Genomic DNA, 288358 nt, shown 5'->3' on the forward strand with positions numbered 1-288358 from the left:
AGATTTTCTTTTGTCCCCATACCCTAATGCATTTTCTGAAGTTTTCCATAGATAACTTTAAGAATGTAGGGGTTAAACTCTGCGAGAAACATTAGTATCATAGTTTTGTTTTTCCCTATCTCTATTTTATAGTGAGGGAATGCGAATATGAATGGGTAAGAAGTAATTAAGAGGAGCACACTTTCCTCCATTCAGGAGCTGAAATTGTGAACGCTGGCGGTTGACTATTTAATACTGCCTTTAGTTCCCTTTCTTTCTCCTTGCTCTTACTGCAATCCCTTCCTCAGTAACAGATTTTCCTGCAATAGAAAAAATCGACCTGAGAAAACAGATTAGAAAGAATGAGACAGAAGAGAAGACAGTCAGAAATCATATGCCATTAACTTATAGTTTAGAGATGGTAATGATGCATTTACCTAAAAATAGTCTTATTGGCTGCACAAAGACCTGAAATTTACTTTAAATTAGACCTCTGTAGAGAAATGAGTAACATGAGGATGATCTTCAGACAGAAGAGGAGCTCATAGCTGCTGGATAACCAGATATATAATATCACAAAATGCCTTTCCTGTGCAATTTGTTATGGGTGGATTGTGAGTCTTTTTACTATTTTCCTTCATAGCTGGACTGAAAAAAGCTCACCTAATACTAGCTAGCTGAACATTTTACTCAATCACATTTTGAACTAAAAAGGCAATAAGCCTTTAGTTTAGTTTTAGGAAGATCAAAACTGAACTATGTCAGAAAATATATTTTTTTTCATTCCTAACCCTCAACCCTCCACAAATTGCTCAATAACTTTTTGGTTGATTAAGAGTTTTTGTAAATCCATGGAGGTCTTTCTCCCTAAACAAAGTCATGATTTTGTCTAAGGTCAAAAAATAGTAATCTTTGTAATTTATCCATTGACAACATACTATTTACTATAAATTTGTGTTTTTCTGTACGGGATGTGGTCTGCAGCAGTAAAGGTGGTCTATAAAGTGTTTTGTTGGGTGCTGTAAGGAAACAGCATTCTCTCAAACCACTTGACCTAACAGCAGAACTTTCTTCAAATAGTGAGACCATATCAGAAGATTCTATTGATTGTCTCTAAAGAATCTTCTAAAAATACAATCTCTATTGATTGTATCTAGCTATTTCCTAGTAAATGCCCAAAATGCTTTTAATGTTGTATTTTAGGATTGTGGTTCTATACAATATTTCCTCTTCAGATATTTTATTCATGCTGGTAATGCTAAGCTGATTAGCTGTCACTATAATTCCTTTCTGGATATTATTTCTTTAATTATCATTTTATCTTTCTACAACTTTCAATCATGTTAGGCCATAAACCTGTTATTTTTTACTACACATAGTACTGCTATGACAATGAAGTTGAATGAACTCTGCATAGGCACAAGCCCTTCTTACCATGGCAAACTGCAGAATGAGGACCTTGAGTCATAAACTTATGGAATACATCTCTGCAACTTTTAAGAAAATGGAATTTTGAACCCAGTGGAAGTACATTAAAATAAGAACGTAAGAAATGCGCTCAGAGTCTGAGCAACACTCCACTAAGTCCTAGTTCCAGTAGCAGCAGTAGGACATGCCGTTTCAGGATAGCACACAAGCCTGGCTATCCATTCCCCTTATAAATTCCATTATTCACAGTCATTGAGTTATGGATGTTATAGAGTACATCCCTATCAATCTTTTTTAATATCTGTTTATGGACCTGTTATCTATGAATTTATATTATTCACTTTAGAACCTGCTGATACAGTCTACACCCACAAACTACTGTGGCAGTAAATTCCAGAATTTCACTGCCTAATGTTTTAAGTACCTTTTTTAGTCTGTTTTTCTTGTACAAGTATCAATGAGAGCCCTCTATGTCTTGTACTGTTGAATTTGGCAAATAACAGTTCTTCATTTGTGTTATCCATTGCCTTCCTGTTTTTCTAAATGTTGCTAAAATCCCTCCTTTACTTTCTCATCTTTAATTTAAAGAGTCCCACTGCTTTCAAATTACCCTTAAAAAGCAGGTGTTTGTTCCCTTATTTGTTTTAGTTTCCCTTCTCTGTACGTTCTCCAGCTCCACTATGTCTTTCTCAACGTGCAAGGACAAGAACAGCTCATGGTAAATGTCAATTTAAACACTGTATATGTTGCAAAGTAATTAACTTAAAATTGTGAAATAGTATAAAATATATTGGTCAGAATTCATAGTTTGTTCATTTAATTAATTTAAAGCAATTTGTTGAGATGAGAATGGTCATTTGCAAGCTGAAGGGAGCAAGCACTCTCTATAAATTATGTGTTCAGAGAAAACAAAACAGAAATCCGAAAACATTTGATGGCTCAGATCTGTTAGGCAAATTAGCTAGAAAAGCAGTTTAGTAAGAACACAGGACAGACCGTGCTAGTTAGGCACAGGGCATGGCCAGACAAGTGTGCTGACCTGTTTATGCACAACTTTTTTACCCACTTATCCCTCAATTCTCCCACACTTCCTTCCCAACCCAACTTGATTCCTGTCTTTCTCTCTTTGGTTCTTCCCCCAAATATCACGTAATAAGTCCTGTGCAATCCCCGAACGCTCTTCTCCTGAACCCTATACGAGCCCCGTACCCCCGTGTCAGTGATCCCCCTCAGTCTGCGAGGTGCCGGGGTGAGCGGCTCCCCCTGGCTTGTGGTGCTGGTGCCTCCCAGGCCATGGGGTGATGCTCCCCTGGGACAGTCTGGAGGGATCAGGGCTGGGGCTCAGCTCTCCGAGTGTGTTGATGAGATGCTCTCACCTGCCATTGCCCCTCTGTGCTCCCTCACAGGCTTTCACGGGCTGATGGCTCTCCTGAGAGTAGCCTGGGAACAACCAGGTCAGGGTTCCCCGACCAACCTCTGCACTCTTTTGTGTGCCTGGAAACCAGCTTTTTATCACAGAACCTAACAAGATACTTAAAGGCATTCATGTATCATGGAAATTTAATTTGTTAGGTACTAGAATATCTTTAGAAACCTCCACAGGAGTGATCACTGAGGATCTATAAAGGATTAGAAATTCTGAAGTCTGGCACTGCCAGTAATGTTTCTGAATATCATAAGTAACTGTATTGGCAACCTTTGTGACTGACAGAATAATTATACTTTCTTTCCCCCCCCTCCCCCTTTTTTTAAATAAATATTCTTCGATTAGGATACAATTGGAGTGTGTAAGGCTTCATTATGCACCGAAACATCACAATCTGCTACTGCCAGTCATAATCCAGATATGTTCTTTAAATTAATTTTAAAGCATGTTAGATATTTACTGACAGCCCATAATATTCTATGAAAGTTTACTTGTTCAAGTGCAGAGGAAAAAAAGTCCTATAAATAAAGGTCTGTAGTTGGTGCAAATTTTTTTCTTAATAATATAACATTTCCCTTATTATTGCAGACTTATCAGCATAAAACAAATAGATTAAATGAACTTGAGGTATTAATTTTCCTGTTATTCAAAAGGTTTTGGTAAATATTCTTAGCGTAGTTTATAGAAAGTAGAAAATTTCTTCCTGAGATTTCCAGTAAGTATATTCTGCTAGAACTTGATTATCTAATTCTAAAACAGGAATGTTTGCACAGGAGGAAAAAAATGCTTTGGTAAGTTAGAAATAGGCTAGATTTAGGCATGAGAACCAAACAATGACATTGTACTTCGTATACAGTGTTTGTGATATGCTTTTCCCCCTCATCAATTTGCTCTTTCTCAGATTGAAATAAAGATGAATCTCAATAATTCAGTTCCCTACATAGTTCATCCTATCACGTTCCAAACTTTTACCTTTCTCCATATGTTTTTTTACTGAGCTATTATTTTGCAGAATGTAGTTTGCTGATATTTTTAGAATTTCAGACTTCACAGGTTTCTCCAAGATGGTACTACAATTACAAAACCCATTAGAGAGAGCATAATTGCTGTTAGTGCACAATGTTTGTAATATATATTCGGCATCAGATTACCAAAAGGCATGCATGTTTAATGAACTAACTTTGAATACGAGGTTACTCATGATTAATAGCCTGAAAGGACACACAAAGCAACATGCATTTTCCCCAAGCCATTAGACGCTGACAAGCCGATTTCAGAAATTATGGTAAAGGGAATAATCCTATGGGGTGATGAAAGTCAAAGGAGAGAAACATAGCATTCCATGAAATTGTACATGGAAGAAGACATTCTGTGCAGAACTAGTTCAACGCTAGATTACCCAGAACCTTCTAAGAATGGCAATGTAATACCTTTAGTTAGCCTTATGATAATTGTCTGCATTTTCTTAAGTACATTTCTTTGTAAGTCTGGCTGCAGAGCTGTATTAAGTGTAGCACAGCAAAAACACTGTTAGGGTACTCAGTATGGAGTGTTGCATATGTTGTAGAGTCTGACTTCATCCAATTGTATTTTGAATGAAGAGAGTAAAAATTTATTTTTATACGCTAGCAAAGGATTAGGCTCGACGATTGCTGGTGGAGAGTTAAATCATGTGCGGTGTGTTCCTCTCCTTACAAGAAACTGAACATATTTAAGAATGGCAAGATTCAGATGGAACTGGTAGTAAGCAAACAGTGTTGGTCCCACGTTTGGATCCCTCAGCTGCCAGTGGCTTTTGATTCACTATATCCTCTACTGTCATGATTATGGAAAGAACTATAGAAAACATGCAGTAAACAAGGACTATCTTGAACTAAATTAAACAGCTAGATGGATAGGACATTCAGTCTTGGGAAATACTTAGATACAAAGACACCCGCATTTTGTTTCAGTATGTAAGTCCCTATGCCACTGGACTAGATTATGAATCCTTGAAGGTACCATTTCACTGGCACTTACACACTTATGATATTATTGAACAACATTCAGAATAAAAGCTGTTAAAGTTGAGAGTGACTAGCAAGCCTGTTAAATGTAAAATTCTGAAACATTATTTAAAATAAAATGATCTTGTGTGGTTTTTAAGCATGGGTACTGTTCCTGATTAGCAGCAGCTGTGACAGAAGAAATCTCTTATCTAAATATAGTAGGTTATTTCACAAAAACTTTAAAAACAAGAAAGAAGACATAAAAAAGATCTTGCTAGTTCTGGAAAGTCCATTACCTAAAACTACTCATATAATATGTTTATGAAAAGGCTCACTACAAGCAAGGCACAAAGAGTTGGAGAAAGCTAGTTTCCCATCTATGAAGGAACATGTCTAATGTACTTGATACGGAGCGAATATAAACAAAGTTTAGCCTTCAGTTTTATGTGCTGTAGTGTAACTACAGTGAGATGCAACAAAGATTATAAAGCAATTAATAACTGTGACTTGAGAAAACAGTAACTCAGCCAGGCTGCCAAAGTTATATATTTGTTCTTCACACACAGGAAGAAGTTCCGTCATGTGATCTCTTAATCAAAGTGGCAGGTCCTGCTTCACTTCTTCCCATTGACATTAATGTTGATGCATTTCTATTTTGATATTCCATGTGTTTCTGCATGCCACAGATAAGAGTTTGCCCACAAATGTGGAGCTTTTCTTGCATATCATCTGGGTGATAAGCAGCTAAGTTTTTTACAGAGGGAAAGCTGATTCTTGTTGATAGTATGTAAGATAAATGAGGAGAAAAATAAGCACTAGTGAAGGGTTCTTTGTTTTTAAGCAGACGTTCCATTAACCATTCAGCCAAATATAAATAAATAAATAAAAAGGAAATTCTTTCATTTGCCACGACGTCAATTTTAATGACAGAGGGATATTCAACAATTACCTTTGTGTGCTATGGCCAGCGTTGGATGAATCATTACCTTATTCAAGGCTGCTGTAACATTTCAAAATACAGCAATTATTATTTTCTGAGGCTTTCATATTTTATCTTTCCTCACTTGTAGGTGCTCATGTATAACATATATAAGCAAGTAAGATTTAGAGGTAAGATAAAAGAGAATGAAATGTCAAAAATTGAAGTATTAAGATGATTATGATGTGCGAAACTGCACATAGAATAATTTATGGGGGAACAGAATAGTAGAATACTAAGTATTATAAATTATAGTTTCAAGTACAAACATTGAAACAATGGATGTTTTACTTTTACACAAAACAGCACATACAGAGAGGGAGAGAGAGACAGTAATAGCTTTAGAGCAATTAATACCACACTGAAATAGTTTGACAGCAGTATGTTTGAGTATCAAAGATTCATAGAGGTTGGAGATGGAAAAGACCTGTTAGGTCAAGGAATCAGTTTTTCTATCAAACAAGACCGCTGCCTATTATACATTCTGCAGTATTCTGTCACAATATCCTACTATATCTCTTAGTCTGTGAGTTCCTAGGAAGTAGATTAAATTCTGCAAAATAAATACTTTTCCAATGCATTTGCTTAGACCAGGAGGCTGATTTTCTGCATTGACTTCATGTGTCATAAATGTTTAGAATTATTTATTCCATCAGCAATTCATGAAAAAGGAGAACACATAAAACACAAAAAATTGCATTGCTATTTGAAAGAAGCACATGATACTACGCAAAAATATGTTCAAAAATGTTGCAGAGCAGCTTCTGATAAGAAGAGTTCTATACAGGAAATATGAAAATGCTGGGGTGGGGAGAAAGGAAGAAATTCCAAATGGCAAAGGGTTTTTAATGTAGTGTGGATTATATTTTAATACTACATAAACATCTCATCTCCAGTTCTTGTACAACAGTTCTCTGTGGGAACAGCAAATTTTATACATCGAAAGTATAATTAAGAATTTATTTCATGTATATGTACCTCTCCTTAATTAGAAACAATTTAAAACTACAAAAAGTGGTAACTATAGCCAGCCAGCTCTCCATAAATCATTGGTCAACATTTTGCTGTCTAGAGTAATCCAATGTAGAACTGTTGAAGCAGAATTCATCTACTTACTTATTTAAATAGTTGAAATCTGATTTTGTCTATCTATCTATCTTAATATAGATATTTATTGGTAAAGATAGATGGACAAATAGGTACATAGGCAGGTAGATAGTTAGTTAGTTAGAAGAGTAATATGGACTGGTTGCTCTACATACAGATTATTTACGGACCACAGACCACACTAAAACTTGGCCTGTTCATCATGAGAATGGGATAACGAAGTGTGAGGTATTCCCTTCTCCTCTACTTTGCTGAAATTAAAAATTTGAGTTTAGGGATTCATACATATTGCTACTGTATTATGTTCTAGACCAATTTATGTTGCTAGTGCATGCACTAGTCATTACTACTGTATAGTATAATATATAGTATTATATGGTATAGTATAGTGTATAGTATAATGAATAAATACATATTATTATAAATTACTGGAGCTTTATACAGCTAGAGTGAAGAATGGCTGTCAAGATGAAGCTATGCAAATGCACTGAGGAATGTAAACAGTCCATGTGTAAACCTGACCTGAATGAAAGCACAGAAAGAGGCAGATAGGGTGATTCCAGGATTTATATTCTCCTTCTGACTGCAAAGAAAGAACATGTCATCAAATTATCACTTAGAGGTGGGTAAAATGGTTGAAAAATTCTTCCATCAAGAATATTAATTTTGATTAAAATAATTGTTTAAGATTCATGAAAATGTTAAAATTTTGTCAAACCCCTGTTTTAAAAGGTTATTAGGGAGTTGTTTAAAGTGTATACATAAAAATAAAATTAAAGTTTTGATTTTTCTATTTGTTACACCTATATAGAGCAGTGCAGACAAAGGATTCAATTATTCCAACAAAGCATTCATCCAAGAGGAACATTTTGGATTATTTTATTTTATGAATAAATCAAAATACTGGCCTTTTATCCTGAAGTAGGATGAAAAAAGAATAAATTATAGAAAAATCCATTGTTCTCATTATTTATAAAAAAAATTCTACAATTCTTATTCATATATAGTACATGAAATATTTGCAAAGTACCTCATAAAACAAGCAATTCATTTCTGCTATTTCCGTAATACATATTTTATCATGATATGATCAGTGATACATAGAGTAGCATTCCATAGAAAATAAGACGTTCTTAAAGTGAAAAAGGTAAGCTAAAAAATGGGGTTAAAAAGTCACTTTATCTCAATTTTTTTCCTCCTTTTTTAGAAAATGGCTTGTTCTCTTATCTGATTGATAGCATTTGTCCGTTTGACCCTGGTGGCAAATTATTCCATGTGGTTATTACTGGTTAGTGAAATATTTCTGTTTCTATCCATTGTTTATTTTTCATTTCCTGTTTAGGCTACGTCCCCTCTAGTTTTAACCCCTACCTAATACAAGTGTTTCACCAAGTTACAATCTATCACCCGTATGTAATTAAATACGATCCTCAGTCCAAAGACTGTTTTTTTTCACTGTGGGTATTTTGCATAATATCTTCTCTTGTACATGGGATTTCATGTATTTAGATGCCGCTAAACTCAGCCCTGTGATCTATGATTGTATGACTGAATCAGTGAAACCATTTTGTATAAAGTCTAGCTGAAGCGGTTTCCTTGTAACAAAAGGATTTCCTAATTACGCTCTTAATGACAAAGTAAACTTCATATTAGAGAATGATCATAGCATAGGAGTAGGTTTTATCGTCCCAGAACTAATATAGAACGAATTTGCCTCTTTTTGTGCCAATTTTTGCAAGAACTCTTAAGTATACTTGCATGTAAGTTAGCAACAAAATTCCTCATTGGATCTCTGGTGTAACCCAATTTCCTGCTGTACGCCATATTTATTAGGAGATATTTTAAATTGGAGTTGACCCATATCCTCAATCTTCTAATAATAACTTTTATTTTCAGAGAGAGAAGAGAGATCATTGTTCATGTCTGAGAACCACGTTTAAAATTATAAGAATGCTTTACCTGTCTTTATCAAAACTAATTTAAACAAGAGCTTTTCTGCAAGGTTTTTAAACTTGCAGTCTGCCAGGTAAAATATCTGTCCACTTAAAAAAGAGCTACAGCATGAGTTTTTCAGTAATTTTTTTTTTCTTTCAATGCTCTCCGTTGTTAAATTTGTATTAACTGTTTTTTATCTATCTCATTTTCATACTACCAGCATTCAGTAATTTTTAACATGCACAGGTTGTCGTAAAAATTTCCCTTTCTGAAATTTGCTGCATGTACGATATAAATTCCCACTTTTGTAATGGTCTGATATGGACCATTTAGTTTAGTGCTTAGCACTGCAGTACTGCATATTGACTATAGAGCCAGAAAATATTCAGTATCAGCCAAGTGGTATGCATGAACTGATCCCTGCCTCTGAAGGCACATATATTCATTTGGGATTCAGAACGTTTCTTTTTGGTAAGGTGCCTGAGGATGGAAATAAGGAGGAGGCTTCCTTTTCAGTCATAGCAGAGGCAGTGGCTAGAGCCCAGGAGAGTAGCACCTAGAATCTACAGTGAGACGGAGCAAAACCACCACTCTGCTTTTCAGGAGAGAACCCTTAATTCCAGACTTTGGAATAAACTGATAAAACTGAACTGAAGGAATCATGAACTGAGACAGAGAATGAGTAATTAGACCAAAAAGTATAAGCAGAACCAGGAGCAGCCATATTAGGCATCAGGCTTCAGGCAAAAATATTTTCAGTATTGGTTTGTGTTATTGTTTTCCTGTCTTTGGCATCTCAGATCACTGTCCTTGATCTGTATGTTCATAATTTTAATTTAAATAAACTCTCATTACTAACTTCTTAGTAAGAAATATCTGCAAACCATCTATTTGTTAATAAATTAAGGATATATTATTGACTCTTCAGCTCTGCACACACATTTAATGAAATAATCCATGGCTTTTATACCATGATGATAAATTTCTCTAAGATAAATATTCATCTCCAAATATATATGTTTTATATTCTAGAACATTTTTATTAAACCCGTAATCTTCATTACGACCTTTTCTGACAAATCTTTTTTTGAAATTATTCATATAGGCTAAAACAAACAAAAAAACCAAAAGGCTTTTGTCAGAAAGATACTTTTTATTTACATTTTTTACTTTTTTCATGAAGTGCGAGAGTCAGGTTATTTAAACCTTTGCACAGGTACAGCAAAGGCACTCTCACTAGAAGAATCCCTACTTTGACCTCCCAGCATACTTCAGGCTTGACCTAGAAAGATCACCTCTAGGGGCCAGAGGGCAGCACAGCCTGCTTGCTCATGCAACCCCTTGATCGCTGCTAAGATTGACAACAGCCGTGTCAATTGTGCAGTTGCCTTTTTTGATGTGGGCTAGTATCCAATAAGCACATGAAGGAGACTTTGAGCGTTATTTCACACAGGTCACTAAGCAACAATGAGACAATGATAACTTTTAGTTGCCGTTGACCTAAGCTAAATTTGAAATTGTGACCCAGAGGTGAAAGGGTCCATATCCCATTACCATCACCCAAACCCACTCAGAACTTCGTGACAATAATATCTTTGAAGACATTTTAATTTGTCTTAGCAAGAGTTTCCTCTCTTAAACCTGTGTCGACTGTCTCTAATCAAATTATATTTGTTCATGCTGTTACTTCAATAACAACTTAAAATCCCCTGGAACTGTTTCAAATGTTTTCTATTCCTCTCTTCCTCCCCCAGCAGCCAAAGTGGAAGTGAGTTATATTTGATATTTTTTTTGTGACCCTTTCATTATTTTGATTTCCAATTACTTACTTTTGAGAATCAACCCTATAATCAGAGAATAAGCTAAAACACCAATCAATTTCTAGCTTTTATTTAAATGTAATGTGCCCACTGCCTAGAACTACGTTAAGGAGATTGAATTTAACATTAAAAGAATATAAATACAGCTACAAAATACTCTTTTCAGAGGCTGAGTTGGACAAGCACTGTTTGATTAAATAATCTATAATAATATATTATGAATTAACCATTTCTTACCATAAATCTACTTTCATGATATTGCTTATTTCTTATTCATGGCAGCACATCGATGTCGTTCCTGGTGCCTTAATCATAAATAGAAAGGCCCTGGGTTCCTATGACTTCTAGTTATGCCTATTCTGCTATAGGGATGGTAAAATGAAATATTGATGCTGCATAAAATAATATTTTTCATAAAAATGTGCATACTTTCAACAGAGTCACTTCTAGAATATCAGAGAAACACCAAAACTTATTAATAGCGGAGAGACAGCTTAAGTGGTAAAAGGAAACACAGAGTATAACACAGGGTATAGAGGAGTATACTATTTCCCAAACTCACTCAATGGACTATTGAACATGTAATGACAAAGTTCCCGTTAAAGTCTGATATAGTTTCATGTATGACATAGTGGTAATCTGAAGTTAGATATTAGGGGCATTAAAGAACTGTTCTATTACACAGGCTTACTTAGCAATATTGTAAATTCAATAAGCATAGTGCTGGTACTCATAGGTTGGTAGCTGGTAAATTTTGATAGTCCTTTTTACAGTAAAGTCATTCTGGAGATCCTGAAACACCACTTCACCTCTTAATCACAGTAGGAAACTGAAATTTAAGTCCCACGTCTGAATTGTGCATCCAAACACTTGAACAAGGATCTTCTCATTCACAACAACAGGGTTGTTTGCTCTCCAGCTCTCCCAGCGGTATACCTACATAGAATTTCTAGCTTGATTCTGAGGAAACTTCTGTCTGAAGCTTTCATGAATACTAGATATGCTTCACGTCTCCAAAAACCAATTAATTTCTGTGTTAAAATATTACATTAAACATTTATTTAAATATTTTCTCTAGAAAATATGCTTTTGACCCTTAACTAAAACAAAATCTCTTAGGTATGATTTCATTTTCCAAATGGATCTACAAAACTAACAGGCGGGTATTGATCTGCAACCAAAGCTGTATTCAAGGAGGAAATAGAACCTGCAACTCATCTGGACTACTACTAAGTTTAGTCTATGTGGAGGTTGGAAAAAGTTGAAATATCTTTACATTAAGTTCTCTGCCAATTCTATGAGCACTTGTTTTAACACTATAATTGAAATATTACCAAATAGGGGGAAAATGGTCTTTAAATTGTGTATTAAAAAAATAATTCTAGTGGGTTTCATTTGCTTTTTTTAAGCCATGTGTTAAATTTTCATTCACTGTTATTGCTGAATGGCAAGATAGAAAGGACAAATTACTTTAAGGATGACAGTTACTTAAGTATATTGGATAATCCCTGAGCTATTTTGAAATATCCTTGGATATCCTGGAGTAATTTTGAGGAAGTATTGGTCAGTCCTTCCAGATTTTTAGAAAGTCCAGGAAAAGACCCTACCTAATGAAATTCAAATCATTTCTCTTCCCCTGATTCTGACAAAGTAAACAAAGTTAAGAAAACTACTTTTGTAAGCCTTTTACAAGGATTTGGCATTGAGACTGGCTGAACTTTGCTTTTATCTCTGTTTAATGTAAATGTGATCCACACAGATCAGTTGAGCCACCTGATCACAAAATTAATCTGGTATACTAACCCACCAATCTGAATCTGTCAATATATTAGAAATGCTTTTCAGTAGATAATCCACATTTCTACTTAAACCATGGGCATTCATGAAAATTATTACAATCAAACATTACCATTTATTGATGTATTTCATACTTCACCCTCTTCCTTTAACAGCCATGTAAATGATTTTCATACACTTCTTCCCATTTTGCAGTTTCATGGTTGGGCTTATATATTACTCTACATTCTAAATCTAAGCTGAACCATCTGTTATAAATTAACTGCTAATATGTGGCATTAATTTAAGGAAAGCTCCTCTACTTCATCTCTGTAATTTCATTTACCAGCTTCTTGAAGTCATGATGGAATGACAAATTTTACTTACCTTTTCTTTTTAGCAGTAACAATTTCAATCTCTGTTATAACTTTTTCATCAGCTGGTGAACTCTTAGCTACATTTTTCTTTAACTATTATTCTAGTTTCTGAATGACTAAAATGACATCTTGGATATTTTCAGATTTAGAAAGAGCCATATTTCCTCTCATTGTTATAAGGTAGTAATTATACAAGACTATATGCCCAGCAGAACTGAAGGAGAAAGTAGTGATGGTATCCATTACTTGCTGGTGGGGAGAAAATTTGATAGAGTAGGGGGAGAGGAAAGAATACAGGAAATAGCTTACAGAAATGGTAGGAGATAGGACCACCTCAACTGAGGCTATTTCTTCCATGGGATGGGTTCCTGCAGGGCTTAAAAAGAACTGATATCTCAGTTCTTTCCATAAATTAATGCTTCTGTGCTGAGTAAGTCCTTCAATATCATAAGAGAAAGCTCAGAGAAGTGAAACAGGAACTGTTCAAAACTGCCACAGAAATGTAGCAGAATAATCTCAAAAGGTGAAGTTCATTTGGACAAATCACCTCCTTATCCTTTGGCGTCAGGTAAGAAGAGAAATGTTCCCTGCTCTCTGATCACAGTGAAGTGGATTAACATTAATCCTATTTTATTTATGCAAAGATCTTAAGATAAAAATATAATTCAGTGCAATGTTCAGTTGATTTCCTAACAAAATCAGTATCCTCAGTGGTGATACTGATCTATTCAATCAAGTTTTCCTTGATCATTTGCATATTTTTTTCTACTATAAATAGTTTGAACATCTGCAGCAGTAATTCATAAGCCTCACATTTATATTATTATTTATAGTACTTTTTATAGTTTAGAACTAGTGCTTTAAGGAAGAACTACTGAGATGCACTGAACTTAGAAAGTAAGGAAGTGATACTAAAAGGATAATTGACGAAAAGGAGAGAGCATAAAGTAAGAAAGAAATTATAATAAGCAATGGAGCAGCCATCAGCTCTATAGCAGAAGTATAGCTAAATATTAAATATCTCTTTGTAATAGTGGGAATGCAATTGCATTTTATTATAATACTTAAATTTAGACTCAAGGTTTAATTGTTTCTTGCTATTTTTCCTTGGGGTTTTTTTCCTCGTTTGTTTTTTTCATAAAATTATACAAAATCCCTGCATTAGTGACAGCCATTTTTTGCTCTCATCTTTTGTTAATGTTTCCCTGAAAGACGTTATACCTGAAGCTTTATTGCTTTGAGGAGCTGTCCCGTGGATCAAAGGGACTGTGTAAATATCTCAGATGACAGTGACTTAAATAGTTAAAAAGAGTGAAAACAAAAAAAAGCACAAAAAGGACTCTAGTATATTTTCATCTCACTGCATGAGTTCAAATCAAAAGTAATTTTAACAAAATTACTGGGGTTACTTCCCTGCTCTAAAAAAAATGTGAGAAGAAAATCAGGACTTCTGCACCTTCCTTGTAATTAGTCACACATTGCAGTGTAAAAGTATCTGTGTCTATCCCCAGCTATTTAAACAGAATAAACTTATTCTACTCACCTGATTTGAAAAAGAAATGCTTCCCTGATTTTTTAGATGTTAAAATCTTTCAATTTACTTGTCAATAATGAACAAATCAAGAGATTGGTGAAAACAGTGAATAATAATTTACAGGATAATTTTTAAGGTATACTACTATTCTAATACAGGTGATAAAACTAAATAAGAAGATGAGAGGGTATTATGTTCTCCTCTTAGATGAGTGCAAGCAGTTCAACTTTCTTATATGTTACATAATGAATAAGTAAGATGAGGTAGTATAAACTGGTAAGACAAGTTTTACAGCATGGGTTGTCAAGCTGTTCAGGGTCTGAATTTAATAGTTCTTAATAAGCAACTTCTTCACCTATTCATGTTTGAGTATTAACATTACTGGTCCATTTCTCAATCCACCTCTTCTCTAAATTCCCAAAGAGAAAAGATAGGTTTCTTGTCATGTCTAGAGTTAACAAAACCCATCTCTTAAAGAGCAAATTTTCATTTCTACTCTGTATTATAATCTATTATGTGGCAGATAGAAACAGAATTTACAGAAAAAGACCTTCCTTTCATAATCAGAACAGAATACAAATCCTGTATAGATGTCTGCAAAAGATGAGGAAAAAATATTTTACTGGATAGATTAAAAATTTTATTGATTATGGGAAAAGTTCTTGTCCCAGATGTGCAAGAACTGCATATCTTGGAAAAAGTGGCAGTGTGGTGACAGTATACTGTGGTCTGCTTGTTAATGGGTGGAATGGTCCCTTGATAAACAGGGAAAGCCCAAGAAGCATCCAGCTGCGTTGTGGAAAGTCAAAGGGGGATTAAATAAAAATGTGTTTCAGGTCCTCAGGAAAAAAAAATATATATATTAATTCTCTAATCTACTAGATGGAATGGCTTGGAGGAAAACAAGTAAATTTCATTACTATTTTTCACATTTATGCATATACTTTAAAGAAAATTTTGTTGAAAAAAATCTATTTTGTGAGGGAATGGGAGCAGGAAAGGATGGGAAAAGTAGTTAAAACAAAAAATAAGAACCCAAATGCAATATGTGTTTGTGAAGTGTTTTGGCTTCCAAATAGCATATTCAATCAAAAGCATCTGACAAGCTCCACATTGGAATCTTCTGCTTGTCAGCGACAGTACTGTGAAAAAGAGAACAGTTAATATAATCACTTCCGACTTTCTGAAAGTCCCTCTTGATGTTCAGTTAAGGAAGTCTGGTGCTATTATTTTTCCTTGAGCAAATCCTAGTAAAGTCAGATCACAAACTATGACTAAGTGTAAGCCTAGAAGCACAGACCGAAGAAATGGAGACTTGGAACCCATTCAATACTTTTTTTTTTTTTCCCTGGGTAAGAAAGGAAATATATTTCAAAAGGAAAAAAATGTAATACAACAAAGATTACTATATATACTCGGCTAATATTTTTACTTCCTTGTTTCATAACATAGCATCTGTAGCTGTTCATCACTATATTATAAAATGAATGTATTTAGCAAGTACTGGAATATTTGGAAAGGAAAATATAGGAAAAAAGAAATATATTTGCACATAATATGAAATTTATATGTATGTCAGTCAAGATCAGAGAACAGTTAACAGGACTTTGAGAGAATGGAGACCAAGCCAGTAATTAAAAAAAAAAAAAAAAGAAGAAAAAAAAAAAGAAGAAGAAAGCAACAGAAGACACTTAACATCAACAATGTGAGTCAACCACACACACTGCTAGCCCTTCACTGTGACCCATCTGAGAACTGGAAATGATGAGTATATGTCAAACAAAATTAGTGTGCACAAAGAATGAAATAGAAAATAGTATTGGAAATAGTGTAATTTATTTCTATGAATCTATAACTCAACTGAAATACTGAATTTCATTTAAATGAGCCTAGTTCAAACATCTTAAAACTTAGATTTCTTTCAGACATACTTTTTGAAGAAAAGGGTTAGGATAAGAGAACAATTCACTATGAAAACACTCACTTTATTTACTTAGGAGTGTATTAATAATAAAAAGTCACATAAAGAGGTATATCAACTAAAGGATGGTATAAGTTATAGCTAAGTAGAGCATGACTTCTCACACACTATTTAAGTATAATGTAGAAATATGGAGACGTTAACTGATTCTGAAATGTAGAACAATTAAGCATTCTGCCAAATATTATATCCTTTTAATTAACCTTTATTAAACACTACCACAACTTACTTGAGGCCATGAAATTAAAAAGAGTAAAATTAATATTTATATGTTTAATGAGAACATCTATAGTTACGACAGGCTTATATATTCATATATGTATGCCTTTATGCTTTAGGTGATAAATGAGTACAAAATAAATGAAGTAGAAGAATTTTTCTGTGTGGTGGTTGTATTCACAGCATTCTAGCCAATATCTGGTTCTGGTTCTCCTCACAGTGCAGGCAGAAAACACAGATCTGGAACAATTTTTGTTTTGATTTCATAGGGGTTTTATAACACATTATTGAATATATTTAGGATACCTGTAATGACATGAAAAAAAAAAGTTAGTAATGATTACGAATGGCTGGTAATGGATTGGTAAGATTTTTACCATCTGAGGTGAAGTATTTCTGATCACATTTAGATGTCCACAATGTAGTCAATTGAGTTGATCATTTCAAATTCATTTTATGGAAAGAAATAGATGCTTTAATGCCACTATCTATTTTAAAAGTCTTCCTAAGACTTCCTAAGACTTTTAAAATAGGCATAACAAAGCTGGCCTTGATTCAGGATGCTGTGACCCTTCAGTCCAGGCAAGTAATCAATCCAAAAAAGTAATAGAATGGTACTTAGATTTTTTGATATTACACCATGATAGTTGCAGGTAAGAAAATTTTCAATAAACAAAGACCTAAATACAAAGACTTTAAAATAGAAGTGCTATGTTTAAATCTTCTTTTCCTTACTTGTGTTCTTTCTTGTAAGAGATTTTAACTCATATGATGGGTTATAGGAATTCCTGTTTTTCCTGCTGCCTGATCCCATTCAAAGACAGGGTTTCTACACTGTTTTGGCCAAAATTTGTTCCACTCTATCTGTATCTGTATAAAGCTTAATGTATGCATGAAATGTCATTTGCCTCAGTTATCATGTATAATAATAGATTAAATTATTCTTAGACAGTGTACAAGTCTTCAGGAAAGGTTATTGTTTAGATTTTTATTTTGCAGTTTCATATCCCTGAACTTTCCTCACAAGTTATTTGAAAGTTGATAATATTGAAAATATTAAAAACATATCTTTTTGTTTTATCCTGGAAGAATGTAACATGTTTTCCATCATAATATATCTACTCCCTTTAAATTACGCTTATTCTTATCTCTCCAAAAATGATTTTTTTATCGAAATTCAGCTAATACACTAAGGCATTATATATAATCTAGTACATCCTTTTCCATGTTTATTTTTATCACTATATGTCTTTTCTGTAAGTCTGAGGGCAAAATAATCAGTGTGCATAAAATCAGCCTTCAAAGAGTGTGTGTCTGTATGTATATATATACATACACACACACATATATACATATACACACACATGCACATGTGAATATATATATATAACTTAAATTGTATTTCATCTGTTTTGGTGAATATTCATCTCAGTATTCAATCATACGAAGAAAAATGCTAGAATACACTTTACAGATTCCACTGTATTTTGTTGGAAAAGAAAAATATGTCTAGAAAACTTTTACAATATATATTCCTCATATCTAATCTTTTGGATATATTTTTATAGCAAGTTTTTGTTTAAGACTGGTTGAAGATTCTCAGGCATTGTTTCAGTGTAAGATCTAATCAGTGAGGTATTATAAAAAAGAAACAGAGTTGCTATGCTGTTGAAGAACTGAATCTACATAACCGGTAACATTTCTCTATTCTTTTTTCTCATTAAAATATTTTTTATTTCAAAATAGCTTCTAACATCAAGATACTTTAATACTAACAAATCAAGCCTTACTGAATGATAGAGTAGGAAGGGCATTTGGGCTGATGGAGAAAGCCTTGCAGACACAGCTATCGTTAATAATGATTAAAAATGACAAGAGGAAATATCCTCTTCCACTCAATCTATACTCAGCATGAAAGTCTCCTTTTAATGTAGTCCTGTTGATCTACTTCTTTACCTCCTTTTCCCAGACATTTCTTAAATAGGCATTTATTACAGAAGCACATACATGTATCTTTATCCAGGAGCAGTATTTGTTTATCAATGGAAAGCAGGTGCTCTCTCTTTGCTCATCACCACTTGGATGGCTTTCAACTGATACTGTCTTTAAAAAATGTGAAGACTGCCTGCCAATTTCATATCAGAACTCATATAATTAGTCATATTTTTAGTTTTATTGCCAAGACTATTGCGTTTCTTGAAAGCTTCAATTGGACCCTCCTTCCACTGATTTCAGTCTGTATCAGTCCAGCTGTATAGTCAGCATTTCTTGGCTATACTCTCTGAGAAGCTGGCTATACCCAATCTTTGTCTTTGAAACACTTAAACTATAACTTTTTATTTTTAATCAAAAGAAGATCCGTCATCCTTTTGTGGCTTTCCTGAACGTTAGCATAGGACTGAGGGTAAACTACTTAGTGTAAAATCTCCATATCTTGAGGAAAAAAAAAAAGTTTTTCTGGGATAAGTCACAGTTGATAAACACAGAGTGGCTCTTTAAATGTATTTTTTTGAATGGGAATTAATTATAAATGTAAATGATACTGTAAAATTATATGCATCTGCTATTAACATTGATTAAATTCAAAAGAGGTGAAAAAGTGAGATCAGCTTTCCTTTCCTTCATCTCTATATCAATTAAAATTAGGCAAAGCAGGAGTATATTTCTTTGAAAACTACTTTTTGTTTTTCAAAATTAAAACCAGAACCAGGTTTTTAGACCCTTTGGCATATCAAAAAGTAATTCAAATCATGAATCATATTCCATTATTTGACCTACAAAAAATATGAGAGGATTTTGACAATCGAGTTTAAGCCAGTATGTTACACCCATCTTTTATAATATGCTTTGAATAAATCATATAGGCAAACTGAACAAATGTCATGGTATATTTCTTTGATTGAAATCCTTAAAGCTTAAAGTTGCATGTCTCTGAAACCATACATTATTTTTCATTGAGCAACAGAATTTCCTCCTGAATGCATAAGATTTTCTGAAAGTATTTCAGTATAAAACTTAGCAACATAATGGTATATAAAAGAAATGGCACAGCTTGTTGTTTTTTTTTTTTTTATTTAATTTCATTTTCCAGAAAGCTCAGAAATCCGCATGACACTGCTGAGGAAGAAGTGAAATGGTCTGTGAAGTAAATCTCTTAGAAGGGCTCGGCAAAGTCCATATATAGTGAAATTGATGGGCAAATTAGTGTTAATAGGACTTGGATTGGCCAAAATCCGTCAAGCTTTGCCAAAAAGATTTCTCCAGTTAGAATGCGCTCTTACAATGCAGTTCACCAAGAACTGACTCTTTCCCATGACCCTCTCCCAAATTAGTCTAGTCTGCCTCATACTTGAACTCTTGATTTTTCTCCCAGGTTAAACAGCTTAGTTTAATTTAGCAGGCAGCTGGCCAACATCAATCAGCTGTGCTTCATAGAGCCACCTGCTACTCTACCACACTCTCGCTACTCATCTACTTCCCCTCTCCACCACCCATGACCATGTGGCGCTGAGCTCAAAGTTTATGCTTTAATCTATCCTTCTCTCCACGCTTGACTTTTCACCTAGGATCGTGCAGGAAAAGCAGCCATCAAGGGCAAGATATAGACACCCTTTAGAAATCAAAAGTGGGGAATACAGAAGTGCTGTATTCTTAATATTTTTACGTAGTCTATCTCACAGAATGCAAAACAAAAATGTACAGTCCATGTGAGGAATCTGTGCAGCACAGCTACATAAGATAATCAGTAAAGGATGTTCTCTGTGGTTAACAGAAACTTGCACACAGACATGTTCCAGAGATTATCCTTTGGCTAACCTAAACCAAGCCTGAATAAATCTAGAGTTGTACAGTTATGTTACTATATGCCCCTATTTTTTTTTTTTTCCAGCAGAATCCATGGTGGGTTTAGTATCAGATCTGATAGAAGTAATATATAAAATCTTAGTGGGTTTGCATTGATATGCACAACCCAAACAAGATTTTACAAATAATTGCCTTTCTAGGTTAACCTGAGATTTAAAATAATGTCACTGTGTCACTGCGTTGTGAGTTGAAAATGGCCCCATTAACACATATTACAGCCCTTTACAAGGATTATACAGTCAGTGTGTCTTGAATGAAACTTGTGTGGCTGGCTCAGTTTAACACTTGAAAACCTATAAGTTCTGTAGTAAGGACATAGACAAATAAGACACAGACAAATTAAAAATATCCCATTGACAATTACACAATTAGCAACTGTATTCAAAGATATTTAGAGATGGCCATGGGAAAACATTGCCAATATCTGGAGATTTTGTTAAATAAGCACTAATAGCTACCATTTGAATGCTCTTTCCCAAGTAAAGATTAAATAATAGTGCTGTAGACATGAGATGAGACATGAGACAGTAGATGTAATTGTATGAGATGCTTAAAAACAAGTTATCCTTATACACAGTCATTCTATTTGTTCTTTTTTTTAAAATGTATTAATAATGTATTAAAAATGGCAAAATACTGCTGCAATTTATTTAATGGTGGTTGAACTTTGGAGGAATACCTAATTTATTCCCCTTAAAACATTACTTTTTGTACAATAATTTGAAAAGTTTTGTGATCTTTCAGGATTCCCTAATGCAGAATTAGTAACTTGATATGACAAATATTGATATTTTTCTCATAACAAAAAATAAATAAAGATGTAAAAAAATTCAGAAACAAATGATAGAAACCCAGAACTGAAACTGAGTGTATTTAGAAAAATAAACAAAATACTATTGAAATGGAGGGACACCTGAGGTAAATCAATAATTTTCTTTAAAAAAAAAAAAAAAAGCATCTGATTTGGGAAGCTCATGGCATATTTTTACTTTTACTCTTTCTTTGTAATTTTTCAGTTTCAGTTAACCTAGCAAAGTCAAGGAGTAACAAACTTTTTCAAAATATTTCATTTTTATGTAAAATATCAATTCTATTTTGTTGCATACCATAGATCAAAAATACGTATGGATATATTGCAGCTTTTCCTTCTGAACAATTTACTGGCAATTTCAATCAACATAATTCATCAACTAGTTTCCAAGCGACTGATAAATTTAGAGACTAAACAATTTACACGATACACTTTGGGGAATATTTGGCCAAATTCTTATCTCAAGTATCGTGATGTAAACCTAGATCTAATCCTCTAAATTTAACTAGGATTTAATCCAACTTTACACCAATGTAATTTGGAATAGCATTTGACTTATTGTTTTTCTGAAACAAGTGCTTCCTTTGGGATAGCTTCTCCTTTCCTCATTCTGAAACAAATCAAAGCCAGCAGAGTTGTAACTATGTGTGAGTTTGGAAGGAAAATGCTTAGCTAATGTTATGAGCCCTTAGCCTTAAGCTGCTTTGAGAATCTGAGGTGAATGTAGCCCATATTCTGGCAATGACTAGAGAAAGAAAAATTCCATGGTCACGAGAACAGACTACGACATGAGGCCATATCCTTCTTTTCTTCTCCCCTTTCCTCCTCATATCCCACCTTGAGGACTAATGGTAGACAGCAGAATTGTGGTAGAGAATGAGCTTGCTCATATTACTCAGATATCCCAGGCTTCAGAACTACATGCAGTTGTAGTTTCTCCTATTTATAGTGGAAGTTATTACGGCTACCATACTAATTACCCAGAAACAGAGAATTAGTTCATCCAGGTGATATAGGATAGTCTATCATTCACTACCTCCATGGCAGTTGTATGCCTTCAGTTATAGGATTTCAAGTTATATATACCTCTGTATATATTGATGTAGAAACCATCAGAATAACAGAGCAACAAATGAATATACAGCAAATTCAGTGGGTCACTGTGATGCCAGCTGTATCAATATAAACATCCAAACAACTGTATCTTTAAAACAGTTCGACACAGTTAACAGTCTCTGATTATATAAAAAATAAAATAAATCTTGAATTTGGCACAGAAAATGTTTTGCAAGAGACATGCAAAGCATATTCGGCATGTTGACAAAGTAGGTATAGAAGCTTGAACAATATGTAAGAATTTGTCAGGTAGAAATAGAACTATATGGAAACTAGGTAGTGAAAAAATCTTGCAAAGATTGAAAAGAAAGTTACAGACGACTTACACTGAATGACCAAATTCTATCCTTATTTCCATAAAAAGACCTAAAATGTAAAGGAAAGTAACAAGCTACCATGAAACAAGCATACTTGGTGACCTAGGTAAGTTCTGCCTAGTAGAAAAAAAGCTTGTTGAAAAATGGGAAAATACTCTCTTTGTGTTCATGATTGATTCATTTCATTATATTGTAATAAATCTAAACCTGGAAGCTATTGGTTAGTTCAGGTAATTGTTCTGTAATTTCTAAATTTTATTTTCCTCACTGCTTTCAGCTTGATTTTTAATGTCAATGCTAAACACTTTATGTTTACTTTAAATTGAATCATCAGTATTGCCAATTTTTAAATTTATTTTGGATTTCAAAATACTTGCCATTCTTAAGCTTCAGATTCTGAGTCCTTTGGCTACATGAACATCCCATATATAGAAAAAAAACAAAGAAATAATTATGAAGAAAAGATTAGAAACAGAAGTCATTGAAGCTACCAACAAATAAAAGCAAGCAAGCTAAATATAACCTGATCTCATTGACTTTTTGGAGACAGATTAATCATTTCATTTTTATTTTTGGGAATACTGAAGTGCTTTATAATTTCCCAGATTCATTGTTAAAATAATAGTAGCACTGATTATTGTTGCAGATATGCAAGTATAAGGAGTGTTGAGGATTTTTGTGAATATGTAGGTAAAAGGAGGCAAGAATTAAAAAATAGTTGGAATGCCCAAAAAATTACATATTTTTCCCAGCTTTATGAGATGGTTTAATAAAAGATATCACCTCTCTCTAGAAATTTTGTCGTGTGTAGTACCCTAATGTTATTGGAACAATGACTGAGATTATCGTACAGTGTATCCGAAAGGTATGCAATGTGCCACTTTCTCATTAAAAACAAATTTGAATTTTTTTTTCTTCCCAGTCAAAAGCTAGAAAAACTTTGAAAATATAGTATAGGTAAAGGAAGTTAATAAGGTATCACAAAAAAAAAAAAAAAAAAAAAACACCCTTAACAATTAACCTGACACAAAATAAAGCCTTACCTTTAGACTACTGAAAGTTAATACTGTAGATGAGATTACTGTCTGCAGTTCTAAATACCATGAATGATAATATCACTATGAACAGTGGCTCCCCTCTTTTCACATTGAAAATCTGGCTGTTCAGACAGATGTGGGGAAACAAGCAAAGTAACTAAACAAAAAACATTAAATTTAACCAAGAAAAGCAACACAACAGATTACGTGTCAGAGCAGGGGTGAGGGAGTAGGCTTCTTCTGAGGGTGAATTGATGATGCTTTTGTATGAGCTGTTTCCAGTTGTTTCATTTAATACAATTGCTGCCCATGTTTTAAAGCGAAGATGTTGTAGTTAACAGAATAAAACTCTGTCTGTTAAGTTCCACGTCTACTGTTTTTCTCTGCCTTCATTTGAACCACGTCTGCTGCAGATATACCTTTATTTGCAGTGGTGTTAAAAAGGATTTTTAAAGCTCCGTTCTCTAATGTAGAAGTCTAAATATGAAAGAGAACTAATTAGTATTTTATCTCCCTTCAATAATTTCAGTATTCCTATATGAATCTGTAAAACACAATGCTGTATAAATATTCATAGCTAATACTTAAAGTGTGAATGTGTAGGAGGAGGGCGTACCTGATTTCAGTAATGACAACCTGTCCTATATATGCAAATTGCACTAGAAAGAGTTTAAAACACACATGCATATACTCAACTCTCCCTCTAGCTGAAACACGTCTACAGCAAAGATATCATCTTAGCACATAAAGGAAGCCTGTAGGAAGATTACTATAACAGAAGATTTTATTCAACTTCCATTTCTCAGTTCCTCTTTTCCAAAAAATCCTTTGCTTTTTCTCTTTATATTACGCTAAGTAAGTCTCAGTGTTCTACTTATTTTAGGACTTTTTTTTATTACACTGCTCATGGATGCAGCATCTTCACCTACTATATATAAAGCACCTACTATACTAAAGCAGTTTTTCTAGTATCAGTAGAGCTACTATTCCATCTGGCAAAACATGTACTTGGGCAGACAAGTGTGACATGCCACTAGAGGGGCATCTGGGATTCTTTTGAATTCAAGAGATCATCTTTTATCAGATGTAAGAATTTAGTAGATGTAAGCGGTTCTACACATATGGCAGACACTGGACAACACTAAACAATTAACAGCAGACAATCTACAAGTATAACAAAGCTAAGAAGCATAGTAAAGAATCAAAAATAGAACAGACTACACATATCAGAGCTCTATGGTTAAGCCACGGAAGCACAGTACAATGACTGTTCTCAGATGCACAGTATAATGACCGCTCTCGCCTTTTCCTTGTCCTTATGGGCCACCCCTCCGGTATAGTTTTCCCTGGATTATTCTCACCACATTCGAGCCGCGCCAAGAGGATTCAGGTTCTCCCTGGCAGTTGGTATCAGGGGCGTCCCCGCTGATGGGTGGGTTTTTGGGTCTGCAGGCCAGCTGATGGTGAGTCCCAGCCCACAGAGGTATGTATGTGGCTTGCTTTCTTTTATCCTTCCCGGGCTTAGTTCATTATTCAGACAATCAGTGCCAGAGCATAGTTGGACAATGGAACAAATGGCCTCAGGTGATAACAGTGTGGATGCCAACAGGATGGTCAACAGAGTGCTCAGCAGTACATTCAGCAGTCATCAGTATGCATGTTTAACAGTTGCACGTTTAACAGCTATCAATGCTCACTTTCAGCAGCTATCCATAGCACGTTCAACAGCTGTCAGTACGAAATTCCAAGGTACCTAGATGCTTACAGTGTGAGTCTGCAGTGTCACTTCTCCTTTGCTGACTAGGTTTGCTCTGCACTCATGGGGTCACTGGAGGGCTACGGCAACCCCACAGTGTGATGGCTCTGGCCGTGGTGCACCTGGGGTTCCTCAACTCTTGGGGAGCACGCCAGAGCAAACCCCTCTTCTGCGGGCTGCACCATCCTGAGTCCCACGCTCGCCTGTGTGGCGCCTATCAGCAAGTCTTACAAAATCAGTGGACTAGGCAGATGACCTGGTTTTAGAACTCGTTTTTAGAACTGTTTTTAGGACCATGTTTGTAAAATTAGGATAGCTGACATAACAGTTAGAGACTATTGCATTGCTACGAAAAATCCAATATTGCTTAATCAGACTGCAGCAGATACAGATAAGAAACTGCAATTCAAAAGTCCCAGAAATTTACTCCAAATCACTTAGCTATATTTGGAATTCCTAATAAATGCTATATGTCAAGTTATATTGGAAACTGCCACCATGACAGAATTAGTAGTGATAAGTCTCTTTACCAGTTTATTTCAGTGTTGAGGCTTCCATTCCTTATGACCTGTGCTGATTATAACTCATTGCTCTTTTTAGATCAACTTTTGTCCACTGCAGAGTGATTAAGGCTAGCAAGTATAGTTCAGAAAAACTGGAGATTTGAATAAATGTATTTTCCTAATAGTGTTTGCGTATTTTTGGTGGTAAATCTGTAATGGATAATTAAGTTAGAAGTTAATTGAAAAAAAGGAAGGATGCTGTGAGAATATAATGAAAAATAGCAAGTTTATATCACCGTGTGTAGTTTTTATATGAAGTGGATAGGAAGAAACATCTGAAACATTATCTTTAGGGATATAAATTGCTTAACTTAATTCTTCATTCTGCTCTTCATTTTAAAGCTTCTTTTACAGTAGTTCAGTAGTCCATAACTTGTTTGGAAGGCAGCATGATCCATTGACAAAAAAGATTTTTTTCTGAAAAAAAATTCAATATTATAAACAGAGCTTAATATCAGAAGTATTCACAGAAGGATAGGGTAGGAAATTTTTAAAGCATTTCACATCCTAATGTACCTAAAGAATCTATCTCCATATATTTATTTGTGTATGAAAACTGAATTCAAAAAGAAAAAATATTAAAAAGCAAAGCACTCAAAAGTTTGTAAATTATAAAATTAACTAATGCTGCTGTATAGCCATGGTTCAGTTCATCCTGGATTATAGTATACTCCTTAAATATGTGGTCATGCTGTCTTCTTCATGTCATAACCTTTATTCTGTGCAGAAAGTTGACAATACTTTCTGAATTTATTAGCATATATTTCTTTTAACTCTCGACACTTAAGGTATGAGCCCAAGCATCATTTCTACTCCCCAAATTGTACATCAAGTATGTAACTATGAATTTTTAATTCAGAATTTTCTGTGGTCATATTTGATTTCTATTGTGAAAATCCACAATGATTCTAAATGCGATGGTGGGAAATGTAGTACTTAGATGCCTCTTTTGGAGGGAGAAAGTCAAAAACAAGAATTGTGATCATGAATTCTTCGTGCACTGAAGGCAGGATTCGTAACACCTAATTGGAGCTAGCTAACAGTTTATTGTCCTGTTTCTCTCTATAAATCTTCAAGGATTTATTTCTTCTATCTTAGATACCTATCAGAAGCTGGACTAAATCCCCATATGGTATTTGTCTCTCATTTTCAACTGTAGTGATGCCTATAAATTTGATCCATTGAAGACAGCATCCTAAGCGTAAAGGGCATACCTAATAGCTGACAGGGAAAGTCAAAAAGAAGGGCGTATTTGAAATCTTGCTTCTCCTTTGAATTTACGCACTTGTCTAAGATTGGAATTTATCCTTTATACAAAGATGAGTAGGTCTTTCTCTTCTTTTAAAATGATAGCAGCCCACAATGATTTTGTTTTTCCTCTTCCCTAGCTTTTACAACATCATAAGGGTTACAGGACTTGTCCAAAAATGAAATTTATGTTTGATGGCCTCTTCTGTCTAAACAAATTCATACCCGTGTGCTGAGCTAAAGCCTAGGCTTGTAGCCACCTTTTCTGCAAAAGCTAGGCCACTGTGCAGCTGAAGATTCAAAAGCCATGAGCCCTACAAAAAGTAGTAAGTAGGAAGAAGCATGACCCTTGCATGGTAACAAAGACATTCTCCTGGGTTTTATATTCTAAGTCCAGAATGAAAAATGCTTAAGCATTTCCTTCAGCAAGGACTTGAGCTTAGGATTTCCTTGAATTTCTATTGGGATGGTAGCTTTATTGTTATATTACAAAATCATATTTTTTTATTTACATTCCTGCAGGAAAATATTGAAATACTTTCATATACAGACCTTTAAAAAAGATTTGTGTGTCTGAAAACAGAGCAATAAGGTCATTTTATCATGCCATGGAGGTGCTAAGTTCAAATTTATACTCCTTAGCATGAATAACCTAAATGATTTCAATGATTATGAATATATTACAATTGCTAACTGTACCTAGGCTGCATGTATGTCATTTATGATTCTCTTTGCCTCTTATTTCTATAGAAAACACTGCAAAAAATAATATCATTTTATTTTTATTGCCTTTGCAAAGTGTGTCAGAGAAAAGCCAAAATCTCATGCAATTGTGAAAGTTTAGTTCTCACATAAAACTGGCATTAAAGCCTATTTTATTACTTTTAAACGAATTATGCTGTTTTAAAATCTAAGAGTTCCTCTGATTCTCTGTCTAAGAGCATGATAGTATAAGGTAATGCTACATACCCTAAGACATCACCTACAGGTATACTCTAAGGCCATAATATGAAATATATTATTTACTATTTACTATAAATACATGCATAACAGAAAAGTATCTCACAGTGGTATATTCGTAACTAGTGACAAAATGAGAGGATTCCAGAAAATTTGTACAAATTATAGATCAGATAAGCATTCAGAATTTCTTACATTAATCCAAGATCCATGTTTCCCAGTCCGCAGGAAATCCCACAAGATCACTTCCTCTTCCATATTTTTGACTAACAGCTTGAAGTGGAAAAAAATAAATCAGATCATATTTCAGAACCATGAAGAGTGATATTACAGTGACAATCATCATGCATGAATATAAAATAATATCTATCTCTTATTAGTATTAGCTAAACTAGCTGAAATATCTTTGATGATGGTGGCCGTTATATGTATTTCAGTACTTAGGAAAAGATCAGGATGAAGTTAGAAGCAGTCCACAGATTTATTTTCTGTTTAAAGCACATTACTTAATGTTTCAGCTGAACGAAAAAATAATCACCAAATGAAGGCTTGTGCATAAAAAATATTATTAAACAGTTAAACAAAAAACATAAGGCCATTTTAGAAAAGATATAAAACTTTTAAATAGTCATACTTATTATCATAAATTTTAAACATGTGCAAACTAGGTGAATCAAGTCAAGATACTCAGATACAACGCCTTTATTTCTTTCAGTTAGGAACTGGTAGATTAGTATTGTTAAATTATGTTAAATGCTTCAATGTTATGCTGTGTTATACATAATTTATAACTCTGGTGCCAAAATGCGTCAGTGCAGTTCTCTTGATTAGATATTTTAAGAGCTGAGAAACCTGCAAACTTTCTGGCTGACTCTATTTTATTTAGCAAATCTGCTAATGTAATGTTGTTTTAGCATGTTCACAATGAGTAGATTTTAGAAGAATGATGGATATACCAATAAGCTTTGTCATGAGGAGCGTACATAGATAATCCATGACAGCATTAATTACTCCCATGTATCATGTTAACAAAAATTAAAGTAGGAATAGATTATCATAGATTATTACACCTGATTAAGAAGTCTCATTCTTGTTTCTGCAGAACGTGTAAAATTCTCTCTCTCTGTTCTACACATTGAAAGATAACAGCATAACTCTGTTAAAATTAACAGAATAAAGTGTGAAATGTCTCTTGATTCTGAATTTTAATACTGAAACAGTGCTCATTTTTATTCAGTGAAATCTTTCATAAGCTATTCAAGTACTGATAATTTTTAGGGTTTCTGAATCTCACTCAATAGGTGAAATAACCTATTATAATGCTGCAGAAGCAATTGACAAGATTTAGCAATAAAGGTGACATTAGAAAGCAGTTTTTAAAAGCTAAGATGCTATAAATTTAGATTATTCTCATGACCTGAAGAAAACTCCTGGCTCACTGAATCTAACCTCTGCTCTCATATATAGTTGCACTGTATATTCCTTTTTGTATATGAGTCATGATCCATGTTAAAACAAGATAGCCTTTTTGACTCCATTGCTCCTACTGAAAACCTGTGACAGAACCTCATGATTCCAAGGACTAGAACTCTCCAATGTAAACTGGTTATAACTAGTCCATATCCATTTATTCCTAGGCCACCCATATCCTTTAGTTTAGGTAGCTCTTTTCTCTGCTATTTATTCTCCCAGCTATTCTTTTTCTTAGGATAGCCAAACTGTGCTTTTTTTAATAAACATCAGATAGTACCTAAAGCTTTCTCCAGCTATATGGAACTACCTGAAGGACTGGGAACTGAGGTATCATTTTACTAAATTTTTCACTGACTTTGGCTGTAATGTCTTCCAGAATATGTAAAGATATATGACTTGAAGAACGCAAGGGAGTAATGATGTAAGATTTGGTGAGATTGTGGTTGTGAAAAATGCATAGCTAACGGGAAGCTATATCATTCACAGAAATGTAAAATGTTTTAGGAAACATAAGGACATAACCACCTCACATACATGTTGTCTTCTATGAGCTGTGAGAAACCTTGTATACTTTCAACTGCCAAGAAGAGTAGGAGGTTTTTTTATTCTTCTTAGATTTTATTTTTACTGTGAAAGTCATATTAGATTCACTCTCACAAAAGCGTTCTCCATCATGATTTTCTGACCTCTAATCCATTTAAGTAGAAATTATCCATACGTACAGATATTGAGCCATAGATACTCAAATATTTTTAATTATTTGATTTTTCACTTAAATTCCTATCCAGAAAATCCATGTAAATGATTCCACTAACCTCAGTATAATGACATTATTAAATATATTCAACAACTCAAATAAATTTGTGATCATTGGATTCAGTCTGTTTGGAGGACAGCTTGCAAGTGAAAGAATGCTTTATGTACTTCTTTCTAATCCTTCCTTCAGGAATGAGTATAATATCTGAAACTTCATTAAGGTGATAAGAGTATTTCCAAGCATATGTGAGTGATCTGAACAAGTCAGTTTTAGAGGGCCAGAATAGAATCATCAACTAGAGAAAGAGAAGTAACACATGTGACAATTTGGCATCAAAAGGAAATAAGAGAAATAATTTACCAATTCAGGATGATAATTAAAAGAGAATGATCATGAACTAGAATAAAAAATGTAAAAAGATGAGAGCCTATAATACCTTTCAGGAATCCATAAGGCAAAATGATGAACTTCTGAGCCTCTTGTCCAAAATTCGGGGAATATAATGAGGGGATATAATGTTTCCATGTAAATTATTGAGAAGGATTCATCCTTTCTCAGCTTTCTGTTCAATAAATTCACACCATCTCCAGTGAGGGAGAAGAACTACCACCATCTTTTCAACTAATCATCATGAAAAGCATGAAAAATCTTTCAGTTTGTCTCAGTTACCTTGTCTGCTTCTTCTCCTTTCTCAGAGGAATCTCAGATTCTTCTCGATCTCAGAAAAGGGGCTGATCAAATTGTTGTTCTGTTTTTTCTTGCAATTTGAAATCAACATTACTGAGACGAAGTATGTGTCAAAAAAGCATTTTTTTTTTAAATCTCCCACTTTCATGGAGGAAATTACAATTGTCTTACAGTTGATCTTCAGGAAAAAAGCAAATTAAGAGATAATCTGAATAAGTTATCGTTTCCATTTGAGACAAGGTGAAGGAGCAAGAATTAAGGTCTCTCAAAACCTATTTGCCTCTTGGACTTACAGAATAGGGTGAGATTCCTTCAAGTTAATATTTGAAATAAATGAAATGGAAAAGAGAACACTCGTGTTTTATACCTGTTTATGATTCCATAGTTCCTGTTTTCAAAAGGAAGAAAGCTGAATACTCATTTAAAAAAAATATACAAACAATGTGAAAATATGCATAAGAATACATAGTCCTCATTTCTCTTCAAAGCATCCTGAGTAGTGGAAAAACAAACCAAATTGTATTTTATTGTTTTGCACTTTGTATGTGCCCAATTCTGAGGAGAAGACACACCACAGAATATAGCCCTTCCCCTCTTTATATAGTTAGAATTTTATTTCATTCTGGTATCAAGCATCAGAAGAGAAAAGTTAATGGTAATTTCATTAAAAAAGTAAGTCACCTAATATATTCAAAAGAAAAAAAAAAGCAGACAGCAATAAATGTAGCAAACCTTTACCAGCAACTCCACCTACCAAAATCTTAGCTTCTATTACTATTGCTTCTAACAGTAAGATATATCTGAAGCAGAAAACTTAAAAAAATGACTACAAGACACATGGCTGTCAGATATGAACACAATAAAATCTGTTACTGGCTCAAGAAGAGAATTTGCGTGGGATATTTGTACTTAAATACTTGCCCAGAACCAGCTGCTGACCCCTTCACGATAAGTAAGTAAATAAATAAATAAATGAAACCATTTTTATTTCTTAACATAGGGTCTGGGACTGTCTTGTTGGTCAATAAAAGGAATGAAATATTTTTAAGTACACTACAAAATTAAAAACTGGATTTGGACCACATTTGCCTGGGTTGGTCAATATTTATTCATATAATACATATGTCATGGACATATTAGAGAGTAAGATCCTTCAGGCAAATTATTTCAAGATTTCAAAACTAAAGGAAAAATTGAAAGTGAGAGGGAGTTGTTAGCCATAATGTGGAAAACAAACTTTTCTACTGAACTATTTGCTGTTCTTCTTACTTCTTGTAAATGAATTTGTAAAATAGCCTGTTCTATCTATAACAGATACAGCAGGTCTCTTACCAGGAAGTTCAACAGAGAAGTAATAATACTCTGACTGGATAAAATAAGAAAAATAGTGGTTTAAATCTCATTAGAAATAATGCATGTATTGCGATAATCCTAATCTTTCTCCCCTCACTGACTTTCCCTATTTAATTAAACTCATCTTGGAATATATTTTTCTTTTTACAGAAAAGTAATGACTGTCCAATAGTAAAAGGTTCAAAGTTTCAAGCATATTAGAAATAATTGAATAAATATAGTACAGTTCTATACCATATAAAATACTAATTGATTTCACAGAAAATGGTTATAAATTATCTTTCTGCCACCAGCTCTAAGAGACTAGTTAGAGAGGTGCAAGGTGAACTACTCGTACCGGATAGGTTTATAGTGAAAATTAAGTGATAGGTATACATACGATACTTGAAGGTATTACTTGGAAGAGCTTAATCCTTTCATGAATGCAGAGGTACAGTTTGACAACCTTGAGAGTTTTGAGCAAATTATTGCTTATTATGTTCAAAGTCAGAAAAAACAATGATGACATAAGCAACAGAATGAAGACAACAAAATATCTGTTTTTGATGTGCCATTCCTTTTCCATTCCTTTTTCTAAAGCCTATCTAGTTCTTCCATATCACAAACGAAAATCTCTCCGTATCATATATACATGCACTTCTTACCACATTAGCTAGCTGAACTCTGTTGATGGCCAGAGGAAAAACAGGATGAACTTCTGATTCTAGATAGAGATAAAGGAGAAGTGGAAAAAAAGATGTGAACCTTCTCAAGATGTATTCCCTACTGCACATGCAAGCATTGCCAATCATTCTGGTACACAACAGCATGCTGGCCAAATATGCATCCCAACTCACTTCTTCAGCTTCAACTTTCAAATGAAAGGTTATGCTAAGAAATACAGCTGAAATATAACCGTGCAGCACAGCATGAGATATGTATATATTCTGAATCTGATCTCAAGTTTAAGCTCATTCAAGCTAGCTGGTCATATATGCTGTACTTCCTTTGTTCTTCTGTGCCTTTCCCCAGTTGCATCAGCTCTGTATTTCCACCGGAGTGAACTTAGGTTTCCAAACTAACATCACTTTTGAATCTAATCATAGTTCGTTCTTCTAGCATACTAACTGCATTTGTCTTATCTATTCAGAGCTTACTTAATGATCCTCCAGTGTGCTCTTTAAAGGGCCTATCACCGTCTTTCAACTTCACAGTGAAACTTGTATGCAAACAGACTGCTGAAGCTGTTGTCATTCAGCCAGATCATAATTTTAGCTAGGAGCAGAGGGCTTTCCCCAAACCAACCATGCTATCTTTAAAGGCACTAAATGAACTAAGAAGTGCTGGGCTGAGCACTGCACCCTTCCTTCCTTTATGAAGCATCTGATTTTTGAAATACATCATGCTATACAAACCTGAAGTCATGAGCACTAATTTGGAGGGAAGAATGCACTCAGCACTAGTGGACTACATAATCTTAATAAATAGCAGGTCTGAAACTCCATCAGGGAAGAAAACTCTATGGGAAATATTGTAATTTTGATTTATAGTCAGTAAACTACTAGAAACAGAAAGGAGCTAGCATGGTCCAAAAGTGCCAACAAACCATTTTCATGGCCCCCCTTCTAGCTTCTTAGAGGATTGTCATCATTCACTGTTGTCAATCCACCCTGTGGATAACCAATTCAAAGTGTAAAGATCTTTCTTGAGGTAACTGTAATACAATATTCACTATTTGCTGGGCATCAGCAGACTGTGAAAGGCTTCCATGACGTTACCTGACACGTCTTCCCCAACAATGTGCAGGCTTTTGAGGATATCCATATACCATTCAATTGCAATCCAGCGGGGCCTGTATCTTTGCACGCAGTACGACATACCGCTCATGATTCAAAATTAGGTCAATATACTGGATAGAAATATAGGTTAATATATCTTACTTGTGGGTGATGTGCTTTAAAAATTAAGGCCTCTTCAGCCTGGCTCAGAACAGAATCTTCTACATGCTCTGGAGAGAGGAAATTTGATGACTTTTTCCCTCAGCTGCTCTGAGTCAGGTAGTTCTACTCAATCAACTCGAGCTATACAAGCCTTAAAGTCAGCTCTAGGAGAATAATAGTGAGAGATGCTTCCAGACTCTTAACTGCAGAGTAATGATCCTTTTTGTAATTATCAGCTTTTATGTCTAGGAATATTGTCTTTGTGAAGGTGGCATGGACTCCTTTCAACAGAACAGAGACAAATAGAATAAATGTAGGCCAGACCCTGTTTCTAAGAGGGAGGAGCTATTTGCAAGACTGGTCATATTAGCATCGTTTTAAAGAACATGAATATTTCATACTTCCATATTTTCTTCAAGAATTTTCCTTCTCTCTGACCCCAGATTTCAGCTTTCTTCTTCCACAGTCATTCTCCTCAACTCTTAGTTTGTAGTTTCTTTCGTTGTGGCACCTCCCTTGACTTTCTCCTCCTCTTTCCCATGCAGTCAGGCTGAGCCATCTCATAAGTTTTGCAATGAGATGTCCTACTGGACTATATTCTGGGTCTGTGGCTTCCAGATCTAGGGACTTATCAGTGTAACATATGTGGTCATGAAGCACATAAGACATTAATGAAGCCTAGAGAACAGTCCTTCCATGTAGAAGCCAAGATTCACATAAACTAGATGCTCTAGCATTACACAGCAGCACATTTAATACACCCAGCCTACCACAGAGTAAAATGGATGGGTTAGTAAGAGCATGTTGCAACTGAATGCATCTGTATATATTTACATGTATCAATTAAGGTATTAGAGATTTCTGTGATGCGAATGTTTAGAAGAATGAGACCGGTTATAAACTGTAAAAGGAAACGATACTAAATTCACTCATTAACAACACACTTCATGCTAATGGCCAATTCTTACACAATATTAATCACCACTACATATGGAAAATTGTTAGTGTATAACAATCATATTCTAAATTAGCTGTCAGTATACAACGTCACAGAGCTGATGCCCTATAGTTAGTACTGATGGCTATGGTCCTTAGTGGTCCTTAGCTGCCAGCATCAAGGTGATCAGGATTGAGCGCTTGTTGACGAGAGAAGTCGGATCCAAAGCAGGCTTATCTTCTTTCTTGTTAAATTTTCCTCACTTATGCCACTTTTGCCTCCTTCCCAGAAAGGGATCTCCTCTACTCCTAGTACTACTTTTCTCATTCTCTCTGTCTTGCTAATTATTCTTTTTGGGTATCTGGGAGCATGTCCTATTTGCAGTCTGTTGTGCTTTATCTCGTCCTTTGACTGGCAGCTTTTGCTACTTGGATGCCTCCTACATCCAACTGCACTATATTTATCCTTTTAGGGATGACATTGCTCACATGCTTATGTAAAATTGTATCTGTCTATGCCATCATGATGCTAGAAAATATTTACATACTATTGTTAGTTACACTATTTTAGGTCACCTAGGTTTAAGCTCAAGCTAAGCTAATTTTAATTATATCTTGATCAGTAAGTTAATATGTTGTAGATGGCACAGTCCTCTGCTTCACTTACAAGCTATTAGAAAGCCAATGCCTTCCTGTGTAACAAACTAAGGCCTTGTTAACAAGCACAGTCGGAAAGGGTGCCTGAAGAGGAGAAAAAGCAAGAAAATAGTTGACAGCAAGGATAATGATTGGCTATCACCAACCTGACAGTCTTCTATGATGGAAGGACTGATTGTGTAGATGAGGGGACAGCAGCGGATGTTGTCTACCTTGACTTCAGCAAGGCTTTTCACGCTGTCTCCTGTAACATCCTCATAGGCGGGAAGCGCAGGCTGAATGAATGGACAGTGAGGTGGATTAAGAATAGCTGAGTGGCAGAGCTCAAAGTGTTGTGATCAGTGGCACAGAGTCTAGTTGGAGGCCAGTAACTAGCGTTGTCCCCCAGGGATCAATAATGGGTTCAGCCTTATTCAACTTATTCATCAGTGACCTGCATATTTTGACAGAGTGCACCCTCAGCTGATACCACAAAACTGGGAGTAGTGGCTGGTGCACCAGAGGGCTGCACTGCCACTCAGAGGGACCTGGACAGGCTGGAGAGCTGGGTGGAGAGGAACCTCTGGAAGTTCCACAAAGGCAAGTGCAGGGTCCTGCACCTAGGGAGAAACAACCCTGAGCAGCTGTACAGGTTGGGGGTTGACCTGCTGGAAAGGCAGCTCTGCAGAGAAGGACCTGGGAGTGCTGTGGACAACAAGTTGTGCCTGTGTGGCCAAGAAGGCCAATGGTCTCCTGGGGTGCATTAGGCAGTGTTGGCAGCAGGCTGAGGGAGGTGATCCTGCCCCTCTCCTCAGCCCTGGGGAGGCCTCACCTGGAGTACTGTGTCCACTTCCGGGCTTCCCAGTACAAGAGAGACATGGAGCTCCTGGAGCGAGTCCAGCGAAGGGCTACAGAGATGATTTAGTGACTGGAGCATCTCTCCTGTGAGGAAATGCTGAGGGAGCTGGGCCTGTTCAGCCTGGAGAAGAGGCTGAACAGTCTTGTCTACCAGTGTTCTGTTGCTCTATACCATTTAATAACAGGTGTGTTACACCTCAGAAGTGGTTAAATTTCAGAATTGGATAAAGTGATCATTGGATTGTAATTTGTGACGTGCTCTGAGGTTTTTCTGAAGGAAAGGCAGTACAGAAGTCTAAAATTATTTCAGTTCTTTATTGCCAAGTGTTCTATGAACTTGATGAATGCTACTGGAGTTGTTGTTGGTAAAATAGCTTTCTTATCTGAATTATCATCAGTTCTGCATAACTAGCATTCATGAAACAGAAAAAAAAAAAAAACTTCCTTGAGGATGGTTAATGAAAGAGCTAAGTGAGGAAGATAAATAATGCTGAAGGAATATTTTGTCACAGAGATAGTGTAATAGATGGTAGCTTACATTAGGCTTTTGTTTTGTTTTGTTTTGTTTTTTGTTTAAGTAGCCTTAGGTATGCTTTTATTAGTTTTGGAAGATAGATGTTCAGTTTAGTGGAAAGTATCACTTTTTAATTAAGTTTTAATGTTATATACACAGAATTGTTTTCACATAGGCTTTGCTACCTTGGTACACACAAAACTGAACTGTAATATACTTTGCAATTATTTATGTTGTGTTTTGTTATGTTATGCTATGCTATGTTATGTTATGTTATGTTATATTATATATGTTAGCTGATGAAACCCAATTACCCTATTTCTGGTTTACTGGTACTTTTAAAAAAATCAAAAACCTCTCTGTTTTTCATGCTTTGCTGTTATTTGAGAAAATCTCAATAAACTTTAGAATGTCATATTTTCTGTTGGGATTTCACCCTTTTATAAAGCTCCAGTAGGCAAAAATGAGGGATGTCCTGATGTGTAACTGTGAAACAATAGCACACATAGCAAACTAATGGCATCTTTTCAGAATATCATTTCATTTTATTGAAAAAGAAGATATAAAATGGATGCCAAGTTCAGATCGCAACGTCTATTACATGAAAGAAGAGGATACGTTATTTGAAATCTATATTATCTGGAATTCTCTGCACGTTAACTTTATCATAACATTATCTTATTGAACAATAATTTTCAGGCCCAAGTGCATCAATGATTGTATTCAACATGAAGTATTGGAAACAAGACAGTTAAATGCGATTTTATCTTTTTCTAGGATATGCATGCCTCAATCTCTTTAAGAAGAATTAAAATATTCAAGATGCACATGTGTAAATTTGCCTTATTTTAGTGCTAGCAAAAGTGATTTCACTGAAGGTACTTCTATTAATTCCAGTGGACATACACCTACTTGTAAAGAAGCATTTTTATTATTATTGCTATTTTTACTATGAACCCTAGAACTACATCTGTAGCCAGTAGTAAATCACTGATCACTATGAGTAATACAGTATGCTCTCCAGTAACTGCTTTAAACTCCAGTAATTCACTAATTAAAAATGTTTTCAGTATTGCTGTTTAAAATTCATCCTATTTGCTGTAAGATTGCTTATTATGAACCCAGTCATAACCATTTATATTTTATAAACAAAGCTATGAGAGAAGAACATAATTTATCTGACAGCGAACATTCTGGTGGCAAATTCATCTCCATTTTTACCTAGCTGAAGTACACACACAGGTCAGTAGCCCCAAAAAAGACCTTAGGTTTTTCTTTACCCTCTAAAATATTTTTCCCCGCTCACATCAACATGCTCTGTAACTAAACAGAGAACTAGTTGTATAGGGCTTAAAACAACATCTATCAATGCATGACTTCACATGTTTCTCTTATCCAAAATATGACCGTTCATCTTCATCTAAAAGAGAGTCACCCAGTAATTAACTTTAATGTTACGTAGGGTGAAGTTTATAAACTGCTGGCATCACTGGCAGAAAACCAGATATGTCAAGAGCAAACCCAGTTCACAAGATTTCATTACAACTTCTCAGAGACCGTTTAGACTTCTTTTGTATTTTTATTGAGCTGGACTTTAAATCAATTAACCAAGAAAACATGTATCCTCTGCACGTAATTATGTACTTTAGTATATTATTGGGACATACATAACTATTGACGGCAGATTAACAGAAACTGTGGGAGGGTTACAAGAAGGTTTATGGTGAGGAAAGTTTTTACTTTCTCCTGCTTTTTGGAGTAATCTGCTTCCTTACCTCCAGTAATGCTGCTAATTATAGAGTGGATTGATAAAAATATAATGTAATAAGGCACGCTAAGGAGTATAAACCATTTATCTAGTTAGGGTCTTAAAGCTAGGGTTTCATACTTCACTTATTTAGACTATCATAAGTTGACTCATTGAACACTCAACATGTATGTGAGTGAATATAGTTTATTGCTAATCCTAAATTCACTTATTGCACATGACTAAAAAACCAATATTGACTTCTTTTCAATGTAATTTTTTCCTAGATCATACAAAAATGATTTTATGAAGGAATTTTGTATCCTCATAAGTACTCAGGAACCAGTTCGTTAGTTGATTTTGAGAAGTTCACTCCTTACCAGAGAAGAGCCAGTTTTTCACCTTATCAATTATTAGCCTGTATCCCTAAGAACACTTGTTTCCATAAAGTAATTTCAAGAAATGTGCTTCTGAAGAAACCAAGATAGTTCAAATTCTGTGGTATTATTACCAAAAATGCTGCATTGCAGGTACATTTTAAAAATTATATATTTCTTGTACTGTGCTGAAAGAGAGGAAAAAGAATCAAGACCTTGTAGCACCCTAAACAAGGTGCTTACATTAGGTAACTTGCATAGTATTTCATTTTTTTTTTTCAAGAGGCATAGAATCAAGTCTATAATCAAAATTTTTTGCTCCCATTTTCATAGTCTGAATTATATAGTAAAGCCTAGGACTTAAAAGAAAGCATTTTTATAAGTCGTTACTGTAACTCCAGAGATTTAACAGGGATGCTGAAGATATCATAATGACTTGTGACCTCTCGTCTGATCATAATTTGGGGAATTAAAAAAGGAATACTTGGCATCTGTTTCCACAAGTTTTCATGTTTTGAGAAGCATCATCCATAAGATTGCTGCAGTTTCCTAGTTCTTCTGTATATTTTTAAAACTCTCCTAACCTCACATGCAAGTCAGAATAAGTCATACCTTAATACAGTAAAATTACAGAAAACAACTTCTTGAAGGCCACATGGCTCCAAAACTGGCAAATGTAGTAATAATACCAGCTCATCATGTGGACATTCACAACCCAAAATTAACATCCTTACCACTGATGACATCACTTCCTTCTTACATAAATGTTTTTTAAAAACATTTTGGGTTTCATTTGCCTAACATAGACATTTAGTGCTATTTTAGGTATCTTAGGGTGTGCAGCCTAGACTTCAGCTAGCCACTGTAACACCCTAGAGGATTTGAAATAGCTGTACAGGGTTGATAGGGGATTCTGGACTGGCAGTTGGAGGCTAAACAGGATACATAATAACATATAAATGGCATATAGGTGGCACCAGGCTCTTATTTTTAGGGAAAAAGGACATCGAGTGTAAGATGTTGGCTTAACTGAAGACTAACTAGGATGTTTCAGACGGATTTCACACTGGGAGTCCGAGAGGATGAGAAAATCAGGTATCGAACAATTTTGACATTTGAGCCATAAATTTTAAATATCGTTCAGCTAGTATGTTTTAAGCTGATGGTCTTGACGTTCAAACAGCACTTAGTTCAGCAAGAAGCTGAAATATCAGGACAGTAGGCAACCCTTTAGAATGGAGAATATTTCTTGTTCCACAGAAGGATAGGGTCTCCTAGACACTTTTTGAATGCTGTTTGTACTAGTTCTAGTTAGCAGAATACTCAGATCCAGGATCTATAGCTAATTAAGGCAATACACCACACATACTCTCCTCTCCATGCTCTAACAGGTGAAGAATGATTTTGGACCACATAGAGGAGAGGTGGTTGTATCGCTTGAACAGCTCTGCCACCTCACCTATCAATATTTCAATTGCAGCTGCTTTGTCTGTCTTCTCCCTTGCCTCAGCCATGACGCGCTCATACACGCACACGTATACACTCTAAAATCCATCCCTCTGAAAAGGGTTCCAAAAAAGGCTTATGAACCTCTGCTTTTTCAAATTAAATCTTAAGTATAGTTTAATTTAAAATACTTTGTATACTCCGGGTAAGAAACTGCAATGAAGATAGCTAAGAATAGTTTTAATGGATTAGTGGATGTCATTTATTGTTGTGGATATAGTACCTTAACATACTTACCTTTCTATTACCACTTCCATATTCACGCTTCTATGTTTAAATACAAAGTTGGCTTTGATATTTACCAAGGACAAAGCATTAAATAAAATAGTAAGTAGAACAGGATTATAGTCTCTTTTAAATGAGGAATGCATCTGTGCACATGGGTGCTACACAATGAGTCATAACATAGCTCATTATTGAAATATAATGCATTGCAGCGGAAAAACAAATTTATTTGAAATGATGTCTTTCAGAGAAGCTCTCGCATAAAATTTTCCAGAGAACCGAGTAATGAAGGAGTGGAAAAAGTACTTAGCGAAGTACTCAGCGAAGGCAAAGGAAAAGCCTGATAGACAAATCTCATGAAACATTAGATGGCAGACAGTGAATCCCAGCATGGGCTAGTAATGGATGAAGAGCTGGAAGGTGGTACGAGAGAGAAGAAATTTCTAATTATTTTGTACTTTGCTTTAATTTAAATCAGAGTTTAATTTGTTGTCGCAACAGATTAACAGTGGCTGCACAAACAAATGTAATGAATTCAGGGTGTTTCAAAGCCAAAGGCTAAACCTGGATATATTGTTGGCATATGCTTTATTCAGCTCTCTGGCCTGGGCAGGACTTTTTTCTCTTTCTTTTCCTTTTTTCTTTCTCGGAGAAGTCAGTGATTTAAGGCAAACTAATGAGAAATAAATAAAATGAAGCAAGTCTCAACTTAACTTGAGGATTTGTGTTTGTGTGGGTATTTCAAAGTAATGCCATAAGCAGCTGTACCTTATTCCACTTAATTTATTTTTTTTTTTTTCCTGACTGAGCAAAGAGAAAAACTGTTCTCCACCATAACACTGATTTGGACCTAATCTGGAATAGCCTTTTTATTAATATTGTACTAAACCTCAGGAAATGATGCCATAGGGTACATATTAGTGCCAAAATACATATGAAGTCAGTTGATTCTATTTATTAAGACCATACAAGGTCTTTGACCCCCTTACAGTGCACAAACATTAGGCCAGCTGGCTTACAGGCATTCTTTTATACTAAATCTGCACACTCATATCTGTTAGCGACTTTTCATTTCATCACGGCACAAGGAGTACCAGAACTGTAGCAATGGTTTGTATGATTATATTTAGGCTGCATGTCTGGCCAGCAGAAGTACATACTGTGTCATTTTCAAATGTTCATTAGTGGTGGCTGATAACAACCATACTGCTTCTTTAAGGTAGATAAATCATATTAAACTGAGAACCTGGAAATGATCAGATTAGGGGTTAGCTCTGAACACACATCTCACTTTACAGCAGAAAAATATTTAGTTTGGCAGGAATTTATCACTGGACAATCTCATCTGAGTGCAAAACCATTTAAAAATGCATTTTAGAAAGCTTGAATAGGCACAAATCCTTTTCTATGGTACAAGTATGGGTTTGAGGTGTTACTAATTTCCAAAAAGGTTACCTGAAACAGTAATAGAAAGGTACAAAGTGGCTTTGTTTAGCAGACAGAGCACACATTTTCTGAGCCCATCAGGCTCTCTAAACTGCAAACAGACACAATTTGGTTCTTTTGTGAATGGGCTGGCTGTTCACAACCCCAAGATCTCTACATGGAATGCACCATGTTCCAGTCCTGGGGTTGGTATACGCTCCATTGCTATAGTGATGTACAGTCTTCTTGTACTGGGCACAGATGGCAGCGTTTGGGTACTAGGTGCTGTAGGGGTGACCAGTGTTGGGGGGACACCCATTCACAACCAGATCCAGCCACCTCTGAAACGGATGAAAACAACTCACTGAGCACCAAAACATGGCCAGACAGAGAGCACACAGCACTACGTGTACTTAAGAAGGAATGGCAGTTGCTAAGGGCAGGAGGCAGAAGAGAAAACACATGAGGACAAACATGAAGAAACGCGTGAAGAGAGGTGTTTGGAAAAGTGGAGGAGATATGTGGCTGGGGGCACAGCTGGAGGCACACTCGTGGAAAGAGGTTCCCCATGCCAGAACAGGTACACCTCTGAGGGAACCATGGAGGACCCATTGAGGGCCCATGCTGGAGCAGAGGAAAAGTAAGAAGCACTGCACAATGGAGGAAAAGGACTAAGAAGCAAGGAGGAGCAGAGGAAAGAAAAAAAAAAAAAGGCTCTGACCTCAAGAGTGTAATATATGGTGAAAAGAAGGGAAGTTGAGAGTTGGAAGCGGGGAGGAAAATATGCACCGTTGAGCCTGGGGAAGAGGGAGGAAAAGTGTTTCCCTAAGTATTCATTTAACTGTTCATATTTTTCACATACCTGAAATGGTAGTTAAATGTTTATGCTAATTGACAATAAATTAGATTATGTGAAATTCCCTGAGTCATAACTGTTTTGACCTCAACACTTCTTAGAGTTAATCTTTCTTTACAAGATGTAGGCAGTTCCTTTTTTTAAGCTGTGGTTCATCTTTTTAGTTTTCATTTTCTCAAACACTTCCAGAAGAGAAAATCGTTAAAGCCTTTATAATTCTTTATAGGTTGTGGAGCCCACTTGTATTCCAAAGAAAGTTAAGCTGGTATTCCCCATATTACTATTGTAACATACCTTGAATTAAGAATACATTTGACTGATGAAACTGATAAACTCTGGGTTTACCTCTGAAAAGTGAGCTCTGACTTTCTAGAAAAAAAGCTCTGACCTTTCATGTGTAGATGTTGCCTGCACTGACGAAGTTTATCTTGAGCTGGAAAACATAAAATGTTGATTAAAATAGCAGTGAATAAAGAACATCCATAAATCTTCATTAAGAAATTTTTTGGCACTATATTAGGGAAAATAAATCAATATTTGAAATATTAATATGTGGATATGCTCACATAAGCACTGCCTCATTCTCTTGAGATTGCCTTCCTTTAAATTGTACCCACATGAGAAGTAGCCAAGAACCCCTCTTAATTTTGTTTATACAATTGTGACATTAATAGTTTCTTCTTTCTTCTTTTGGTATATAAATAGCATAGCTTCTATCATTCCCACATACTCCCACATACTAGTACTGTTTTTCATAGTATTATTTTCTTGCCACATTTAGTATCGTTTTTTCAGATATCGAGAAGGAGTTTTTATGGATTATCCAATTCAAAATCATCAGCATTTAACAATCAGTTATATCCTCTAATAATATTTAAAACAACAATAATTTCTGTGAAACGATCCAGAAAGCAACTATAGTTTTGTTTCATCTTGCTTCTCCCAAATTTAATTATTTCCTAACACAGTTGCTGCTGTCCCATGCTTCTTTTCTCTTACAAATGCAACCTCACTTCTTCCATTTTTCTCTTGGCCAGCTTCTTTACTTTTGTTCCCTGACATCTACCTCTAGCCTACTCCTGTCTTTATCTAATCTCATGCCTTAATAGAGGACTATTTTAGTGAGGTAAGTGAATCCACTCAGCCTTTGTGACATTTTATGCATAAAGATTCCCCTGAACTGGAGTGCAAAATTATTCAGAGATGGGCAGTTTGTAGCTCTAATATCAAGTAATCGTAACTATTAGAAGCAAAAAGTGAACTATATCTGTTTTATGGGAGGGAGATTGAACTGTATGTTTAAGAGAGATTCTTTTCGAAATTCCTGTATTGTGAAATCACTTAAATAATTTTAACACTTATAGACACTAATTTTTCTACTATAGGAGTTATTTATTAATAAGCTGAGGTATTAGTGCAAATCTCTAAAAAAAGCCACATGAAAATTTCTTTGAAATATTAGCCTTCCCTTTATAGATTGGAAATAAAAAGATAAGCCACTCGACAAGAATAAGAGTGGATTCATAATAACTAGGTGATATTAAAATGATGAATCTCTGTGCTATGTTAAACAGCTGTTATACAAAGGACTGTGTTCACTAATTCATAGAGAAGGAGATTAGATGATATGTTTTGTTGTTTACATGTTCTAAGATTTGGGAATCCCCAGTAGAATTCACAACCACCATTTAAATCTTTTTTAAATCTTTATCACTGCTGCCTACTTTAATCTTGTCTTGTAAATGCAATGTTAAAACAGGGAACCTCAAGGAGAATTTTCAAATATAGAAAAGTAGGGTACTCAGCAGTTTTCAAACCAGGTCCACTACAGCTCTTGTTCCTAACAAAGCCTATGAGATTAAATTTTAAATATGTGTTCTGAATAACTACTTTACATGACACAGCACAGATTTAGAACATCAAATTTTGCTTTAAGGCTGGCTTATTTCTTAATAACAAAATGGGCCTATACTGCTAGGAAGTTTTATTATTTCACAATTTAGATATTTTTTCCTTAGCCTTATTAATGCTTTTCCACATTGGTAATGAAAAAAAAAAAAAAAAAGCCTTATTTTTATGATGACATTACAGGATTTAAAGTACTCTATTTATGCTAGTGGAGATCCATGAAATTCAATCAAGTAACTTCTGATTTATGGCAGTATAAAAGGAAGGGCATTGAGTCTATGTTTAACATTGTCCTGGCTCTAACCAAGACTTTCTGTTCCTGAGTTACATCTCCAGCAGTTTTCTTAAGGTGGATTATTCGCAATGAAAGTTGATGAGATACCAAAACAAAAAAGCCTAGCTAGTCAAGCACTAGGAATCAGTAAACAGATTCAATACCATCCTGGAAAATCATATTTAAGCTCACGGTGTTTTTACTTTCCATTTTTAAATATCAGAAACTCTACCTAAGTCAGTGAGTCACTGTTTAAATTAAGTTTATCTCAAGGGACTGTGACTTACCCTTTCATTTTAGACTGGCATTTCCCTCCTCAGCCACCTTTCTCCAACAACAGAAGCAAAATAAACCACCTATCAAGAGAGAAAAGACATTTGTAACCTATGGAAAAGCAGTCATGAGAAAACATCCAATTTATTAGCAGCATTGTAAATAAATTTGATACAAAATATATTTTATTATTGTTATAACATAGAATTTTCTGTTGATTCAGAAAATATTTCAATGAATAACAGAAAATGGGTACATTATAAAACTGGGATTTTACTTGAAATTCCAGGTAGTAATTATGTAGTAATAATCAACAACCACTTTTTCTACTGCTAGAAAACTTCCTTAAAGATCTATTTGAACTGGGAGTCAGGGGTTGCAATGTTTTGCATTACCACTATGGACCCTCCTGATTCTAAACTTGATGAAACTCCTGCTTGCCTTGTAGAGATGTAGTCTCCTGCCCTCAAAGTAAACTTTGAATTTTAGTTTGCAAAATACATTTTTTTCACTTACTCTCTCCTCTCTGCTTTTCCCCTCACCCCAAGGAATAGTGATGTAAGATCTAGAACTTGTGCACTTCCCAACTTTCAAGTCTTAGTGTAAGTTCAGCTTCATTCCCACACCATATCTCTGAGCAGTGATATGGTCTCTGCATCTCTTTCCCCTGTAGATATACCCTAGATTTTACAGAAAACAGATGTAAATCTTTGACTTGGATAGCTGGGAGACCAGGAACTCAGGTTGCCCACATGTAGATCACCTTAGATATGTCCTGCATTTTTTAACTTTTAAGTGAATTTCATATTTTTGACAATAAAGGGACCATTTACATTGTTGGACAGCTTTTGGATGACTTAAAACTAATTCAGCATCAGGTGTAGAATTTTCCAGAAAGCTACAAGAAAAATGGCCACTTCACAGCTCATCATCTAGATTTTTCTTGAATTCTTTGCTGCTTCTAAAGAAAATTAAAATATTCTGCTAGTAGCAGAAATGTTCTTCTGTCTTTAATTGTAAATACTAGTAATGAGGAAGTATGTTCTTCATTTTCCCCCTTAATATCATCCCCTTGCCTCCAAACCTAAGGTTCATAAGTCCTTGTAAGAGAAACGAGTAAAAATATACCTCCTAAAAAAAAAAATCCACTTGAAAAATTGCTAGAGAAGAAGTGAGCATATGAACTGCATTTCAGAAACATCAAAAAGCAACACAGGAGGAAAAAGGGAAATCAGGAAGACATTAAAGGTGATTGTTGAGTGAAACAGAGAGCAGCTTTGGCGATCTTGTCTTTCTTACAATTTATAAGAATTATCAACACTGAATGATGTCTTAAGTGTTTTCTTTGCTGGAATTCAAATTACATCTCTCCCATTGCTTGCTCATGGCTGTTACATCTTTTTATGCTAATATGAGGACAGACCTCTTCACGATCTTCCGTTATTTTAAGAGAAAGCAAGATAAATTTATATTTATTTCTGCTCTCTTTTATAAATATTATTTCAGCTTTTCCCTCTATTACATAAATTAATGATCTGATTTGTAGTCCCTGCTTTTATTAAGCTTTTTTTAAAATCTGGCAACTGGTGAAACATTTCTTTCAGTTATTCCCTGCTGCATAAGAATGAAAACTTTAAGAAGGTCTGAATTTGTCATTTGCTTTATTACTTATTTAGTCTGAGTTAGAAATTAGTTAGTTTAGTTGCAGCATCACATTGATGTTAGAATGTTAAAAATCTGAGGAATTTCTTCTATCACTGAACAAGGAATTCATTAAAATAAGAAAAATAGTGCTATCCTTACAAATGTTCTTTGTACATGGAGGTGTTCATGTCACATCCTTTATGAGACCTTTTTTTCAAACACACTTCCTACAAGGGGGTTAAAAAAGCTATAAACAGAATATCATGCAAGGTGCTTACCCTTTAGTAAGATTCACCACATACGTCCAAAAAGCGCGTATGAAATCAGATTTCAGTTGCTCCATTTGTAAAAAGGTCTTTATGGAAATGGGTAATAACATCCATTAACATCTATCGATCAGGTTTTTAATGTGAATGAACAGGTGGAGAATTGGAGTGTGTACAAAGGAAAATGAGGGGAACCTCTTCTGCTGGCTTTACCTGTGAAGACTATGTTGTGAGACCCACCTTAAAATAAACATTTCCTCTATAGTCGATGGGGAGAATCAAATTTCTCCAGAGATTGGGCTCATTCTTTTAAACTAATATTAGGCTCCTAACTTTCAGGGGTTTAAAGTCTAGCTAGAATAACACAAGACCAGGTCAATTAAATTGTTTAGTTTCTTTTATCTTTAATGCAGATCAGCATTTGTGACAGCATTACACAAAAAAACTTCTTTTATGTAAGGACTAACAACCCTTTTCTGATCTTGGGTCTTCATTAAGCTACTAGGCTAAACCAGTTTTTCTTACAAGTGCAGGCAACCTTAGTGAGATCAAAACCCTATTAAAAAAAAAAAAAGTTACATACTGTTATAGCTACTAACAAGGAAATAAGGAGAATAATATTTGTTATCTAGCTTGCTATCCATATTTTCTACCTTGTTATCCATATTTTTAAATAAGTTTATGCTGAGCATTTGTGTTGCCTAGCAATTTTATTAAAACTCTGAATAATGCATGTGTTTGTGTACAGCTTACAAGCTCAGGAGGTTGTATTGCCTTAACAGATGCTTTGCAGATCTTTCCTGTTCAAGAACCATTTGATTATCAGATCACTAGGCTGATAGAATATACAAGTAGTCAGATTGAGTCATAGTCTTCTACATATGCAATAATGATAATATTTCACACTTTGAGAGTAACTACCATCTGTGGACCTCAGACATTTCATATCTATTAATAATTAAAACCTCACACCTTTGATCTTCAAGCAATCTATGTGAATATTTTTCTACCTGTATGTTACAACATGCAAACACACACACACACACACACACACAAAATGTAATACATTAGCAACTTACTTACACTTCTCACAAATAAATCACAGCTGGTCCTTATTATCATAACTTGGATTCCTCAGTGGTTTATCTCATCCACAGATAATCTTGTTACAATGATCTTGTTTACTAAATCATTTCAGTGCAAGACAGTCTCATTGATGACTAATCCTAAGGATTTGTCACCTTAGGTCTAAATATTGCATCTGAGACCTAGTGAAATAGAGCTCATATATTGCTTCCATTATTAGAGCACTAATTGTGACATTCTTTCATAGAGCCAGATATAACAGCTTTGGAGAAAATAAGGTAGCTTGGCCTGACATGGTAGAGGTCTTTTCAAAATAGATCATTGGAAACTGACTTTTTTATCACTGTCATCACAATATAATATTAAAGTGGTAAGAATCTTCAGAGTTAAAGTTGAAAGAAGTTTTTTCGTTAAGTATATTACAAAATAGCATGATTGTGCATTGTTTATTCTGATGAAGTTATTAATTGAACAACTTGTTTGAGCTTATTTTTTGGATCGCTAGGAAAATAAACATTTTTTAAAATGCATATCAAGATCACATCTGTGTAGCATGAAAAAATAATACTTCCTTTAGCTAATCTGAATAGCACACATTTAATGTCTAATATTGCTCAGGCTGATGTAAGTCATTGCACAGCACACAGAGCACAAGGGCCTCAAAAGGATTTGAACTTTATAAGAACTACTTTGCTGACAGAGGCAAGATAAACAAGATTAGGTGTGAAGATGCACAGCTGTATGCAGAGGGAGAGATTTAAATAGATTTCAAACTGATCTCTTAATACATTAAGCAAATCAGGAGTAATTTAGGATGGTGATATAGAAATGGAGTCTTTACAGGCTCATTGTTTGGCAGGAGGAAGGAACATTCAGTGAATTACAGGAAAAAAGGTTTCTCTAATTTGGAGATATCTTAGCTAATTCCCATACGTGGAAAAGTCCATACAAGGGCAATGTTACATTAGTGACCTTGGCAACAAAAGCTGTAAGAAAGTTCCTATAACTACAGGGATGTATGAACAATAGAAAATTGTTAATGTTCTTTCAGATTTAAAAAATATGTACTTTTTTATTCACTGCACTATTTATTATTTATAAATTCAACTTTTCTGGGGAAAAAACAAACATAGAAAACTTTTTTCTATCAAGAAAAAGAAATACTGATAGTTTTGCTGACCATAGCATTAATACACTTTTGAATACTTCTCTTGTTTATATTAATTTATTTTTGGGAAAACTTTCATCTATAAAGGCCAAAAAAACCCCGTTTGGATTAAACATCGTAGGAGATATTCATAGATTAATTAACAATATATATATTAGTTATTTGAAATAAAAGACATGATTAAAACACAATTATTGAAGAAAATAAAACATACTGTTGATGTCATAAAAGTAATGTTTAGTTCCACTGCATTAGTCATACACTGACTGCCATATCTGCCATAGATTGGTGAAAGGAATGGACAGAGGGGAACCTCAGAAAGTTCAACAAAGGCAAGTGCAAGGACCTGCACCTAGGGAGGAATAACCCTGTGCACCTGTACAGGCTGGGGGTTGACCTGCTGGAAAGTAGCTCTGCCGAGAAGGACCTGGGAGTGCTGGTGGACAACAAGTCAAGCATGAGCCAGCAACGTGCCCTTATGGCCAAGAAGACCAATGGTGTCCTGGGGTGCATTAGGCAGAGTGTTGCCAGCAGGTGGAGGGAGGTGATCCTGCCCCTCTCCTCAGCCCTGGGGAGGCCTCACCTGGAGTACTGTGTCCAGTTCTGGGCTCCCCAGGACAAGAGAGACATGGCACTCCTGGAGAGAGTCCAGCGGAGGGCTACAAAGATGATGAGGGGACTGGAGCACCTCTCCTCTGAAGAAAGGCTGCGAGAGCTGGGCCTGTTCAGCCTGGAGAAGACTGAGAGGCAATCTCATCAATGTGTACAAGTAACTGAAGGGAGGTTGTCAAGAGGATGGGGCCAATCTCTTCTCCGTGGTGCCCAGTGACAGGACAAAAGGCAACAGGCAGAAACTGAACCACAGACAGTTCCATCTAAACCTGAGAAAGAACTTCTTTCCTGTGAGGGTGACAGAGCACTGGTACGGGTAGCCCAGAGAGGTAGTGGAGTCTCCTTCGCTGGAGATATCCAAAACCCATCTGGATGTGATCCTGGGCAATATGCTCTAGAGGACCCTGCTTGAGCAGGGAGGTTGGACTAGATGATCTCCAGAGGTCCCTTCCAACCTAAACGATTCTGTGATTCTTTGAATGTTGAGATCTGTGAGTTTGTGGCTATGGATATCTTAAATTCATTAAAATCATCTCATTTCTGTTGTGCAACAGTAGTGGTGATGAAGCTTAGAGAATATGCACCTTATTTCATGAATATCTATCTATGATTGTCTGTTTTTCCCCTCTAGCATGCACTTCTTGACATCAGGTTTGGTTTCTTCATTCCTCTGTCCCCCAGTGCAATAATTCTAGATAAAGTTTCACAGTTATCCCTGCAGTAGAATTCTTAAGTAGCTCCTGAGGAGGCAAGTTTGAAAATGAGACTGAATTTGTACTTATTATGAGATGACAAAGCATTTAATTGAAAACTGAAAGTTCAGCAAATGTATTTTCCAGAGATTTCAGCTGTGCTAAAAAGCTGTCATCCTCTTAACTCTCTAAACTCTACACTATTTGCAAAATTCACTGGGGAGAGCAGTGAAGTTACAACACTAACATACTCTACAAATTCTCTGCTTTTGTTCTGTACCCGTGGCATCACTTGACAGTTATGCACACTTTAGGGGATTTTCAGATGAAATATTTCTGTGTTTGCTAGGTAAGAAAGAGAACTGGAACAATTCTTTGTAGTAAGGAAAAGGGGAGATGAAGAAGAATCATTACCTATCATTAGACTGAATAAATCAAACTCAGTATTTAGATGAGTGAAAATGTCAGGGTTTTTAAGTTGGAAAAGAGAGGACAGATGGAGAATAGTTTTATAGTCCCAACCTTGCTAGTGGCAAGTTTTAAATTATTAATAGTCAGTTCTTTAAATAAAGTCCTCCTTGCACTCATAAGAAGGCTTTTCTTTAAGATTTCTTTGACCAGACACATTTTTCCTTGTCTCTAATAGCTGTCTGTAAAACTCTTTCAACAAATTTGTCCAAGCACTTTGGAGTACTCTAGTGAGTTTTCTGAATGTAGAAAAGATTTCTTTGAAAGTTTTGATGTAATTTGTGAGCTTATAAAGCCAGTATTTCTTGTATCATAATCTTCTTCAAGGCGAAGGGTCATCAGAGTTACTTTGCATGAAGCCATGAGACATTATGGGAGGGAGATAAGAGCATAAGGCAGAAAAATAAATGCAATTGATCAGGAGCATTTTTTAAAACAAAGATGAAGTGAAGGAAAAAAGATTAGAGATGAAATGAATAGATCTAAACAGCTTAAGAAAAATATTAAGTAAAATATTAACAAAAGTAAAATAAAATGTTAACAACATTCATTTAAAAATGTGACTAAAACTATTAGCAATGCAAATTAGATAGATAATACATAATAAAAAGTGCTATTCAGGATACATATTCCACAGTCCTGAGTATGCCCCTATATTAATGAAATTGGGGCCAGCCTGTGTAGACACACATATATCCACATGCACATTGACATACATTAAAGAATGTCTTTCTAAATTTTAAGTTGAAGGGCAAACTGAATCCTTTTTGTTTATTTTTTACAAAAGTTCTTACAGGTGTTTCCTAGCTGCTGTTGTTTAAGGAAATGAATGATATTTAGAGCTGTATTTGTACCCTAATTAAAGCGAAAGAAATTGATGTCTCTCATTAGAAAGCCTGATGTTGCTGAGGGCGGGGGGGAAGACAATTATGAGGGCATTTGGTAAGGTCTAATATGGAGTTGATAACCTTCAGGCAAAGTGCAAGTCAAGAACAATTGTTCCAAGTTGAACTTGTTTTTGCTAATCAGGTAAACATACGAGAAGAACATAGTACCTATGGAGCAGAGTGAAATATTAGCAAAGGGATAGAGGATTAGGTTGTTACCTACTGTAGGATACTTATCTCTTGAAGATGGATCTGGAAGAAAAAAAGAAAGCATTGTGCTTTAAAATCATTATCATTTCTGGGTCCCTAAATTTTTGCATCTAACAGAGCTGTGAACTTTGTTTCCAGGCTCACTTTTTGTAAGCATTTGGTAAGTTTCCTCTTGAGGGTCAACACTGAGAAATCATAGATGAAGCAGCTAAAAGTAGAGTATTTATGCCTTATCAGTTACCTGAGAGAGTTATGTCGATATAGAGTAATATTAAAAGAAAAATTCCAGGTGGGCATTTTATACATCATACATCTAAGAAACTGATTTTATATAAATGAATAAAATCAAATAGAAAATCATTTATTTTGTATTACTTGGAATAAGTATTCAGGGGGAGGGGGGAAGAAAATGGGGAACTTTGATTTTATAAAACATTATTGATTTGATTTGTATCTCTGTCACACAAGCCTAATAGAAAGATCTCAGGACAACCTGTCTTAATTTTTGACAGTCCTTGACCCATAAAAATCATACCAGTGATAAATTTAAATTTTCTATCTAAAATTTTCTAACTATCTTGCAAGTCCTATGATAGACATCACCTAAAAAATAGCTCATTCTGCCTCTATTCTCCCTATCACAAACAAATTTCTGTTCACACCTTGAGATATTCCAAGGGATGATGAATATTTCTTTATTGTCTTTCATATTAGAAAAATATAAAGTGCTTTGGTTTACAATTACAAAAAGGTCATGATACCGCTTGGAAAAAAAAAAAAAAGAAAAAGAAAAAAAAAAGAAATCCTGCAATGCATATAACCTGAGATTAGAAACAGTGTGTTGCAATAATGAGGACAGGTAATACTGTCTCTTTCTACATAACTCCGATTATAGATCCATATCATTGAATAAAGAAAGGGGTAGAACTAATAGACATTACATATTTATCAAGAAAATGAAATTTTGACCAAATATGTTGATATAAATTGATTAATTAAAATTTTTGAAATTTAATGTTCATTATTTCTTCAATAATTTTTTTGGAGGCACTGACTCTTTTTTTCTCTCAATCTCTTGTTTTCCTTGTTCTTTAATCTCTCCTTTTTTCTGCTATTAGTTTTACAAGGAGATGCAGAGAGAAGAAACCAAGACTACAGCTGAGAGTACTTAGAAATACTTAGAGTTATTTCTAGTTTTATTTTTCTGAAATTGTATATTTTAAAAACTATATTTAAGTCATTTAAATTCTTTGAGAGAGGGGGCTGGCTCAGAATGTTTGCCATAAAAAACTAGATTTACAAAGAAGTTTTTTTTTTTTTTAATTATTTCAGTTTTTTGACCAGGTTCCTCTTAGTCACTCTCCCTCAGAAGCTGTGACCCAAAAAGCTGATTGCACCTCATATTTTTTCTTCAAGAACAATTACTGAAGAAGAAATGACAGTGCGTGCATGTATTTATATATGTAAGTTACATTATATATATTTATATACATCTATGCATGTATGAGTATGCACTGATGCATGCATACATCAGTTATACATTAATATCACAGAAATACACAGTAATGTGAGCCCCAGCCAAATTAGAAATTTAAATTTAGAAAGGGCCTTGCGAAACTGTTTGCGTGCCAACTGTCTGATGTACTGAGATATAATTTATTACTTACCTTGATTAACAGGTGTGAAATGCAACAGAAAAGATGTCGTGAATGCCTTTCATCCATTGTGTTTGCTGTCTGCAACTCAAATGTGAATGAAATGATGAATTTTATACAATCTTTTTTTTTTTTTCAATGAAAGTCAGGGGAAATACACACAAGGGAAAATGTTTTATGATATTTCCTTCATATTTTTACATTTCTGCTAAGATATATTGCCTCTCAAAATGTTTAGATGCAGTAGGTTGTATTATTGCCAGGTTGTCCTGTGGCTAGGCAAAAGAAGTGGAGGAAAGATATCAGTGGAAAGATCACTCATTACCTACCTTATATCATATTCACTTTCCCAAAACTTTTGCTAGAGGTTCTTATAAAATGCAGACTACTTGGTTAGATATAAACGTGATAGTTGCTCCAAACCAAACAGATTTCTACCGCCTGTTTGGCATCGCCAGAGTAAGATATTTCATTGCTTAAATGAAAAAGACACTATAACGGTTTTTGTTTTGTTTTGTTTTGCTTTGTTTTGTTTTGTTTTGTTTTTACTATAAAGTAAAGACCAAACTGTAGCTTAGCTAGAAGAACATGAATTTTGGAAAAGGGGATTTTGACTCTGAGTCACAACTGGACTGAATGGTACCAAGCTGTGCAGCATTCCGCATTATCCCATTACCAGAGGATCTCATTCCTTTTGTTTCATCTGCTGAGCCTCATGTATGCAAGGAAGGAGTTAAACTCGAATTCCACCTATTTCTCACTCTCCCACTCCTGATTGTCTCATTCCTTTCTGGCTGGGGAAAATAACAGCTGTGCAAAGCAGTCTGCACCTACCCTTTCTCCTAAGATATTGAGTTCGGGTAAATGGACAGTCGTAGAAGTTTTGCGAGAGGTCGGAGAGATCTTTAAACACCTATATGCTTCCCTGTAGTTGTACAGGTCTGATTGATAGCATTCTAATTTTAAATAAATAGCATTATAATTAGAAATAGATACTTACCAAAATATTTCTATTTTAAGAGTGATCTAAGAATTTGGTGTTGCACTATTTTGCCTTGCATGGCCATAACACTTTTGATTTTTTTTTTTTCCTAAAATGGTCTCACGTAATGTATGTAATGCAATTTTATGTATCTGGTAAATTTATAGTCTAGAAATCCCAATTCTGATGTCTGCATATTGGAATCTCACTTTAAAAAAATGTTTTGTACTGTTGCTTCAAAATATAAACATATATTCCACATTATTATTTTGGTCTATGTGCAGGTGGGAATGTTTGTTTATATATATAAATATAAAACATACACACAACAGATACACCTCTGCATATATACATTGACTTAATACCAGAAAACCAAAGATCATCCTAGGCTAGACATGAAAGACTTGCAGGAGTGATAGACATAAGATTAGAATTCACAAATAAGTTTTCTGTCCACACTGTGTTTTCATGTGAACATAAAAGTTGCATACCCTTTAGCAAATGTCCTTATGCAAATCTAAATTGACATATCATGTACTATGATATAAACAGGGGGAAATAAATATGCAAAACATCAAAATCATTAGTCTACCATTAATTCTGTACTAGCATATAAAATACTTAACTCCTTCAAATAAGACCACCAATATAAAAATTGTAGTTAGAGCATTAGTTTAATAATTTTGTTTTCAACGATGTACCTTGTTAGAGCAGTAAAACACATGGGACATTTTAGGAGAGTTAAGCATACTGGTTTTGGAAAAAAAAGAAAATTTAATTTACTGAGTTATTGATGAATTGCTAAATTCTTAGTATTTGGGAATGTATACCCTTTCACCTTAGTGCGGTCATGTAAATACCAGCTTAGAAATTTCTAACGCTGCAATACTTTTTAACATAGTTGATAATTCATGGCAAAACTTCTGGCATTTACAATGCAATGCATTTGCAGACAGAATGAATTTTGTTCTATTCTTAACTCCAAAAATGCAAACTTCAGAAGATTTAGAAAAGACATGTAGTATAGTAATCTGCTACTGTAGCAGGTGTATACCATTGTAACCATATATCTGCTCTATGTAAGGACTAATTAATTAATTTGCTTGTTTTCTTATTTTCTTTCTTTCTTTCTTTTTCTATGCATACTATGTATAAGTCTTCGAATTCAAACTCATAAAAAACTGTTGATGAGTTTCAGCTTCAGAGGAACAGTTTTTGACTCGTAATATTTCAAAAAACACATTTCTGGAAACTTTGCCATATTAAATCTTATTAATATAGGGGCCTGGCACAATCATTATTGAGTTGTCATCATAGTCTGCAGGATATAAATCTCAAAAAAATGCCTGCAGTATAAAGAGAATTCTTTATTAAAACCACCTTTCTTTAAGACTATATTACCTCAGAATGTGATTTTTGTGTGAGCAGGGCTTCCTTTTATGTCACCATAGCTGGTCAACTGCCTGCTTGTGTTGTATCAGTACTAGAGCTATTAGAGACTGTAGAAAGCTGCCTGACAAGGTGACCTTTTAAAAAAAAGCTTGTCAAACCAGTGATCCTAGGGAGACCTTCATTAAAGTGAATGGAATATCTCTATTTTTTAAAAAACTCAAGAAGTGAAAGCCCTGGAAATATCCTAATATCATTTTCTTTTCTCGTCTTTGATGGCCCATTACATAATTGTCCTATTCTAATTCCACATGCCTCCTAAGCCGATGATGTTGAGAAGCACTAGGGAATTATTGCTTCCAGGACTGGTCATCAACTTAACATTTAAAGTTACTTTGGAAATATTCTCTACAACATTTAAAATGTGCCGCTGCAGGTAACTAAAGGCACTACATTATCACAGAGTCATCAGTTTTATTACAGCATGCTGCTTAGTAGGCATGGGATGCAGAGAATATAGCTATGAATAAATATAGCTATAATTAGACATCAGTGCCAAATACATTATTTCAGATCATATTATGCAAAATGAGAATAATATCAATAGGCTAAAGCAGAGTTAAAAGGACACCCAACATGCATGGGAGGCCACCAGTTACAATGCTTCTGCAGATACATGTCACCAACACATACGTACACTGTTAATAAACCTCTTTATTCAAAGTAGATGCTATCCTATATGTCCAATCACTCTAGGCTGTCAATTCAACACAGCATTCTTACAGTTCCCCTATAAGTATCTTTTCAAGAATTTTCAATGCATTGGCAAATGTGTAAGGAACTTTTTATAATATCTTTTTTTCAAATCAAGGAAGTTGCCATCTGCTTCAGCCATGCAAGAGGAAAGTTCAGCTAACAGCTGCTGACATGTGAATTCCAGAGCTGTAGAGCCAATACGTCTGAAAATACGGATATGTCAGTAATCAGTTAGTTTGAAATAATCATTAGATGGCGTGTTTCTAATTAATAGCAAGTTGTCGGGTGCTATTGTCTTCTGCACTAAACAGCAGAGTATGCCTGAGTTCAACAGGATTAGTGAATATCTTAAACCTGCCAGACTCTTTTGTTCAAGATATTGTTAATATTTTGTGAATGCGGTAGTAAAAAGTTAATAATAACGAAGTTTCCAAAGTGCAAAGTGAACTATTTGCTAGGCATTTCTATACTACCCACTCCCAACATGTTTTCTGCTATTTTTTTGACCAAAGTTAACTTCACTTTGAGCTTTAAAGAGAGAAAATATTGACAAGTAAACAGAAGTGCAACTCAGGAACTTGGCAGCTGTATGAATCCGCTCTAAGTGAGGAAAATTGCTCTATACTATTACTACTACTTCTACCTCTACTCCTACTACTACTTATGATGATACTGATGACAATGGTGATGATGATCATGATAATCCAATACTTGGGAACTACAAAATGCTTCAATGTGAAGACAAGGATACTCCTCTGTTCGAACAGAGAACCAGGATGTCTGTGTTTTAAAATGCTCTTCTGCCACAAACTGCATGGGCAGTGTGGGACAGACTGCATTATCAGAATCCATACTGTGTAAGAGTCATTCCTGTTTCTCCAGTTCCTGCATCCCTGAGCCAACTGGATTCTGTATGGAGCAGTTATGATACGTAATGACAACCTTCTCTTCTTGGTGTTTATACACCGATTACTGGACACCAAATCTTGTTTGACTGTAGGAAAGATGTATGATTAGCTGCAACAGCGGAGCTGATATTTTCCTGTCCATCTGTAGTCAGCTGGGCTCTCCTTTAATAAGTGTGGCCCTTTGGCTATCCATTGACTATTAATGCAATTCAACCTCATTGATGAAGAGCAACAAGAAACAAAAATAGTTTGTTAAGGGGATTGAGTGATATAACTTTGGGAGTTGAATAGGATCCTTTAACGGAGAATAATAATTACCCTAAGACAGCCCCACGACATACACAATCCTAGAATAGGGTGGTGGGAGTTACCTACCTGTTTCTGCCAGTTCCTGTAGTAGCCAAACGGCATAACTTAAACAGCCATTGTTATTTTTAGGGAAAATGAGTCTGGGGATAGGTACACAGATATTTGTATCTTCCAAGTTTTCTATTTTGATCCTCCAGCAATATGACTTAAAAAAAAAAAAGTGAGGAATATTGATATTACACTGTGCTATTTCAACTGCTGCTGCTGCTGCTATTACCACTACTATTACTATTACTACTGTTTTAGCTATTGTTATTATTTTATTATTATTAGTTTTAATCCAATACTTGAGAGGTGCAGGATACTTCAGTATGCAACACAAGGACAGATGATACTATATTTGGATAGAGAAATAGAATATCTTTTTTTTTTTTCCCAAAAAAAACCATTCTCTGCTGCAAATTTCATGGAAAATACAGGACAAACTGGATTGTCGGTCCAGGTGCAAATTTTATGTTCTGCAACACTGATTATCCTAACACAGGAAGCCACCTGGACAGCGAAAGAAAAATATGAAACTTTAAAAATAAGGAAAAATAAGATTTCATTAAAATATCTGGAAGTAGGTATCTGCAGCCACTTTGTTACAAAAAGGTATTAGAATAAAGCTCCATTACATGCACTATTTATGTGTATCATAACCATATGGCCATATCACTTTCCATAATATGACTAAACATGTCCATTAATATGTACTAGAATCTCCTAATAATAGTTAGGAAAATTTTATAACTTTTTTCCATTTTTTTGAAAAGAAACCTCCTCTTTTGAAAAGAAATGGTTCTAAATGCAGTAAAATTTGGTTAATTTTAAAAATAGTATAACATTTCATTGCATATATATATATATATTTTTTTTTTCAATTCAACTACAGATTTACTGAGGTCAGATAAAGCCAAAAACTACTCCATAATACGAAACTTTGTTATAACATTACCACAGCTGCTTAGTTGTGACATCTTTTCACCCTTTCATCAGGGCTGTGTCCTCCTTTTTCAAAATAAAACACATTTTTAACGAAAAAAAAATCTAAATATATCCTCTAGATACATTTTTCCACCTCTGTTAATGAAAGTATAAAATCTGTCATGAGTATACATTGCACATCAACTAATTTTGAACAAAAGTAATTTAACTGTTTAAACACGTTGCTTCTTGAAGAGCCGTTGATTTGCCAAAGCAAGACAAATTTCCTCGAGCTATACCCTGTTCATGACTGTTTATGACTGTTTTGCACTTCTTACTGCAAAAAGCAGAGTGAAGTGATCTCTTCCATTTCTCCATAATACACTTTTCTCTTGGAATAAACAGTGTACCTGTTTTCTTCACTGTATCTATCTGTGATCATTTGTGCTGTGAATAAAAGTGCAGGGAAGGTCTTTCTGCTAAGCTGCCAGAAATCACATCACAGTTAGACAAAAGACTCTGGGAAAGAAAGGACTACTGGTGATAGAAAACCAAACATTTTCACAGGTGACTTGGCTAAAGATTAGTTTAGTAAAGACCTGTTTCCTTTCATAGAAAATGAACAAAACAAAGAAAAGAAACAAAAATTCCTGTTTTTAAATATTTTTAAAATATATTTTTATTTGAAAAAGATCAGAGAGAGTAAATACTTTAGGGTAATTATCTAAACACATATCATAAGGCAAATATGTCAGAAAATACACCCAAATAAATGCAGATAAGATGTAACAATTATAATTTAGGGGCAAAGTGACATATTAAAAATGGAAGAAAGGTCACAATCTAGGCTCTGAGAACTCCAACCTTATATTACCAGAGCAAAATTAATGCACATCTCAATGTGATCTTTGTTTTAAGCTCATTGATATTACACTGCTATCTTTTTAAAGGCTTCTAATAACAGAATCTTGGATTCTTCAGGGAATTATAGTGTTGTTATCATTGGAACTTATAATATAACCTATAGCTTAGGTTAAAACCCTGACTTTATTCTAAAAAAGCTTTTGGAACGTTTATGTCTTTATTACAATTTAATTTGCTAAAATTAATGTTTGGCCAGGTGTGATCTTTGCCTAAACATGGCTTCTAAAGAAATAAATTTTCTGAGATCATGTTATTTAACCTTCTTCCTCTCCTCCTTCTCCAAGCTGAGGAGTGAAATGGCATTGAATTAAATTAATTAATTAATTATTTAAAGAAGATTCTCTAATTTTTTTTTTTTTTCAAGAGGTAAAGAATTAATTTTCCAGTTTAATCCCATAATAATGTATCATACACAAATTACTTTTTTTGTGCATTTTAAAGGGAGAAATACTTCCTTTTTTATTTTTAAACATGAGGAGTTCAGTCTGAAAATATTAAGAATTTGAATATTGAATGTGAATACTGGAATCACAGTAATAAACACTGAACTACTTGTTCTGCTTATGATATTATTTGAGGATAATAAATGAAATTTGACCTCATAAATGCAATAAAGGTGAAGTGACAAAATAAAACTAAGTACTTCGATGTAGGCATATATCAGAACCATCGAATCTTTAGATTTCTTTATATATTAATGGTTAGAAAGAAGAACTTTTCAGTTCTTTTCATCCTAACTTGCAGTTCATTTCATTCTAAAATATGAGTTCTAAAACTGATCAGATGAGTTGTGCATATTGCTCTCCACTTGCTGTAAAGAGTATTAAGGGCTCACTAGTGTACATTCACAGATTTTATTGCAGTAATGAATCCCACAACTACTTCTGCAGCAGAAAACACTAATGACAATTTTGTTATTTCACTTAGAATGCTAGAAATAGGAAGAACAACTTTTAAGTCCATGAAATTCCAGTATATGTAAAACTATGCAGTAATTTCAATATGAAATAGGAACCAGATTCTTCCCCAGTTCTTCTATTTGGTCTCAAAAGCCATCCCACATTCTCAATTTTTCCATCTTTTTTTGTGATGAAGCTAGATTGTATTGATACATCATCTATTTTTCCAGCCTTTCCTCTTCCTTTTAATATGATTAAAACAAAAACTCTTGCAGATATTTGCAAATGATCTACTTCTATTTAATTACATATTATAAGTACAGTAATAATACTGATAATTATGTTAATGAATAATTGTGCCTTTGCATTCTGATACCCATGTTCCATTAGTCCAATTGTAAATGAAACAGACTTCAGAACTACTAAAACCTTCTTGAACAATCCATTACTACCCTAGCTATTTTTTACAAAATTTAAAGTATTAGGAAAAGTGCTATATTTTTACTCACAATAAACAGCATAACATATTGCTAATGAAATACATTTGTTGCGCTCTTGCCTGTTGTCCCATGCTTAAACATAAAGTTCAGATTCTAAACTGACGAAAAGTCACAGTTCTGTCGAAGTTTTCCACATACATTAGCTCTCCAAAAAGTTGTTTTTTGGCTGGTGGTTCGTTTAACAGGCTGAAGTCACAGAATATTAACAAAGGAAAAGCAAATGGTAGATCAACAACAAATAATTGATAATCATAACTTGTAATTCAGATACTGGATAATTTTACTTTTTTCTAAACCAGATTCTGAGGTGAGGCCTCTTGCTTTACTGTGGACTTTACTGATGTTCCCTGGAACATCTGGAGGTGAAAAAAACCAATGATTTCACCTACACATATAAATGTCACATAGTTTTTGAGCTACCTGTCAATTTTCAAGCACAATAAGTCTGGTTTAAGTTTATTACACATTAACCATCTCTCTGCGTGGCAGATGATTTTGAAGTATGTGTACAGTGGCAACCTAAACCAGGACGATCAACCCAGGTGACCATTTTAGCTCTCTCTGCCAAGAATTTTAATGGCTGTTATATTACCATCAGCTTTCCTAACAGTGTCAAGTATTACTTTTCAAAAACCTTTTGATTAAATTTATATAAAGTACCTCTTTGCCTTCTCTTTCTTGCTACTTGGACTAGATTACTTTTGATATCACAGCCTTAAGCCCATGGAAAAGCTGTCATAAGGCATTTCAAGGATGTACTTGGAATGCTGATGAATGCAAGTCTCCTAATTTTTTTGGTCAGTCTTAAGAAATTTTTATGATGGTATAGAAGGAATTAATACTATGTTTCTGTTCACTGTTGTATTTTATGGGCTAGTTAATGTAGCAGATGTTTAAGCCACACATTGTTTTTATTTTTTCAGGTGCACTTCAAACAGATAATTGAGGAAAAAATAATTGTGAATAAGTGTAAAGTTATATATAGGTAAATGAAAAAAAACCCATGAGCTGTTGCTACTTTTCACATCCACACATATCAATGTGGAGTGCATTGCTATAGGGAGTGATTCTGGTGGACAAGAACTCAAGCTCTGGAATAGAAGTTACAGGTCAGTTAAAGACTTTTGTGTATGGATGTAACCATGTGAAGGACATAATCATGTGAAACTATTTTGGAGTCTAATCTGATTGTTATCTCTACGTATATAAAGCTAGCAAAAGCTTAATCATTACTTTGAAACTTTTAAGGTCTTTTAAAATTCAGGCACTGTACATCAGTTTCAATGTAGATTCCTTTTGGGAAAGGCTTCAAAGACCATCCGGTTTTTGGTCTTGATCTTTGTGACAGGTCATCTCAATTAGAGGCAATTTCCTCTATATATGTGTGTATCTATGTATATCTATATGTATGCATGTATGTATGTATGTATGTGTATATGTATATGTAAAGTCCTCTAAAATATTTCAAGCTGCCTTCAGAATGGATGATTTCCACAAATACAAAGATTTTTCTGTAGAGTTTACCATTCTTCCCATCTCCTGTAATTATATCTTATTACATGCCTCAATAACTTTCCTTGTTTTTTTTTAATCACTCCATTTTTCTATGTGAATTTTGAAGTCAAATTCTATACACAATCTTCATTGTCCTTGGCATTTTGTCCTTGGGATTTACCTATAGCTGACATGAAAAACTTTTCTACCCTTTTCCCAATACTCCTTTGGAGAGGCTGGAAATTTTTCCAGAATCCAGTATAAAAGGAAAAGATGATCAGTCTTGCACATTTAGAGACTTTGAAGGTTCTTCAGTGCTTTTTGCCTAGCTACTGGACTCAACCCTTGTCAGCATAGCTTTTATGGAAAACAGGCTAACTCTGGTTGACTCCTCCCTCTTAGCTGTACAGTTGCAGCTGCAGAAAGGAATCTGAAAACTTTACTGGTCTTTGAAGCAATATTCACTTCTGAACAAACATCTGCATTAGTACTTTCAGGGTCAGCCACAGGTGATTATGCTGCGGTAAGCATCATTCCTCAATTCCAATGGCATATCTTCTGCCCACAAACTGTAAGAGCATCCTTAAGCTACTGAGCTCCAAATTAAAGATTGCTGAGTGGTCTCACAGGAAGAAACAGATACTGTGGAACTAGTGCTTTTCCACTTCCCTTTCCATTTGTGCTGATGTGATCTGCCTCAGCAGGTTCTCCAAGAAGTGTCTGGAAGATTTGAACTCAAGAAGACTGCACTGGCTTTAGAACATTGATTAATATGTTGAGCTAGAATATTCCCCTGAAACTAAAGCCTTAGAGATCCGATGACGAAAGGCTACATATCACAAATCACCTCAGTACTGCCTGGTTAGAAAGTATTTGGACTTCCATCAAGCCATTTCTGTTTTTATGGCATTCTGCATTCTGACTTCTAAGTAAAAACAGGATTCTTTCCAATTCTTGGGCATTTTGCCACTACTTTGGGCCATGGGGCCAATAAAATTATTAGCAATACATAAATTTTATCCAGTGGGCTTTCCTGAACATGTGCAAGTGTTCATAAGGTTAGAGAACAGAAATCCGCATGTTGTATCTTACATGCTTGGAATGCACTGAGTTTAACCAGTTTAGAATAAGTTTGTATGAATAAGTTGACATTTTTATCAAATTAGGACATGTATGTGGTTCAAGTACCACAATAACAGTTCTGATTAGATAGACAGACTGCTATTACGTTCCAGAAGATAAAATCAATCATTGTAAAAAGCACCATTGTTTCATCTTTACTGTATTATAAAAACAATAAGTTACAATATCCATGAAATACCCAGATTTTCTTCAATGAAAATTTGTCTTTTTAAAATAGAAAGTTTCCGTCTTTTAACAGAGCTAACATTTCATGTGGGAAAGCAAAACACTTCAGAGATTTTTTTTTTTTAGCTGAAAATCTAGTATTCTATCTAAAGCTTTTTTATGGGAAATTTTGGACCAATTTTAACACAGTTATGAGTAAGATTAACTTACCTGACTTCTTCAGGAAGCTGTAAACACAACTGTCGGATTCTTAAGCTTGAAGCAACTGGAAAAAGGCACTTTGCCTTTGGCTTCTCCTCGCACTATTTTAGATAAGCAAGAGAAATAAGATTTTATTTTGTTTTGGTTTTTAGCTATTTTTCCTATATTAGTTTCAAGTAGGAACATGCATACAAAGCCCAGGAAAAAAACTCTGAAAAATACCTATATCTTGGCAGCAATTCAGCTACCAAGCAAACATATTTGCTCCAATACGAAAGAAAAGCAGATAAAGCATCTGACCCATTTACGTTTCTCTCATCTTAAGTAATCTTAATCTAAATTTTCTAAAATGACCATCAGTGTAAGAACACTATTTTCTTATAAAATATGAAAGGGTTTTTCTTTCGTTCTGTAACACTCTTTGTTCTAGGTAGACTTTCAAAATAATTTGTCTATGTATGATGCAATTTTTTCATTTATTGCCAACATCTTTATTAATGTATTATGTAGTTTTCAGTAGAGTAAGATTTTTTTAATGTTATTTAAAATATATTATTTAGTTTTGCTAACATGTACAGTATGCTAGGCAGTTTTAAAAAATAAGGCAAAGCAAAGCTAAAACAGCTTGAGCATTAACTAAATAATTTTGGAATTACAGCTCTGTTAGCAAATAAGTTTAAATGATTTTTTAATAAAGGGATCTTTTCATATTTTTTCCCAACAATTTCATATTCAAGATATGTAGAAATATTGTCAAGGAATTGTCTAAACATCAGAAGCACAGACTACAGCTATAGACAAAGCTGAGTGATGGTATTCTGGAAAAGCGGTATTATTTGCAGTGGGAAACAAATGAAAATGTAACATATAAATAGATTAATTTTTTTAAGCATTAAAACCACAGTATTTGATTTATTTAATTATTTATCAATTATTTAGCTAAAATAACTATCAACCCCATTGCTCACAAAAACTGTTCAGTACAACTTTTTATTTGATTATTCAGTTTATTCCCATTACTTATTGATAAAATGACAGTAATTCAAGTCTAATTTAAATAAAATGTGATGACATAAGCTTTAATAAAGAATAACAAGGCTTTAAAAGTCAGTGCTCCCTTGTAAAGATTTGTGAGATTTATGAAATGATTTTTTTAAATCAGAAAGAATTTAAAAAGATCTAAAAGGAAAAATGTTTCTCACTATTAGATGCTATGAGAGTTTCCAAAACAAAGTAAACAGATCCCTTTTTAATATATGTTATATTTCTATAGCGTCATTGAGATACTCTATCATTCCTCTAAAGAGGAATAGAGGGAACATTTTAAGAAGACAAATATAACTGAAAGTTAATAATATGTACATATGTATTAAAGTGTATATGCATATATGTATATAGATGTATGTACACACACGCACATATGTATACGTATGCATAACATTTTTTAATTATTTCTCTTTTCTCTTCCATTTTCCTCTCCGCAAAGCAGACATCTGTAATTAAATATACCAGAGCTTCATGCTAACTGATAATGTGTTTGACTAATCATTACTTGGCTTACAGCAACACTTGTTTGCAGTACTACTTGATTTAGTTGTACGGTTACTTATGTAAGTGCTTCCTAATAACGATAGTAATACGTAGTGAGCTAGAAAACACTGGCCAAAAAAAAAACGCAAGCAACCAAGCAAATGGAGTAGAATGAATGCCATGAAGTCTCACTTACCATCATTTACATGCAACTATCCTATATCATGTTAGCACAGAGTGATTTAGTTGTCATGGATGTTGGTACCTGTATTGATGTGAACTGTAAATCAGGATAAACTTCTATGTCAGACTTCTTCTATGCCAGACTTTGAAATGGAGTGGCCAAGGCACAAGCCCATTTTAACAAACTTTCAGTAGGAATGAAACCAACAGCAACTGAGTGTTGCGAACGCTGAGGAGCACTAACCTCTGATGTCACCACAGGCAGCCTGACTGAGGGAAGCTAGCCAGTGCTCTCAATGCCAGGGATCTTCAAGTTTAGCTCTTTTATTAAGAAGTATCCCTCACGGGACTCTCCATTGTGTATCTGCTACATGCATAAATGAAGTAATCTCATTCCACTATGCTGCAATAAGTAAAAAGACAGTCACCAATAACAACTGATCACTCACATTGACTTGCATTTTTTCTCATAATCGGAACAATTCATATCTGTATTTTGCTTTGCATTTTTTTTGTTTTAAACATCTTTTTTTCACTGAATAACACCGTTCTTTCACAAACTAAATATAGCAGGCCTCCATCAGTTTTACTTACCCAAACATCACTGTTTAACAGTTGTTAACTAACTTTCAGCTATTAATATGAAAGTCACATAATAACTAGTGTTGACCTTAAATTTTTCATGGTATATTTTATTCAAAGATAAACATCACATTACTGAAACTATTATTTTTTTACATTTATTTATGTCTTCTTGTTCAATTTAGTTTTAATATTGCTAGATTTGTTTTTTGCTAGATGGGTTTTTTTTTTTCCCAGACATCAACTGGTGCAACTCATTTCAGTGGGCTTCTAACTTTTTATATTTTCAATTTTAGCTCACAAAATGCTTTTGAAGTTTCTTACTTCCTGCAGTTCAGATTAGGAGAAATGTCTTAAAAATCATGGGACAAATTATGATGAATACAATACCTCATCTTGGAAAACTATAATGTGTTATTGCAATTTTTAAGCACTTTACCTCCAGTACCACAGTCACTGGCTGTCGGTTTTCCTATGTATACCTGGCACACGCTACTTCTCAACTTTTTTCACTTTTAAACAAAAACTTTACTAAACTGTAACCTAAACGGCATTATGGATGTTGGATGTTGGTGCTTTCTACACTAAACCGCCCTTTTTGCCAGATTTTACAAATTTTCTGTCAAAAGAGCCCTCAAATAGAAGTGTTTTGTAAAATCTGGAACACCATTCTGACTTCTTCCAAACAAAGAAGAAATAGACCTGGTGCCTGCAAACATCTGTCTTCCAGTATTTTTTTAGTTCCATACAGCATCTTGGAATCGCTGAGACTTTTTTTTTTTTTTTTAATGATTAATACAGCAGTGTATAAGAATAATATCTATGGGATTTACTGTATGGAACATTTATTGTAAAGAGAGCAGTAGACTTGCTACTGTATGAAGGATAGGCTTGTCTTTTGCCTTCCTTTGCTGGTGATAATTTTTTCATAGAGTACTTTTATGAGAATAACTTGCTGACAAAACCATGTTTAAAGTACATATATATATATCTTTTGAATACTTTAGAACACCAAAAAACCCACCTCTATGCCCTTCACTCTTTTTTTTCTTTTTCTTCTGAATACTGAAACATGGAGCTGCAGAATTAATCTGTATAAATAATATAAATTATATAGTCATGCTCTTTGGGAAAATGAAACATTTCTCATCTGCTAAAAAATTACCTTTTTAACTTTCAAGGCTATGTAGAACTACCATATTTTATACATTAGAGAATGTTTATATAAGTATGCTTTAGGAAAAAAAATCTGGATGAACAGATTTTATCAGGTGTCAAAACGCATCTGTTGATAAATGGCTTTGTATGTGTTCTTTGTTAACATTAAATATAAAAGGAAAGTATGGCTCTTTAATCCAACTTTCTAGAACAAGCATGCATTTAAGCAGAATATAAATTAACTAGAATACATTTATAGTGCAGGTATTCTGAGCTTTTATTGCAGGAATAAGTCTGGAATAAGTAGGATTACAACTACAAAAATGACAAATATTTCACTTATTCTTAAAAGAGCCCATATTGTTTAAATTTAAGCTACTTTATTTATTGGATTAATGCTAATTTTAAGTTGTAAATGACATTCTTTCCCTCTGCTAAAGTGAAACAACTGTATAATACATTAAGTACTATTGTTCATAAATAATGTTAATAGCAGGGTTCTGTTCTCTCTTACAGCTATGTGCAGCTCTGCCATGCACCTCTTGAAGTAGTATTTGGTGAAGCAAGAGAAGTGTTATTTGTCATAAAACACTCTTCAGCTTAGAGTAAAGGGAAAAAAATCTAAAGAGTGCAGCATTAGTGACTGAATGATAGATCTGTGTATACTTACGTATTGATTAATTTGTAAATTCATTAAATATACACTTTTGAGATGTATAGAGTCATAGGAAATATGACTGAAAACCCTTCCAAACACTTCAAGAATTCATGTGTTGCATTCTCTGCTGAAGACAGGGTCACTATATCTAAACTGTTCCTGACAGATGTTTATCTAACCTGTTCTTAAAAGCATCTGAAGATAGAGATTCCACATCCTGCCTAAGTGATCAATTCCATTACTTAAATTTCCTCATGGCTGGAATGTTTTTTCCTAATGTCTAACTTAAATCTCCTTCTGCACAATTTAAACTGTCTCTCTTTTCCTCTCCCCTTGGGGAACAGTTTATTTCTTCCTATTTGCAATACTCTTTCATATATTTGAAGGCTGTTATTTTGTCTGATCTCAAACTTCTGTTCTTCGGATTAAAGAAGCTGAACTACTCAGACTTTCCTCACAGGCATTTATTTTCTACAGTTCTGGTCATTTTTGCAACTCTTTTCTAGATTCTGTCAAATTGGTCCAAAACTTTGTTTAAATAAAAGTGAAGTCCAAAACGAAGCAAACTGCTCAGCTGACATCTTGCAAGTCTTCATCCGGCTGAAAGGATTCACTGACATGTCTAAAGTGCTTTGTTATCATTTGTATGGTATGTTCTTTTGAGAATAGCACAGATACAATATGTATACTGGGAATAGCAATTAGTCATCCAGCACCAATGCAGCTAGGAGATGGGCAGTAAGGATCAAATTCATCAGCCTGCCTATAGCTCTTAAAAATAGATGTCTATTTATCAGGATCTACTCTGTAGCCTAACTAGCTAATAGCCGTTTTTAGAGATAGTCACTTAATCTGTAAATTAGGTCATCAAAAGGCCATTCTAGAGGGCTGAATTATATTCCCATTCAAGTCTAAAGAAAAAAACTAACTGCTTTTGATCTGAGAGCTTTATCCTGGCTCATTATAATCCCACTTGACCTTGGTAAATCTCCCTCATTTTCTTTAAACCAGTGGCCTAGCGTGATCAGCATGAGCCTGCTGTGAGGCAAGGAACACTTCCACCTCACCTTTGATCAGCCAGCTGCCAAGGCTCATCTCTGCTTTTTGCTGCTCCAAGCCCCTACGCCCATGGATCCCACATAGTTACTTCACATGCACGCTTAGCAGATATGCCACAGCTTTCAACTCAGCGTGCAGTGTCAAATACATATTAGTGCTGCAACAGTTCAGTCATTCGTCTTCCTGGCCTTTTAAAAAATTAACAGATAGTTACTGTGATTTATACATCCAAAAATGGTTTTCATTCTAAAATACACACCATTTACACTCTCAGATATATATGTGCCGTTTCCCTTACCAAAGTAGTAAAATGTAGTGTGTACTTATAAAACAAGATTAAATCTGTTTTCTGCTTCACGTAGAGACTTTATGGTATAACTCTCTTGACTTAAGCAGAGATTTTTACTTTTGGTCATGAACTGAGATTCTTTCAGATGGCACTGTTTTTATTATATTGTACTCTATGTTTCCGACGCAGAGTCTGAATTATCTGCTTCTTTTCCCTCACAGGACCTCAACTGATCTTCAATCTCCCTAAGATGTAGCTTTTGCTATCTCAAAACAAACAGATCTGACATTTTGCAAATACGTGGTTCTAATCCACTAGTTCCCTAACTAATATCAGTTGTTGAACAGAGTTGATTAGCTGCTCTGCACGAAGCCTGTGCCTGTTTGCAGAGCTGTCGGCTCCTGCCTACACCAATGTATAGCAGGAATGGACTTAAAGCCAACAGCATTGCTACACTGAAGATAGGGAAACATGCCTAGATCAATTTAACTTGCAAACAATTATTTAGAGGATTTTGTAATGTCAAATTCTATTTATTTTCAGTGACAAATTGCAACCAAAAGAAAGAAAAAAAAGTTATAAACTTAGTCCCAACGTAGTGGAACAGAAAAGGAAACCTTAGAACATTTAACAATTCTGACATCCCTGGAAAAACGCTTAAATCTTATATAATGATGTTTTACCAGAGGATGTAATAACGTCAGCTCTGCTTAATAATGTAGCACGAGATCATTATTTAAAGCCTATCAAAACCACTCGTAGGTTCTTCTTCATTAGTTTAAGCTATGGCCTGTATTTGTAGACCAATTTAAATAAAGAATGGTGTATGCTTTCTGATTTACTTCCACCAGTTCAAAACCCCTTTTCATTCAATTCATAAATGATAGCTCACATGTATATACACATATTCACATGCATATATGAGTTTGTGTGTGTGTGTGTACACGCACGCGCATATGTGCATGCCCATGTACACATGCTGGTTTTTGGTTGCGAGATAAATTAAGGCCAGTTATGTGAATTAGGAAAAAAAATATCTGCTTGGGAAGTAGGAAATATCAATGATTTACGGTTGCACCATCACTTTGTGATGTTGCTTCATTTTACAGTAATTTACAGCATTTAATGCTGTACATAAATTTCCTTAAAGTGACGTATTTTTGTAATATATCACAAAATGCAATAAAAATATTAAAATGTAGAAAATAGGCGCTTGATTTGCTACGCAAAAGTTTGGAATACGACATTCACGTAGAAAAGAACGGTAAGCCTCAAAATAGTAATCAGGTTTGGTGAAAAAATATTTTTTAACAGAAATACTATTTTTCACTATCACTGGCTTAGAATAATACAAAACCGCTTAACCCATGCCACAATATACCTTTCCTTTTCTTTAAGGCATTTCATCTTTAAGATACGCAAACTGAATGGAAATAATTATAGCATAATTTAGTAATCTTTGTTTCCATAGTAGTTTCTGAGACGTGACACCTTTCTACTGCTGAACACCTGTTTAGATTTCCTGACATTTTCCAGGAAAACAGCAAACTGCCAGGCCTTTTCAAGTTTGTCTAGAAAAGTTCACTATACCAACTACAGGGCAGAAATAACTGGAGTTACTGAATACATGGTGGACAAACAGGCAATGTGCAGATCTTCATAAGAGACTGTTTCCCCGTCAAAGAGGTCATGTGTACTAGCTGTCTGTGCTATCCTCTAGAGGGTAATAATCATGTAAAACTGGCAGCTGAAAAGTGAACTTAAGTCCTGCAACATCATTTTTACTGCCACTTTAATCTTGTTCTAAAGGAACTTAATTATTGAGCATTACCACAGAATACTTTATAGTATCTTTCTATTACTATTAACATTATTTTATTCTCAACTATTTTTTTTAATATTCATTGATGCCTGTGTTATATTTATATGCATATGTCATATATTTATATTTATCACAAAATCACAGAATCACAGAATGGTTGAGGTTGGAAGGGACCTCTGGAGATCATCTAATCCAACCTCCCTGCTCAAGCAGGGTCCTCTAGAGCACATTGCCCAGGATCACATCCAGACGGGTTTGGAATATCTCCAGCGAAGGAGACCCCACTACCTCTCTGGGCTACCTGTTCCAATGCGCTGTCACCCTCACAGGAAAGAAGTTTTTCCTCAGCTTCAGATGGAACTGCCTGTGGTTCAGTTTCTGCCTGTTGCCTCTTGTCCTGTTGCTGGGCACCACAGAGAAGAGATTGGCCCCATCCTCCTGACACCCCCCCCCCTTCAGATACTTGTACACGTTGATGAGATCACCTCTCAGTCTTCTCTTCTCCAGGCTCAACAGGCCCAGCTCTCGCAGCCTTTCTTCAGAGGAGAGGTACTCCAGTCCCCTAAGCATCTTCGTAGCCCTCCGCTGGACTCTCTCCAGGAGCGCCATGTCTCTCTTGTCCTGGGGAGCCCAGAATTGGACACAGTACTCCAGGTGAGGCCTCCCCAGGGCTGAGGAGAGGGGCAGGATCACCTCCCTCCACCTGCTGGCAACACTCTGCCTAATGCACCCCAGGATCCCATTGGCCTTCTTGGCCACAAGGGCACACTGCTGCCTCATGCTTAACTCGTTGTCCCCCAGGACTCCTGGGGCCTTCTCTGCAGAGCTACTTTCCAGCAGGTCAACCCCCTGGGGGTTGTTCCTCCCTAGGTGCAGGACCCTGCACTTGCCTTTGTTGAACTTGAGGAGGTTCTCCTCTGCCCATCTCTCCAGCCTGTCCAGGTCCCTCGGAATGGCAGCACAGTCTTCTGGGGTGCCAGCCACTCCCCCCAGTTTTGTAGCATCATCAGCAAACCTGTTGAAAGTGCACTCTGTCCCTTCCTCCAGGTCATTGATGAATGAGTTGAACAAGACTGGACCCAGGATTGACCCCTGGGGGACACCACTAGCTACAGGCCTCCAACTGGACTCTGCACCACTGACCACAACCCTCTGAGCTCGGCCATCCAGCCAGTTCTCAATCCACCTCACTGTCCACTCATCCAACCCACACTTCCTGAGTTTACCTACAAGGATGTCGTGGGAGACAGTGTCAAAAGCCTTGCTCAAGTAAAGGGAGACCACATCCACTGCTCTCCCCTCATCTACCCAGCCAGTCATCCCATCACAGAAGGCTATCAGATTGGTCCAGCATGATTTCCCTTTGGGGAATCCGTGCTGACTACTCCTGATCACCTGCTTGTCCTCCACATGCTTAGTGGGGACCTCCAGGAGGAGCTGTTCCATCACCTTTCCAGGGATGGAGGTGAGGCTGACAGGCCTGGAGTTTCCTGGCTCCTCCTTCTTGCCTTTTTGGAAGACTGAAGTGACATTGGCTTTCTTCCAGTCCTCAGGCACCTCTCCTGATCTCCAGGACCTTTCAAAGATGATGGAGAATGGCCTAGGAGTAACATCCGCCAGCTCCCTCAGCACTCGTGGGTGTATCCCGTCGGGGCCCATGGATCTGTGGGTGTCAGGTTTGGACAAAAGATCTCTAACCTGATCCTCCTCAACCAAGGGAGAGTCTTCCTTTCTCCAGCCTTCCTCTCTTGTCTCCAAGGTCTGGAATTCCTCAGGACTGGCCTGAGCAGTGAAGACTGAAACAAAGGCAGCATTCAATAACTTTGCCTTCTCTGTATCTTTCGCCACCAGGGCACCCGCCCCATTCAGCAGCGGGCCCACGTTTTCCCTAGTCTTCCTTTTGCTATTGATGTATTTGAAGAAGCCCTTCTTGTTGTCCTTGACATCCCCTGTCAGATTTAACTCCAGCTGGGCCTTAGCCTTCCTTGTCGCATCCCTGCACACTCTGACAACGTCCCTGTATTCCTCCCAAGTGGCCTGTCCCCTTGTCCACGTTCTGTGTACTTCCTTCTTCTGTTGGAGTTTTGCCAGCAGTTCCTTGCTCATCCATGCAGCTCTCCTGCCCGCTTTGCTCGACTTCTTCCTCAGAGGGATGCACTGATCTTGAGCCTGGAGGAGGTGATGCTTGAATATTAACCAGCTTTCCTGGACCCCTCTTCCTTCTAGGGCCCTGCTCCACGAGATTCCCCTAAGTAGGTCCCTCAAGAGGCCAAAGTTAGCTCCCCTGAAGTCCAGCGTTGCAATCCTACTCATTGCCCTGCTCCCTCCTCGTAGGATCCTGAACTCCACCATCTCATGGTCACTGCAGCCAAGGCTGCCCCCAACCTTCACCTCTCCAGCTAGACCTTCTTTCTTCGTTAGTACAAGGTCTAGCATTGCACCTCTCCTCGTTGGCGTCTCCACCACCTCTGTCAAGAAGTTATAATCAATGCTCTGCAGGAACTGCAGGCATTCATATACCTAAAGATGTGTGTGCATGTGCACATGCACACACACAGATTCATCGCTACTCATTTTTCTGCTGCCTTCTGAATTTAAAAATACTACTACTGATAATACAAAATCTACAGTCCTCATTCTATAGAAGCAATAATTCACTGTCAATGTGCAGCAGGGCATTTCATAAATTTTATCAAAGTGACAGCATCTGGCCCAGCAAAGAAAGGATTTTGTATCTTCTACTGTGCACAGTATCTCACTCTACTCAGTATAAGTAAGTTCAGCACTAGTAAGTAAAAAATAATTACAAATGATACTTACTGCAGCAGTTCTTTGCATACATCATTTTACATATTCAGAATGCAATATTTCTAATCTATTTTTCCCAATCCTCCACCTATTTTCATGTTTTTTCTGCTAGTGGTTTTCTGCCAGAAGTTCTCTGTGCGAGGCCTTTTTTTTTGTGATTTGATAATCACAGTATTAAGTTGTGCATGCTATAGGAATGTCCCAGAACCATGATCCAGATAAGTCTCTAACGAAAACTCCAGACTTTGCTGTCCTTTGCAGTTAATCCTTAGACTATGAAAAATGACTTTTCAGCAAGAAAATACCATATATTTCAGTAGAGAAGAAGTAAATTGTATCAGGGAAAGTTACTTGAACTCCTTATAAACTGAATGGACAATCAAGGATCTCTCTCTAGCATGCTGCACACAGAGCCAGCTCAAGGATTCTCAGCCATGTAACAAATTAATTTTATTAGAATCTGTGCCTGTGCCTGTGCCGAAAGTTTTCGGCAAAATTGGGTAGAAATATAATGGCTTACTTACTCTGTTGTCTTCAGGGAAACGTGAAGGGAAAGAAGTAGCTGGTGGGCAACCGTGGCCCATGTCTATCACCCTCTCTCCTCACTTCTCAACATCAAGGATGAAAAACCTACTGCTCCACTGACTAAAGTGGATGCAGCATTCCACACAGTATGTGTAACCCACTTTATTTTTCCTATCTGTGCTATTTTTATCATCAATACAGAATGCCAGCTTTTTAGTATTTAATTCAGTTACCTAAGTTCATTTGCTTTTTCTGCATGTTGTGGATGTGTCTCAAAATTAAAAGAACTGGGATAATGTGCTTTCATTATTAAATATAATCATAAAACTAAACTCCCTGATGATTCACTTTAGTAATATTATTAGGTCTGTTGGCTACCATAAAATGTGGTAGGAATGAACAAATTCAAATTAATCTCTTACTAATTAGCAGCTTTCTATAAAATCACAGCAAGATGTAAGGTCTTGAATATGGAAAATTGGTTAGGGAAAATACAGATTGTGTTAAAAATGGTAATATTATAGTAGATACTAAAACTAATTATGTTGGGATCTTTCAGGCAGTTTAGTTACCTTTCTATCTATTTATGAAAAGCCATATGACACAAATTACGGTCAATCATTTAAACTATCATTTGAATAATAGGTTATAAAGAAAATTAGCACCTAGAATTAGATGATATAAATACCTCCAATGAAATCGTGACTTAATATAGACATCAAGAGCACAACAAGCCCCTTAAGAAAGGCACCAAAATCCTCTTCTTAATCTAATCCTGCCTAGAAAACAAAATACACTTGGAAGAAATGACTATTAATCTGTTTCTCATTTATGATACATAGGTCTTTCTATTAGCACCTAAAAAACATAAGGATACCAGGTTAGAAGACATCCTGTTATATAGTTTTCTGAATGTCATCTGTCTAATCTGTTCAATTTTGTGTTGTAATAGTAATAGTACCACTGCGGACAAATTGGGTATATTTGATCATCCAGAACTATATATTTTTGCAAAATTTTCTCTCACTAAGAACAAATCAAAAATCACACACAAGTCATCATAACTATAACTTTGCTAGAGTTTAAACAATTTCTTCTTTTAAATATAAACACCATGGTAGGAAATAGGCAAAAAGTTTATTGCATGGATATCTAGAAATACTACATTTTAGCATAAACTTACAATATCTGGAACAGCAGTTTAGCTTTTGGAGCGTGTGTATTTAAAAGGAGAAAATGTATGTACTGTCAAATAACAGAACATATAAACACAAGCTTCCTTTATTAACTGTGGATGGTTGTCCTTTTCCATGTTCTGGTTGGCCATCAGCCCTAGTTTCCCTCATCAGACTCTCCAAAGACAGCTGAGCAATTAGCCTCTGCCTTTTAGGCTAATGACTAGCAAAACCTAGCTGACTGTTTCTTAAAGAACTGTATAATCAGTATTTGGGTACACAAAAGGCAAAGAAAGGAAAAATGGAAAAGTTTGGATAAAACAATCTTCCACCTTTGATGTGTATTGTGTTTACTCATCTAGTCATAGAACATAAAATATTTCATTAGGTACTCATCCAGGTACAGTTATCCTTACTTATCAGGAGTTGTGGTCAAGGCTGTCCTAATAACTCATTTTTGATTCAGTAGCTGAAAAAAATGTTCATGTTGACTGACTTCATTTTTCACTGAAATGAAATTACTCCTACTCCAAACTGCGACATCAGACAGTACTTGAAACTGAAAGTGAAATTTTCATATCAGGCAGTTGCAGTGAAACAAAGGAAAACAAGGACTAGAATGAAATAAAATGGCAGTCATTCTTATTATCTTAAAGCATTTATTGAGTATAACATTTAAAAAGGTTTGAACTTTATATTAATAAACACTAAAACAAAAGCTATTATATCTTGTTGTTGCACTTTGAATAAATAATTAAGTACGCATAATAGAAGGGCCTTGAACAATACAAGATACCACCTCTTAGCCAAGGAAGTAATTTCACGATCACTTAAATCAACACATACATGCAGCTCAGACAAGTTTTCCAATCCAGTTCGTCATGCGGCTAAATGAATCCTTATAAAGAGCGGAGCAGCTGAATGGGGAACCGGCACCTGGGGCTGGAAAAAGGTTCTAGCCACAAGCAGCAACATGAATGACTGTACCATACTAGGAGGTGTTTATAAAGTGGGAGTAGTTGACAAAGACATCTAAAGTGGTCCCTAAGAGTATCTGAGAATCTAGGTGGACATTCAGATGTAGCTTGGGCCTGTATCAGAGTGAGACTTGGGCATTCACTATCTCCCTTACTTTCTGCAGTTGATTATTTGATTTCCCTGAAAAGGAAAATCCAGACGTGCATCTGAATTTCATAAGACAGATGGTATTGCACATTTCTGTCTGATGCTTGAGCTGGACGCTTGGAGGACTGGCATGTAAGGCACACTTAGGAGTATATACTCCTAAGTATAAATGAAGCTGAAGCCTATCACAAAGCATACTGTTTTCTTGCATTAAGGACACTCTGGGAGAGATGTTAAGCTTCAGGACATGGTGTATATAATTCTAATCTGCAAACTCTGCTGTTCATTTACTTTAATCTCTCTGCACTGACAGATAAGATAGTTTACTAATTTGCTCTTCAGTCCTGGTTGCCTGATCATTCACACAGCTTAAGTGTTAGCTACTCCTAGTTTTTTTTTGGAGTCAGCCAGGTATCTCCTACAAAGTAAAACCTACATGTGATTCCCTCAGTCATTCTCATTGAGGAGTTCTTCTGAAATGCCTCATGGAAAAACTGCATGAGATTTGGCTCTTCACTATCCCATGCAATATTCCAAAATCCTGCCAGCAAAACTAAGATCTGCAAATACCCAAAATGATTCCCAAACATGAAATACATATAATCAATTTCATTCAGTAGGAAAGAGCTTCATTATGATGTTGATGTAACCATCCACGCTGCACAAACTTTACATACTGTCCGATACTTTGAACTCAAAAAATCGAAGTGTAGATCTAAATGTAGAGGTCATAAAAACACAACATAGTGGTGAAGAAATCCCAGAGCCAAGTGCTGTCTACTGTAGACAAAGTCAGTCCTCTCTGGAGAAGTGGACTGTTCTGCACCATTTAGCTTCTGTGGCTGACATGTAGCTCTAAAGTGCCAAAGAATAATACTCTCATCATGACTTTATCTCAATTTATCAGGTTTTTTCATCACAATTTTTGTATGTGTTTACGTGTGAGGGGCTTTTTATATGTATTTTTATTGTTTTCTTGTTGTACTTTGGTTCATGTACCTGAGTAGAGATAATTTTTATTTCTTTGATGAAGAGTAATGCAGAGAAACCTTCTTTCTTTTATTTTTGTTTTCTTAGCCAATCATTTCAGGTTCTCATATCCAAGTAGATTAGCAATCTAGTAGTTCTGTCCCACACTTTATAGTCCTGATACGATGGAAAAAAATTCTTTTGATTTCTGTTACTGTTTCTATACTGCTGTTGTTTCTATTCCCATCTCTCTCTTTTTTGTATTTTCCTTTCTACACTTCATTTGCTATAGTTTCTGTACCTTGGTATTGATTTTTGTTTGTACTGAGAATATAAATTTCCTTTCTATTTCTATACTTTGCTATATTAGATTTCATTTTTGTGCTCCTGCTTCTTTTTTATTACCAAATTATTTTTTCCAGACATTTTATTATGGCATATATACTTCATAAAAAGATATGTGAACAGAGACATGTCTGTGATTAAGAATCTTCAAACACCGCTGTCAATGCGGTCAAACCGCTTCAGTTCCAGCTTATTTAAACTAAGGTTTTTTATCCTGAGGAAGAGTAGTACCCTGCTATGTGGTGAGGCTGTGAATAAGTTGCTTCAAGGTATTATCATGGGAAGATATACACTATTATGGTAGAAAAGAGTCTTGTTTCTCATTATTATGCTAGCATATGAACACCTTCTTATTGTGCATTTATGTAAGGTAACTAGCATCCAAAAATATACTGAATAATAAAGAAAAAAATAAAGTTTTATAGGGTTATGTGATATCCCTTCTGCAGTTTAATGTAACTCGGATGTAATTATATGTGATTGTTGAGAAGTTACAATTTGTTTTAAAAGTGGCCTTCAAATAGACATGCAATTAGGTTAATGCAGGTTTTCAGAACTGTCTTATATTTCAGAATCATTTCCTAGCTGATGAAATGACTAATGCATCTACATTTTATTTTTCTCCTTTCTCTTTTGGTTATATACCATTCAGCTTCCCTTCCAAAACTCTGGACTGAATTTATTTTTGGAGGACAAAGTATGGTCTTGTTTACAAAGGCTAATCAGAAGTCGCGTAACAAAGAAGAAATAAAAGTCTGCAGAGGCACACACACACACACACACACACACACTCACAAAAAAACCTTTTTTGTCTTGTTAGTCTATAACACAGTTGGATTTTACACAGCCAGAGGCAGAAACAGATGCGATATTTAAGTAAAGACGAATAGGAGCGCCAAAAAAACATGGTCAAAAGCAAGCAATAGCGGCAGACAGTAGGCGGTATACTGGCTCAGATCTAAACAGTGCTGGCTGAAGCAGGCTGTAGATAATCAACCTGTCCATTTCGCTGACATTTCTGGGAAAGAGGGGGAGGGTTCTCCAGCACTCTTCTTGCAGCAGCACAGATGACAGCTAGAAATAAGCAGCGCTTTCATGGATGAAATATCTGCCAGGCATGCTCATAGACAGGCTCTGCTTGAGGTGGCACGATCCTAAGCAAAAGACTGGGGTAGTAATACAACTTGATAAGAAGTAATCATAGCCCCACTCTCTCCTTATGCATCCAACCCAACTGCTAGAGCACATGGATGACGAGCACTGCTACAAGCAGCACTCAGACGTAACTCAGTCTTAACTTGTGGCTTGTCCCTTTCTAAGAAAACCTTATCTTCCTGTCCATTTGTCAATTATTATAATGTTTATATGAGATCAGTAAAAACTGTGTTTTCAAAAAAACAGAAGTCCTGACCTTACTACAGAACTGAGAATTCAACATTCGGCTGCGGATGATAGCGCCCACTGTGCAGAGCAACTGGCCAGCTGGTGAGAAATTCCGGCTGTCATCGCAGTGCAGGGAGTTAACATATTTATCAGATACTTGAGATGAAAAAGTGGTAGTTCATGGGGACTTTTTTCCCCTAAGCCATCTGGTCCTGAGGTGCCTATTACATCTATTATTGAATCATTAAAGTCAATGAGGTGAATAACACGATTAAACTTGTTTACTTGTCATGTAACAGTCGGTTAACAGTGAAATGTAACTTCTACTTTCTGTTCTACTTGCAATAAAAATACATCTCAGCTCCCCTAAGTGATACCTAAAATTAATGCCAGATAAATATCTTTTAATTTGCAGTCTAATTTTAAAGCATATTAATTCTTTTAACTGTATTCTACATAAGAATATTGTATCACAGTTACTGTGAAGACTGTTCCTTATAATTAAACAATAAAACCTAAATAATTGGTGATAAGTACAGATATGTATACCCATCGTTTCGCTTTACTAATCAAGTGAGTGCACATTTATGAAAACCTTGCACAAAATGTGGTTTGGGAAAGGCAAAAAACTGTAAATCTGATCAATACATTAAAGTCTTATTTGCCTAAAAAGGCTTAGAGTATTTCATTAGATACAGTGTTAAAAGTGTGAATAAGTAGTTATTGTATTGCTATAAATGGATTATACTTCTTTGTATCAAACTGAAATTTAAATAATATGGATTATACTGTTAGAATTAATTATTAAAGTCAAAAAGTCTCACAGTGGAGACAGTGAAATTTAATGTGAAGATTTCCACAGCAATAATTAATGTTATCCTAGAAATTAGGAACTAAAGATGCCCTTTTATATTTATATTAAAATCTCCATTTGAGATCCGCAAATTTTAAAAACTGTAAAAATTCTTACACTTAATGCAACACATCTGAAGTCAAGAGAATCATGTCCATAGAATTCAGTAGACTTTAGATCAGAGAATTAGAAAATAACATTATAATGTGGATAGCAATGTGAATAATTATTTAGACCAAGAAAAATAAGATGAAATTTAGAATTAGAAAAACATCAGAAAATATATTTATAGACCTTGAATTTGCTTCAGTTATGTCTACATAGTTAAATCAATGTAGTCTGCCCCCATCCACGTATCCAAATATTATACTTTCTAGTACGTTGTAAGACCAAAACGTAGCTTAACATATTGTAGTGAAGGGAACAGATCTTTTCCTGAGACTAACAAGCACTCAGTTAATATCTCCCAGCTAAGGAAGCATTACTTGGAGAAACTGTAGCCCATTTCCAAAAAAGTGAAAAAAAAACCAAATTATATTAACATGGCTAACTGATCAGTACATTAAAAACTGATTTGTTTGACTTTACCTAGAAGTAGATTGGGAATGTTCACAAGGCTGATGGCATTTTAAGGGGATGTCCCACATAGTCTCTCAATAGGTGGTTACTTCTTAGATAAAATAAAATTCTCGTTTCTTTTAAGGAAGTTTAAGCCTATGTTTACATGATTCAAAGGAATATTTTCAGCTGTTTAAGTGTTCTGCTGAATGAAAATATTGTAAATCATGATCTTGAAGTCGCACATCAACAATATCAGTATCGTTACCTCCAGGTTTTATTTCCTAGATTGGCGTGTTCCAGTGCTAGTCTTTTCACACACATTCTTCATCAGGATGTTTATGTTTGAGTCTTTCTACCTAATCAGGATTTGCTTTTAATAATAGTGCTCTTGTTATTTCATCATTTCAGAGTTTTTTCCTGCTGAGCTATTTGTGTGTGTGTTTTTTATTGTTGTTGTTGTTTTATTTTGTTTTATCTTTTTTCAGGAGGTCTTCTTTGAGTATGATGTTAAGAAGGATTATGGATGAGAGGATGTATAGCAAGTTTTAATAAAGAGGCCATTGGCCTAGGCTCAAAGGAAAATATGCCTTATAGATATTCATGAATATATTTATGATACTGAATTGATTATAATCTCAGATGTTCTTCTTTCTACTGTTTGTTATGGGGTCTCCATCTGGGGACCAGAGAATGGATTTTATTTTATCACATTGTATTGGTTAATCTTGCTTTATTTTGTATTTTACTTATTTCCTTGTTATTATATTGAACAAATGCTTTTTTTTTTCCTTGTGTAATACCACTATGAGATATTGTATTAAGAGTAGAAATATCGTACTATGTTACCACTTAGCAGTCTGCTATTGCACTTCTATTTTGCTAACTATTCAGAAAAAATTACATAGCAGTTATTTTTTTTTAATGAATATGAAACTATAAAATTATTAGAATCAATCTGGAAATCTATAGCTGTGAGTAAGTGATCCAGGGAGTTAAATGAAATTACAAAGGGACTGATAATTTTTATGCATATCACCTTGAAAAATTTGCCCAGAATTTTGAATGACTGCAATGTTGCACAAATAAAGTGATCACAGAAGTACCATCACTACCATCTTTCCAGTTATTCATATTGAAGACCAGATAGAAAAGTAATACATGAGAAACTAATATAGATGAACTCAAACTGATATATTTGTGATGACTGAGAACCAGAGGGTGGCAGGAGAGGCACCAGGAATTGGGCACTCATCATTTTAAAACATGAAAGAAGGGAAAGAAAAAAGAAAAAAAAAGAATTTAAGCATCAGGAACCGTTATATCTGGTCCTCATTCACTGATGGTCAAAGTTCAGGTAGGTTTGAATTTTGCACAAACACTTACAGAGAGGAAAAAGGTGTTCAGCATCTATTTATTTATTTTTAAAGCAAGAAAGTTCCATTTAAATTTTGCAATTCCCCCAGTTAAAAAGATACAGTAAGAAACAGTTGAAACGATTTGGCTTATAGTCTTCCAACACCCACATTTCTCCATCTCTTCCACCTGGCAGATTGGGAAAGCTGCCCAGGTTATACCAGAATGCTTTGGAACAAAACCAGTCCTTTAGCGTATGAGGTGTTGACAGGCCAACCTGGTTAACACATGGTTCTGCCAGGAAAAAAAAAATGCTGCTCTCTGGATAAGCTGAATCATATTAGCTTTGAATGTGTCAGATGATCATTTGAAGAGTTTAGTTACATTTAACATGATCCTAACTGTAGCGTGGACGGAATCTGGCTGACTGAAAAAAAATTAAGATAGTTATCACTTTGTCTTCAGGTCCTTATGGCTTTTGAGGGAAGGAGTGCGGAAGCCAAATGACAGAAGTAAATATTTTTATGTAGTATCCGTATATGCCTTTATCTCTGCGTTTATTCTAGTAGGGAAATGCATCATACCCTGGATCTGCTAATTTATTTTTATTTATTATAAAGAAAACCTAGAATGGCTGCCTTTTGGGTAGCAGTCTGCATTGCTGATGTCTACAAGCTTTGTCCTTGCAGACTCATACTCGTGACAAATTATCAAATAGCATTTTACTCTATCTAGTTAGCATCCAAACTGGACTAAGTGATTTCCAATTACAAAGGAAAATATAATGCCATAATATTGGTCTAGTGCCTGTGTAAATAATTCTATGAGCAATAGAAATGATTCAGCCTGGGTATTCTGAGGGTTTTTTTTGTTTATTTGTTTTGTTTTGTTTTGTTTCATGAATTACTATCTTGGCATTGGCTTCTGAGGTGTCTGAAAAGATTGAGACTGTGTAATTCTCCGTCACACTGGTTTTAAAGGTTGAGTAAGTCTTTCAGTTTTTCAGTAAGAAAATTTATCTTATTAATGAGAATAATAAGGTGCATCTCCCTTATTCATCTATCTATCTTGACTGACTTTTGCTAGCACATAATGTCTGTGAGTGCTATTATAGACAACGTTGCTACTACCCTTCAGCTGATCAAAACCATACCCAAATATTCCACAGTGTGGAGGATGTCTGAAGTGTGCACAGATTAATTGGGGGGTTTTGTTGTTGTTGTTTCTGGTGCACAGGGTAAAATGACTTTTTGCAGGCAGGACAACGTGACCTGCCTGTGCTGCATCTCCTCAAACGTTCTTCGAAATTAGGATGTCTTTAGACAATGGAACTGCACTGTTTCATGTTCTATTTATAGGAAGTGACAATATTGCTGCCACTTGTTCTCTCTGGAGAATAATTTCATCTTCTGGCTTTGACTGCTCCAAAGTAAAATAGTTCATATTTCACTTACTTTTGGTACAAAAGTAATTTTGTAAAGAACTGTATAGAGATGTCCAAGGCAGAATGGAGATTAAAATGTCCTAATTTGTCCTGCTTTTTTTGACAGTGATATAGCCATATGTTCTAAAAAGGGTGGAAAGACACATAACATGTGACTTCAGACAAGAAGCACGTGCTCTTTTTATTTCTGGAAATCATCTAGTGCATTGAGGTGCTGTTTAAAGTGCGTTAACAAAATTCAATAATCTATGCACACAAAGAGAAATAAGGATGCTGTCCTGGATCAGATCATAGATCCGCTCATGGCAGAGAATCCTGCATCTCTATGTTTAATAGCCCTTCAGCAAAATCAGTAAAAACTGAAATACAATCACCATAATCAGCAGAAAGCATTACTATGGTCATAGGTATGTTTATTTGTCTTATTTTCGCTGTGTATAGATCATTTTCTACTATAAGAAAGAATAGATGCACTAAAATGAAATAAATATAATTTGAAAAAACTTAGTTTAATCTACTTCTGAAGTGACAATGCTGTGGTAGAAAAGCAACAAGAGAAAAATGATTCTGCAGGAAATTGAATGCATAATTATGCATGTTTTGTTATATTAGTATAAAGTCATACCTCATTTAATAGTAATGTAACTGGCTATAAGGAGAGTTTTTAAGGCCAGAAGATTTGGATCTAGTGCTGTATGCACAAGCAATAGAAACAATTTTACTTCAATTATAAAATACCAAATTTCCACATAAGCAGTGCGAAATGCATATTTTAATACTCATAAAACTTTTCTTGGCATAAAGATATATCAGAAATGTCTAGCTTTTTACATTCTCCCATGTCTACAGCCTCTCACAATAATCATTATCATAATCTTTTTAATTCTACTTTCTAGGTGGATGTTTTAACCTTTTAAGAAATCATCCAAACAGTTTTCTGAAGTCATTCCTTCAATAAATAAATGAAGCACCTAAACTGGAAAGAAACAAGAATGGTCAAGCCACTAAATTCTTTTCTATATTTTTCTTTTGTCCCAAAGGACTTAGAGAGACAATAATAGAGGCAAGGACCACCCTGTTCTTCGCTATATTAACTAAACAAACATGACTATTTATTTGACTGCAAGAAAATGCAGAGATTGAAAATGATATCATAGCCATAGTTCACTTCTCCCTGTAGAGAGAAAGTATGTTATTGTTTACTTGGGAGTAAAATCTTCCAAGAACTGGCAATATTTGATACCACAGAAAACCCTTAGGTAATTAGCTTATTCTACCTATATCCCAGATCTCCTTAAATGTGAAGGTTTGAAAGCTATTCCAACAATTACCATCAAAAGTTGATCATCTTTTAGGCTTTTTAGTGTATCTTTGGGGGTTTGCTCTTTATTGTGAGACAAGGTAGGAGTATCAGTGAGTCCCTTCTTTATGTAATGTTGTATAAAGGGAGGTATTGTTTTTATATAATATCCCAGCTGGTTGTTACGAGACGGCACAAGAGCCTAGCAAATAAAAGCCTGAACTAGAGAAGAATTTCTTCAGACACTAAACAATGTTTTCTCTCAATTACCCTTGCTGGAAACTCTTACTGCTGACCATCGGATTTTGTAGATATCACTTCAGAGTTTGTTTAGTTAAATATTCCCTTACCTCTAATTCCTTTCCTCTACCTAGGTAAAACTATTGTAAATAGATTGACAATTTCCACTTTACTCATGCTCCTTGCTGACCCTGAAACACAAGTTTCAGAACACCAGCAGATTTTCTTCTCCCAGTCAGCACACAGTCGCAGAATGGGAAAACTTCCTCATCCCTCCACCCGCTATTTCTTCTTCCAGTTCATTCTACCCTTTTAGATTCTTCCTTTGTACATCATATGAGCTAATTTTTATGCTCCAGAGCCAAGAAACAGAGCATAATTATTAATTTGACTTAAATTCAGTAAAAGAGTCTTGTTTCCCTCGCTTAAGATCCCAGAATGAAAAAATATAACACTTGTCTTCAACAGCACTTAGAAGCCCAAGTCCTGTCAAAAAATATTGCACTTGCAAAATTGAGGCAGTACTTGTAGCCAGAAAGTTCAGGCAAGAATCTAAGTGTATATAGCAGGTTTTCCAGAAAGAAAGAGTTAAAGTTGGCTTCCTAAATAAGTGATCTACCTAAAAAAAAAAAAGAAAAGCATGCAGCAGTAGCTCTCACTACACCACACCATACCACTTATTTAGTTACCTAAATATAAACCCACAAGTCCACATTTAGGGTCATCTCCAAGAAACTAATGATCATGGGATTTTTTTTTTTTTTAACATATTAACATCAAACATCGTTTGTATTAACTAACTGGATTTCCTAAGCAAATTCCCTCCAAACAAGTGCAGAGAGATGAATGTTATGAAGCACGTTTCAGGAAATGTAGTGTCTGAGGAAAGAATGCAGAAATCCTCTGAGATCACCGAGATAAAGTAATTAGCACAAAGTACTGGGATATTTCTTTAAAGAAAAAAGGTGAGCATCTGTTGTGGAGTGGAAATGGAAGTATGACTTTGTCCCGTGATATGTGTAAGTATTCTGTAAAACTGCAGCCCACTTTAGCTTTCTTGTATGATATTTACTCATAAGCATCAGACCTCAGAATGCCACAGTGCAAAGCAGCAGCTGCTTTGAAGGCCTTCTAGCGAGGCCACGCTCAGCACAGAAAGTCTCTGTGTGACACATACTACAGCTGCCATGCACGACAGCAGCCCTTCTCCGACTCCTTATTCCTAAAGGGTGCAACAGATAAGCCATGAGAGGATCAACCAACCAGCTGAAATCAGTGAAGAGCAGGATAAAAACTGTGTTTTCCTGTACTGTGGCTGTGGAAGCAAAGGTGTTGTAGAATCCAGTGGATGAGTCCTGTAGTGAAAGCACAAGCTGAATGAACCTGGAAAGGTGCTATGGTCTTGCCTGTTCCCTGCACAGAAGCATAGATGCTTAGATGGCAGGGAGAGAGACTATTATTTTCCTTGCTGCCTACAAACACATGTATACTTAGGCAAATGGGACCGAATTCATCCTATTTGACTCATTTGAGTTAGAAGCCCCATTGACCTAACCTTCCTTCACAGGAAAGAGATATTTTAACACCTCTCAGAGACTGGGCTGAATCAGCTCAACTCTCTTCTTTGTCTAGAAGGAGATTAGAACAGCTCCACTCCTTAATGAGGAATTTTATTGAAGTGCCTAAGACTAGGTGATGGAAATTTAATGAACCTAAAAGCATTCACATATGAGTCAAAGGAGGCTTTGACTAAGCTCTGTTTAAAGATAGAAATGAATTTCTCGGCTGACATACAAATTTTCTGTGGACAAATCTGATGAAAAATAAGTTGTTCAGCTGGTAAATAACTGCAATAATTGACAAACGTCTGCAAAATAATAGATGTCGTCAAAGCTAATCACGAGTCATCAATACACACTTTAATTACACTGGGGAACAAAGTAAATTACGGCATATGCCTCGTCTACACAAAAGTGCTTTTATTTCACTAAATCGGTTTAGAAGTGGATTTACCAGAAAAAATAAAATGTGTTGATTAAAGATGGCCCCTTGTGGTTTTCACTCCTTGCTACTTCTTTTAGAAGTTCTGCAGTCTAAAAATGCTTAGATGCTACTATCTCCTCATATTGGTCTAAATTTTTGTATATAAATTTCCCAATATATTTACCTATGTTTCTTGAACAAGTCTTCATCTTCCTACATAGAAAGGTGAAGATGTATAGATTTCTACCACAGCTTACACTTATGAGGAGCTATATTTTTTAATTCCAAACTACCTAAAACCAGATTTACAAGACCAAATATACTGGAACAGGCTTTTGAAGATTTTGGAAAGTATAATTCCTGGAGAGAAAATGTAGGGATTTCATGAAATTGTGAGAGGACTTTCCAAATATTTTACCCACAATATTATTATTTCAAAATTGCTTAGTGCAATACAGACTTTCAACAAAAAAATAATAATTATTTTTTTGTCATAAAAACACCTCTGAAGAAATTTCTGTCAGAGTGGGTTAGCAGTTTTTTAGCAGTTAGCAGTTTTTTAGAAAAAGGTGTAGCGTATCAACAGGAAGGAGCTCTTCCTCTGATCCTCTCCTTGTAATTTAAAATTTAAATTAACTTAAATACTAATTAACCTACAGTTATATGATTTGTCTCATGTTTATTATTGTTGAAGAAAAACTCTCACATTTTTCTGGTGTGCTTAGCAACACCTATTGCACTGAAATTGTACTCCAAAATTTTTACTATACTTATGTTTCTATATTATTTGGGGAAACTGAACTAATTTGTTTATAACAAAGTGATGTATAATTTCTGTTCAGTATATGTACAAAAAGTTAATATATTCTCTCCTACTCCTTTCATTCCAGCCTTCTAGCCTTCCTTCATTCTATTTTTTAATTTTTTTTGTATTGCTCTTCCAGTGTTATCATCAGCATTCATCTCCTTTCTGTCTCTCTTATTTGTGTTACTCTTCCAACATTCTTTTCTTCCTTGATATCTATTTTCATTTCTCATGTATTTAGTGCTCTTCCACTCCCCATAGTTTCCATGTCGCAGAATATCTCTCCACTTTTCTCTTAGCTATTGTTCCTTAAACTACTATTTGGTTATAAGATATATGTCAGTTTTCCACTATCTTATTCCCCAAATCAGTATTCTATTGGTCTTCTCCTTAAGCATGCATCCTAAGCTGTCAGTCCTCATTCCTCTGCTGCTTACGAGGAATTACCTTCCTACAGCCTACACTAAAAAGTACTACACATTTAGCTTGATCACCACATCCTCCTGCCTTATCTGAACTTTCTGTTAGGATTTATTCCACTAGCATCAGGACAGAATGATGTGATGCTATAGTACTTTGCAGAGTCTCATACCTAATATACTGTACACTGTTATTGCACATTTCTCCTATAAAGTTTTTCTCTCTAAAGATTACATACAAAAAGTACATATTCCAAATAAAAATAAAACCATTTAAACCGAGCATGTTATAGAATATAGACTCTCAATTTATGACAGACAACTTTTACAATTTGAGTTCCTGTGGAAATTTTTTCCCCTCTAAAATATCAGCTCAATCAACAGTCATTCTCTCACAGATATCTTGAAGACATTCAGCCACATTCTTCAGAATTCCAGTAGGAAATGACTCCTACTTTTTGATGTCAAATGAATCATTAACGGGAATAGTCTCATACTTTCTTGTAGCCTGTAATGATACACAGCAGATAAAAACCTAAGCTGAACACATTTGCACAGTCCTTGTTCATCTACAACTTAAAAACAGTGTAAATCCCTCCTTTCAGAAATGTATGGTTAATTGCAGTTTAGAGAAACAATGAATATTTAGGTTGATTAAGCACTATTCAACATGATAGGGTCCATTTAATCCATCTTCTAATCTATAATATAGATTCCTTACATTAAAAGAGGAAAAAAGATCCAGCACACTTCATCTGCAATAACTCTCTTTGAAAATAGGTTCAATTTTTCCTCAAAGGAAGTCAGAGAATGTTAGATGTTATTTGGCATGAAGTAGAAGTCCTTAATTTGAAAGCAAATAATTGTCCATAGATTAAAGTCTTTATTTTTTTTTTTTTTTAGGAAATAGACATATTTCATCTTAAGCTTTAAAGGAAAGAAAAAAAATCTAGAAAATATTTAATATCCCTTTTATATAAGCTTACTAATGTTTCAGCATCAAATTATTTTTTCAGAAGTAACACTGCTCTTCGGGCAAGCCATTTGATGTTGAAATGATGATAAGGTTATCAGCTTTTATCTAACAGATTGATATATCCTACAGGTCTAATCTTAGACCCATCTAGTCATAATTCTATGTCAGAAAATATCATGCTGGTTTCTGGCAAAATTTGATGAATAATTTATATGAAACTTTTTTACTGGTCACCACAAACAAGCATGTGACAATTTAGATCCTTAATATTATATAAACTGTTAATATCCAAAGCTGCCTAAAAAACAATGTTTCCAATCTGATTTTTTTTTTTTTTCTAGATGTAATTTGGACCCTAGCTGAACAAAAATAAATTAAGTCTTCTTAATGACTTGGAGTCATTGAGTGCTTGATTGTAAGGCGACAAAATCCCTTATACCTATATCTCTTTTCTGGGTTACATACCTTTTTGTCAACTTACCAGTGTTTGAAAATCTTTTTTAAAGCATCTGATTCTCCCTCTACATTGGTTAAAGAGTCTGGATGGCAAACTAGAATATTTAGTACTTGTAAAGAAATATGTCCTAGTGACTTTAGAGAGCTGTATCTTTTTGTAGCTGTCTGTAGTGAGAATCTCACAGATCCCATTCACTAGTGCCATTGCTAGAGATTAAATAGGAACTCTTCAAAGTTTTATGGTCTTTCTCTTTTAAAATAAGGAAAGCCTGTACAGGAAAATTATTTAATTTTAGTTCGAAGTTACATGTTACCGAATTACTGATTTACTTAGCAGCATATGAGCATGAATATCATTTTTAATTCTGTATTTCTTTTTAAATTACATCAATGTACACTCCTATGTTTTGCACACAGAGAGAGATACAGTTAGCTGCCTCTGCAATAACCTCCGGTTTCTGGAGATTCTTGATAGACGTGCTGATCTATGCAGAGGAAGAACACTGTAACGTCACTTGCCAAGAGGATGTGGGGAGTGTAGGTTACTTCCTAAATAAAGTAAACGATTGTGTGGATTTGGAGCATTTACTGGCCTGGATGTGCACCATCTGGTACTGTATCCTTATGCCCTGACTTCCAGGAGAGACCATTTAAGGCACACAAAACGATTGCAGGAGTTTGGAGTGCACCCAGAAATGGACCTGTCCCCAGTTTAGCTGCAGCCAGTCAGTTTCTGCATTGATAGGCTGCCTCTAAAGAGAGACAATAGTAGGGTCACAAAATACACTTGTAAAAATAAAATTAACACTCTTAAAAATTATTATTCCTTCTTCTTACCTGTTGCTAGTATTTTGAAAATGCTAGTTTTTACAAAGTAATTATTTAAGGCACAATCATTTTTGTCTGTTTGGAACTGGTAAAGTCTTAAGATTATGGATCAAAACTGAATGCTGCCTTGGAAGTAAAAGCCAAGCGCTTTATCTTCTAATCTTCTTCAAAATATTGACTTAGTGTCTATGAATGTTCGTCATCACTAAAGGATGAACCAGAAAGGCTATCTTAATGAAATTTGATCAGCAGCTGTGGATGCATGTGTTCAAAGAGCCCACTCTAATATGAGAGTCAATACGTTCAGACTTACTGCCAGTATTTTCGTTAGATAAAAGGAGTCAACTGTTTGTTTCCTGCTTTCATCAAGTATTTGTGAGAGTTCACTCCCTCACAGTTACTCTACACATTTGCAATTATATGTTAGAAAAGATTGCTATTATTGGCCAATTTGTTCTAGCCTGAGAAAGCTTGTCCAGATTTGTCCAGCAGAAAAGTAAGGTGCAGTAGGCTTTAGCAGCTGCTGTGGAAGGTGAGTAAATGTCATCAGATTAATGTGTTAGTTAAAAGCTTTGTAAATCTCACAGGATAAATAGTGTAAAAAGCATTGGATCATCTTTATTTTTACATTGCTTTTGAAAATAAACACAAAAAATCACCTTTCCTCTGTTTTTCAGTAGTATGACACTGCCATGCTACATACAAACTCGTCTAAGTTCTTTCTAGAAAATATAAGTTCTTCCACAGAGGTCACCTCAGTAGCTAATCCTTTTCCCATATCTGTCTGTCTTGTGTGCATCGTGGATAATAAGTTCTAAACTCAGAATTTCCTGTATTGCCCCCAGCAGCTTCTTTCAGCGGAAAAATGAATTGCAGCTGCTTCATCAAGTTGGTCAGCAAGTAATTTTGAGCTTCATCCTAATTAGATCAATAAAGGTTAAACCATATGAGAGTATAGATAAGGTTTGGTGGCTACACACTTAATTGAAGAAAAAGAAGTTTCATTCACTGTGAATAACACTATTAGGACTTTTCCATTCTTCTTCCTTGACATTCTCCCCAGTTCATTCAAACAGAGGGAGGATATCAGCAGCTGGAGAAATGTAGAAAATTAACTTCCATAGGCTGATATAATTAGCTATCTAGGGCCCATGCAGAGTGCTTGTAGAAAGAAAGAAAAAAAAAGAAAGAAAGAAAAAAAAAGGAAAGGTCATCTGGCAATAACTACTATACAGCCTACTATACTCACAAGCAAAACTAAACCAAACCAAACCAAACTAAACCATTTTTTCTTGTCAGATTTTATGTCAGTTGCACAAATATGGTATAAATCAATTGATTTCCATAGAAATAGTGCTGGTTTTAAAATGTACAAATGAGCTAAGATTAAGACGCAAGAGGTAATGTTTTATGATGCTCAGTTCAGAAGTGTCTTTAAATCATCCCATTCTTATCACTCTGGAGAAGCAGTAAAATAAAGTAGAATAAGCAGCATAAGCACTTTGAGCTCAATTTCCGTTTTACACCAGTTCAGTAAAGGCCAAATTCCAATTATCTGTAATAATTAAGTAGCTTCAGCACTAAGAGTTTCTAACCTTCAACAAGGGAATCTTCCTACGACTCCCAGCAAAGGGCAACTTTCTATTGACCGGCTATCGATTAGGCTTTCTGTGTTCTTGCAATGTGAAGTTGTTAAGAACACATTGATTTATGGGAGATTGCTGAATATCTTTTCGTTCTTCAAAAATGAAAAACAGCAACAGGAAGACATTTCTTCCTCTTTATATTAGAGAGGGTTTGTATGCTAATTCAGATATCATTAATTATAAGTCCTAATGTATATTTTATTGGTTTGAAAACCCTTCCTGAACCTTTTTCCTTTGTCAACACATCTTTCTTTACAGCTAATAATAACAACGTTCAAACATGCTGAAAATTCAAACCTGAATTTTCACAAATAAGGGTGGGAATGGAGCAAAACTAATTTTTTGCCCTCCGACTAATGAAACAACTGAAAGGCAAAAAATCTCTCATGTTGTATTAAAGAAATGAAAAAAATCTGGTAAGGGTCCAGTCATTTTTATCTACAGTGAATCTACCAGAGTACATTGGCTTGTAAAACTAGGGGATGAGATAAAATCATCTGATATTTCCATACACTGTCTCTGGACAATATGCAAGTGTATCGAGCAAATCACCCCTCTGCAATGAATGCCATATTAGGGCCAGAGTTTGCAAAGCTCTAGGACCAATGTTTTATTAAGTGCTGAGTATTCTGCTTTTTATTCTTAATTTTAAGCAGAGCAATTGCTTAAAGATCCTTAACGCTCCCAGGCTGTCTCTAAGAGCGTTTATTTTGACTATACCCATATGACACTTATGGTATGGGACATAATCGAAAACTTCAAACAATGTCAAATACTCTGAATTTTTACTTTCTAATTAATGTCTGTCAATAGATTAATTAATGCTGAAAATAATCCTTTTTGTTCAAACAGGAATCTGACACAACAAAATGATCACTGTAATACATGATCAGTATTAGTTTATAATAAGTGCTGCTCTAAAATTACTCCCATTATAGAAATTCACTTCTAAAATCAGCAGGTGATAATCATTCGGTTCTGAACCTGACATACTACAACTGTCATCATAAGACACTTTTAATCATTATTTGAATGAACTTTTAATCAGGTAGCTGCATATAATTACCTTTTGAATACACACAGAATTAAATTCAAAATCTCAGAGAGAAACTTTACAAAGTACTAGATGATTTTGGAAAAGTAGGTGCTAAATAAACAGCATTAAAACAGTTCAGAAATTAACCTTTGAGCTAGATTAGTTTTAATCTGGCATAACAATAGATTCTATTACTCTTACATGTGATTAATAGCATCCTTACTCTGTGAAAACACATTTTAGTGAGAAAAGCATTAAATAATATACCAATAGCAAAACTTAATCCTCAGTAAATAATTGAAATAAGTTTTTTGGGTCCATCTCTTCTCTGAAAAAATGAACATGTAAGTAAATTGATCATACCCATTTTTTGAACATAGTTTCAGGTTTACTCTGTATGTGTGTGGAGAAAACCTTCCTTCTTGATTTTCTTTTCCCTCCCTTACCAAAGAATTTCAGGAAAAAAATGTTATTATTTTTTCTCTCCTTTTTTTTTTATTTCTTTCTCTCTCTTTTTCTTTTCTTTCTTTTTATCTTTTTTTTTGGACAGTTTTGATTTAAGCAGGAATTTTATTTGCAATCAAAAAAGTTAAAAATGAAAAATGTTTTGCTAGTTTTTCAAAAATCTATCATTTTTAAAAGCATAATTTAAGCAAAGGTATTTGCTATTCTAGTTTTTACATCTCCTTTTTAGTTTCTTGTCTACCTAATGGTTTTCTGTGTATTTTCTTCAGTTTAATTGCTCCATGACATTTTTATTCTTTCCTGTAACTGGGGATTATCATCTCCAATCTCTTTTTTTTTTTCCTAAGGGTAAGACGCAAAGTATTAATCTGCAATGTGACACAAGAATATGAGACAAAATTTTTGTCTTTACTGACTAGGAGTAAGAGATGACAGCTAAATCTTTCATACAATGGTTGCTGCTTTGTCCCTAGTATAATTTCTATTTTCTTTGGAAATCGTAGCATCCTTAGATGAGAATATTACTGTTTCTATCAGGCGGGAAGCTGGCTCTGAGTCATTCTACAAATTTGGTAACTGTTTGCCTATGAAAATTACCTCTTCCCATGGATATCCATATCATAGCAGTCGTGAATCATTTCTGCCGTTCAGAAGAACACTCAGTACATTTATATTATGTGTTAAGATTTTTATGTATTAAAATTGAATTAGGGAAAGTGACAGGCTTATTGAAAAATATTTGAAAGCAGGAAACAAGGGCTATTTTTAAGTGAGGAAGTGCAGTGCTACTCAAAAAATCTTAAAACATGAGAAGTTTTGAATTAAAGAGGCAAGAGGACTATAAGAATAGTGTTGCCATGCAAAAGGATAACAAAATCCCTTCTCTTTTAGCTTTGATACCTGTTTATTGTTGTTTTTATCTCTTCCATTCCCTACTAATAACTTCAATAAATTACTATTACCTACAGCATAACTGAGCTAACGTTCTCCTGCCATCTTTGCATCACATAGAGGCTTTCCACCTTTGACGACACTGCTAGGGAAGCAACTGACTTGAAGATTGTTGATGGATATAATTAGAGCGGTCTGATATCAGATTAAGGGAGATCCTGATATTTTCCAAAATATACTTCTATTAATATGTCCTCAGTGCCCTATCCACTGACTCTTGTGCAAGAAAGTTGAAAAAGAAGAGAGTGAGTTTTCTGATCTGCTATTGGATATTCATTCTCTTACTCTCCTTTGGCCCACTTACACTCTCATGACAGCCAGCTCCCATGCACAGGAGTTGTCCCAGAAATAACAGTGATAGATTTAGGCTGTGTATTCAGCATATGTTTAAACAAGTCTTTTCCTAAGGTCAATCCCTCCACAAGACGCCTTGGATATGATGCCATAATCATCTATGTTATACAAATTTTAGTTCACTCCCTGTCTCTTTTAGCAACTAATTCTTCTGCAACAAGTCTTAGATGAAGTTCTAGGAATAGTTTATTTTAGAGACCTCTCTCAATAGGCAGGGAGGATAAGACTGTGATGAGGTTAGCTCTTGTCCTGCTTAACAGTACTCTAAAGTTATCCCACTCACTTTGTACCCTTAAGCCTTCTCACATATCAGTCATGCTGTAAAAAATCAACTTGAGTCAGCTGCACCACAGCCCGCTCATTACTACAGATTCTTTGAACAGTTTTCTTTGGTGAGCTGATTATAGCTGAACTTAGGACACCGCATGGTCTAAAAACTTTTGGGGGGCTAAGCTAATGCCTCTTCTTCACCTAATTTGCATATGCTTAGCTTTCTTTTTGGTAACTGCCAGCTACATTTTAACTGACTAAAACTATAGCCACTTATTTTGGCTTTTAAGATTTTTGGTTTGTGTGGTATATTTATATAAGTATGTATGTAATTCTTTATATACATATCTATATCTCTATATATACTTTATATTGTAAAATATACAATATTACAACATATGCAATACAATATATTATTTGTGTACACATATATATAATATATGTATATGTGTGTATGTGTGTATGTACGTATATATATATACACTAGGGTTTCCAAACCTTTACTACTGTAAAGTTCCTGTTCTAAATTACTGTTAAATGAATGTCCTGCTGTTCTAAATAAAGCTAAATTGGAGGTGTTATTGATTTACTATTACAGATGTTATTTGGGTGACTACAGATGTTTGTTCTCATTGGCTGTTTACTAGCTGTGTGGAACACCACTTTGAGAAAATGAGTAGTGGAAAGGGTTTTATTATGTCAATGGCAATTTCAGGAGTCCCTTTAACATTTAAAATTGATTAAGATTAGTAAAAAAAATGTCAGGAGTGTTCACATTGCATTACGATTCTTGAAAATCTGGCTGAGCGTGGGACTTGTCTGTTCTTACAAGAAGAGTAGTCTCCTTGAAATATAGATCTGAAAAAGAAAGGATGAAACCCATAATTGCAGATGCCTGGTGTGCATTTTGAGGATGCCTCGAAGAATATTTTAACAGCTAAAACTGTATGTTTATGGAGAGCATAAATAACCACAGGATATCCATTGTAGGAAGCTCTCATTATTCAGTTCTATAAAATACCAAAGTGTCTGAGAAAATTAAATAAAAAGGTCTACTGATATGAACAGATAAACTGCAAGCCTTGTAAAATATATGAAATGAAACTCAGGGTAGAACTAAGTGAAGAATTCTAATATAATATAAAACACATTGCCATAAATCTTTTCAAGTAACTTACATCATAAAGAATTTACTTGCTTCTGACTGCTTGTTGCTTACTTCTGAATATTTCTTCATCTTTTCAATTCCTGGAAGTAATATTAAGAATCAACAGAAAATGAACCATGAAGACTCTGGGACCCAAGAGGAATGATGTGAGTAAAAGCAGCAAAAGAAATAACAACAATGAAATAATAACAACAGAACTCTGTGCCATGTGCCATAGATCTGTATATGCAGTGCTGTTTTATCCACTGACAACAAAGCATATTCACGCTTTTGGTCTTGGTTTAAACAATTGATCGATTACTCAGGTTTTTTTCCCTACTGATGTACCAAGTGTATTCAGCAATGGTATATATTTTAGGCCTAATCAATTGCAGACATTTTGGGAAACGGAACAGAGAAAACAGGAAATCTTAGTTCTAAATCGCTGTTCATAATAAATGGAAGCTGACTGATATATATATATATATATATATATATATATATATATATACACACATATATAAGTTTTTTTTCAATTTTTGGTAAAATTAACTGTTTTCATATTACATGACAAACGGGAAAAGACTTTCATAGCATTGAATAATGAGTTGATGGGTTTCTTAAACTGTCACAATTATCATTTACTTCTTTAGCCCTAGGTGCATTTTTTTATTGACAGGGAAAGCTAGCATTCTCATTATTGTCTTTGCAATTTAAATTTAAAGCATACTGTGTAACAAATAATAGCAATATCACTGTATCTGATGAGCTAGAAACAGAGCAGAAGTAGTAACATCTGTCCAAAACAATAATTGACATGTCCACTCTTTCAAGAATAGCATGTAGCAAATTAAATAGCATACAAATTTTCTGGGTCTGTTTTTCTGATGCACATTTAGGTAGAGGGACTTCAAACTAAATAATTCATTTATTTTTGATAAACACCACACAAAAATTAGGATTTCTAAGGAAATGGAAAGAACTTAATAATATGTACTTCATGCAATAATATATATATTTTTTATGCCAAAAATTTTGTCTAATTTACAAATCTGCAATCTGCTTTGCAGATATCCCCTCAAAAAACAGAGAAGGAAATACACTAGGTAACCACAATAGGAAGAATACTGGGAGAGAAGAATCTATACTAAAGTTTCCCTTTTCAGTGCTCACACACATAAGGCCGTAGTGTTGGCTATTCCAGTACTTTTTCTGTTTGTTTTTGCTAGCCTTTGGAGAGACATAGAAATATATTACTCCTATAACTCTTAATGAATCATAAGAAATAATAGTTATATGTTGCAACTCAAAACTCAAATTCCCTTTTTTAGATTTTCTCTAAGATTTCCTAATCATTCCTTATTCTTCTTGTATCCAGTTCAGATAACACTAATGTTGTTATTGTTTTATCATAGTCATTTTCTTATTTGGAAATAAAGTAACAATATCTTCTAATATTCATCACAATTTTATGCTGAGTAACAAAGGTTGATTATTAACCTGAAATGCTTGTTCATTTTATTCAATTAGATGGTACAGCTCATATGACACAGGATGATATATCAGGAGCACACTGCCATTTTGATAGGAGCCAACAGCATCAAGATGACTGTTGTTTCAACGGTCTCTTTTCCCATTTTCTGCTTCATAATAATGGAATTATACAGTCATATTGAGCATCTTGGAAAATATATCTTAGATATCAAAAAATGAATTGTGGTTATTCTGTTCTAATCACTAGTTAGGGTTATATTTTAAACGTTGATGATATTTCCTTTGTCGATTTTCTATAGTTAAGTAACAATAAGTAAAAATCATGTGTTTCAACTCCTTTAAATACTTTGACATGTTCCAGTCTTTCATCCTACAGCAAATTCCAATGATAACTTTATTTGTATGTATTTTGCAACTTATCATAATACAATAGTGCTTCAGCACTACTACTTCAGTAGCCTATACATGCAGATATTTTTAATCCTTTAGCAGTTGATTTGGATATCCAAGGAAAATGTAAACATTTATACCAGTGTCGGTGCCTGATGAAGTGGAACCACCAGTCATATTTGTTTTATGATGTGAACCACTTTGAAAACCTTCCCTGTAATAAAGAAGTCTAGCAAAACAGAGATCCTTTGTCCTTATAAACTTCAGCCAAGTTGGAAGGATGGAGAGAAAGATTCTTGTGAGAGTTGAAAGCTACAGAAAATGAAAAAGAGAATATTAAATGTTTAATTATTTTGCAGAGGTTTTTAATCTGATTTACGTTTGTTACTGCTTCCAGTAATTGTAGATTCGTGTTTTAATGACTACAATTAATAACCGAGCTCATATTTTTCCAAACATGCATGAACTAATTTTTGGTCAGTATCACGCTAATTTACTACATGCCTTCTGCCTGTAGAAAGATTTATAATATTTCATTACATCCATGGAGAAAATGCTGATTAAGTTCTCCCAAAGGGGACAAGTTTCACTTACTAAGAATTGCCTGACACAAACTATTACATCAAAAGGATAAAAATAAATATACAGTCCGAACCCAAGCGCTAGATTCTATAGTGTAGAGGGGGTCACTACCCCAGCATGCACGCAGAGGAAGAAAGTAAGAGAAAGGAACTTCAGGAAATTCATCCTAGGATGGGATCCTTATTTGGCCTCTAATCCCTTCTAAAGGTATCCACCCCATCCCTAAAGATCTGTTCTGAAATGCCAAAAAGGTACTTTTCATAAATGAAAAATAAAGAGGAAATATCAAAGAAGAACTATTTCAGGTGCTATTCTTGTGGCAGGAGGACAATAGAGCAAATGTGTTGCAGCATTTTGTAAACAAAGTCATCCATGAAAGAGCACTGATCATGATCTGAATACAAACAACATCACAAGAAAAGGCTCCTTACATTATTAAGGAGGTGGTTTACAGAGACAGCAAATATGCTGTGCTCTATGAATAAATGAAGAAATCAAAATTTTTAAACTAATGAAACAAAGAAATCTCTTGTTGGAGATCAAGTAGACAGAACCAGTATCAGAGAGCGATGCTGGAAAAGGAATTTTCAAGAGAGCCCATCACGTGATGTCATATAACATTATCATCAGAAGGACAGATGACTTGAGTTCATGGAATAGGAAGACATTAAAGAACATTGAAAACATACTAAAGATATTGAGGATAGTTTGGGTTATAGGAGGAATTAAAGCAGGGTTTGATGAAGGTTCCTTTTGCAAATATATATGTATCATTTCAAAATAATGGGAGTTCATACACATTCTAGGGAGTGGCTGTTCAGTGTACAGGACACTTAATTAGCAAATAAACTGAACATTTGCTTTATATATAGAAATTAAAGGTCCAAGACTATTAGAAAAACCTTACATTCTATTACTACTTGGAGAAAAAAAAGCAAACAAGAAAAGAGGAGGAGAAAAAGCATGATGAGGAGGAAAACTGAAATATGAAAAAAAAAGGTTTATCAAAGTAAGGTAGCTTTAGAATCATGCTCCTTAATCTTCCTCACAGTCATGATTTACATGATCTTGATATCTTTTTAACTCAGATCAGAAGACTGAAAGGGTAGTATGACAGATTTGATCTTTGCAGGGTGGAGAACGTAATAGAGAATTCAGGCCAGTACTTCTAGGTTCTGCCACAGGCATCTTAGTGAAACAGCATCACATAGGCAGTCTGAACAGGAGCTACAACTGTCTAGAGTGGCTTAAATGTTTAAGTGAGAGTGAAAAAAGATGAATGAGTTAAGGTTAAAGGTTCCTGGTGGTAGAAGCTTAAATATTCTCCTTCATGGTCTGAAGGGAAATCTCTTTAAAATCCATAAGGGTATATATCACCCTTCACACCAATTACATTAGCTCAGAAATGTCCATATTTTCCAGTTGTCAATGAGGCAAGAGTTTTGAAAACTCTCCATAACCTAGTTAACCTTCATAGCAGCAATCTGTTCTTCCACTCTGCTGCTTAGGATAAGAATTTTTAGTATGTGAATTCTAAGCAATTTTTTAAATTGATTTCTAGAAAACTTTCACTGTTATACACTACCCAAATTGCACACATGATGTCTTTCACGGATGTCTCAACTTGGCTGACTGGGACAGCTTAAAAAAAAAAGTCTGTGAGAATTGATATCAGAAAAGGAGATAAAAAAAAAAAAAAGGTTATACCGATTAATGTCACAAGAAGATCCTTTATTTCCAACACTGGTAAATGAAGAAATATATTTTCCCATTGACTTCTTTCCTTGCCCCAGATCAGCTATTCAACACAATTAGTGCACAGAATAACTGTAGACTGTGAATGTTTATAGCCACAGAGGTAAACTAGCAATTAGTGGTAGCTTAACAAACCAAGCCCCTTCATGCCTAAAAAAAATACAGCATAATTTGTAGGGGCAGTTACTGTTCTAAAACAAGACACCAGGAGTGTATTATATTTTACTCTTTTCTTTTTGGCCAGGTTGTTAGATTCTTCATGGAATTGATCTAGGTGGCAGTCACAATAGGGTAGAGTTTCCTAGAGCTCTAATATGTCTGGTTCCCTGTTGTGTCAGAAGGTCACACTAGTTCCAGTTTCTTCCCAGTAGTTTTCCTATGTTTAATTGGACAGAGAAAGAGTATAAAAAAATAGACTCTTGATGACATATTAAAAAGCCTCATAGATATATAGTAGACATATTGCTAGAGGAAATATCTATATTGAAATCAAGCCTGATATAGAAAATACTAATTTTTAATTCATAAAATTGATTCTGGACTCCTAATTAATTTCTTTTAAAATGCTATATAAATTACATACCTTATGCAAAACATAGATTAAAACTAAAAAAAGGACTGTACAGAGCTGTACAATTTACTTTGACACAAAGATCTCTGTCACTCATTTGTTGCTGGGAAGCCCAAAGTGGTATTCTACCTATTTTTTTCCATTCAGAGAAAAGGCCTATAGAGTCACTTTGAAAAGAAGAGTTCTTTCTTAAACAGTTAAAATGTATTTGTTCAGGGCACTATTCAGGTGAACAGTGTTCTTCTATTAAGATATTGTATGCAACTGTTTAATTCAAGAGATAACATTATTCTGGATAGCTATGTATTTGTAATTGCATCTATTTTGTTTACATGAATGTTCTGCATATATACCAAAATGTTCAATTGAATTAATATCTTAAGTGTTCATCTGCAATCAGCTGTGAGATATAGAATTAAAAGCAATTTTCTATACTAGCTTAAAACAGTCATTATTTTGATACTGTAACTTTTTATTACAAGACAAAACTAAAAAGAAGTTAACTTTCTTTTTAATGCTATTATGAAATTTTCATTAAGTGTTTTCTGTTACTATTTGTTGAAATGTTAAAAGAAAAACTGTTAGACATACTTTTAGGCCTTCAGACTAATCTTATTCCAATTAAAATTAAGCAGTTAGAAGACATTTAATCTCTACGACTACTTTATGAGCAGCTTATGTTGCAATATACACCTCACCATGCTGGTCCTAGTAGAATTAAAATGTTGCTTGAAATGCCCTAGAGGTATCCTGAAGCCTCTTGCTTTTCCTTCTACTGTCGTAATCCATTTCCTATATATGACCTATAGTGAGCTACTTCAATGTATCTGGCTCCAGGTATTCCAGTTGCTTGTTCACATATCTTTGAGTAATACTTCTGTATTGTCAGGACCAGCAAACCGAAGCTTTATATAGGTAAGATTCATCAGTCTTCTTTATTTTACTAGCTAAATGATTGACTGCATTAAGAGGCTAGAATGAAGCTTTATAGCTTGCAGTACTTGAAGAAAGCAAAAGTGGAACAGCTGTTATAAACAGCCGTGCCAGATTTAGTGCAATGAAATAAAAATCTAGACAGACACAGGGGAAAAAATAAGGTTGCTTTTCCTTTTACTACAGCAGACATTAAGTGGGAAAATAATCTGTTTCACTGACTGTGGAATTAAAAGATTTCTAGCTTGTCTTTTTGAAGTAGTCAGCATAACCAAAGAAACCAGGTAAGAAAGCATAGTAATGAAACAGGAAGCCTTTTCCTAGATTATTAAATGTTGGAAAAGAAATTAATTTGAAAGTGATTAGAACAATGATGACTGAACACATTTAAATTTAGTCTTATGTGGAGGAAGGAAAAATACCCTATTACTATTATCATACTTTGAAAACCATCACAAATGCCTGCCTGCATTTTGAGTATATGCGAAAGTATAATCTAAAATTTAATTCAAATATTTTTTTTATTTTCTATGCCTCCTTCATCAGCCATAATCTCGTATAGAAACAACAGTATGTTTATGAAGGTGGTAAATAATAATGAATATTTTTCAATTCTATTGTATTTTTCAACAATAGAAATCTCTCTGTCTGTGGCAAATATTTAATCTGCCTGCTATTTTCATTATATGCAGTTATTATGATCAGTGGACTCTTATGAAATGGGACTAGAATGCTCCATCAGTGCCTTCTACATTGCTTTTCTGTCCAGCATTTTATCAACTAGATCACTCTTAACATATTTTCTATATCTTCGCTTAAAAATCTCTAACAACAAATATTTAACAAATCTAAGCTATCTATTTATGTGTTAAAATATTTTTCCACTTACTCGTTTACTTTTTTTTTTTTTGGCCTAGGGTCTAACCTAAATCTCTGTTAGTGTAGTAGATGCCCATTACTTCTTGTTCTAACCTCCTTGGTCCCGAAGAATCAATTTCCTTTCTCTTTGCAATAATGTTTTACTAATCTCCTTTTAGCTGTCTCCTCCTTCTATTATATTAACCTAGCTCTTTCAGTCTTCCCTCATAGGCTAGATTTTGAAATCTCTGGCCATTCCTGCTTCTGTGGATTTTATTAGTGCAGTCATCAAAAGCATCACCATGTACTGCATAAAACATGTCAGAATTAAAAGCAAAGCATTCTTTGTGAAAAGGATATATTATTCATGTAATCAGTTAAATCAAGTGCCTAGGGATTTTGCTGAAGCCAGAATCCTTAGACAAACTCAGCATATCTTTAACTGCTTTGTAACATTGATGCAGAAGAGTCTATAACAATAATATTGAATAATATGGGCAAAATAGGGTGGTCACATAAAAATTGCCCTTTGGAAATGGTCCCTGGTCTGTGTTAGCATCTGTAACATGCTCAGAAACTGTTTGGGAGAGTGATAATTAGCATTGACCAAAAATGTGCTGCAATAGCTCTAGCAGTTTAACAGTATAGATGATCATGTTCCAGTAACCCGGAATATTCCTTATCATTACTTAATTTACTAGTATAAGCTCAGTCTGTCTTTAAGAAACGCTCCCAAACATTCCTCATAAAAGTATATAAACACATAGCGGCACAATATATACAAGAAAACAAACCACCACCAATCTTAACCTAAGCATGTGATCCTGAAAAGACAGCTATGGTAATTATGTCTCAAAATCCCTAAGAAACTATAGATAGTCTTTTAACATGTGATTAATATTGATATCCTCATGCACAGGAACATAAATCTGCTCAGGCCAGGGTTTTCCCTTTCTTGGCTTGTAGGGCTTTTTTGCTCTTGCTCTGAAGCATCCACAGATGCTTTGACCACATTTTAAAAGGAAATGTTGACTAAAGTTTGCCGGGGCTCAACTGATACTGAAAAATTGTCAGATATCTTTTTTCTTATGTAATCACAGCTACAAAATCATCTGATTTGAGATCAGGGGAAAAAAAAAAATCCCTTATATGTATAGGATCCTCTGACCCATTTATTAAAGGGAACTGAACATCCTCAGCTACTGAATTCCTTGAGTACTGAATCCTGAATTCCAGCAGAGGCCAAAACCATTGTTGCTTCCTAATCAGTTTGTACATTACAGTTTTCTTAGATTTCTAACCTTCTTATACTAAAAATGCTAAGTTTTATGGGGAGACAACTTTGTAACTCTTCATTTGTGAAAAGAATAGGTGGTCTTGTGGCCCTTCTCAATTTAGCATATATTATGGATGGATCTGACCTTAATGGTTATTCATTCTAGTTCTGTATGCTGCATCTTTAAGGACTCTGATGGAAAAGCTTTATGAAATATCTATTGACATACGTATGTTACACAAGTAAGGAAGAGCCTTTATGCCTTTCTTGTCCATTTTTCTATTTATATTCGTTAGAGTGGTAAAAACGTTACTAATCACTGTAGATTTTGCTTTTCATCCTGCTTACACTAACACAATGTAGGAGAAACATCAAAACAGAAAATGAACAAACAGACAAAAAAAGCCTAGTGGTACACGATATCCTCTAGGGCTGAGACAAGGGGTAAGGTTACACACGACCAATAAGTTTTGTGGATCAGACCTCTTAAGTATCAGAAACGTGCTTGCTCTCGTGAAGTAGGAAAATATTCACTGAATGTCTTTTGCACTTATTCTTTTCTGATCTCCAAGTTAAAATATTTAAACCTAGAGAGTAAAATAAACAACTTTTCCCCAGCAATATCATAAATTTAAATAGGTTTTTAAAAAAATAAAAATAGATTTATTAGGGTTTGCTACCGTAAACCTTCACTTTGGCTGTAGAATGGACCACTGTCAAAATAAGTATATGAGTTACTTTTAAATTACTCAATATATTTTGTAATATGTGACCAATCACATCATTGAAAATTTCCATCTCCTCCTAAACCTCTTTCTTGCTGATGATTTTTGCAAGTAAAATATTTGAAGCAATAGGATAGCAACAGAATAGATGGAATAGGAAGTGTCAAACTAAACCTTTCCTGAAGAGACAGCTGATGTTTTTCCTCAGCTTCTTTTATAGGCAATTTTTAATAAGCAAGTGGCAATGTCAGAGAGTCTGTTTCTGGTCTATTTTAATAACTGCAGTCACCTCTCACTAATCTCACTTGAATGTTATCTGGTTCCAATAGGTCAGCTAATTATCCTGATCATTAACCTTTAAGAGTACAGAGGCTATTGTAATCAATGCCACCCTTAGTGTGTGTCACCTCATCTAATGAGTCTGTGTCAGAAAATGAACTCTTTGACCTCCCAATGGTTCACTTTTTCATCATTAACTTTCTCTGTCATTTGATTTCTTAAAAGAAGATGAGAGAAAGTGGCACCTGGCACGAATAAGCTTATTAAAAGGAATGCATAACATAAAATTGATTGCTGAAGATGGAATAAAGAAAGCAATAATTTCCAAAAAGCTCTATGAATCATTGTACATTTTGCAAACATCTGGAAGTTTTAATGGTCCAAAAAGTGGCCGAAAGTAGTGATCTGTTAAATATAAAGAAAAGTCTGCTATATATAAAGAGATTATAATATCTATTTTTGGTTAAATGAAGGAAACTATCATAAACAGACTACTGAGCAAGGATTTAAGAAATCTATATTCATTTATAAGTTCATCCTTTGATGAATGTATTATGATAAATTTTTAAATATAAATTTTGCTTGTTTCATGTAAGGCAAGAAACGCCTCCCCCTGAGGAATATATAATACAGCAATGAGTGTGCACAGTGATAAAAACTATGTAAAAGTTTGAAAAGGGAATTAATCTCAACTAGTGAATGAAATCTGAGAATTAAGCATGTAGTTTCAGGTCATTGCCTTACAATCGAAGGAACGAGATAAAGAGAAAGATAACTCTAGGACACCATTCACCCTCTGCATTTTACAGATGTAGGATGACTCACCCTCTGGAGGTATTTCTTTCAAGTGATTACTGTTCCCACACTGCTCTCCTCGTGCTAGTGCCTACCTTTCAGGTGGCTAAAGGAGTAAGATGAATTCCACCTAGATATGAAATAATATTCATCTCCTTTGGACTGAAACCTGAGCAGATACAATTATTCTGTGGTTCTCATAGTGCTCAGAGTATTAGCACTCTTTCCCCTGACATCCTGGGCTGGTATTGTTCAGTTTATATGCAGATATGACAGGATCATAACAATGAACCTGCTGTGTCAGGAATGATTTGTATATGGAATCAAAGTATGCCCATTGCATCTTCTAGGGAAGGGCATTACTTTACTGTCCTTTCTGCACCCTGCCCAAAAGCCATATTAGTTGTCCGTGGACACATGGATCCCAAGAGAGTACAGGAAGCCTTTATATTCTGAAGCCTTGTTATAATCAACCATCTTCAAAAATATGGTATTCTGTCTATGTAGAAATAGCTCTTCCTAGAGGATTCCCCTTATGATGAAGAAATGGAAGAACAGCTCAAGACTGATGCTTTCCCTCACACGAGGAATGAGTCTAGCAACAACTTATCTTTAGAAACCAAATAGTGAAGGCTAAGGAAGTTGAAATTAATCTGAATCTTGATACACTTTTCTTAGGAGGTAGGGATCAGAATGCATTGGTGGTATTACTTCTATAAGCAATTGTGTGACTATGCAAGGGCTCAAACAGTGTTGAAGGAACTATAATGGGTACCCAAACTAATTACAGCAGCATCTCATATTGCTGTCTCTCTAGACCCTTGGCTCTTCTCATCCAATACTAACACACCACAGAACTGGTGTGATTTTAGGCAAGACCAGACCTTGCACACAGAAACACTGAAAATTGCATTAAGGTGGGAACAAAATGAGGTATAACTAATGAATGGAATGAAGTTTAACAAGAAATAATCTGGACAGTAAAACTCTGGATTATCCAACCCTTATATAAGGTAAGATAAAAACAAACAAGCAAACAAACATACACACACAACCTATCTACCTATCTAATATGACAATGATATAACTGGTAGGAGAAAAAGTGATTTCCACGATTAGTGAAAAATAAAATATCTAAAAGACTCCTTATACAATCCTTAAGTATATACTAAGGATAAGAGAAGAGATTCTTATTTTGCAGCTATCAGCCACTGACTGTTAGGCTCAAACAGCTAGCTTAGAATAGCGATGCAATTTTAGCAAAGATTTCAACTAAAAAGACATTGAAACTTTTTAGACACAAAGCTGGATTTGAATTTTGGAGTTGCATTTCCTTGCAAAATGTTTTTTTTTTTTCCTGGGATATACTCAATTTTGTTTAAAATAGAGTTCTCTGGCTCTCTCCCTTCATACACAAACTGAAAGGAAACACATCTTCCAAGAAGGTCTTTCAGAGGCTATAAGGCTTCCATCCTGGCTCCCTGTCTCTGGTAGCTATATTAAAAGTGAGATGTAAGCAAGAGATCCCCGAAGATTCATGGACGTTCACCTTCTGCAGCTTATTGGGAAAGTTTTTTGGAAATGCACCCTTTCCCAGGAGAAATTGGCAAGAACCTTTGGGGCACTTTGCTCCTTTTGCACATACATCACAATAAATTTTCACTTGTTTCAAAATGAGTTTCCTGTTGGATATTCTTTCTTTTGATTTTTTTTTTTTTTTACTTTCTTATGCTTATTAAAAGCAAAATGATAGGAATAATACAAAAACGTCATAAATAATAAATCAATTTTCTGGTCATTTTTGTTTATTAGTAGCTACACTAACAAAGTATAAAGTAATAGAAGAAATCACAGTTTTGGCTTCAAACAGGTATCATACTAATGTCTCAAGCCTCTTGATCTTCTCTTTATTGATTAGACATACAGCACACCATGCTTCATTGTCTCAAAACCATTTCTTCAGTTTCAGCCTTCCCTCTCACTTCACTCTAATTAATATTTACCACAGTTACATAGCATCTACAGTAGTTCACAGACTAGGAAATGTGTCTGTGTCTTACTGCTAACAAGGATTGTATTTTTAGACTTCCTCATCAGATTATTCAACCAAAACAAACCAATATATGCAGTTTCACAGAAATGGGTGAGGCTTTCATGCTTATTTACCTGCTTGAAAGACCAGGGATTTGCATTAATTACTTGCACACAGAAACACTGAAAATTGCTTTGATATAACAGCCTTTTCCTGAATCTATGCATCCATAATGCAACACATCTCAGTGTAATGGTCTTTGAAGTTTCCATGCTTCCAAAGACTTTCATCTGTCACAAATGGAAATGAACTTTTACTGACAGGGCCAGGTTGAATTGACATAACTCCATCAGCTGAGAATTTGCTCCTTGATATTTGAAATATTTGCCATAATTATCTGTCACAGAAGTGTAATCATACTATTTTGTACCTAATAAACTAAAAGTGAACCATGAATATCTAAGAGGGATACCAAAGGTACAGAAGCAAGCATGTTTGCATTGTGTTTTTTTATGTTTTGTCTGAAGAAAAAAACACAGATATTCAGTCAAAAAAGCCCAGTAGTAATTATTTTTCATGTCCATAGAGCAAAACAGGTTTTGTTGCAGGTGTTTTGCACAAGTATTACTACAGCTTATACAAGGTGTTGCAGGGTATCTTTCATGAATGACTTCTTTTAGACAAGAGGGCAGTTCAAACATGTAACAAAGTTCATGAATAATGTGAAACAGGAATGCCAAAATTAAAAAAATACATAATCTTTAAGAGGCTAGGTTCCTGCTACCCAATTCAATCTAGCTGTACGTTCAATGTAGAAGTACAGCAATTCTCGCCGGCAACAGAAGAAAGTTTCAGTTTTGTGATCATATTATAAATTAATGATTTTACACTGTGGGGAAACAAACAAAATCATGGTTGCAAATTCTAGTCTTAACAGAGGCGGAATATGTACATTTCACTCCAAGGGGAGCCTGAAAGCCACTGACCAGCAGCATATATTACTGCATGGGGGTTTTCAGAGCAGACACTGTGGGAGATGGAAATGGATATAAGAATCACCATTCATCCCAACACAGTTCTGCAAGCCCCCAGTGGTGTTATACACATAAATTAGTAATTGCCCGCGCAGTGGATCATGTTCATGTCTGTGATTCTAGCTATCAGGGAATTATTCCAGGTTCATATTTGACTATTTAAGAATATAATGCCAGATGAAATCTGATATGAGAGGCTAGACCCACATCAAGATTATGGAGGAAATAAGGAATAAGATAAAGCTACTTGAACAAGGAAAGGGAGAAATATAACTGGTACATCAACATATGCATAAGAGGGAAATTATTTTAAATGAGATATCTAATCTGTTGTGAGTCATCCATTGTTATTAAAAATGAAAAGATGATACTGAAGAATTTGCGTAAAGCACTCTGAAGGATTATGGACCTTTTTTCACTCTAATATTTTTCTGTTTTTTTTTGCCTTTGTTACTTTGAAAGAACTAAGGAAATACCTTATTCTATATATAAGATCATTATAACTAAATTTGAATCCAAATTAGCGAATTTACCAGTCTTTCAGAATATTTCCGTATCTTGCAGAGGATCAAAAGTTTGACAAGTGAAGGTACTGTCAGATATGTTAAGTCATTGCTTTAGATTTGTTACTCATTTGTTCAGCTATACACAGGACAGAGAGGTATCACTGTGTTGCCCAAAGGGAAACCCAGAGGACAAATCACTTATCAAAGTCCCCTGAGCCCAGGAAAAAAATTAAACTGAACTTTGGTTTATACTGGGCAAAATGTAAATCACTGACAGTGTCAACACAACACTGAAGCCTGAGAATGGCCCAAGGAAGCCAGCAGCCGCTTATTTTGTGGTAGCCTTTCTGTTGGTGTGTGCAGGAAAATCCATGTCTGACCCTTAGACATGGCCCTGAATTTGGATCAGAAAATCAATTATTGCCTTCAGTCTCATTCAGTATTACCTTTGAAATTTCACTGAGTTGAATTTTTAATACTTCAGCCATCTAACCTCTTTTGTTCTGTGTGTGAATGAAACCTAGATAATTGATAACAATGGAGGTTGACAGTGAGTATTGATATTCAGGGGCAGTGCTTAACTAGTAACAGTTCTCATGATAAACCCAGGAAATGCCTATGGAGAGAATTGCATGCTGTTAAAATAGTGTGATTGGAAGGGATATTTAGGACTAGAATTACAAGTGGAACATAGGTTACTAACTACTTTTTTAGCCTAAAGTCACTTTTTTTTTTTTTAAGTTGCTATGGCCTTAAATTTCTTCTAAGTCTCATAGGTGTTAATACTTCTATCCCTAAGTTTACATGGCTAAGACATGTCTGATCCTGAGATGGGTTCAGAAGCAAAGCACTGCCCATCATCAACCTGATAAGTGTAATTTAAGCTATGTCATAGTCCAAGAAACATGTGGAGAATCAGGAATGGAAATCTCCTTCCCCTCTTTATCCAGTGAGCAAATATCTGGGCTCTGGAGAGTTACAAACTCCCACAAGAACCTTTTCTACATATTGAACCAGTAATTAGAACATCATTTAAAGGGAAGTGTCCTGACCAGCTTCTGGAGAAAAGAGCTCATTATTTTGAAACCACAGAAGTATTTTGCAATCCAAGCTATAGGCACCTATTTTTCTTTGAAGTAGCTACTGAAACTTAAAGGACTTTGCTGTGAATTCTACAAGAAAAACATTAACTTAACTCAAGAATACTGATTTTAAGCCCCTACTGCCCATTTTTGAAAAAGATTATCATAAGTTCATGTCATACGGGAGAGGAAAATCATGCCAACACTCATAAAAACTCATAGCAGTTTGTCATTTCTGACCTATAGAATTTATTTCCTGAAAAAAACACTTCAAAAATAAATAAACAAGAAAGAATTCTAAATCACTAAGAGATTTTCAGATACGTTATAATACCTTTTTTACTGTTCATCCATAAGTTGAGATTCATTGAACTTTAAATACAGTTAGAACTATGCTTATAGTGCAGCTTTAAAACATAGCTGAGGAAATGTTGTGTAATGTTTCGTCACCTCAACAGAATATATTCAATACTTCTAAGTATTCAGAGTCATAACTCTTAAACATATGTATATAATATCATAGATAATTATATAATATATATATATAATATATATATAAAATAAGAGGCAGCGAACAGACGCAGCAGTTTGCGCAGCAGTGTCTGGCCTCTGCCTGGGCCTTTTGTGGGCCTTGTTGGAAGTTGTGGAGGCTTTCTGGGGACCCCCGAGGAACTAGACGGTGCTTGCTGCTAGCAGGAAGGGAGAGCTGGGAGAGGACTCCTGCAGGGGACCTTGACTGAACTTCTCCTGGGAAGTTCTAGCTAGATGGGGCTGCTGCTAAGGAGCTCTCTGGGCTGCCCTGGTCAGAGGGAGTTGGGGCTTTTGTTTCAGGTGGCTCCTGATTGGGTGGGTCAAGCACCCTTGTGAGTCACTGCTAGGCAGAGGCCTATATAAGAGCCAGGCCTAGAGTGTAGCTCCCAGAGTGCAGCCAACAGAGGCAGCGAACAGATGCAGCAGTTTGCACAGCAGTTTGTGCAGCAGTCAGCAAGTAGATGCAGCAGTTTGCACAGAAGGGTGCCAGAAGGCACCTCTCCATTTTCTGCAGGGGTGTGTCCTTCCCCAGACATGGTCATGACATGCTGCAGAGCACGTTCCCCAGTGGCTGCTGGAGGTGCTGCATCGGCTGTGTCTGAGGCTTCAACCCAGACAGACCCTCAGACAGCAGATGCAGCTCTGCAGGTGTCAGGCTGCAAGGAGTGCCTGGGGCCTCTCCGAGGGGCCTGGGCTGACAGTCAGCTCTCCTGTGTGAGGTGTGCTGTGGTTGACCAGTTGTATCACCAGCTAAAGGAGTTACCGGAGGAAGTTAGGAGGCTGCGTAGCATCCGAGAGGATGAGCAGGAGATTGACAGGGCGTTCGGGGAGACTGTTCAGCTCCAGGAGTCCCCACCCCGTGCTGCAGCGCAGTTGTCGGAAGACTCTGTACCGTGTGTAAAGGTGCATCATAACGCTGTTGAAGAGGACTGGAAGCTGGTGACCTCTTGTAAAAGGAGAAAGGCTCTTGCTCCTCCTCAAGACTTACCCTTGAAGAATAAGTTTAGCGCCCTCCAAGCTGAGGAGGAACTGGGCATGGCTCCAAGGGAGGCAACTGGCCTGGCAGACCCTGTGCCGTGCAGGAACCCCCGGAAGAAGCGGCGAGTGATTGTTGTGGGTGACTCCCTGCTGCAGGGGACAGAGGCACCTATCTGCCGACCCGACCTCTTGTCCAGAGAGGTTTGCTGCCTGCCAGGGGCTCGAATAAGAGATGTTGTGGAAAGACTGCCAAGGCTTGTCCATGCATCGGACTACTACCCTCTGCTGCTCTTCCATGTGGGCGCTAACAACACGAAAGGCAAATTGGAAACCATCAAACGGGACTTCAGAGCTCTGGGAATGGTGGTGAAGGGTCTGGGAGCCCAGGTCGTTTTCTCCTCAATCTTGCCTGTGAGGGGGAAGGATGGGAGGAGGAGTAGACGAGTTTTCCAAGTTAACAGCTGGCTGCGCCGCTGGTGTTGGCAGCAGGGCTTTGGTTTCTATGACCATGGGACCCTGTTTGAAGATCAACAGCTGATGGGGAGCGATGGGATCCACCTTACCAAGTGGGGCACGCACGTCTTTGCCAACAGACTGGCCAGCCTGGTGAGGAGGGCTTTAAACTAGGAAAGGTGGGGGAAGGGGAGTGGTATAGTGGCAGGGGAGTCAGTAAAACACCGCTCAAGTCAGGATGCCTCCAGCGGGTGCATACAGCCAGGGGCGACAGCATGGGACATGGCTATGGAGGATCCTCTTGCACCTCTCCTGGGAAGCTTGCATGCTTGACTGGCTCTCTGAAATGCCTGTACACCAATGCGCACAGCACGGGGAATAAGCAGGAAGAGTTAGAGATCTGTGTGCGGTCGCAGGACCATGATCTCGTTGCAGTGACAGAGCCATGGTGGGATAGTTCACATGACTGGAATGCTGTCATGGATGGCTATGTGCTTTTTAGGAAAGCCAGGCCAGGAAGGCGAGGGGGTGCAGTTGCTCTTTATGTGAGGGAGCAACTAGAATGTGTGGAGCTCTGCCTCGGGGTGGATGAAGAGCAAGTTGAGAGCCTATGGGTAAGGATTAAAGGGCAGGCTAACATGGGTGACACTGTTGTGGGGGTTTACTACAGGCCACCTGACCAGGAGGAAGTCATCGATGAGGCCTTCTACCGACAGCTGGAAGTAGCCTCACGGTCACAGGCCCTAGTTCTCATGGGAGACTTCAACCACCCTGACATCTGTTGGCAAGACAGCACAGCTAGGCACAAACAGTCCAGGAGGTTCCTGCAGAGGATTGATGATAATTTCTTGACTCAGGTGGTGGAGACGCCAACGAGGAGAGGTGCAATGCTAGACCTTGTACTAACGAAGAAAGAAGGTCTAGCTGGAGAGGTGAAGGTTGGGGGCAGCCTTGGCTGCAGTGACCATGAGATGGTGGAGTTCAGGATCCTACGAGGAGGGAGCAGGGCAATGAGTAGGATTGCAATGCTGGACTTCAGGGGAGCTAACTTTGGCCTCTTGAGGGACCTACTTAGGGGAATCTCGTGGAGCAGGGCCCTAGAAGGAAGAGGGGTCCAGGAAAGCTGGTTAATATTCAAGCATCACCTCCTCCAGGCTCAAGATCAGTGCATCCCTCTGAGGAAGAAGTCGAGCAAAGCGGGCAGGAGAGCTGCATGGATGAGCAAGGAACTGCTGGCAAAACTCCAACAGAAGAAGGAAGTACACAGAACGTGGACAAGGGGACAGGCCACTTGGGAGGAATACAGGGACGTTGTCAGAGTGTGCAGGGATGTGACAAGGAAGGCTAAGGCCCAGCTGGAGTTAAATCTGGCAAGGGATGTCAAGGACAACAAGAAGGGCTTCTTCAAATACATCAATAGCAAAAGGAAGACTAGGGAAAACGTGGGCCCGCTGCTGAATGGGGCGGGTGCCCTGGTGGCGAAGGATACAGAGAAGGCAAAGTTATTGAATGCTGCCTTTGTTTCAGTCTTCACTGCTCAGGCCAGTCCTGAGGAATTCCAGACCTTGGAGACAAGAGAGGAAGGCTGGAGAAAGGAAGACTCTCCCTTGGTTGAGGAGGATCAGGTTAGAGATCTTTTGTCCAAACCTGACACCCACAGATCCATGGGCCCTGATGGGATACACCCACGAGTGCTGAGGGAGCTGGCGGATGTTATTCCTAGGCCATTCTCCATCATCTTGGAAAGGTCCTGGAGATCAGGAGAGGTGCCTGAGGACTGGAAGAAAGCCAATGTCACCCCAGTCTTCCACAAGGGCAAGAAGGAGGAGCCAGGAAACTCCAGGCCTGTCAGCCTCACCTCCATCCCTGGAAAGGTGATGGAACAGCTCCTCCTGGAGGTCCCCACTAAGCATGTGGAGGACAAGCAGGTGATCAGAAGTAGTCAGCACGGATTCCCCAAAGGGAAATCATGCTGGACCAATCTGATAGCCTTCTGTGATGGGATGACTGGCTGGGTAGATGAGGGGAGAGCAGTGGATGTGGTCTCCCTTTACTTGAGCAAGGCTTTTGACACTGTCTCCCACCACGTCCTTGTAGGTAAACTCAGGAAGTGTGGGTTGGATGAGTGGACAGTGAGGTGGATTGAGAACTGGCTGGATGGCCGAGCTCAGAGGGTTGTGGTCAGTGGTGCAGAGTCCAGTTGGAGGCCTGTAGCTAGTGGTGTCCCCCAGGGGTCAATCCTGGGTCCAGTCTTGTTCAACTCATTCATCAATGACCTGGAGGAAGGGACAGAGTGCACTTTCAACAGGTTTGCTGATGATGCTACAAAACTGGGAGGAGTGGCTGGCACCCCAGAAGGCTGTGCTGCCATTCCGAGGGACCTGGACAGGCTGGAGAGATGGGCAGAGGAGAACCTCCTCAAGTTCAACAAAGGCAAGTGCAGGGTCCTGCACCTAGGGAGGAACAACCCCAAGGGGGTTGACCTGCTGGAAAGTAGTTCTGCCGAGAAGGACCTGGGAGTGCTGGTGGACAACAAGTCAAGCATGAGGCAGCAGTGTGCCCTTGTGGCCAAGAAGGCCAATGGGATCCTGGGGTGCATGAGGCAGAGTGTTGCCAGCAGGTGGAGGGAGGTGATCCTGCCCCTCTCCTCAGCCCTGGGGAGGCCTCACCTGGAGTACTGTGTCCAGTTCTGGGCTCCCCAGGACAAGAGAGACATGGCACTCCTGGAGAGAGTCCAGCGGAGGGCTACAAAGATGATGAGGGGACTGGAGTACCTCTCCTCTGAAGAAAGGCTGCAAGAGCTGGGCCTGTTGAGCCTGGAGAAGAGAAGACTGAGAGGTGATCTCATCAACGTGTACAAGTATCTGAAGGAGGGAGGGGGGGGTGTCAGGAGGATGGGGCCAATCTCTTCTCTGTGGTGCCCAGCAACAGGACAAGAGGCAACAGGCAGAAACTGAACCACAGGAAGTTCCATCTGAAGCTGAGGAAAAACTTCTTCCCTGTGAGGGTGACAGCGCATTGGAACAGGTATCCCAGAGAGGTAGTGGGGTCTCCTTCGCTGGAGATATTCCAAACCCACCTGGGCGTGATCCTGGGCAATATGCTCTAGAGGACCCTGCTTGAGCAGGGAGGTTGGATTAGATGATCTCCAGAGGTCCCTTCCAACCTCAACCATTCTGTGATTATGTTATATATATAATTGTATATATTTTTTATGACTACTCATAATGAGGAGTAATGAGGAAGAAAGCAAAGTTCTATTCTTATTAAAATAATTAACTATGTTCTTAGTGAAGCATCTTTGAATGTATTTCTTCATACTTACCATATGCAACTGGATTTTTCACTGCTGAGACTGGGAACTTTGGACTCAGTCTCACCATACCCTCACTTCACCTCAAACAAAAACAAAAATAAAAACAAAGAAATAAAAAATGCACAGACACTTATCCATATTTTTTGTTCCAAATGATAATATATAAAGTGTGGGGGGATTTGTTGCTGTTGTTTTAGTTGATTTAATAGGACTTACGACCTCTATCAAACCAGTTCAGGATCGCTTTTCAGATCACATATTTATAATTACGTCCTTTTCAAAGTAAAAAATCTTGGAATCTTTTATCTGTGTGAATTTAAAGGATACCTTTCACAGTGGGAGCCTGATCCTTATTAGGTGTTTCTTGCCCCTCTTGTAGTGTAGGAAAGACACCACTGTAGAGTAACTTAGGTTGAAAGTGACCTCTGAAGGCCATCTAGTGCAAAACCCAGCTCAAAGCAGGGCCAAACTACCGCAGGTAGCTCAAACTACATCACAAAGGTGTGCTCACAGTACACTTATCCTGTCCATTTCTCATCAATTTAGCTGTAAGTATTGTATGGAAGACTACAGCAAGGACTCTGTTAAAGTCAAGGTGTACAACATCCGCTCCTCTCCCCTGCAGAGGGGAGCCAGACATCAGATCATAAAAGGCAAACAAGTTGTTTCAGGCATAATCTGTCCCTGGTGATTCCCTGATGCCTGTTTCCAACCACATTGTTGTCCCTCCTGTGCCTGGGCATGGCTTGCAGGAGGATTTATTTCATAACTTTCCCAGGGACATAGGTTAGGCTGGCAAGCCTAATTCTCCAAATCCTCCTTCCTGCTGCTCTTGAAGATGGACATGGTGTTTACCCTTTTCAGTCGACAGTAACCCCCTATGATTGCCATGAACTTTCAAAGACAGACACACAGTAGACTCATGATGACATCAGCTAGCTTGCTCAGCACTCTCAGGTACATCTCATCTGATTTCAAGGAGCTGTGCATGTCCAATCTACTTAAGCTGTGCAGAAATATATAATTATTTAAATATAAAAATATACTGACAAATATTTTAAATATATATATACATATACTTGATATGCATCCTTAATAGTATTCCTGCAGTTACTCTTAAATAGTCTTTAGCAAATGTGGTTTATTTAGATTCTTTGAGGACAGAGCATTAGGCTTCTTCAGAGAACCCTGCGTGTTCTACTGAAGACTGCTGGTCTGGAATGAGAACTAATGAAAAACATCATGGGGGAAGTCTAACTTTATGATCAATTCTGCATTTCCCTAAAGGGAGCATTGAGGACAGACCTATGCCCATTCTTCTGTTTATTCACATGTCTGCAGAGCTGAGCTAAAACAGGTCAAAGGCAATCGACTTCTGCCCCAGGAATCAGTATTTTTTCCCATAGTGTTTGCTGCAACCATATAGTGTCCAGAATTAATTCAGCAATTATTGTTCATTGAAAACCCCGCTGAATGTTTTCAGGTATTATATTGACAGATGTTAGCTGCCAGTCACACTGCTTTTAAGAACAATAGCTTCTTACAAAGATATCAAAATAAGATTTTCTCAAAAAATATTCCAAGAGATTAGGTTAAATAAAAAGAAAGAGAAATTCTGGTAACAGGAGAAACATATAGCTAATATAAAAAGTAATATTTTAATACATTTAATGCTTTCTCTATTATTTCTCTATTATTTAAAGGTAGGAATTGCATGTGTTTATTGTGCATTTATGCTTATGACTAATTACTGGAAAGTTGAATTTAGGAGAGAGGTAAGGAAAATTAAAACTATTAATTAAAAAGTGATTGTATTTATTTCTCTATTTTCTTGTTGTTTGGATGCAGTTAGGCATAACATTAAAAAGATTAGACTAATAGGATTTTGGAGAGAGAATTTTGGAATTAAATTGTTGCTAGGATAATGAATGCTTTCAGTATGGCTGAAACTGTCAGTAGAGATGTAGATGTTGATGTAGATAAAGGCAAGTTACTGTCCTCTTCTGTGTACAAGTTCCAAGAACAGAATGTACCAGGCAACTCCTCCTATGTCAAGCTGCCAGCTTACTGAACAGATCACAACAAAGACATCAGGATTCATAACAAGCTGCTTTCAGAGCAGCTATTTGTTGGTAAATTTCTTGCCTTTTTCTTTTATTATGTGTCATTGTCACTTTGATGTGACATCAGAACATAGCCTCAAGGCCCAGTTCTTCCCCTTGGACTGAACCTCAGGGGGTTGCCAGAACTGTAGCCTAACACATATAGTAATATTCCTCCTATATGTAACTACTAATATAAAAAGTATAGACAGCTGAAACTTGCAGTAGTGTACAGCACAAGAGTGGCAGGTATCCCATAGAGCCTCCTGTGCTCAGTGAGACTGTTAATGCTTATGAAAGAAAATGACAGTGTCAGTGGGAATTCATGCATCCTCTCATGACAGGGTTAAGCGCTATATCTCCATATCCCCATTCTAAGTCTGCCTTAAACTGAAGCAACTATCAATTAGACAGTAACCTAGAAATGCTTTATTTTTTATATCTTGAAATTAAGGTTTGGTGAACTTAAAGTATAGTTTTTTTTTTTTAGAGAAACTACTACATTGTTTTCCTTGTAAATAGAAGTTCATATAGGAAGGGTAAGGAAGCTGCAGATAAATGAATATTTGTAAGTGAAACTTCCTTATTTAATTGTTAAAGTTAATATTTGATTATTTCAGAGCTTAACATTACCTTTAAATATTCTGAACCAACAGTTTCCTCCATGATATCTTTTTTTTTCCCAACTATCAGGCTGACTTTGATTATCTTTTATGGAATTTTTCTAGCAATTTTGGATGACTAAAGACACTTATGAATGTAAATTATGGAGAACTGAGTTAAATTGTGCCATTGTGTTTTCCCTTCTTCATCAATTAGAATAGTGAGATCACTCATCTCTTTCACTAAAGAGCTCGGGAATCTAATTTCTTAGAATTCAAAGACTCACAAAGGAAAAAGTGTATTATTTTCTATTTAAAAATATAAACAGATTATTATTATTGATCATATATCTAGGCACTTAGAGATATTTCATTAATTGACTCATTGCTGATACTTAGTATTTAAAAAGTACTATGTAGGTTCGGTACTCAGAGAGCTAAAGCACACAGCAGCCCCCTACAAAAATGGGAAATGATATTTGATTTTGTTCTAGCTCAAGCTATTAATTTGGCATATTAATCTAGTGAATGAAAGAAGCAAAGGGGAATGATTAGGTTTTCTTTATCACTGATCACTAATTGTCCATGAAGTAGGACTTGAGTTCTCAGAAATCATGATTTATAGACCGATTCAAAGAATTAGGAAGATTTAAGGGCTGCATAGGAAAAGTAAAGTGTAACGCTGAGCAGCACCTTGGAGAATCCCCAATCTAGCTGGGCAGAGTATTCATTGTGCTAAAAACCCAGCATATGGTTAAATTCGGTGGTGACTTGAGACCTCAGTAAGTTACTGCAAATGGTACATCAAAGGTGAAATAAAGTGAGAAAAGGAAATCAAAATTAATACTGGCTATTATACTAAGAAAAACAACACATATTTATTTATTAAGTGTTAGTAGTTTCCTTGGCACTGTATAGACCAATTTGTTGTGTATATACCATCGTACACTGCAGATTTTCAAGGGCACTTCTGAATTAAGTCACATCATTATAGTTTGGAAAGCAAACTGGAAACATTTCCTATTCAACAAATTAATTCCCAAAACAAACTGTTTTATCACCATTACAAGGAGTCCCAAAGAGCTTGTTATAAATGTTCTGTAAGCAATAATGGCAAGCAAATAAACATCATATATTTAACTCATCCCATTCTGCCTATTGTGCTTGCCAAACAATAGACTGAGATAGTAATAAACCTCTGATTCATCAACACTCTAAGAAAACAAATTTTTTGTTTTGCTTTGTTTTGTTTCTGCTCGTGCTGAAAATACAGAATCAAGACTTGTACCATTCTGTGTTGGGCTTGGCTTTGCAATCTGGAAAGATCACTATTCATAAGATTAAAAACTCAGTAGTATTTCTGCAAACAGAACTTACAATTTCAACTATTTACATAAAAATGAGAAAAAAAAAATACCTAATCAATTTACAAAGGCATATCAGCGCTGTCATCTGAATGCATAAGCCTTTAAATATGGGATAACTTCCATAAAAGCTGTTCAAAAAAGCCTGAGAACAAAAAGACAGAAATATTATAAAAGAAATACAGTCAAATAGTAATGCTTTTTCAGGATGAATGATCAGCATAGGTGATGGGATAGAGCTATGGAGGTCAATTTATACATACAGTACCGTATATGTTTATCTCTTAGAGCTTCAGGAATTATGCAAAGTTACATCATATTTTAATTCTAATGTCTGACACAGGCATTATTTCCCCTAATCAAGTGTGTAAGCTTTACACAGATATGCACAAACTTTTCAAGAGGAGAGACATGTAGAAATCAATTTTACTTCTCAAAGAGTAAGTAATATAATAGTCATGCAACTAGGTTAATAGTTGTGTGACAGAGCTAATGGAAATTAGCCTATCCAAAGCTGTTTGATGTATATGATGACAGTATATATGGAGAAAAACTCTAAAAAGCCTGCATAAAGCATTATGTAAGCACACAGAAGGGTGACCCACCTTGTCTCCAGCTGCATTTGTCAAGGAGCATGGGCTTTCCATATACCCTGTTGTGGCTTATCTGGAAACCTCATACAAATGTTTGTTAGAGCATATGAGATAGCTCTCAGCATCTATATTTAGGCATCTGCAACATTATTTATAGTGTCCATGCATAAGGGTAGGTAAAGGCAAGCTTTGGAGGTCTGAAAGGGAGATGGGAACCCTAGAGTTGGGCAGTGGATTCAGTTTGAGATTTGGAAGCAGAAAATGGCAATGACAGAGGTATGGGAGAAAATGTTGCTTATGGAAGTTAGGAAGATCTAAATCGTACAGTGCTCAGTGTGGGCATCCAACTGCATCTTGTCCTGGTTCTCAGTAGACCTGCTCTGTTACTCTTGACTCTGTTGGCCACTGAGAGATAGAGTGTAGAAATATGAGGATCAAAAGAAAAGAAATCAGCGTTATTCAGTTACCCTTTACCAGGCTAGAAAACTATATCCAACCTTTCAAAAAAATTGCAGTTAACCTATTTTCTCCAATTAGCTTATGGAGGGCTCCTCTGTAGAGCTACTTACTAATTGGAATATTTAACTTTAAAATCAAGCTACCAGGAGAACTCTCAACACCCAGGATAGTGCCCTACCTTCCTATACAATGCATAGGAAAATGCTCGCTTCTGAAAAGGTGATCAACAAAAGCAGGGTTAGTGTAAGGTTTTCACTAGAGCAGGCAGACGAGAAATTGCTGTCCTCACAGCACCAGCAGCAGCCTAGTAGCATAGATAGCAGAAATCAAGAAGTTATGACAGATATCTTCTGGTGAATCCTACTGGAACAATTGAAGAATCCTGTAAATGGCTATAAGGCCTAGTACAATGAGTGGGCCAGTACATAAAGCAGCACAAAAAGAGATATTGAAATATATTTCTTTGGGATTCTCTGTTCTAACCTCTCTCCTGGAAATGGATATTTAAAAATTTAATTTGAAAAATGTATATGTGTGTAGTTAAAGAATATTGATATTTCCCTTGAAAAGTTAACTGAAGTAATAAGCTGCTGCAGCTTCTTTCAAAGCCTTTAAATTCCGGTTTTAGAGTATGTTGGGTTCAGATTCTTCCTCTACTCAAAGAAGTGCTCTGCCACAGTGAGTGATCTTCAAGGTGTTCCATTTTGCACTAAAAAAATAAATATACAATGAAACCTTGCATGAGAGAAGGCCATGGATTACAAACCTTTCCTTACCCTTGTCATTTTGAAGCTATATTGATTGGAAGGGAGCTGCCTACCATAATGATTTCTATGAAAACTGATGCATGAGGAACGAGGAACAAAAACAAGGCATTGCTTGTTTTATGGGAAGATGGTGGAGACTAGGTGAAGAGAAGCTGCAAAACTTGAAACACTTTTGAAAGCATTCTGAGCAGAAGCCCAAAGCACCTATAGGAATTCAAAGTCTATGAATAAACTTCTTTAGGGTTATGTTGCAATACAAGAACATGAGTTTTGAGCATCTAAATGATGGAGATGGGTTCCAAGAGGGAGAGCTAAGTAACTAATCTCCTCTGAGGAGCCTTCAAGAACATGCTATGCCCAAAGTGTGTCCCTGACAGTTACCACACTCTAATCAAATTGACTTTGCTTACATAGTATGCTGTAAGTTAAGTGCATTTCCAAACATTTTTCCAGCTTTGAGCCAAAATCTCTTCTGACTCAGTTCCTTGTCTGCAAGTAGGAATGGTTATACAGATCCATTTGGGTCTATTTAGACTGACTCTTGTTATGTGTTTACGCAGTGCTTTTCACTGATGATTCATTTGTTTGTCTTTTTTTTTTTTTTGTAAGTGTATCTGTTATTTTCTGTAACATATTGCTAGCTTACCAAAGCTGTATCTTTCATTTGCAGCCTTCTTTGTGATTTTTAGAAGTTTAAGAAGCTTAAATACCAAAATATGTGTGATCCTATCATATTTGCACTTAATCATTACATAATACTTTTTTTTTTTTAGCTGTACTTGACCTTAATTTTCTGTGAAGAGAAATTGTATTGCATCTGAGTGCCAATAGACACATGGTTAATATTCAGATCGATTCCAAACCAAAAGATACAGTAGCTTTCAAATTCTATCTTGCAGTTTTCATCTCCATTATGTGATTCACATGTTACAGTTTTGGGAGGTGAATATACGGTTTTAATGTAGTGAAATTGATAAAAGGTCTGTTGGGGAGAGAATGAAGTTTTCCTTGCGTAGCGAAAATGGTAAAACAAAAATGTCATCTTACCAGACTTGCTGCGGGTATAAAGCATTACAAAGTCCTGCAGAGTTAATAAGCTTTTAGGAACTTCTGGCCTTTCCTTTTGGGACTAAGCAATTTGAGATAGACTCTTGAAAGCTTAAAAGGCTATTAGCAGGAGTTTGTAATGGATTTACATTCAGCTAAGACTGTACACCACAGATAGAACCCATAGGGTCATTATGTAATTGTGAAAGACACAATAGGAATCAAGTTAGTGCTCTCCTGTGCTTGAGAGAAACCACCAATTAGTTTGCTTAGGAAACAAAAACCCCAAAACAAAAACAACAGCAACAAAACAATCAGTAACTACTAAAATATGTATATGATTTGTATTATTCTTTCTCTTTCTAGTATTACTCTTTCCCTTGGCAAAATTAGAGTAAAATAAAGCAAAAAATAATATAACACTCTACAGTTATTGTTCAAGCAGTTTGCCTTAAGATCATTTGTTGGGATTCTGTTTGTCCTGCACTGGAATTAGGGCGATAGATTCTGTTATCAGTTACATAGGTATAAACGAGGATAGCACTTGGCCTCCCATCTCATCTGTCACAGGTCTATTCTTAGATCTCTTGACTGACAATTAAATGGTAGCACTTTATGCCGTGTAGACGTGGAATAAGCTTTCCTACAGGACAAGGATATAAAGGAAACAGCAAAGATAGATCTGTATCCAGGGCTGAAGAAGCTCATGATCAGGAAGGATGAATCAGAGTCACCTGAACAAAGGAGATTTTAGAGACAGTAAATGTCAGTGCTGTTTGACATCAGAAAGATAGAAAAATTGAACATGCAAAGAATAAATGAACACATGTAGTATAAATTTAGCATGGGAGTACATATTGGAAGCAAACTGTAAATATGAGCTAGAAGAAAGAATATATGGGATAAACCTGTAATGACAAACAAACAGGTGGTAAGTGAATCTGAGTTTGTAGAGAGACTCAACAAGGAGAAATGAGGAGAAAAAGAAGGAAGAAAAGAGGGAAGGTAAGAATCAAGGAGAATGAAACAGAAAGAAAGAAAGAAAGAAATGAGGAAGAGAAAATTAAAATCTCCTTAAAAGATTTGAGTATCAGGTTATAAAATATTCTATGATATTAACATTTTATAATTGCAGGAATATAAGTTTGGGGTCTCTGATCCATCTTTTTATGTAGGTGCTTATCTCAGATTCTGTCTTTTACGATTTGTTAAACTTCTGGTTTTTATCAATAAGCTCTCAGCCAGTAGTAAAATTAAGTAAAATTCTAGTTACAGGCTTGTAAAAAACATAAAGTTTGTTCAGTAATGAAACAAGTTATTCTTACCCTTCAACTATTTTTTTTTAAATTATTTTAATTTTCTTCCTGGAATAAAAGAAAAATTGTGTAAAAAATTATTACAAAATAAGATAAAACTCTTCCTTTCTCTCTGCCTTTTCAGTTGTCTCTTTCTGATAAATGTCATCATTAAATACAGGATAAAATAAGCCACTTTGTTCTTGTTTCTTTTCATATTTGTCCTCATCATCCCTGTGCTTCCTTTTGCTTATTATTTGTAATGATCTCCAGTAGGTTACGCATTTTTGCTTGGCACAAACCAGTACTACTGGGAGTAGGATGCTGCAAATCAAAGTCCTGTGAAGAAGCGGTGCTCTTGAGTCCTTGCCGCATACAAGGTCAGCAGCAGACGTGGACTGAGGTTCTGCTCCTTGAATCTTGACCTTCAGTGAGTGATTCTCTAATGACTTGGGAGGGACATCATAATTAGATGAAATTCTTTGACTATGTTTATTAAAAGGGCATCAGATTAAACTCTCTGCATGTTTGATGAGAAGTGAAGTGATTGTTTTCCCCACTTCAAATGCTTCAGCGTGCCTTTTCATTAATGTTTTATCACTTACATACTGAATTCAGATGTTTTTGAGAGGTTCTAAGAAAGAGGGAAAAAAAAACTCTCCTTACAATACGATAAACCTTGTGAAAGAGAATTCTTTCAAAGACAATCTTATTTTGCTTATGTACCCTTTGTGCACCCATTTGAAAAAGGTGGCAGTTTACTTGAAGAAAACAAGTAAAAATAAGCCTGAACCATATAGTACTTTAAGTAAACTTTAGTCATGAATTACTTCAAGATCTCAATACAGTAGACCATGTCATGTAATAAAAGCTAAAGCGAGTTAAATGCTTTTCCTCTTTAAATTGTTCTGTAAACCTACTGAGTTACAGATGAGCTTTTTAAGGAGGAAATAATAAAATATTTATTCTGTCATAGATGAAATGACAAACATACTGCTGTTCATTTTATTTTAGTGAAAAGATTTATGAAAGCAGTTTAGCTCCAAAACACATTGCTGCAAGGCACTCATCAGACAGATCTCTTGCATAGCATGTGCATAGAAGAGTAAGAGGTGAGATGTTAATTAAGAAGCAGAAAAATGATAGTCAATCTCCAATCAAATTGGAGAAGAGAGTGCAACTGTCTTGAGGGAGGAATTTGGTAGAAACTCCTAACCCTATACGTACTATGCATAGTGACAATCATCCACTGTCAGTCACTTTCTATCTATGTACCTCCTCCTTTGTATCCCCTGAATTCCTTTCAACTTGTTGTTAGTGTCTAATTAGTGTCTGATTAGTGTATCCCTGAGACAAATCTGACAAAATCCTTTTCAGAACCTTGTCTTGATCCATTTGGTGTCATACATAGATTAACTCCCCCCCCTCCCCACACACACATATTGAGAAGGCTTGAATGTATTACAAATGCCAAAACCCTTAGAAGGAGAGATTTTTACAGTTCGTCTTTCAGCCCTCTGGGTTATTAAAAACAAGAATAAGCTTAAAATTTAATAGAAGATGGCTTTAAGATGGTTATCTCTAAAACACACAGTGCAAAACAAATGTTCCAATGCTCATGTTTCATTGTTATTATAACTATTCTTTTCGTGCAAACTATAGGAGACCCAGTTCCAAGAGACTGGTTTGGACCTACTGCTTTATTCCTTTTTCCCACAGGGAAATTAGATTTAAGGGTGTCATAATTTCTAGCTCTTATGTCCCAAGTGCTGTCCAAGCACACTGAAAAGTAAAGAGCTACCAGGCTGAAGAACAGTGCAGTAGCTGTCTCCAGCCCACCAAGGGATTACGCTCAAGTGATGTGCTGCTTGTACTTTTCAATCATAGCAGGAATTGGCATGCTTTAACAGCTTGAATTGCTTCATCTCTTATGCCAGGTTTTATTGTTCTGTTTCAACAAGAGCTTGTCGTTGTGTTCCGTCTTGTGGTCTCCACAGTTTTTTTAACTCATTTGCTCCACTACAGTGTATTGATATTAACAGAGTTGTAAAATTTGACAGACGGTTAGTTTTCACTATATTTCACAAATATTCACAAATATTTCACAAATATTTGACAATATTTGGCTTTCTTACTTAATAACTCATCTAGCTTACCTCAGTTAACCTCTGTGTACATTCCTCATATGAATGACAACCTTTCTGGTTTTCCCATGTAGCCCCAATCTTTACCTTCAATATCAGACAGTATCATTTAGGAATATGACTCCAAAGACTATTCAAAATCAGGTTTTGGCATGGAAGCCATTCCTCAAAGTAAAGTTCATAAATGCTTTGAGCTAATTTCACTCCTCTGAAATTGTGCTATTGAAAGGTCCCAGATCTTTAAGGTGGCTAAGTCCAGTATTTTCTAACCATCTAACAGACATATTCTGTGAGAAGATGATGCAATACAGTCAATGAGAGTTGGAAGGTTTGAGCTGTGTGGGAAAAATCAATCCAATGTTAAGATGCTAATTTCTAGGCTCTTGATTCTTGTGCTTAGCCATGAAGACTTTGTGAGGCCTGAGGTGAGCTACCTCAGTTTGAAACAAGTTAAATGGGGAAAAGACTACTTTCCTACTTGAAAAAGAGAATGCAAGAGCACAAGCCTTAGAGATTATAAGATATCAATGTTATGGTAGTGGGAACCACCCCACCCCAAAAAGGAGCCAAATACCAGAAGGCAGTCTATGTATGATATTCAATATGTTATTATGTCTAATTTTGCTGTTAATTCGTTTTATCTTTAATAATTAAAGAAATAAAACTAATTGTCTAAAGTTTCCTTCCATAAGCTTATTATCTTGTGTTAACTTGTGCACTGCTTTCCTAAGGCATTCTCTAATAAAAATACTCCATTTTACTTTTATATAGCAAATAAGGAAAAAGTAAGATAAAAATGGATTTTAAACAAAATGAGTTGCGGTAGGAATCTCGATTAGCTTTACTTCATAGCACAAGTATTCACTGTTTTGCAGGCCACTACAGCAGATGAACTTGCTCAAGCTGAAATTTGTATTAATTTGCTGTGTATGTCATACACAGATATATTAGCATCAAAGATCAATGAGAAACCAGCTAAAGGTTGTGAAGCATAATGCCTTTACTCTGCAATATTGAACCAAGGCTGCCAGGAGAAAAGAGATGGATGGTTTCAACATCAAGCTTAAATAAAGAAATGTGGAGCTCCTTCAGCCTGTCAGTGGCTGCAGCTTTATCACCTTCACAAAGTCACCATAAGCAAATGCTCTCACTCACTGACCTTTAATTGCTAAAATAAGAATGAAAGTGCCACAAATATACCTTAAACATTCTTGACCAAGGATTTCATCCAGCTTGAAAAGTATTTTGTGCTAAGGGTAGTCCTGTGACATGGAAATAGGATACAATGAGCTTGCTATTCATTATTTGAAAATAATTACCTTGGTGAGATTGCAATAATTTTAAAATTGTTTTTTCCAGGAAACTAGTATAAATTTGCTACAATACATTGTCTTTGCAACTTTGTTGATATGGCAAGCTTGAATTTAAAATCTTGCAGTCAGACTATGCTTTATTTTGCCAGAAATTATTTGATTAATTGTCTGAATTTATAATAGCCTCTATTTTTTATTATTTGATTCTTGAACTCAGACGCTATCGTTCTCCTCTAGTAAACCCCAAATTATGAGAATATATTTTCATACACATACTAGTAAGGAATATTAAATAGCCTCACCAAAGAACACCAAAGAAGCTGATTGTTAATTAATATCTATATTTTGTGTTGAAAAAGTACAGTATTAAAAACTCAAAAAAGTATATGGTTTTATTGATAATATTACTAACAAAAGGTAATGTTTTATAAGAAATAAATAATGGTACCTTTTTGATTTATAGTCCAGGTTCAGTTTTGCAGTAGTAATCAAAGATGTTTTTTAAAAATAAACTTTATTCTAGTATAATCACTATCTCTATGTTTTCAAAAATCATGTTTTTGGGTTTTTGGACTTTTTAAAATTCTTTTCAGATTCCTGCATAGATAATATCCTTTGTTGTTGCGCCTGCCTTAAAAAAAAAAAAAAAACCCTCTAAACTAAGATGTTATTATCACAAAGCCAAACATTCTCAGTTATTTTCATATCTGAATATAGAAAAGTCTTGAATGCATGCAAAACACAGCATTGTTAGGGTATGTACATTAGTATTCCTAAAACTAGTTTTCCCTCAGGTGTGATAGTAGAATTCTATAAACGTTTTTCCCTGTTAATGCTATTACATATAACTATGCAATAACATTATTGAGATATTAATATTGTAAATAAATGACACCACATGATTGAAATTCCTAGATCCTAGTGCATAATTTATATTGTCTTTTGGGACTAAACCATAAAAATGTCTTTGGGGAATGACATTAATGTAGCAGTTATCCTACACTTTAGTACAGATTGACCTGTGTCTTTATGAAACACTTGTCATTTTGTATTCTGTCTCATAATATTGTGAAATGCCTCTTTTATATAGTCAAGGAAAAATATATAACAGATACCTGCTAGCAAAAATGCAAGCGACCTTAAAACATAGCTTTTATTTTTCATTCTCAGGTGGATATTTCTTTAAAAAAAAAAAAAAACTGGTGATTTAAATAGCAGCATTTTGTGGCTCAAGAATTTTCAGTTAAGTTATTACTAGTTGTTAGATATTAAACACAAAAATCATGATGGACTTTAGATTTCAGATTTCACAGAACTACATAAATTATTTAATTGAATGAATACACATGAGAACAGTCTGTCAAACATCTTTTATACACTTTTGTGGATCCTTCTCATTGAAATGACCGATTGTGCTTATGACAGTATCTTTATTTATGCCAAGTCCAAAGTATGAAAGACCATGGAGTGAATAATGGAATGATCAATAGGAAGAAATTAAAATGACTAGTAATTTTGTGATGTTTCTAAATCTGCTTAAGTAAATTGGATAGATATATAGTAAAAGTCTGCAGGTTCACGAACACAAGCTTTAAAATCCACTTGCACAAGCATCACACAATGAACTTATTAAATAGTGTAGTAGTGCACAAGTGTGTTCTCCATCATTTACTCTTTGGAGATAGGCTTTTTGTTATGTTATCACATTAACAGTGATGAGGCAGTTGTCAGTTCCTACTTAAATTGTAAGTGATGTCCCGTATCCAGGTATATAATGAATTGTATCAACGATAGCAAGCAGAAAGTAAGTTCAAAAAACAGTAAATCTTTAGCCAAATGTAGCATACCTAAGTTAAGAATTCTTTCTTCCTTTAAGGTATTTGGAAATATTTTAAAATATTTTTAACTTTCTGTAAGTGGATAAATTTTGTCAGTTCCGCTAGTCATCATTGGACCAAGCGGAAAACTGTTCATTCATATAGGCAGATATTTGCTCATTCAACTTGGTTGCCCTTTTTCCTGGGCTTTCGTGCTTCTTTCCAGATTAGGCAAACTACAAGTGATCTAAACAGTATCTTGCTCTGTTTTTCTAGGCAATTTTGAAGATTTGCAAATTAACACTCTAACAAAATAATCCATTTTCACAAATGCTACCTCCAATTTGCTTTTCAATCTACTCATGCTCAGGATTTCTTTTATCATTTTTAGAGTCTCAAGGCTCCCCTGAAGGGATGTGTGATTTCCCTCCTCACAAGGGAACCTTTCTGCGAGTTCAGCCCTAGAGATAGCAGCTAAGAGATTGTGCGTCTTTTCAAAACGTCAGTTCTATTTTCCTTTTTTCTGCTGAGGAGTATCTGCTACTGCCTTGTAGACAAAGAATTTCATTTGACTTCTTACAGACCTTTTCAGTATATGTATTCTGTAATGTATTCTATTCTAATATGCATTTACTAATTTTTCAGTGTTCTTTTTGATTGTCCAGTAGCTTTAGTTTGACATAAGATGTAATGTGTGTCATGTACTTGTTAGCAAATATCTGCTTCAGTTCATACTATGGGTTATAGTTGCACATGGAGATTATAAGATGAGGATTTAGTAAGTTTTGCATATAAATTTTGCAAACTATTCCACAAAAATAACTAAGAAAGGTGACAGAACAACTTATACTAAAAGTTATGTTGTTGTCCTTGTTCCGTGGGCTTTGCCATTGTTCTTATTTATTATTTATTCTCTTGTTAATATTGATTGAGAAGCAGAAGTAATACAGTTGATTTATAACTGAGTAGTAATGCTGCACACATACCACAAGAGTGGATGATTAAATATGTTCTCCGAGTTAGGTAGATTTCTCAGCTGAGCATGCACAAACTTGAGTAAAAAAACACACGTCCATGTATGTATAGTGTTTAGAGGGAATTTTACCTCTTATCTCTTTACCTTTTACTTCTTTACCTCTTATCATTAGCTATCAAACATGCTAAAATATATAATACATTGATCAATAGGTTATGGCAACAGTTCCAGTATAAAACCCTGAAGATGTAGTATACCACCTGCAAGACGTCATCTGTGCAACTGGTTCATCAGCTTTTTCTTTTTCTTTTTTTTCTCTCCCAAGAAAAGCTAAGTCTGCAGACAAGCAAAAGATAGATGTTTGAGTTGACTTTCACCCTATGAAATCTAACGGTCCGGGTTAATAACTTGGTCTATGTTTGTGAAAGAAAATTGAAGCCATTCTTTCACTTGGTTTAGATACAGACTGCAAAAAAAGAAGGTATTATGAACAACAAACACACCAGTCCCCCAATGCCTTGCAGTTCCAACTCAGAATTTGATCGTGACCTTAAATAAAGCACACTATTCACTGGTTTAAAGACCATAGTGAGTGGGTAAGAAGACATCTATGACATTTAAGCCTGCTTTGGTAATAAAGACAGGGAAGTATTGATGCAACTTTTCAGAAGTAACATTCTTCAACAGACCTGGCTAAGAAATGACAACAGATGGAATTTAATCTGTTTCTCCTTTAGTGAAACAATACTTACAGGATGGGAAGTGTCAAGTGGAAGGGGAGAGCTCTCATTTTCTGAGAACTGCAAAGCTGACTTTGACAATTCTTGCAGTCCTTGCTCCTCCTTTGCTCAGTTATCAGTCATTTTATCTTATTGGAGGTGACGGTGTTTCACAGATACTAGAACTTTGAACTCTTCTGCCTCCTAAAAATAGATCTACCTTTACAATTTGTCATGTTTTTAATGGACTCTTCGCTGAGTGAATCTGTCTAGTTGAATATAGAGGCTGAAACTGATTTTAAGTTTATATACATATGAATAAATAAATAAATAAATAAATATGAAGTAACAAATATATATTATACACATGTATATGTATATATAAAATGATCCAGCTAATCTAGAAAGCAAGTAAACTAATAATCAAACAAATAACAACAACAAACCTTTACAAAACACATATATACAAATTGCTGCATCTCTGACTTGAGATTATAAATTTTACTTGTGGTCAGTATATTTTGTCTTTGAAAAGGCAACCTGAGCTAAAAATTACACAGCACAGTTCAACCCCAGCATTCACTTTGACGTGAAGTAAACTGTGGCCATGGGAAACTTTTACTTTCCTCTTCATTGAATATAGATGCAACTCCCCTGGTGTGTTTGGCATCAGTTTAAAATATACTAGATGAGAGCTGGCACGCAGCTATTTATTTTGGTGTTAATGAGCGCAGTTTATGTAAAACTCCATGCATTCACATAAAATATACCCTGTACATGACTTTTGCAGAAAAAGAAAGAGCTCCTAAATATTTACAAATTTGCAAGCCTAGACAAAGGGAATTTTAGTTTTAGCAACAGCCTTTTCTTTATTAAAGGAAAAAAATAAAAACTCAGCAGAATCTTTTTTTTTTTTTTTTTAGATTTATAACTACAAAGGAAAATCTTCTAGCCTTGAGTTCTAAACATCTTTCTATGTAGCTTATAAAGTAAATTTATGTTTTTTCTTTGTCTATTGATTTTTATAAGACATCAACCCTACAGCAAAAGAAAGAAAATGATTGTACATATATATTTACCAACATGTTCTCTTAGGAACAGTCATTCATCTCTGTTTAGCCGTTCTTTAGCTATGGATATTTGGGGGTCCTTTCTTTGTTAATTTTTCAATCCACTATATTGCTTCTTTTTCCAGTGCTTCCTAAATTTATGTGTTTTTTGACTTTATTTTGAAAGAGAGGCTGTCTGATTGCACATCTTTTTTTGTTCTGTCTTATTCTAAATAGGATATGTTTTATTTCTAGCACTTTTAAGAATACACAGAGTTAAAGGCATACATACATACATACATGCATGTATGTGTATATTCCTTCACTCTTCCTTTCCTTACAAAATCTTACTAGAACTTAACAAAATTTTCACTCCTTGCACTAAGGGGGGTCCTATTGCTCACAGTATTGGGGGGGAGAGGGGAAGGCATAAACTCCTGTACTGGACACAAATGACAGGGTTTTGGTAGCAGGAGGCTACGGGGGTGCCAATGTGGGAGGGGGATGTGGGCTACATTGGGCTGGTCACAACGGGTTCAGCTGGCTCTGACACTGGTGTGAGCAACCCATCGCCTGCCAGATCAGCAGCCTGGGCCAGAGCCCCAGCTAAGACATAACTAAAAAAAGAGTGGCAGCTATGAGGAGCAGGACATAAGTGAGGAGACAGGGGAGGAGGAAGTGGAGGAGATGCAGAGAAGGTGACATTGATGGGGACACATCAGGAGATGCGCTCTTGGAAGAAGGTGACCCACCCTGGGGCACCCAAGTCAGGGTAGAGGAATGGCAAAAGGTAAGAGACAATTGAGTAAGACAAGAGGAGTGGCAGAAAGAAACAGTTATGCACTGACCCCAGCTCCCTGCATCACCCCTCTTTTCATTGAAGGGTCTGGGAGGGATTGAATTGAGAGTACAAAGTGTACTCTCAAGAAAGGTGTTTAACTGAAATTGAGCCTGTGGAAGGGGAGAAAAAGCGATTTCTTTAACTGCCTATATCTTCTTTTTTTTCTCAATACCTGAATTGCTAATTAAATGTTTATGTTAATTGGCAATATATTAAAGTAACGTTCCCTGAGTCAAGACTATTTTGCCTCTAACAACCCAGTAAGAGCATTATGAACAATAGAGCAGAAGTGTCATGGTTGTCATAGCTTCATCAGCAAAAGCCGATGGGGGGAAAAAAAAAAGCTGATGAACAGCCAGAAAAAAGTGGAATGAAAAGAAACTGATTTACTCTGGATTCCATCACCTTTCTATCACTGCATAGAAATCAATAAAGGACTCTGTAGAATGGCCTTGCAGCTTTTGCTGGTTCCAGGGTAAGCTTCAGCCCAGCTTATGCCGTTTATGCAAAGCTGTGTTGATTCAGGCACCGCAGTCCTCACATTTGATAACATCCCCTCCTCTGTTGCTGCTGTGCTCAGCTGTAAGAGTCTATTTTGTCAAGACAAGAGCTGTTTTTTCTATAAATTTGGTAAAATCTGCAGGTACAAAATTTCTGGTGCATTTTATGATTTACAATATAATTTGAAAATAATTCACTTCCTGCTGACACTGAGAAACCCTCTTGTCCTCTACGTCCTTTTTTCAGGAAGCATTCTTCATATCCAGAAACTGCCTTACCTCTGCTCCATCTCCAGCTACTCATTCAGCTTTTAACCTGTGAAGTCTAACCATTTGAATGACTTCATAAAACATAAACCATTATAAAACATTTTAAATTATTTTCCATATATTTATGTATTTTATTTAATCTTGTACCGTTCTTAAAGTTGAAAAATGAATATAAAGTATGCAGACATTAAATGTATTAGTCCTTTTATGGTTTGAAGATGAAAAAATTTGCACAAATATGTATGTGGCTCTTCAGACCCTCATATCAGCCTTTTCTCTGTCTCTGAGTCAGTACTCCTCTAAATACATTTTTTTAATTCCTTTCAAAAAATTAAGACATTTCTAAACATAAAATTTCATTCAGTGTGACTTGTTTGTGTTTAACTTTCCACATATAGATGCTATGAAGCAAGAATATCATAAATTAAGGTTTCATTATATATGACCAGTCACTAAGTGTTTGCAAATTCAAGGCACTACCAATGCACTATCAAACTTTGCACTCTCAAGACTGAGCTTTTACTCCTATGCTGCCAAGTGAATAGCAATTACCTGAAAATTACAGTACTAGCAGGCTATAGAAAGTACATAGAGAATACAGAATTGGTTATATTGACACACACAAATTCACTTGTAATTTTGAAAGAGTTGCAAGTTTTGTGGATTATCTTATTTGAACCGAAACTGCAAAAGTAAGAAAGAAAAACCAGGATGCCCAATGTCCTGTCATGTGACTTATGCTTTCCAAGAAGCAGATAGAAATATTCAGCTACATATGTCAAACACCTTTATTTCTATTTACTAGATAGCCATAGTGGAAATATTTTAATTTGATAGTTTAGTAGAGGATGTACTGGGAAGCTTTGCTTAACCACGGTGGAGACAGAGCTGTGACTGGGAACAAACCACTGATGAAATGGTCTGATCATGGAGGAAAGATCACAGACCAGTGGGACCTCCCTATTCATTCTCACTACTTATGCAGAAGGTACTGTTGCTCCCACCTCAAAATTTTCTTTCAATACTGTTCATATCTCCCCACTATTGTAATGAGTCATTTTTAAATACTTTTTCTCTTCTCTATGACATCTCTTTGACAGCAGATACTATATATCTTTGCCTATACATTTTATTCCTGTGTGTGAAATATATAGGCATAAAATGAGCAAGATCAAGGGGAGAAAAATGTGGGTAGTCTGATTTACGAAGGCTACCTTATGGAATATTTTTCTGTGCAAATGATATGATTCATTCTCGGAAGGGTTACTGCTTAGGATTCTGCAGCATTGCACAATAGGGACAATCTTCTGCTCTCTGAAAAAACATCTCAGGTACCTGCATCATAGGTACCTTTTGTTACTGGTTAATGCTTTTCCACTAAGGTTCACTGAAAATCATAAAATAACAACTTTGCACAATGTTGAGGTTTCTAGGACGAGGAAGAGATCGCCTGAAGATGAGGAATTATCACCTGAGATGATTTTATCTGCATTACACCATTCAAACCTGGATATTTCATAAGCATTGTGATAAGGATGGTCACGCAAGGACCAAATTAGTAGAATGACACTAAACTGAAAAACACTCTGAATTGGAAAACTAAATGTTTGCTCAGTCATAACCTGTGGAACACTTGCTATCTACAAGTTAATATAATCCACTATATTTTAGTTCATTTTTTTTCTTATCTACATTTTTTTTCCATTTACATCCTAACTGACAAGGGGTACATATACAAGAGGCGAGAGAGAAAAACAAACAAACAAACAAACAAACACATACATTTGATACGAATTTTAAAGACTCAAATGATTATTTTAATAGCGTTTGTGAAAACATTTTAATTCACTTCCTCTAACCCTGTAGAAAATAACCAGGAAAGCGTTTTTGGTTAGAAATTACAATTCTTTACGTATGAGAATATTCAGAATGGTTCATATCAGTTACTAGTTTACCTGATAACTATCAAGTGTTTATAATATCCCAGCTGATGTTTCACTGTCTAAATAATTCCTAGTATAATAGGATAAGAAATATCTAATTTTATTGATTCAGAAGTCATAGTGTTACCGAAACATTTGTTTCAAGAGCACATCGCTATTCTTGTAAATCAACATCCTACATATTTTGACTTATTTTTGTATTTAAATGGAAAAGAACAACTCTACCAGTCACAGATATGCATATAATTCCTTTACAGTGATTTAGAAAGGAATTGACTTGAATGAGGGGCTATTTTTTCATCTGTCTTTCCTGTGCAATAAATTCTTTCAGTGCTTTATGTATTTCACACCTTTATTTTCCTTTTCAGAGCAAACAAACAAACAAGCAAACAGAAAAGATTAATTTTAGGATAGAATAGTGTATGGCAGAGTATTACTTTTGCTGATTAATACTAATTGCCAAATTCAAATTGAGAAGATACGCTATTTAAGCTCGTAAGTATTTATCTCTAATCTTAATTTCATTAGTAAAGCATTTTTATGAGTACATATACCTAGATAAGTGAACTACAAACTGTATGTTGTACATATATGCTTTCCAGTGAAGTGCTAGACACTTTTGGTATGTGAGTGGTTAAGGGAAATTTTAAAAGTTTAATGCATTTTGAGCCTGTGTGGCGTTCACATAACTAAGGTAGGTAACTGGCTGAAATTTTATTAATTACATAACTTAGCAGGAAGTATTGAAAATCTTGGTGGCTATTGAGTGCTTTACAGCAGGCAAGCTGGTATTACCTGGAAGCTTTCTGCTCTGTTATACTTCTTAATGCTGTGTACATATCATTTTCTTATCAAATATTCCCTTTACTGCATAAAATAGAAGCACTGGTCACTCAGATTTCAACATCAAAGTCATGTTTTGCTGTTTTCCAGACATTAGCCTTGCCTAAAGAAGGGAGTCTTTAGTCTTGTTCATTCTGCTCGCAAACCTGTCCCTTACAATCTATTTCCTAATATTATGGGCAACCCTGTTAAATTATTGGAAGTTATAGTTCTCGATCATATTACTTCAGAAGGTTTCACACCTCAATGAATGTGCAGTATTTTAGAGTGCTTTGCAGGGAACCATGGTATCAAAGTCCAGGTAGCAGTGAACAATTTTAATGTACCGATCCTGTGATGCACACTAAGAATTCTCTGCACAGCTGAGACCTATGCTATGAGTTTTATTCACACAAAGCAAGCCAATATTTCATTGAATACCTGAAATAAAAAAGTAATAATACTGCAGCCTGTTTCAGTATTTGTTCTTAAATGTCTGTCAAGTATCCTAACCCACTTTTATTGCAGTTTTCTCCTGTTTCTCCTGTTATGTTCTTATTTTTTCTTAGATGTACTAATAGATTGTGCACCAGTTCTCAGTTGTTGTTTGTGATTTGCAGCAGCCACCTAGGTTTTTTTTTTCACTTGTTACTTTTTTGTCCTATTTAGTCCAGCAGAAACTGACAAGGGCAATTTCTACTGTGGAAGTAAAAAGCTCTTAAGAAAATTCAATCTAGACACATTTTGATGCCTATGCCTTATAGTAAGCCTATATTATTTTGATGCAGTATACATCAGACTCTATGATGCAGAAATTTTTATGTTTACGTTGCTTTGCAGACAGCTCTTGTCTAAACTGCAGAAAAGAGTTTGGGTTTATCCTTTCATCCATTGAGTCATTTTACCATCCATAAGCACTAATCCTTTCCTTTCTTTTTAAAGGTGTCCCTAGCCCATGACCTCAAGAGCTTTTATGGCGATTTCCGTCCCATCAAAAAGCATCAAAAGCCTTCAGAACAGGTTTCCAATTACATCACTAAGCCAGCTGACCTTTCTGAAATTTTTTTTCCTCTTTTCTATCCTGACACTATACCCTCAAAGCTAGCCACTGTGATTTGAGCCCAGGCTGCTCTAGGATGAGTCAATGGAACAATTACACATTTGTTCCTGGTGTTTATATCACTTCCTTGATAAATTCATTTATCCAAAGAAGGTGGGAAGATCAGGAAAGATCAAACATTTCGGCATGTAAGGGCATGATGCATTTGGAAAGGCTAGCCAGGTTTCTAGTTTTACAGTCAGTATAGACTTATTAAGGCAGTGGCAATTACTTAAAGAGAAAAGCCGCTCAGTTGTAAATCAAAGAAGCAGAAACTAAAATAAATAAATGAATACATATTTTAACTTAATTAAAGAAGAAATGTAGCAGAATAATTGAAAATAAAAATAAAAAGGTCCTGTTGCAGCAGTTGATGTTTACCTTTCACTTCAAAGCAGAACAGAACAGCCTGAAGGCAGCTATGGTGGAAGTTATATCAGAAAATACAAAAGGAAAGTAAATTGTCATGGACACACTTTTAGCTGTATCTTCATACAGTTCTTAGCCTCTCCAGTTACACCAACGCTCTGTGCAGGAGCAGCAATTAGGTATATATGGCTCTTGCGGTGTTAGGTAATGCACTCTTGTCATAGCTGCACCAAAGATGCCTAAGGCTCTGTTTGATGCACTTCGTGTGTCTCCAGAGTACATACAGGAGATTTTACTCACAGCCTGCCTGAGATTCTACCCTGCATACAGGTTTCCTTGTGAAGGGAATTTCTTTGTGCGTTCCAGATCAGAGTAAAGTCTGAAGTAGTAGGATCCCATGGCAGCATTCAAGATTTCTCTGCATGACAACCCAAGAACATCCTCAGTATGCACACTTTAGGCCTAGTATCAGGCGTTATGCATTCAGATAAGTTTAATGAATTAGCTTTAGCCAGAAGACACTGCTATCTACTCAGGGAAATTTTCAAAAAAAAAAAAGAAGAAGAAGAAAGAAGAAGCGATTTGAATTTTCAAAAGCTGTTGGACAAGCAATTTCTCCTGACAGTTTGAAGGCCTGATGAAGTTATTCAATGCAAATATATCATAGATACAGCAAATTCCCTTTGCTCTGTGACTAAATTGCAGTTCTTTCTCATAGTTTCAAGTCCCAGTGGCAATACTACTATTCTCTGGGGCTTTTTTGTCTGATTCGTGCAGAGATTGTTATATCTGTATAGTATCATCTCTGCATTTCAAACAGAGGAAGATTGTGTCCTTGCCTTGTTTTTCTGACTGATCTTTTCTTCTTTTGGAGTGTGTGGCATTGTAGAAAAAGTTACTTAGTTAATCACCTATTGAATTGATTTAGCATCTTTTTGCCGTATATAGTGAACACCTACAATGGAGTAGGGTCTTTTGTCATAGGCCAGAATAATGCACAATTGCTCCCTTTTGAACATTTTGAACAAGCAGCATTTAGAATAGGAATATCAGTGAGAAGAGTAGATTTGGCAGAAAGAACACTGACAACAAAGTTAGGATAGCTCTTTAATGTGCATTATCTTAAATTGCTTGTTGTAGTGATACCACCTTTAGTTAGAAGATTCTGCATGTTTTTCAAAATGGCTAGCAAACCATATTTTCTTAGCAGTAAGGTATTTTATAAGTTTCTCCTATAAAGTTTTCATGGCCTTACTGAGAAGCCTAAACCCATTTTTGTTACCCCGCAGTGACATATTGCCTGTCATCCAGTATCAAGGAAGTTACTAAAAGCTTCTACCTGAGATTGAGAGCGAATTTATAGCAATATTTCTTCCATCTTCTCCAGAGATATAAAACTGTGCAGGAAGTTTGGCTGTGGAACCATCCTATGTGATGTATATGTGCACATCTTATCCTCAAACTTAAGTTACGCTGGAGTGAAACATATCAGTGTCTGTGTGTCATCGTTTGGTTAATCTCAAATATTAAGTTAGAAACTGAATTTTCTGCAGCTGCCTTCATTTCCACTGCCTAAATCTTACATGGAACATCGTGTTTTGTATGATTTTTCCACTGGATCAGATGCCAGATTGCTTCAGTAGCTAACTTTTATATCCCTAGTTACTGAAAAATAGTTGAGAAAAAGCTTAAACGAAATGTTTTAGCTTTTCCAAGGGATTTCTAAAGCTTCCACCTACCAGACAGATGATATGGGTTAGACACATGCAGTAAATAGAGTAGAATCCTGACAGAACAGATGCATCAGCTTTTTCATAACCATAGCGTCACTTGTGTGACAGATGACAACATTCAAATGAATCTCATGCCTATAAATAGACTGAAAAATTCTTGCTCAGAAAAACTATCTCTAGCTGGATATGACTTTTACCTGGCTGTGTTTCTTCTTTACTTCAGCTGTTAATAAATAAGTTTCTATCTTCATGTCATAAAATTATTATAATGGTATAATCCTGTGAAATAATATTTAACATAAATATTTCCTCACGTAAAACAGGCATTCTGAAGTTAGTATCCAGCAGCCCTGACACTTTTACTCTTCACTATTCTTGTAAGACTGTCAGTAGAACTCAGTGGCCAGTTTTTTACAACAAAGCATTTTCATGTGTACCCAAGCCATTTGCAATAGCTATAATACCTCAGATCTCTAGAAGATAGCTAAAAGTTTTTTCTGCATTCTTTGAACATCTAGAAGTCCAGTCCAGCTTTGCTGGCTGCTTTATCTGGCATCTTAGAAAAGAATGGTCAACAGCAGAGTACATAAACAATATTATAAACCTATTAATATTTCATTAAAAATGAGTATGTAATTTTACTAAAAATATCCTGATTTTGTGGAAGTTTCAAAAAATTATGGGGGAAGGGATAAATGTGATGCTACAGGGTCAAAACTTTCCGTGAATATGCACAGAGCAGAGTTCCTATATTCCTGGAAAAAATTGTTTCCAAGTAAACTCATAGCCACAGTTCTGAATCCTCTGCCGTCTATAGCATCCTTAGGAATAATCCAGAAGAAGGTTGTTGTAATATTTCAATCGTGAGATGACAAAACATGGGTAACAAAAAGAAAAAGACATGAATAGTGAGAAATAAGTTCATAGGAACTATTTTCACCCGGTTTCGTCATGTTCTGTCTTTCTTCTCTCTCTCTCTTTTTTGGCAACCCCATCCACTGTTGTCCCTCCAGCCAGCAACTGTTTCCTTCCATCTTTTCCTTTAAATACCCACCCCCCATTCTTTTTGAGGACTGGGTTGTGTTCTGTCTCTCCTTTTGACTTTCTATTTCCTTTTCTTTCTTTCTTTGCTAAATCTTTAACCAATCACCTTACAAGCCACCCAACTGTGCATATTCCACCCTTTGAATTCATTTTAGCTGGAATACTTCCCAGAACCAGTGGGTGTATAGATGTGTTTATAGAAAGGAAAGGACTGAATGAGCTCAGCATGTTTTAGAAAAAATGCCAGCTCTTTTTTCAATATTTCAGCGTCCTGAGTTAGAGACAATAAGAATCAGCTCTCATTTACAAATGAAGAGCCAAGGGGTTACTGAGATTTCCAGCACGAAAATAAGGTGTATAACTGATCTTTCTTTCACCTCTAGCTAAGAGTCGCTTTGTACATCATAGAAACTTGTGATCCACTTGCCCTGTGTATGAGGTTGCTCAAAACTTCTTACTTTATTGCCTGAAACAGACTCACTCTCATCTGTCGTTTCATGTTTTAAAATAGTAAACTCACTAACAAAAATCAAAATCTGTTGTGGGTATTTAATAAACAAAAGAAACCAAAAAAAATTTTGCTTATTAAATAGTGAATTATTTCCTCAACATTTTATTGTATTCAAAACCGAACTTTTGTGCTACCGCACTTAGTCTGCCAGAGCAAGTAACAATTACATTGGAGAAGGGAGCCTATCTGCTTTCTATGACGTTACCTAGAGGGTAAGGCCAACCATCAAATATTTTCATTTATCCAAACAATGGAGACATTTGCAACACTCCTTGTAAATTATGATAAAGGAAATGCTGACAGCAGAGCAAGGGAAGGTATCTCAGATAGTTTATAGGATTTTTTAAAGGTAATATCAAGTCTGACCCGCAGTTGCAATTCTCTTTAGTGACTTTCATTTTTAAGTAGTGATTTTTATTTTTTAGAATAGGCTCTTTCCTTTATCTCAGTAGCTGACGAACAATGAATAAAATAAAAACAGTCAATGAGGTTTTCTTATTTACTAGGAAAATTCCAAAACAAAAAATATTACCTATGATCTTGCAGGTAAGTTGAGTGTGTTTGTGATGCACATCTATTTGATTTTCTTTTGCTACTGTTTCTGTGTTAATATGTGTAACTGTTTATGGCTACAATTTTGTTTTTTGTTTTTTTTCACATAAAAATTATTGCAGGATTAAATTGCTATAGGAAATAGCTACAGATTTCAAATATTTGTAGTAAGTTGTTTCCCTCCCGCTTAGGCATCTCATTATTGCAAAGAATAGCTTTATATGGTAACTATAATATGAGTTACATAAGATAAGTAGTCTAAACTCATGACACCAACCAACACAATCACAGAAATAATGTTTGGTTTAAATAAATGATTTAATGTTAAACAATCTTGGTTGTCAGCATAGTAGTACCTTCCATTTATTGTCTCTTGAAAAATCCTTATCTAGGGGGCAAGTATTTCAAATATATGTATCTGTTAATCCCCTGTAAAATGACACAGTCAAAGAAAGTTAACCCAGCAGTGAAATGCATTCACTTTGTAATTCCCCAGTATATATATGTACACAATTTACATTGAAGCACTAATGTATAGCTTTTAATTATGATGCTTTTTAATTCAATCATTATTACATAAACACACAAATTTCAACAACTGTTTGAGTTCACTCCATCATTTTAACTGGCTCCCCCTGACAAACAAAAAGGAATATATCTGGGAAACTTGCAATGCCTGATGCTGTGTCAGGAATACCTTTGTAACTAGTACTTATGAGAAATTTAGATTTATTCATTTGGATAGTTTAATAGAAGAAAGTGGAGATGAGTGAGAGCACTGTCTCAGTACCAGTAGCCATGTGTTTTGAGACTGCTCTATTATCCTAATGCTGAAACTGAAAAAAGGGTGAGGACGTTTCAAGTACTGTAATGTATCTTAAGTGTCTGCAGCAACAATATTCTTGGTGTTCTTTCAGTTAACTAGCTGGTAGACACAGACTAAAATGTAATAGTATTTTTACTAGGTAGGAGCATGTGAAACCAGGTACTGAATAAGAAGAAATGAGTGAAAGAGGAAATCAAAAAATTAATGAAGCCAGAAAAGAAGTTGAACAGAGTTTTATATTAACATATTAACAGAAGATTATTTCTTATATTAACAGAATTAGCATGCCCTGCACTGTTCAATGCTTACACTTATTTCATAAAAGGATAACAAATAGTTATGATCTATATTAATACTTTTAATATAATCTATGTAGTTTTTTAATGCAATAGGGAAAAAATAATAATGCTTATGGCAGTGGTTTTATATAACGTTCTAATGACAGTATTACAATTTTCTGAAACTTTTCAGTTTCATTAACAGAGCATAATTCAAGATTACCTCCTTCATATTGAATCATTGCAGTGAGAAAACATGAAAATGTCAATTCAACGCTCCCTTGAGTTGCTGGCATTAACAAGATAACTGGAGCCAATCGGTACAGCTCATACCTTGATATTTTTGAGTCTCTCGGTGCTTCTGAATAGTTTTTATCTCTCTTCAACAGCAGCCTTTGCAGATGAATATATAAATAGTCCATTTTTCTTTGGCTGAACGTCGGAAAGAGATGAGCACTATTTGGGAAACTTTTTTTAGTGCTGAGAAGATTTAAAATCAGTTTGTTTTCTATATCAGTAAGAATCAGAACCATTTTGTTCTATACTGTGTCACGGTTGACCATCTTTAATTTGACACTTCGGGTGACATTCTATCTTTGGTTTGTTAATTGTGAATAGCATCTAAAGCTAAGATCTCACATGCTTACTTTATAAATTATTTTCTATGTTTTTTCATGCTTTCCACTCCAATTTTTTAGATCCTATTGCTGATAGATTTTGAATTTTCCAGATGACACTTCATACTGCTAGAAATTCTCTGTAGGAAAATGGGGACACTAAAATATTTTGAGGTTGCCAATTTGCCAGGCTTTGGAGCAGCTGTTACTTCCTGTCAGCTGTCAGAAACTATACCAATTTATATTCACTCACCTGAAGATTTTGGCAAGCATCCCACAGCTCTAAGAACTGTTCTAGTAGGCTATAAGTTTACTGTAATGCACTAGATCAATCTAACATGATTTCCTACTATTTTGAAGATCTTGAGAATCACTGTATATTTCTTGCAAATACCAAGGTTTTTTCACAACAAAGCAAGCACTGTTCACATTATTGACTGCTATCTTCAAAGATGTGTAAGAAGAACTGAAGTGAATTCAAAAGGAAAATGTTTTGTCTCTTTCAATTTGTTCATTATGCTATTTTTTTTTCTTCCTTATAGGTCTGGATTTTTCCTTACTCTTTTTCCTATTGTAAATCAAGTGGTCCTTTGGTGGCCTTTACCCTCAGTAACAAATGACGCCATTTTCACAATGACTCTTCCACTGCGTATTTTTACAGAGTACAACTGAATGTGATGAATAACATCTTTTAAAACTCAACAAATGTTTCAGACACTTCGACATATGTTTTTCCCATTGCAATAGTCTTTAGAATAATTTACCATAAGCAATGAACGAGGTATTTATTTTGAGTATCAATGTATCACGCTGGTCGCAGATTTTACCGCAGAAAAATTACTATTTCTTCAGACTTCGTTCTTTATCACACTGTATATATTGGCTGCAGTTTTAGCAGTGCAGAGTGGATTTCATTTGCAGATTCAGAAACCTCATTTTTGTGTATTTGCAATGTTAGTATCTCCATTGCAGACAGCTCAATTCTGTTGCCCACACATATGCTTCCAGAACTATTTCAGCTGCCCTGCTCAATCTAGCCCGGCCTTTAACTATTGCTCCAGAAGGGCACAGGTGTCCTGTAGAAATCATAAATGTCCCTAGGCTGCTATGCTTAAATTGCTGAAAGCTGTAGCTGTGGTTTGATGTATAGCCGTATCTATTTAACTGTCTTGCCCGTAAGCCATATTTTCGGAAATTCTGACTCTATGGTTAAGCTGAGCCCTGTTACATGTTACAAAACTTCACTCAAGAATCCACAACTCTTACTAGTTATAGTTTGACTGAACTTAACAGACTCTAAAGTGGGTACAAGAAATTTGCAACCATGTGGATCCTTTTTTCCTTTGTAGTTGATCAAATTTTTTTCCACTCTCTTTGAAGCATGTAGACTTTGGGGGAGTAATTCCTTTATGTAGCTATCCTGGCGAAATGACTGCCCTTACTTCCTACTGAACTACCTTCACTTGGCAGGAAAATGCTTTTTTTGTACAATCAGAATAGAAACATCTCCTTGTGCAGTTTGATTATACTCTCTGTTTAGGAATGCAATAGCGATCTGTGATGAGAAAGAAGATTCACGAAAATTTGAAAATTACGAAGTATTTTGTTATGAAACACCTGATTGCTAAACACATACTAATCTATTGGCACAGCATTTACAATACACTAATCTATTGGAAAACATTTGTTGGCTTTACCTTTTATATTTCTGATATAAATTACTAAATCTTTTATAAAATGTCCATACTGCGACCTCTTTTGGGATCTCAAATTTCCTGTTCATTCTCAGCTTGGTTGCTGCAGTCTCAGCTACAGTTCTGTTTATACAGTTTTAACATTTCACATTTTCATTGTAAAAATGTAGGCATCAATTAATATTTCTAGGTAGTTTATGACTTCCTATACTTGTTCAACCTAGCAGCTCAAGAAGTTGAGAAATAGCAGCACAAAATATGGCAGCAGTTTTGACTAACGGGTTTAGCTTTTATGACTCTTTATGGTAGGAAGCTGTCTACCAACAACAGTTGCATTTGAGCTTATGTTCAGTACTGGTGTTGCTTCACAGATACCCAATTGAAAGAAATGCATTGCACACATGTCAGGACTTAATATGCCTCAGTAGGCCAAACATTCAGTCCCTCTCCCTGCAGATTAAAGCAGTAATGAATTGTTCTTGTTTTTGTATTTGCTTAGTGATCATGAGAGGCTAAACTTCAAAATTAGCTTCTCTGTCCTGTTAAGTAGGTCTATATAAAGTCTTTGACATTGAAAGGATGCTCTCTAAAGCTGCAAGCTGCCCCCAGATAGTCTCCATCATGACTGATTACTTTATGTAACATGCAGTAGTCTCTTCCTATCCATAAGCATGTGAATCACACATTAATATTTCACTAGTTGAAAGCACGTTTTGAGCAGAGTATAGGATGCTACTGAGAAAACACCAAAAGAATAAAACAATGCAACAAAGTCAGCCAAAGATAGCTGTAGGCTGTAAAAATCTCTTTAAAGGGAAAATTTTCTACCATACCATGACACCTTTTAGGCAAACTGATATTTGAAATCAGTATATATATATATACATATATATATTATTATTCAATTCCAATAAAGATTCGAAAAATTCTTTAAGATAGTGACTTAAATTCAATGAAAGGAAGAAGTAGAAGAAGCAGAAAAATATTAAGAGTCAGAGGAGAGCATTTCAAATCTGAATGAGAGTAAATACTGAGGCAGATCAAGATCAGAAGGTAGAGCAAGAATTGGAAAAGCATTGGGGTGAGGTTACAGGTCAGCTGAGAATAAGCTAGGCATCTGCAGTATCATTGCATTGGCCAAAGTCTCAGTAATTAAGCCAGTTGCAGACCTTTTCTGTTCTTCTCACTGTTCATTTAAACTGATTTCATAGATTATCTTTGTTTGTCTTTAATAATGAAGCATTACAAATCCTAAGCATTAACAAATCATGAGTTCAGCATCATAAGGTTCTAAAAATGACACATTTGAGGCAGTTATGTTTTTGAAGTTGAGCCTTTAAAAGCCATATTTTCAAGCTTTCTCAATAACAATGTGGAGTAGAAATGTATTTATTTGTAATGAAAATTGACTCTGGTAGAGTCACATGACTCCAGGAACTGGACCTGTAAGAAAAACATCACATATCATGAAATTAACAAAGAGATTGTGAGAGTTGGCATGCTACTCTTGTTTATTTTTTTTCTAAAAACACTAATAAAAATGACTGTTAATCAAAATAAATGACAAGTCTGCCTACATGATCTTATCGGTCCCACAAGTCTTTCAGGCAAAGACATTTGAACTTTAGTTAAAGGAATCCTCTGGGAAAATACTTGTTTAGAACTGAAGCTTTGCCTTCAGACGAACGGGTTTACACCTCAGTATCAGTATAAGCTATTTTAAGTTTCTTCTTATTCCTTAACCCTTTCCCATCCCTTCTAATATCATCAAATGTTAGTGAATTTCCATTATCTGTACACTTAGTGAAGTTCATGTTCTATGTTCAGGTCTAGAGTTCTTATTAAACTCATATTCTGAAGCCTCCAGGATGAGGAAAAAAAAAAAGTTTGAAAAATTAGCAATCTTCTTAAATGATACACCCAGTTCAGATCTGCTGTTTAACAGTTTAGGTTGTATATATTTTACCCTTACCAAAAACTATATATTTTTGCTTAGCTAACAAAAAAGTCTATTGAAACAGTACGTTAGCAACACTAGCAAACCTTTTGTCATTTAACTAAAAGCTACTATGAATTTCTGTTCCATTATCATATATCTATATCTACATACATAGTGAAAATCTGAGGACTAGCTACAGATAAGGCCTACACGAAGAAAATGGACGTTTATGAAGACGGTACAGTTGTGCATTTACACAGTATTCTGGTGCCAGAATATATGGAGTTAAAAAATATTATTTTTTCAAATTTCTGAATGTTCTTATTGTATGTTTTTAATACTGTAATGGAGGCAGATAATATCAACTCTCAATAAGCTTTTTCAAGTTATCTTAACAAGAATCAGAGACACATAAATCATTTTCTAAATTTTTTATCTTTTTATTAGAATTTTGTAAAAGGTAGAGTAAGAACCATTTTATTCTTCTACAATTCCATCTCACCTCATCTCATAAAATCACCTAAGTTCTCATCAATTATCTTTCTGCCACTTCATTCTTGATACAGAGACACAGGCAACGCAACATGTACTAAGCAAATATTAATAGTAATATTAGCATAAGGAGAACTAGCAATGGAAAAATAAATATACCATGTTTAAAAATGATTCAAAAGAATTATTATCATATGTAAATCATAACTAGTTGGATTGCAATGAATTCAGATTTAATTGAAATTTGACCGTCTTTATATGTGAGATATTGCTCAGCTTTGTTTCAAAGGCTTCACTAACACTATCAGATAAGTTATTGAGTCTTTGTATGCTACTCCTTTCTTCATAACTTGAGATTGAACGATTGCTTCAGAGCAATTTGAATTAAGTATGGCAATATATATATTTTTATAACAAAATAACTGAGGAGTTATTTTATACTTTCACATAAATCATGCTTTCAGAGACCTCAAATTCATATTAAACCGGACCAAATTCATATCAAGACTATCTGCATTACTGTTCAATCACTTTTACTTTGCCAAACATAACATGACTGGATAAGTTATATCATTATATTTTTTGAACTTGGGCCCATCTTTGGTCCTGTAACTATTGTTTAGCTGACAATTGGCTGAGGCATATATAAGACATCAAAACACCTTTGAAGACAGTGAAACTGAAGGAACTGTAGTTGCAAAAGCTTCCTGTGATTTTTTTTTTTTTTAATCCATGCATCAAGTTGTGGGAAATAAAATAATTGTAATCTCCTCATCGTGACTTTTTGCTTCTCGTCAAACTTTTCAGTCATGCAACAATAAACCAAACATGAAAAAAAGAAACAATTTAAAAGAAAAAAAAAAAGGAATGAATGCTAATAAAGATTATTAAGAGTCTATTCAAGTTGCCAGGTACTACCTAAGTAAAATCATACATAATGAAATCATAGACTAGGTGTAGAATGGACTGGGCAGATCCAGATTTGCCTTCTACCCCTCACCCCTTTACAGAAAGAATTAAGGAAGATACAAAGATTTTCCAAGGCATCCCAGAGGTGCTCCAGAAAAAAAACGGTCAGCCTCATGTGCAATGATCAGCCCAGAGAACAGGACCTTGAGAGCAAATTAAACTATGGTTATGTATCAGGTCCCAGGAGGCCTCCAGCTTGAGAGTGATGCTCCTCACTGATCTCAAAAAGCCTTAGCTTTTTGTTTGTTTCATAGCCCTCTGCTGTGTGCTTCTTCTAAAGCTCACCATCATGCACTCATTATTTCCCATGCCCTATGGACTTTACCAACGTCTTAATTCTCAGGTGCTGAAGAGAGAAAACAGCTCTGATTAGACTTGAAAATATCCAGTAACTAAATGTGATGTGCTTAAAAGAGCCAAACTAACATGCTGAAAGATGCTACTATAATCTCTGGAGCACAGATGTCAGATGCTTTCCTTGTGAAGTTCCTTCCCGTGCAGACAACCAGCAGCAGCTTTATGAAACATGTCAATTCTCTCCAAGTCCCCAGAGTACACTTATATAGACTTAGGCACTACCTCATCTCTGTGTTGGTCCTTTGTCCAAGAAGCAGTTTCGCCCCAAACAGGAAAGTACTGCCTGATGCTCACATGCTTCTCGCTGCACCAGAATACCAGGAAGACATTGCAATAATCTGCATTTGAGCTGACTAAACCATGGATGGCTGGAAAAATCTTGCCTAAATCTTGTGCAGAGGAAAAAAAGTTATCCATCTCAGTTGCTATGTAGACAGTCAGTAAGAACAAACAACCCCATCTCTCCACCCCTGAAACACATTTATTTCAAAATGAAGACATGATTAAAACAAATGTCAGGTAAACCCGTTAAAGAAAGAAGGATTGCTATTTTTTCTCCATTATTTATGACTATGATTACTTATGATCTATCATTATTTATGCTGTTTTTCACATTTTTTCTGTTAGCATCCACCCCTGCACTCCTTCAAGACAAAATCTGAATATGTATTTTAACAGATGTCTTAACATATAGCTTTTACAGCCACACGCAGGTTTCTAGCAACCTTAAACCATACACCAAATGTGATCAATCTCTCTTATTTTTACAAATGATTTTTTTCTTTTTATTCTTTGTCTATCAGAAACCATTACAAGCTTCATTAAATATAAGTTTTAGTAGTTTTCCACATCATGACATGCTCTATATTAGATTTTTTAATTCCTATCCCACTGTAATTTTGTTGTTTTATTTTCTACTTTGTACTATTTCACAATGATGTGGTCTGCAGATGTATTTAGACCAAACCCCCAAATCTAAGCTCTTACCTAACTTTGAGAGTTTTATATTGCCAGTAGTGATCTGAATTTTCAAGGCTCAGCTGTCTTATTCTGAAAGGATATAATTGCAGTGTAACTTGTTTCAGGAAAAACAGTAGTTATATGGTAAAGCTTTCCTATATAAATCTCTCATCTTTTTTCATGATACTCATGTCAACAGAACGTGGAGTTAATGCTGTTGCATTACATTTATGACAAGAAATTTGGTCTTTTTCTCCCCATTTTGGCCATTTAGGCTTTCAACAGAAGATTAACAAGTAAATGTTAACTGCTCTTTTAATTCCCTTATAATTTGGGGAAGGAAAAAGAAACTGTAAACTACACTGAGGTTTTATCAACAATCATAGCCCAAATCTACAAGAAACTGTGTATTTTTCAGTGTAAATAGATGGATGATCTTAAAAATTTCTCTCAGAAGTTGCTTGGAATTTTGGAGAATTTGGTTCTATATGTTTTTAGTACTCTGAATCCTTCAGAAAACAATAAATTTATTCCCTTCTCATGTGTTTCCTGTACATAGTATTCAGCATTTTTCTAGATTTCAGAACTACTCATGCAAATTAAGCTTTCTTATGCTTGATCCAGCAGGAAAACAAATTCCATGGCAACAGACACTGATGTTGCAAACATCTGGTGCATCATACAGAATACCCTATTCTGGGAGAAATCAAAGCTACCTATTCAAGCACAGACATACATAGAATGGTTTAGGTTGGAAGGGACCTCTGGAGATCATCTAATCCAACCTCCCTGCTCAAGCAGGGTCCTCTAGAGCATATTGCCCAGGATCACGCCCAGGTGGGTTTGGAATATCTCCAGCGAAGGAGACCCCACTACCTCTCTGGGATACCTGTTCCAATGCGCTGTCACCCTCACAGGAAAGAAGTGTTTCCTCAGGTTTAGATGGAACTGCCTGTGGTTCAGTTTCTGCCTGTTGCCTCTTGTCCTGTTGCTGGGCACCACAGAGAAGAGATTGGCCCCATCCTCTTGACACTCCCCCCTCCCTCCTTCAGATACTTGTACACATTGATGAGATCACCTCTCAGTCTTCTCTTCTCCAGGCTCAACAGGCCCAGCTCTCGCAGCCTTTCTTCAGAGGAGAGGTGCTCCAGTCCCCTCATCATCTTCATAGCCCTCCGCTGGACTCTCTCCAGGAGTGCCATGTCTCTCTTGTCCTGGGGAGCCCAGAATTGGACACAGTACTCCAGGTGAGGCCTCCCCAGGGCTGAGCAGAGGGGCAGGATCACCTCCCTCCACCTGCTGGCAACACTCTGCCTAACGCACCCCAGGACACCATTGGCCTTCTTGGCCACAAGGGCACACTGCTGGCTCATGGTTAACTCGTTGTCCCCCAGGACTCCTGGGGCCTTCTCTGCAGAGCTACTTTCCAGCAGGTCAACCCCCTGGGGGTTCCTCCCTAGGTGCAGGACCTTTCACTTGCCTTTGTTGAACTTGAGGAGGTTCTCCTCTGCCCATCTCTCCAGCCTGTCCAGGTCCCTCGGAATGGCAGCACAGCCTTCTGGGGTGCCAGCCACTCCTCCCAGTTTTGTAGCATCATCAGCAAACCTGTTGAAAGTGCACTCTGTCCCTTCCTCCAGGTCATTGATGAATGAGTTGAACAAGACTGGACCCAGGATTGACCCCTGGGGGACACCACTAGCTACAGGCCTCCAACTGGACTCTGCACCACTGACCACAACCCTCTCAGCTCGGCCATCCAGCCACTTCTCAATCCACCTCACTGTCCACTCATCCAACCCACACTTCCTGAGTTTACCTACAAGGACGTGGTGGGAGACAGTGTCAAAAGCCTTGCTCAAGTAAAGGGAGACCACATCCACTGCTCTCCCCTCATCTACCCAGCCAGTCATCCCATCACAGAAGGCTATCAGATTGGTCCAGCATGATTTCCCTTTGGGGAATCCGTGCTGACTACTTCTGATCACCTGCTTGTCCTCCACATGCTTAGTGGGGACCTCCAGGAGGAGCTGTTCCATCACCTTTCCAGGGATGGAGGTGAGGCTGACAGGCCTGGAGTTTCCTGGCTCCTCCTTCTTGCCCTTGTGGAAGACTGGGGTGACATTGGCTTTCTTCCAGTCCTCAGGCACCTCTCCTGATCTCCAGGACCTTTCCAAGATGATGGAGAATGGCCTAGGAATAACATCCGCCAGCTCCCTCAGCACTCGTGGGTGTATCCCGTCGGGGCCCATGGATTTGTGCATGTCAGGTTTGGACAAAAGATCTCTAACCTGATCCTCCTCAACCAAGGGAGAGTCTTCCTTTCTCCAGCCTTCCTCTCTTGTCTCCAAGGTCTGGAATTCCTCAGGACTGGCCTGAGCAGTGAAGGCTGAAACAAAGGCAGCATTCAATAACTTTGCCTTCTCTGTATCCTTCGCCACCAGGGCACCCGCCCCATTCAGCAGCGGGCCCACGTTTTCCCTAGTCTTCCTTTTGCTATTGATGTATTTGAAGAAGGCCTTCTTGTTGTCCTTGACATCCCTTGCCAGATTTAACTCCAGCTGGGCCTTAGCCTTCCTTGTCGCATCCCTGCACACTCTGACAACGTCCCTGTATTCCTCCCAAGTGGCCTGTCCCCTTGTCCACGTTCTGTGTACTTCCTTCTTCTGTTGGAGTTTTGCCAGCAGTTCCTTGCTCATCCATGCAGCTCTCCTGCCCGCTTTGCTCGACTTCTTCCTCAGAGGGATGCACTGATCTTGAGCCTGGAGGAGGTGATGCTTGAATATTAACCAGCTTTCCTGGACCCCTCTTCCTTCTAGGGCCCTACCCCACGAGATTCCCCTAAGTAGGTCCCTCAAGAGGCCAAAGTTAGCTCCCCTGAAGTCCAGCATTGCAATCCTACTCATTGCCCTGCTCCCTCCTCGTAGGATCCTGAACTCTACCATCTCATGGTCACTGCAGCCAAGGCTGCCCCCAACCTTCACCTCTCCAGCTAGACCTTCTTTCTTCGTTAGTACAAGGTCTAGCATTGCACCTCTCCTCGTTGGCGTCTCCACCACCTGAGTCAAGAAATTATCATCAATCCTCTGCAGGAACCTCCTGGACTGTTTGTGCCTAGCTGTGCTGTCTTGCCAACAGATGTCAGGGTGGTTGAAGTCTCCCATGAGAACTAGGGCCTGTGACCGTGAGGCTACTTCCAGCTGTCGGTAGAAGGCCTCATCGATGACTTCCTCCTGGTCAGGTGGCCTGTAGTAAACCCCCACAACAGTGTCACCCATGTTAGCCTGCCCTTTAATCCTTACCCATAGGCTCTCAACTTGCTCTTCATCCACCCCGAGGCAGAGCTCCACACATTCTAGTTGCTCCCTCACATAAAGAGCAACTGCACCACCTCGCCTTCCTGGCCTGGCTTTCCTAAAAAGCACATAGCCATCCATGACAGCATTCCAGTCATGTGAACTATCCCACCATGGCTCTGTCACTGCAACGAGATCATGGTCCTGCGACCGCACACAGATCTCTAACTCTTCCTGCTTATTCCCCGTGCTGTGCGCATTGGTGTACAGGCATTTCAGAGAGCCAGTCAAGCATGCAAGCTTCCCAGGAGAGGTGCAAGAGGATCCTCCATAGCCATGTCCCATGCTGTCGCCCCTGGCTGTATGCACCCGCTGGAGGCATCCTGACTTGAGCGGTGTTTTACTGACTCCCCTGCCACTATACCACTCCCCTTCCCCCACCTTTCCTAGTTTAAAGCCCTCCTCACCAGGCTGGCCAGTCTGTTGGCAAAGACGTGCGTGCCCCACTTGGTAAGGTGGATCCCATCGCTCCCCATCAGCTGTTGATCTTCAAACAGGGTCCCATGGTCATAGAAACCAAAGCCCTGCTGCCAACACCAGCGGCGCAGCCAGCTGTTAACTTGGAAAACTCGTCTACTCCTCCTCCCATCCTTCCCCCTCACAGGCAAGATTGAGGAGAAAACGACCTGGGCTCCCAGACCCTTCACCACCATTCCCAGAGCTCTGAAGTCCTGTTTGATGGTTTCCAATTTGCCTTTCGTGTTGTTAGCGCCCACATGGAAGAGCAGCAGAGGGTAGTAGTCCGATGCATGGACAAGCCTTGGCAGTGTTTCCACGACATCTCTTATTCGAGCCCCTGGCAGGCAGCAAACCTCTCTGGACAAGAGGTCGGGTCGGCAGATAGGTGCCTCTGTCCCCTGCAGCAGGGAGTCACCCACAACAATCACTCGCCGCTTCTTCCGGGGGTTCCTGCACGGCACAGGGTCTGCCAGGCCAGTTGCCTCCCTTGGAGCCATGCCCAGTTCCTCCTCAGCTTGGAGGGCACTAAACTTATTCTTCAAGGGTAAGTCTTGAGGAGGAGCAAGAGCCTTTCTCCTTTTACAAGAGGTCACCAGCTTCCAGCCCTCTTCAACAGCGTTATGATGCACCTTTACACACGGTACAGAGTCTTCCGACAACTGCGCTGCAGCGCGGGGTGGGGACTCCTGGAGCTGCACAGTCTCCCAGAACGCCCTGTCAATCTCCTGCTCATCTTCTTGGATGCTACGCAGCCTCCTAACTTCCTCCCGTAACTCCTTTAGCTGGTGATACAACTGGTCAACCACAGCACACCTCACACAGGAGAGCTGACTGTCAGCCCAGGCCCCTCGGAGAGGCCCCAGGCACTCCCTGCAGCCTGACACCTGCAGAGCTGCATCTGCTGTCTGAGGGTCTGTCTGGGTTGAAGCCTCAGACACAGCCGATGCAGCACCTCCAGCAGCCACTGGGGAACGTGCTCTGCAGCATGTCATGACCATGTCTGGGGAAGGACACACCCCTGCAGAAAATGGAGAGGTGCCTTCTTTGCCTTCTGGCGCCCTTCTGCGTGAACTGCTGCGCAAACTGTTGTGTCTGTTCGCTGCCTCTGTTGGCTGCGCTCATCTCCCCCAAAGATAGATAATAACAATACTGGCCAATGGAAGTATTAGATTTGCTTTCAAAATTTTTTTTTCAATAAAAATATCTTTATATTATAGATCACTATTATATGCAGTACAATTCAATATTTAAAATATCTTATAATAAGGTTCCTATCCATTCTAAAATGAAATATGGTTATGACAATGTATCAAGAATCTACAATGATTCAAATGCATCTTTTCTAAAATAACAGTTTACTTTTGGAGCAGAGAGCAGGGATTCTGGAATAGTACTAAAGAACACAGAACCATATATTTATACTACCTAGAATGAACTGACTTCAACAATTTAGTAGCCTCAGCTTTAGGTAAACAATGTATGCTACCCAATATAAAATCAAATTCTATCTATCCCTAAGTCTTGCTCCTCTCTGTAGACCTCATCAAAACATCACAGCTCGGAAGACTTGGACATGAATAATTCCTATTCACTGTAATTCTATAATGACATCCGTGCTTTGTGTCTTTCTATTGTGGTTGTGGGTTTCATCTCTGAGCCAAATTCCATGAAATATCTTTACTTTAGAAACAAGAACACAGGATCAGGGGCTGTCTGAAACAGCTTATCTATAATCAAGAGCCCTCATGGTGAAAATGTAAATAATATCTACTTGTTCCTGTTGCCAGGGAGAATGAGATGCACCCTCTATCATGAAGCCTACCTTCAATCTTCAGCTGGAATGAGCAAAAAGGTAATAGGGTAAATGGCTATCAAGTACCTCCTATTTTGACACAATAGTTCTTCAGAATTTCTATATTTATATATAAATCTTTAAACATCTATTTAAAATTCCAGTCTCTCAGAATACTGATGAAAGCTGAAGAAGTCTTGGAAAAAACAGGCTATAATTTGTATGAATTGTTAAATTTGTACTGAAAGTGTGCCAACTTCTAGCCAACAGCTTTAATAAACTAAATATTCTTGCAAATAGTTAAGTTTAAACAAAAATTTGTATGTATCAGTTAAAAAAAAAACATGAATGTGATTGTTTACACTAAAAATCTGATCTGAAAGAAGACTTTAGAAAAGTGGTAGATATCATATGTGACAGTTAAAACAGCTTAAATATTACATATTTAACTCTTGCCAACAGTAGATCAGATCAAAAAGGGTTGCAGATTGACTTTTATGCAGGTGATCAGAGATTCATGGAATTTGAATGAATCACTAGATTTTTATCTAATTTAATTTTCCCACTAACAGCAGAGAGTTATTTATATATATTTTTGTAAAGAACTTTGAAATATGCAGAGGGAAAGCGTGATGTAAGTGTATACTACTGTTTGGTTGATGAGTTTTATAAAAATTTTAGTGAAAAAAAAAATTCACATGAAGTATAGTTGAAACTGATGTCTGCTCTGATGGTGTAGTCCTCTGAACAGAAAGCACTTAAAAACTGGAATCAATCCTATGACACACAGTTACAGAAAAAAAAAAAGAACCTTTCAGTCTTTATATGTAAACTTATAAGCATATATTAGAAGTTATTACTGGTAATTTATCTGTGCAAAGAAAAGCCTAGACAATATAAGTCTATGAGACAGGAGTGTTTGAGGATTACCTTTTAGTTCACTTTCTGCTTTCCATTTATCATCCTGTGTCTGCATTTCTGTAACACTCAGAAAGTGGGATCTATGAAACAGCCCATGTTGCAAGCTGGTTATTTAAACTCATTATGAAATAGTAGAGTGGTAGGTAGTATTGTCTTTACACTGAATACTAAAATATGCTAGTGACTTAATTCTAATGGTGAGGGTTTATTTTATTTTGCATGTAGAAGGGCCACAAGGCTAATTTCTCTGTTTAATGCTTAATATTTTAAATGACTTGAATTGGTTAAGTCTGGCTATCTGGAAAAGATGGGGGAAGGTGAAGTGTGAAAAATTGCCATCTTTCACAGCTTTAAAATGTTGGCTCTGTAGTCTGGCATAATTAAGTCAACAGTCTGCTGGTCTGCTTCCAGGCACTTTGACAACTGTTCTCTCACTGCTACCAGTAAATTAATAGGATTGTGCTTTTCCCAAGAGTCGCTGTGTGCAAAAGGAAAATTTTCTTGTCCCTTGGTCTGCTGCTGGTAAAGTGGTGATGGGCGATAACGCTCCATGGGTAGGAGCTGTCAGGTCATTTGCTCTATTATAGTTGGACTATTCACACTATTACAGTTAGATGTGATAACACTTACACCCTTTATCGTTGGGGTTTATTGTATCCCAACTGTTAGTATTCTCTCCAAGGTAATAGAAAACAGCTGTGGAGTGATTTTTCCTCCACAAAACAAGAAGAGAAGAGAATCTTTTTAGCCATTTGCAAGTTGCTGGGAATGTTAGAGCTACTTGACATTCAATACAATTTTATACAATTTTAATAAAATTCTCTATTTTAGTTTTAGTTCATATAGCTTTTCATTCCTGGAGCTTTTTTTGGCAGCTTCAGGTTTAAATCCAAGTACTACCAGCTTTCACTTACTTTTTTTGAACTAAAAGTTATATAAACACTTTTTTGTCATTTGTCATCAGTTCATTGGAAAACTGTAGGACAGATTGAATTTAGTTTGCCTGGAAATGCGACAGGAGCCCCAGAAGTCCGCAGATCCTGGCCTTTTCCTGCACAAGGGAAATAACCTTCTGTAACCAACGCGACTGGAGATAAGGTTAGTACTTTTGTTTGTCCTTGGTTTTATTACACTGAAGTAAACAAAACCTTAGCAGAAATGTAGCAAGGGAAAGAAGGAGCCCCTCTAGAATGAAAACCATCACAAAAGTTGCAGAATCTAGATTTTCTTGAAAGTGATATTACTGAACTGAATAAAAGCCTTTGTCCAGATCCCCATGGCAGAATCCAAGACACCGGAGAGTTTTCTAGTTGGAGCACAACAAATGCCGAAAGCTGATAGGCCAGTCTGGAGGATTCACAAAAACATTGATCTATGCAGGAGCATCATTTTCACTTGACAAGAAACCAATTATGACGTAAGACCAGTGACTTTTTTTGTTACAAGCTTACACTTCAAAAGAAAAGGGTGTGTATATGAACATCTAACAGTGTACTAATTGGAACCTAATTATTTTTTATGCAGTGACAAACAGGTCAGTGTTAGGATAATGACAGAAATAGCGAAAGGCAAGGCAAGGAAACAAAAGAAAAGGAGATATTTACAGATACGTTTAAGTTGTCTTTCCTAAATGAAACTATTAGCTAGCAATGAATATTAGCAATGATGTGAGCTGTTATTTAGTGATTTTACAGGACTCTGATCAGCACTTGGAGCATCGTTAATGATTGTACATCTCTAGTAAAACACTGCTGCTACTACTACTTTGTAGAAAGTATCTTTTAGAAAGACAAGGAAATTAAAAGAAAAAAGCACAGAATGATACACATGTCACTTAACAAAAAAGAGTTTCAACTGAAACACGATTTGTACTATTCATTTATTTGCTTGTTTGTTATCTATTACCTCCTAAGAATAATAATTACCCCCAAAATATTTAACCAGGGAAACAAAATACTATATATTTATGAATGTATAATTTGATATTTATACACCCTATCTTTGTAACAGTAACAACAAAAATAAATAAACAAACAAACTAGTGAAATCTTCATACATTTTCGGACTCTTATTTAATGCTTTTCCCTTGCTGAAAGGGATGTTGTACCATGACAAACAAAGTAATCAAATCTTTAAATTTTCCATTCACACTCATTAAATTTTGAACTCCGCTAGTTAGAATTCCTAGTTAAGATGAGAAAATAGTATAAATACTGGAGTTCATTTTCTTATGGTATTTACTGAATAAGTTCTAAACAACTAATCCATTTATGCTGATTTTCCTAAATGACATATATTAACAATTCTTGCTTTTGCATTTCCTGTTGTTTACTAATTTGTAGAATTTTGAACATACTAACAGTAATTTTTGCCTGTCAATGTGAAATATAGATAAAAATACAACAAATATGAACATAGATTGTTAACCTTAAAGAACATATACATATCTCCATTGACAGTTATCATTAGTTTATCCAGGCATTCTCTTTTAATTCTGCTTTACCTTAAAATATTGTTTTAAATTCAGAAAATATGGTCATATGAATAAGTAATCTAGGAAAAAATTACAGTTATAATTGAAAATCCTTCTCTATAAATTTATACAACACTTCCTTTCTCCCGCAGTGTACAAGTTCTAGCCTTCTATTTATGCCTCTCTATTGAATTTGACCAAAACAATTGTTCTTGTAAGTTTTATTCAAATGTACATTACTGCTGGGAAAAAGCCACTTTTTTTCTTAAAAAAACAATCATCTGCAGAGCCAAAGCCAAACAATAATGACAATGCTGTTTATGGTATGGCTAGTTTAGAAAAAATGAAAAGCCAGAGAACAATTCCTGTGAGGTTCACAAAGCCCAAAGTGAGCATCTACTAAGCTCCAAGCAGATCCACACTGATCTTTTTAGTTTTTTTTTTCCCTGCTGATTTTATGTACTTAGAAGTTAGAAAAAGAAAGGTGATTCTGACTCCTAAAATATTCTCAGAAATCTCAGTTCATCCCTGCTAGTAATCTAACCAATAGGATTCTTGACATGCTGGAAAAGTTCAGATGCAGAGATATGTGAAAACAGTATCTCACTGCTTCTATCTTAAACTACTGCTTCTGCTGTGACTTTGGAACAGGAATGGATATGAATAGACCAAAAGGCTAAACTATGGCCAAATTGCCCCCTCTGCACAAAATGATACAGACACCTGCAGGCTATGGCTACATAGAAAGGAATGAGAAAGAAAAAGGGGTGGGTGTAGAGAAGAAAACTGTTGGTGCTGAGGACCCACAACCCATAGGGTACACACTGCTTTGACATTTTTTCCAGGTCAGCTTTAGTCTGGTCCCTTGGAGTGCATGTCCATTTGTGCTTGGAACGGATGAATTGCCTTCCAGGAGCACATTTTGCAGTTGAATTTTATCTTGAACAATGTAGGTCCAAGACCTCTCCATGTTACAAACAAAACAAAGGGAGTAGAGGTGATTAGGGAGCTTGCTACCTAACGACATGCCTCATCTAAACTAAAACATCAGTATGCATGCACCTGTGGGGACCTTACATGGGATTTAGATCTAAATTTCACCAGAATATCCCTGTTCAGATGTTACCAAGCCTTGAAGGTATCTAAACTCTTCAGTACTGCTCTTTATCATCTTAGGTTTCCTTGGATGCCTAATGTTCATGGTCAAAAGTATTTCACCTTTGTCAGAGACGTAAGAAAAATATTTATCAAGGAGTAAAGCCTCCTTCCAACTATCTTTAAAAAAGTTTTAAGCTTGATAGGTCTTTGCTAGGCACCTCTTTCTCTGATTCTGCTGAAACTGCTTTGATTTGTAGCCCTGACACCCAGTAAATACAGTATAGCCGTTACTAGCAGCAGGCTACAGGCTTTGTGCTGACTTTACAAGGTCTCTGAATTGAGGTTAGTTGGGCTCACTTCGTCTGAGCTTTAACCTACTTGGAGCTTCGTTTTTCCTTGTTTAGCTATAATAGTATTTTTTCTAATGAAGATGGTTATGCCTGATTTATTTTACTTTTGCTTATCTTTGTGTGGTATCATCATAATTCTACATAGGCAGTTGCAAAAAGTAGTTATTTTGTGTAGAATTAAATATTCATGACTCTAGCATAACGGTATAGTATAGAGAAATACAGAAATTTCTGTTTATTTAGATGATAGCAGAGGCCTTGGGAGTGAGGACATAGGTTTAGTACATGGATTAGAAATTTGGATGCAAGATGGGCTTGTGGACCAGTGAGGAAAGAGCAAGGTGTAAAGGGTGTTAGCAAACATATACAGATGACCTCAAGTGGACCTTAGTGTGAGGAGGAAGGAGTCATCCATATGAACATCATGACTGTTCTGACAGAGGACTGATGGTGTTGACGAATACAACCCTCCCAGAACGAAGCCATATGTTTTAAGATCCAGGAGGACAGTGGGAGGATAGGCTAGAAAAAAAGCGTAGATATCATGAATGTATGTGTAAAAATTTTAACCTTATTATTATTTCTATTTTTATTATTGTTAAGAATTTTTCTGCAATAACAATTTTTATTTTTCTTTCTTTTTCCTAGTAATTAGCTCTGAAATAGTTCTTTGATCAGACTGTTAAGATTTTAATTACACCAAGAATAAATTATTTGCTTTACTGTGAGGAGTTTCCTTTTTGCCATGACAAGATTAAGCACAATATTTCTTATTTCTTAAAAAATACAGCCAGCAGAGGAAGTGTTGCTCCCTTTTATAAAATATTCTAGCACTTAACACACTTGTGGAAGTACTTAACCATGCAGAAGACTCATAGTTATTTTAAACTCAAAGGCCAAAATGTCCAGGTGACTGCCCTAGTCTAGATCTAAATTTTTCTGAAGAAGGGAGAAAAGGTGAGGAAGACCTTCTCCATTCTTTCTTGCTCCACTTATCATAGATCCCATCTCCCAGAATCCCAGTGGGAGATCACTGTCACACATTTCCCACAGCATAGGTAACCCAAGTTCTTCAGAACAGCTGTGATGTTCTTAGACTCAAAAAAAAACCCTATAAACCACTCATCCCCTGCCAAAAAAAAAAAAAAACAAAACACATACATGAGTGTAGTCAGATAAAAAAATCTGAGGATAAATATATTGATTCCTTCACATTCCCATAAAACTTTGCTGAAATGTATTAGAGTAACTTATTGATGTAGCCTTACTCACTTTACAGAAAGAACTGAAAGATTCTTATTATTCTATAAATTTAGGCAGCTTATTATGACCATATTGTTGGAACAGTTATTGAAGCCTTCCTGATTTGTTTTTTTCTAGAAAAAAACAACTGTGCTGTGTTCTGTCCCTGTGGATAGAGAGATAAAGACAGATAAGGATGTACTCAAGCTCTGTAATCACCAACTGTCCTATGTATCCAGTCAAAATTAACTAGCACATCTTGGGTTTTGGCTATTAGCTAATTGTAATAAGCTACTTATGAGTGATTTATAGTCTGGAAATTATTGGACAGCATTACTAAGTAGATAATTAGGAAAACAATCTCAAATATTCTAAACCACTCACAAACAATTTGTGAATCAACAAAAAGTCAATGTTTCTTAACTGTTTACTTTGATGCAATTTATTGCTCTAGTTGGACTTCTAAGCTGTGTTTTTTTTTCTAACTGTAAGGGATTTATTTACGTATATGAAAGCTGAAACAACAGTGTAGTTTTTTTTCTTTCTTTCTACCTCCTGATCTTCAGAGTCCACAGCAGTTTTAGCAGTGAACTACTGGGGATCTGTTTTATGACTTTTTTTTAACTCACCACTACTGGATATTTTTTCTTCTTTAAGTCTCTTTAGCAGAGTCATAGATAATATAAAAATTTTCAGTTATGGTACAGATAACCAAGTGTGTTCCTGGTTACCTCTCCCCTGACCACTACTACCACCACTCTTTTAAAGCTTAGCTTTAAAAAATGCTTATGTTGAAATAGGAAATTATACTTAATGGTTTATTTTTGACCCATCTGAAAAATATGTTTCTGTTCTCACGAACATGGGGAATGTGAGAATTCAGAGCCTGATCTAAACCCTAGTAAAGTCAGTTACTGGTTTCAGTGGCTATAAGCTAATGTTGAGTTTTGAAATGATTGAAAATCTGCTTTAAAAATACCTTACAAGGTCTGTTTCAGAATGAAAAAATAAGTAACAAAACAGAATGAGTTAAAGACAACAGCTATTTATTTTCTGATGACAGTCTTTTCTCATTCTCGACATAGATGCATTTAAACATAGATTTAGTCTTCATTTAGTTTAAGGGGTCCATCAGTATTTCTATTACAAATCCAAATCTTAATGGGTTTGTCATGAGGATGTTTTAATTGGCCATAGTTCCAGACCATATGGAATACGTTTAGATATTATGGAACAGTTTATATATTCTACAAAATCCTAAGGAAGGGGGGGATATTATGGAGTTTCTACTAAAAACAACTTGTTTGAATTGGGAAGCTTGAAACTGAGTTACATCATTTTTCTGCCTCCTTACATCTAGGATTGAATTTTTAGGACTAGGGTAGGAGTGGGAACAGATTGTGTTTGAAAGAAAACACCTTTTTGGGCACCAAAAAGTCTTGTGTTTGAAAGTACAGCATGCTGACTGGGAGAGTGGATCAAGTCTTCAGATATCAAATGGAAGATTAGGATGCCATTATATAAGGAACGGAAAACAATAGCTGCTGTCTCAGACCACTAATAAACTGTACATACAAGTGATAACCTATAGCAAAACATATCTTTGATAAATGGGAGTTAATTTCAAAGAACATTTATTATCATTAGCTGGGGAATAACTTTAAGAAAGACATTGCACTAGTTGGATTGGGGGTAAGGTGGTTAACAAAAGCAGTCACAGATAAGGATAGTAAAGAAATAACCTCATTTGAAACAACCAAAGTTACAGTAAATTATCGGGCTTGAGATCCCGGAAGTGAATGAAATGTGAACGACTAATAGATCCATCTACTTCATCTGGTACAACAGCGTATGATCTGGAGTAAGAGAGGGATAAATGCATGCTTAATTTTTACTTTTTTTTTTTTTTTTGATATTATAGCTACAGGGAATTATACCTAAACTGCTCGCAGATGCAGTTTAGTAATTTCCTCTCTTTTCACCTTACTCTGGATTTCAGAGCTGAGGTGACTTGTCAGTGCTGGCAGGAAAACAGAGATGGTTGCTTCATTGGAATTTATCTCCTAAGTTAACTCTCCAAAGAGGTCAGGATTTGACTGACAGTCTCTGCAAGGATCCAGTAGCATTCTGTGAGGAAAAAATGGCATTTAAGTCCTCAAAGTAGAATGTTGTCAGAAGTTCTTAATTCTCCTGCAGGCACTGTAACATTAACAAACAGCTCACAGCCAACTTGGGTTATAGCTGGTTCATGGTGACGTACAGTTCTATCTACGAGCTGTTCATTTTGGCCAACACAGAAAAATATTTTCTGAATGGAGAAGTATCTGCTCCTAGACACAATTAATTTACTGGAATGTTAATAATGAAAAATCGTAAGACCTGGGATCCATACTCCTTTAATATAATGACATTATGTAATTCTAATAACATTATTTTCCAGGTTAAAGTCTTTATGTCAGAATCCAATGTGTGCAATATGAAATCTGCTATTTAATTATCCTTTACACTAAACCCTAGAGAAAAACTAAAAACACGTACAAGATGAATTCAGGAGCTTCCAAATTGTACATGCATGCTCACTACCAAAGCACAGGAAGCAATCGTCAGAGTTATTTGCACCTACATATGAATAAGTAGTTAAAACTAGGCATGGGAAATATTGCTACACTCAATCAGAAGAGGCTTTTACAGCATTTTTCAGAATTATACTAACTGTTGAAAATCTTCACAACAGAAAATAACCAAGTCTGTGATGTGCTGGTTCTTAGCTGCTAGGGCACACAATAAGCTCCCTCTTTAGTCATGGTCTTTTCAAACATCTTCTCCATGAGACTTCCAGGGAAAAATATAACAAATATCCTGTTTTTCTTGGTACCGTTATCAAGCCCTGCCCTCCTCCCCCATTACACAGATGCGGAAATAGCTTGGCCTCGGCAGAGGACGTTGGCAGGAGCTGGGTGGCTACGTCGTTCTTACAGGCTCGAGACAAAACAGCATTCTCCTCTCAGTTTCAGTAGTCATCAAGCTTGACTTTTAGAAAAGATCGCCTCCCTACCCCCTCCAAACTTCATTTGACCATGTGTGAAAAAATTATATCGTATTTTTCATCATGTTGTTACAGCACTTCCAAGAAGACCTTCCAGTGTGGCATACTCAGATTTGAAATGGAGGCACTGGACTAATGACCAAGAGAAGTTAATGCACCACTGAATTATCTATAAAATTATTCTATACAGCATTAGAATTCCTACACAATCTTAAAATCTCATTAAAATTCTGCTTCAGCTGTTTTGGTAATATATGCTCTTAGGCCACAAAGGGCATGGCAGTTTCTCTACTTGAATGCAAGTTCCAGTGAACCAAGTAAAATAACTGTATCATTTATGATCAAAAGAGACACGTACAATGAAGAAGGGTAATCTTCTTCATTCTTCATTTTCTATGCATCACATAACTTTTTTTTATGAAATTAGGCTTTAGACTTTGGCATCCATATGCTTATATAATAGTATTTTGCATACCATGAGTAGTACTCTGACTATACCCACAACACCATTGTGCTTTTATTATACCTTTTCTGCTATTCCTTAGGCTTATATTTGAGCAGGCATCGAGAATACAAAACAGCTAGTCATGTCTAATAATCTTAAAGATACCCATATGCTCGGTTATTTTGTGCTCCCTTGCTAATTTAGGAAGGTAATACCTACGAAGAAGGGTAATCTGAAAATAAAGTATTTGTAAAGCAGCTGAGACTATAACACACAAAATTGGCATGAGCTTGTGAAGCTGGTATCAGACAGACAGACAGATAGAAAGATTAGAATAATCTTTTATTCTAGAATAGTAGAAAGTAGAATAATAGTTTTGAAAGCAAATAGCTTTTGTCTGAATTTAAATGATCACAGATGATTTAATTACACGTACATGATATAATTGAAGTATGTTACACAGCCTCTTGTTGTTCATTATTGTAATAAGCAAAAATCATTTTAACTATGCAAATCAAATGTGGTTAAATACAATCAATTTAAAATATGACAAAAGAGTCACTCTTGTTTTATTTTTATCTAACAGCTGCCCTTTCTTATCTTTAGAAAATAGAAATAATTCAAAGTATATCCATTTTATAGTGCCTCACTAAATTGCTTGGTAACATTCTGTAACATGTAGGCAAATTTAAAGGAGGAGGAGGATATAAAATATACATTTTTACATTATGATTTTAATCTAAGAAAGCTTACATGAGATTCAGTACTAACTATGCTAAGGAATCTAGCTCTCCTTTAAAATACGCTTTTTTTGTTTTTTTTTTTAATTTAGAATAAGGTACCTAACCCATTGGTCTATAAACTTTGAGTCTATGCTGGTTTATAAATTGTAATAAAAATGAATTTATTCCCTACCCACATCATTCACAACTTCTAAGCACATAAAATACATAGTATATATCATATTGAAATGATAGTTATTTAATTTAAACATAAGTGCTCTTATAGTCATTTTTTTTCAGTATTGTCATGACAGATGAATTGGACTTTAGACATCAGTAGGACTAAACACAGGTTTAAGGGAAAATATTTTCCTTTTCATTTGAACAGAGCTGCAGCATTTCTCTGTTTGAGGCTATGATAGTAATATTCTCTTTTTTAGTATACTTTTTGCTTTCCTGTGCATAAATGTAGTAAAACTATGTTCTTTGATTCTTCCATTTTAATGGAAGTAAGCAGCTCTCCAAATGAGTTTAATTTTTTATATCTTTTCCTTCTATTTTTCCCATTATTATCTCCCATATCTGTTATTTTCTCATCTTTTTCTCTTTCTTCTCACCTACCTTCAAATTGATTTCTTAATTTTTCAGCCTTTCTCAGCTGAAACATAAGAAACCACCACCATGATGTTTTGATTACCCACATCTATCATAGAAATTTGTTTTTGTCTTAAGCACCTAAACACTCCCTGGATTAATCCTATTCTTAGTATATATTATATTACTTATTAAGTCACCTCATAAAAAAGATTTTACTCAGTCATATAGTAATAAAAAATTGTGGCCTGTCTCCACAGTGACACCTACAGGGTGGTCTCTGTTTCATTGGCTGCCTTTATTTCATTACTTTGCTGCTAGGGCTTTGTTTATTGCTTTGCTCTAGTAATTATTTATTTAATCACTTTGGATTTTTGTTATCACCCATTGATTTCTAGGATGATAATAAAAAGACAGTAAGCTTAAATTCCAAGCTAGTAAGCATATTTTTGAAGGTTAAAATTTACTTTCTTTGAATAAAAGGAGAGTGTCTTAAGATTTGGGGTACTTCCTGCCACATTTTGGCTAGAATCTGGCAAAAGACAGCCAAGATTTTTCATATGGGATATTATAATTAGATGCTAATTACATTCCACTAATTACATTTGAGTAGGCACCCAAGGATGATTCATGTTTAATGATTCTGCAGGCATCCGCCCCGTGACACTTTTTTCCAGATTCTTTAAAACCATTGTCATTGTCACTAATATGCATAACTGCGTTGAACATGAGCCTTTATAATTAATCATTAGACTAGGATTTAAAAAAGTTGGCAAAAACTGTCACAAATTCTCATGGTTCTTTAAAAAAACATTGGTTTATGTGATCTCTAATAATAGCACAACAATTGCTAGGAGCAAAACTAGTTCATTCACATGTCAGCTTTAAAAATTAACAATTAACAGCAGAGTACAATACAAAACCTAAAACTCAGCTGGAAAGTTAAACGGGCAAAAAATTCTTTGTTGAACTATGAAAATTTGAAGTATTCCCACTCAATTAAAAGCTTATATGTTCACATATATCTTTTTCATTCTGTGCTTTTGAAAAAAATTTTGCTATTTATTGGCATCCTGCTATCAACATATCACTTTAGCAAGAACTATATGGTTTTTTTAGTCTAGATTCAGATGAAATCTCATTGCCTTCAGTTAGGCTTTCTAAGGAGAAAGGACTCATTATACATGTATTGCAAACCGGACAGCACCTGGGAGGCAATCTGCCTGCCTTGGGATGCCTCTTGAAGTGTCCAGGGATGCTCTGGCAGCCACCAGCCATCTATGCTACTATTGGTCCGTTCTGCCATCCAGAGACTAGTTATGATGGGCAGCACCTAAAATCACAGATCATTTAGGGAATGTAAACCACTCCCTCTCCAAACCAAATAGGTTAATTAGGCTGGTGTGTCAAGCTCCTGCTAATATTTTTGTTCTCTCTCTCTTTCTCTTGTTCAAGTTATTCTTGCACTCCTTTCTACAAAGTAGGAGAATTTTAATAACTAGAATTAATTTGCCTTTCACCCTGACCACTACATCCCATACCTGACAGAAAGACAGGATTAGCTCATTCTTTTGTAAAGTTAACAAAGATGGGTCTGACAACTGTCAAAAAGAGAATAAAATTGATCTCATATCTCTTTCCTATCTAATTAATCCAATTGATGGGCTAATGTTGGGAATGGGAGACCAGCTCCCTTTGTTTCTTTGGTTAATTTTAAAGACAGAAGTGAATTTTACGTCATTTTTTTCTTAAGAACTGCTGGACTATGAATTGTAGAAAGGATTCTTCATGGCCTCCTCATAGCATGGCCTGGGCAACAACAGATGATGTGACAGGAAAATGAGTGCAAACACTGTGTGTAAGCATAACACCCAAACCTATCTCTCTGAGAGGACATCTGCCCTTCTGCTAACATGCTGAAGGCTGCTTAGAACAACCATCAGCAGGAGTAAAAGGTATTGAGAAACAGAGGCAGCAGTATATAGGAGGCATGAAAATTTATGACTGTGGAGGAGACACCTTGGTGTGAGAAGCATCTCAGGTCAGCAGTCCCACGCGGGTGTGAGGCTGCCGCCGGCAGCGGTGCAGCGAGCCCTGCCGGGCAGGTGGAGCAGTGCCACACTGGGCACCCAGCCCGTGCCCAGCCCTGTGTTGGATGCCGCACACCGGGATCCTCCCACAGCTGGGCACGGGGACTCGTGGGAGCTTTCTTGCTGGCAGGAGGGTCCAATTTAAGCCACATGAGATGAGCAGTTCTCCCCTGCGACAGGTTGCAAGTAAGTGAAGTGAATTCTGACAGCACCAGGACTATCCCTCAGGCAATGTCAAGTTTTAAAGCGTACCTCTGTTCTCAGCCTTTTCCTACTGACAAAACCAACAGGCTTCTTGTTTTACTTTAGATCCTGCTCTGAGGATGTCCCAAGTCACCTAATACCTCTTAGAAAGAATGTACTTACCTGATTGCTGTTGCTGGAGCCAGTTCCTTGCAGGACCTGAGAGCTATGGAGTACAATGGTTTGGAATTTCCTTTGTGAATCTACACCTAATTCCTGAAGGGTACTGTGGGACTTGTCTTCTTGTCTATACTGTTTCCCCATTTTTAAGGGAGAGCATAGCACACTCTCCTTCTTGTTCGTATAGTTAATGAAAAGTAAACTTTTGCTGAGGGCTAATTTCAAGTCTGTGAACAAAGAGAAACCTTGACCAGGCTGCTCAATGCACATTTGGGCACTGAATTTTTCACTTAAAAAAAAAAAAAAAAAAAGTTTTGTGGGAGTAGACAAAATTATAAATGCTTATAGGAAATCTGAATATACAAAGGAAAAAAGATAAAGTAGCATTTAATTTTACTATACTGCAAATATAACTAATTATGTTGCTTCAGAATGGAAATCTTGATGAAAATCTTAATCAGAAAAAAAAGTAGATAAACTGAGGATATTGCTCATGTTATATGTTATATGTTATAATTTGCTCAGCTTTTTAAAGTTTGAGACCATTGACAGCATAAAAGGCTAGGTCAAATTAAGATACTGTGAAATACATAGTATCTGTTCAAAACCTTTAAAGGAGAAAGAGAGAAAATTATTGCTAAAATGAGAGAGCCAAGTAGGAGATACTTTTATTGACAATTCCATTGTCACTGCTAATGCTCTGCAGCTGTGGGTACAAAATAAGCTATAATATGAGATCAGAACTGGTTAGTTTGTTATTTCAGATATCCACAGTCTCCGAGAGGTATCACTGACTGCAAAACAAGGAGGACATTTTGACATTGACTTCAGCAGGGTTTAAATATCATCTACAATACATGACAATATGTAGTCATCGGTTTGATGTACAACCCTTTACTTTCAGAAAATGCTGTGTCCAGCTCTGCATTAGCAGCACAGTAAACAACATACATTTTCATCACTTTAAAAAGATGAAGATATATATGTCAAATTCAAGTACAACAGATTTTTATTAAAATTCAGTATTATATAAATAATTTTTTTCTGTTTTTTTGTTTTGTTTTCTTTTGTTTCCTTCCTCTCTCCTCCTTAGCCACTGCTTTAAGGTGGATAAAACTTTTAAATTTATTCTAACTGGTTTGAATTCCCCTTAAGGCTTCTAGTGACTAAAAATTGTTACAGTATTTTGGCTATGTTCGACTTAGATTAATAGCCTGGAGTCTCTGGGAAGAAGACCAAAAATATAAATTCTAATCAATTAACATTTATTACAGACAGATTGAGGCTGCATAAATTTCCACTACATATTAGACAAGTTAATATTTTTTTCATCATTCTTTCTTGCTTTAGTATAATCTTACTAAAACCAACTTCGAAACTTGAATGTATTTAAAGGTATAGAACTAATTTTACTACAATATAAATATTATATTAATTATTGTAAATAAGCAATAGTGTATACGATGAGGTAAAGAAAAAAATATGTATTAGCTTGTCAGCTCTTGTCAGGTCTTGCAAACTCTTATAATTAGGAATAGTCCCAAGTATGAGCCCAGCCCTGTGCATATGAGAACAATTGGTTTTTTTTATGTTAATTTTCAGTTAATTATCTATTGACCAAAGTATTGCATTTGTTTGGCTGACATTTACTGCACAAATATATTTTTGGACTAATAAATGAAATTGTTAATCAACTGTGAATTTAATTACCCAATCAGTAACTTACAAATATTAAAATCAAATTTAATGGGGAACTCGATATTGCACTGTGTGCTCAACTAAGATCAGATTCATTACATAAGAACTGACTCAGAATGCTTAAATCAGGGGCATTCATTTGACCTCAATATTTATTTAACTTTCACAGCTTGGATTTCATTGTCTCATTGTTTTGAGATATGACATCACACAAATGAAAAAAGGGGAGAAAATCTAATATTTATACTATAAAACCTGCTAGCTCAGTAAAAATATAGTATAAAATATCTTTCAAGTTTTAGAAAACAAGAATCATGCTCATGCTTAGAATAGACACTTAATTCCTTTAATTATAATTCAGTAAGGAGATTGTATACCTGCAAAGTTCATACTTAAGTATTATGTTTGATTGACTTTTATTTAAAAAGTCTTCGTACAGTCTTTAAAGGTGTTTTCCACTCAAAAAGATATTAAATAAGTTAAACAAAAAAGCCCTTGTTTATTGCAAGCTGTTACTACTTTCCTTCATCGGAGAGTTTCTTTTTCAAAGAAATGAGGAAACAAACTGGATGAAATGCTATGCCTGTATAAAATAGTTAAAATCCATTGACTTCAGTGGAGCTATGATTTGTATAAGTAGAAGACATATTTTGGCAAAGGAAAGTCTCTCAAGTTTTTGGCAGTAAAGATGCTCTGCAATCACCAGTTACTAAATCTCTAGCAGTTTTGAAAAGTTACTCTGAACATACACTTGTAGTTGACACCCAAATAATTCAGGGCAAACTTCACTAACTCTCTAACCTCTCTAACCCTGACATAAGCAAAAAGTTATCAGTAACATTTTGAGATGGATCTATAATGATATAGATCAGCAGTAAAATCTATTTCATTATTTATTTAATTTCAAATGTGGTTCATAAAGATAAGCATGTTTTGTAATAAATTAAAAGAAATACAGTCCTCTGCTTTTACTTCTATTTAAAATATATTTTATTTCTAGCTTTCCTTTTTCTATTCAATGTATAGGGCTATACCATCTCCAGCCATTGTCACAGCAGATGAGCTAAGGAGTCTCAATATCAGTCAAGACCAGCTTTAGCTTCATTTTGGTCATAAAGGGTCATTCTAATCAACTAAGTTATCAAAGGTTGCTTTATCATTTAGGCAGGACAATCAAACTGGGGGGAGTACAATGCTGTCTATGCTATCCCTTGCTATCCCACTGGCTATAGAAACCTTTATGCTTTGACTATGTTAAGCTTGTCTGAACTTAAGTATACTAGATCCATCTCAGTCTTTCCTTGCAAATCACTGTCACCTTCCATTTACAAATAAAAATTTACATAAAATTTCCTTTTTAAGTTACATAAAGTATCCTGCATCAGAAAAGGACTATACTAAAACATGAAAATATTAAATTTTTAGACTGAAACTAAGGACGACATGCTCCAAAACTGACATGCAGCACCCGGTTTAAGGAGTAATTTGGGTATGAACAGTTGATATGTAGACAGCAGAAACTAACAGTTAGGGCTAGTGAAGTGTTTCTAGAGTAAAGCCAATATTTATTTCTGTTAGTGTGAACTAAAGCTAAGAATTTTTGCGCTTTGGGAAAATGTTGGGAAAAGACATGGAAGTTTTTGCTTAACGGAGTTGCCATTTTCAGTAGGAAATTCCTGAATATTCTTTTCTTTCCTAAATGTCAATTTAGTAATCTTGAAAGGTGAAGGTTGACAGCAATAGAAATTGCCCAGTATCTACTAAGGGTGTAGGGATGATGTTTTTTAACGAACTCAAGTGACTATTATTTCCTCATACTTAATCTTAGCAATAGCTATACAACACAGTAGTATCTTCAGTACATGTGTGTACCGGTAATGATTTATAGAAAACAGAACGATTCCATTGGCTCCAATTAAAGGTACAAATGTGTGTAAGTGGTTGCATGATATATGTTTAGTTTATTTTACTCTTTCTCACTTCCAATAGGTTTGACATTAAAAACTTGACCTTGATATGGAAGATTTCAGCTCACGTATTCCATCCTTCAAGATAAATAAGCCCCCAGCTAGGAATCGAATTAAACTAGTAAATTAAGTACTCCAGAAGTACAAGCAGATATTTTCAAACAGTGGAATGTGGACAAAGAATGGAAGGAACGACAGGGACAAACTGAAGAACAGAAGTTTTCTAATGAAAACCACTGAAAAATAAAAATAAGAAAAGCCAGAACAGTTTTACTAATTAAGGATAAGAATAACTAATTCATCAATTCTCTATCTACTGACAATTGTCTTTTCTTAAAAATGCTCATTGTCTGAGCAGGCATATTTTTTCTGTAGATGGAGAGAGCATATATGGCATATGAGTACAAAATGCCGTAAAAGCTTCCTAAAACCTTTCCAAGTATGTTTATTTTTTTTCTTTTTTCAGTCTTAAAATAGCCATGTTATAAAAATAAAACTGCTGGAAGCTAAAATGACTTGGCTCTACGTTTCTTAACTATCCCTGAATCTAATACAAAGGCATAGGCATCTGATTTCCCTAACCTGCTTATTCAGAAGAGGCTTATGTTTGAAATCACAATTCTTCAGTCAATAACTTTGTCATTTCTATAACATAATCACCTTTAATACTTATAGAACGCAATCCTTAAAAGCTACCTGGGAAAGTAAGAAGAATGATTGGTGTTCTAAATGTATGTGAATGTATGCATGTGTGTGTATGAAATAATGTATTTCTATTCTCTATAGCAAGTAATTGAATGATAGAAACAATATTAACCTTAAATAGAAAGTCCTTATCAAACAAATTCTACATTAGCTTAGATTTTCAGAGGTCCATCAATTTCAGCTGTTTAGGTTTATGCTAATGAAGAATTTGGTCCTTTTCTTAATCATCCACTAAATCACAGGGACATTGGAGGTGGTTATCTCAAAGAAAATGAAACTAACTTTTTGTTCACCAGCCACAGAGATAGATAATTGTGGGACAAAAACAGCCTAATTCCCAAAAGTTTTATTCTAGTCTAGGTTCTTATTTTGTTTTCTGATTGGCTTATTACTGGCCCAATGCAGCTTGCAACAAATGCTAATGCAACCAACAAGCTGTAAAAGAAGTTGATTTGCACTTAAGCTTTTTCAAAGCAAATAGCTTCCTTTCAGATATCAAAACAGAAGCACTAAGTAAGGTTATAAAACCAGGTAGTCCTGATAACTTTAAAGCCTTCTGATCTATCCTTTGAATGCTAAAAAGTTTTTCAGGAGAAGCATGATAAAATTCTGCTTATCTCAGCATGATTATTTGGTACCCGCTTCTTTATCTAAGGAATCAAATTGGTAAGATTTGCAGAAAATTTGAAGAAATGACTGTTCATAAAATAGCATAACAAAATAAAAAGAAAAAACAGAAAAAATAGTTCGAACAAAATAAAATAGAATATGATAATGACATGCATGCACTCTTTTAGTTCTTTAGATTGTGAACTATTCATCTTTCAAGTTTGCTTCTTCATTAAAGGTTCTCAGGTGTGTAAGCACTTAGACGGCAAAATTACCATCAAATTTTACCATCACATGAGATACACTTGTGACATCTTTGGATAACCAGTAAGCATACTATGTCCTTGTTTGAGATAGGGCAATTGTCTTTGACCTAAGCAGTATCCATTTCTAAATTGCAGCTTGTTTCTGGTATATTTTCCAAGATGGTCTGCGGTAGTGTTTATATTGGCTGAGTGAATGTGAGTGATTTCATGGGCCAAAGAAGATAAGCACAATGAAAGGATTAAAACCAAGCTCCTAACTCAACTTTCAGATTGACTTTATTCATAAACATACACAAAGATAATATTCTTTTCCTGAAAAAAATGCAACGGTTAGTTAATTAGTAACTAAAATCAACTGAAGTTTTGTCAGTGACTTTCAGTGCAGCAAGATTTAGTCTATATTCCTTTTCATGGTTTATAATTATTGTTGTGGTTTCTTAGTAAGATAAGTTTTGGATATCAGTCACATAAGGTTGTTAGATTCAAAAATGTATTTTTATTTTTGTGCATTGTCTAAAGGAAAAGCCACTGAATATACGTCATGTTCTGAATTATTTGCAGTAGTAAAATACGAGGTGCAGTAAAAAGGGACACTTCACACTAAATTGCGCTTTTTGACTCATTGAGTCAAGGAATCTTTAATAGCACTGCTGAGTAGATGATGTGACACTTGTACTGACAAAGCAATATGTCCATCTTCAGTGAGATGAGATATGCCATAAATTAGTGGAGAAAGAGTCAGGACTGTTGAAGTGGTGAGAACTGGATTAACTTTGAAGGAGAGAAACTAAATGTGAATAGAAGCCTGCAAGAGGACTCTAAAACAGAGATTGGCTATCCTGGTTGACAAGAATATTCAAGAAAAAATCTCTCTGCCTGTATCTATATAAATAAATAAAAGAAGGCAGGGAGTGATCGCTCGGGGGTGAGATCCAATGGTGCTGAAAGGTCCACACTGCATAGGACCAAACTCTTCCATGCAAAAAGCTAATAGGTGCAATATTTAATCTAGCAACTAAATAGTACGGAAAATAAAAGTCAAGTGATGAGACTCGCTCACTGGCACTCTGTTATTAATGAGGTGCATATCCTTTGATAAATGCAACCTGAAGCATGGAGTAAGACAGAGAGAGAATCCTTGACCAGCTAGACCAGGAAGTTGCCTAAAACAAGCCAGCTAAATACATGTAGAAGAAGAGACCATTTAGACAAAATCATTATAGAAGTAGATTAAATGAGGTTTTATTTTATTTACTCATACATATCTTTTATAAATATTTGAAGGTTTTAAATCTGTTGGATATTTAAAATAAAAAAATACATTTTACCTTTTTGTAGCTGAGATGGGTAGTATCAAGGCAGTCTATAATCAAAGGGATTCAATCCATAATGAGTACACTGAGACTCCTTAAAAAGTAATCTATTCTCCAGAACAATGCTCAAAGATTTTTAAAGCAGGCAAAGCAGGTCTGAGAGCTGATTTTGGAGAGAAAGAAGGTGCCCCAAGGTCAGCAATAACTAAGAAAGCTTTCTGGATCTTGCCGTTAGTGGGGAGCATGTCTGAACCTCAGAAGATCCAGAGGGTATCTGTAAGAATTATATTTGTTATTTTTGTCAGTATTCGGAAGGGTGTGACAGGTCTCCAAAAGCCAGCCAGGGTATTGCCTCACCCAAGATGCTTTCAAGCTACCCTAGAGGTGATGAAATGAGAAGGAAAGAGGAAAGTTGTGTGGGAGCTGTAGGAGAAAAATGGCAGCAACATCAATAAGATTATGCTGCATGATGTACTAAGAAGAGGGTGTTTTCTATGACTAAATGTGTATGTGACTTAAATGTTTTATAACTCTTAATTACTCAATAAATTACTGTATGCTCTATTTATTCAAAGAGGAAGCAGAAGAAAAAATAGTTGGAGGTCCAAAACCAAACAGTCAAGATTACATAAAAAGCACATTCAGTATTTTGACTATAGTCTAGCCAGAAAATGTCAGGTCATGGAAATATTTGGGAAAAATGATATAGTTAAAAAATTAAAACATTTGATTTTTTCAAGCAGTCCTAAATTAGGTGAAGGTGCAATTAAGGATATATGTGTGCTTGTGGGCTAGAAAGGCCCAGGCACAGTTTTTACGCTTAGATTTGACCTCATTGAAACTATTATCTTTTTCAAAGTATTAAACTGACACTGTCTAGTGTTGAAATTAAAGGCCTGTCAGCCTTGCCATTATAAATGCTGATATTTAGGAGTTTATAACTCAGCTGTAAAAATTTCCTTCAGGCTCAAAGTTGGCAGCGAAGGCTATAAAGTAGAACTGATTTTTCTTCCCGAAAAAACATTAAAGAATCTATTTGAACTAAATCTGAGGATATAGGAGTGAGCAAAATACAGATGTAACTACTTTTTGATCCTTTTTATGTCTTGTAGTTTAATTCAAGAACACCTTTTATCACTTTGTTTTATTTACTGATATTTTTCCCGTTACTTAAATTTAATGTGCATGAAAGGTGCCAAAATGACATATATGAAGGGTGAAATCTTCTATTTACTAATAGAGCAAATCTTTTACAGATAATGACAATTTGAGTATTTCTACAAATGTGTTTTCATCTTCCAGTAGAATCACGGATCACAAATTTTTAGTGATTTTTAGAAGCAGGCTAAGAACAGATTATTTGTAGTAGAAGTAATAATATTATTATTAATGCAGATATTAACATAGCAAAGTAGTCTCCAGCTTGAAATATTTAGATGACTGGAATATTGAACTAGAATGTTTTGACTCCTCTCCTATTTTAAGCACCACATCACATTATCCTTTTCACAACTGTATTGATTTTTATCTTAAAATTTATTTTTGTCTGTGCCTGCTTAGGTTGGAAAACTCTTCCAAAAGGCTGTCATGGTTAGAAATATTTTCTACTCATTTCCAGCTGTTCATATTCATAGTTCATGACCATTCTTTTATGTAAGAAATCTCTCTCTGATGTTTAAATTCCTATTGCAGTTATTGAGAGTGACCATATTGTCTTTCAGACTGAAGTTTGGGTAGGCTAATCATGCCAAGATCTGTAGGTTTCACTTGCTCCTGATTATCACTGTAGCAGACATTAAATAAAAAGGAAATAAATTAGACAATAAAAAGGGATACAACTGAGGGAGGCAAAAAATTGAATTCTCTGCTCTCATGGCGGTATATTGAAGATAAAGTGGCACATTCTGTCAATTCCAGAGCAAGGAGGAAACAGGAGACTGTAGACAGTAAAAACGTACATGAGATGAAAAGTAACAGGAAAATTCCTAAAGATAATCCATTGAGATCTCTTATATAAAATAATATACTATTTTGATCCAAGATATTCCTGACCTGCAAGTTGCAAGAGACTAGGAGGCAGTCCATGGAAAATATCTCTACATGCCTATCTATTCTGCATACTATGTCCTAGATAACCTAAAAATCTGGAAGTTTTCATGTAAGGAAGATTGAGAAGGTGAGGGACATTGAGTGAGTGTTTAGTACCATGTATGCTACATTTGGTACATATTGTGTCCATTAATGCTCCTACCATTTGAAATATAATTTTGAATCATTATTATCATATTTGAAACAGTATAGTCTATAGTATATGGCAGCCTATACTTCAGTGAAGTGATTTTCAAGGTATTCACTTCAGTTTGTCTGTACATAGTGCTTACAAAAATTACATTTCCCTCAAAGTTACAGCAATAAATACGTGCTTGAGATTATTAAGATCTTTTAAAACAATCTTATATTATAGTCATTTAGTTTACAAAGTAAAAGACATTGCACATGTCTTGACGTTCTAGTAAAGACAGAATTCAGCCCAAGTTTTCGCTTAATTTCTCTAAAATAGCAATATAAGAGTGCAAAGGTATAATATCAGAGAAGCATTATCTGAGAAATAGTTCTCGGGATCTCTAGAGATGGAATCATTGATTGCTGCACCTTAAAGAATCCAGATAAATGTGGTACTGAAATGGTGCTCTGCAAGGTGGCAATAAGAGACCCGCTTCCCTGCTTTCCCTGTGCTACTGGGAACAGATCTTGCTTTCTGAGGAACAGTCAAGCATTTTGTTCAAAGTCAGAGTGCATAGGCAAAGTAGCTCATAACTTATGTACTCCAGTGGTTTGTTCTGTACAATACAGAAATGCACTTTGCAAATCACATTAAATCACAACATGATCTGAATTCAAAAGTAAGTTATTCCAAAAGGGCTTTTTTTTAAAAAAGTCTTTTAAAATAACTCCAGAATGTTGAGCTATTTAATACCTCCAGGTTTCCTTCAGTACAGATATAGGATGCAGAAAACCACAGGATTTCAAATTTTCTGCTAGAAGAATTAGTAAACATTAATATCTGGCATTCTCCTGGGATATCTTTGAATTTTGACAAGGAATCGTGTGTAGAAGAAAAAGATTTATACTGTACCTTACCAGACACCTTTGTTACACAAGAACAGAGAGTGGAGCTGAGAGAAAGTCAATAGCTTCCATGGTTTTAACATTCGTTTTTGTTTCTATTTGGAATGAAGACAAAACCTTTTATAGGTTTTTGGGGAAAAAATTAATTGAAAGATCATTTTTCCACTTGCAATAGAAAGCAATTCCTCTCATTCTTATTTTCTCATTTTCTCATTTTGTCTTTCTTTTTTAACTCTTAAGGTGTCTCTCTTGAGGTCTCTTTGAGACCTGTTCTGTAATTTCTCAGGACTGAGAAACCATTGCATTGTAATAGTCAACAAAATCAATACTTTCTTCTAAAAATGTTTCAATTTTGGTGAAGCATCATTCTTTGAAAAAAAAAAATCTAGTCAACTGTAATAATGAGCATTATAATCTCATAGTATATATTTTATGATAGCTCTTTACATGAAGGGATATGCAGCTATAACTTAAGCATTATAAGATGTAATTTAATTAAGTCAGATATGAAGTTATGATATTAGAATAGTGCATTGTGCTCCTCACAAAGTTTCTTGCTTTATAGCAGACAAATTTATGGGTGCTCTTGGAAACTTAAGCATCAGCAAGCATCTCTTAGAGAAAACTATACTTCAGACTACACAAGAGGACAATTTATAGCCATTGGCTGTGAATTTCCTCTGACTCATTTCAGAAAAAAAAATCAGCAACACTGTAAAAGGAATCTGGTCTATTGGTTTCTAAAGATAAAAACCTGATTTAGAAGTAAATTCTATGAAATGTTATGATTTTCTTTCCTGAAAATAATATAAATATGCCTTTGTGATTGTTTGTGAAGGAAATTAATTGTCTGAGATGGTTTGACACAGAGAAATATTTTCAGGCTACACAACATCTGATCCCTCTGAATCTCTTGAGTTAACTTTTCCTACTTGAAAGCTACTTATGTAGCTGCATACCAGCTGCATACCCAGTGTGAATTCTGAGTCTTAGAAGAACATGGGGTTATAGAGGAGTGTACAAGTTGTGTCAGTCAGTCATTATCAGGCAATAAATTTCTTACCTTACCTACAAAGTAGCAACCATTCAAGTGTAAACCCTTAATACAAACTCTGGAATCAATCAAGAGGATCCTGAAGTAATCTTTAAAATAATGAATCTAGACAGAAATGGGTTTATTCTTCTTAAATTTTCTACTCATCTTAATTGATCTGAGGACTCAGCGTCTGGAAGTATTAGCAAAAATATTTACTGCTTTTCCAGAAGTTTATAATTATTGTCCCCATTCACAATGATCAAATATTTGCTTGGCCAAAATCTCTTGCAAAAATGGAAATTTCTACTTTTATTTTCATTTTGCTGGTTATATTACTTTGTCCCAATGTCTAATCTGGTTCTATATGTCAAAAAATGAATTTAGCCTGAACTAGCAAGAAGGCTGATCATCTTTGCCAAAAAAAACCTCTAAAAGTGACACTTTCTGTTGTTATTTTACATGCCACAATACACAACTTCAATAACATAAGCTTGATTTGTAACATGATTTTACTGTTCTAATTTGATATTATTTTCATCTTTAGTTACATCCGAATAGTAACAATGAGCTGTAGTTGTATACCATGGCCAACTAAAATTAGATTTTGAAAACTGAATGCCAAAGTATGTTCAAGTGACCCATTAAAAATTTTAACTCAGAAAAAAACACCAGCACCAGGCTTTCAAAACGTATGCAGCCATCCTGTAGTCTGTGTTACAATGCAGTAAGTGCAGTCCATTAAGAAATATGTTTTTTCACAACTGTTTCATTCTGATAGTTTAATTAAATTTGGACCACACATCAATTTTGGAAGTGCTTGCTGAGATGATTCTAGATCTCATGAATAACTACTTTTCTTTATCTTTTGTCTTTTGTTCAGATAACATCTATTCAGAAACGAGATTCATTTAAGCAAATTTTACAGAAATACTCTTTTGTTCTAATATACCTTTTCCATACACTCCATATTCCATGTGGAGGATTGTTAAAATAGTTCTTCTGTATACTTAAAATGATCCAGAAAAACATCCACGTTCTTACTGTGATTACAAATAGCACTGTACAGTCTCCGTGCCACTAGGAAAGTTTGCAGGCAAGTTTCCTCACGCACTGTTGTCCTGAGAGATTTACAGTGTCCATCCCCAGCAAATCACCCTGGATCCTGTTGCGCAGGGCCATGGTGCCACGACAGCCGTGCACATCCCTGCTCTCCTACTTACAGTCCTTCCTCCCAGTATTCAACTGGCCTGCTACCATAGACCTACTCAGACAGAAGAATCACACCTCATGAGGGAGGGCAGAAATAAAACATGAAGAAAGGAAAAAGGTCAGACTTGAATTCCATCTGACTCATTACTTTCCTCCTTCTGCATTACTGGGTACCTTGTTCTCTGCCTTGCGTTTCGCTCTTAGGGTGAAAAGTGAAGGTAACAAAGCAATAGCCGCCTATTTTCCATGAGCTTGGGAATCTGTGCAGGCATGTTAAATGAGCAAGTTATAAATATCCTCACAGATATTTTCGTGAGACCTTCCTTTCCCGCTTAGGACAGGGAATTTGGTGTCCATTATGACTGTACTACTCTAGGCTGCTGCTGCTGCTGCTGCTGCTTTTTTTTTTCCTGTTTTTGCTAAAGCTAGCCTGACTTTAAAAATATAATATAATTACTTTATGTCTTTTATTCTGTGATTTGTGTAGAATTACTGTTTCTGAAAATAAACACTGATTATAGAAAATTATACTGGAACAGTATTCAGGTTAGTGAAATTGTAACTCTTACTTGTTATAACTGCTCAAGAATAGGTAAATGAAACAAAGTTCAGTAAATCTGGGGGTTTTTTTGCCTGAAAAGTTCCCTGCCACTCACAAACCTGGAAAAACTTGTTCTTACAGTAAAAGTTAACTGTATTTTCCTTTTTGTATAAAAAATTGCATGTGTATAGCAAGACATCTGTGTTCGTGTTTATTTTCAGTTATTATCTTTCATAGTATTAGTCCCATTTTTTTAGAGGGGATACTTTTTATTGCATTAAAAAAAATCCTATCTTTAATTATATATGCAAAGATTGCATTGCAGTCAGAAAAATAAAAGTTTTGCATCTAAAGAATTAGCTGAATCAGACACAGTTTTAAAGGAATTTTAAAGTAGACTTAATAGTTTGTCCTGAAGTATTGTAATTATATTATTTATTTATTCACTCTTGGCAATGTTCCTCTTCAGCATCTGGTTGCCACCTCCACCCTCAGAGTTCTAGTTACAGCTCTCTCTGTGGCTTTATCATTTCACCATTTCTTTCTTCTTTTTTTTTTTTTTAACTCGCACTGTTGCCTGACTCATTTGAGGGAAAAAAAATCTCTTTACTGAATGTTTGTCCTGAGCATGAGCTCTGAGCTTTAACCTGGTGAACTCGTAGAACTGCCGCTGTTTTGTCCAAATTAGGACACATCCTGCAACAGTTCTCAGCTGGGAGGTAACAGGCTAAGGCAAGACCACACATGCAGAGTGTACCTAAAATGGGTCTAATACTGGCTGAATCCGCATCTTTGAAAAGTAAATGCTTTATTTACTCTGTGAAGCGGAAAAAACAAAACAAAACATATAGTCTCCAATCTAGCTGTTTAAGTGGGGAACTTGTAAATTTGTAAACTTTGTAAGATATATCTATTTTTCCTTCTCCAAGGTATCTCAGCAGGAGAACAGGTATGGGAAAAGCCTGGGGAGGAAGAGGGACTTTTGTGCGTGCGTGCGTGTGTGTCTGTGTGTCTGTGTGTCTGAGTGTCTGTGTGCACACCTGACAGAATAAGACAAACACATTCTGTCATACCCTGACAAATATCCAGATGGAAAGAGGAAATATACTCAATTTATAGATAAAATAACATTGAAAATGTGCCTCCTAGAAACTTTAAATTTAAATCACTTTCCCTTTATTTTTCTCCCTTATATCCATCTTGGTTTGTTACCATATTTGAAATTGCTGGCTTTTATTTTTTAGAAGCAAAGAACCATGTTTGATTTGAAGAAGAAAAATAAATCGCAGAAACACAGAATGGTTGAGGTTGGAAGGGACCTCTGGAGATCATCTAGTCCAACCTCCCTGCTCAAGCAGATCCTCTAGAGCATATTTCCCAGGAAATAAAAATGACACAGAGAAATATTTTCAGAAAAACTTAGGTAAATTGACAAATTATTAGGGTTGTCTCACTTTTTAAAGTAGAAACTTCAAAAAGTAGAGCATGCTAGTTACACAAAATGCACATTTAAATAGTGTAAAACAAAATAGCTTCTTGTTTTATTTTTCTGTATTCCAGTTTCCACTCCAGTGTTCATTTATGACTGAACTTGAACTTCTCCAAAGGAAGTTTTGTAAAGAGAAATATGATAAGGACCTCAACTATATTTAATAGGGAAATTACTGTTCCCTCATTAAAACAGAAAGGGAATAAAATAAATATAATAAAAATGTCAGGGAAATTCTTTTTTTTTTTGGTCATAAAATGTCTACTTGTTCAATAAAAGGAAGTGTTCATTTTTATGTTAAAAGAAATTAATTGTGTATTATTGTATCCCTCTGGAGGTTTCATTGATTTCATTAGGGTGAAGATTATTTCATGAATTTCTCAAATTCAATGCTTAAGCTAACACAATGCAAATATTTCCTAAAAATAAAAAGAGGCTTAATAAAAATAGCAAGATAGCTATTTTATGCAGTTATGTATGGAAGTACAGATAAATTAAATATATTTGTTATTAAAACAGTCACACCCATAGTATTAGTTTTACAGTAGCAGAATAAGGCTACGGGAAAATATAGGTCTTAGTTTTTTACACTTTCTTCAATAAACCTTCTGGCAAACTTGTTTTATTGAATTCTATAAAATTTTATACATTTTACAAAATAAAATTAAAGGTGTATATTTGTGTAGCTTAGTAGTTTAATGGAAAACTATCCTTTTGCTTCATTTGCAAAGGGAGTTGAGCACTGGAGTATTTAAATGTCACGTGCCTAGTGATCTGTGAAATTCACAGATTTCAGGCGAGGAGTGTCATGCTAAGTAAGCTTCATTAGCTTACTGGGAGGAGGTTAGCCATGCGACTGTGACGCGCCACTAGAGGGGCGTCCAGAATTCTTTCGTATTCTGGGATTAGTTGCACTGAACTCGAGAGATTGTTCTTTGTCAGATGTAAGAATTTATTAGATCTAAGAGGTTCTATACATATGACGGACACTGGGCAATACTAAACCATTAACAGCAAACAATCTACAAGTATAACAAAGCTAAGAAGTATAGTAAAGAATCAAAAACACACACATATCAGAGCTCTGTGGTTAAGCCACGGAAGCACAGTACAATGACTGCTCTCGGATGCACGGTATAATGACGGCTCTCGCCCTTTCCTTGTCCTTATGGGCCACCCCTCCGGTATAGTTTTCCCCGGATTGTTCTCACCACGCTCAAGCTGCGCCAAGAGGGTTCAGGTTCTCCCTGGCAGTTGGCATCAGGGGCGTCCCCGCTGATGGGTGGGTTGTCGGGTCCGCAGGCCAGCTGACGACGAGTCCGAGCCCACACCAAGGTATGTGGCTTGCTTTCTTTTATCCTTCCGGGGCTTAGTGCATTAATCAGTGCCAGACCATAGCTGGACAATGGAACAGATGGTCTTAGGTGATAACAGTATGGATGCTGACAGGATGGTCAACAGGATGCTTATCAGTACATTCAGCAGCTATCAGTGCGCATGTTTAACAGTTGCACGTTTAACAGCTATCAGTGCACACATTCAGCAGCTATCAGTATGCGCATTCAACAGCTGTCAGTACGAAATTCCAAGGTACCTAGATGCTTACAGTGTGAGTCTGCAGTGTCACTTCTCCTTTGCTGACTAGGTTTGCTCTGCACTCATGAGGCTACGGCAACCCCACAGTGTGGTGGCTCTGGCTGTGGTGCACCCGGGGTTCCTAAACTCTTGGGGAGCACCCCAGAGCAAACCCCTCTTCTGCGGGCTGCACCATCCTGAGTCCCATGTTTGCCTGTGTGGCGCCTATCAGCCACCTGCAAAACATATAATACATACGGAAAAGGAAACATGTAAAAAGAGGTTTCACAGAGGCCAGTAAGCTGAGCAAAGAGGATATTTTACACTAGGTGATAAGGAATAGCAATAAAAGGATCTAGCCAAACTCCTGATCTTACCATCAAGTAGAAAGCTATCTTTCTGGAGTTTTCAGACATTGCCTTTCATTTGAAAGCAGGTGGCTAAGGCAAGGTCCCAGCTCTGTGCTTTCACAGCCTGATGCCTCCAGCACACCTCTGTAACTATGCACCTACCTGTATAACATGGAGAACAGCCTGAAGCTAAATCCTTCTCGTCCTAAAAACATAGCAAGATTTGTTCTCTGGTGCTTGTGCTGAGGCTGTTCAACTGGGAATATGGAAAAAAACACCTAAACAGAATCTGATTCCAGCTTACTGATATCTCACGAGAGTTTTTCAGCCAAAACCTTCTATCTTCCTCTGCAGCCCCAAAAGGCTCAATTACTAGCAGAAAAAAACCTCAGACTCTTTTTCCCGTCAGACTAGTGGTAAGCAACCTCTACAAACCGTCTGAACTCAAAGAATTCCTTCAAACTATGTAGAAGGAGAATTTGCAAAAGCAGGCAAGCAGCTAACCAACCAATCAACCAAAAAAAACCTTCTGCCAGTGAAGCAAAATCCATAAACTTATTCAAGCAGAAAAAAAATTTTGTTTTTTGCTGAGGTGCTACATTTAGTAGTAGTGGTACTACATTACCTGTAGTATACGGCTGCATCACAACTTAAGATAATGGAATACACCTGATCAGTAAATTCAAAAACCTCAGAAGGTTAGAAGTGTGTGTTTAATTTCCACACTGCAAAGCCATGCTGACTACCCTGAGCTAGATGAGGTATCAGAAACAGATTATGTGCTAGCCAAAAAAATTAGCTTGGCAACCTGCAGCACAAAGGGGCTCAGACCTAAAGTTTTCTTCATGGTGCTGTGACACTTTGCTTATTCAGTAAAAATCTTTAATTCTGTAAACTTCATCCAAGATTAGGCATCAACCAAGGCTCTGGACATTAGTTATGCATTGACCTTGGGTATTTAGGACTCCTTGACACCCCATGGTGGATAGGATGCTAAAAGTAAACAATCAGATTCAGTCCTTAGTTATGTTAGTGTAAATGACACTTTGAGGGAATTTCTTTTACATAGAGCTATAAAATTTATTAAATTTCTTAAAAAAGGGTTCTTACTGATGATTGTAGAAGAGTTTTACATAAATATGCAAGAAGAACAGCATACAACACTAGCAATGTTAATGCATCCCTTGATTGCAAATGACATTTGCAGTAATGCTTCAATCTTGCAGAATCTGGTCATTGTCATTTTCCCCAAAATCTATATTCAGACTTTCTTTCACACCGTCCTTACACCACCTCCTGATTTTTATGTGGAAGAGGGCTGCTACCCACACTTCACCTGAAGGAAGGTAGGGCACTAAGGTGGGCAGTTGTTCTGACACTGAGGTGAATTTGCTGTCCAATCCAGCGTCATACCTGCAGAATGGAGATTGACTGCCATTAGACACCTAAGGTGCTTTCATGACATATAATAAGTTATATAATCAACCATGTAAGGCTTGGCTTTATCCATCATTGGCTTGGCTTGTCAAAATTATTAGGAGCTCCTTCTAAATGATTTTACTACCTTGCCACTCACTGTTCAGGAAAGTGACCGTGAAGCATAACCAAGCCCCAAGAGGAACATATCTCCTACAAGAAAAAAAAGAAAAAAGAAAAAAAAAAGGAGCAGCTAGCATGTACTCACTGACACAAACTTTTTGAAGTTTCCTGTATAGCTATTTTGTTTCTACATATTTTAAAGGCTAAACATTATTTAATTCTGGAGGAATTAAATTAAAGAGGCAAAATAAGTTTTGTTCATGTGATCAGTTTTGGTAAATGAACTGAATTAAAAAAAGTCTAAGATGTTAGGATAGACCTACATGCTCACACTTTATTGAGTGTAACAGAAATATCATAATTCTAGTGCACATAAGGAAAGGCACAGAGTTTATTTGCTTGTTTGTTTTTTAAGTAGCCAAACTAATATGCATTAATTAACTGATTTGCTATTTGTTAACCTAGTTCAAGTTCCACTACAAGTTTAAGGATTTAGATGCTTCAAGGTTCTGGGCCTACTCTGCCATGCAGAACAGTCTACTTATTTGAATAAATATCATGTGAGTAGTGGAGAATAGGATGCAGCAGAAAACCCTATAAAACTTATCCTTTAATTGTTAGAAGCCACAAAACCGATGGTGATCAATTCATGTGTTGTCACCCTACAAAGGATTACTTCAGTTATTTTTGTTTCTTTTTACCTCTGTTCTTCTTTCATCTTTTACTCTTCTTTGTTTTTGGAAGCATCTGTCAAACGTTCAGAATTTCTTTGAAATCCTTTGTTATGAAATTTGTCTAAGAATTCAGTCTAAACAGTTTTATAAGTATATATGAGTCTTTAAGTATATAAATATATGAGATATATATAAATATATACTTTTCTATGGGAGACGACTTCTAAATGTCTTTCAGTGACGGGATTTTTCTTCTTTCTTCTAAATGTCTTTCAGTGATGGGATGTTTCTTCTTTCTTTCAGAGCTTTGAAAAAGGTTGTAAAAATCTGTGAAGTCTGTTATTCTAGCACGTTTATAATGACAAATTTAATGATAATATATAGTCAATGAAATGACTATAGGAAGTCATAGGATTTGAAAAGTTTTATTAAGAAGCGTTGGAAGGATATATGTTAATGCTTGAAGCTTGAATTCAGAATCTTCAGAGATAAACATATGCTATGCATCACAACTATGTTACGATTTGAATCATTTTCCATGTATTTACTGTTAGCCTTGTCATGTGCACTTGCAGTACTCTAAACTCTGTAAGAAGACTGATGTTTTGTTTTAATTCAGCCTACTAACTTTAAGCAAGAAATAAGATCTACTATACTGTTATATGAATTCTTTATGTTACTACTCGTAGAAATGGATTAACTTACACTACTGTAAATGAGGATCAGAAATAATTCTTTTTTTAATAACTCCCAACCCAAACTATAAAAATTAGAAAATACAGTACTGTCTAAATGTTAAACGCACAGCTGCCCGTAGGGAGTTGTGTTTGTTTCTACCTATCTTCTTTCTGGGGTGGGGGAATGCACAATACATCTTCCGCGAAGATTTCAGCATGCAAAAGCAAGGTATACAAAGAAATGAGAAAGACTTGTCCCACAGGGAATTGCAACTGAGCATAGCTGTAGCTCAGTGTTAAATAGATGCCATTACAAAAGAGTATGTTCATTCACAGAGGTGTGAAGCCTCAAGTAGAAACTTGGCTGAAACAGTAACTGGTAAATAATTTCCCGGTTTTTTATTATTCTTTGTCCTGCATGTATGTATATGTTTGTGTGTGTATGTTTATGTGTGTGCACGCAAATTTGAGTAAGGATGTCAGGAGCTAACAAATTATGAAGCATGTATCAAAAATACAGTAGTTGATTATGGAAAGGTGTTCAGAGAAAGAGACTTTTTATCCATAGACTTGATTTCTTTTCCTTTGTCCGTACATTAATCTGATTAATTAGCCACCTTTCTATTCATTGGCACTAAAGACAATCTCTATTAAAAAGTCATTAAGTGTGCCTGTCAGTAAATTAAAGTGCCTTATGAACACATTCCGCTTCTAAAATGTCAACCATAAGAAATGTCAGTCTTAAGAATTTCTGTGAGGCAGGGAGTTAGACAAGAAAGACTTGCTATTTGCAGTGACTTTTCAAAGTTTTTTGCTAGCTACTCAACGGGAATTGGATTTCAACTTTTACCACGTTCCATAGACAAGGTAACTTTCAGTTTACCTGTGAAAGGTAAATAGAATCGTACTTATGGTAGTTATTCATCTGCCATCTTACTACAAATGGCTAAAATATGATGAGATGATGAGACAGCATCTACCCTAAAAGTGCCTGTTACTTTCCATTCATCATAAAGGGATCAGCTGGGATGACTATTTAAAATGTAGTCATTCATGTTTTGGTCCTGCATTTGGTCCCATGTCTATCAAATGTCTACAGCCAAGAAACTGCTTCCAACAATGAGAGGAAGAGTAGTCGAAGATGGTGTTCAGTCTTTCCTTTTCAGTCACTCCTACACTCTGAAAAGGAATTTTCAAATGCCACAACATGTCAGAAATAGAACGTCCTTAATATTCCAAAAATAGCTTCCAAACATTAAACAAACTCACTAGATCTGGATGACAATGCAAGGACCACTACTGTGGCAACACTTGTAACTGCTGCTAAGTGCTGGGAAGATGTACAATTGACAAGAGCTAAGTCAGGGCCAGTCGATAGATACTGAAGCTTGAAAATAACACAAGGCAGAATCAGAATGCAGGCATCTAAATTTTAGGTGCATGGTGTCAAGCCACTGTATAGAGTACAAGTCTTGGAAGATTGCCTAAGGAATATCCAATTCACTAAATTATACGAAAAGTTGGAAGAACATATAGAGGAGAAATTATTCAAATAACAAAGAATAGTTGAATTTGGCTAACAGATTTTTTTTTGGGGGAGGGGGGGCTGAAATATTATTTCTACCGTTCTATCTATGGTTATAGTAAAGTAATATTATTTATCTTAAGAGATTTAAAGAAATGAGAAAAAACATTTAAACATTTAAAGAAATGAGAAAAAACAAATAAATATTCTAATTTGGCTGATTATCAGAAAGAAACTAAACTGAAGAACTTCTGATATGTTCTGTTAAGTATGTCTCTGTTCATATCCTATCTGACCTTTCAATTAAGCCCAACCGTGCTGTCTATTCAAGGAGCTTTGAACAAGGATTTGGAAAGTCTTAGCTGTTTTCCCAAATGACATAGCAGATTGCTTCAAAATCAATTATGTTACCTTTAGAAATTGTAATATAAACCTTTTACAGAATTGGATTTTTTAAGTTCTTTATCCATGAGACACAACAAGGTTAGTACGAGGGGCAGAGTTTTAAAGCCAGTTTTCTCTTACTTTATATGCTCCTTAAATAAAACTTCTATTTTCTGTAGAAGCCAGAATTCCTCATGACCTCATAAAAGTTTCAGAAAGACAACCTTTTTATCAACCTTCCTAGAACATGAATTCTTACATTTTGATAGCATACTGTTAGAATCTTACTAGGACATGTATTTTCTACCACTTCTCCTCCAGTTTTGCCTTGCGCATAACACCACCCTTTCTTGCAATATTCTCTTTTGCAGTATTAAGACTATAGTTTGTGTATCTTTTGATATCTTTGAGTGCGGCTTGGTAGTAGGAGAGAAGCCCTATCAAGACCTGAATTAATCCCTTTTAGTATCATATGCTTAATAGGTCCATAAAACAGGAGATTACCTGCCCTTACTTTCCTCTCTAGTCAATGGAAGACATACTTCCAGGGAATATTTCGGCCATTGGGATCTGATTTGCTTTCTGTATAACTTACAGTCCTTAGAGTTCAGCTATTTGTGACCTGGGGTTACTCTGATGCAGGACAGCTGTGTGACCTTGACTTAGCTTTACTGAGAAAAAGTTTAGTAGAGCTGAAAGACAGTATGTAAGCCATGGCCTTGCAAGATAAAGAAAGGAAAAACATAGGCAGAAGTGAAACTGTTGAGACTAATAGTAACTCAAGACTTTAAAGAAAAACACTGATGGGAAAGAACAAAAAGTCCAACAGGGAAAAAACAAAACAAAACAAAATAAAACAGGATGTCGAAAGGCAGCAATTCAGCAAAAAAAAGGATAACGCCAGGCCTTTTCAAGAAGCAACTGAAGACAATATTTCCCCGTTTGATTGGTAACTGTCTGGCCACTGAAAATTCCCAGGAAGAATCTACTGATGCTGTGAGTTCGATTATCTTAGTAGCATATTAGTCTACTATGTGTATCAGCCAACACATAACTCTTATATATTCTTGTGGATATCTTTCTTATGAATTCATCTGGCATGTGGTAAAAGATGCCTAAAAAGTAGAGAGATATGTCTGGAGTTGCTGTTCTCTCTTCACTTACTGCACAGAAAAGTAAGAAGAATAGTTGGTATCAAAAGCAACATAAAAACATGTATCTAAGACCTTATGACAGACTAGTAGTTTGAGGATGACTCACGTGTGCACTGATAATTACAAAATTATTGATTGCCATTTAAGAACTGTGATCCTTGAGATTTCTTGGTTGCATAACAAAAGAGAGATTGATATTATATGATAAAAAATCAAGTCGTATATTGAACATTTTATATTGAACGCTTCCCACATTTTCATGAACCTTGAGCCTGAAAGTGGAACTTTTTTAATAGCAGGAAAAATAACTACCCAATACGTATTTTCTTATATTTTAAATCATTTTTTGAGCTATAAATCTTAGATGCAAGATTTATTTATATTTTCTTGTGCTCACTGTGTCTATTAGAGGAGGTCTTGGGCAGGTAGCATTAGGTAGCATTGCCTAATCCAGAAACTGTTGTTAGAATTTTTTAATTTTTTTTTCTACTGTTCAGTCTTTAGTAATAATTTTAAGTCATTGAATTTTTTTGTTTGTTTCATCATTTGAAAAGGGATAGTTCCCTTCCTTCATTTGCATTTAGTTTTGAAAGTATTTAGAGACATTTGTTTATTTTTTTGTTTTCTATTGTATCGCTATTCTCATTCTCAGGACATAACCTGGAAAAAAAAAAAGATAGTGAGAATACAGAAATATAAAATAATAAGAGTAAAATGATATTTGAAGAATTGCATACTAGCCACCCTTGCAGAATTGACCCTTACACTGAAGCTAATTTAGACTGTAAAGAAAAAGAAATTCTGGAATGAAATGCTGTATCTGGTTTGATTCCCTATTTTATGGCATGTTCTTCCTGTGTTTTGAAAAACTGTGTGAATAATGACCCCTAGTTTTAATGCAAATTAATGCATCTTCGATAATCTCCTATTGCAAATGAAAAAAACACTGTAGTAAGGTATAAGACCTATCTGAAATTTTTAAATCTTATCTAAATATCACCTTGACATTTTCTGATCATAATTAATTTCATTGAAATTAGCATACATTGTCCCACAGAAAATGTTGCAAGACATAACTTTGTTACAGAAGTCATATCTGTCAGAAATGTTCTGATGTGTGGAGCTGGAAGTCAAATGGTGCTCTTTGAATTATACTTGGGAACAAACCAGAAATTAGTATAACCCGCAAAACATAGTCCAAAATGTTTCTGTAGTGAACCAATATTCATTAGGTGTAAATTGATGTTTGTAACTCTTTCTTCATCCACAGCTGGAGCTAATTCCATATATAAACATAAGAGTTAAAGTAATTTAAAAGATGGCAAGGCTTGTTCACATCTTCAAAGAAACATTCTAATTCCTGATCAAGATGGGAAAAATATGTGTATCTGTTGCTGCTAACCAAAGCATCTACAGTTGTTCAAGGCTTCAAGATTCTAAAATGGCTAAATCAAAGTTTTGTGTGTGTTTGGTTGGTTGATTGGTTAGTTGTTTTGTTTTGTTTTGTTTTATCTGCTAAGGTACCTCTTATTGGCCTCAGCTTTGAGGTCAGACTATCTGACTTTTTACCTCTAAGTGGACGTGCCAAAAGACACTAAAGACAGCTTATCTCTGAAGATGGGCTGTATTAGAACTCAAAATAAAAAATTAGAACAGATAACTGGGTTCTTTGAAATGGAATCTACACATGCTGAGTTATCAGTGCAGAGCAAAACCCTGCTTCATGTGCTCACAAGAGAGACTCGCGTTTCAGATAAGAGCAGATTAATCTTAGGCAAGAGGTCCCTAGTCAGAGTTATTGGGAAGCAGTCTGGTTCTTTGAAATACCTACTGCTGTCATTATATCAGTCTTGTTAAGCCATATGTTCTGCATCATTCTGTTCCAGAACAACCAGAGAAAAATGAGAGTTTCATGATGTTTACTTTCACTATAAGGTAGACATAAAGGTTCAAGGTATGAGAAATGGTAATATTTCAACTGAAGATGTCCTACTAATTTTTCCTCTGGTTGCATATTAAAATGGAGACTGACATCACACATGAGGGTTCTAGAGGTGAAGAACTGGTGTCCATAACTCTCTTAGATATCTGAAATGAAAATTATTGATTGCATTGAAAATTTCCATTCTCTGGAAGGCTATACAGATATTTATAGCATTCAGTGGTGGTCTGTGTTGTCACAGAGATCCAGCAGGTTAAATATAAGTATTCCTTTGCCTATGAAATAGTAGTAAAATCTTTGCTAGTTCTTCAGCTTATGCATGCTTTAGTCTTGCTACAGTCTTTTAGCTCAAATGCATTCTTTATTTGCATAGCTTTTTATCTTCCTCCTTCCTTGCATAAACCTGCATCCGCATTCAGGTCTGCTGAAATTAATTCAAATGTTCCAAATTCAGATGTTCCAAATTCAGTTGATTTTGATGATACAAGAAATGTTCTTACTGTTTCTCATGATTTAGAAAGGAATATTATCATTGTACAGCTGTTTTATCTAGTAATACAACTAGGAACCAGTGATGCACTCAAGTGAGTTGAATTGTTCTAGACACATCCCTGCCACAGCTAGTCCCATTTTATTTTATATATGTTCCTAGAAAAAGAAGATGAAGATAGGATGAGGGAAAAGACTGATGTGTTCATTTTCTAATGCTATTTGACAAGTTCTGTTCCTTTAATGGAAGGAAATTAGAGCCAGACAGAGGTTTCGTTTACCTTGCAGATGGCAGAGTCCACCTTCATCAGAACTCAATAAAATGTGGTAAAGTCTTTCAGGAACTTATTTCCCTTTTGCGCTAAAGGCAGATGGAACAAATGCTAACATCATATCCAGCACCTAGCACAGGCAAACTGTGAGCATATGGTGCCTGGACAGTAAGCTCTCACTGCGGATTTAGCTGGCTTTCCCTAAAATCACGAGGACAGACACATGGTAATTTGGAGTAACCACAAAAAGGGAGGCAAAGGAGAATGTAGCAAGGTAAAGGACATTTTTTTCTGTTTATAACTAAATATTCTTGTCTTGTTAGTATTGTATTAATAACAATAACCTCTACTGTTCCTATTTTCTATGACACTGCTCTCTTAAATCCCCCTTTTGCTATACGTGCACATGGACACACGCACAAGCACACTCACATCTCATACAAGACTTTTTGTTGAGATCCCTGCCAGCTAAAAAGTATTAGGGCTTCCATTGGAACTAAAGAAAGGAATAGTGCTTCATGCTTAAAATGTTGTACAAAGATGGTAATGTTTACTTGGTAGGTAGCTAACTCTATAGACCTTTCAGATTGCCATCCCATTATTATGGCAATCATCAGGTTCATCCACCAGATCTACCGACAGTTGGAGTCAGCTATCACTTCTGTGATTATTAAGTGTATGTGGGGAGAGAATTTGTAATACCACATCTCCTGAGCACCTTGGCACGGACACAAGTAAATATATCAGACAAGTATATGACTGAGGCCTTCAGAACAGAACCATGTATAAACAAGTGTTACTTTGTGTTAATGACTGCAGTGATGACAGAAAGTTATAGAGTAGTAAATGCAGTGCACTTGGTATATTTTACTTGGAATGGGATACTGCTTGACACAACATTCCCCAAACTTCTGGCTTAGCCCTGACAGAGGCAAGTAGAGGCAAGCAATGAAACAGACGAGAATCTGACCTCACCTTTTCAAAACGAGTATTACCTTTACAATTACCTTGCAAGACTGTGACAAGAGAAAATAAAATTTTAACTGTGCACCCAGCCAGTAAATCTTGTAGTAGTCTGTTGTCTCTAGTAATAACACCTCACCCAAGACCTGAGTTGCTCAGAAAGAAAAACACTTAAAATCTTCCAAAAGTCACTAATCTTCTACCAGTCTTAAACCTTTTCTTTTCCCTTTTACAGTGCTGGAGTCTCTGTGACTTCTTTGAAAGTTCCCAGCTATAAATAAGTTGATCCAATCAAAGAATGGGAAGTATACCGTAAGAGTTACTATAGTACTCATCAAAACAATATTTTAATTTCAAACCATAAATATCAAATATTCAGTAAATCCATATGACATCTATTTCTTCCATGGAAAAGCTGAGAAAACAAGCTGAAGAGTGAGAAAGTTAGAGCAGCTATGACATGCTCAAAGTCTTCTAGTGAGTAGAAAAAGAGTGAATTACTCAGTTATGTGTCATACTGAACAGATTTTGTAATTTATCTCCGGTAGAAGAAGAGTTTTTCTTTGTAGGTATATTGAAACAAAACAGAACCAAGAAACTTTTAAATTGGAGTAGTTCAGCTGCAGAGGAAGAGTAGTATGAGAGCTATCTAAAATAATGAATAGCCTTGCAGTTGACAGGGCTGCTTGTTTGTAAGCAATGGCCAGAATTTTCTCCTTGTGTTAAAAATCGGAAGTAAAATCAGCCTGTGCCCTTATCTCTAACAATATTTTCCAAACCTGGATGAAAACAAAACGCTTAGCTTCATCAGGCTCCTTCTCATTAGCATAGTATGAAGAGCTTGTTCACTTCTGAAATGTCTGAAATTACAGCAATTAATTATATCGTAAGGCTGGAATGATCTTGCCATCATTGCTAGCTTCGAAGGGGAAGATTAAAAATGTGAGCTTCAGGAACATGGCATTTTTAATTCTCACTTCAGCCACCTACGGTGTCTCCTCAAAGCTTTGTATAGTTCATTTAACAATGTTTCAGACTACTTTTTCCATACGTGGTAGAATAATTGACACACGTTTTGAAAAGCGATCAGGGGATTTATGGGGGATGGGTAAGACCAAGTGTCACCTTTCTTGCTCAATAATTCTATTAGAAGGAAAACAAACTTGGAGGAAATTAATGAAAAACTTTACACAATTTAACAGATTATTTATTAGCATCTGATTAAAAATAAAAAGCACTGGAGGGTTCTTATTTCATTTTCCTTTTGGAAATGTGACAATATTGTCACTGTTTTATCTTTGCCAGTAGTGTTCTACATAAAACAGAGGTGCAGTTATTTTACTTTCACAAGGTATCTTTGTATTTCTTCTGTAGCAGGTACTGTCTATTATTTACATCAGTAATCTACTTGATGTAATTATTTTATTCATACAAATATGAAAAAAAAAAGAAAAAAAGAGAGCTCTCCAAAGCTCCAGGTGTCTTTGGCACAAGTTCCAAGAGTGAGAGAAAATTAAATAGCAGTTTTAACTCCCACTTCACTACAAGCATCCCTTTCCCCATACATAATAACCAGAAAAATTCAATTTTATCAAGATTCACAAGCGGACTTCTGAAGTCGATAATGAAAGTTCAGCTTATTCCAATTGCTGAGTCTTCCATAGAGAACCTTCTCCTTGTTCCATTTCCTTAAATCAAAATCCCAGTCTGATCTGTTACTCTATTTCTCTGACTTCAGTAGTAGAATTACAGAACTGGCAGAGAAGATATTGAAGTTGAGGTGTCACAAGCAAAAGGAGGCTTCTAGGGTCAAAAATGTTGCTTTTCTTTTTTTAAATGTTTTATCAAAAGTTGCACTGGCCTTTATTTGCATTATGGCAGCATCTGTAGGTTATAGTTTAAGATACTGCCACCATTGTATTATGTGCTCTGCAAATGAATATGAAAAGTCAGTCCATCCTTGTCAAAGGGAATTTTTCATGTGATTTAAAAAAAAAAAAAGAGAGAGAGAGAGAGAGAGAGAGGGAATGTAATATGTCTGTAAAGAAGTAATCATCTTCTGGACTAAGTTTGATCCAAGAAATTTGATGCAAGTCCTAACAGTAATGACAAGGCATGGCAGTGTATTTAAAATTTAACCTTTACATCTAAAGAAGATGGGACTACAAGTAGGCTGAGAATCAATGTTCATGAGCAAATGATTTTTCCAGTCCTATTAAGTTATTATTTTTGAGAACTTTTTATCTAGGTACTTCAATAAGAGTCATCCTTCTAGTCTTCATTAGCAAAAATCATTTATTTTTGCATCTCATCCTTCATCAGCAAAAGTTATCAATGAATAATAGGGTTTACTATGAGGGAGACAATGCTTTATTTTCTTTTCCTTTTTTTTTTTCACATGAAAATAGCTAACTGCCACTTTAAATTTGTGATAGGCTGTGCCAGTGCATCATTTTGAAATCTTCTTTGTAATAGAGCGCATATTGCAGACACTTGTTTCTATGTCACAGCATTGCAACACAATTTAATGATACAAATCAATTTCCTGAATTTTATTGAACTGTTACGAACTGATGTACATTTAGCAAAGTTATTCTCAATCCATGTTTTCTCAGCTAAGAAAGCTGAGAAAAGGCAGATGGCCAATGTCGGGAAGACTATGAGATGATGTGCGTATACCTTGCATGACGAAGAAACCATGGTTCTGAGGTGAAACATAAAATAATGGTGTTTTCAAGAATAAGGAGGAGGAAGTTCAGTGTGTGTCCAGGTCTCTGCTAAGTCTATCTCACAACAAACCAAGAATTCTTTTAAGATGGGATCCCCACCATCCTCTTAATCTCCTTTGGCTAACATTGGTGTTGCAAACAATCTTTTCCATATCCTAACAACACGCTTCTACTATCCATAAGAACTGTTATCTAGAAAGCCTAGCTAGAAATGAACATCACTGACCACTTGAAATACGTGAGGGACAATCATAAGGGGCATAATGCTGAAAGACATATACCGATTTATCAGGACAAGAGAATCAGGTATATAACCTACAATTTCAATTGTTCTGTATAGTGCTCTTTCTCTGTGCTGTTTGGTTGCCTATTGCTTTTTCTGTAGACTGCAAATATCTTCCATCTTTTCTCAGTTCTGTCTCTGCTCTCTTCAATCACATGATTTGTTCTTTGATGTATTTTGCATATCTTTGCAGCAGGCCGAGTGTTCCTGAAGCACTGATATGGGTAAAGTTCCCCCAAAATATTTTGTGCCAAGATAAGACTGTATATGTTCACATTGTTAAAATAAAACTAACTACCTTAATTTAAGATCCAAAAAGACAATAAAATTTCTCAGAAGAAAAACTGTTTCCAAAACTGCTTGTAATGCCTATTAGTAAAGGGAAAAGGTTATTACTTTCATTTTAAAAATATTAACTATGATAAAATAATGTAAAAATACTGTTTCCCTTCTCATATCTATTTCAATATAAATTTTTCACATAAAGAAGATTGAATACTGGATTGCATGTGGGGCAGAACGATATATGTTGAGGTTATCATATACATTTTTTAGCTTCGTTAGCTTCCACCAAAAGGATTTTGTGGCAAACATAAGAGAAGAATAAGAAAGACCACTAAGAATGAGAGACTTATTTAAATAACTACTGAATCCTACAAGTAGTGGAAAACATGGATGCAGTCTATACATTCCTATTTTTTCAGGTATATATGATTCTGTTGCACAGCCAAGACAAGCCCAGCAGCACCAGCCTTCAAGATACAGCTAGTGGTTGGTTCATTTCCAGCAGCTGTTTAGAACAGAATAGCTCTGAGTGAGCCATTTCAGCAACTAGAAATTGCAGCCATCTACCGGTAACTGCCAAAATGTCAGTCAGACAAAGATTTTAGGGCTTGGCATCTATTTATATTATTTCCCCAGACATATTCAGGCTTGCACAAGCAGCTGTTGAACACTGCTTGAAGAATGTGAGCTCTACAGTGTGTCATCTGGCTCCTCTGAACCTCTGTTATTTCATCACTATATTTATTACTTTTTTTTTTTTTTTTGCATAGGCATATCGATACCATGTAAACATTTATGAAATTTAACATAATTTGTAAAAATAAAAAGATATTTAATAATATGGCCTTTGATATGCTCTCTTTGCATTTTTTCTATCATTTCTTTTTTCAGCAGTAGGTACAGTAAAAATATTAACGGATAAATCTTGACCCATGGCTGTAGAAAAACAAACGTAATTGCTGTTTGAATGAACAGTTTAGTGGTGAGTGGTCTGACTGTTTGAAAATGTATATTAAAGCAAAATCTAAGTCACTTGTATGCCCAAGTACTGACTTCTGCTGTACTATTCAAGTTTTTATTTGTTTTCTTGTCTATTAGACATGGGAGATTGTCAAGATCTGACGGTAGCAGAAACCTCACTGTTCTAATCTGAGCAACAATTTCTCTCTTTGGTTGCTGGGTTACACTGCTTATTAACCATTCCAGGAATGCAGAAAGATTCTCTCTGTAGCTTTGGGAATACTATGTTTTTTGTATTTTAACAAGGGTAGACTGCTTTGGAGGGGCTCCTAGACAAGGGAAATCTCACAGGGAACAAGAGAGACAGAGAAAATATTTGGACCAGGTACAGGATATGAAGGAGTGTTCCTTCCTTAAATCTTTTAATTGAATGACTGTTTTATCTCAGAATTAGTCATGGCTGTCTGGGTTATTTCACTTTTCTGCAGGCAAGATCCATACCTTTTCTTCCTTTTCACTAGTCCCTGGATGGCAATTTCTTCTGAAGTTACATGTATGTACAGATTAGATTTTAATGCCCCAGAACTTTTGGTGCCTTGAAAGTTTGATATCCTAGCATTCAATATTGATTTTTTTCTTGTGGTTATATCCTTTGATAAGAGGTAAAAAGTATCTATTTTAGCAAGGAACCTACAAATAAAGGAATCGTGATGGGGGCGGGGAGGGGGGAAGCTTTTAAATGGCAGTGGTATTTGCTCAGTGCTAAATAAGTGACTAAGTGTTATTGTGCCTTGCCAGTAACTTCTGACTTATATCATAGGGAGTATTAATAGCTTGGCAGATTTAACTTTGGTGGCAAGTTGTGTGGTTTAATTAACAAGTTGGTTCTGTCAAATGACTGATGGTAAGTGAGGTTCACCATACGGACATGCACCTATTTGAAGTTTTCTTTTTAACTAGGTGTACAGTGAGTTTTTATATCTAACAGATCAGTGTTGTTCAATGGCTGTAACAGTTCCATCACACATAGTTAAGAACAGGACACTATGAAATATGTAAGGTGTCCACTCTGGTAGGTATTGATAGAAAAGATGCTATTAATTCTGCTTATGTTAAAAACAGCATAAAACTACTCCCTCAGACAGAATTTCACTTACCCAGGCTTGTAATCAAATTCCACTCTTTATGGAAAATATAATGTATGTTTTGAGATCAATAGCGTCTCCATTGACTCTACTGGTACAGGACCCATGTCTGTATGCAAATGAAGAAAAAGAATATACTTTTTCAACTTAAAAATAATTCAGGGTTATTTTTAGAATTGCAATATTGCTCTGAAATATGACTGAAATTGCCCATATTTATTATTTTTAAAGGTAGGAGTTCAAGACAAAATAAAAATAAGGTGTTAAATAATTGGATCGTATTTGTTCCCCTCTCTTGAATATTCACTGTATTTACATAGTCCATTTCTCTTTATTTTGTTAGACATCAGAGCATTGGAACAGGTTGCCCAGAGAGGTGGTGGAGTCTCCTTCCCCGGAGATATTCAAAACCCACCTGGGCGTGATCCTGGGCAATGTACTCTAGAGGACCCTGCTTGAGCAGGGAGGTTGGACTAGATGATCTCCACAGGTCCCTTCCAATCTCACCCATTCTGTGATTCTGTGATCTTTCTATGAAATTAACTTCTCTTTGTAAACATATTTTTTTTCAGAGATATAACTCCCAAGGTCTTATTACTGCCTTACCACTACCACTATCCCATTGCTGATATGTCTGTTGAAATAGCATCTGGTTAACTGTTTGAGAATGATCCAATACATTGTTTACTCTCCTGTCCAAAGTAATGATCTATAATATCATATTCCAAGACAATCTACTGAGTGCAGTAGAATTATGGGATCTCATAGGACTGCCTAATGGAAGAGAAATCAAATATAATCAAATATTCAACGTGTATGTTGCTTTGTTTATATAGCTGCACCAGTCAAGTAGAGCAGTAGTTCCAAAACAGCATGCGATCAGTTCTTTAGTTCAGGAATTTCATCAGTCATCAGTTCTATTTCTGAGAAACAAAACAGGCTTCAAGAACTGGCCAAGTTTAAGAATCTGACTTAATGATTGTGCACTACACAATGAAGTGCAGTGCAGAGATGAAACTGAGTTATCCAGAAACTAGATGCTAGTCCTCTGCATTGTCTTTCCCCAAGCTATTTCGTGTGGCCTGTATAGACTGCTTATTAGATCTGGTGCTTTTCAAAGCTTCCTCAAGTGTTGTTGGAACTTCTGAATGACTACTTGAGAAATAGTAACTGAGTCATTTCAGCTTAATTTGAGATTTATTGTAAGTAATTGACAAACAAGAGTAATGTGAATAGATAGGCTACTATAAAGCTGGCCAAGCTTATGACTCCTCATTAGGATTCCTATTGGTGCTTGCTATATAATCATAGAACTGGTAGATATTGTTAAAATCCTGCCCATTTTCCTTCTTTGTTTCATTCCCCCAGGAAACCTCAGTTTTTCTAGTTATATACTTCATTAGCCCATTTTTCATAGACAGTCATAATAATTTTACACATTACTTATTTTCTTTTTGTCACAATCATACCATCATGGATGGCTTCTCATGCAACTCTGCAATTCTATTTCCCAGCAGAAGTGCTGGGCTCTCAAACTGTTCCCAGCAGAAGTGCTGGGCACTCGCCTTTGTTTAGCTGAAGGCAATAACAAAGTGGCAGAGGAAATCATGAGGACCTGAGTTAAAAGTCTCATTTTACACTACTTCATGCCACAAAGATGTAGTAGCCTTTTTGGAGTTAGCTCAGGGCTATCATACAGGGTGCTACATTGTACGCGGGAGACAAGCCATAAAGTGTGTTCTTCCTCTTGCTCACAGAACTTCTCTCAAAGGACTAAGACAACAACAGTACAGTCACTGCTTGAATAGGTTAGGCCTAGCTGAAAATAGCATTAGCATATGGACTTTATTTAACCCTATAGGATAGGGGAGTAGAATAATAAGAAGAGAAGTGTAAACAGCCTGAAGTGTAAACAATCTGTTAATCACTACAAAAGGTGTAAACCTATTGAGAACCTCTGAGACTAGCAGACTGTGAGCACCACTGATTGCCACAGTGAGACGGTAGGCGCAGAGGGAATCTAAACAAGCCAGTCAAGAATGGGGTATTCTCTAGCCCACTTTACCACTGAGGATGTCTGGAGTCACTTAGGGGAGACCCCCAGGGACCCACAACTCTGCACCAGGACTACGCACGAGACAGCCGGAACCACGAAGCTAACCTTCCCAACTCTTCTTCTGGACGGTATCATTGTTATCACTCCTGCAGAACAGGAAACTCATATCATTTATGAAATTGCATATATATTTGATTAAAATTTTGGTATCTGAGTCCATTTAGTCTCCGCACTCATTTGGTCATTTGGTCTCAGACAGTTAAATACCTGCCTGCAGTCAAAGAAAATAAGTAAAAAGTGGTGCATCGGAAAGCAGGAGCAGGTGACACATGCCACAAGCCTACATGAAAGAAAATAAAAAAATACAAAAAAAAAAAGGGGAAACTAGAAAACAAGCTGTGAGTATAAACATGGATCAAAACTACTGCAGTGAACAGGAGGGCTTGTTCTAACCTCAGCTAGTACTCAGTCAGTCTGTTTCACATGTGGTTTTAGTGGTATTTATTTGGGAACTGAAAAATGAAACTTACACTAAATGAATCAGGTATCTTTTCTAACACAGCTGTGCTCTTCCAAAAAGGTGGATGATACAAAGCCTGAACTCCATGAAAAAAATCATAAATAAGAGCAGAAACCATCTATGTCTTTTCCCTTATTGCTGAAATATACCATCAGTCTAGGACAGCAAGCAACTCTAAGCTCGAAAACTCTAAGTCTCTTTTTAGTCAATGTAAAGTATGGTAGCTGATGTTATAGGACATTTCACAGTGAAATTTAAAGTCAACTAGAGCAACTTTATGATTATTTAGAGCCTTATAATGCTTATTGTCCAGCTTACTCTGATCAAAGTTTTACAGAAACAATTAGCATAAATATCAACTCTTTGCTTAGACATTTCTCTTCAATGAGACTATCTTTTCATTTAAGAATATAGAAAAACAGGATGTACAAATATATTCTCTCATTTGAGAAAACTCCCAGGAGTAGCTTGGGTTTGCTTTTCATGCCTGGATTTCTCCTTATATTTACATTTAACTTTTCCCAGATATCTTCCTTCTTAGGCTGCTCTCTTCTTCTTTTTTTGCTCACTGCCCACTCTGTTATTCTAGCACTGTACCTAATCCAGTACCTATCTGTGCAATGATGAGGAATTAATCTCCCTTTTAATACCTTTGAAATCCCATGGTGGTGTTTACTATATTTTCAGGTTAGAGAAATCAACCAGAAAGGCTCTGTATATGTGTATGTGTATGTGCATGCCCCGTAAGCCCCGTGAGGTGTACATATTTAAGAAAATATATACCCATTTCTTATGTAGTCTTTATGCTATTATGTTATCTTTATGCTATCATAGTAATAAAAATGATAAAGGATTTTTTTTATTTTATTTTACCCTCTGTTATACAACCTCAGTATATACAACATGGCAGTGCACTTAAAGAGGCTTCAACAAGCAGACATACCTTAATATGAACCCTAAAATAATATAGGTTTAGTCAAAACCTTTAAAATAATATAATAATTTTCCATATAGAACTTGCTAGATCTATATGTATTAGCAGCAAGTAAGTCTGAGACACTTACTGAATTTAAATTCCCTAAATATGTATTTGGATTGATTTAAGTCTACTTTTTCTTTTTCTTCTACTTTTGCTTTTGCTTTTGCTTTTTGCTTTTCCTTTTCCTTTTCCTTTTCCTTTTCCTTTTCCTTTTCCTTTTCTGTGAGGAAAAATGTCACTGAAAACTGAACTTTATGCTTTTGATTAACTGTCTTACAGAAATGATGTGTCAGAACTGATAGTTTGGAGCTCTCAAATGACTTACAGAAGAATAAATCTGAAAAAAGAAATTTAAATTGAGTTTCTAATAAGTTCATTTCCATAATTTTTCTCAAAAGGCTAACAAGCAGAACCACCTTTCTTTGAATGTTATGATTAAATTCATTGTCACCAATGAAATGAAAGAGAAATGAAAAGAAAGCTTCAGTATACTTAAAAGCTGTTTCTGTAATGATCTGCTAACACACCTTCCTCTATCCGTACAAAACGCCTAAGGCTATCCACACCTCACACGGAATCACAGAATCGTCTAGGTTGGAAGGGACCTCTGGAGATCATCAACCTCCCTGCTCAGGCAGGGTCCTCTAGAGCATATTGCCCAGGATCACATCCAGACGGGTTTGGAATATCTCCAGCGAAGGAGACCCCACTACCTCTCTGGGCAACCTGGTCCAATGCGCTGTCACCCTCACAGGAAAGAAGTGTTTCCTCAGGTTTAGATGGAACTGTCTGTGGTTCAGTTTCTGCCTGTTGCCTCTTGTCCTGTCACTGGGCAGCACGGAAAAGAGACTGGCCTCATCCTCTTGACACCCCCCCCCCCTTCAGATACTTGCACACGTTGATGAGATCACCTCTCAATCTTCTCTTCTCCAGGCTCAACAGGCCCAGCTCTTGCAGCCTTTCTTCAGAGGAGAGGTACTCCAGTCCCCTAAGCATCTTCGTAGCCCTCCGCTGGACTCTCTCCAGGAGTGCCATGTCTCTCTTGTCCTGGGGAGCCCAGAATTGGACACAGTACTCCAGGTGAGGCCTCCCCAGGGCTGAGCAGAGGGGCAGGATCACCTCCCTCCACCTGCTGGCAACACTCTGCCTCATGCACCCCAGGATCCCATTGGCCTTCTTGGCCACAAGGGCACACTGCTGCCTCATGCTTAACTCGTTGTCCCCCAGGACTCCTGGGGCCTTCTCTGCAGAGCTACTTTCCAGCAGGTCAACCCCCAGCCTGTCCTGGTGCATGGGGGTTGTTCCTCCCTAGGTGCAGGACCCTGCACTTGCCTTTGCTGAATTTCATGAGGTTCCTCTCCGCCCAGCTCTCCAGCCTGTCCAGGTCCCTCGGAATGGCAGCGCAGTCTTCTGGTGTGTCAGCCACTCCCCCCAGTTTAGTATCATCAGCAAACTTGCTGAGGGTGCACTCTGTCCCTTCCTCCAGGTCATTGATGAATGAGTTGAACAAGACTGGACCCAGGACTGACCCCTGGGGGACACCGCTAGCTATGACAGCTAGAAGCTTCCTGCATGTAATATGTGTCGTGATACAAAGGAGAAAGCTGAATCTACTTTGAAAGATTTTTCCAGAAATGCAGCGCACATCTGTAAATGCTTGTTTGCGTCTGTTCTAAATGTCTTTTCATTAGCTAGCCACCTGCTAGATAAAAAATGTTGCGCCAGCAACACAGCATCAGAGAAGATGCATGCAATGCATGCAGTTCAATATAAGATACTGAGATTGAAGGAAATTGAGTCTGGCATGCAGCAAAGTATTTTGACATACCCGAAACTGAAGTAATTCTTTACTCAAGTATTCCTTGATGAACAGTTATTACTATTCATTATCTTCTCTTTCTTGCGTACAGAGTGTAGACTTTCAGGCCGATGCCTTTGGATTTACGAGAATTCTTCAGTGCCATGGATCACAATGTTCTGCCAGATCATCAGCCAGTTCTGGCAGGAATAAAAGGGCCAACGGCTAAAGTAATTACTCTCATAGAGAACAGACTGAACCCAAAACTGATGAGTAGGCATTTTCATGCAGACACTTTCCTAACAAGGAGGAATATCGTCCATAAAGTTTTGTGTACTATATGCTAAACATTCCTTGATGATGAACTGTAACATGTCCAACAGGGCATCAAAGTTGTTGCTACAAAACGGAAACAAAGGTAAAGTAATTTTAACTCAGTTGCATACACTTTTTCTGCAAAATAGCTTATATTTTGAAATGAATTCTTTTCCAGTAGCCATTCAATAATTTTGTCTCAGACATGACAGCAACTTATAAATCCAAAATACTTCAAATGCATCAGTTCTAGGAGTTTGTATATATTTGAAAGAGAGTATGATTGCTGGAGAGTATGGTATATCATGCTTTGCAATGCCATCTATAAAGGCTGGAAAAAGTGGATTGATTCCGTCAGCCACTGACATCCCTGAATCTTGAAATGCCACTTTAGTACTGTGGGTAGTGAAAGCAGTGGAGAGAAACATTCAGCCTAGCGGAAGCCAGGTCAGACTGTTGCTTTTAAACTATATTGGGAAGCTGTTGGGGGATAAAAAGTCTGGTCCCAAGAAAGCAAGTCATAAGATTTGCGGAAAATCTGGCTGTTGAAATTTGGCATTGTGTTTCTCTTTAAGTCTGGAACAAAAATATAAAGTATTAACTGATTATCAGTTGTGAAGATTAAATTTAATCTTAGACCAACTAAAATCTTTACTGCACTATAACATCTGTATGCATGTTAAAACTATCGTGAATGGAAGATGATAAGTGAAAACCTCTAAGTTCAGAGAGACGAGCTGTCTTCATTCAGTCACACTATTCAGGAAGCCAGCACGACATCTTAGTGCCCTGTTGCTATCCTTATGACACCTTTGCTTTGATGTTCTATTCCTGTAAAGTTTGTATTGACATAAGACTACGTTTTTTGCCTGGAGCCTCCATACTATTGAAATAACTTAGTTATGACTTTTCAGTCTGAGCTCTGATATGTTTTTGAAAATCATTTCTTAGATTTCTCATGAAATTCTCAATGTATTTATGATGCCAATGCTCTTAGCTAACGTATCTTTCAGATATAGAGGATTATGTTTTCTCAAATTCATGCAGAGGTTTGAAAAACCTTACCCTTTCACACATGCCTTTGTAAAACTTTCCACAAGTACAAAATATTGGAATATAGTTTTAAAAAATTCACTTTCTGCATATAAAAATTATTATGCCTTTAATCTTCAGCAAGGCAGTAAAGAATAGAAAACATTGTTTCTGTCATTTAAACAACAAAGATATGAGAGGTTTGTGTTGCTGTTGCAGTTCAATAGCAAACCTCTGAAAGTGTTACAAGCCTCTCTATCCCCAGAATAAATGCTAATATCACTGCTTAGTGAGTATAATTGTGCCATCAAGACTGTAGGAGAAGAAGGCCTGTCAGAGGCAAAAGACGGACCGTTTGGCTGTGGCTGAGTGCAGGTGCAATCTATAGGAGTAACTGAGCGTTGGGAAACTCTGTAGATACTAGGTCTTCTCATCTCTAGAGTTATATTGTTACAATTATACTGGGACAGTTTTGGCCCTGCACGAAATACTTGATCCCAAGTAATTACAAGACTTTGCTCATAAGCTAGCTCAGGCCAGAGCCCATTGGCAAGATTCAGGCCTATTAATATAACTTTTTTTGGAAGGAGAGATGGCAACCCAGGAGGATATGGAATGGTCTATGCCTGCCGGTCCCACTGGCTGGCCTCAATCCTGGACGTGTTTAACAGCGTAGACATAGCCTCAATCTCTCTTCTTGTTTAGTCTCAGAAGTAGTTAACGAAATAGGAATTCCTAAATTCAAGGAGCAGAAGAAAGATTTTCAGGGAAGAAAGAATGGAAACAACATTAACCACATTGAACCTTTCCTAATCCCAGGAAGTACTGTGATCCGGGTTATTATTAAAAAATAAAAATAAAAAATACCCTAATCCAACAAAAGATCCCTTTTCTAGACCCAGTAAACCAAGTATTGTTGATCAAACAGCAGAGATGTCCCTTAGAAATTAAGAGCACAGCACTTCAGTAAAATATGTGCCTATAAATGAGTGCTTACAAATTGTATGGGTCATTGGAAATAGAGGTCTAGGAGCCTATCTAGGAAGATTCAAAGAAAATATGTTTAACTGAGGACCCTAGAGTATATTTTTCTTTTCCTGACAAATAATAAAAAGGATACAGAAAAGATTTAAAAGAAAGGCATATAAAGACAGAGAAAATCACCATAGTGAGATCATGTCAAGATTCAAATGGCAGCACTTAATAAAAACTAGTAAGAAAGGACCGGATAACTGAGAAGTGATTTATCTGCAACAAAATATCTTCAGGAGATTCTCATAAAAGCAGAATGGCAGCCTAAATTATGTAGAGGCTTATGTTTCTCTACTGATTAAGCAACAATGATAAATAAAATAAAATGTTCGAATTAATAAAATATACTGCTGATCTGCTGAAGTCAAATGATGCACATCTTATGTATATTACTAGAAAAGCTAATTGATATACGATTCTAGCTGTAGCACTATAAAATTGAATCAATGAAGACCAAAATTGTCTTGCACCATTCCAAAGCGGTGTAGGGATATATCTCCTTTGCTCATGCATATCCATGATGGATATATGGCCATAATTCAGTTTAAATAGTAAAGGTCTGCAGACGTGGGATGCTCTCTAGCCGTTGGAGGCTGACGAATAGATAGATTGTTTGTATTTTGTATAAAAGGTTGGCTTTACAGGGAAGGAACATAGTACTACAAATGAGATAAACGTTGTTTGTTCAGTTTCAACACGTAGGCACACCCTAGAACAGAATTAGTCATCTGTGCTTCATCTATGCTAATGTAACTACAAAATTTATTCAGCTCTACTAAATAAAATTATAGAAAATAAAAATAGTTTTGTCCTATAATGCCACTGCGTAACATAAACAGAATGTTTTTATACTATAACTATCATGCATTTGAATTTTTTGATGACTTGAAAGCTGTAGTAAAAGGATTGTTAAAAGCCATACTCTCATGGTAGTTAAGGAAAATGAATCACATGTTTTAAGAAACTGGGGGCTGTGGTAGCTGCAACATTCAATTACTGACTTGCTGTTTCCAGATCAATGGCCTTGAGGGAATGTAAGGTTAATTAAGCCTTAATTCACTCAAGATGAATTGACATTTTTGTCTCACAGCAGTAATTGTCTAAACAGAAAGCTTACTAGTAGTGGTGGGAGTTAATAAAAAAATAATAATCATCTTTATTCCATGCATCACTATTTAATGAAAGCTTCCCTGTACCCAACAAGTATAAAATCCTGTAGGTGTAGCAACAGTCATAATAATGCTCGCTTACACTAGTCGTCTACAAAATATTCAGAAACATTTAATGATTCATTCTCGAATCATTCTAAATCCTCTTAGAAATTTATCTATTACTCAGATGTAATTTCCATACTTTGAGATGATAGTAGCAAAAGAGCCTAGCTTCAGATTTATCCTTAGAGTTCAACTCTAGGATAGAGCTGAACTCATCAACTCATTGATGAGTACTAACTTTGTGGGGTAAAATTACAGCTCGATCACCACTTGTAGAAGCTGAAATAAGTCTTTATTATAAAAGTCAATTTTGAAACTAAACTCTAGTGAAAAATTTTTAGTACCCTTGGATTTGTGTGTTTAGTCGAAAAATGAGCTTCCTTATTTTTTAAAAAATTGAAATCATACTGACAAATTGATGGGTATTCCATCAAATAGAGCAATACAGTCGTCAGTCATTGTTGAAAAAATTAAAAAGAATGAACTAAGTGTTTTACCATAATAACATTCAAATAATTATGTTAGCAACATTCCTTCACTTTAGAAAAAAATCTTTTCTGCAGTGTATGCAAAGTGTCATGGATATCATTGAAATTAATATATCTGGTTCTCTGCTCTCCCTACCTTGTCACTAACATCTGCATGGTATGTGTGAAAAATTCTACTAATTTGTTTTAGCTGCAGTTCCACTTTTCATCATACAAATTTCAAGTCAAAGGCAAATCAGTTCCCTTATGCTTTACAGCGTTGCAAGAGAAACTGATATCTCAATTTCTCCAACATCTTGCATCTTGTAGCATTACATTGGTCCAAATTTTATAACTGATCCTCTTTTGACCAGTAATATCATAAACACTACACAGGGCAGTAAAATTTCACATAGCATGTATGAATCTTAAAGGACTGAATTCCATTTAGTGGTCTTAATTGAAGCATCTGTTCATTTGCTGTAATGACATCAAAATTCATTACACCATAGCATCATTACAATGCAAAAGAGCACAAAAGCATCATTGACATATAAAAACCTTACAGCAAGCTAGATTTCCAACAAAGATGTGAAAGGAAAAATAACTGGGTTTTGAAGTGTACCAATTTGACAGCAGTAATCTTTTCCCCCCTCTTTTTAATGAGTCTTTACCGTAATAGTATTTTTTGTGTGTCAAAATAAATATTCTTTCTTTTTTCCAAGCCACTCTTGCCAAAGTGTTCGTTAGCAACTAGAAGTATCTAGTGATCATCTCTAATTTTCTTCATTTACATTTAGTATCTTTTTGATTCACTTAGTATTCAGAATTTCTAAAATGGTCCCATAATGCTATTTTTTCTAACAGTCTCTTCCATGTTGAATTACATATGCTTTGCACTTCAGTAGTAACTGGGCTTTGTCAAGCTGAACTGAATTGGGCTGTTTATGTCATTTAGGAGCAAGCAAACTCACATTTGGAATTTGCTAGAACCCCTACTTCTGAATCTCAGTGGCAGTGTGGAAAACAGTGCGAAGCAAGTAATATGCTGCAGGCAACATCATTCTTTACTCTCCTGACAGCCTGGACCATAGCAGCAGTAACAGTTTCCTGAGGCTGAAGGAAGTATCAGAGGATCGTGCAGCAGCATGTTGCCAGCAAACCACATGTTAGAGATGAGAGCTTTAAAATCTGCAGTTAAAGGAAATTGTTTATTTTTGTTACTCTTCTATCTTTTTGAAGCTTGTTCTTTATTTAAGAAAAATGGATAAAGATTATATGCAAGTAGTTGATATTTTAGCCACTGTATGTTGATTCAGACCACTTCTCCCTCATGGGCTGAAGATGTTCAATTAAATCACATTGAGACCAAGCCTTCAGTATTGGGGACATAGCTACTTCTAAAATCATTATACTCTTCCGTTACTGAATAGAAAACTAAACTGTAAAGTATTTGCTAACCTGTTTCACAAACCGGCTCAGCTTGAGAGAATCCTATCATCTTCAAAACCATGACAACATTTCTGCCTTCATTGTGCTTTGACTTCATAGTCCGTAACAAAAAAGTTTTCATCAGTTCTCTTTTTCCCTTAGCATGGCCTAAAGGTGAGTCATATGTCTGAAAAAAGATTGTTGCACATTCTTAGATTTACTTTCTGTACTAAGATAATTCTTGCTACTCAAATTAGACACCTATGCTTTATGGATAAGGCCTACTGTATGTGAACGTTATATATTTCCATATGAAAAATAGGGAAGGTAAATAATAATCTTGACCAACAAAACACACAGGAAAAAGCAATTTTTATTCCTTCTGTTTTACTACCAGCATTCATTTAATTCATTAGTAAACTTCCTGATCTGGTAAAAGTCAAATATTTGGCTTTTTTTCAAGTTGTAGTTGTACTGGTTCTTTGAGATGAGAAATACATCCTTTCCTCTCATTTCCCAACTGCAGGATGCTGACTTATGATAAGATATGCACTTCCAATGGTGGCTAAAACCCAAATAGTCATGATGATTTGCCCATGACTTGATGCATTGCTGCCATAACTGAAAACAGAAAGGAAGCTGGATTTGAGTAAGGCTGCTTTGTACTTTTATTAAAGAATATCCAAAAAATTGAGTAATTGTATGTTTGGCATAAAGGGAAATTTGGATATAGTAATACATGAGCCACTTGAGTAGCTTATTTTGCAATGTATCTTCAAGGCCATTGCAGGAGACAACACCACAAATGTACCATTAAAAATTCTGAAAAATATGCTGATAATACTCAGATAATTTATTTTTGTTGGATATCTGGATATCTACTTTCTCATGAATGTTCATTTAAGCAACCATTTGCCTGAGGGAAGTGCTAGGAGGGGGCCCAGTGTCCTTTCAAGTTCTAGAAGTCTGATTTGGCACTATTATTGAACTTCATCATTAACTTTTAATTAAATTATTATTAATATTAAGCAGATAACAAAAAATTCTTCTCTATACCTAAGGTTTGCATATATAAATGTATATAAATAAGAAGATATATAGTTTGCACATGATTATTTCCTAATCGGTACTTGCCGAGCATAATAAAATGCTCTTGTAACATATATTACACTGAAATATTTCAGATGTGTGAGTGCGCGCGCGCGCGTGCGTGCGTGCGTGCGTGCCCGTGTGTGTATGTGCATGCATACTTTTGAATATGTTACAGTTTTGGCTTTATTTAGCTAATAATAATAATAATAATAATAATAATAATATTGATAATAATAAAATAAATCCAGGGTACAGGAGGCTTAAAAGAGACTTCTACAGACTTTGATTTTCCTGATTAATTGAGAGGGTTAGTTGTAGCCAAAATAAAATGAATCTTTTAAATAACATTATGAAGAATTTTGATATTTTTTGATATTTTTTTCCAATAGCTTCCAATAGCTTTCCAATAGCAATAACTATTTTCTGCCTGCTGATTTCAGCTAACAATATTGTTTTTACCCACTTTAAAGTCAATATTGTCATACAATTTAGTGACACGCATACGTCTATATCTTCACTGAAATATATAACAAAAATTCTGCATTAAGTAATGTTATATAAAGTAATTATTGTACTGTATAGTTATGAACTGTTATTTATTTGTTTCAGCATTAATCCAAGAAGTAAGAATTTTAGATAATTAAGCATTTCATGTTTGCAGTTACAGAGGTCACTGATATTTTTTCACAAATTAATAATAAAAAGGTACTTGTCTAAGCAGTATCTTGGCCACCGAGAAATGCGAAATGAAAAACATGCAAAACCTATCAAGGTCATTTCGCAATTTCTACTGACTTCTCCTGATCAAAAATTTATTATTTAAACATTAAATCCTTTTGTAAGTGCTCCCAAGAAAGAAGGAAATGTATGTACATGATTTATATGTATGAATGGAACATTTCACACATATTACAGAGGACTACCTTTTGAAATCTGTTAGGGAAGAATTGTGGTTCAAAATGCTGTTAGAAAAGTACCTTTTTGCAATATATACTTTAAAATGTGTGTGATCATTTTTTATTTGAACAATAGCTTATCAACAAATGCTATAATCTTTTAGATAAAAATCAGAAGAGAAAGTGAGAAAAATAGATAAGATTCCTAACCATTCTCCTCATCATTTATGATGGATTCTTAGCATATTTAATATTAGGTAAGCAATAAATGAAAATATGCTGGTTTTACATCGTGCCTTTCATTCATAATGCCTAAAGAGCCTAAAATTCCAAACTCAGTTTTGTCTCTTGAAAGCCAAAGGTACTTTATTTAAATCATTAAAGGTAATTTGAATTTGCTCGTATGTAACTGCTATTGGAAGTCTAGCCCAATCTGTGGTCAGCAGAATGTATTTCAAATGATGGATATCACATTATGAATAACTAACGCTCTTTTATATTCCTTTAATAGAACTCTCTCTAAGTGATTGCTGTGAATTCTTGGTCCTTTCACAGAAAGAGAACAATTGAACAGTCGGTTCTTCGTCCACTGTAAAATAGACCAAGACTATATGTATATTTACATATACGATATATGTGCATGTACACAGATAAACAGAGATGCACACATACCTATAATACAAATATATTCTGTGTTTATGTGTGTGTGTGTGAGAGAGAGAGAAAGAGAGAGAAAGAGAGAAAGAAGAGGTTACTCAAATGAAAGGGTGGCAGGGTAGTATATGAAAACTTGTATTTAGAAAATTTGAATAAATAAACAAAAGAGATTTAAGTAGGTTTAAATGCTTCAGAAAAGACACCCCAAATCCACGCCTTTCACAAGCTATTTCATTAGTATTATTATTATTTATTCAGATGCATGCTAAAGCTTCTTAGGATTAACCAAATATTCATTACCAGGCAATAACTCTCTTTATATTCATCCTCTGTTTTTTTTCCTGGATCTAATTATCCTCCAAAGAAGATATCCATGTTTAAATCATGGTCCTCCTGAATTTTACTACTACAGGTTTTCATCCTCATGCCTTTTTACTGTGTTATTTCTTACCGGATGCCTTATCTCCTGTCTGAGATTGGGCAGTTTCTTCATTTAACTTTTGCAGAATTGGAGGACACTGGACTGTCAGGATGAAAGAGTACAGGGGCTGACAGAGTGTCCCTGGCAGATGGTTATAGCCCATTGTCTTATGGAGGAAATCCGACTACTATTCATCCCCAGATCAAATTGGTGGTCTAAAATTAGGCATGAACGCCATGGAAAATCCTAATATTGAAAATGAGGTGCATATCTTTCCTGACAGAAAAAGGTAGTTCTTCCAAAGCTTAAAGAATGAAAAGAATATTTATTTGTCCATTCTATCCAGTTTTAGTTCAGGAGCAAAACTGAGGATCCTGATCCTAATTCAAGAACTGATTTAAGCCAACTTAAATGTGGGTGCCACAAAAACAAAAGCAAGAACAATAAAGTCTCAATAAAAAACAAACAAACAAACAAACAAAAATGAAAGATCCCAGGTCTCTCCTCCCCTTTGCTCCCCCTGGCCAAGAGCTCACATGACCTTTCTTGTGCCAGAACTAACGTTTGTGTTTTAAGCTAACTCTAAAAATAAAAATGATTCGTTTCTAGTTGGGTTAAATCCCAGCTACCAAAGAGCTTTATAAGTGTTTAGTGCTAGTGAAAGAATGAAAATACAAAGGAGTTGGGTGGAGGCATTCCTTTGGGGGCAGCATGATCTCTCAAGCCCTGAAAGGGAGCAAAGATGGTATCTTAAACTCAGGTTGACCATAGTTTTCTAGTCTGAGTTTAGGCAAGTTATTTAATTTCTCTGGTCCAGACATAGAAGAAGGAGGCCTGTGGATTACTTGGGGACATGGACCTTTGGGTACAGTCCCATGACAATTTAAAGTGAAATAGGGCATGCAGTCCTGTTCTTTCATTTTCTCTGAGCCTCCCCTATGCCTTAATGATGGTTTGACAGTGAGTTCAGGGCTGCAGTGAATGAACTGGATGAAACCATCTGTCTGTAAACTGATACTGCAAAATGAGATTAGTTTTCTGTCTGAGTCTCTCTGAACCAGCTCATTTAGTGTCTGACTTGCATCTGATTGAGACACAAGGGAATGATGTTGCCAGATAGAGCGGGAGAAGGAATGTGACTGCATAAATTACAACTTAGACTGCTTTATATAGAACTTCAGTTTTAACACTCTTGCATATAAAATGGGATAGTACCTGCTTATCAATATTGCTATAAAAATCAGTTCATCAGAAATACTAATAATGCACTTTGAGACCTCAAGATGGAAGCAAAATATCTGGAAAGCGTTCTTTCCAATTTTATTTTATTGTAGTCCTTACTTTATTACAAAATTCTGAGATTCTCAAACTTTTGTTCACCTTTATAGCAGTTCACATTAGGAAAAATAACAGAAAATAATTCACTACAAAACAAAACAGAATAAATCACATTCTGAAGGAGATTGCACTGAAACGATCTCATTTTGAACTTTATCTCCTTGTTTTAGCAGCTCTGTTAGCTCCAGCATGCAGAGCAGTTTGAATTTCCCTGTGGCTCGGTGGTGCCTTTTAGAAGTTTTTTTTAGATTCTTTCCTCATTGAAAGCCTAATGGGTGAACAGCAGTGAGCATGGGACGTAAATATCGCCAGCCCACAGGGGCAAATGACTCACTACAACTATAGTAAAAAGGTACTTAGGGAAAGAATGACAAGTTCTTGGTAAAGAATGTCAATAATGCTTGTTACAGCCACACTACCTCACTGAACTTTTTCTTTATTTGTTTTGCTTGCATTCTGGGATGTAGAGAAAGGTTAAGGGAGAGACTGCAAGCTTTCAGTTACTTAACATGCTATGTTAAATAAATAAATAGCTGTTATGACCAAAGATACTTCTAAAAGTCCAAATTACCTACTGTAGCCTGAGCCTGCATTTTTCAGTGTCTGGTGTTTTTAAATGCTTCTATTATTTTATGTGCCTCTTGAGGCATTTTAAAGCAGTTTCATCTTCGAGACAGTGGAAAACCCTCCAAGGTGTTTTAAGATGAACAATGAAAACTCAGGGAATTCATAATTCTTAGTCGGTTGTGAAAAGGAAAGTTCCTTATGTTACCATCTATCCCAGAAAGTATGTCGATTTTCTCTTGAATGTTTTCTTTCAGGAATGTTGACAGCACAGTCAATGCTAGTGGTGTAAGGAGTTAAACTGATGCCCTCTGAAGTCCAGTGATCTGGAATGGTACAGAGAAAAGAAAGGTTTAATTACTGAGCACCTGACACTTGTTCTATATAATTACTGGTTTGAAGACCACGCATTGTTCCACATCCAAGGACACTTAGAAAATCTCTTAAATCTCTTAAAACTCCTACTATTACAATTGTAAATATATAATCTATATGAATTCTTTTCAAAAAATTGGCCTTTCCCAAACAGTCTTAATTTACTTTCTATGATTTAAATCTACCTCTACACTAGAGTACTCGGTCTTTGATATTTAAATATATTTACTTTCAGTTATTCAATCTAATGAACTTGAGATACTCAACATTACTTAACTTTCACATTTTTGACTCCTAAATAGGAGTCCTGGGAAGAGAAGTGGAGTTTAGCTACAAAAGGCGTGTTCTCTTCAAAATCAATTTGTTTGCTTACTCATAATACCCATATGTTCATGATGAGGTTCAGGGTTAAAACTTACATAGCACGTTTAAATAGAACATGTAGGTATTCTGATTGATTATTGGTTACTGGAATAATTACTGTTCCATATTCATAACATGATATCTAGATACTTTTCCTTGAGCACCCACACAGGTAGATTAGAAGAAGAACAGCTTAGTCCGGATGGAAATGAAATGGGAACAGAATCAAACAAATCGTTCAGCACTACCTTCTACTCAGAGGAGTGCTGAAAGTGAAATTTGATCATTACTGTCTATCAAAGTACATGAAATAAACCAGCAGAAAAGAAAAGAAAAAATTAAGAGGGAGAAATCTGGCCAAAGAAGTTCTGAGTGGAAGGAAGTGCCTGAAAATGAAGATAACAAATTTTCTCCAACCTTACAACAATAAATTGAAAGTAACTGAGAGGTAATGTGGCAAAAAATTTGCTTTTTAACATTTACATATACCTATTTACATTCTGATCAGTAAGTTATTGATGGAATATTGATGGAATATTATTTCTTATAGAAGATTCTATTTGCCATAACAATATTGAAAAGGCCTATTGCAAACATGACTGTAAGAGTAATGTTACTAATTTCATGTAATGGCCAGACCAGGCAGATATTTTGTGTGTTGGATGAGCAGAGCAGTCAAATAATACAATGCTTCCAAATATTTCTCATAATGCCTGAACTTTTAATTAGTTTGTGAACAGGATGATGAAACACTCATTTCATGAAGCAAATAAGAATTTTCAAAGAATAATGCTTTCACATTGTAATCTGTCATATATATGAAATGCCTGTGAACTCTCAACAGAGAAATGATAACAAAATTACTATATAAATGAAGAATGCTATGAATGCTTAATTTTAAATATTCAGGGAAAAAGTATTGGTTGAGTTGAATAGAGTGAAATGTTTGCTGCTCTTTTATTTTAAAAGAAACACCTAAGTGCCGACTTAATTGCACTATTTGGTTTCAATTTACATTATTAGAGCTTAGAATTCATATATCTTATTTGAAAAAAAAAGGAGACATGAGTTTTGCATATAGTAATGCAGCAGCCACTAGAAATTCTCTGATAGTTAAGATGAGCAACACGAATAACAGGAAACCTGTTGGATCAATAACAGAATCCTTCCCCCTCACACACACACAATTCAATCTTTTTTTTATAAGACCTACAAATGTGATGCTCTTTAAGGAAAAATAAAAATTTGTCTTATAAATGTCTCTACTACATGATCTAAATATTATTTCTATCTTTTCTAAATGGTGACCATCTTACAGTAGACTGGGGTGGAGGCTGAAAATAGGATTCCAATCTTCCAGTGAGTACTAGATAGTATAACTCACTTATCTTGAAATTTTATCTAATGGAAAGCCATAATGAAAGTAAAGATTAAGATAACCAGATATAACTTACCAGAGTAAAAATAGCCTTACAAGACTTTTTGCAAATTTGAGGAATGAATGCCTGTTGGCATAACTGACCTTATAACTCTTGCATTTCCGAGTGCTTACGGGTACAAAGTCCATGCAAATCTTTGCAAGCGACTTCTGTCACTTGCACTATCTGGGTTGCCTCTGTTAAGGTAACCCGGATATTCCACTAGAGCAATTTCGGTCTTAGAAACCTGTTTGTATAACTGGAATTGCTACATCTCTCCTTGATCGTGATTGTCAATTTGCAGATACTTCTTAGCAATTTCACACTTTTTATGAGATACCGGCAATGAAATTAGCAGGGAAAGAGGAAGAAAAACAATCAGTGGATTAACAAACTTGTGCTTTTTAATATATGTGTTAAAAATAGAGCCACTGAAACTTCAGAAGTGAAAAGGCTATATCTAATTACCTTGAGTGGGTGAGCTGAAGAATGGGAAAAAAAAAAAATATGGAATGCGTTTTGCATTCAGGTAAAATTGCTGATGTTTATGTGCTTAATGGTGCTTCCAGTTTCCTCTGTCAGTTTCTGTTACTAAAAGTTTAACCCTTTGTGTCTATATAAATAAGAAGTGGAATTTGGTATTTTAAGCTTGCTTAAACATATTTTTGTCATTTAAGTGTTGGACTACAGGAATTATCATGGGAATAGCTGAGATTTGGGAATAAGATAATGAGTGCCTGGTACTCCATAGAATAAAGTTACCATTCCACAGAATGGTAAGTCAAAATAAGTCAAGGAATCAGGAGGCATGAAAACTGGTCAATGAGTACAGAAAGCATGTTTCTGCACAAGTTGTCTTCAGAGTCTGTAGGCTGCTTCTAAAACAGTCCAAGAGAGGCAAATAACTAAAAACAAATCTATTGTTAACAGGCTTTAAATTACTTTTGGAGATTGCATCCTTGTAAGAAAAGAAATCAGAGGTTTATAAGCTTAAATGAAGTTATATATGTTATAAACTACTAAAAGATATAGTGGTCTTTTACTTACTAATAGATGATATTGAATATCTAAGGGAAAAAAAATAAATATATTAAAATGCTAGAGTTTTTGCTATTTCTTCCTACACTGGAAAACACTTTAGTACTTCTAGCACAGAATATAATTGATTTTGCATTAAACTGTCACAGTCTTGGTTTTCAGGTACACCATAACTTTAATGGTAAGATGCATTTGCTGAAAATACTGGTAAATTAAGCTACAATTTTCCCCCAAATGCATTCACTTCTGCAGTACTGCAATATTACAGATCAGTTTTTAAAAGACAGACAATATTTTTTTTACTTCTTTTGAAATGTATTTCCAACTGAGTATATTACAGCACAGACCTATGACTCCAAGCAAATAAGTAATACAGATCTATGATTCTATCAGTAAAAGTGTAATATAAAAAGGGGGTCATGTTTCTTGCTGATTTAACTCTGCAGACTAGTAGAGCTATACTAGGAAATATGAATGAGCAAATATGCTAAGACTTCAGCTGTACATAAGCAGCAAAGATATCTTTGAAGACTCCAGGTAGGTGACCCATGTTCCAGGCAAATTCTAGATATAATATACTTAAATGGGTAATATCTTTTCTGGAGATAAGGAGGAAACCTCTACTGCTCTGCCCTTTAACAGCATGCCAGTTGTCATTCTACTCTCTTGTCTCTAAGTATTTTCTTTGGGGGACTTGGGATTTCACAGAATCACAGACTTGGGATTTGTGCAGGATTGTTATTCAATACTGGCTGGAATTAAGCACTAGCCATGAGCTAACCAGCAAGCAAGAGGCAAAGTCAAATTGTCTTAGTGTCTATCTTCCTTCTCCTGAATCCACCAGCAAATCTGCTATAGGATGAATCCATGTCTGGAGTACAAGGTAACTGGTAAATGGACAGAATTCACTTGCAAATGTTTGCATGGACTCTATATCCGTAAGTACTCAGAAACACAAGAGTTATAAAGTCAGTTATGCTGATAGGTATTCACTCCTCAAATCTGCAAAAAAACCTAAGTACTATAAGGCTATTTTGACTCTGTGGAGAAGTGTGAATCTTGTAGCTATGGAATATCATCTGCCACATAATTTGTGCAGTAGCTTTCAAAGTGATCTTTTCTTCTTGCAAATAGGTCTCCGCCTAGGGCTTGTGTAAACCTCCTTCTCCTAAAACACTTTTGGGCATCTTTTACTGTACATACAAACTTTATAAGTAGGATATACATAACTTCTGAAAAAAACAACTATTATTCATTTATCAATACTCACAGTAAACAGGTAGGACTAGCATTTTACTAAGTTCATAGTCCTTGATGCAGACATCTGATACGTCTCTGCTGGACAGGCAGTTGTCCACCAAGTGGAGAAGTATCAGCCTCTGTAGATGCTTGGAACAGGCTAATCCTTGATTTTGTTGAATTGTCCCCTTCTGAGTCTAATTTTTTCTTAGAATTTCGTATTTTTTCAACTTTTCACACTTTATACTTTATCTTTTTTTTTTTTTTTACTTTCCATGTTTTGCATGGCTTTAGCTTACACGTTCTCTCTCGACTTGACCATATTTCTCTGTAAAGCTGAGCCAGAGTCATGTAGCTGTGCTACATTAAACTGGGCCTTGAGTCTTAGCTGAAGCCATGGGCCATCAAGTTATACCTCAGCCAAGCCATACCCAACCAACATGTAGCAATTGAATCCATGAATCAATGACAACTGATTCCATGGAGGCAGACAGGATAGCACCTTCCCAGGTGATCTCAGAGCTTTCAAAAGGAACCATCATGATCAGAAAATTTGAAAGAGGTGAACGTGGATTAGTTTCTATATATGTGTGTATATAACTGCAGTAAACAAAATATGACCACTATTCAGTCTCCTAATCCTCCAGTCTGACAATTCATGCCCTTGCTAAAAGATATTCCACTGTAAATTCCAAACGAAAGTAGAGAAGTAACCCTTATTCTACAACCCTTGTAGAATAAGTAACCCTTATTCTACAAACAAATAATTTTGGAAAGAAAGCAAGCACATTAAAAATCATATATATGTATATATATACATGTATCTCCTTACATTATCTCTTGCCAGACTTGAGCCCTTTTCTCTGAGGCCTTTTTCCCTTCTGATTCTTGTCTGCTAGATGGACCGCCTCACGCTATCACGCTGATATTGGGGTCGTTATCTATGTCTTTTCTAATCTATCTTTCACAGTCAAATGTATTTTGTGTACTGGTCACAGGTAATGTGCCAGTGCTCTCTCCTAAAGATCAGCGGACTTCTGGTGGACACTTTTAGAAATAGCAGAATAGACATGAGAGAAGAGCTCAAAAGATTTCTTCCGGATAGTGAGTCATGCTCCCGATCTTTAGCTTCTCCCAGCGGAAACTACCAGTGCTACTGACTGTCTGCATCCTGATGTTCCCTAGCCAAATATTTCAACAGGATTAGATGTTGATTATAAGAGTACTAGCAGTCACCTTTTTGGATGGCTCTTGGCTCGACTAAAACTTGTTCCTCTTATGAGCATCCAGGATATCTTGTATTTTGCATAGAGGCTACCTAGTCTTTTCTTATAGAGGTAGCAGGAGATAAAGTGATTTATTCCACTTACAGTGCCTGTTCTATGTAAACACCATGATGAAAACATGGAGCAAAGATTGTCACTGCCAAGTTGGATGTCATATTCAAATAAGCAAGGCAGGTGTGGCTCACCCAGAATTGCAGGGGTGATGGGAGATAGAAGGGAGAGAGGTGATAGTGGTCCTATTTTGCTTCTTGTAGGTCTAAACATACAACTTTTCATTTCTCAGGTGCTGTTAAGTGCTAAATCAGAATACGTGATCTATAGTTATATTGTCTATCTTGCTTTGAGAAATCTGCCCCAAAATCAAAGCCTGAAAAAGGTTTCTTTATTCATTTAATCCAAACAGGTTTTGAGAATTTCCAGATGGACCTGGTAAGCAAGAGTGGCTTTTCTCTTAGTTCTGTGAAACAGGACTTTCCCTAACCTCAGCTAGTCTTAGTAAGAAAGCCCTGACCTTTCCTCACATACTGTGCTTTCACTGCGCATACTTTTATGCACAGGTGAGAAGGATTTGAGTTTCATTTAATTGTTTGCTCCTTCTCTTTTATATTTTTAAATCTACCTAAACTTCTGTGAAGTGTGAATTGGCTTTCAGAATTTATCTCTTGTCAACAGCCTTCCTAGGTGAAACAATGCAGTTTGTTTGTGTTATAGTCGACGAAAATTTCTATACCCAACAATAATAAAGCATCTTTTTATTTCTTTGCAAGTGGCTGTTGCCTTGACTTATTTCCTTTTGGGAAAGCTCTTATCTTTATCACAGCATTACACCTTCATAGGATAAAACTTCTACTCAGCCACATCATATCACTGCAAGAAAGGGATATGTGCTTTTTCTGGAGTGTTCAGATAGTCCCTCATACGAAGATGATAACCTCCCAGACCACATGCTTAGAAAGAGGAGGAGTATATTGTGGTCAGCTGTGCTGTTCTTGGGGTCAGGGGAGCAGACGGTATGGAGAAGAGCAAGGATGTGAACTGTTTCCCACTTAAATTTGTATTGTAATCAGAGCAGAATTAGTTTTTCCAGCCCTTCTCCAGTTCAAGAATGGCAGCAGTCACAAGCCTGTTGGGAAAAGGTGTGATACGAACTATATGAACTACAGGGATGTGCCTGCTGTGTATTTGCATACAGGGGGCTTGCAGAAGGATTATTGGAAGGATACAGCAGAACGTCATGGGATAGGAATTATGTTTTATGGCTGGAAGAAGAAAATGGTTGATTCCTAGTACTGAATGAGTCTTTTCCCCATTGCAATGAGACAGTAAAGACACCAGACATCTACGACACACAGAGGGCATAGGTTCATTCATGATAAATATGTGATGTGGAAATACGGTCCTAGAACATGGCAAATCAAATACTAGTCCTTCCCTGTTAGTGTACCCCAAGTCACAAAAGTAGACATGCCTGTTATACTTGAATAGTGCAGTAGGGACCAATTTAGGATTGATAATCTATTTTATACAGACCATATAAAAGTCTAAAAAGCCTGAGAAAGAGATTGAGTTTGAACTAATAACTTAGAGAAAAATTCATACTCAACTACTATTCCCTTTAGCTGCAAAATATTTTATGTAGTCTTATAAGGATTCTTAAAGTATTATGTGAGATAAAAGCAAAGTAAGCAAGTATTTGAAATCAGTTTTTTTTTAATATTGCTTTTTTATTGTCTCTATCATCGCTATCAAAAATGTAGAAAATTCTTATCTACTAAAAAAAGAACATAATAGAAAAGGCTTATTTTTCTAAAACCTGCTTTGTTTTGTTTTGTATTGTTTTTATACAGTTCAGTAGTGAAACACTAGTGACAAAACTAGCATCTGGCAGCTGGCATCTGGGAAGATGCTCTTCCAGTGTTCTGAAGGATACAAAGGTGGTATTTTGCACAGAGTGTTCTTGGGTTCCTATTTATAAGATGAAGTAAGAGTTAAAACCTGCTGGCTCAAACTACACTTTCATCAAAGAAAAGGCATATTGCTATATAAGTATCCCTCATTCCTGTGAAATGAACATCAAATTGCACTCCTTACTTAAACCTTTGCAGCAGATAAGTTCCATTCATGCAAATTCTAAAAGGATTCAGCTATAAGGGAGAAGGCTGAGTTTTCAGCAATTCTTTCACTTTAATACACACACTCATGCACATCCTTCATTATAACAGGCTATGTGACACAGTACCCAGCTTAATAAAAAAGACCTTGAGATGAAGCAATAGATTTGTTACAGGGATACTTCTGCAGATAAGTGCACCTCCACCTAACTACATGATCTATGAGCACACTTCATATCATTCTGAAGGTGCATCTGTCTTCAGCCATCCACGGCAATTTTCTAAGGCAAGCTGTATTTTGTATCTCTGCATAACAAAGATCATGCACTAGCCAACATACAGTCACCACCATGAGACCAAATCAATGTGTGCCTGACCTCCCAAACTCTATCCTTTAGCTTATTATAATCAGCAATGAAAGATTTAAAGTGGGAGCAGTGCAAGATAGTCTATTCACACTGTGCTGTTTTGTGCAGTATCTTTGCCTGCTGTTGTATGATTTTCTTTAGAGTGGCAATAGTGTTAGATATTTTATGTTAGAGACTTTTAAAAAAAATCTGAACTATTTAGTGACTTAATAAAAGCCTGTACAACTTTGGAATAAAGCAGTCTAACAATGCAGACAAAACTTAAGAAAAGCAGTGCAACAGAAGGGAAAGTACAAAGGAAGTCATCTAATCTGCCTTGCTAGTCCTTTAAGTAACATATACAAAAATTAATGAAAACCTAATAATACTGAAAGGGAATTGACATTTTTACTGTGACATTTACAAATGAAGTTTCAATTTCATGGATCTGGTTGTGAAAGCAACCTCCGGAGAAGGAAAATTTGGACCTCAGAGAAAAGCAGACAGTTTTGTATAGGGCATTGACCCCTATAAAGGTTTTTCGGTGTGGGTAGATCTGTCTCTTCAGATAAACTATGTAGATACCTATCTACCCTTCCCCCTGCCCTCAACTGAGCAGAACTGGAACTGTGTGGTCTAAGCTCCAGAATTTCCTTTGTAAGAAGAGAATGGGAGGGTGAGAAAGAGGCTAATACAGGCCTGTCTCTCACCCCAAGGCTGAGATTTGGATAAATCACAAAACACAGAGAGTGGGAAATGTTCCTGGGTTCCTTAAACTAAATGTGAAACCTAAACTAGATATGTAGCCACAGAGATACTAAACACCTTCTATCTGTTGTTTTATGATTTTTTCCATTCCTTTTTGAATTGTTTTGAATCAGTGATATCACTGGAGACAAAGCAGCTAGTGTACTGAATTGATCCTGTTCTTCATGGTTTATCTTTTGTTTTCAGGGAAAAGAGAACTGAGCCAAGTCTTTGTTATGATAACTTCTTTTTGTATACTCTCTTAACAGTATTCTCCTAAACTTTAACAAATTCTCTCTAGTGCTCCTATAAATTTCCTGCTGTTTTCAAGACTCTTAGTATGTGTTTCTCAGCACTTTTAGCACTCATGATAATTTGTTTTTTTTTTAATTCTCTCTCTCCTACAGTACTCTCTCTGAACACTCTTTTTCATGATCAACATTCTTATAAAAATCTCTGAAGAATGGAAGGCTTAATCTGTGTACTTAATATATTCTTAAGGAGAAGATAATGGAATTGATAATCCATTAGCACTAATACCTTTATGACACTTTCTATGCCATAGTCCAAAACATGATGGCACTTAATCTCCCACAAATAGCTGGCAAAAAGTTAGGATAAGATTGGGATGATGAGTTGCAAAGGATATATCACTTTCTGGAGAAAGACACAACTCACTCTCTTTTGTTTTTTTAAATAATATTTTCAAATAATTTGATCAGGTAGGAGGCACTTTTATGTCAGAAGGAGTAAAAGAAAAATATCAGAAAAAAAATCTGCTTGTTATGTATCAGACGTAAGTCGTCAAAGGATGAACATCATCATTATTTTACACTTTTTTATCACCTTATAACTTACTGGCAAAGAATAAACATTTTACTTTTCTCAGTGACCATGCTCCAGAAGTTAAATATTAGCTCTGACTTTTTTCTTATTTTCCTCTTTCTGCGCTACGTACAATCTCAAATGAAGCTTTTCCAGAGTCCAATTTACATGTAGACTGTTTATCAATTTCACTTATGGTGAATATGCTTTCTCTTTTCTAAGTTTCTATTTAACGTTCTTTATGTGTCAGATTTTCAGAAGAAAAGATGTTCAATGGTTTCAAATTCTATGTAGCACTTCTAAAACTGTCTAACTTTCATAAAAAAAAGTGCAGCTGGGTTGAACATATTATGAGCTGAGAGTTATTGTTTTCCTCACTATAACAAGATTTTGATTGTCTTATGATATGTTTATCTTGCTTTGATTTATCTACTTTTGACATAATAGTGTTCTCTACCTTATTTGATAATCCCAAATTGTCTTGGAATATCAATTTTCTTCTTAAAAAAAGAATAACATTTGGGTAAAAAGTATAGTAAATGGAAAAGTTCTTATATAAACAAAGGTTACATATTATATTAAAATATTTAATTTTTGAATTATTGGGGATACATTTTTTATATCATCATTGAAAACTATTTCCTTAGAAACACCTCAGATAAACATGCAATTTTAGCATGTACATAGTAAGAAATTGCACAGAAATAATGACATAAGAGGTAGCACACTGATAGGAACTGTTATCTGACTTGACACAATGTTAAAGGATCATGCAGTGAGGCATAATTTTAATAGCTTTCTAATAGTGTTAATTTTTCCTTCTGAGTGTGTTGGTTAGTTGGGACAGATGAAAAGGCCTATTTTTATTCTTAAGGCAAGTGAAGTCTGTATACTTTCAGACCTGTCATTTACCACTTTTACTGCTTGTGGTATTTCTGTCATGCCTTACATTTGGAATAAGGATTGATCATAGACATCAAGAATAATCATTGGCACTATACTGGCAAATAGTAGGCTTTAAGATACCATGTTTAGATGTGAGTGACTCTGTCCCTTGTATGAGTGTCTTCTGAACATGAAAAGCCACCTACTCAATGAAGCACATCTATTTCTGAAATGAAAAATGTACAGTGAATGTGAACAGTGACATTTCATTGAGAGCCATACAAGGCCTTTTCTTTGTGAAGGAACAAAGCCAAGACACAAGGAGGATTTCTTTACAAAAGATTAAGCTTGTTACAACTTTGACTGAGTGTTCTGATGGTTAATTACTATCTATAGCACTGAACTAACCATAGCTCCACATAAACCAAGTATTTCCAAAATTTATTTTTTTGAAGGAGTGAAGAACAGAATTCTTACACATCATCCTCTAGGTACAGATCCCCTATATTATTTACTTTGTTCTTAGTGGCAGGATTTAGCCATCGAACTAGGCCATGAAACCAGGCCTTGAAGCTCTAAACCTTTCAAATGCCTTGACATTTGCTGATGCACATTTTTCCCCTAAACCGTTACACAGCTGATATTTTTTCTTACTACAGGTCCGATATATATTATACAAACTCCTATCAAGAGTAGTGCTGAATATCATATATTGGTTACAGTAAAGGTCAAAATCAAGGTATCACTTCAAAAGGAGCTTGAAAATACAACATGGCTTGCCCCAAAATCAGAATTTTAATATAGTTAATGTAGTTTCTAAATTGTCACAGTTGTTCAGATTTGAAGATAAACCTTGATCAAAGAAATCAGTCAGGAAATTATGTATATAGCATGTATTTGAAATACTTATTTCGTTGCCATCTATTCAGGAAACTTCTGATATGTTCTGATACATTATGAAGGCATTTTAAGAACCTATAAATTCCGTAAATGTCAGGTGGTTGATTCAGATTGCTAATCTACTATAACAGTCCTAGGCATTGAAATCGTACTGTCTTTATATGTTAGTAAAATCGCATAATCTCTCTTTCTGTCTACCTGTCCATCTGAATTTAATAACTTTTGTTCAGACCTGAAATCTAAAATCTAACTACAGCACAGCATCTTTCACTGCAGGTGAAGAGGACATCTGTTCCCCATCGATGAGATTTTATTTGGGAATTGGTGCCCTCCTGCCCTCCATACTCACAAAAGCACATGTATAGACACACGCACACACAATAAATAGTGAATGTCATTAGATATCATGTCACGATTCTTGTTGTTTAAGAATACATTGTAAATTATTTGCTTCACTGATACTTTAATTAACTTTACCTATGGAATGATTGTTCTTATTTAGTTTTCATGGATATAAAGAGCTCACCTCATTCTTTATTATGACTCAAAAGCTCAGTGTTTATGCCCTTACAATAAGAGGGATATCCAATTGAGAGCCTGAGTTTAGTATAATAAAAAGCAGTCTTATGCTAGATCTTCTTCCACAAATGGTTTCATCCTTCCTTCAGCTGCAAAGAAGAAAGAAACTTTAGCTCGTATGGAGGAGGTAGTTGGTTCTCAAAAAAATACTTCTCTGAGAAGAGCAGAATTATGCTGGGTGGTTCTAGCAGCTGAGAAAAATGAGAGAAAAGAATGACAGTCCTTACTGTCGAGATTTTGGAATAATAGGAGTCAGTGGGGCTTACCAGCTGTAAGCAACACGAAGACACGCAGAGGGAGACAGGAAAGATCCTGGGGATGTTATTAAACACAAGTTCTGAAATGAGTTATTCTATCTGAAAGCTTGTTTTGTCATCCAATAAAGGAAGATATTTAAACCCTAGACATAGAAGTCCATTGGGGTGTAAACCAAACAGATGCTATTACAGTTTACGTTTGACAGCAATTATCTCTGAGTCTGCAGTCCCAGTGAGATTATTACAAATCACTGTGATTCACTGGAACATTTAACGGCAACAAAAAAGAAAGGCACATTTACCATTTCAGTGGAAGTTTTGGTTTAAATTCAGTAACTACTCCAGATTACACTACTTAACTGTAGAGTAGAAGAGTTTATTATTTAGAAGGTTACTACTAGTAGTTCTTTCTATTATTCAGGTGGTCGTTCATAGTCATAGTCCCTATAGTAGAGAACATAATAAATGAAGATTTTTGTCCTTAAGAAGTAGCTGCTTTAATGGAATCGAATGATAAAAGCAACAGAAGATAATACGATGATCAGGACGAAGTCTGACAAATAGAAATGTGAGGAATGTTTTTTCTTTTTTTGCTTCCTTCCTCCCTGCCTCCATTCCTTTTCTCTTTTGTCTTCTTTTTCTTTTTCTCTCTCCTTTTTTCTTTTTTCTTTTTTCTTTCTTTTTGTTCCTTTCTTACTCTTATTTCTTTCTCTCTCCTTCACTTTTACTCTTTCTTCCTTTCTTTTCCCTCTTTCTTTTACTCTTTTTTCTTCCTTCCTTCACTTCTCTTTCACTGTCTCTCTTCAATTCTTTCTTTCTCTTTCCCTCTTTCCTTCTCTTCTCTTCTCTTCTCTTGCCTTGCCTTGCCTTGCCTTTGCCCTCCTGCCTGCCTTCTTGGCATGTGCAAACCATGGAATAGGTTATTGTCCCTGTCTTTAGCTACTGTATGTATGTTAATAAATGTTTGAGTGCTCTAGGCCAGAGAACAAGTGATTTAGTTCACTCTAGTGAAACCTGATGTACAAATATAGGCTTTCTAAGTTCAGTTTCAGCAATCTGCTCAAGACTTTGCTATATATATATATATGTATGTAAAACTAAGATGACTATCACATAGTACTCTTGCAAAGTATAACTACCAACTTTTTAATTGAAGATGAAGATTCTTACATTTGTTTCAGTCAAATTGAGAAGGTTTTAAGAGCTGTGAATTCCGAAGTAGATTGCTTTTCATTAGCACTGAAAGTACTAAAGTGTCTGATGATTAAATATCCAGCCATATCACTCATTCTATATTTGTCAAAATGTGTATTTTCTAAGGGAAAAAAAAACACATACACACCCACACTTACATATTCACACATATCACACATATCTATATTGTAAATGGTAGGTATCATGAAAGACTCCTACATCAAAACTTGTTATAGCTTATTTTCATACATGAGGAAAAGCATGAAACTTCAAGAAGTGATCTTGTTTATGACTGTATTAGAGAATGTCTAGAATTCTATTACTTGTTCCATTTACGAAGCACTGCATATAGTCTGAAACCTTTATAATGCATTTCTCTCTTATAGCAAAAAGAAGAAGAAGAAAAAAGAGGCATAAATTGAAGAGCCTCACCTTGATAAGATCTCATCAACCAGACAGGGCAAAAGTGTGACCGTATCTAATAGCAATCTTAACCATCTTGACAGCTAGATGTAGTTTAGAAATAAAAGTACAAAGCAACTTTGAACCAACCTGATCAAAGATTTTGGGGAAGTTCCTCCCAGTGGAAAGAACATTTAAATGCTATACCTTCTGTCGTTGTTTTGGAAGCAAAGTCTGACTTCCTTTCTGATGAGTCTTGGCACAGCACTACGAAAGAAGCAGGGGCAAGCTATATTCCTGGTATATATCTCCTGTGAAGCCAATGAGGATACACCAGGAAGACATAGGCCTAGCGGCTGAAATCCTGTCTTTTGTTAATGCTGAGAAAATCCCACAGAAGTCAACAGGCTTACTGAAGAACAGTGATACTCCTTGTTTGATATTTTTAGCCAGCAGTATTAGAAATATAGGGAAAATAAAGCAGTAACTTGTTTACAATGATACACATGCCGTTTGTCCACTCCCAAATATATATATTTTTTAATTTTACTTTTTAGAGGTCATATATGATCATTCATCTAGTAAAGATGAAGGGTTAAAATCGCCACAAAATATTTTAATATCATTTAATCATATATAGCAATCATTCAGCCTTAAATTGTATGTTCAGCAACATTCAGAAACTATAAGTAATTGCATATTTCACAGTTTAATGGAATGAGAGCCTCTAAAGAGATTAGTATATACTACAGCTCCTTCTATAAATCATTATTATCAATATTTTGCAATATGGTATCTGAAGTTCAAATTTTACAATATACTTAAGCACCTGCATGAATAGGAATGATTTTCAAAGTTGATTACACAGCAATGACTTTTCAACTTGCAGATAACTCCTGACATTCTATATTTTGATGGTCAAGAAATTCAGTAAAGCATAAGAGGTGGTAACTGAGAAACCAGTAAAACCATTCAGCTTCTTAAAGTTTATCATAGGCTTAAATTTCCTCCTGAAACATGCCACATTTTTCAGAAACGCATTTTTGAATGCTAATTGTAAAGACTTTAAGAGTAGAGAAGCATATTCACGCCCAAATACATATCTGAATTCCTTCCTCACAATTCTGCTAACTACACTGTGAAGAACGAATAGAAACAGTTAGCAGAGACTAAGACAGAATTATCTATAATAACATATTATTTGGAACAACTTTTAATACATATTATAACTGCATCCACAAGAGGAGAGAAAGCATACAGTGTAATCAAATTACAGGAGAGCAGCTTCTATTGGGACTGACAATTACAACCTACAATACGGATATATTCCGTTCATGACATACACTGCTGTTTCCAGGGAATTTCCTGCTTTTTTTAATGGGACGGCTATCTAGAGTTTATCCTTTATCATTTAAAAATTTAATATCCTACAGCAATTGCCAAAAAAATATGCAAACTTAAACATGTGTTTCCAGCATTATCTCACATTAGAGGGTTAATTACTTTCTTGTTCTTAATATAGAACCACATTCAGTTGCTAAGGAAACCAATGATTTCTTCATGTCTACAAGTACTTGAATCATGTTGCAGTTTCTTTATTTTGTGAGCTGTTTTCTGGGAGGTTTTGTGAGGGGATTTGGGGCTTTTATGTTTGTTTTTTGTTTGTTTGTTTTGCTTTGTCTTTCTTTTTTTAATAATATTAAATCAAAAAAGATAAAATAACACTATGGCTTGAAACAAGAAAATGCAGGCTGACATAGTAATGGCCAGATTTTGTGATGGTGAGGCAGAACAGTGCGTTGTTGATGGGGAACCAACTGTAGGCTCTGTCTTTATTCTTTTCCTCCCAGGAAGCAGAGTTTGAAGCAGTAAGTGTGCAATGACTGTGAACCACGAGACTGGTGGAGACTCACCTTCTGCCAACTCAAGATATTCTGTCCATCATCTGCCACAAGACACATTTCCTCTTACATCTTTCTTAAGGTACTAGATTCGATAAAGATATGTAGCATGGGGATGGAAATGTTCAGGCTGGCTCCAACTGCAGCAAATCTGGAGCCAGGGAATCTGAACACAGAACGGTCCAGAGATGCCCTTTCTGATTATGTGCAAATCATTTGAAATTCAGAAGTAGATCACACCAATGTGCTCCGCTACAGCTAACCAAATCCTCCTGAGAGAACAGAGTGCATAGTACAACACCGGAAAGATCTGATCTAAATGTGGAACTGTTTTAGTACGTAGACGAAAGTAAAAACAAGAGACTGGGGGAAGGAGGGAAACTAGAGAATCTCTTTAAAGAACAGTTCCTTAAACATTTCTTCTGGAAATTGAAATTCAGAGTGAATAGAATATTTTACATTACTTTGAGCCAAATTTAATCCTTTGATGTCTCTAATATTCCATATTTAAAGTATTATATGGCTCACTTTTCACAAGGCAAAGAATATTATGCAACACTGAAATGTATAATAAAATGTAATTACTTTAAGTTTATTATAGTTTTGCCTGGCAAGCTGTAACTGGTATTTAGTGGTAAAACTGGCAAACAAAGGACTTCAGAATCTGTCCACAAGTGGTTCTAATATGAATGTGCTTATTTCTGTCTCTTGAAAGGAATGTTATGAATATGCTTAAATATAGGAGCACGTAGAGCACTATAAAGGCCATAGAAGCAGAATCACAAAGCCTTTGGATTCTTCCATAAAAGCACTGGGTTCACAGACATATATCCAGGTAGGAATGACTTGGGCATTTAACTGATCTTTTAAGGCCCAAGGCTCCAAAAAGCAGGTCTTTCTGTCAGTATAACCCTCTATGTTTGTAAAGGTCAAAAGTGATGAGCTTTTTACAGTGCTTAACCAATATGTGCCTAGTTCAAGGGCAAATCCCATGAGGAGCTCCAGTTACCTATTTCTCTGCCTATTTCTCCTGTTGACACCTGACTGAGGAGCAGTCTCAGCCCAAGCATGCCATACTGGTCTCCACCCGGAAAATACTCAGGGAAGGAAAATTGCTCACCTAAACACCCACTCTGTACACCTGAAGCAGTATATCAGGACACAACTATCTGAATATAGCAATACTAAGTTCAGTTCAGTAATTAATTAGATATCAAAACATGAATATTTCATTATTAGTCCTTCTACTTCATTTAAATGTTTTTAAAACCATAAATCACAAATAACCAGAGTGTGTTTTCCTGATATTTTTTGAATAAGCCTTACAATAAAGAGTGATGATAGAACACAATAAAGTGTGGTGATAGAATATTCAGAATAAAGAAGCAGAAGCAGAGAAAGGGAAAGGGAAAGGGAAAGGGAAAGGGAAAGGGAAAGGGAAAGGGAAAGGGAAAGGGAAAGGGAAAAGGCATGGAAATAAAAATGATACTCTACTATCTTGCATAGGAAGTATCTGAGAAAAGATGTTACTACTCACACTGTATGGGAGGTGTTCAAATGCTTAGGATAGGCAACAACATAAACATCCAAAACATAACGAAAATCAAAGGTCAGATTTACCAGTGTACTCTGGCTGTTTTATTCTACTCCATGGACACAAAAAAGACATAAACATAGCTTTAGTGGGTGGTTAAGCTATGTTTATAGCTATTTTGCAAAACTGTATTATTCATTTTAGTTGCAAAAATTTTAGAGCAACTAATTTTGACTTGGCAACCATCATTAAATAGTCAATATGCATCAGCAGCTACTAGGCAATCTATCTGAGATAGCACATGCCTACTTTCCCATACTTAATGGGAAAATAACTTGGCTTACACAGCAAAAACTGTGATGAATATGATCATTTTTTAGTGGATAGCCTAAGTAGAGCTGCTATAGCATTTCAGATTTTATCTATCTATATATATATGTATTTGTATATTTAAAAAATCAAAATAATATATAATATATAAATAATAATTAAAATAATAAACATGTATATTTATTATTTTATTTTTCATTTATGTGGCAAATGCAATGAGCTGCATAACTCAGTATTTACTTGTCAGGCTTCGTCTTTCAGGTGACCTATGAGCCATTTTGTGTGTTTTTTTTTAAATTATTTGTTTGTTTTTTCTTGTTTATATACTCAAAATAAGAAACCACGGTGGCTTTAGCCTTGTTTTAAAGATATTCTTGTACTGAAAAAAAGAATAAAAAAATTTGAATTAGCATGAGTTTACTCCATTGTCAAGAAAACTGGTAGATGACAAGTTGGGGAAACAGTTAAATAATATGCATAATCTTCTTTTTATGCCTTCCAAGAGAAAGAAATGCAGTTTTGACCCTCCACAAAAAAAAAAAAAAAAAAAAAGAAGAAATACATTATTTTTACTGCCAACTAAAAAAATACACTAAACCAATGCAAATATCTTCTAAATCGAAACTGGCAAAGCATGGGACACATATCTGAATTACTGTTTTAACTCTCCCATTAGTTTCTTTTTCTCCATTTATTGCTTGGGTTAAATGAAGCATCTACATCAGCTTCGAATTTCATTGGGCTTTTCTATTCAGGGACTGTAACAATCTTAATTTTATTTAACCTTCCTTTTTATTGGATTGACCACAGCCACAGTAGAGAATGGCACTTGCCTTCTTACAGGGATATTGAAAGAAAAGAGTTCCTTAACTCACACTCAGTCTGCTAATCCAGTCAATAATTCAGATGGGCCAATAGGCAATGCAATTGCCTGCAGTTTCTGCAGTCATGATTGACCAGGATAAGCAAGGTTCTTACTTCAAACAACGGATCTCACTGTTTCAAGCAGGTTAGTTACATACAAAATGTATTTTTGAAAATTTAATAAATAATCATCCTTCAGGTGCAACTTGACACTTTTGAATTATGAATTCAGAGACTTTAGGCTTGAAAAGAGAAAAGGTGGAGTGTGCAAGCAAAATGGGGTCTATGCAAGCAACACACATATTCATACACTTATGCAGAAAGTGTTTGCAGCAGATTGCACAGGCCACTGTAACCTTGAGCAGATAGTACTGCCGAGGCTACCAAAACCTATATGCATCACTTGTGCATCACACTTGTGATCTTTAAAAATAAACAGCAACAAAAAAACCCCAAATCCCAATAGTAGAAAAGCAACAACAACATGTAGCACTAAAAACTTTATGAATAAGGAACGGGTCCACTTAAACTGGGATCTTAGAGTTTTACAAGGATCTTCTAGGCTGTTTCTTATTGCTGTAGGTAGCTGAGGTTGATTAAGCTGCAGAGAAAGGCATGCAAACGCCAAGACTACATGTGATATGCATGTTACCTCCTCTTGTAGTCAAAAGAGCACACAGAGTGATCCAGCTAACCACTCATGAGAAGTCTGCATCAGGAGGAGCTGAATCACTTTAAGAAACATGAGTCATATGAATCAAGCAATGCTGTTATCCGTTTATACCTTTTCCTTTCTTCTCAGACCTCAAACAAGATTAAGGACCTCAATTACCCACTCATGTTTCTAAATGAGTTAAATGGAGTTATTCTATGTATCATAAAACTTATTTTTCCATCAAATGAAATGTCATTTTTTCTTGTTTCAGGGCTCACTTTCAAACATCATTTCTTTTGTTTTGCTTCTTATTTGAAAAACTATGCGTATCTAACTGGAAAGTTTTTATATCCAACTGCTGTTTTTATGTCAGTGGATGGAACCTTGGTCCCACTCATAACATCTAGATTTTGCTACTTTTATCAAAAGAGTCCTTGATGGTCAAGTGCTTTGGTGTAGATCATATCTATGCTGCAAGCTCTGGGTCCTCACATGGGCTATGAGCTGGTTGGCAGTGGGAAATTCTGTTTTGCTCTGGAGTGGTACAAATGAATTCATAAGCAATGTGAAAACCCAGGAGACCAACAATAAAGGGAGGAAGGGAGTGGGACAGCTTGACAGGATCAATGCACTTTTGGTACTGTGCGCACAGAGATTGGGATCAGATATACCTGCTCATAAATTTAGGAACAGAAGTAAAGTGCTTATGACTGGAGTGCGATCATTCCAATCTATCTGTGTATTCTGTGAGGAGAGAGAGGATCTTCTTAACATCTTAAAAGGCTGATGTTTCCCTCCAAGCAACACAAAGAGCTTAAACTGATAAGTCCTCTGACACTAGCATTTCAGTTTACTGCCTAAATTGATTGGGGTAGGAATCTCCCACTCTTTTCAGTACATGTCATTCCTTTAAAGAACATTTTATAAAAAAATAAGAATTTTCCTTGCCCAATGACTGTTTCTGCATACTTACTCTTATTGAAATGCTGACCACATTGAAGGCAAGGGTCAAAGTTCTCAAACATTCATCAGGATCAAAGTTTTGAATTTTATAATGAACAATATTAAAGCATATTTTGAAGACTAGCAAGGTATCACCTCTGTTAATTTATTCATTGTGATTATGTAATACAGCTTTTTCCATGGAATATTTAAATTACACTTGCATAAAAAGAGTAAAATTCTTAAAGTATATATAGACTTGTCCCAAATAACAATTCTCACCTTGAAAGGTTCTACATTCCTGAGCTATGAAAAATAGCTGCTGGTTAATTTTATCCTTCTGGCATGACTCAGTATTAGAGTAATGATGTGCCCAAGATGTCATTAAAAGTCTAAGCACTAGTTCTGGAAGTTGTTCTCCTATTTAAATAACCTGAAAAAGATTACTTGAAAAATTCTTATTTCTCATTGCAGCTCTTTACATTTTCACCGAGCACTGTAGAAAGGTACTGGGAAAAATAAACTGAACCAATTTTTTTTCAGATAAAGAATTTCATGATATTCAAAAAGCCTTATGTCTTATTATATGTCATTATTCTGTTTTCTAACTGCTATGTCATAACTTCTATAAAATAATAAGATGTTTTTCTATATGGATTATATATAGAAATGGTAGATTCATGGGAAAATAACCACTAATTTTGTCTACCTGAAATACGAAAGAATAAGAGTTTTAGATAGGCACCTACTGATATTATTTACTTTCCATATTTTAAATGCATAGTTATCTATAGGACTAGAAGTAAGAAACCATACCTTGTTTACCACATTAAAAAATTAAATGTAATACAATAATATTTAGCAACCATTCTTGAGAGAGCTACCCGAAGGTGGATCTTCTATTTTACAGTTAGTAAAGAAGATGACTGAAAATTAGGTACATTCTTAGAAAATGTGGAACATATTTTCCCCATCAGCTTAAAAGGAGTCCCTGTCACTGTCTGTAAATGAAGAATACAAGGAAAAAGCAATATCTTACTTTCTCTTGTAAATGCATTCAAAGGTAAACAGCTTCTTCATCTTCCGCTAAAAATATGCATAAAAGGCAGTGACCTTAATTGTCAGCTTCTTCTTTGTCAAACCTGACTAGTAAACACTGAAAGTGCGTAGCAGTAATCTGAAACCTAGGAGAAACATGGCTTAACACAGGGTAGGACAATCTGGTAGTATTTTGTTTTCGAGATGAGTTTTGTAATACAGATTTTTCTATTAACTTAGATTATGGGATATTAAGAAGAAATATAACAAAATAAGTACGGACTTTGAATTCAGATTTGGAAAGAATAAAAAGGAAAAGAGAGGAAAAAATGAAACAGCTGCAGAGCGCCACAGTTTTAGCAGTGAGGAACATGATTCTCACAAGATGAAATCTGTTATAAAACTGAAGCAGAATGTTTAAACAGATTCTAAGTTTAACTGCACAAGTTCACCTGTCCTCACTCCTCCATACTCAGTTGCAACCAAATATTTTGGATTCCTTCAAATAATGATTCCCTCTTGCCTCTGTTGTTTGGAATTACAAGAAATGTAAAAATGTGAGTCTTGGGAAAAAGTAACAGCTGAATGCTTCTGGGATATTAGTAACATTTGTGCAGACTTCACTGAATAGAAGATGAGCTCAAGCTGTCATGCTCTGCAGCAAGTTTAGTACCCACAAGGCTCTCTGTGTTGTTTGATTTTATTGCAGTTAATAATCAGGAGAATTTATTTTAACATTGCTGTTGGGTTTGTTTTCAATATGTTCATCAGTTTTGCTTTGTGGTGGAAAAAAAGCTATATTAAGTCAAAATGCGCTATCAGGCAACAGTTAGAAATAATAAGTATAATGAAAGTCTAAGCTGCATTGCAGGTACATTACTCACTTTTCGTGCCTTACAGTGGGTAAATTCCTACATCCACTCCGTTTATACTCAGAGGCTCAGATTCATCCTACTTAGTGTACCCTTAGTTCTTCTGAAATTTGCTTCTACCTTGAACAAACATTATTACACAAATTTTAGCATTGTCTAATCTCCCAGGATCTCAGAGTAACCCTAATAATAAATGGGTCTTGATTATGGAAGAGGAAACAAGACATCACGAAATATGAAGGCGTGGACACTTACAACGCTGTTATATCAAAAATAACAAAATGCTGCAATATTTTACGTGTACATGCCCTAGCCATCACAACCAAGTCTTATGATCCTAATACATTACCAATGAATAAAGATTCTCTCCTCCTGCTCATCTCAGCTTGCCTAAATTACATGGGGGTTTCAGACCTCATTCTAACTGAACTGAATGGATATTCGGCCTGACCACAGTGTCATAACAAAAATACCTGTAGGGTTCTGCACTTGGCAGGATAGCCAGCTGAGTGGCAGAGGAGCTCTCTGAGCTTCATTTTCTAGCAGAGCCTTAAGCCAATCTGGCAAATGGTTTCTATACCCTCTTCATCAGCTGTTACTGCAAATACAAGTTTATCTAAGTAACCTTTTAGCTGATCTCTGCGTTTTGATCTCTCATTGTTTTGAACTCCAGGGATTAAAAGAAATATAGCTATGCCAGGTCACAGACCACTGAAAATATTATTATTGTAATAAAATAAGTATAATATTGTTTCAGAGATAAAGCTAAATGCTTGCTTTATGTGAATTCACAAAGTAGCCAGACAGAGACACTCTTCAGAGTGTGAAATTCCCCAATATATTATATGAAGCATTATTCTCTCAGTTTTAGTGTCAAAGTCATCTCAAGGCCTTCGAAAAGCTGGCTGTAACTGTGCAGTTATCCCAAAGCAAATGTTATAGGAGAAAAAAAAAAATCATAGCTTCATTAAATGACTATGACTAACTTAGGCACATTATAAATGCGTTTAGGCCTCTAAATTGCATAAACACCGAAAACCAAGAAGACCCTTTATGATACCAATCATAATTAGAAAGATTAGTTCTAATAGTAAAAAATTCACTATTAGACAAGACAGATGAAAGACTTTTAAAACATTCATTATTCACTGTATTGTACTGTTGACCTTTGCTGTGTTGATTGCCTAAGTGTTTACATTAGTTAATACACTCTTACCTTTGCCTTAGCGGTAATTACAATAAACTAGTTATATCCACTAAGTACCTACTGTTTATATCCTGTTTGAGTTTTTTTTACTGTGTGGTAAAAGATCAACAATAAAAAAAGAAGGAAATTAAGCAAAATTTACTCTAAATACACGGAATCACAAAAGCTACCCCAATTGTATAAATCTAGGTAGTGGAAGCTAGTATACTATATCATATTTTAAACCCAAGTAAAACCAACTTTCAGAGGTGCTTCTGATCCATTAAACTCATAGCAGCCAATAGAGCTTATTCTCAACTCCTTTGAACATTGTTCTGCTTTTACTTGGATGCCCAGAAGAAGATTAAGGAATGTAACTTCAAGCATCCCACTGTGACAATTTTCACTTCTGTCCATTTTGCTCTCTCTTGTTATGCCTGATACCAGTAAAAACCTGGTGAAATACAACAGTTTAATAAAGATAAAGTACAGAAAAAAGAAATTGCTCAGAATTCCAGCTGGGTTTTCCACTTTGCTGGTAATTATCATAAGTGCCTCCCCACTACTGGAAATGAGAAGAGAAACTGCTGTTATTGCCACTTCCCTGCTCTCTCTGTTGCTTTTTTTATCCACAGTAGCCCCCTAAACAAGTTATCCGAACCCAACAGGCTGTGAGGTTCAGCTACTACGCACTCATTTTAAAAGCACTTTTGAACGCAACAGTACCCACGCTCTGCTTTTCTTCTCAGCTATTAAATTCTTTGCCACCAAACAACATGCCGAAAGAAAGATGGTCTTTCACAGAAGGGGGCAACGGGGAGGGTAGACCAAAGGAAAAAATGAAGCATTGCTCTGAAAAGCTGTTCAGGGCTTTGGCTAGTTGGGCGTTACACATGGCTCTGTTCTGTATTTATAGTTTTTTATTCTGAATCTTGGCATCTCTCAGTCTGCAAACGACCAAGAGCTGAAGGGGTCCTCAGATGGCGTGGGAGCCTTAAACAAACAAAAAAAAAAAGTTATTAGAAAAATTCCAGGACATAGGAATTGGTGTGGCCCTTTGAGAAGAGCTATCCCTCAGCTGAAATCAGAGATGCCTTGAAGCCTCAAAGAGCCCAAGATCAGAATCAGAGCATCCAGAATCACCATGGTATCTTCCCTGGTCACTGTTGCCGGGCATGGACCCTAGGCACTCCTTTTAAAAGCCCTGTGATACATTAGAATAAAAGACTTTATAGTCCACCAGGTATTCCTGCTTGGTCATGTGACTAAGAAGTTCATCTGCACACACACAAAAGAGAAGAGAGAGACAACAACTGGTGGAGGAACCAGAATAACACCCTGCCCCGGCTGCTTCTAGGCCTATTACAGGAGAGCAATCAGCCTGTCAAGGGCTCATCAGCACAAACACAGAAGAGCACAGAGGCACAGCAGTATACAGGGCCGGGGCGGGGGGGAGAGTGAGGGGGGGTAGGGAGGGGGAAGTTGATGATACCTAAATTACCTTTCCAGCGAAACAAAACCCTGTTTGGGCTCCTACAGGGTTGTGCCAGGAGGGCATGAGCTACATGTTCCAGGTGTGAAACCCATCAACACGAGTCAATGGGAGCAACTCTCCGGTGCACCTTTTGGGCTGAGGAGGGTTACTGCCTACAGGTATGTGACTCATTATAGGATGCAGGGGAAGGTCATTTTGGGATTGTGCAAGACTTATTATGGGATGTTTAGGGGAGGAACCAAAGGTAGGGAAAGGGAGGGATCTAGGTGATGTAGGGAGGAATAAACATAGGAAAATAGAGGAGTATGGGGATATAAAGGGGCTGGTCGCATGTCAACAGGCCAGTCAGTATGCCTGTTTGGCCATGCACCTGATCATCACAGTTTGTCCTATTTTCTTATTAAATCATTTTCTAACTAATTTAGTGGATGTGTGTGTGTGTGTGTGGAGGTCTACATGCCAGCAACTGGAGTCAGACCACAAGTCAAATTGTCCACGTGTCTGTGGTACCAGCAACCAGAGAGTGTGAGCGTATATAAATCAGTATGCAACCACTAGCTATCATCAAGCCAGACTAGCCAGTGAGTAGGTGAAGTGACTTGGGAGCCAGGTATATGTGTGTGCATGCATGAGTGTCTGCATGTGTGCGTCTGTGTGTGGCTCTAGGGACAAGACCACAGAGCAGCTCGCTACCAGAGGAAGCAGGAGAGTCCTGGCCCACTAGCAAAGGGACCATGGGATCTGGGGTTGGCTCAGATCCATCCGGTCATGTGTGCAAGTATGCGCATGAGTGTGCGTGTCAGTGAAGGGGGTCTGTATCAGTAGCCGGAGTGGGGCTGCGGGCCTCGGGTCTTGCATGTCCAGGTGTCAGCAACCAGGGAGACTGGAGCATTCAGGGCCAGCTGCTGGATGGAGCATCCAAGGCCAACAGCTGGAGGGAGCTACATTGTATGCACATATATATGTTCCACTAGTGGACTTTCTCTCTGATCAGCCACAGACGAGAACACGATGAGGCTATCTGAGTCTGTGTGAGTGTTGTGTGTGTCTATTGATCCGTGTGGCCACGTCTGTATATTTGTGTAGGAATAATTTGAGTTCCCTGTTTAGATTATATCACATCTGAGCTGACAAACAGAAGTACCAATGTTGCAGTAAGACAATAAAATTGTGCCCTTTTCTTTTTGTTTTGTATAACACAAAGCATTTCATTTTGTGGATTTCACAACGAAATCCATTGTGCTAGATTAAAAACAAAACAACATCATCTATTGTTTGAAAAAAAAAACACAAGCCTAAAAGCCAGGAGCTAGGACTACTCAGTGTTAACAGTACTATGACCTTGAAGTTGATTTGAGTTACTATAAAAGCAATTTATGTTGATTTTTGAATAATATGAATGAAAACTAATGATTTTCTCAAAAGGCCGTTCAAGAGGGACATGAAAGAAAATACAGAAAGTTAAAGAATTAGATGAGAGATTGCATGATCATCTATTTAATTATAGTCATTACAATTACATCCATATGAAAATGTGACAGTGTTCTAAAGTTACCTGTAGATTTTATATCCAAATAAGCAGCCTGATAAATGCAAGTGTCTTTTAACTTTCAGTATGAGAGGATTGCTAGCACAGGTCTCTGATGTTCTATATGTGAACTAAAACACATTATTTTATTTTTAAATGGATGAGTGTCTTTAGTTAGACTAGAGGAAATTGATATTATAAAAAACTATTAATTAATTTAAAAGTGAATTATAGGAAAAAAATAATTTTAAGATTCTTACTGTTGTGTGCCTTCAGTACTGAAGTAAGTGAAGATAATGAAACCATGACAAATAATTGATGTTAGCTTATAAACATTAATTTTTTTATAGGCAAAACAAGATTGCTCTTTTCTTAGTGAAATAACTTAATTGGTAACTGTAGGGAATGCAGTTCTGCAAACAACAAATCCTCATCTTAGCAAAGCGTTTAATAGAGTGTCTCATGAAATATTACATTGAAAAATCAAATTTCCTTGGGTATGAACCATATGATATGGCATGAAAAGTATCTCAATAGCCATAAACAGTAGTTAATGATGAACGACAACTTATCAGATAGGGAGAGATGTCTAGGGGCATACCAGTTTAGCAGGTCTCAGCCTTCTTCATCTGACATCTTCATTAATAATTTAGAAGGGAGTCTAAATATCACATTAATGAAATTCATAGATGATACTAAACTGAGATGTGTTGCAAACAGAGACAATGACAAAGAATGAAACAGTGGCACATTAGGTGTGATCTACATTGATACTGAGTATCTGAATCTTTCACCGACTTCACTAGCTTAAAGTTCATTTTGTAGACTTTCTTACGCATGTAAGAGATTCTTGTAATCTATTTTCAAAATCACCTCCCTGCTTTCAAATTCTTCCACAAGCTCTTTTCATTGTTATCTGAGAATAAACAGTTAATAATAATCACTAATAAAACAATGATATTTTTGCATATATGCAATATATATCTTATAAAAATATATAGGCATGAAATACCAATAAATTACTAAAGTCCTTTTATAATGTATTTTGTATGAAATATGTACTATATAACTAACACACATTTTACAACAGTGTTGAAACTATGAAATAAGGAAAAAAAAAAAAACAAAAACAGAAATAAAACCTTAATCCCCTCCTGTTCTTTGTGCGTAGGAAGACCAGAATGAGCCTAGTTTGTTTGCTCATGACTGAAACAGTTCATGAGTTACAGTATGATGCTATAGTCCCTCGTATTCAGGCAAAGATTTTCTGTTCCTTCATATGTCTTGTCTGTCTAGAACTGCCTCTGCACCCTTGTTGAACTATAGCTTTCATTCAGGCTTGCTGGAGAAGCAAGAACCCCTTTTCTTTTCTGTTTCTCTCCTCCTTTCCCATGAGGATCGTATTGCAAGATCAGGCACTGTGATCTTATAATACAAGCTCAGTGTTGCTGCTGGTGTAAAATGTTGTTCTTAACTAACAGAACATAGGTATTGAACAATACACAGAGAACACTAAATCCCAACAAAACTGTTTTCATTTGTGAGTGTTTAGATCGATTGTTTTTCTCAACAAGGAGATTTTGGATATGTTAGAATTATTAGGTTTGGTTTGCTGGCTGTTTTGCATATTTTCATGCCTTATTCAAGTAAAATGTGTTACAAACTGCTTTCTGTGCCCCACTCTCGAAAAAACTTTCAGCTCATATAGAATTAATGTCATATCGGTCCATGGATCTCTTTCAAATGTAAATCAGTCTCTTTTAGAATATAAGGAACAAAGCAACATTTATCTAACAAGTCCTAGTATGTTCTTCCACCAGTCTTGTTTTATTTAAATTTCATGAACTTCAAGGATTCTAAAGAGGAAAAAGTGCTTAAAATGGAAGAAAGATGTCAAGGACTTTGGAAAGGAAATTGCAAGGTCAGCTACAGAATTTTCCGTCATGGTTCATACAGTGCAGTGCAAACCAGTGCTCTGTTCACATTCTTTTGAATATGAGATGATTCTTTCAAATTTTTGTACACTTGATGAATTACAGAAAATAATTAACCTTGTTAATACTTTACCATTTTGATTTACCACGGCTAGTCCAAACTACCAAGTCCCTTCGAAGGAGCAATATCAGAAGAGGAGTAAGTGTCTGAAAGTAAAGTAAAAGCTTTTTTTTTTTTTTTTTTCATATGATTTTAGGATACGTTGTGTACTGGTATGATCCTCTGCTGCAGAAAAATCCTGAAGACTCCTTTGTATTAGCATTCATCACATCCAAGAAGCTGAAAAAGAAGTTAGCAATTAGTATGGAAGAAGGGAACTCCCTGAATAGCTTTCTGACTGTATTCTCACTAGTATTTTAGTTACTCCTCCACGTTAGTTTAATGAAGCACATGGATTCTCCTATTCCAGTGGTAACATCATACAAATGAAGGGATAATCGCATTTCACTAACCTCATTCAAAATATCTCTGACATTTCTGAGACCCGCTCTACAGAATGAAATAATTGAAGGAAAAATTCAGGAAGTACCTGGGCTGGTGACTTCTCACATTTTGTGTATTAATTCTTTTCTTTAAATTGTTTTCAGTAGATCCTCTAGCAACTGTCTAGCATTTACCCTGAACTACAGAAAACTCTTCCCAAGTTAGGGATGACTTAGTGTAGTACATCTGTGTGACAGAGAAAAGGTTTCTTTTCTTAATCCTTTCTTTTTGCCTTTCACTAACGTAAAAACAAAGCATTTTCCAGGCCTCCTCTGGTCTACGTTCCTGAAAAAGCCTCACTCCCAGGCAAAGGAAAGAAAGGGAACTAAAATTATAGCTGATGTACTATGTTCAGATTTTGAATTCTGGACTGTTTTATCAGAGTAAAATAACTGTCAGCTCCCTATGAAAGTTCATTGGACTGTACTACAGTTAGTGATGGCTAAGTACATTTGGGTAGTGCAATCTATCCAAGATCATATAAGATATAAAGTCTCCTCTTATCAGTAGAAGGGCTATTCTTTTAGAATATTAGAGCTAGCTGACAGATAAAGGCAATAGATGCACCTGCAAGTAACATACATTTAGTATTTACAGGCAGTTAATAACTCAGGAAGATTATATGAAAATAGAGATCAAAACGGGCCGCACAGGACCATTTTAGTAGCACTGCTTTTCCGTATTTTTTTTAATTAATTTTGACAGATTATTTTTGTGGAAAGTAAGTCTTCTGCTAGGATTTTGATTCTGTAGAAGACAAATGAAATATTTAAAACCATAGATCCATAATGAACAAAATGATGGCAGGTTGACCTATGTGATCTAATATAACATCTTACAGAGAAAGTCTTCCCTTTCTGAGAAATTCATTGATACATTATTTCCTCTTGTTAGTGGGACATGACTAAATTGTCCCTCTCGTTCTGTATTATCTCAGGAGAGTATCATTTACTCATGAAGTTTCCTAGTTTGACTACGGGGAAGAAAAACTGTTGAAAGAACCTATTGTTTTTTCACAGCTTTCAGCCTCTTCCAATAGGGAATGAGACTCGTTTACATGAATTCATTCCAGTATAAAATTATTCTATAAGAAGGATGGTCCTGAAATAAATCAGCATCCACTGTTTTGAAGGCTTATTAGAAAAGCACTCCTTCTCTATAAAGTTCGCAGTAGGTGCCACAAATTTTTTTTGTGGGAAATTGCAAATGCATAGCAAATGTGCAGGTAACCAGGAGTGCTTATCTTGAGCTCTGTTCAGAATAGAAGCTCGACCATGGCAGTTTTAAAATACATCATGATAGGATGCCCAGGCTTTAAAAAGGGCTAATGCAGCATTTATTTCCTATAACTTTTCCAGAGATAGGTATGGTATGTATGGAAATAAATTAATTGAATTTTCAATGAGTTGTATGCACTTGAATAATGAGGGTGCTTAAACAAGCATGACAGCGGAAATCAAGTGCTCAAGAAACGTTCAAAGGACTGACTGAAGTGTAATCATGGTTGCTATATGCTCTGGGTTTAGCATGTATAATATTTGCACAGTGTATGACTAGGAGGAAATTTTTATAGAGATAGCAGAGTTTCATACAAGAACTGGCTCTGGAAGACTAGATCGGTTAGTTCCCTAACCTGGGAAGAGTTTCCTTTAAGGCAGGGTAAATGCTAGACACTTGCTAGAGGATCCACTGAAAATAAATTAAAGAAAAGAATAAAAGTAAAAACAAAATGGCAACTGATAAGTGTTGATAAAGTAATTTTCAGGAGGATAGCAAGTTAGAAATAATTTTGAGACATTTGTTTTCTTTCAGTGTCTCGATCTATTTGTGACGATCTTACAGATAGGTGAACAACCTTTGGAAACTCACAGAGTTCACCAGATGAATCAGATACAGAACAGAGCTGACCAAATGAAATGCCAAGAACTGATGAAAGAAAATTAAGGACTGAGATAGATTCATTGGACTTTCCCTGGGTGGATGTCCACTTCTCTGAGTTTTTGATTCTATTAATGAATGTGTGTGTGCTTCTGCACAGGGAACTACAGGAAGTAGCCATCTTGACCAAATATCACGTTCCCTTAAGCTCGATCTCCTGTCAGTTTCTATGTGCCCTCTCTAGATTTGATTTAAAGTTCACAGAAGTTGATCTTTTTGGCTGTTGGGGTCTTAATTCTTGCAAGGCCTTGCGTTTTGTCAGCACTTCTATAAAGGTAAAACTTCCAGTAACCTTTTTTGCACACTCAGTGGTGTGTCCCACATGCTGCAGAAGGTTTTGTTGCATGGAGATGTGACCACTACCTTCGTGAAACTATTGCCTGCACATTTTAGGGAGGAGTAGGCTTTTGCACAATTGGAATTTTCCAAGTGTTCTACTTGATAATCTTGGACAGCTGCTAATAGCTGTCATGCTCTTTCGAAAATCTTATATCTCCAAGTACCACAAGAAACTGCATTAATTCCTCTTTAGACAATAAGAAATATGCATCTTTATCAGGATAGCTCTTTATACTTTTAAGTAGAACTTCTACCAAGTGCTGCTCTTGAAAATATATGAGCAAGAAGGATCATAAAGCAACACATGAGTATAAAATGAGATAATCAAAAAGTTTTAAGAAGTTCATCCTTTTTTATTACCTGACAATTATGACTGTGGAAGATTAGTCAGATATGGCTAGTTATACAATTTACAAATGTTCTGTTGAAGAAACAGACGTAATGTACACATTAATAAGATATATTGCATATATATCTTCTAGATTACATGCTTTGGTTACAAATAGAATGTCATGTCTTAGGGGACAGCATGATGGCACTGATGTTGTTAGCAATAAAAGACAAGAACAGAATAAATGAACTGTTATTGGCTTGTAGTTTCACTGTCTCAACATTTTTTAAATCTGAATGTTGCCTGCTACTTTATTAGAAGCAATGATGTTGCCACAATGCCAGCAAATATCAGCTGAAATTAAGGCCTGAGAAATTCCCTACTGATTATAACATTACTGTATTACAAAACTAATTTACATCTTAATTCTTAAAACATTGAAGAGGCTCAGGTAAACAAGATTAGTAACTCTCTCATTACTAAACTTGTTAAAACTTGTCAAATCACTGTAATAGTAAATCTAACAAATCTTAAATCTGTTATGTAGGTTAAAGTGTAAACTCTCATTTTACATATATAATTGTCATGCAAAAGAAACTTTAACATAGATAAAGTACATTTTAAATTTAACTAGGTTTCTGTGACCAGATAGAAGGAAATATTCCAGTGGGATATCACAAAGACACAGTTGTGATGTTTTAAGTGTATTTACCTTTACCCATAACCTAAATCCATAGAATAGTGAAAATAAATAAGAAAGTAACCAAGTTCTTCTTTCCAATCAGCGCTATTTCATCTTTCAAAACACTAATGTACTTGAGTACACGCTTGGTAATAGGAACTGTATTTTTTATTCTCACATCTGCAGATTCCCTTTGGCTGTTTGTTTGACCTTGGCTTTCCATTTCACAGATATATTCTTATACAAGTTGCTATTATGCGAAACATGATCAGAAACTGATACATTCTCATCTTTATTTCTTCTTTCTATTTCTACAACATTTTATATTCTGATAAACTACAAAAAAACACTGGAAACAAAATAATATTTTAAATACAGGTTATTAAAACTGGAAACTCAGATATTCATAATTAGGGAATACTGCAATTAGAGTAACCTTAATTTAGTCTTATCATAAATATATATTCTGATAAATTTAGCTGCATGCAGTAAGTGACTAATTCAGATAAAAAACTTAATGTATGAGTGGCTGTAGTGATACTGACCAAAGATCCATTTAGCCTAAAAGTATTTCTCTGACAATGACCAATAGGGAAGAGTTTAAAAACATGGCAAGACTGTTCTTAGTTTTCTCAGAATATTCCTGAAGTTTCTAGCATGTTTTCTTTTTGCTACCACTTCCTAAATCAGAAATGGTGTTTTTGTATTTGCAAGTCCCTGGTGGGCTTTTCCTCCATACATGGGTCCATTTACTTTTGAAACCACTACCCAAAACATTCTGTGATGAGGCATTCCATAAGTTAATCAGACAACACTTTTTCACTGTGAGGGTGGTTGAACACTGGAACAGGATGCCTGGAGAAATTGTGAACCTTGGAGATATTCAAAACCTAACTGGACACAGTCCTGGCAACCTGCTCTAGCTGACTGTGCCTGAGTAGGAGGGTTAGGCCAGATAATTTCCAGAGGTGGCTTGCTATTCTGTAAAATTAGCTACACAGTATGAAAATGCATCTTCTTTCATTTGCTTTTGTATCTGCTATTTTGAACATTGCTTTATGTTTTTAATTTAGATAATTTTATATCTATTGTGGAGTCTAAAGACAAAAATATGCAGTTTAATGCAAACCACCCAGTCTATAGAAAAGGGAACAGTTGTAATGTCTGTGTTTGTTGCCTAGCATGTAAAGTAAGTGTTCTCCCTAACTTAGGAAACCTAACTACTTCTATCTAGTGACAACACAAGGAGGTTACATTTGTCAGGGCTCATTGGTGACCGTCAGCGTATTTTGACATTTGAAATGAATGCAGATGAAATTATTGTAAAAAAATTAAATGTATGACCACAATTCATCCATGATAACCACAGGTAGATCAGTTTGGTCTTGATAGTGCTATACAGGAAAATGTTCACTTATTAACTATTCCCTGATCAACAATGGTCTAATTTGAATTAGTTAATATGTTTGATCCATAAAAACATGACTTTTGGTTTAATTTTTCTCCATGATCAAGAAAATCACTGAAGTACATGCTCATTTTTAACACTAAATGGCTTACTTCACAGCCATAATGTTATGGGAATGCTTAAGCATTTTGCTGGATTAAGGCTCCAGCCACTAATGCAACCCTAAATTTCTTTACTTTGATGTTTTATAGACACCTAATGAATTTTTAACCTCTAGGAATCTTCCAGTCTCCATTGAACTGTAAGCTAGGCATTCAAGTGTATTATAAGGTCTATGTGTTACTACTTAGCCTGCCAGTACCTTACTGGCATGATTATATGGAATTTCTGTAAGCTAAATAACAACTGAAAAGTTATTTAAAAGCTAAATTTCCTCTAAAAGTATCACTGTCTCACTGTAGTGAAGTTCTTTTATGTTCACTTTTCTCTCCTCATGGAGAAATCATATTGCACATGCTGCACCTACCACACTCACTCTATTTTTATTGATTTCTTTTCAACAAATGGCTAGGCAGTCGCTTTTGATAAAACACTTAGTAAGGGTAAATGGATCAGGAAACATGACCTAGCCAATGGACTTTGTATAGTGATGAAGGTCACTCAGGGTTGCTTGTGAAATGATTAAATTCGTTACAGTAGCATAGGCTTTTATTTATAGTGCATACGCGTACGTAAAGCACCACAGCAAAAGATTCTAAAGTACCACAGACCTATCTTGCTGTCAGACAGATAGAAAATTCTCCTTGGTTTTTATAAAAATCTCCATGTGTCCCATGGCAGAATTTGTCCCTATAAGGAACTTAGCAAATCAGTATTTTTCTTTAAATAGAAGTCTCCAGTACCCATCTCCTGTTTACAAAATAAACAAAGAAATATTTTCTTCAAATATAGTTATTAATCTCAGTTACACAGATGTATCCCATTTAATATGCAATTTCCAAATTTACATTAAAGGAAGTTCTTCCTTCAAAATTGGGGAAGACTGGGAGATCTTTTAATGTAAGAAGTCATTGCAACTCACTGTTTGAAGGGAGCTTGATGCAGACTGGAAACATGTAAGACCCCTGGAGCTTTATGATTTCTGTTCAGTAAGGACCAGAATTTTGCATTCTTCTCCCACAATTTGCCTTTCTTGAGACTACTGTTGGATAGCCAGGAAAATTAATATTATGAGAAGGTATTTGACACAAAAACAAACATAGGGCCAATGCAAGATCTCTGATTTGCTATTCAGACCTCCAGCTGAAATTTTGAAGAGGAATTTCTTAAAGAGATTAATAATTTTGATAGCTATAGAAGCTATCCTTTAGTTTATTAAAGCCTAAAAATCCTGAAGCTCAAAAATCACTTGGCATTATAATAAAGCACATGTGCATTACAATAAATACACATCATCAATTATATCTTCAGAATAACAGCCTTGTTATTAATACTGACGAGTCTTAATTCCACTAGAATTTAGAAAATTTGGCTCCAGAAATAGAGAATGTAAAATATGTATTTCAGCTGCCTAACAGTCATAGTGAAATCTAAACCTCTCTTTTAGACGTGTATATTCCTTACATAAAGCCTAGACAGAGTTAGGTCATAACATGTTTCAAATGGGATATACAAATATAAGTCACAATAGCTGAGTAGTTTTTTAGTCAATACAGGTTGCTAACCACAGGCTTATATAGGAAATTCTGTTCCTCTCCAAATACCAGACACTAGTCACAGAATTTAAGAGAATTGTCTTCACTCAGGATTCAGAATCTCCTTTCAAAAGGTTGACTCAGCAGCTACTAGAAGAAAAAAATAATTGCACTATTTACTTTTCTTCTACAATACTAGGTAAAGAACTTTTACAGAAAACTAAAGATCAGGGTTCAATATACTCCTCAATCTGAAGGTTTTCAGATTGTCATCACTCACTTAGCAGAAGAGTGTCTTAATCTTTGCAGATATGTCTGTACCTGACGTTTGTTATGACCGACAATTTTAAATGTTGAAACTCAAGACAAGCTTATACAGATAAATTGCTCTTATTCAAATCTACCAGCTTGCTCAGTACAGGTCAACAAGTTGGTACCTTGCTCAGTAGCCTTTAATATAAGAGATACTGCGTGCACATGATTTATCAATCTGCACAAAACAACCATTTTTTATCATTCCAAGACCCTGGGCATGTAGAAGCGTTACCAGTTGCAATGAGAATATAGAAAAAAATGTGCTTCATCAGTTTTTCAAATGGGGTGAGGATTTAAATATGGCACATAAACATGGGACATATCAAGTCATACAAGCTGTCTAGCAATGCCACCTGTGTAAAGCTGGACCAAGCTGAAGAAAAAAATGCAGACTTAGGGACTACAGATTTAAGAATTAAGGACTACAAGACCATGACTTACAGTGATCTGCAACAACTTTTCAAGTGCAGTATGGTGCATTTCCTTGTTTACAGAAGCACAGCAGCTTCAGATCCTCAGGAATGCTTTTAACTTAAACATACATAAGCCCATTAGTCTCGCTTCTCTGAAACTAGGTGCCTATTTTTAACATGATTCAACTTTAGGCAAAGGTTCAGGAAAGCATTTAACAGATTAACACCTTTGTTTTTAGGGAGCAAGTATTCATTTATATTGCTCTGTTCTGTAGAGATGAAATTAAGGGCTGGAAACAGAAATTAAGTAGTGAACAGGGACTAGGTTTCCCCCCCAAAATTAGAGTCCTAATAACTTAGCAAAGTAATGCTGACCACCTCTTCACTCTCCTTCCAGCCCTATGTGTGCAGCATTGAATTCTGCACAACAGCACAGCAGAAAACACAGGATGAAGGCGTAAATGAAGTGAACTTTTGAAATGAGATACTTTTTCAATCTGTGCTAAAGCCTACCTAGCACATCTAATCCATGATCTGCTGATTGGAATGCTCTTTCCAGGATATTGAAAGGGGAGTCATGAATCCTTCTCAAGCTAGGGAGAATAGAGGATCCAGATCTGGACACTGGTATCTTCCTACTCATCTTCTATATGAGAAATAAGCCATTTTTGAGGGGCTTAACATTGTTGGTGTGCCTCAGAATTGGTCAGATATACGTCTGCCATCTGAGGGCAAGGGATACTCCCACACCAGTCTGTTTCAGTTTTATACCCTAATGAGCGTGGGCAGGATCTAGGCATCTAACCCCTGAAAGAAAAGCTCTGCATATGTGCAATATTTTGGACTACATTCTGGTATGCAGGTAAACTTAATCTTTAAGTTTTTTTAATCTGTTTTTTTTTTTTTTTTTTTAGTTAGATGCCAAAAGTCTACCTCAATTCTTTTTTCAGACTCTCAGGTATTCTTCTGGATCAGATCTTAGCTCACTTAAGCTGTACTGACCTCCGTAGCAATATGAGTTATTGTACTTGCTGTTTAACTAGTCTAAAGAACATTGCTGCAATGTATCATTCATATAAGCAAAGATAATTTATTCTCTGAAATTTTGTTTTGTATTTTTGCATATATTTTTCAGAGAAAATATCTTCTTTTGGCATATCAAGTACCTCCACACAAAGTAACTTGGTTTCTTCAGAAAAACAGATGTTCTGTGCACAAAAAGAGTGTAAAATATCCATTTTTCATAGCTGTCAAACCGTTTGGGGTTTGACTAATACGTTTTCTTTCTTCTGGCTTGATAACAAGGAAGGTGGTCCCCTTTCACCCTGAGGTATTTGAGAACAGAAGCCAGCAGTACATTTCTGCTCTTTAACTAATCAGATCTGACTCTCCTATCTCAGGAAGCTACACTTGGGGCAGCTGGAAAAGAAATCAGTTTGATCTACAAGAAGTGCAATTACAGATAACTAAGAATAGTTTTGCTTAAGTCAAATCAGGCAAGGTAACAAGCTGAAAAACCGAAAGGATAATGTTAAAATGTTATCACATATCACTGCTGTCACTCATATGTCTTTTCTATCAATCAGAAGAAACCTACCTGGCATCTGCTTATGGCTAAATAGAGCAGTGATACTGTGATAGTCATGGTTATTGCACAGCAGATTATAATTATTACTGCCAAAGTTGTGTTACTAAGAATCGTTGTTCACATACCTTTTTATTTATTAGCTTGAGTCTTGTCCACCTGCAAGAATAAAACTGTAGCAATGACATTTAAGTTTTCAGTATTTGGAGTAATATAGCATAATATGAAAAGGTATTATTCCATTTAAAAAAAAAGTAAAAATAATTTCTCAAATGACTCATTCTGCATTATTTTCTCCTGCAGAGTTTAGCTTGAATAAAGATTTTTTTTTTTTTTGTCAAGAACTCATTTTAGCTAATGGAGAGATTCTCAGAGGAAAGATTCCTATAGTTTGATGGAAATTGGATCCAGAATGGACCCAAAAATAATATTCACTTGCTTGATCCTTGCTTAATTCAGTTCCATAGTGCAAAGAAAATAAATCTTCATTTACTGATTCACTGTCAGTTTAGCACATCCAGTGATCCAGTGATCATCTATAAAAGAAACACTCAAAGAACAAACAAAAAATAATAATAGCTGGATCGTACCAAGCCCACAGCTTTTACTTCTACAAATTGCAAGAAGTAATAGGATTATACCAAAATTACCATGTACATTCAATATCTAAAAGAGAAACTGCCTTTTGCTATAAAAGTAATTTCAGCTGCTAGTGAATAAATTTATCAGGATTGGTTGACCACTTAATTTTAATGGAGTTATGCCTAATTGCTACTTCAATAAATGATAGAAGACTTAAGCTAATGGTAAAAAAACAGGCAGCAATTTCAAAGTTTGTTGTTGTTATTGCTGTTTTAACATCTTTAGTAGTGTGAGAGGGAAAAAAAATCTAAGTTTTTATCGTATTTCCTCTAAATTGCATTTTCAGTACCAGACACAATAGCTAGTATCTGATATCATGAGAAAAAGAGAGTATTTTAATTTATTGATATTGGACTATCTTTTTTAATACTTGAAAACGTCAAAACTCTGAGGGAGAAGTATTGCTCTTTTCTGAAAAAAGTCACTTAGGATACGATTACTTATCTCAATCTTTAATAATGGATGATTTACTCAAGAAAGTAGATAAAAGTGTTTGATACAATGTACTTTATCTCTTTTTGTTTTAAAGTGCATTGTGATACATGAATATTTGCATTTTTCACAGCAGATATTATCAGACTAAACCTCTTGGTATAGCCCCAAGCAATGTCTATACTTTACATAGTTTTAAAGACTTAATTGCTTTAAAAGTTTTGATGTTTAAATATGTGTTAGCTTATTCCAAACTGACTAATGATAATACATCTACATTTCAAAGTGTGGGATACCTGTTTAGCTTAATATTACAAACCAAGATAATTTTGTTTGCCCCCAGCTATATGCTGGTGTCCAAACTGAAAGTTAAGCAGCATTACTCTGGAGAATGAGAATGATTTCAAGAAGTTGTTTAACAGAATGACTTAAGTGAAAGATAGTTGAACAAACTAATTAACATAGTTTAAAATAGACTACCTGACATAAACTACTTTAAAGGCATTTTCCATACCTTCAAAAATCCAAGACACTGAGTAAAAAGGAAGGCAACCAAAATAACTGGTCATAATGGAAATACTATTACTTTTTTCTTTTCTGGACAGTTACTTTTCAGCATGCATTCTGTTTGCATGGTTCAATTAATACAATATTGAAAGTAGTTATTGTTTGTTCATGTGTTAGCAATACCAATATCAAGAAGATGTTAAATTAGCACCTTCTTAACAAGTACATAAGCAAAGGAACTGAATTATTTGTATGTTTTACTCAATAGTGAAAATGTGGTTATTTTGCCTTGCTTGCAACAGTACCATGTTTCTATGTGATTATGTGAAAGCCTAATTCTATATAAGACATCTTTGAAAAAACCCTGGCTATGTCTACATTGACAGGTTGTGCAGATCAGTAACAATATTACTGAAGAGCAATAGAGTCGGTGCTGACGACTTGATGTCCATAACATTTGTAATTTGGAGGTGAAGGTTGCTTTGGACTGATTGCTGTCTGGGTCCATGGACTGAATGTCCACTAGCGGATGGAGTGCCTTAGGTACATCCCTGAAGCACATCTTCTGGTTTAGTTTCATCCAAAAAGAATAAAGTTCATGCTCACCAAGAACACTCGCCAGTGCAACTGAAAACATGGTGAGTACAAGCCGCAGAATCTCTTCTAAAGCTCACCTATGATCCGAATAAAACATTCTGACGTAACTCGACACCGATCCATGCCACAAAAGTAAGATCTACTTGATAACAGAATTTATCTGTTATTTATCTGGTATTATTCTGGTATTTATCTGGTATTATTCTTTCTTTATTGTCTGTGAAAATATGCCTAGTATATATTCTGTCGAGTAGTGATTGGAAGTGCAGGCACCCAAATTAATTACCTACCTCATGGGATGATATTGAGGAAAAAGTTATTACTTTTTCATAGTAACTTCCTGCAGCCCTGATTCGATATGTAAAGGTAAAATTTTCTTTTCCCCAGTATAACGCGATGAACGTGGGAAAAGCAGTACTAAGTTTTCAGAGTCAGCAGTGAACAATCAGTTGACCGTAACCACTAAAATATTAACTCTGACAGTTATGAAAGATAGTTCTATGAAAATTTAAACTAAACATTCAGAAGTGGTCAAAAGATCAGAAACAGTCCTAGGAATTATTAAGGAAGGAATAGAAAACAGATAACATCATTCTGGCACTAGATGAATCCATGGGGTGGCCACATCTGAAAGGGCTGACTTGAAAAAGCAGAGTATATTGTAGTGTATAAAAACAAATGCAGTGCCACCTAAGCAAAAAAGCACCCTACGGCTTTATGAGGTATAAGAACATTCTGGATATATTCTGAACCTTTAATTTTTTTCTTTCCTTCAGCTTGCTTCCCTATACTTTCTTATTTTCCCCTAAACATATCAGAGGTAGATCAACCTGTTTTCCCGTATTAACATTTTTGCATTCTATATTAAATGTGAATGAAAAATTTAAAAAGATCTAAAAGTATCTGGAGAGCCCGTTTGAAGTGACATTAACAAAAAGCAAGCATTACTGTTTAATATGGAGGTTTCTGCTGTGCAAATAAACATTTAGACTATCACTAATCACACAATAAAGACAAAATACCTTGAATTTCATGTTACCTTTGCCTCCAATTTTATTATTTAGGAGCGCTGAAATCCTTACCTCTTATTGAGGAATGTACAATGTACCAGTAATGAAATTTAAAAATATTGAAAAATAATTATATAAGCTTAGCAACAAAGCTGTTCCTAGTCCTTTAGAATTTTGATTTGCTAGAGACCTAAATGTACATTGTGATTAATCAAGTCGACTACGTCATTCTAATTGAAGTCCGCATTATTTCAAGGATGGGAAACAAAGAGGAAAAGGTCTTGCACTTATCTGAAAGGTAGACCAGTCAAGCCAAAGGGAACAGGATATCCATTCAGGATTTGTTTAGCAAGAAGAAATTCTGCCTTTTCATCAGAGCATTTGACAAAGTTTTATGCCTCCCTGTAGTACAGTTCTTTCAGTGAGTTTCTCCCTGGAGAGGGATAAGTGACAGTGACTAAAAGGCACTAATTAACCACATTAAGAGTTATTGGAAACATATTACAGGGATAGCTAATAACTACTCATGGATCCACTAGTTCCTTCCATCCTCTGGCCTATCCTAACACCTATCTGTACACGCTGAACTCCCATGAAGTTATCATCCATTGGTCAGGTTGCTTTTTTGGAGAAATGGAAACTGAAAAATTCAACTCCTTTTCAAGTTTCTTTACTTCCAAGATATCGGGGAAAGGATTTAGTCAGTTAAGCTTTGCTCCCCAAATGTGTACAAAAATCACTGTGTGCTCAAGAAGGATGAGGCTTCAATACACAGAATGTAATCTTTGTTTCAAATATCCCAGGAAATAATTGAGCTACCCAACCTTTCCAGTTTAATTAACATAATTTGACACAATTTTAGGTATAAATACTTCATAAGTTCCCAGTAACAAGAGTGTCAATAATTTGTTAATTCTGTCTGCTTATATTGTAAGCATATGTGGCATATGAAAAGCAAAGAAACACATTCAGTTCACCTAGAAAATAAGACTTGTGTAGTCTAGGCTGTCAGCAAAATAAAGACACATAGAGACACTCCTCATTCTAAACCAAGCACACAGTGAACGGTCAAAATCCAGACTATCACTTACTCTATTTTCAGTATCAATGCACTGCTTTCAAGCACAGAATCACTAGCCTTTGACAGCAGAATTGCAAGTTGCTTTTCAGACATCCATTGTTGTGGTATATAAATACCTACCACATAAATGTAACCTGTATTATTTACAAGCATACAGCAATCTGGAATGGAGACGAACTGCGTTCTGGCAAGCTGTGCTCTCATGAAAAAAACACATACCGAAACTCAACTTCAAGCAGAATATTAAATCCTCTCAATAACATCTGAATATCAAAAATTAAGCTAAGGACAAACTCTCGAATCTGCCAGAGTTTTTATTTTTATTTTATCAGAACTAATAACAATATACATTTCTTCAGATATGAGAAAGATTGTTTTTTTTCATTTCAAGAAAAAATAATTTGTAAATTTATATATAATATAGCAGCTAGTGATTCTTGTGCTAGCTGTACAGTGAGCAGAAACTATTAAATATATATTTTTTCCATATTACTATGAAACTTCTATTCCATTTTTGGGTTCAAGTGTTTTTAGGTTTTCTCTTTTCTTCCTTCTGTTCATTGACCATTAATACGTATATGGAAACATTTTACCTTAGTTTCACACTCACATGTGGAAACATGTGCAGGAATTAACTTTACATCAGCCTATGCAAATAATCTTTCTGAAACTCTTGTGGATTCATCTTTTCAAAAACTGAGGGAGAGTGAGGGAAGAGCTGGGAAATGTATTGAGTAAAGATGTATATATTATATTGTATAAAGCAAGAAACATTCAACTAAGACTGTTAGCCTGTTGCATGAAATTGTTTTTAAAAGGCAAGGAAAAAATAAAAACTAAAAAAAGGTAAAAGAATGAGCCCTAACCTCAAATTTAACATGACTAGTCAAGAACGTCACTGAGATTATGCAGCAAAATAGGAGGAGAATGGTACAGGAAATACATAAGCTAAAATCATATAAAAATTAGACCCCATTCATAAACACGTATGGATAAGATAGGTCATAGTGTTAGTCACACCTTTTATCTTCCCTATTTTGATAGTAATACAAAAAAAAAAAAAAACCAAACAGGCTTTACTGTCATATCCACCACTTTCACTATCTTCTGAAATAGCAGCAGTCTCTGTTGGATTGTCACCCTTTTGTTATGTGAAATAACAAGAGCAGACTAACTGCAGAGAGGAACCTAGGCGACACTGTTATCACTGGTGGTTTCACCAAAGTTGTGAACAGCAGCCAAGGTGAGATTCAGATCCCTGAAATTTACGTGTTTAAAAAAGAGCTGCTCACACATGAGCTAGCCATCTAACCTCTCATCAAAGGCAATGAAGATGAAGCAAAAACAGTTAATGGAGACCAGGGAATTATTTAACTTATCCTAAAGTAAACAGTAACATTTAGTCAGCTCACTAGCTCTTGAGGCTTCACCGACTGGAGCTCTACGCACTCTCTCTCTCCGTAAAAGAGAGCTTGGATACCTAGCTTACATATAGATAGCTGGAGATACCTGAAGGAAGGGTAAGCTGAACCTTTAAATGCTGTTGTGACTTATATTATGCTATTGTTTTCTTTTCCTCATATCTATTTTTCCTTGTCCATATTGTTTCTTCTTTTGCCTTTCTCATATTGTGCTGTGTGTTGGGGGAAAAAAAAATTGACTTTGTTAACCAAAACAGAAGTGTTTGCGATACTTCTGAGTACCTGTGAGCTAAACTAGAGCTAAGAGCACTGTCTTTAGCAGGTGTAGCTACTAGAACTCCTCCAGGGCTGAACATCTGCTAAGATGATGTACCAAGCCCATAACTGACCTGCAGGGAAGCTGTTAGAATGATTCAGTGTAGAAACAGAAAATAAATTTTGTCTTTGATGCTTTGTTTTGATTTTGACCTCATCATTTTGCGTGTATTTGTCTTGTTTCATCTTCAAGAAAAAGCACGGGACCAAAACCAACAACAACTTTCAGTAACCTTAGTAAACTTAATTAGGTAAATGTTTGTTCTGAAGCTAAAGGGGAATGAAAATAAGGGTGGTTAAATCAAAAATATACTTATTATTTTCAAGTTTAATTATTTTTATTTGCCTTTTCTTCTTTTTCCATGCATTCTAGTAAAGACGTAAAAGTATTTCATGATTTTTTTTGTCATGTCAGTTTGCAGTCTCTTTACCCCAGATCTCAGAATGTCTAACTACTGAACATGCAGTGACAGCGAAAATAATAATTTTGGTCCTAGGGATATTTCACTAACACCAAAAATCACAATAGATATCCCTGCCAAAATATGAGGTATCAGATATTTTGTTTTATTTCAATAACAACCAACACAAATTTGAGGGTCTAAAGAACTAGTGTAAACAATTTTAATTAAATTAGAACTGGAGGGAGCCTAAATGGCGCTTACTCCTCATAAAGGAGAAACCCAGTGCAATGAGAAACTACATGTCCTTCAGAACTACTTAATATCCACCAGTTTCAATCACTAAGTGTTACTGAAGTACATATATCATTTCAGTTCCATGTCTGAATGGTAGCTAACAGACACTGCAGTTTCTCAGTTCTGTTTCAAGATCTTCAGGGGATGTTTTCTGGGATTACCGCAGGAGTCCTGGGAACCCCTTGAGGAACCTTAAGCTAGCTGCAGTGGCAGCTGCAGTGGGATGAGGTAGCTGTCAACAGGAGGCTGTGAGTTCTAGCAAACTCTAGCAGCTTCTAATGAGCTCTGTCAGCTGTTCTTGATCAAAAAGTGCTTTGAGCTTTATAACTCACCTGAGTCCTGTTTACAGAGGGTCAAGCATTCTTTCAGCAGGTGCTATGGAGTGGTCTAGAGCACAGCCAACAAATATAGCAGTTTACATAGAAGGGAACTAGAAACTCTGCTGAAAATAGCATCCTGTTGCTAGCAGCCTTTGGAGTAACTGCTCCTGGAACATCAGTGGCCTCAACTCAGAATGAGCTCCCAAGGGAGGATGCAGCTCTCCAGGTCTAGCACTGCAAGGGGTGCATAGAGCTTCTTGCTGAGGTTTGAGGAGATGGTGTCTTTAGCTGCAGGAAGTTATGCTGTTGGAGAATATGTGTAGCCAAGTAAAGCAGCTGCAGGAGGAGGTCAGCAGCCTGCAGTATCAGAGATGGAGGTTCATCAGATCTTTGCAGCTACAAGAGCCTGAACCCCTAGCTGTACTGAGGAACACGCAGACTCTGTGTTTAATCATGCTGGTAAACAATGATAAAGGCAGGAGGCTTATGATTTCTGGCAGCAGGTGGATGGGTCCTGCCTCACTTGCAGGTCAGCAACTAAAAAATAGGTTCAGGGCCCTAGTAGTAGATGTGGGGCTGGGAGCTCTGTCCAATGAAGCACCTGAGCTGGATGAGCCTGAACCATGAAGCAGCACCAGGAGGAAGTGATAAGGGATAGCAGTGGGAGACTCTCTGCTGCTGAGGACAGAGCTCCCCATTAGCCTACCCAAACTGAATCTGAGATTCTGAAATGTGGAAAGACTGACAAGGTTTACCTCCTGCCACTTTTCCATGTGGGCACCAGTGATTCTGTCAGGGAAGACCTGGAGTATATTGAGAGTGACTATGGGGGAGAGTTATGGGCGTGAGGCCTCAACTGAACTTTCTCCTCAGTCCTGTTAGTGCAGAGGAAGGGCTTGAGGAGGAGTGGATGTATTCTTCAGGTCAACACCTGGTTGTGTGGCTGGTGGCAACAATGTAGTTTTGTTTTTTATTACCATAAGACCCTCTTTGAACTTGAGGACTGGTTGGAAGGGATGGCAGCAACCTGATGAAGTGATGAAAAAGCATCTTTTCAAACAGGCTGGCCAACCTTGGCTAAGATATGCAATGCCTTTTTTGCCTTGGTCTTTACAAGTAAGAATTGCCCTCAGGAATCCCAGGTCCCTGAGACCAGTGGAAAAGTCTGGAGTTAGGAAGACCTACCCTTAGTAGAGAAGGATCAGACTAGGGAACATTTAAACAAGCAGAGTGTATTCAAGTCCATGGGACCTAATAGGTTGCACCCATCAGTGCTGAGGGAGCTGACTGATGTCATTGCAATGCCATTTGATTATCTTTGAAATGTCATGGTAATCAAGAGAGGTTCCTGAGGCCTGGAAGAAAGTAAACTTCATTCCTATCTTCAAGAAGGGCTAGAAAGAGGATCTGGGGAGCTAGAGGACAGTCAGCCTTTGTAACTGGTTAATAAATCCCTACAATAGAAGAGGACTCAGAGAAGATGGGCAGGGACCTTGTGTCCATGAAGCTCAGGGAAGAATGCAGGGAGTGACTGACAACAACTGTTGTCGAAACTGACTTTATCTCAACACAAGGGGACCAGAGGGTGGTTTTTGTTTTAGACAAATGACTATATCAATGAGTGGATCAGCTAGTTGTGTGAATGTTTTTCCCTGAGTTAATCCAAAGAGTGTGAAAGCCTCCTTAAATTAGCCAAACAAGCATAAGGGGACTGTAAACATAGTTTAGCCTACCATAGACTACAAAAATTGAACAAACTAACAAAAAACTCCTAAGACAGCAATGGGCTTGAGCTAATTTCAATCCATATATTCCCTCCTGGTGGCTGGGGACATCCAACATCATGATGGTGAACACAGAGATCAGAATTATGTTTGTATTGTGACTCAATGGTTGTATATCATAATTGTTATATTCTGCTAAGTAGCTTACACTTTTATTGTGATTTCAGTACATTGCTGTATCATTTTGCTAAATCAATTCTGTATAACATCAACTATCTGCCATTAATTAAATTTGGCATTAAACAGAAAACCCTCCATGTGTGAAATATCTAAAAGACTCTAGTTAGAGAGAATTCGACTCTTGCAGCCTTATCTCAGTCCCTGAGAATGTAATGGACCAAATAATCTTGGAAACCATTTTCAAACCTATGAAGGAACAAGGAGGTGACTGGGAGTGGTCAGCATGGATTTGTGAAAGGGAAACCACACCTGAACAACCTGAGAGCCTCCTACAGTAAGATGACTGCCTTGGCTGATGTGAAGAAAGCAATGGATTTTGTTCATCTTCACTTTAGCAAAACTTTAGGCATAGTCTCTCATAACATTCTAATTTAAAAACTGATAAGGTCCAGACTAAGCAAGTGGACAGTGAGGCGGACTGAAAACTGGCTGAACTGCCAAGATCAAAAATTTTTGATCAGTGGTATGAGGTCCTGCTAGAGGCTAGTCACTATTGATGACTAGTCCCCAGGGGTCAATACTCTTTAAAATCTTTCTAAATGACCTGGGTGATGGAACTGAATGCACCATCAGCAAGTTTGCAGACAGAAAAAGATTGGGCAGAGTGAATGATATACCAGATAGTTGTGCAGCTGTTCAGAAGGACCTCAGCAGACTGGAGGAATGGGCAGAGAAGAACCTCATGAAGTTCAACAACGGGAAATGTAGAGTCCTGCACCTAGAGGGGAATAACTCCACACACCCATACAGGCTGGAGGTTGACTGGCTGGAAATCAGCTTTTCAGCAAAGGCCCTGGGGATCCTGAGGGGCAAGAAGTTGAACATAAATCAGTAATATGCCTCTGCAGCAAAGAAGGCCAGCAGTATCCTAGGCTGCATTAGGAAAAGCATTGCCAGCAGGTCAAGGGAGGTGGTTGTTCCCCTATTCTCAGCACTGGTTAGGCCACATTTGGAGTACTGGGTCAAGTTCTAGGGTCCGCAGTACAAGAGAGAGATTGATTTACTGGAGTTAGTTCAGGGAAGGGCTGCTATCAAGATTAAGGGAGAAGAGGCTGAGAGAGTTGGAACTGTTCAGCCTGGAGCAGAGAAGGCTTGGGGGGCAGGGGGGGGGAAGATCTTGTTGATGTTTAAAAATATCTGATTTGTAAGGGAGGTGGTAAAGAAGACAGAGTCAGACTCTTCTCAGTGGTGATCAGTGAAAGGATAAATTGCAAAAGCTGAAATACAAGAAACTCTGCTTAAATATAATAAAACACTTTTTCACTCTGATGGTGACCAAAGACTGGAACAGGTTGCCCAGAGAGCTTGTAGAGTCTACATCCTTGCAGATATTCAAAACCCATTGGTATGGTCCTGAGCGGAGTGTTCTAGTTTCAAGAGTGGGGGGAGGGTTGAGGGGAGGTGGACTAGATAACCTCCAGAAATCCCATCTGACCTCAACCACTCTGAGAGTTCCCAGTTCACATCTATTCTGAACTTTATTGTATTCACTACAGAAATACCTTAATATAGAAAGAAAATTCTGTCTGTCACTAACATACTTTGGAACTCTTCACATTCATGCAGTTCCCTTTTGAACAATAGCTGGCTTAATAATGAGCTACCCTAGCATTTTTCCTTTCAGGTGTGGGTGGGTGGGTGTGCATAAGTGTGCACGTGTGTATTACTTAATGTTATCAATACATCTTTGTAGTTAGACAAACCTTTTTCATATATATATTTATGCACCGCAGACAAAAAATGTTCTTTGGCTTAGAAATGTCTCATGTCTTCAATATTTTTTGTTATGTTGAATAATGAAAAGTTGCATGCAAATAATGTAAGGAAACAATGGGAGGAAAAAAACAAAGTGTAATCCATGCAGATACTTGTACCAGGAAATAAAAGAAAGTAAATTCCTTCCTGACCACGTTTAACGCTACTTTTTATAACCAAAAATACATCTATGTACGACATACTGTAATTTTTATTTTGCATCTGTGACAACATCTGAGTAATTTTTGTCTTTTTCCCTGAGGAAAAACATAAATGAACATTTAATAAATAGAAAACAAACAGGAGACTATCTCAGAACACTCAAGTTAGAAGCACACACTAGGAATAGTATCTTTCTCGTATTAGCATTGTGTTTCTGAAGGGCACTGTAGGGCAGGGATGAGCTGTTCTTATTAGGAATAACTTTAATAAGACATCATTACTCTTATTTCAGTATTTCACCCAAGAGGCAAGGTTAAAACCCCTAGAGTGGGCTTTGCAAAAAAGCTGTTGAAGAATGATTGTTAAATCAAGTGCTGATGGAAAATGGAGAAGGCTTAAGAGGGAGCTGAATAACATAAGAAAAAAAACCTTCCAGTAGGGTGCAGAGGATCAAGGAAATAGTAATTGAATCATAGGTATTGCCTGACCAGGATTAATTTGTTGAGTTCAAAAGCAGAGAGAAGTTGGTTAAGGGCTCAATTTTTCTCTGTCCATTTTCACTCACAGCTTTTGTGATGTTATCATTCTGGATCAAAAGTGAGACTAATATTGAATTTTCACTAATATTACCATTACTGACTTTGTATTTGTTTCTAAGTATTTGTATTATAGTAAGTCCTATTGAGTTTTATGTTGTCTTTCTTTTTGCAGAGCTTTATAATTTAGCATGTTAAGCAACATACAAAATTAACTAGATAAATATATTTATAGCAGGTAATGAAAATTAGATGAACACACAAATAAATGCAAGTTCTTTTGATTTGGTTTGGTTTTGCATGGTTTTATAATTAAAATGATTTCTTTATGACACAAAAAGGAAAAATTTCAAAACAATCAAAACAATAAGCCCTCTTAGTCTCTTAGATTTGGTGAAGCAATTTTCTTCAAGCAAGACCTGATCCAAAGGTTCTTTTCATTGACGGGCTTGGATTCATATGCTTATTGCTACCCTTACAATTCTTTCAAACCTCTATGTGTTATTTAATTACTCCAACATTTAAATTACTCCCTCTACATTGTACTATGGAAATTTGAAATTTAGATTTACAATTTACTGAATAAAATCAATACTGCTCAAAAAAAACCCCCAAATTTACAGAGTTTAAAATACAGCTGTGCACAGTTTTCTGTTACATATCTAAGTGTGAAAACCATAGAAAATAAGTATTATTTGTTGAAGTGATTAAGTATTAAGAACTAAACAACTTCCTAAAACAATGCATCGGTTGTAAATTATTTTACTGAGATGAGAAGACGTGGAACAGTTAACTCTTACTAATGAAATTATTTACAACTATATAATGCATTATTATGCAATTGTATAATGGCTATATATTCATTGTATAATCATTAACTACTGGGAGATTTATCATCAGAAACAGCAAAAATCCAACAATAGCAATTGAAGGATTACTTAAATTTATTCTGTACTTTAATCTTTCTTTATTATTGACACAATTAATATGATTTCATTCCATATAGAAAGATAATTTGCAGATATGAGAAATGACATCTAAATTTCAGTAGACAGCCATTAGTTTTCACAAAGCTTTGTTTACTTGAAAATTATCCTGATTTTTGCATGTGCATTGTTTAAATGTAAGGAGAGTAAAAATCAGATGTATTCAGCCAGTCATAAAAAAAAAAAAAAATACATTACAATAGTTGTTGCTATTATTACTGGCATCCTCTACAAACAGAGTTATAGTTACTAACTAAGCACACCATAAATAACTGTTTCTGTTTCACTTATCTTGGGTATTTAGACAAATCAAACAAAATGCACCAAAAAATCTTGTATGTCTGTAACGTAGAATAAGTTAGATTAAGGGCCACATCTTCGTTATTTCAGAGAACTCTTATGTCATTTTGGATAATTTACTTTTGCCTTACATCCATGCCGCAAAATTAAAATAAAAGTGTTGGCCTCTTTCACAGCAATGAGATGAGAAGAAAAGCTTTGCAAGTCATAAGGTATTCAGTAAGGTAATAAAGGCCGTGTAAAAGAAGTTTTGCTCTCCCATTTCAAACATAGGCCTCTAGAGCCTCTAAGGAGATGCTGAGCTCTAGGCCTCTGAATAATCGCATAAGTGCTAAGCAAGGCAAGTGAATGTCTCTAGTAATTCAATTCCTACAGGGCCAAGCCTCAACAGAAGTTCCAGATAAAACTAGACAAATGTAAACAGATGCAGCCTTTACCAATCTGAATGTGAGCTGCACGCTCTTTTAGATACAAAATCCCCCAATTTCATGTATTTTAGGTCTTATGACAGTCATGTCATAGCTGACGCTCTGAAGACTGATTCTTCTGATGCTCCGAAACTCTCTTTTTCTGGTCATCCGTCTGTGATTTTAATCTTCCTGAAAATGAAATTCAGCTACAAGGTAAAAGCTGTTAATGGATGTGAGCAAATGGGAAAAAAATGTGACAATATGGTAAATCTGGGCTTCCTTTCATTCTTCAGTAATAGTATCTTATTTAAGTATGAAAAGAACGTATGACTCTAATGAATGTCATGTGGCATGTTTTTGCCATTATTTATAAAGCCAGCTTGAGGTAGGTGACTCATAGCAGGATCTGATAAAATATTAGCATACATTCTTGAAATCTGTTTTCATCTCTGCGTATGTAAAACAAAGCAGAGTTTTGTGCTGAAAATGCTAGTCGTGACAGTGAATCCGTTTGGAGACCTACGTTATGCTTCTCTATCCTTTTGTTCACTCACTCAAAAATCCTTTCACTAATCCTTTCTCCAATCCTTATTTCTTTCACTGAAGCCATTTCTATCCCATATAAATGCCTCCACACACTTTAATTCAATAAAATAAAATAAAAATGTTGTCCCTTCTTAAAATAAAGACTTCATGTCACAAGCAATCACTGATTCCTTCATTGCCAAAGTACAGTGACTGCCACCATTATGAGATTTATTTCTAGGCCAAACTGTATATGGCAGCTGGAATAGGATTCGAGTTTGGATTTTTCGTGTGTGTGAAATTATGGTGCTATTGTTTTTTTTAAAGGAAAAAAAAATGAAATTTTCATCTGACGTAAGCTGTCTAAACAAAAACCTTCAGCAGTAGCAGATGAGTGATTAAGTAGTGATATATAGCATAATTACTTATGAGAGACTTGAAGGTTTATGTTTCTGGCCTGATACTGGCCAACTGTTTTACATAGTATCCTATTTTTTTACCCTTTTGAGCAAATATAAACCTTTTCCAGCCCTTTTAACTGCAAGTCCTATTATATCATCAGATAAATAGGGTGAATCTTAGTATGCAGAAAAGTAATCACGAAGAATTACTGTATTTTAGACTACAAAGAGGAGCATAAGAATTAATATTAAATAGGATGTCCACTTAGGATACTCTAAACATCATTTCTGGCACTTGTCCAGCTAAAAAAACAGAAGGGGGAGGAAACTACATACTGCTTATTTTAAATAGGTGAAATTATGTGGTTCAATAAAGCATGACAGGCTGCATAATGAAAGGAGAAACCCATGTTTATGAGAGAATTATTGATGACAAAAATGTTGGCAGTGTGCATATTTTACTGAGACAGTTGAAAGCTGTTATATTATCTTTTCATTCATAATTTCCTGTAACATACTTCAAAGTGTAAACTGATAACAAGATCAGGTGATGGGGAAACTTTCTTTTTTTTTTTCCCCCCACAAAAATGAATAGGAACATTTCTGTTATTCACTTGTGGACTAAATCTTGTTCACAAACTGATGTAGAACACCGTAGAAGCAAGCAGAAGCAGACAAGAGAATACTAATCTTGAAAGGTCCTTTTTTATGTGTATGTATAAATGTAAGGAATGAAGTTGGGAGTCTAATCAGTGCTGTAAACTCATTTTACACTACATGGAAAGTAGCTGGCTAACTATAATTTAGAATAGAATGAAAATATGCATTCTGCTTCTTGTATTTCACCCTATCCAAAGCTAAGATTGTTCATATGTACGTAGGAGACTATCTTAACAAAATTAATTTATTAAAAATGCAATATGAGAAATTCTATAAGATTTAGGGATGCAGCAGTGCAGGAACGGACATAAAAGCTAACACATGAAATATATCATAATATGCAATTTTCAAACAGGAAATGAATAAAAGCGTTTTGAAAATACTGGTCAATAAAAAAGAAGAAAAGGAAAAAATTACTAGAGGAATAATAAAAAAATTCAATCCAAATGAATATTTTTCATTTTAAAAATTCCTATTGGGTAGAAGGCCGTTTCACTTAGAAAAAAAAAATTAAATTTTTGAACAAAACTAATTTTATCAGCTATTCACCTGACATGAAGACACAATCAGCCTAATCATACTTCTACTGTAAAGAATTAAAATCACTTATTCCAGTCCACCTCCAAGGAAATAAATGACAGTTGTTCTCTTTCAGTGGACATGGAATGGATTTTAGTATCCGTGTTGTCCTGTATGGGTTACGATGTAATTAAACTGTTCTGTTCCCTGGAGAAAGACTGAAAAAAGAAACTATTCTCTTGACCTATTTTAATAATAGTTCATAAAAACACAAAATCCTCTTTTTTTAGGAGAGCTCCTGCCCAAAGCAACCTTTGATAAAGCCTTACATGAACAAATATGAGGGGAGGGAAGAAGAATGTGAGAAGGTGGCATTTCTGGCATCCTTTCTGTTGAGTTCAGAAGGCAGTGGAAGCTGCATCCTCCAAGGTCTGACACAGGGGTTCAAGGCGTCATTTTCTGCTATATCCTAGATTAAGAGTTACTGAGACAACATTTTATGGAGAACAGATCTTACCTACATGGGAAGCAGCTGTGTAAATGGAACAGCAACACATTTCTTTGCATCCTAGGCACCCTAATATCCAGCAGCTTTAGTCCTTACGCCCTTATTTTTTCCTAATGAGTTAATATTTTTGCTTTAAACTGAATAGTAACATATACTTCCATAAAAATCATTCTCAAAGTAATGGTGTGCCACTGCCTGAAAATGTAATCTAAAGGGTAAGGCTAATTAATGAAACTAACCAATCACTGCCCATAGTTTAAAGGCATTGATTCCAAACCAACCCTTAGTTACGTAAGATAGTGACTGACTTCACTTGTCTATTAATGCATATGTTACATTGATCAAAATGTTTCTGTATGTCAGTGGGTTAAATTCATGCCTTTAGTTGATTAGATTTTCATGCTGAGCATCATTATCTGCCATCAGATTCTTTGCAGTTAACCTCTTTTTTTATCTGCAGGAATAATAGGATATTCACACCCAATAACTATTAACAGGTCATTAAAAAAGGCTCTGTCTCTAGATAGGCTTCTCTTAATTTTGTATTTAGCATTTGAACCAAAATAACACTGTAAACCCTGGCAGAAGATGAATAGCTAAAATATGTTCTGCTATCACTAATTTTAATCTTATATTTTGCTACCATAAACAGTAAGCTTTTGTCAAAGAGAGTGGCTAGTATAGCTAATTGACTAGAAATAATAACAATAATTGTTGTGTACTTCTTGTGATTAGTTTAATTACCCCCATTTCCTCTGAAAGCCTCAAGATTAATTCCCATTGACTATAATGTTAATTACTGGCAGGGGCAGAGATGTTCAATTGCTGGCTCATGCTGCAAAGTGAGTCATTGATAACTTCAGCAGATGGTTCTGTGCTTTAAAGCAATGAGAATTTAACCTGTCATTACTCCCCTTCTTCTTTCTTTTGTTTTAAGAGAAAATGCCAACCAAAGTAAAGAATAAGAATGTAAAGTACTCCTTTTGAAATAAGGGAGAAAAGTGCTAAAAATATGTTTTCAAATACTTAGCATGTCTTTTAGGGGGTGGTAGAATAGGGCACAATTAAGGGAAAATAATTGCAGTCTAGATAATTTCATCTTAACTTGCTACTTGCTATTCCTCACATCCCACCATAGACATTTGTTTCTCATCCTGACCTCGGCACAAGCCAGGGCTGCAAAAAGAATCTTACAGGTTCAGCAGGCCTGCTATTGCTGAATATCCTGCTCTCTCCCAGAGGGAGAGGTGTTCATTTGAGATTTTAGAGAACAAGAGCCTTTTCATAACCTCAATTACCACAAGGTCAATCTGCAACTGAGCGTTGGAGTGGTACTTAGATTGCCTGGTAAGCAGCTGTGGCCCAAGAGCTATGTTGAAACCAAGTTAAACTGTCATCAATGCGTATCTGTTAATGACAGTAGCAAAAGAGAATCTTTCTGATAATTGGCTTTTTGAGGAAACAGTGAAGAGATTTGATTCTTGAACAAATAAAGCTTTGTCAAGATTAAACTTTCATCTGTAATTCATAAGAAATGTCTCTGTTTTCCCTGTACTATTCAGCCATATAAACATAAATATGCATGTATGTGTGTGCGCATGTGTGTACATATGTGTATATTTGCATGTAGTGCGTGCAAAGTAATTTTTGCTAGGCAACAGCTTTTATAGATTTCAAAATTTCAAAAACATTATATATTCATTTTACTATAAATAAATATATATTACATTTTTTGCAATGAATATATTTATGCTTTGCCATGAGATTCATGCATAAGAATTGAAAATTACTGTGAAGCTGATGGCAATCTGTCAATTGATTAAGAATCCTTCAATCCCTTCGACTTTTATTCTTTCAGTAAGGTCTCAAAGTAGGTCAAAAAACAGTATGAAAAACCGCATTACAGTGCAATGAATAAAGTGATCCAGTTAGATTAGAAACCAATGTTCAGCTTGGCAATACCTAAATCAGGATGTTCCTAATCATGCCCAAAACTAAACCAAATGGTCTAAGTTAACGCCTATTATATACCCACAGTAAGGCACTAAATGTGTTGTAGTCACCACAGTTTGAATGTTTGTGATGTATTAGAAACATACATGTTTTATGCATTATGTTGACTGTCTTTGATCTTGCTTTGGAACTATAAGCTCTTGCTGACAATTACTTAAGCCTGACAACTTTCTGGAAAAAAGCCATTATTGCAAAGAGAGCGTTGTACATGATCACTCTTCAATAGTTTGTTCTAGAAAGATACTTTCTAGCACTTCTTACAAAAATCCAGCTATAGAATGCACTGATCAAATCTATGTGTTTGTTGGGAAATGATAGGTTCTGCAGTCTCTGCTGTACATACTTTGTTTGACTGTGTAGTTTTTACTGAAGCAAACAAATAACTCAAGTGGGGGTTGTCTCATGTAGCTTTAGATATCCACAGTGCCGAAAACTGCACCTGAGGTAGGTATCTGGAGTCCTTTTGCCATCATTGGAGAGAAACAGTCACTGCTACAATGTGACTCATCTCATCCTAAAGTGGGCATCCAAAACAGGCCGGATGAATCACACGGCAGAAGTTAGGAGATATGAATCCCAGCTCTACTGAGTTCAACATTAGTTTTACAGCATAATGTGACTCAGAGCTCACACACTCATGAGCTCACTGAGGAGTGAGCCTACCTCCTTTCTGTGAGCAATATGAATTTTATACTGAGGAATGTGATACAGGCCTTGTTTCTGAAATCAACCCTGAACATGGTACAGCCACGCATGGAACTGCTGGTGATGTTGTGAGGGCAATATATGACTGTGTAACTCTCCCATATAGCTGAGTCTGGCTCTGGATCAAATAGATGCCACATGCTGACACATAAGTCAGTGACATTGCAGAAAACAGTAAAAGATTTAGTGTATTAATGAAACTAACACAGAACTGAGATACTTAACAATTAAAGCTGCCATAAACCCATTACCTTCAGAATTTGGTAGCTATTGTTTTGAACAATTGCTGTTTGTTTCTGTGTCTCTAAGAGCTTCCCTCCTCTGAGAAATTCACTGACTATCCCTTGCTTACCAAGATAGTAGAACCCTTTTCTTCCTGAGAAACCCAGTTCAGTCTGACTTATACTCATAGGGTTAGCCATCTCCTAAAACATGTGAGTGGCAACTTTTCTTAGAGCTCATGATGGGGAAGCCCCAGATTTCCCACTTCCCTCAAAAGTGGCCATATATTACTGCCTACTGATCTGGGCACTTCAGCTGGAAGAAAAAACATCCATTCTATTCTCTGCTCCTTTAATTATCTCCTGTACTGGTTTTCTGGCCAGTTGAATCTATCATTTTTAATCCATAATACAGGCAGAATGGAAGTTATTCTTCCTTCAAACCTACCAGATCTTTGGTTTGATAGAACAGTTCTGAAGGAGACTTCCAGCAGTCTCAGGAAAGTGTTAATCCTGATCTTCCAGTTCTGAATCAGTCTTATATAAAACAAAAGCACTTTTTTTTTTTTATTTTTAAGAGAAACCACTGCCTTTTTTAAAAGAATGTATGTTATGTTATATTTACTCACAGGAAAGGATTCCAAGATGTTCGTCTCAGATCAAACTGAAGTACCTGCAAACACCAAATGAAATATTCATACATCAGTGGAAGTGTTTTAAGAAATAAACATGTAGGTCTACATTGCTAAATTCAGTTATTTCAGGGAGTGATCCCTGGCAGTAACACCAAGTGATTCAGAATAGTTTGCATCCACTAGGCTAATCCATCCTAGGTAACGTTATCCACGCTCACACTACTTGGATCTGGCTCTTCTCTGGGACGTATATTTGTCAATAAAATAAAATTATTATCATAACTATTACTCTTGTGGGTTTGCGGGGTTTTTTTGTCTGTTTATTTGTTTGTTTGTTTGTTTTTCCATTCAGAGTATCTGAAATGTGAAGACCATACTACAGTCAGCCAGAGTGGTATGGTATACTATGAAACACCAATTGTGTATTGCATATACTAAAGTATGGCAAAAGAGCATCCCTGGTTTAAATGAGAATGTAAAGCCTGGGATAGTGCTGGAAGTTATTTGAAGAAGTAGATATGCCCTAGAATATGGAAATAAATCCTCTTGAAAGGGCATATAGCTGAAAAGAGAGTGCATTTCTGCTGGGTACACAATGGGCTGGTCTGTGCCAATAACATTAAAGATCTCTCACGTTCCCACTAGAAAAATCCTATTTTTATTTATTCTTTATTTTTCCTCCTCCCTCCCTCCTATAACCAGAATTTCTTTCTCGTCTATTCAGATTGCTGGTATCTTTCTAGCTATATAAACAAAAGTCGGCTTGGGCAAAAGCCCTATTGTTCAAATGCTTCATAAACCATTAACGTCTAGTCTTGTTCCTTAAATTCTGCACCTCATCACACTCCTTTAAAATTAGAGAATTTTACAAAATTTTGCATTACATCAGATAAAACTTAGAATACAGTTTATCCTCTTTTAGGTTAGCAACATGGGCAAAAAGATAGCATAATACAAAGAAAAGAAACATTAGATAATTAAGTAATTATAGGGACAGTTAATATGCTTACACCTATAGAGAGAAATACAATTCTTAGATTAGATACAGGAAACAATTTTGATGATACCTGAATATAGATTTGGGGGATCCTTTTTGTGAGGCTTTTAACATGAAAAAAAAAAAAAAAACTTAAATTTTCTCTTCTTGTGAAGTTTGGAAACAGCCATATAAAAGGTAAAGAAATACCTTAGAAGTATGCTGACAACTACCAACAATTCAGTGTTAGTTTCATGGCTTATGACATCAGCAAATCCTCCTGAGTGAATTACTGCCCAGTGTCTGCACTTTAGTCATCTGTCACTGTACCTACTACACTCTTCTTGTAGTTTATTATTTTTACCATTTTAGTATCTCTATTTTTTTTCTCAGACAGGTATATTGGAAAACCAAGATCCCCTTTGGTTCTTTTTTTCTTGAGGGCTCTTTTAAGATATTTGGTACAAGGGAGTACTAAAGTAGCCTGAAATGAAGGTGGTAGAAATTGAAGAATAATTTAGCTTAGGTTTGCAGTTTTACTCAAAGCTGTTTGGCTTTACTAATAGAGAAAAGAGAAGAGAGGATATTTGGCTAACAAATTTTGTCCCAGAAGGGAAATTACACAAAAGATGATTATTGCACTGGCACCTTGACTACAAATTCAATAAAGTGTTTAGCACAGCCCATCTCTGTGCTGAGTATACTAAAAATAAGTGGAACCCCTGGGCATTGCAGAGAATAGTGAAGGACACCTGATACCATTCATTTGTCATTTATCTTCTTTAGTGTCGAAACTTTGTAAAACTTGGCAAAACACAAAAAACAAAAGCCAGATAGGAAACTGATAATTGTCAAGGTCAAAAGGAGCATTATTCTTCTTTAAAGCTGTCAGCAAAAATAGTATGTGCAAGTTCACCTATTTTCTTTTTCTCTTAGCTTTTTTTTTTTTTTATCTTTATATTTTGACATCTTAAAAGCCCATGTCTAGGTTTTTGAGAAAGTTCTTTCCCCACTGGAACTGCAGCTTTAGCTATCAGTGCTGAAAGATAATTATATGTGAAGATGGTCAGCTGGATCAGTTTACTCAGGTTCTGAGTGTCTATTTTCCTGATTTTCAAAAAGTAGGTCACTGAAATCTCTCTCTCCTTTTTCCTTTTTCCCTTTTTTTTCCTGATGAAAGTACACTAGAACCTGAGTCTTAGCATGTGCCAAGAAAGCACTTAGGATCATCTGAAGAATTTCAGAAAGATCCTATGGCCTGAAAATAATTCTTACTCTGTTGCATTCCTGACTTCTGTCACAATCCCAACAACCATTCCTGTAAACTGTAAAAAAAGTATTAAAAAAAAACCTCATATATTTTCACTTCTTAACAAGCAGTAGCTTTTGAGACAGAGGTAGCATGCATATATTCTTCACAATTATAATAATAAATAGCTGAAATATCCCTGACTCATAGCCATGAGTAAATACTGATTCTTATAGCAACTCCTGAACTTGTGATATATATATTTTTGTCCTTTTGACAATGCGGTTGGTGGTAAACATATTGCTCCTGACATTTTCGTAGCTCTAGAGGAAGTGTAGTGCCTTTGCTCATAATTTGTAGTCTCTGCCTTTCTACCACAGCTACAAACATAAAAGAAAAGAATGAACTTTTTTTGAAGAGTTTCTAGCCTGTCATTTACTGCTCTGTAGTCAAGAGATTCAAATCTATTCGTTAATTGTTCAGAAAGTATTCTGCATTAAGGAAATACCAAAGAGTGCGACAGACCCTCTAGCAAGGAAATATAATAAATACCAGTTTATAAAGCCATAACCAATTACTGGCAGACATTAGCTTGCTCTTCCAAAACTCTGTGACAGCTGAGTAGAGCCATCTTAAGCCTGGGGACTTTGGGGGCCAAAGCAGCACAGAATCATGTCCATGCTATCAAGCCAGTCTGTGTTTTACTCTGTCTGTGTCCACGCTTGTATGTGTGCTCTAACTACCTACTTTTATTCTTTTTAATTATTCTGTGCAAATTGAACTGGATTCAAAAGGAGGAAATATCCCATCTGCAGCTACTCTATACACTACTCCACATACTACTGTATACTCCAGTGTTTGGGAGCCACTCATTCACATTCCCTTAGTCAGATGAGGGAGTTAAACATAATTTCTCATGTCTGAATGACAGTTTTACTCTTATTCTCTTGTTGGAAGATAGTGATGGCACTACAGCCAGCAGCTGTATCTTGTATGTGACCTAATTCAGTAGGTTTATTCTAGGAATATCTGCCAGAGTAAGCTCCATGCATGAAACGGGAAGATAAATATTTAGTTTGCAGCTCCTGATAGACCTTTAACATAAGCTAATCCGACAAGCTGTTAAGCACTGTCAAGACTGGGGGCGTGTCAGAAGCACACTTTTTGGAGGTCTAGGAAATTTTAATATTGAGAACTTAAGTCTCTTAAGCATGCAGTAGACAGCAACCAATTGTGTGTTTTGATCATCTCAAGTTTGCACAGTGTTTCATATTCTGGCAATTAGGCACCTGTGATGTATCATAAATCCATTTGTTGTTTCCTCTGGGCCTTAGTTCTCTGCCTGTAAACTAGATATAATAACAACACTTCATAACATATGAAATATTCAGGTAACCTAGTCATAGAAGTAGGGAGAAAACAATCACACAAACAAATTAATAACTCCAAGGCAGGGTCATAGAGGTTATTAAATATTGCAATTCAAATACAAAATTAAAATTGTGATATTTTAATTTTATCAAAAATTGCTATCTTCAAACTCTTTACAAGAATTTTTGACCACATTTTGCTAGTATAATAATGTTGCCTAGAACTGTGATTTTTTTTTTAATTTACATTTTAATACCAACTACATTACTGTAGTTCTATACAGAGAACATACTTTTTCTGGCATAGTTAAGTCCACAATTGACAGAAAGCATATAGGAAAATTAAATGACATTTAAACTACGAGGAAATACCATTATAATTTAACTGGCAAAGCTTTTATTTGATAGTCTTGAACTAAGTCTCTTCCACCTGACCAAGGTGCATAACAGCCGAAGTGCGCTTTGTGGGGGTTTTTTTGTTTTTTTTTTTTTCTGGTGAGGTAGTGTAGTACTGATTGCATAACTGTAACATACAGGAGCTATCTTGTCAGTCTTTATGTAGCTCTTGGTAATCTCTACGGTTGCTTTTGTCTGCTTCATTTGTTTAACTTTTTAATTACCATTTTTCCTCCAGGAAATGCAACTTTTCCAATGGATAGCTAGCATTAAGGGTCTCTTTTGCCTGTGCTCTGTAAACTGGTAAAAGCTGGTATGCAAGCAGACTAAGCATTTGGATACAGTACATTAGTTAGCTGTTTGCTAGCTCTTGATTTTTGGAACAATTTGAACTGTAGCCATCTTAGCAATTTTACAACTAAGATAAAAAATGGAAACCCTTAAAATATACCTTTATATATGTGTGTGTGTGTGTGTATATATATATATATGTATATACACACACACACACATACACACACACACATACACATACATATATATACACATACATATACATATATATATACACACACACACATACATATATATATACATACATATACATACATAATATATATACACACACACACACATACACACACACACACATACATACATATATACACACAAAGGGAAGCAAAGCTGACCTTAGAAACTAACTAGTAAGTAACAAGATAATAATAATAATAATAATAATAATAATAATAATAATAATAATAAGTGTAAAAAGAGTGCACTCTTGAGCTTCCAGATCAAAATACTGTGCAGTAGTACTGTGTAACTCAAAGACAGCTTTTCATCCTTGAACTCTCTCTAAATCAGTTTCTTCATCATGTATAAAAAGAAAAAAAAAAATCCTCCATTCTATTTTAATGACTTCTTAGCTTAGGGTAAAAATGAAAAATTAAAAATTTAGCTTGCCTAACTAAGGTGTAGTTGTACTTTCATGCATATTTATGTGAGACAAAGAAAAATATTTTTTATTACATTGCTCCAGTGTCAGTAAGACAAAACAGAAAGTTCTCTGATGTCCAAACATACTTACCAGTCTCTAGGGAACAGAAAATGAAATATGTTTCATAGCATCATTCAAAATAGCAATGGGAAAGAGCTTTTTTCTCCACCTTAATTCTTCATTCTAATTCACTATATGAAAGTAAGAATAAGGAATTTGAAATTTTAAATTTTCAAGACTTCATACCTATTGAATATTTTCCCTTCTTGCCTTACACTATATCTTATCCATGGGAATACAAAGCCTTATATTCCTGCAATTCCTAAGTGATAATGTTAGACCTCAACTTCATACCTGTGCAAGTACTCATACAGTGCTCAAGGTCACAACAAAGCACCTCTAAGGGATCCCTTTACATGTTTATAGTTGACCTTTCTTTTTTTTTTTTTTTTTTGGACAGGCTTGGTGCACGGTATTTTATTGTTTTAGAATATATGGTTAAAATGAATGTAAAACAAAGTAGATTGTTTGATACTATTACCTCTGCATGGTGGCATGATTATTATCTTTAAAAGGGGACTTTTTCCCTGCAGGCAAGCTAGGAAAGTCCCTATCTACAGTAGCACCATTGCTGTTTTGCTCTGTTGGACTTGGAGGAATAGGAGTTAAAGTATATGTGTAGAAACTGAATGATATGCGGTTGTAAAGACCTGAGGTCAGGATCCTCATTGAGAGGAGTTTACAGCAACTTGCCTTAGAGACGGTAATGACTGGAGCAACTATTTTATTGGCTGGAAGAGTGAACAATGAGGCCTCTGGGAAGCAACTCAGTCTCATCTTAGCTGGCTAATAGAGCTGAGCACAGCTTAGAGTAATTATAATTTGCATGATTTTTCTCCCACAGCTTCTGTTATATAAAATCCTTATATGAAAAGGTTACTAAGAAGTCAAGGAAAGGTGCAAGAAGGGAGATAGGGTTTACAACTAATTTGCTTCAAAAATTTTGGAAGCTATTCATTTTATATGTAAGAAAATGCAGTTTGTCATATTTGTAACTACGGCTGCAAAACTTCCAGATCTCGCTTAGGAATAAGATTTTTAATGAACCCTTGAGTGACTGATGGACATGCATCCCATATGACAATGTGCTAACTCATATTCCAGTCCTTTTCCCAGGATGTTTTCCTTGAACAAGCAGAACTTACAGTGTCACTGTCAGGTCAGTTCTGATCCACAGCTCTGACTTGTTTGGTCACCATGTGAAAAGAGCTGGTTACTTCCGAAGTCTTAGAAAAGAGATGTTCATAATACAACAAACCTCTACTATCTTTAAAGAGGTTGTTTTAAGAAAAGAACTGAACATTGCAAGGAGACAAATATGATGAAGGGATAAGTGTAATATCAAGCAGAAAGTCTTGCTAATCATAAACAGTACATAAATTATCTCTGTTATTAATTGGACATGTTTCTGATGCAGTAAATTAATATAAATTAAACAGCTGTGAGGAGGTCCCAAATTAGTATGAAAGACATCAACTATTCATGCAACTATATTTTTCCTGTTAAACTAACAACCAACTAGACAATGTGGCCCAGTTTAGATTAATTTATAGAGGTGTAAATCTCAGATAACACTGTTGTAAATCTAGAGTAATTCCAGTGAGCACAATGAAGGTACTCACAGCTTGCATTAGTGTAATTGGAATTGGAATATGGTCTATATTGTAATAAGGCAGCAAGTATTTGGCAAAATTCACTTTGCTAGGAAAAACCTCTTAAGTTTTCCACTGAAACTTACTTCAGAGGCCAAATAAGAGTAGAGCTGTCTGCCTAATCCCAGGATGGACTAAGTAAATTTATATTGCGTTCTTTTCACAGAGCTGTTCATTGTTAATGGCAAATTCACTTGTGTGCGCTTCTAGGAGACTGCCTAATTCATAGGCCATTTAAAACAGAACCACTGCTGATAGCTGTAATTAGTTTCATAGCAACTCTTCCTCCTGCTGCTCAGTGAGTGAGGCTGCCAGTCCAACTTTTATAACAGGCATGTCACCGATTAGTACAGCCCAAATAAAGTCCAATGATACTGAAATGAAAGCATAACAGTTGAGGACCTGGGTTTACTTTTCCATCTGATCTTGGAGGTGTTCCACTTGCAATCTATATGTAAAGGTCAACCTTAGAAAAAAAAATTGTACTTGTTTTGGTTCGTCTGAACTGGGCTGTAAGTACGGTTTCAGTTTTGTAATATTAAGGTTCTGGGATAGCACTCTATAACAGAATAATGTTCAGAAATTCCTATATGGGTAATTAACTTGGGAACAGGTATCAAATCTGGTGTCCTGCTTTTGTCTTTCAAATCTTCAGAAGATTAATTCTTAAACAGAAGAAAAAATATCTATCTGAGATCTCGGTGGCTAGGTGTTTACAAGATTAGCATTTTAAATAATGCATAAAATTTGTTTCCAGAGCAGCTTTTTTTCCTACTTTCTGAATGCCTATAATAGAAACAACTTATTTGTTGTTTGGGGAGGGGTAAAATGAAATGTTTACATCTATTCAAGTAGAAAGTCTCCTTTATTTTATTTTGCTGATCCTCTGAGTTACTTTATGTTCACTTGCTAAATTTTACATTGTCTTTGAAAAAAAAAAGACAAATCCTTTTGTATCTCTCTATGGTTTCAGCATTCAGGCTCAATTAACATTCCTTCTTTTTCTTGCAACCTCAATTTTCAGTATAATTGCAAGTGAGAACTAGGAAGTGTAACTTACAAACTAAAAAATAGGCTAAAATGTTTAGGCTTCATCTGGAAGATCTGTTGATAATGCATTTCATACAGGATCTAGCCCATATAATTTTGGCATATAAATTGCAACTACATTTGAGGAGCCTAAGGAACCACTCCTTCTTAAGCTTCTATATTTTTTATAGTCAAAAAATATTGCATCTAATCCATATAATGCATGAGACAGAAGTACTTTTCAGAGGGATCTCACACCATCACAAGGTAAGCTTAGGTATTTAAGTTGGATGACCAGGATCTCTCCCTGGTTCTCAGCAATTAATGAATACTAAGACTACAGGACCAAACTAGAGCTAATCTCAAGAACCCCCAGAATCAAATATAGGATGGACACTGGGTCCTCAGAAAGACCATTTTGCTCTACGTATCTGTTCCTAGCAAGCTAGCATTATTTGCTACTCTAAACACGCGGCAACGACCTCCCACACTGATTTCAAACGCATCTAAAAATTATAAGTCATACCTATATACATCGGAGTTTCTTTGGGATCAATAAACCCAAATGATGCAGTGTATGAAGGTGAACCTTTGTGTGCCTGCAACCTGGGACAAGTTCCTGCAACAATTTCCTCCCATGCTATAGTTGTCAGTTTAATGACTGATATCGTCATGCATCAGGTGTAGATGAGAAAGCTTTTTAGTGTGCAGAAGCAGTACATTTATGATAAAAAGCAGGCCAGCCTATGACTTGGTATCATTCCCATAGGGCTTATTTGTCATCAGAATGTCAAAATAATAAAGTTAGCATAATTTCACTCAGTTATGCTATGTGATTTTTGTTATATATAAATATAAGATTACTTTGTACCTGATTTACTTCTTATGACTTAGGTAGCATAAAACTACTTTTGAATGAAATACTGCTGAGAAGGGCCATATACACTGTGTGTAATGTGTACCAAGGTACTGCAGGTGAAAAGGACTCAAAAGGTCCTTTGTGAATGTAATTAATAACTGAGAAAGCAGGTTGCTATGTACTCCTCCTTGGTGAGAAACAAGGTAAGAGTTACCCCAGTGAACATATTGGTTACACAAACCAGCTCCCCCTTCATCTATCCTTTCCCCCTCACCAATGAATAAATACATAAATAAATAAATAAGAAGCTTTCATGTGCTAAACCCTGGAATCCTAAGACTGTCATTACAAAAAGGTAGTATATTTCCTGAATCCCAGGCGGCTGACATTGGGGTCATTCTCTTTAATCATGGAAAGAGTGGGGAGTGGCTCCCACCTGGAGAGAGAAAGGAAATAGCATTCCTGTCATCCTAGATTGTTTAAGCATGTTGCTGATACAGCAACACTATTGACAAGTAGCAGCTGTGGAGGGGGCTCCTGTTATTCCTGTATCTCCACTTGCAAAGAATTTCTCTAAGATAATGCTGTGATTTTTGGAACTAAAAATATGATAAAAAGGGACTGATCTTGCTTAACATATGAAAGAACAGTCCTTTATATAGCAGGCATTTTATTTTTAAAATATGTAAATCGTTATGTTTTCTCTCCACAGACGAAAGAGAATAAGAATATTTCATACAGAAAGAATATTTTCAAATGCCTTAGCTTTCTGAAAGCAGTTTAGGAAAAATAAACAACAACAACTATCCTCGCATTTGCAAAAGCCATGCATGTGCATGTAGCCTGTAGAGAAAAAATATGGCTAGCAGAAATGTTGTGAAAAAGTGGGAAAAAAGTGAAAAGGTGCAACTATATGAAATGCAGGCTGAAGCTGACAAGTGACAGGACAGGACAGCTCAGGTTTATGCCAATTCTATTCCATCAGTGAAATGAGGCACTTGCCAAAGTGATGAGGATGGTACAAGAGTCTGAAGAGAGGAGTCTGAAATAAAAGGGAAAAATATCCACTGAACTCTCTGAAAGCAAGATCAAATGTGATAGATGGCAAAGCAGGCACCATCACGGCTTGCTATCAAGGGAATTTCTTTGTTTTTTTGTTTTATTATGTCTTATCCTTCTTTTTTTTTTTTTTTCCTTCCAAGGGAAGAAAATGGGGAGAGAAACCATAAAATATATTTTTAAATTCAGGATAGCTGTTGGGACTGTCTCTTGTAATGAACTCAGCATTAAAAGCTGCAGAAAACTGGTACATGCTCAGTGACAACAGACTCTAAAAAGGTTTAGCTGAAATTCTATGTTCAGTGTGTGTGCAAACCGTAGTTTTTCAAAGTCTTTACATAATGAGGTGGACTTTCACAAGTCTGTTCATTTCAGTATTCCAAAAAAAAAAAAAAAAAAGAGGAAGAAGAAAAGGAAGAAACACAGGAAACACACTTTAAATAATATTTACAAGTTATACAAGTTAATAAATAAAGGTTTCCTCAGCCAACCTGGCCTGATTTTTGTGTCCTTCTCATCTTTTCCACAGTTGCTGAAGATGCTAGACTGAGAGTAGCCTCAAAATCCCTCATAAGATTTTCATACAGGTTTTCCTCTGTAAGTTGTGCCATTAAAAAAGTCACAGGAGATAAGAATAGATTGAGAAAGCTGAAAGGAAACAGTAAGTAAAACTACCCTTTTCAGTAAAATACACTCACAAAATATCTTCATTAAAAAATAAAATTTCATGAAGCATTGGAAACTGGACATAAACAGTTATAATTTTACAAAGTTAAATGGAACTAAAAATAGTGTGTAAAAAAAGGAAGCGACAGACAAATTTAATAACAAATGCTGTTAGAAGTGTAGGATGGAAAATCTGTTAGAGTAAGAAAAAAGGACAGTAATAGTTTTTTTCATGAAAATTAAGATGTTTCTAGAGAAAATATATTGTCTGAGCAGCTGATGATGTATTTATGAGAGAACATATTTATAAATATAGGTCCTTTTTATATAATATTGCTTTCTTATTTCCTTCCACTGACTCTTAATTTTCTAATGTTGCTGTGTGTGTTTTCTTTTAAAAGCAAGAAAAACAAGCTGGTGAATAGATAACCTTATTCTAACAGCAACATCTTGAGTGGGGGTGGGAAGTAACCCCAACCTCCTCTAAGCACAGTCAGCATGAGTCCGTAAGCACAAATGGTTTTATTTATTCACACGCTAGTAAAATTCTCCCTGCAGAGCCAGGTTCTTTAGCAGGGTCTAATTTTTGTGTTTTATTTTTGTTTCTCACAGATGCTGAAGATGCTAGAATGAGAAGGGCCTCTTCTGATGGGATTTTTAGATAGGCTTTTCTTTGTAAGCAAGGATATTAAAACATGAAAGGAGAGAACAAGGCGGCCTTTGAGGCTGAAAGAAAAAAGAAAGCAGGAGAGCAAAGTTTGTTTTGTGAATACATCCAATTAATTGATTTACAATAATAGTAAATAGTTATATCAGTGTAGAGACTATATACTTTTTCTTTGGTTCCTCCTTTCCATTTATGTGCATAAAATCAATCACTGGCTTGAAGAGGTTTGCATATACAGAGCGCTTTAGATTTCTCAAATGCAGACGTCTGTTGCTGAGCTTTTTATGACCATCTGCCTTTGTAAGCAATGGAGAGAAACGGGCCTCTGCAGAGTGCAATATATCAGACTCATTTTAGATATCTGCTTTAGGATGAGAGGAATCTTACCTTGTGGGTGCCATGTTTTTGTACATTTAACTATTCATAGTCTAGGTAACCTACTGAAGCATAGATATCTACATTAAAACTTGTGCTTTTGGTCAGACAAATCATACCCTTAATAATCACTTTCTGTTCACAAAGAATAAGTTGCCTCACACCTGAGAGACAGTTCTGTCAGCTGAAAAAAAACCTAGCAAAGTAGAAAGACAGATGCTAGACCCATTCAAAGGAAAGCAATACCCATCAAAGTAGAGATGGTCACAAAGTATATCAGCTATCTAAAATGGAAAAGAAACTCTCAAAGCAGTCTTCACAGGAGATCATACACCCAATAAGAGAAATAACTTGAAACATAACGACAATCAATCAGATGCTTTTACAAGAACTAAAATCTATCATTTCATGCTTGCTAGTGTACTCAGCAATATATATGTGTGTGTGTATACATATATATATTTATATATACATACATTTACATATATGTAAAACACATGTAAATGTATATGTAATATATTCACATACACATATATTTACATATATAAAGAACATATAGGCAAATGCATGTGTATTATGTATATGTGTACATATACGTGTATGTATATGTATACACACGAACTTTTCCAGTAAGCGCCTATGATATAAGCTTTGGGGTTTAAAGTTTCATTTACAAAAACAAGTAGTCCTCAGTGTGAACGTCCCTTGTTCTATCACCGCTTTTCTGAAAACTCCCTAAAGCATTGCAAGCTAAAAACTTGGGGGTTTTGTTCACTACTAGAAGTATTATTTTCAGCAATGCTAAGAGGCAAGATAAACAGTAAATTGTAATGCCCATCTTTACATTTCTTATTTTGAGATTAGTTTCAGAATCATTTTAGTTTTTGTTTCTCCTTCAGAGTCTCATTTAAATTATCACATCTAAATGAAATTGTTGATCATTTAGGGTCTTTACAAGTTTCAGATAGTGTACCAACTGTTCTGGGAATACAAATAATAGGAAAGAAAAAGAAATATTAATCTATAGATGTAGTAGTTTTCACTGTTCAAGCGCTCTCACACCAAAATCTAAAATCAGCAAGTTAAATTTTCCAGTTTGCTCTGGCAGCTTTTCGCCACTTTGGCAACACAAAATAACTACAAACACATAAATATGAATGTTTTGCTCTTTTTGTGGTGCTATAGAAGTGCAAATCAGCGGAAATGCACAGGTGTGTATTTAGTTTGTTATCTGAAAATAGAAAAGCACCATAAAACAAGAAGAGAAAGAAGAGAAGAAGAGAAGAAACAAGAAGAGAAAAAGTTCCTCTTGGAAGAGAGCAAGGCAGGCAAAAGATAATTCTAACATGAAAAAAAAAGTAAAAATAAAGAGTTTTGCTGTGGAGAGTGTCAATCATAAACTTCAATTTAAAGAAAAGATATATATCAAAGAGACAGGCCTTCAGAAATTGTTCTGCTTTGCTTGGGTCAAATTCAACTCCTCCAACAGGAGGAAAAATGAAAATCTGTCTTGGTTCGAATGAATTGTGGGGAAAATTCAAGTAGCATGAAGAAGGACTTGAACTTCCATTGACTTTAAAAACAGCCAAAATCATTACTGCCCATACATCTTCTCATTGTGCTTGTTACCACGGCAGATCCTTGGCAACAGAACTCGCTCTTCAGTATTAAGAGAGTTGTCTCAGCTCAGACCATCAGTTCAGATAGTTTGAGCTGATCAGGCGTAATTTACGTATAAGGGGGACCCAAACACTCTGCTCCAATAGCAAAGTTCTGAAGTTAGGGGACAATATGAAGGATCTCAACCATATCAGCCAGATCCAGAGGACAAAGTCTGACCATGACCTAAACTTCCATGCAACTTCTTTGAGCTCTTGACATTTTCTGACTGGACACAGTGACAGCTTTTCAGTTTGTCTTTGGCACTATTCAAACAAATCCATCTCTGCTGAATTATTTCTTTCTTGTCGCTTAAAGCTGAGACCATATTGGGTGACTCATTGGTTTGGCTAGTGAACAAAAAAATATTTTAAAATACTTCTGCTTTGGCTGTATGTAATTGATTTTACTTGTTTTCTTCATTAAGAAAATCACTTAGCCAAAACTAAAACAACTCATTTTCCCACACTTGTAAAGACAAACTAAACTAAAGTAAATGAAAAGCTAGATTCAGAATTTCTATGGATTTATATTAGATTCAAGAATTTCTCACTGTACTTAGGAAAATTGGATTTTTTTTTTTTTAACTCTGTGGCTAAGAAAGTCTCTTGTGATTCACATCTGACATTTTCCTAGAAAATACCTTAGCTACCAGCTTCTAGTCTGTTCTGGTTGACTTAAGTTTTCCTTTTGAAACTATTTCATGGTATTTTAAAAATACAGTCACTCAGTCATAAACTGAAATAGAGAAAAAAAGTGACTTTCTAATCTTGTGGCTAAAGAAAGATGATGAGACATCTGAGTTCCAGTGTCTGTTGAAATGTTTAATTATTTATACAGAGACAGAGACTACCATCATAATCAACAGAGGATGTAAGTCTCTTTTTCTTGTAAAGTTTACCCACGAATTTTAAGATCAGAGTATCAGGTGATATAGGATGTAGAATGCAATCCAAATATGCTGTGGGTTAAACTAGACATTAAAGAATGCTTACTTAGTTATCCCTGTGTTTGATGTGTGCTCCAGTTACTACTACTATTGGCTAACAGAGTATCATTACCAGAGTCTATTTTGTAAATGCATTTCCTCAATCTTTTGTTGTGATTTTTTTTTTTCTTGCAGAAATTGTTTTGGTAATTCTATCAGTAATATTTTTTCCAGCAAATTTATTCAGGAAGGAAAAAAATCTTAGCTTTAATTGTAACAGAAAAATGACGTAGGCCAACTCTTACCTCATT

Source organism: Struthio camelus, chromosome 1 (assembly GCF_040807025.1).
Source record: "Struthio camelus isolate bStrCam1 chromosome 1, bStrCam1.hap1, whole genome shotgun sequence".
Taxonomy (NCBI): Eukaryota; Metazoa; Chordata; class Aves; order Struthioniformes; family Struthionidae; genus Struthio; species Struthio camelus.